At 34.4% G+C, this 233,906-nt stretch overlaps 20 protein-coding genes across 23 annotated transcripts; 9 read left to right on the forward strand and 11 right to left on the reverse strand.

The window, feature by feature from the left end:
• Nucleotides 1-3,429: 3,429 nt before the first annotated feature.
• LOC106715137 (facilitated trehalose transporter Tret1-2 homolog) lies at nt 3,430-25,253 on the forward strand. Its single transcript, XM_014508367.2, has 10 exons — nt 3,430-3,492; nt 20,762-20,832; nt 21,416-21,612; nt 22,072-22,235; nt 22,463-22,613; nt 22,698-22,923; nt 23,210-23,381; nt 23,634-23,748; nt 24,206-24,604; nt 24,814-25,253. The coding sequence occupies exons 1-10, from the start codon at nt 3,476-3,478 to the stop codon at nt 25,072-25,074; spliced, it is 1,773 nt and encodes a 590-aa protein (XP_014363853.2). The 5' UTR covers nt 3,430-3,475; the 3' UTR covers nt 25,075-25,253.
• Nucleotides 25,254-29,684: 4,431 nt separating this feature from the next.
• LOC106715248 (long-chain fatty acid transport protein 1) lies at nt 29,685-36,837 on the reverse strand. The gene is made up of 12 exons (XM_045684472.1): nt 36,730-36,837; nt 35,801-36,058; nt 34,538-34,688; nt 34,088-34,325; nt 33,643-33,877; nt 33,125-33,326; nt 32,624-32,816; nt 32,115-32,193; nt 31,962-32,035; nt 31,332-31,527; nt 30,777-30,867; nt 29,685-30,073 (listed from the first exon to the last, which is right to left on the reverse strand). The coding sequence occupies exons 2-12, from the start codon at nt 36,013-36,015 to the stop codon at nt 29,768-29,770; spliced, it is 1,980 nt and encodes a 659-aa protein (XP_045540428.1). The 5' UTR covers nt 36,016-36,058; nt 36,730-36,837; the 3' UTR covers nt 29,685-29,767.
• A 1,311-nt stretch (nt 36,838-38,148) lies between these two features.
• Nucleotides 38,149-42,170, reverse strand: LOC106714852 (sugar transporter ERD6-like 4). The gene is made up of 8 exons (XM_045684375.1): nt 42,134-42,170; nt 41,544-41,773; nt 40,800-41,120; nt 40,539-40,644; nt 40,204-40,275; nt 39,156-39,373; nt 38,847-39,029; nt 38,149-38,418 (listed from the first exon to the last, which is right to left on the reverse strand). Exons 1-8 carry the CDS (start codon nt 42,168-42,170, stop codon nt 38,197-38,199), a joined length of 1,389 nt encoding a protein of 462 aa, XP_045540331.1. The 3' UTR covers nt 38,149-38,196.
• A 691-nt stretch (nt 42,171-42,861) lies between these two features.
• On the reverse strand, nt 42,862-49,134 carry LOC106715035 (facilitated trehalose transporter Tret1-like). The gene is made up of 8 exons (XM_045684476.1): nt 48,973-49,134; nt 48,038-48,267; nt 47,293-47,613; nt 45,501-45,606; nt 44,674-44,748; nt 44,000-44,217; nt 43,612-43,794; nt 42,862-43,438 (listed from the first exon to the last, which is right to left on the reverse strand). The coding sequence occupies exons 1-8, from the start codon at nt 49,007-49,009 to the stop codon at nt 43,196-43,198; spliced, it is 1,413 nt and encodes a 470-aa protein (XP_045540432.1). The 5' UTR covers nt 49,010-49,134; the 3' UTR covers nt 42,862-43,195.
• Nucleotides 49,135-51,769: 2,635 nt separating this feature from the next.
• Nucleotides 51,770-52,849, forward strand: LOC106715110 (three-prime repair exonuclease 1). Its single transcript, XM_014508332.2, has one exon. The coding sequence runs from the start codon at nt 51,788-51,790 to the stop codon at nt 52,661-52,663; it is 876 nt and encodes a 291-aa protein (XP_014363818.2). The 5' UTR covers nt 51,770-51,787; the 3' UTR covers nt 52,664-52,849.
• Nucleotides 52,850-54,749: 1,900 nt separating this feature from the next.
• Nucleotides 54,750-60,332, reverse strand: LOC106707427 (facilitated trehalose transporter Tret1). Of its 2 annotated transcripts, none has more exons than XM_045684554.1 (8): nt 60,222-60,332; nt 59,537-59,766; nt 57,526-57,846; nt 56,704-56,809; nt 56,354-56,428; nt 55,986-56,203; nt 55,457-55,639; nt 54,750-55,052 (listed from the first exon to the last, which is right to left on the reverse strand). In XM_045684554.1, exons 1-8 carry the CDS (start codon nt 60,256-60,258, stop codon nt 54,822-54,824), a joined length of 1,401 nt encoding a protein of 466 aa, XP_045540510.1. In that variant the 5' UTR covers nt 60,259-60,332; the 3' UTR covers nt 54,750-54,821. The 2 variants fall into 2 exon arrangements, with proteins under 2 accessions (XP_045540510.1, XP_045540511.1); XM_045684555.1 differs by lacking the exon at nt 60,222-60,332 and adding an exon at nt 59,987-60,004.
• A 2,442-nt stretch (nt 60,333-62,774) lies between these two features.
• LOC106715060 (facilitated trehalose transporter Tret1) lies at nt 62,775-67,790 on the forward strand. Its single transcript, XM_014508270.2, has 8 exons — nt 62,775-62,975; nt 63,299-63,528; nt 63,802-64,122; nt 65,202-65,307; nt 65,561-65,641; nt 66,109-66,326; nt 67,178-67,360; nt 67,526-67,790. The coding sequence occupies exons 1-8, from the start codon at nt 62,939-62,941 to the stop codon at nt 67,766-67,768; spliced, it is 1,419 nt and encodes a 472-aa protein (XP_014363756.2). The 5' UTR covers nt 62,775-62,938; the 3' UTR covers nt 67,769-67,790.
• Nucleotides 67,791-68,282: 492 nt separating this feature from the next.
• LOC106714874 (zinc finger and SCAN domain-containing protein 2-like) lies at nt 68,283-78,423 on the reverse strand. The gene is made up of 12 exons (XM_045684514.1): nt 78,213-78,423; nt 77,878-78,009; nt 76,813-77,487; nt 75,942-76,069; nt 75,210-75,284; nt 74,300-74,429; nt 73,083-73,201; nt 72,668-72,764; nt 72,115-72,237; nt 70,769-70,879; nt 70,041-70,156; nt 68,283-68,400 (listed from the first exon to the last, which is right to left on the reverse strand). Exons 1-12 carry the CDS (start codon nt 78,318-78,320, stop codon nt 68,331-68,333), a joined length of 1,884 nt encoding a protein of 627 aa, XP_045540470.1. The 5' UTR covers nt 78,321-78,423; the 3' UTR covers nt 68,283-68,330.
• A 1,054-nt stretch (nt 78,424-79,477) lies between these two features.
• On the reverse strand, nt 79,478-85,684 carry LOC106707510 (glycosylphosphatidylinositol anchor attachment 1 protein). Its single transcript, XM_045684464.1, has 11 exons — nt 85,289-85,684; nt 84,851-84,970; nt 84,499-84,658; nt 83,942-84,229; nt 83,199-83,313; nt 82,546-82,633; nt 81,684-81,927; nt 80,915-81,304; nt 80,253-80,532; nt 79,750-79,930; nt 79,478-79,663 (listed from the first exon to the last, which is right to left on the reverse strand). The coding sequence occupies exons 1-11, from the start codon at nt 85,535-85,537 to the stop codon at nt 79,565-79,567; spliced, it is 2,214 nt and encodes a 737-aa protein (XP_045540420.1). The 5' UTR covers nt 85,538-85,684; the 3' UTR covers nt 79,478-79,564.
• Nucleotides 85,685-86,602: 918 nt separating this feature from the next.
• LOC106714894 (trypsin) lies at nt 86,603-89,343 on the forward strand. The gene is made up of 6 exons (XM_045684376.1): nt 86,603-86,617; nt 87,052-87,225; nt 87,907-88,060; nt 88,359-88,626; nt 88,800-88,982; nt 89,182-89,343. The coding sequence occupies exons 2-6, from the start codon at nt 87,099-87,101 to the stop codon at nt 89,341-89,343; spliced, it is 894 nt and encodes a 297-aa protein (XP_045540332.1). The 5' UTR covers nt 86,603-86,617; nt 87,052-87,098.
• A 14,350-nt stretch (nt 89,344-103,693) lies between these two features.
• Nucleotides 103,694-109,558, reverse strand: LOC106714905 (facilitated trehalose transporter Tret1; the record flags this gene model as incomplete). Its single annotated transcript, XM_014508031.2, has 7 exons — nt 109,432-109,558; nt 108,950-109,179; nt 108,190-108,513; nt 107,874-108,006; nt 107,410-107,633; nt 106,324-106,518; nt 103,694-103,915 (listed from the first exon to the last, which is right to left on the reverse strand). Coding segments are annotated over exons 1-7 (1,401 nt in total), but the record flags the coding sequence as incomplete, so codon positions are not given.
• A 2,913-nt stretch (nt 109,559-112,471) lies between these two features.
• LOC106714915 (trypsin 3A1) lies at nt 112,472-116,438 on the forward strand. Its single transcript, XM_045684377.1, has 8 exons — nt 112,472-112,547; nt 113,000-113,138; nt 114,590-114,667; nt 114,979-115,123; nt 115,358-115,471; nt 115,818-115,979; nt 116,061-116,186; nt 116,325-116,438. The coding sequence occupies exons 1-8, from the start codon at nt 112,472-112,474 to the stop codon at nt 116,436-116,438; spliced, it is 954 nt and encodes a 317-aa protein (XP_045540333.1).
• Nucleotides 116,439-116,729: 291 nt separating this feature from the next.
• LOC106714924 (reticulon-4-interacting protein 1, mitochondrial) lies at nt 116,730-132,318 on the forward strand. Its single transcript, XM_045684480.1, has 12 exons — nt 116,730-116,956; nt 118,436-118,516; nt 119,665-119,830; nt 120,402-120,572; nt 120,962-121,102; nt 123,722-123,833; nt 124,263-124,391; nt 124,855-124,976; nt 125,314-125,464; nt 130,152-130,272; nt 131,070-131,189; nt 131,901-132,318. Exons 1-12 carry the CDS (start codon nt 116,909-116,911, stop codon nt 131,985-131,987), a joined length of 1,449 nt encoding a protein of 482 aa, XP_045540436.1. The 5' UTR covers nt 116,730-116,908; the 3' UTR covers nt 131,988-132,318.
• A 3,858-nt stretch (nt 132,319-136,176) lies between these two features.
• LOC106708183 (protein EFR3 homolog cmp44E) lies at nt 136,177-157,385 on the reverse strand. Of its 3 annotated transcripts, none has more exons than XM_045684455.1 (20): nt 157,286-157,385; nt 151,414-151,618; nt 147,722-147,872; nt 147,205-147,357; nt 146,979-147,077; nt 146,174-146,328; nt 145,732-145,810; nt 144,604-144,748; nt 144,152-144,222; nt 143,656-143,850; nt 143,121-143,293; nt 142,335-142,438; nt 141,770-141,890; nt 141,251-141,386; nt 140,744-140,860; nt 140,265-140,385; nt 138,961-139,049; nt 137,499-137,660; nt 137,176-137,326; nt 136,177-136,324 (listed from the first exon to the last, which is right to left on the reverse strand). In XM_045684455.1, exons 1-19 carry the CDS (start codon nt 157,368-157,370, stop codon nt 137,195-137,197), a joined length of 2,493 nt encoding a protein of 830 aa, XP_045540411.1. In that variant the 5' UTR covers nt 157,371-157,385; the 3' UTR covers nt 136,177-136,324; nt 137,176-137,194. The 3 variants fall into 3 exon arrangements, with proteins under 3 accessions (XP_045540411.1, XP_045540413.1, XP_045540412.1); XM_045684457.1 differs by lacking the exon at nt 157,286-157,385 and adding an exon at nt 156,798-156,919; XM_045684456.1 differs by lacking the exon at nt 157,286-157,385 and adding an exon at nt 153,219-153,435.
• Nucleotides 155,242-156,742, reverse strand: LOC106708198 (cyclin-L1). Its single transcript, XM_014499675.2, has one exon. It carries the CDS (start codon nt 156,528-156,530, stop codon nt 155,283-155,285), a length of 1,248 nt encoding a protein of 415 aa, XP_014355161.1. The 5' UTR covers nt 156,531-156,742; the 3' UTR covers nt 155,242-155,282.
• A 2,430-nt stretch (nt 157,386-159,815) lies between the features above and the next one.
• LOC106708197 lies at nt 159,816-213,807 on the forward strand. Its single transcript, XM_014499674.2, has 11 exons — nt 159,816-159,917; nt 183,010-183,087; nt 183,526-183,768; nt 196,265-199,008; nt 199,085-199,215; nt 199,321-199,488; nt 199,580-199,751; nt 210,475-210,627; nt 211,499-212,061; nt 212,259-212,362; nt 212,757-213,807. The coding sequence occupies exons 3-11, from the start codon at nt 183,618-183,620 to the stop codon at nt 213,296-213,298; spliced, it is 4,728 nt and encodes a 1,575-aa protein (XP_014355160.2). The 5' UTR covers nt 159,816-159,917; nt 183,010-183,087; nt 183,526-183,617; the 3' UTR covers nt 213,299-213,807.
• An 847-nt stretch (nt 213,808-214,654) lies between these two features.
• LOC106708193 (protein lethal(2)essential for life) lies at nt 214,655-215,468 on the reverse strand. The gene has a single exon (XM_014499672.2). The coding sequence runs from the start codon at nt 215,321-215,323 to the stop codon at nt 214,733-214,735; it is 591 nt and encodes a 196-aa protein (XP_014355158.2). The 5' UTR covers nt 215,324-215,468; the 3' UTR covers nt 214,655-214,732.
• A 1,241-nt stretch (nt 215,469-216,709) lies between these two features.
• On the forward strand, nt 216,710-219,377 carry LOC106708199 (NF-X1-type zinc finger protein NFXL1). The gene has a single exon (XM_014499676.2). The coding sequence runs from the start codon at nt 216,821-216,823 to the stop codon at nt 219,293-219,295; it is 2,475 nt and encodes an 824-aa protein (XP_014355162.2). The 5' UTR covers nt 216,710-216,820; the 3' UTR covers nt 219,296-219,377.
• Nucleotides 219,378-220,092: 715 nt separating this feature from the next.
• Nucleotides 220,093-223,986, forward strand: LOC106708200 (transmembrane protein 234 homolog). Its single transcript, XM_014499678.2, has 4 exons — nt 220,093-220,231; nt 223,272-223,414; nt 223,596-223,758; nt 223,878-223,986. Exons 1-4 carry the CDS (start codon nt 220,180-220,182, stop codon nt 223,943-223,945), a joined length of 426 nt encoding a protein of 141 aa, XP_014355164.2. The 5' UTR covers nt 220,093-220,179; the 3' UTR covers nt 223,946-223,986.
• Nucleotides 223,987-224,779: 793 nt separating this feature from the next.
• Nucleotides 224,780-229,295, reverse strand: LOC106708195 (the record flags this gene model as incomplete). The annotated part of the gene is made up of 4 exons (XM_045684378.1): nt 224,780-224,985; nt 225,380-226,018; nt 226,388-226,639; nt 226,886-229,295. Coding segments are annotated over 4 exons (3,507 nt in total), but the record flags the coding sequence as incomplete, so codon positions are not given.
• Between the last annotated feature and the right edge of the window lie 4,611 nt (nt 229,296-233,906).

Raw genomic sequence — 233,906 nt, forward strand, 5'->3', positions numbered from 1 at the left:
CTAGTCATGGGTTTCTCAACTAAAACTGATCTGCAGTTCAGTTTTAGTTGATCTGTCGATCACCGGCACATTTTCTACTTCTTTAGTAGTAGTAATGTTAGGGTTTGATTTATTTTTCGAGCTGTGAACTGCTAGTCATCAGGGAGCTCGCAGATTGTTTTCTCACATAGTCCATGAGCCTTCAGCTGTCGATTTAGTTGTTGAGCTACAGCTCAAGGGTTCATGTCTGAACTCTTATCTGAACTTATGAGAATTCAGTGCTGATTTTCACACGTCTAAAAATACATACTTGGGTAAAAAAGCGCACCATTACTGTTGAATAATTAATGTACAAAATAGCTACTCAAGCGTAATTTTCTAAGCAATTAAATTAATCAAATTGAAAGTAATTGCACTAAATGATTCATTCACATGACACGGTCTTTAATTTCGCATCGCAATTCGTAATATACGCCCTTAAAGTAAACGTTTCGCCCTAAATTAGTGTAATAGTAGCCCCAGGGACGTTAACGTGTAACCGTAGAAGTCCATTGTAGGGCCATATCGTATACATATTGTCATCCCTTATTTCAAACAGATTCCCTTTGATAAAACAGTGAGCCAAGCACGAATATTTTTTATAATCGCCATCGCATCATCTATATGACAAAATTTGTATGAGATTTTTGGTTTACTTTACGCCTGATAGGGGGTAAAAAAAACTTAATTAATAGCCTATGTGTTCTTCCAGACTATGTTCTACATCTAAGTTTAATTTCAGCGAGATCCATTAAACAGTTCTGGAGATACGTATTAAAAAACATTTATCCATCCAAACGTTTGCATTTATAATATAGTAAGATTAGAAATTAGAAGTAACTTAAATTATTTGTTCCATGTCACAAAGTCGTGTTAAGTAAGATCTGAGTATGCTTAAGTATAGCTTAAGATGCGCTCGTCTTTTGTCTTTTTGTCGACACATCACAAGGCCAGGGTCATTGTATTGAGATGCACTTTACTTAGTTCTACATTCAAGTTCACTCTAAGTTATTCCTATTGTTGTATCTAGGTCACTATTAACTTAAGAGCTTTGAAAAACAAGTGTTTATGTGAAATTGTATATAAACATAGACAATTTGTTTAAATGATTGTATTCAAAATTGTTTTTATAACTTTTTGCCATTAAAAAATCAAATTTTAAATTTGAATGAATTAAAGAGATTTATAATAAAACAAAATGCTAAAAAACTAGCTGTAACCCGCGACTGCGTCCGCGCGGTAAAAAACTTAATAATTAGCCTATGCGTTCTTCCCAACAATGTTTTACATCTGTGCCAAATTTCATCAAGATCCACGGAGCCGTTCCGGAGATATCTTCTAACAAACATCCATCCATCCATCTAAACATTCGCATTTATATTAATAAGGTATTAGTAAGAGTAAGTAAGCATTTCTCGTTTTGAACGTCTTCAAATATATTTTATATCAAGAAATAAGACTTCAGTAGGTAATTTAAAAGTTGCAATATAACATTTTATGACTAAAGTTTTTAATGGCCATTCTACTGTTACTAAATATGGGATACACCACAATGGGTCATCAAAATAATGCCCCCATTAACGACTATTATTAAACTGAACGAACCAAATAATGCTTTAAACAAAAATACAACATGTGTCTAAAATAAACGTTATACCTTTGTGATAAAGTAGATTTTTGCGTGTATAGAATGTAAAATAAAATGGTTTTTACCGTCCCATATAGAGAGTGCAAACGCTAACGTGTTGGCGCGGGACAGGAAAGGTAATTTCTTCGCGTGTTAATTGGATTTGGTCGTTTTATAACCGTTTTTCTTTTTAAAAGATCAATGCAGCCAGATTTAAATGATTGTTTACCTTTATGTACCTACATATGTATCATTGCCATCAAACTCTTAAATTAAGTAAACATTGGAACGTCGAAATCATGGCGGCCATTATTATATTTTACTTTTTAAATTTTTATTTTGTGAAATATGGTCAAATTATATTGTAGAACTAGCTGTCGCCCGCGACTCCGTCCGCGCGCAGTTAAAAAAAAAATAAACAAAATGAAAAATAGATGTTGGCCGATTCTCAGACCTACTGAATATGCTCACAAAATTTCATGAGAATCGGTCAAGCCGTTTCGGAGGAGTACGGTGACGAAAACTGTGACACGAGAATTTTATATATTAGATGAAGTTTGAAATTTGAAAACTTGTTAGAAATCTATGAATACTCGTATTTTTACATTTAAAAAGTCAGAATATTATTAGGAATAAATAAATATTTTCCAACACTTATTGAGGTATATCAATCAACTATAAGTTTTTAAAAAAATACTTTTTTTGCCAAGCAAAAAACTATCTCTCTTATTAATTTACTGTGTCATAAATTTATAACCAACTTCTATTTTACGTTCAATAATATAGTATTCTATTTATAATAAATTGAGGAAATTACATCTATATCCTGGCAACATTGCAGGCAAACTGTTGCTGGGCGGACGGGGGAGAGTACGGAGGGCGGACGGGGAGCGGACGGGACGTACGCTACAATTTCCAACTTTAATTTATAGGGACACACATAGAGTTTAGTCTGTAATTTACGATGGTAATTCACGTTTTGCGCACTAACGATTGACATGGGTCAAACAGAGGTCCGATTTACCTTGGAACATGTGTTTTATAGCAAGTTATTTATGTGTAAGGTAAGGACATTTTCCATGACTGAACAGATTATCTAGAAGTATCTGCCTGTATTATTTAGTCATTATTCAACGATAGTATATTAAAGTTGCTTAAAAACACTTAATAGGGGTATGAAAAATAGATAGTAGCTAAGACCTACGACCTACTACGATACGATTCTAAGACCTACTGAATATGCATATAAAATTTCATGAGAATCGGTCAAGCCGTTTCGGAGGAGTTCAAGTTCGAACCCCGTGACACGAAAATTTTATATATAAGATGAAATAGTAAATTTGACTTGTCTATTCCAATTTACCATTCACTTCTCTCATTGTGTTAAACACAAAAATAACAATGTTTTTAAAGAAATGTTTTGGCTGTAAACGCCTACGTTAATGTTGTGCAAAGAAATCCGTATTAATTTGATACTTGGTTATGCGTTTTAGTAGATAGGTAGTAGAGTAGATTTTTAGGGCCCAGAACAATAAAAACGCTATCCAAACTTTCCCGTCTTAACAAACGATCAATAGAGAAAATGCGTAAATTATTACTCTATCTTTACATCTGATTTATGTCGAAGTTGCAGCTCTAGAGATATCAAATAACACCCTGATATCAATCGAATGGCGCCTTCAGTTCGCGCCCGCCTTTCACCGTGAAAGGACGTCCTGTAAAGGCTAGAAATGAAGAAGCTTGTTTTTGTAACGATTACAAATGTATTAATAAACATCGTTAATACTTATTTGGATAATAATTAAAAACCACATCAAGGAAAGATTGAAAATGGAAAACATGCAAAGGTTAGTTTTAAAATTTAAGGTTGTTAATTTATATTTGTGTTTTCCTTGTCTTGTATTATATCTGATTATAAGGACGTTCAATTTATTAATTGTATTAAAGATACTGAAGAAATACAGTGAAATTTCCTAATTATATTCTTTAAAATACTTGCGTAGGTGTTCTATGAACATTGAGCATGTATAAAAAGGATTTGTATAACGCTCCAGGGTAAATAAATACACGTTTAACTTTTTTATAAGGAACATCTTCAAGGTTTTTTTATGAAGACGGTAGATCTAAAATTATATTTTTCTTTTATTATCTATGTCTGGTTTTAACCAATTATAGTTTAACAACCAATTTTTCGTCTATCAAATCATTCTATAATCCGTCGTTTTGCGTTTTCTGTTATTTTCATTTTCTTTTATGTTTATTATTAGGTCCAAAAAATAAATTCTAGAAAGATATTCGAATCAATTAGCGTTAAGAAATGAGCGTCTGAGAGAAAACTAATTTCGACAAAGTACTAGGAGTACATAGCTGGAAAGGGTATCTCATTTCGTTTCAGTACATTCACGAGGTAATTTGCGAGTCACGCTGATGGAATAGGAATAGAAACGAATCGCTTAGAGAGCTTTTCTCGTCGAGATTGAGTGAGAGCTCCTTTAAGCTCTGCGTCCTTGGTAACTACCGACGATATAATTGAAGTCGTCAAAAATGGATAAAAGAAGTAAAAAAAAGATTTTTTATAAATTCATACTTTGTTTTATATTTTTTGATTAAATTATTGATTTTATACTATTTTGAAGGCTATAAAATTATTTATAACTAAATCAGTAAGAAAAATAATAATATAATTTCCTTTTCAGTCATCAGTCCAGTAATGTGTAGGTAGGTTATTATTATTTTAGGAAAGCACTTGACAGAAGTCGAGAGGTTTACTCGGTGCTTTGTAAACTGTTAAGTACATTTCAGATACTTGAGGGAGAAATACGTTGTTTTGTGTACACCTGTTATTATATTTGTATTAAATCAGTTTTTGAATGGTTCCTACGTAAACAAACGTAACCAAAGTTTTGTAATGTATTTTTTATAGTTAAAATATGAAACTATCGCAGTAAGTAATAAGTATAGGAAGCACAGTATAATCCTAAATCTGGTTATTTCTGTGCGTATTTCATTTTAATAAGCTATCTCTGAATATTCATAGAGCGGTATGTCATTTGCATATTTCTTGGCATTTCTCTCGTTATACTTTGTTTATTTAAAATTTAGTTTAAGTAGATTTTTTTACTAGAAAAACAATAGCTGTTATACTCTACATATAAAATTATAGTTGTAAATTACAGCTAGTAATTATGAAATTATTATCTGTTGTATATTATTTTTTACAAATTCAAACTTCAATTTATTACTTAAATATCGAGATTTAGGTCTTTCGTACTCAGAGCAACGTAGACCTTCGAACACTGACGTTATTTCTATTACTATACTATTTTTATTTCTATTACTTACTATATTTCTCGATACTTCGATATTTTAGTCGCTAGGTGACTTACTTGTTCGTGCACAGCTCGCGTTGCCGACATTTCTATCCATCATACGCCAAAGACAAGTCGCTCGCAACGCGCGCAACGCGATTCTCGCGATGCAACTATACAATAATAATTTCGAAGATTTACATTGCCTTGTGTACGAAGTGCCTTACTCATCATTTGGTTTATTACCCAACTGGTAAAGTAAGGTTTATTTTTTAACTTTGTTTATTTTTTGTTATTTTATTTTACCTCTAGATTGAAATGTAAAACAAACTAACTGCAGCATTTAGTATAGTTTACTGGTTATAATCGGTTTTCATTTAGTTTTTTTACACACTAAGACAACGCTTAAGTAACTTTTATTTCTGAGAGCGGTAATTTACATTTTAATCTCTCCGAAGTTTTTGTTGAATTCAGATTTTGTGGAATTTAAATTTGTGCTAAACTTTTATTCGTTTGTTGAAAGTATTATGTGGATATTCCAGTAACATGATCACATCTGGCCGTGAATTATTAATCCCCCTAAGCCTTGGATCAATATGAGCGTAAAGCGCTTCAATAGCTACGCAACGATTTTCTATAAATACACTGCTTCGTTTATCCGTAGCTCTTAGTCTATATGAAAGGTACAATTTTATGCAATTTGATCTCCTAGCTTTTATAAAGGTCAAAAGAGTATTTATAACTAACAGTGAAGGTTGCATTTTCTTTACTAACCTTTTATATCAAGTAAAAATTTGTCTGGTTGTGGCCTGCGTGTTTGAGGACCTAGGAGAGTGGACTGTATGAAAAGGCTGGTTACTGCCGTCTTGATAAACGATAGTTCGTAAAGGTCGTCCGTTGCCGGTGGGGTCCAAGATGGCGAGTGTCGTCGACCGCCGTTCGCTCGTACGCGCCGCCGGTCGTGACGTCGGTCGTGACGTCGCGGCACCAGCTTGCCATTTCTCAACACTGCGTTAGGGGGAAGATAGGCTAAAGTGGGACTAACCCACTAAGGATAGTACACAATATAATGTGAAATCTATTGGAAGTATATAGGGGTAATGTGACAACCAAGTATGCACGTCCTAGTATATCCTTTCCAAATTTAAGCGAAAATTTACGTATACTGCAAAAAGTTTAGCTGGGCAAGTAAGAGAGGCGCTGCTATCCCTGAAGTTGTGTAAAACCTATGTAGGCTTAGAAAAAGACAGCTACAGTACAAGGATCTTGTGATACATTTTTGGTATTGTCAAGGGGGTTCTAGTGGGCTAACATAATTTAGTTTGAGTTTTGCCCACCGGGTCAGATAACTTTTTTGGACCCTAATACTAGATTACGTTGATGATGTTTTCCAATCCAGGGTCTAACATTGAATATAAAAAATGTTTTGTATTCAAGTTCAATTTATACATTCAAGGTTCAAATAAATTGTTCTTTTTTAATTAAATTGGATAAATGTATTGTGTAACTACATCTATATCTATATATATAAAAGAAAGTCGTGTTAGTTACACCACTTATAACTCAAGAACGGCTGAATCGATTTGACTGAAAATTGGTGGGCAGATAGCTTAGAACCAGGAATAGGACATAGGATAATTTTTACCCCGTTTTCTATTTTTTTTTTATTCCGCGCGGACGGAGTCGCGGGTAAAAGCTAGTCTATATATATAAAAGAAAGTCGTGTTAGTTACACTATTTATAACTCAAGAACGGCTGAATCGATTTGAATGAAAATTGGTGGGCAGGTAGCTTAGAACCAGGAAACGGACATAGGATAATTTTTACCCCGTTTTCTATTTTTTATTCCGCGCGGACGGAGTCGCGGGTAAAAGCTAGTAACTAATATTTATCTAAATTTTCATCTGTATTAATTTTTTTTATTATTTTCTCAAATTCTTTTTTTACATTCGAACTTTGTAGTGGTAAAAGCTCATTAACAGACTAGATTAATTTCGATGCAATTCCGAAAACAAAATGAACGTGGTGTTGGCGGTTTGTGGTCTGTATGATATAATGGGAGAGAGAAACTCTGAAAACTTTGTAAAGGACCGCCCGCGCCCGCGTCCGACCGTAAATCTAACTATGAAATATACAGCGTGTTCCTAATTAAAGTTCTTTCGGGGTTTTTTCCAACGTTATACTGGATCAGATTAACTAATTATTGTTTCAATTACTCTTAATATAATAAATTGTATATATCGCGTAAATTCTTTGTTACTTTTGATTTCCATTGCCGAAGTACATGTACTTAGACCCCACTTGTCAGTAATCTGAATTTACTAATATTATAAATGTGAATGTTTTGTTGGATGGAGGGATCTATGAATAGATGGTTGATTGTTTGAAGGTATCTCCAGAACGGCTTCACGGATCTCGATGAAATTTGACAAAGAGGTAGAGCATAGTCTGGGAGAACACATAGGGTACTTATTAAGTTTTTTTTTTTAATTCCGCGCGGACGGAGTCGCGACAGCTAGTTTAAAAATATAGATAATAATAGTTTTTGTATAGTTTAGTGGAAACGTACGCTTAGCTTACAATGATTCTACGTGTACCTTTACTTATTATTATAATTTTTTATAATATGAAATCTCTGATTAAACTGGGTCCTAAAGAATAATTTCGATTCTTGTACTATTGCTGTAATTTTTTGACAGGAGACTGCGGTCATCTTTTTTTAATTGTAAATTATAGCTTTGTTAAAGAGCAACAATAAACCGCTGTTATTTTCATGTTCGTATGTCAATTACGCAGCCCATTAACTGAAGAGGATTACATTAATTGCGCTACGAAAAGCTAAACGCTATATCCATTAGTCTTTATAAAGTATCGAAACCACCAAACTTCGGCATCCGTTGATTTTCTGACAGAAATATTGAATAAATAAAAGTTTTCTAACTTTTGTTCACAATGAAAATTGGGATAATATGTTATAATGCATCTTAATACTTGCGTTAAAAATAAAATTTAAATTACATAATTTACCTAATAAAGTATTCAACTTAATTATTTTTGTCAAGAAATTATGAATGTCGTGTTTTTTTTTAGTAATATTGTCTTTTGTTCTATAATTTAAAGCCATGAAAAGAAGAAAAGAGATAACTCAAGATGTTTACACCAACAGGAAAATGTAACGGTTTGGCAAAACGCCTGCATTTCATTAAAAGTACTATAATTCAATTTACTAATGGAAATAGAGTTAAGTAGCCAACTGTGGAAAGATATGATAATTTCTAGCGATGGCGAAAATTTTCACCGTCTTAATTAGCAAGCTTAGTGGAAACGTATCCTAAAGACAAATATGGAATCCTGTACACGATTTTTTGCTGATATCAGACCTCATACTTATGGCACAAAATTTTTTAATTTTAAACTTAAACGGAATTGATGTCTATGTGCAACGGTCTATTCTATTTTGGCAAATTCAGGCGGCCGTATGCTCATTTGCCATCTTGTTTTTTTTATTAAAGAAAACTAGATTATTTTAGTTAGGTTTGAATTTCATTTCTCTATTCCTGAAAAGGAAAAGTTTAAATACAGAATGACTTATTTTTATGATACTAAATTATTATGGAAAACTCCATTTTAGGTATAAAAAAAATTTGTATCAAAACAATATCGTACTTCTTGAACGAATGAACAAAATTTCTTCTATTTATCTCGTTATTTACTTTACAAAAAAAGGTACAGAATCGCTCACTGAATGATAAATTACTGACGCGTTTGTCACCATTAATTCTAGGAAAAAAGAACTACAAGGACGACCTTTCTCTGGGGAGATATTAACGCTTTTTCCAAGTAACCCCGTACAAAGCATTCACGCACAAACAAAATTCTATTCGACATTGCCCTGAAATTGTTAAATATTTCACGGAATAAAAAGTTGATTTTTAAAACAAGATGCAAACTTTAACCTTTTGACTCACGTTGACAGAAATACTTGACAAGGGACTTTGAGATTTGTACGATTTTTGGTCATTGTAAAGTTACAGTTTTATGCGCGTAAGGAGTAAAAAAAGATATACAGCCAGTGTTAGAGTTGTTAAATTAAAGGAGATCCTTAACCAAGTTTATATATTATGGAACTGTGAGTGCGGTAGTGACATCTATCTATATCTATATATATATAAAAGAAAGTCGTGTTAGTTACACCATTTATAACTCAAGAACGGCTGAATCGATTTGACTGAAAATTGGTGGGCAGGTAGCTTAGAACCAGGAATAGGACATAGGATAATTTTTACCCCGTTTTCTATTTTTTATTCCGCGCGGACGGAGTCGCGGGTAAATGCTAGTATTATATATAAAAGAAAGACGTGTTAGTTACACTATTTGTAACTCAAGAACGGCTGAATCGATTTGACTGAAAATTGATAGGGAGGTAGCTTAGAACTAGGAAACGGACATAGGATAATTTTTACCCCGTTTTCTACTTTTTTTTTATTCCGCGCGAACGGAGTCGCGGGTAAAAGCTAGTCTTATATATATAAAAGAAAGTCGTGTTAGTTACACTATTTATAACTCAAGAACGGCTGAATCGATTTGACTGAAAATTGGTGGGCAGGTAGCTTGGAACCAGGAAACGGACATAGGATAATTTTTACCCCGTTTTCTATTTTTTATTCCGCGCGGACGAATTCGCGGGTAAAAACTAGTATAATATAAATGTAGAAAGTCAGATATATGATAAAAGTTTGTGAATATTTTCTGAATATTCTCGCATTGAAAATGCTTTATTCTACGTTGGCTTATCTTAGATATGACGTCACAGGACGAGATGGAATAAATTATATTGAGATTATGTCGTATGAAATTTTCATGAGCTGCAACGAGAGATGCATGCAAAGTAAGCTAATGACAACATTTATTTTACTATCTTATGAAGTGTCGCTTGAGTTACATTAAAATGAGAAACTATAAATTTTAATATGACGATTTATAACAGTTATGACGAATCTTATTTTCTTGAGTAATTATAAAAAAAAGAAAGATAACTGACTGTTCCTCTTTAATATTTGGCCTCAATACCTAATGTCAAAACACTATTACCTATGTTTTTTTTTTTCAATTAGTAAACGTGTTTAAGCCACAAAAAATCTTAATGGAATAAATTAATATTTATCCCTAAATATGTATATTTTGATTGGTCAATCTAATTTTAGTATTGTTAAAGTGTGATTTCATTATAATTAATACTTGATGCATTGAAATTTATTTATACCACGTCTACAACAACTTGATACTTTTGATATGTCAACGGTAAAAGCATTGTTGTTTGTTAGTGTAAGGTAAGTGGGCGGAAGCTGTCAGCGGTTTTCCAAGCGAGCAGCAGAAGTGCAATCGAAAAATGGGTCAAGTTGGATCACTTGATATTAGTAAAGTATAGCTTTGTACAGAAACGCTAAACGCTGTAGTTTAAGTATCATTAAATCATAACTGAAGACCGCCCTTATTATAGTTTTAGATATTTGAAGAAATTGAATAAAACAATACATAGGTGTTGAGCGAATTCTTACTCATATTAGGGTAAAGGCGGGATAGATGCCCCACTTTATGAAATATACTCCTAATTTAAAAAATATTAATTTTATATAAATAGTGTCTATTAATATAGCTAGTTTAATTCTTTATCTTTTACTATGATTTGTCTTTTTGGGCCTATAAATGACAGATTTTGCAGATTTTAGCTTTTTGTGGACCTCGATTTTTGAGGATAGATGCCTTCCCGTATGGATAGTTGCCCCACCATGAAAATACTAACAAGGATAGATGCCTGCGGCGCGGGATACATGCCCTTCATACTGTAAAATTATAATATTTATAATATTTTATTTTTGTCTTTGTCTTTTTTTATTTATAATGAAAAGCATCTTGCAGTTTTTAAAATCTTTTAATTGTCATCTTTACAATTTAATTCTAATTATGAGATCAAATAAAATTATCATAATAAATTTCTAACATCATTTGTTCAACAAAAACAGAAATTCTAAATTCTTATTATAACTTATTAATTATTAAGTTTCAACACGCATATTCATAAAAGCCTTTACTTATACTTTACGTTTATAATTTTCAAATCATTCTGTGTAGTTATCTTTGTTTGTATTTTAGGCTTATGCTGTTCATCTCTTATAGTTCTAATAGTTTCTTCTAGTTCTCTTTACCGGCAAATCTTTAGTTTTCTTCCCCTTAATTTGTATTTTTGTCCAATTCCTCGAAAGCTGACTGTAATTGTTTTGTAGTCCATGAACATACTCGAGCTCGGATTCCTTCCTTTCTTTTGTATCTTCGTGGCATAGTTCTGCTACAATCAGTAAAAAATCTAAATATAAATATAGATAAACACATATAAAATATAATAGAACATAAAAATATGTTCAAAGCGCATTCAGTACAACGTGGTGAATGGAGGGATAGATGCCCCTAGGGGCACCTATACCCCAGAAAATCGGGGCAACTATCCTTTTTGATAGGGATAGATGCCCAAGTAGTTTTTAAATAAATAAAAAACAAAAGAGCTACTATTTCCATCTAGATGCATACTTGATGAATCAGTATATTGACGTAATAAAAAATATAACGGAATTAATAACTACTTATAAAGATATACAACAGCAAATACTTACCTTTAAAACTTTGACGTGTTTGTTAAGTTCGCAGCGGACATAAATCCACAAATAAGCGAAATGCATCTTCACCGCACCATGGCCCATTGCTAACTAAGGTGCAGGGTACCTGCGGCTCTTAGTTATACTATTGATTTTTAGTCACGAGTTTGGGATGTTAGGTTTTATGAAAATGAGGCATCTATCCTACTGAGGCATCTATCCCGCCTTTACCCTATAGATGCGAATGTTTAGATGGATGGATGGATGAATGTTTCTTAGAAGGTACCTATCTCCAAAACGGCTCGATGGATCTTGATGAAATTCGACCCAAATGTAGAACATAGTCTGTCAGACACATAGACTACTTCTTAAGTTTTTTTTTAAATTCCATGCAGACGGAGTCGCAGGCAAAAACTGAAAATTATAAATCTTACTAATATTATAAATGGGAATGTATGGATAAATTGATTTTTGTTAGAACGTATCAGAACAGCTTAATGGATCTTGACGAAAGTTATAGATGTAGAACACAGTCTGGAAGAAGACATAGGCTACGTATGATCTAGTAGAAATGTGTACGATTTCCTCGATTTACTCGATAACACCGAAAATCTTATTGAAAGGCACACACTTTTAATTCTGCACAGAAGAAATTGCGGGTAAAAGCTAGTTGAATATAAAAAGATATTTTGTTTTATATAAGAATCCATATGACAGAGAGACAATAGCGAATATGTAACATATGATAATATAACAAAAGCTTTACTAATGTGCACATACGAATGCAGTCGCTTTTAAAAAAAGACTACTTTTCTGATAAAAGCATTGGTTTTTAATGTATATATTTTATAACCTTCTGACCTTCACAAAAAATAGAAAGTATATAATACTGAGTTTTGATATAAATTTAAAATCTTAGTAGAAATGTATAGTAATCTATATATATAAAAGAAAGTCGTGTTAGTTACACTATTTATAACTCAAGAACGGCTGAATTGATTTGACTGAAAATTGGTGGGCAGGTAGCTTAGACCCAGGAAACGGACATAGGATAATTTTTACCCCGTTTTCTATTCTTTATTCCGCGCGGACGGAGTCGCGGGTAAAAGCTAGTTATTTATACAGTGACGTTTGTTGTTTAATTTTAATTATTATTGAGTTGGAATAAAATATCTATAAATTAACATGGATCTGGCAGAAGAATTTATGATATCTACGTAAACAATACTGTTTTACAAGTCTGATTAATTAATTTAGGTTTTAAAATTAGATTTAAACAGTAGTAGACACCAGCAACATTTGTTGCACGAATGGGCAGGCTCGTTCGGTGCAATACCACGACTACGCAGACGACATGCGAAAGCAATTCCGCGTTTTATCTGATGAGTGCTTGTCGGAGGCCTAATTGTAGTCCTCTTACACATCCCACCCCATCTCTTATAAGGATAGTATGCGAAGAGGAAGTGGATTTGACGAAGGAGGGGTCGCACAGAGAGGGAAAGTGTCCTCTTTCTGTGCTCGACTTTGGGGGCAATATCAATTAAAGTTAGGCATCGTATTTGCAATTGCGGATGTCTACAGGCAGCAGTCAGTTTCTAGTTTGCCAGTTTAATTGAAAGAAAAAAAAAATAGAATTTATTATTTCAGTTATCTATAAAATATTTCAAGATAAAATTTTCGCTACACACGCTTATAGTTGTAGGAAAGATATCATCGACGTATTATATATTTTGGTTAAATATATACACTTAGGTATAACTAAGCCTTACCTTAAAATAACAGCTATTCAGTTATCGTGCACAATGCAGACTAATACTAGGGAAATGGATAATTGTTGCTTGCAACTAACTATTCCCTAATGGACGCTGATAATATGTACGTTAGCATGCCAAGCCGCCGTTATATGAATTCCATCGCTGAAACACTAACAATAGAAGTAAAAAAACATATCTTGTTGTGGGTTTTTGAGACCAAAATCCCCGTTTAATTTATACTTTTCTTTTTTTAAGATGTGTTATTTGAAAAGTTGTTAATTTTGTTGTAAAGTTGTTGAGGTTAACATTAGAGTGTAACTTAGGGAGTAAGCAACATTTTTTTTTGTTTAAAGTCTAACTTAACATGAGTTCTAAATTAATAACTGTCGTGAAATTATTAACACTTGCATGTAGTCGCCCATTGGTCGAAATTTAGAATCACAGTTTTTTTTATTATACTTCTTTCCTACATTAACTTTAAAGGGGCAGTTTCATTAAGGTGGGTATAGACTAGAGCATTTACAGAGGCTAACAACCGAGTTATTGACTAATGAAACTGCGCCTTAAAAGTGTCAAATTTCACGTTCGATCTTTCGTACAATTTCCTTAAAAAGGGTAGGGTACAAAGTATTCACACCTATACTGCTATCCGGGCAATCCTGAACCCCCCTTAAATAAATATCTTATTTGAGTTATTAAAGATTAAAATGTTTTTATCGCTCAATAAGTTTAATTTAATTTTCAGATCAAGTTATAACCATAAACCTGAAGTGTATTTCCTAAAATTATTTCTATATTTATATCGACAATATTTCAAGCTGTTAGATATTAAATATACAAGCGAATATAAACCGAATTCTCGTTGTTTTAAGGTTTATTTTCTTTTACTGAAGACGATCGTTTTATTTATAAGAAACCAACCCTCCTAAACTTCCGCAATAAAAATAAAATTCAGACTTAAATTCTTTACGATAAGATCATTCTGTATAATGTTTCAAGTCTAACAAGTTCTGTTAGAAATGAATCTTTTCTCCTTGGGTTCAAATGTATCACATTTAAAAATTAACTCTCACTGTTTTATATTTTATCAAGTGGCTAATCATTTGTTAAGTGGTAAACCTACATTTATCATTCTGATGTTAATAAACATGTTCACACGACACTGCCACGTTCCGCCATTGGTCACTGTCACATGCAAAATTAATGGCTTAATACTCGCTTTTTTATACATGTATCAAAAAGTGGAAGCCCGCGAGCGGTCACATGACAACGCTGAAATATATAAGCGACCGTTTCTGCGTTGCTTACTTTAATTGGCTTAATCTTTATACATTAAATCCACATTAAAGACCTTCTTTAGTAATTTCTTAAAAACTTTGAGTGTTGTAGTGAATCTCTAAGCGTAGATTTACTGAGATAAATCAAGATTAATGAGCTGCTTATAATTATTTAATAATGAACGTGACAGTAACTCGTATTGTTACCCAACAGTCATAATTTTGCAGTCTTTTGAAGCATTATCTGTAAGCATTTAAACATACCGTGTTGTGTGTGTGTTTCCTCAGCTCACATAAGTCACCAAGGGACACTACTGAAGTTAAGGGTGACTAGGCCATACATAATTTATTCGCCTTCTTACTTATGTTTTCCTTCACCGTAATACCATCGGATTGATACATGACGGGGATTGAACCTGGACGTGTTATTACGATCAAGATGACCAGCTCTCACTGTATGTGCTAACTTAAAACTGCTAAAGTTTATTATGATAAGATCAGGATCCACATCCGTTCAGTGTAATGGCTTCGTTAACATACTCTATGGAGGTGTGCTTTAAGTTAATTTATGAAGGTTCCGTACGCACGGCTCACAATTCTGTAAAATATGTAAGTTATGACCGACCCTAGCCTTACTCACAGGCGCTACCAAACTATATTTCTAATATTCAAATATTTTTTCCACTTTATATAAAGATGAATATAACAAAAAATTTATATATCTATATATATAAAAGAAAGTCGTGTTGGTTACACTATTTATAACTCAAGAACGGCTGAATCGATTTGACTGAAAATTGGTGGGCAGGTAGTTTGGAACCAGGAAACGGACATAGGATAATTTTTACCCCGTTTTCTATTTTTAATTCCGCGCGGACGGAGTCGCGGGTAAAAGCTAGTATTGAATAAATTTAAAACAAATGGATTAAAAATACCTTAAATAAGCAAAAATTGGAAATAGATCTATTACTAGGATATCTGTTAAACGGCTCTACGGATCTTGATGAAATTTGGTATAGATGTAGAGAACACATAGGCTAATTAAGTTTTTTTTAATCCGCGCGGACGTTGTTACGGTCGTCAGCTAGTATAGAATAAAGGCAATTGTTATTGCACAGTTGTCATACTGTCGATTCCCAGACAGCGCGGCGTCATATTGCATTTTTGTAGTCTACATGTCTATATTTTTTACTACTACGAGTATTAGAATATTACTAATATAACTTTCATATCAATTTGGCTGGATTGAAAATGAATTCTGATTATTTATATCAACGCTAGCTGTCGCCTGCGACTCCATTCGCGCGGAATTTTAAATAAAAACTTAATTAGTAGCCTATGTATTCTTCCGTACTATGTTCTACATCGATGCTAAATTTCATCGAGATCCATTGAGCAGTTCTGGAGATACCTTCAAACAATCATCCATCCATCTAAACTTTGGCAATTATAATGTTACTAAGAAGTAAGATTACTATCCAAATTTAATTGTTTGTAATTTTAGATACGTATATTACACTGGGAGTGTGTTGGAAATATCGTATGTTGAAAACTCATTAAAATTTACCTTGGCATGCATATGTAACACATTGCTTATGCAATTATGCAGCATTATAGTTGATGGTTAACACGAAAATATTTTTGATTTATACTGTGAATTATTATTAACTAGCTGTCTATGCTAGCTATGTGTTCTTCTTGCACAAATTTTTGTTACAATCAGCATCGTATCGTCATCTAAATGACAAAATTAAAATGAGATTTTTGATGTACTTTACCGCCTGATAGAGGGTAAAAAAACTTAATAAGTAGTCTATGTGTTCTTCCAGACTATGTTCTACATCTGTACCAAATTTCATCGATCCGGCAAGCCGTTATACAGATACCTTTAAACAAACATCCATACATCCATCTTAACATTCGTATTTATAATATTAGTATGCAGTATGATGAAAAATGTTTTTAATAATATTTGGTTTTTGATTGTTAAAAAAAAACATAAGTATGTCTCATTAAACCATTTATACCTTTTAAACGTAATGGAATCTGGATAAGAGAGAGTTAAAGGGACCGTAATTTTTTCCTACGCTTTTCACGCTAATAGAGTTCGTTCATTATGATCAGACAATGAGTCTCGCTTATAGAGGTTTCTCACTATCCATGTTCGATTGTATTTAAACTTATTTAAACGACATATTGTCTCTATTGTACTGGAATGGCGGCCACGTACAGGTCGATGCAGCGTGGGCAGGCCTCCCGCAAGATGGACCGATGATCTGGTCAAGGTTGCGGGAGTATCCGAGATGCGGGTTGCACAGGACCGATCATTGTGGTGATCTTTGTGGGAAGCCTATGCCCAGCTGTGGGCGTAACGAGGCTGAATGGATGGATGGATGGATTGTCTCTATTTTATTAAAAGAGAAAGTCAAGGAAAGTAACATGTGTTAATAATTTTAAAAACTCAACATTAATTTTTAATAATGCAAAGTACGTTTCTGAATAAAATATTAAATATATTTTCTAAAGACTATAACTGGTAACTATGTGAAGGTCGCAAGCTCTATCTTTGAGTTAAAAATATCGATTATATAGCCTACATATTTCTAATGAAAAGAAACAACAGCTTTGTTTTAATATTGTTTAAAATGCACTATTACGATATACATAGACAGATTATATAGTCAGTTCGATATAGGCTCGGTTGTTATTTGTTTTTCAGTCAATCTGTGAGTTTATTCGTAATAAGAATTATAAAAATTATGTAATGCCTTTTTTGTTATGTTTAACAAGGAAAAGTTATCGTATAAAATTTGCCACGCTTCGGGGACAATTTATTAATCGATAACTCGTTCGTTATACAGCATACGGGGAGTCTTGTTGGTGTAAAGCACGCATCGTGCAGGGATTCATTCGCCCAACGCATGCGAGGGCTAACAACTAATAAAAACGGCTGTCGCATGCGAGCGCTACGGCATGTGTGAACAGGAAATCTCTTGCACATTACATGCGGGCGCTACGACTAATGAAACTGCGATTTTAGTTATTAAATCACTAAGAGTGTTAATTTATCTAACTAATTAATATGTAAACAATCACTATATTATGTCATGACAAAGAAAGGCTTATATTAATTAGAATTAATTATTATTATTAACAAACTTAGCGGCCACGTACAGGTCGACGCAGCGTGGACAGGCCTCCCGCAAGATGGACCGACGATCTGGTCAAGGTTGCGGGAGTATCCTGGATGCGGATTGCACAGGACCGATCATCGTGACGATCATTGGGGGAGGCCTCTGCCCAGCAGTGGGCGTAACGAGGCTGAATGGATGGACGGATGATTATAAGAAAGTTCCTTAGTATAGGTGTAGCATAAAAAATCTTCACTTCCTAACCTAATTATCATTATACTCTAAATAATCATTACTCAGAGTTACAAAGTCACTCACTTTGAGTATAGCAGTAACACATTTATATTAAGTAATGTGATTTTTATCTACCACGTGATTTTTTTAGGGATAAGATAACATCAAAAGATTAAATGTCTCGGCCTCTTCTGAAGAAATAGTACTTAATTAACGAAATCTCGGCAACGAATCTCAGTCTCATTAAATGTTATCACATTTCCTGTCTGATTAAAGCTTTTATTAACTTTGCCTTTGTATATTCAATTAAAGAATAAGATTGAAATATTTTGTTTCTCTAGTTGTTTTGTTTGCCGCGTTTGTTTCAAACAGTTTCCACTCAAAATGACTTTTAAGGGAAGGTTGCTGATGGATACGGGCGGTATAGGATACTTTTTTCTGCGCTTACGAAGTCGCTGGCGGCCGCTAGTTTACAAGAAAAAGTATTCATAAAACGTAAGCATTCACAAAATAACATACAATCTTTCTCAGTATCCACGTTTTCAGCGACATTTGTTTGTGTCGCAAATCCGCAAAGCTTTTAAGTCCCCAATATGACAGAGTACAACCAACACTCATGTTAGAACTAAGTAATGTAACTTGACCTACTTAACTCGTGCACTTTGTCAACTTCTTTGTAAGCGTTTGCGACAAACAAACTATTTCTAAAGCCTTATTTTTATGTTTCAACATGCAATAACAAACTTAACGAAGTTGAGATTTACTGTGAATTTAAACAGCTGAACTTTTTTCAAAATAACGCGGGGTTGAAGGACTTGTTATTACACAAGTGTTTTGGAAATGAAGCCACGCTAAAAGTAAATTAACTAGTAAAAGAAAAATATTAAAAAAGTGCAAATAAAAACAGTTCAGTTTATTATTTATTATTATTATTATTTTACTATCTCTTTCCTTTCAAAGACAATGATAAGGACGGCATGAAGATGTGTTTCGTACGAATGTTTCGTTAATGAAAAATATGTTATTAAACTCTGAATGTACTTAACACGTTCGCTGCCACCCACGTAAGGGTGCGGGATACGGTGTCTATGCTAGGAGCCGTCCACACACCGGTGCGGTCTCTCGTCGTATTAGATTCATAAACTTAATTTGGAGCAGGCACCGGGCCTGAGGTTTTGTTTTTGACTCGGTACTACGCTTGAAATTTCAAATTTTCTTAATGTGTTTTTGGTTTTTGAGTATGTTGGACGGTTAAGTTCTTATGCAGAACTAAACTTTTAAATTTGACCAAACAAAAAAATGTATGTGGCCTCCTGGTTGCCCTCAAATTTTTCAGGTGGCAGCGAAAAAAGAAAATTTGAAACCCGCCATATTTATCTTGCCTGAATTACTAGAAAGTTTGAAATTTCGTTTATTACCTTAGCAATCTTTTCCTTCATCAAACCTGATAATTGAACGTTAGCGCTTGATTGAGTTCATTAAAATGCTGATTACATTTCACTTTCTAATTACTAATTTTGGAAGTCTTCGCTCTAGACAGGTGATGAAGTTAATTTTCTATGTATTCTAGTTTCAAGTTCAAATAGAAATTATAAACACAATATCATGCCATATCTTGTCATATACATATTATAGAGATCCGAAACTGATATGCAAATAGTTGATATTTCATTTATTTCTAAATATTTCAATTATATAAAAACAATAAAATTTACAACACAATTATATAAAAACAAGATTAGGAGGATAGGTACAGGTGAGGTGGCCGCCGGGCCGGGTATGAGAGGGCGCCGCAGGCGCTAGAGTCGCGTAGAGTTAAAAAGGGGCGCCTAAGAAGCCCCCAATCTTTAGAAAATTTCGCCCAGCGCGCCGGATATGGTAAAACCGGCCTTGTACAAGACCAATTTCGAATGATGTACGCTACAAGTAAAACTGTATTCATAGCTAGTCACAATACATTCCAATATTCAGTTCCCCGATTGAACAGCGAAGTTTGTTATCTTGAGAGCACACCGTTTAGGTCTCGAGGGAAATATGGGAATATAGCAAACTAGATTTATCCAATAACCAGCATCAAATCCAATAACCTAATGTTGCGACCGCCCGTCTCAGGTTATATGAGTTATATAGATATTTTGGTATCGGAAACCAACGGTACTATAATTATTGTCAGTGGAATTCTACGGTTATTTTTATCTCCAATGCATTTGTTAACTCTTATATCTTATTATCTATATATATAAAAGAAAGTCGTGTTAGTTACACTATTTATAACTCAAGATCGGTCGAACTGTTTTAGCTGAAAATTGATGGGGAGGTAGCTTAGAACTAGGAGACGGACATAGGAACTTTTTTATCTTGTGTGCATTTTTTTTAATTCCGCGCGGACGGAGTCGCGGGCGACATTTAGTTTAATTATAATCGCTTTAGATAATACCTACATTTTTGCAGTAAACTTCTTATATATGTATGCGATTGGATGAGAATAGGAAATCGATTACAAAATTTAAAGGATGTATCCCACGTGCTACTCGTTACATAAGAGAGAAGGATATATGCAATGCGGTTAGAGAGAAGGAGAAAGCTAAAATTTACGTCCTTTGAATTTCTTTAATAGAGTTACTAAATCTCCGTTTCCAACAGAATCTATTATAATATTTTCTAAGGAGTTTCTTTTATTATAATTTTATTATGAACGAAACTGAAATATAAAGAAGGTCATTAATCTTAAAGTGTTAAAGATTTGCTTCTTTTTGTTACAGAAATCGCATTGAGCGGACGGCGTCAAAAAGATGGCGGGGATCCGTACGACGGCTTGTCGCCGCCTCTGTTTGTATGTGTTAATTAAAAAATATTTTATATCTAACTGTAGTAGTAGATATCTTGCTAATATTATTCATGAAAATGTTTAGATGTATGGATGGATGTATGTTTGTTAGAAGGTATCTCCAGAACGGCTCAACGTATCTCGGTGAATTATGATGTGTAGAGTGGAAAATATAGGCTACAAATCAAATATATATATAGTACTAGCATATCAAATATATTACTATTCTATTATATTTCTAGTAGTATATTTCTATTGGAAGCGTAGACGGTGGCGTACTCGTATGCGTAGACGTAGGTGTAGACGTAGACGTAAGCACACGCGTAGGCGTACAGGTAGGTACAAACGTAGGTACGGATAAAGTCGCGATCATAGACGTAGGTAAGCGTAGGCGATGACGTAGAACGCAATGTGAGGTGTCCTTATATTATTTGTCAAGAAGATTATAGAAAACATAGTACTAATGTATTTTACAGTCATGCAACTACACAATCTGTCTATGCATTTAAAGTCAGATAGAGCTAAACAGTATTAACTTTGAGCTAGTGCCGTACATGTATATACCAATTTTTTTTTGTCCGTGTACCAGATAATCTGTCATGCTTCACGCACGGCTGCAGCACCGGTTGGGTGTCTGGCGTGCTGGGCAGCGAAGCGCTGGCAGGCGGTGCCTGGCTAGCCGCTCTGCCGTGCCTCGTGGCCTTACCCGCGGCGCCGTTTTTCGCGGTGCTGGCTGATAGCAGAGGTCGCAAAGCTGGCGCCTTCTGCATTAGCCTCAGTTTTATTGTGAGTGTATATTTTTAACCGACTTCAAAAAGGAGGTTGTTTTAAATTTGATTGGTATTTTTTATGTATGTACACCGATTACACTGAGATTTATGAACCGATTTACGTTTTTCTTCTGTGGTTTGATACGTTATTGTTGCCATTTGTTCACTTTTTTATTATACATGATTTCTGTTATATGAAATTATGAATCTTCGTCGTCAACTCGTGTAGTTCCACACTGAAGGGGCCGAGTCTACCCTAAATTGGATATAAACTACTAAAGATTTAGTAATAAAATCGTCGTCTAGATCGTCCTACTAACAGGAGTACATTTTATAAACGACAGAGCGGAATCGTTTGATTGTCGCTTCGCCCAGGAAATAAGTCTTTTAAGTTAAACTATCTCCTTTAAAACCTTATTTCATAGTATAATTTCAATAGTAACTTCCAAAGTAAATCACGATAACTATCTTCTAGATCAGCTGGTCGCTAGCGGCATGGTGCGGTCCGCGTGGCGTGTGGACGGCACGTGTGGCGGCAGGCGCAGGCGGGGCTGGCGCCATGGCCCTAGCCCCGCTCTACTGCGCCGAGATAGCACCGCGAGCACGGGGCTTAGCCGCCATGCCCGCACTGGCTTGCAGGTATACACGTCCCCATAGGGCACAAACTCCCATGTTGAGGATGACTAGGACTTAGTCAGCCATACTGGCCCAGTGCGTTTTGGTTAACCTTATGTTTATAAAGGTTACAAATGAGGTTAAAGAAATAATTCTATGTTTGTTTTTTGGTCCTTTGAGCCAGATATGCTTAAAACACTAATATGAGACTAATAGTTTTATATGATAATTAATCGTATCATTTTGTACAGTTGCGGCATACTATTCGCGTACTGTGCGGGCGTACTCCTATCTCCTCACGCCCTTTCCTTGTCTATGGCGGTCGCTCCTGCGGTGTTACTGTTGTCTCTACTCTGGCTACCTGAAACTCCTTTGTACTTGATCAACGCTGGAAAAATACAGGTAAGAACTAAGACAAGTCACTTCTGCAAGCTTCAGAATTCAAAATTCTGCTTTATTATATATTATAAAAATATGCTTGTCTAGGAAGCAGCAAGAGTAATGTGCTGGTTCGACGGCTCCGACTTTCGCGAAGACCTGACCGACGTGATTGAGCAACAAGAGGTGCGGATCCGTACGTCGGAGTGCGCCGGCAGGAGACAGCATCTACGCCGGCAGGACTCTGACACCTTCCAGCCCATGCTGAAGAGAAGCAGCGGCTTGGATTCTAACTGTGATAAGAAGGATCAGATGTCACCTTGCAGAGAGCTGTGTACGTTGATTCTTGTAATAAGATGTTTTTTTATATGGCTTGACTTACTTGCTAGTTACTAGGAACATACTGATATTTTGACTTATTAACAATGTGGGACAGTTAGTAGGAGATTTCAGCACTAAAGGAGTGCTTAAGTAACCATTGAGCGACTCTCACTATGGCAATTAGTGGTAAATCAAACTGATGAATACTTGTTCTTCGCTCATGTATTGGTCCTTCGAGTAGGATGTCTCAGACTTCTATAATATTATTAGTTCTATAATATTATTAATGTTCTCTTCAGTGACACGTCGTCGGTCTCGCCGCGCACTGGCTTCATGCTGCGTGTTGGTGTGCCTGGCGGCGGGCAGCGGCGCGGGCGCAGTCAGCAGTTTCGCGGCCGCGCTGCTGCGACATTCCGCGCATAAGTTACCTTCACTCAACCTCACCGCTTACAACTTCACCATTTATAACGGGTACGTGATAAAATTGGTTAATATGAGAGGAAGTCCGCTTGTTATAGAAGTAACAAGATTTTGTTCTGAAAGTAGGTTCTAGATCATTATCACTCTCTTAATACAATCTTTTAATGACTATTTCACCTGATAAAAGAACACTGATTGCTATTATTCTCCCTGCTCAGCTCCTGTAGGTGATTAGCGTTAAAAAACTTAAATATTCAAGGATTATGTTTATTTTGTAAGTTGTTATATTCTATGTGTTGTAAGGAGTCTACCACGTGATGCGTGGGGCGCTTGGGACGCGGGCAGCGTGTTGTGTGGACTGGCGCTCGTACTGGGGGCCGCACTCGCTACACTCACAGTTGACAAGCTCGGAAGAAAGGTACGACATAGCTTTATACAGAGTTATTAGTAATTTTAAAATCTCTGATCTTTGCAAGCAATTTAAAAAATTAAGATTCCACTCTACTCTTGTAGATTTCGTTTTCTGTTGTATCTGTATCGAGGGTAAGTTACAACATTATGACATGAAAATATTTAACTCCCTCTATAACACGGTAGATGGGTAACATAGAAAATGGAAGGGAATAGTCCCTTAGGACCGTAGGATTCACGTGTAACTTTTCTTTTTACTGTTTTTTTTTTTTAAATCTTGAACTAAGAACATAAAAAGAAAATAATTTAATTGAATTGTATATCAACGAAATCTACACACGTGCTAAGACACACGAAATTATGTACTCAACAAACAATTGTCAATTTCACAGTAAACGTGGGATATCCTCGCGTTATTTTAGGAATACCCTTGTTTTATGAAAATGTACTATATTTCCTTTCAGACTCTTCTACTCTGGTCATGTTCAGGCATCGCTTGTTGTCTCGCCATCCTCGGCGTATACTGTGACCCGCACTTACGTATGCACTCCTGGTACCAACGACCACTCTACAAAAAGATCATCAAAGAGAAAATGAGAGAAATAGAACATATAGATAGAGAAAGCTTTAGAGATCTTTACAATGAAAGTATAACTAACGTTAGTGGTGTTCCGATAGGTTTGTTCAGGATAAGTTTGGAAAATGTAACACCTACCAGTTGGTCGGTGAAGTACGAGCAAAGTGATGGAGAAAGTGAAGACATCTGGGCGCCTATTACTCTGTTGTCAATGGTACTATTCCTTTATAACATCGGACTAGGTTCAGTTCCATATGTGCTGATATCCGAGCTGTTTTCAGTCAATGTAAGTATAGTTTAAGTTTTTAAAAGTGACTGCCAGAATTTTATGTGGTAATTTTATGGTAGTCTGGTCTATCTAAAGACCTACAATAAAGATCACTTAGTGACCAATTAATAATGAAGCTGGAGTGCTTTAGTCACTTCACAATGTCATAAAAGTCTATAATCCCTTTTTAAAGTGGCAAATTTCACAATCGACTTCTTTATCTTCAGGTCCGCAGTCTCGCTTCAAGCTTCCTCATCAGTTGCACTTGGCTAAGCAACTTCTTACTACTGAGATACTTCGGTTCACTGGCTTCTTACTTGGGACTGCACGCAGTATACTACTTATGTGCCGGCAGTACGCTGCTGGGTACAGCAGGCTTGTATGTACTACTGCCGGAGACAAAGGGCAAGTCTCAAGGTCAAATCGAGGAGGAACTGAATCAGCCACTCTTGAACTGGAGGAAGAGGAAGCAAAGAAACCCTCGATGACAGAGCGCTAATCGCTTATATGTCGATTTGGAGAAGTTTTAGCCATTTTGGAGGGAATTATTAACGTTGGAGTCGGATAAGAACAAATCGATGTTAACAAAAATCATTGAAAAGTACAAAATTTTGATTATATTTATTGAATTACAATAACGGGAGAGAGGAATGAAGAGTTATTTTTATAAGACCGATTTTAAAAATGTTTGCAATCAAAATTCAAGAGAGAATACATACTCAATACATAATAGAAATAGATTTTAATTTACTATATTATTATTTTTCTATAGATAAGGAATAAAAATGAAGAAAATGAGCATTTCGTACAACGTCATTTGGAAACAAAATAGAATTAAAACAATATTTGCAAGTTTTTGGAATATTTTGTCAAAATCGGACAGAAAAAACTTAGTTTTAGGTATTAATCGGTTAATAAAGTCAAAGGCAAAAAACATTACCAAATTTAGAAATAATGCTCAGGAATAAGCAAGATTAGATAAAACATGTACAAGTAAATTATTTTAAAACCCGGTAATACACTTTCAACTTTAAGTGCACAGTTTTAACTAGAACTGTACAAGTAATTGGTTCCCAGTTTTGCCTTTGGGTTCATTAATTACGAAATATTTTGTAGTAACTTTTTGAAATTCTAGACTACCCCTATACCTAAATTCATGTGTATTTTTTTCGTATTGAGTCATTTTAAAACGTTTATCTTACTAATATTATAAATGCGAATGTTTAGATCGATGGATGGATGTTTGTTTGAAGGTATCTCCGGAACATCTCGATGAAATTTGGCACAGATGTAGAACATAGTCTGGAAGACATAGGCTTGCTATTACGTTTTTTATTATAAAAAAAAACGTGATATCTTATTTTAGCTCCCCTTCCTCAATGTGATGTTTCGTGATTATATTCCTTGATTAATAGGCGATTTAACAGTAAAGTCAGACTGTGCAATTGGAGGTGTTTGCCGGACTTTAAGAATATTAACGTACATGTTATATTTATATGTACGTTAATATACTGTGTAAACGCAACAATGTTACCGATTTCCAAAGCCAAATTAAAAGTAGAAAAACATGTTGTCGTCTATTTTTTTTTTTCAAGGAAAACAAAAGAAATGATAATTATGGCTTTTTTTATAGATTTTGTAGTGTAAAGGTTATAAATATGTATGTTGTATGGAAAAGGTAACAACATATTACTGTAACATAAATAATATATACATACCTAATCCGGAGTATAAAAGTGAGGCAATAAAAGCCTTCCGGCGACATTTTGTTGGATATTCCCTCAGTTTGAGAGTTGTATAACATACTCCATATCTATAGGTTATATATTATATATTACTCGTTGGTAAATGTTCATATTTATAGTCTAGGTATATTTTTTTAATAATATAGTTATTGTAATATCCAATAGTGTAAATTAATTAATTAAAAACGGCTTAACTCACGTGTGATCGTCCGGTGTCGGCACCGACTAGTTTATTTCAGTGCGACCGCGAAGTTTTCAGAATAAACACTCGGCTTAAAGTCCATCCGACGGGTCCGAAACTAGTCGGTGCCGTCACCGGACGATCATACGTGAGTTAAGCCGTTTCTTAATTAATTAATTATCATGTCTCACGAAAGTTTAAACAATTTAATAGTGTGACTTGCTCGAAACTAGTGATAAATTGAGTGTTACTATAACGTTTTTAATATTATTACCTATAAAAATTTATTTACCAAATTTGTATAGACCAAGCTATCAGCGGGTTTAGACAATGTAATTCGATTATCGCTGTCACTAGTAGAATCAACAAAATGTGTCAAAATTAAGTGACATGTTACGTGACATGACATGACATGACGAAAGTTATTGTCACTTCTATACATTTTTGACTTTTCGATTAGCGTCTTCGCTTACCGAATGTTAAAATTTAATAGCTCACTAGCGTCCCCTTATCAATGTCAAAAAGTACGACAAGATACTTATTGTAACGTAGTTGTTTTGTAATGTTTTTTTTTCTTTTATCTCACTTTATATGCCTATGTATGATTTACATATTACGAGACGAAGACAACGAAGAGTAAGAGAACCGGTGAGGACCAGATAAGCTTGTATCACTCATGCGTTGCAATGTCAAAGTCAGAATAATTTCATAGTGCAAAATATTTAATTTAAAATTAAGGACATAATTCAAATTGATAAGACACAAACCTTCTTTAACACCCTCCAAACCAGTGTTTCCCAAAGTGGGCGATAACGCCCCGTTGGGGGCGTTTGAAACCTTGGAAGGGGCGATAAGGGGCCCAAAAAATGGGGGGCATTGAAATTAATTAAAGTAATGAAATTGTGGTTTTTAAATTTTAGGGCTGAATAAAAATTAGGGGGCTCTGAAATATAATTGATTTTCAAAGGGGGCGGTGAAAGAAATAAGTTTGACAATCACTGATCTAAATCATCAAAACCAACCATCCTATCAAATTATGAAGATACAAATGTAAAAACATTGTTTTTTATAGCGATGACAGACAGTATAAGCTTACGTAGGTAATATAAGTATTTTGTTTATTAAAAAAGACTTCGTGAGCGATAACATAAGACCTAAATTTGATGACGTCACAGCCACGAGCTAGTATAGTGTAAAAATTACAAGGTACAATTAGTTTTAGCGAAAGCTCCCAAGTACAAATGACTATGTTATCGTGCACGGGTTGTAATGTATGTACAGAGTTATAAAAATAATATTTGTTGTCAATTGCTATAAAATATAATTGAAAACATTATAAATGTGCTAAAAAGCTGTAAATAATAGGTGTTGTCACTATAAATGTCATGTTAAATTGTGGCAAATAAAGCTATTAATTTCATTACTAAGAATATCGAACCAAAGGGTCTATTACGAATATTTGCGATATGCTTTCATTACGATGCGACAAAATATATCAAAACTTGTATAAGTTTTAACGATACTGTCGATGACGTTACAATTGAATGCTTTCTCGCAAATTTTTGTGATAGGGCCTCTGAATAATTGAGACGTCATTTGTTTTTTTTTTTAATTGTAGTATAATCGCGACAGTTAATCAAGTGAGTTTTAACAGTCTGTAAGAAAAACATATAGTGATCTCTTTCACTCTCATTGAAAAAAGAGACAGCTTTAAGTTTTTTTGTACTTTTGTTTCAACAATGTCTATATGTTTTTTTTTATAAGAGAAAGGGGCAAACGAGCAGCGGGAACACCAAGGTGTTCATCGACGCCCATGGACATCTGCAATACCAGAGGAATCGCAAATGTCTATATGTATTATGTGTAATTCTTTTTCACTAAAAAAAGTTCACTAATATATTTTGTATGATATTAATAATAAATGTAATATTTTTGTATCGCCTCAAAAAAATAGATGGACAAAAACGTTCGTAATTAGTGTCCATTTCCACTAAGCGGCTGGCCGCGCGACTAGTTACGTACAACTGTATTCGTATAGGAGTCGTAATCGCACAACTGGAAATAGGCATTTAGTTATAACTTGAAAAAAATCATAGATTAGACCAATATTATCATATTTTTTGTATATTCGTACGTATTTTTAAGAATCATAAATGTATTAATGTAACCCATTGTAATAAAAATGTATGTGGAATCATGATTTTTGACTTAATTTTAATTAGTCTGTGTAATTCTTACCCTATCCTTAATTCGTTACTCAGATATTTAAAACAAACTTACATTTAAAAATAATTTTTTTCTAGTGTAATTCATTCAAGGTAAATGAAAGGACATGTCTATATATTTGTATATCTACATACAGTTGTATATTATACGAAAGTATCACATTAAATTATACACTTATAGTACTAGAGAAAGCAAAATAACACGCATCGTACAAATAACAGCAACAAAATCTTATGTCAACAATTCAGATTTAAGAGTCATTTATTTTTAGTCGTATTCAATGGAAATGAGAAATTATAACAAACCTATCTAAACAATTTTACCTTTATAAGTCTTGTAACCACAGACTTAATTAAAAACAGACAAGGTGGTAAAATTTAAATACTGAAATGTACCAAAATAAATCCGTACAAATTGTCAGTGGACATGTTTTAATATAATTTCTCATTTCCATTGATTTAGGTCTCCATCTCTTTCTAATTTGTAACATTTCCTATCTCTTTCTACCACTTTTAAAGGAAAAAAGAGACAAAATTAATGAAAAGTAGAATTCGATATTTCCATCCTAAAAAAATTACATGTACAATTTTTTGAGTTATAATCTGATGTTTTTTTTTATTAAAAAAATTTCGAAACATCAAAATATATAAATGAAAAAATTATACATATTAAAATAATAAAGTGTTTAAAAAATATAATAAATTTTCGAGTATTAATCTTTCTAACTAAACACCATTGGAAAAAGGGTTTAATTCTCACTGGATGATGTTTTAGATCAGTGATTCTCAACATTTTTGTTGTTGCGGCACATATTTAACGATTTCAAAATTTGGCGGCACACAAAGAAAATGATTAATTTTTTCGTATATTCATGTTAAATTTTTTTTCTTTTTAAATGATATAATTTAATAATATTAACGTTATTATATATTTGCAAAATTTGGCGGCACACTTTTGAAATTTGGCGGCACACAAAAGTGCCGCGGCACAGTGTGGTTGAGAATCACTGTTTTAGATAACAAATTTCAATCACAGTCTAATATTACCTTTAACAATATCGTCATATAAATTTTGCGTCAAAACAACGTAACCAGTCTTTTGTAGGAAATACATCGGATCATTGTGTAAACTGGGATTAAACCCTTGTTTTATTAATTCTTTCTTTTTTAATTTAAATGTAGCCGTCAAAGGAGGTTCCGGTAGTATTCTAAGGAACACAGGTCTAGAATATACTGGTAAGGATCTAGTTATACCTTTATAAAGATCTAAAATGTCTACTTTTTTATCTGGGTCTGCGATAGCGGCCATCCCAGCCTTACCTTCTACATTTGGTATCTGAAAATGTTAAGAATTTTTTAACGTACGGTATTTTTAATTTATCATTAGACTAGGGGTCGCCCGTGACTTCTTCAAAGCAAACTTAAAAAAAGAAGATTCCCGCATGCATCAGCTACTTTCCGGTCCAAGTAATGTCAAAATTGGTATACTCGTTCCGGAGATTACCCGAAACAAAAGCTGCTTTGCGGACAGACATGCAGACAAAACTTTTACTTGTGTGGAATATGATTTTTTCTCTCAATATTATATACAGACACTCCAATTTTATTTATATGTATACATAGTGAAAACTAGATATTTTCATTTTTTTATTTATACCGATATTTATATGAAAAAATTGAAACTATGGTTTTTAATAATTCATAAATCGAACACAAATTATTATTAAGTATTTTTTCATGTATATTTTATTTGCCTAGAATCCTACCTAATCGACGAGTATCATAGTGCTAAGAAGATCTGTTCAAAAAAAAATAATAAAAACAAAACTACAAATGAACTATCTTACTAATATTATAAATACGAATATTTAGATGGATGGATGGATTGATGTTTGTCCAAAGGTATCTCGGAAACGGCTCAACAGATCTTGATGAAAGTCACAGATGTAGAACATAAAAATGTAATTAATTTAATTCCGCGCAGTCGGAGTCGCGGGCGACAGCTAGTTATTATTATAAATATACATTTCTATACTTACAGTTACACCGTACACCACAGCATCCTTCAATCCTACCAAATTACTGATGACACCTTCCACTTCGGCCGTGGATACATTTTCACCTCGCCATCTAAATAATTTTACAATAAACCCATAAACAAATAGAAATCATTACTATCATATCTTCTTTCCATTTTACAAAAAAACTATATCTATCTATATATATAAAAGAAAGTCGTGTTAGTTACACTATTTATAACTCAAGAACGGCTGAATCGATTTGACTGAAAATTGGTGGGCCCCGTTTTCTACTTTTTACTCCGCGCGGACGGAGTCGCGGGAAAAAGCTAGTTATTCATATTTTGTGGATATTAATGGAAATCCATTTGAAAAAGAAGAGAAGAATGGAAGAATTTGGAAGAGGTCTTTGTCCACACGGAACAAACAGATTCAAACATAAATAATTAAAATTTAAAATTAACGTAATTTAATGTATTATACAGTGTCTTAATAAAGGCTTATTATTATTATTATTATTTAATGAATTTGATAGAAGTAAACTTATTTATCACTTCACATAAAGAAATGCCTTACCTGAAGGTATCTCCTGTTCGATCCTTGAAGTAGAAGTATCCATAGTGATCCATCACAAGGATATCACCGGTGTTGAAGTAACAATCATTCTCTACCTTCACGTGACGCACCATCTTTTTTTCTGATGCAGTTTTATCAGCGTAACCGGAGAATGTTAGGATCGCTTTCTTCGGATCAATTTTACCAAGAAGCAATCCTGTTATCAATGGATAACATTATTATTTAACTGATAACACTATAGGGTAAAGATATTAAAAAAAGGTTTTTATAGCAAAAGTTGGCAAACGAGCAAGCGGCCACTTGAATTCGCTAAAAAACCAAGTGACTACTGTCCATAGATGACCTTTAATAAACTGACAGAAAGAAAATATTACCCCTTTGTATGAGTCCCCTCCTCCGTCAAATCTACTTCCCCTTCTCATCCTTCCCTTATAAGAAAAGGGTGTGAAGGGAAAGAGGACTAAAATTAGTCCTCCGGTACACACACTCATCTAACTGTACTTGGAATTACTTCCATTTGAGGCATGTCTTCTGTGTAGTCGTGGTATTTCATCAGGCGAGGCCAATTCGTGCAACAGATGTTGCTGGCGTCTACCACTGTCATTACTATATAAGTTTGCTGCAGTTCACCTGGTTCATGAGGACCACATGTGATGCACCTTCCGTTCTCATCACGTAGGATCTCACCGGTTATCTCATCACATCTGTATAATAAATCTCGCATTATGAAACAGAGCAAATAATAAATAAATAAAACAACTCAACAAATAACTTTGTACTCACTTAACAAGCGTCAGTGGATATATCGAGGAGACGAGGCGACTTAAAAAGCCAATGGCACCAACTTTCGAATCGAGGTTTACTGAAATCGATTAAACAAAATTAAACTATTTAAAAGGATGTTCTAGCAACGGATAACTTTGGCATTTTTTTTATTTATCTTTGAACTAAAGCGAAGTTAAGATGGGGTACAGTAGTCGTGAGATATCTCGGCTCTCAACTTCACGCGAGTCGCCGTGCAGAACACTTTGTTAGGTGCAACGGGTTTAACGAAGGGAAAGGCACTGCGCAGAGTGCTCATGACTGATCCGCCAAAACATTTGAAAAGATGCTTATAAAATGTTTAATTAGTTTATGAAGACGTGAAGAACTTAGAACTTTGATGAAGGAAAACATCATGATGCAACCTTCAAATATCTGCAATAAAGTTTAAAGAAATGTATGAAGTCTACTCGCACTGGGCCAGCGTTCCTAGTCACCTCTAACTTAGGTGCAATGCCAAATACACTTACCAAGATTACTGTTCCCTTCAGTAGCACCGTAAAACTCCAACACACGTTCCACACCGAACCTGTCGACGAACTCCTGCCATATTTGAGGACGTAGGCCATTGCCAACTATCACTTTCACATTATGAGATCGGTCGTGCGGGCCTTTGGGCACTGCGAGCAAGTAGCGACAGATCTCACCTATGTATTGTGCCACCTGGATATAGTAAAGAAAATTTAAAAAATAAAAAGAGACAATCCTTGAGGAGTGAATTAATTATGAAACAACAAAAGAATCTGAGAGCAAGAGGTTATGTGTAAGAAGAGAGTTACTTCAGATATGACGACTGATAGAGACGTATTAAAGAGTAAAAAATGTGCCGACCCTCCGTAAGAGAAAGGTCAGATGATGAAAAGAATCTGGAGGCATCACTGTACCATCCTTTTCTAGAAATTACATAGGGAATATTTGAGACGCTCATATCTTTGTTGTGAACTAGAACTTAGAAAATATTGAACTCTCACCGTGCAGTCATGTTTAGCAGCATCACTCCAATAATTGGATGCTGAAAACTTCTTCCTGAGCACCACTGTGCAGCCGAGCACGAGGCCCTGGCCGGCGCCCAGCACTCCGCCCGCTGTATGATGCAATGGCAGAGGGTCGTATATTACGTCGGCTGATGATAGACGAGCTGATGTATGCACACCCAATGGGATCAGTAGGTATCTACAAGAGTTTACAAATTGATAAATTTATTGCCAGCGATTTTGGTATAGGGAAAATTTTACAAAATCACACTGCCTTTTATGGCTTATCCCCCATAATGTCCATCTTCTTCTTTTATAATGTCAACCTGTCAAATCGTTATCACAATTGCTAACTTACTTACTTACTCCGCTGGCGCAGCGACCCAAAGTGGGTCTTGGCCTCCGATACAATTGCTAACAGAAATGCTAAATCAATATTTTTAGCTCTTAGAATATTAGACAAAGTTTCAGTATTTGTTAAGTAGTAGTGACGTAAGTTAAGAGTAGTGACGTACCTGATGTTAGTTATAATAGCAGCTTTTGGGAATCCTGTAGTACCACTTGTGTATATATACATCAGTGTATCTCTGGGCTTAGCTACCTCTACATCTATGTAAGCCTCTGTTGACATCTCAGCCAACTCACTGGCCAAAGGCGATGTGTCTTGGAGTAAAGGCGCATTTGGACGATCAGGTGAATTGAATTGGAACAAAGGTATGTCTCTTAACTCGTGTTGGATTTCTTTTATTGCTGAAATTGTAGGAAAAAGATTTCTTGACATGATAAGTTACAATGGAAAACGTATCAATAAAGTCATATTAAGAAGTAACGAAAATGTTTAACCTCTTTGTTTTTTTTATTTGGATGTGATAGAAGAATTTTAAAGGTTACCAACCAAAGTAGTAACCAAGGACTAAATGGCATTAAGATTGACTTAAAAAAAGAAGTAAAAATACTTGCCATCAGCCATTTCGTCTCCAAATATAACAGCTTTGCAACCAGCGATCTTTAAGCAGTATATCAACTGAATTCCTCTCAGATTAGTGTTAACCAGTGCACTGGTCACACGTATCTTAGCCAGACCGAGCCAAATAAATACATACTCAGGCTGAGTTTCCATAAACAGGGCTATCACTTCGCCAGCTTTGAAACCCTGTCGCTTAAAGTACCAGGCTATACGATTACTGAATTCGTCACCCTGGTGAAAATTGGAATGTAATAGTGAACAAAAAATCAAATCTTTTAATGGCGGATTACTGATTTTGATTACATTGTTATCTGCAGAGAAAACTTACAATAACATTTTGAAACAATTAAGAGCCCGCAAATTACTATTTGGCCTATTTCTAACTAGGGCTTAGACTCTTGATAAATAATACTGACTTATGAGTAGCATGTAAAAGAACTTACCTCACGAAAGGTCAGAAATCTGTTATCCATAACAAATGCTTTCTTATCAGGATTAATCTTAGCGACTTCTCTCCATCTAGTGACCACTGTGATTCCTTGTTTCTCCCATACCCATATCCTGAACATTGTCTCTAATAGGACACGAAGACCACTAGAAAGACCATTAACATTGACTTCGTATACATGTCGTTAATCATGCGATGAAATTAGCAGATTGTTTATATTCGTAATGTTACTAATCTTGACAATATGGCATATTACAAACTAGACATCAGTAAAACTCTACTAGTACGGACATTTTTTTACAGAAAGTAAAGATATTCGTGAAACAACGGAACGCATAAAAATGGAAAAATTTTATGACTTTCCAAAAATTGTTAGCAATGACAATTTCATATCCGAAGACATACCATGGACGTAAAATAACTACATCTTTTCTCTCTTTCTTTAGTATTTATTTCGATAGAGACATAACAGGTGAGCGCATAATATTTCCCCTCAGAGTAACTGGGATATCAAGAGGGGCCAAGGTCCACTAGGCGATTGTGACGGGCACCTCACGTGGCATGGACACAATAGGGTAATAAGTTACATCCGGGCTTCACAGCAACGAGACGAGAAGGGAGAATCGCACCAATGTTACCACACCTTTAATTCAGGTGGCGGTCAGGAAATTGATTTACGGGATGTAGATTGAACGTAAGTGAGCGGCCAATTTGAATTTTACAAGATGTATTTGTCAAAGATAATCTTCGTTTTTAAGATGTCCCGCTTCGATTTTGCTTTGAATTATGGTCTCTACTTTTGAATATTCCTAGCTTTATGATGACTGTCTCTCAACAGAATCAAGTTATTTAAATAGAATTAACCTTAAAAATGCAATTTGCTGAAAGAAATTAAACTTTAATTTAAATGGAAATTGTAAAGCCAGTTGATACCGGATGGTACCAGAGTAACAGAAACTCAAGGCGTCGATTGCTGTGCGGTTGATTGCGGTCGCTTGTAATTGGATACAACTACTTATTACACCCGGGTTTGTGCATTTAGCGATGTCCTTTGAATTTCTTCTGAATATATAGAATAGAGGTATATGGAAACAATATAGTTACTACGTTATTTATTATATGTACATATATACCTCTAAAAAAAGTAAGGGAATTAAAATTTAAACGCTTCCATGTTCAATTTGATAGGTAAACGTCCGAATGGTTTAGTGAGATTTTCATGCGACGAGGCGTTAATTAAAATAGAAAATTAACTTACATAGTATCCCTTTTATACGTTTTACTCCAGATATAAATCCATTGGTATCTATTCCCTGTCATTAGATATACTGCAAGCATTGCCAGGAGGGCCATAATGAACGGGCGCCCGTACGCCAGCCATGATAGAAATGTTATAGTTACAGCGATTAATATCAAAATAACACCCCTTCTGCTCTCTGCTTCTTCAAATCTCACTTCTGTCTTTCCTGACATCCTGGTATTTCTAATCTTTCAGTTGCATATCGATGAAAAAAATCTGAAAGAGTTCATATGCGACATCCGCTAAGATAATAAAAACAGGTTTATTTACAATGACCTTTTAGTAGGCTAAAGTTAGACTTTAGGCAATAGCAAAAAATATGGAACGGTAACTCGACTAATATAGAAGTGTTAGAGGCGAAAAGCTGCAACCTTAAATTTAAGTTCTCCTTAAAATAACTCCAATTAATTTTTACTAATAGCCCGTACTTTATTTTTGGTTAAATATTTTTTTTTTGCTATTTCTACCAATTTGTCGACTAAACTTATGGAATTATATATTAAAAAAAAAGAAAAAGTAGCATAAAATAATTTCAAAAGGTTAAATCAATATTTATATTTCAATAAAATGTAAACAACCTGTATAACTACATTTACAATTCCTGATAAAAAATAAGTAAACAACTTCAAACAACGGTATAAAAATAAACACAAAGTTTATTGACATTTATTATGTTGGAAATGTTTATTTTATTGAAATCTCGATCATATTTACAATAATTTTATTGCACTACTCATTTTTTTATGACAAAATTTAATTTACTAGAAGCCAATCTCTTTTATCCCAACCGGTGTAGAATGGAAAATTTATTACCTATTAGTAATAATAATGGAACATCAAATATTCGAATAAATTACACAAATAAAATAATATATCTCAATACTTACTTTAATTATCAGCTGTGTACAAATTACACATTTATAATTCGACCGTGTAACTTGTACACAAAGATTCGTTACACTCAATGTATCAACACCGAATGAAATTGAATACAGTGTTCAGTTCAGTGTAGCTTGTTATAGTAGTGCTGCGACTAGTTATTGAGTAACCGTTATAACGTTATAAAAAAACATTCAGCTATTTTACTAAGTCAAATAACAGTTACACAGTTTCTACTACTTATTACTTTTACCAAGGTTAATAACAACTTCACTACTTGGTTATGACTTGTTTAAAAGACAGAAGAATTTGCCAATATCTAGTAGATTTTCTAGCATTATTAAAGTTTAATTCCACACATTTATAAAATAATTCCGTCTCTATAATTCTCTTTTAAAAAATGATTAAAAAATGATTAAAAAATGTTCTTGTACGATTGTTTCAGCAATTTACACAGCCGTTAACTATATATTGTCGGTAGTCTTCTACTAGTAATACAAAATATGAGTTATTCCGGTATTTTTTTTTTCATGTAAAAGGTTGAATTATAAAAATTCTTATTAAAATAACGTTTTGGTTCTATAAACATCACTAGTTGAACTTTGTCCTTCCACACTAACTGTCCCATTCATAAGAATATGTATGTGCAACTTTACTATGTTATCAACGCTTGTGCAACTAAATGATTTAAAGTAAAATAAATCTTAACTACGAGAAATAAGGTTTCTTTTACAGTAACGAATTAGGTTTCAGTGGAAATGGAACTGTATTGCTTTGTTTATAAGTAACATTTTTGCTTAACATATTATTTATGGTTAGTTGTGTCTTTTGTGTTTCACGGATATTAAATAAGTGAAACATGTACATGTTTTATAAACTACTAGCCTATACCCCGGTTACTTCGTTTACTTAAATCACCATACAAAGTTTTTTTTTTCTAGACGAGTACTAATATTATAAATGCAAATATTGAGATTCGTTGAGCCGTTTGAATGTATCTCCAGAACGGCTCAACGGATCTCGATATAATTTGGTATAAGTAAAGAACATAGTCTGAAAGAACATATATAAAGTTTTTATTTAATTCCACGCGGACGGAGTCGCGGGCGACAGCTAGTATTATATAATCATTACAGTCTTACAGTTATTTTATTATTTATATAAATCAAAACATAAGACAAACATGAATGAAGAGGTTAAAGATATCTCAACAGTGGCAGTGTTCATAGAATCCGTCCTTTACGAAAAAAAAGAAAAAAGCTAAAGCTAAAACTACATTATCTTTTGGGTTCAAATCCGAACATTTGACTATTGAAAATTACAAACCATTTCTTAGCACAGATTTAGAGAAAAATTACTTGCAATAATCTGCTAATATTTCACATTAAAAAAAACACAAAAAATAACAGATGCACCAATTCGTTCCCATCACTAATCTCTAACCTAACCTACCACACTGGATCACAGATCCACACCTAATTCTTTACTAGGAGTGTTTGAATAACATCAACAGGTAAACCTTTTGTCTCTGGTAAGTAAAAATAACTAAATATCGCAGAAGCGAAGCAGACGATGGCAAAGATATAGAAAACAGGTCCTAATCCTATAGCAGCTACTAAAGGAGTGAATATGTAAAGAATGATAAAGTTGCAAATCCACGCCCATTCCATGGAGAGCATTGATACTAGACTCTTAATCTGAAAAGAAGAAACAATATTAGAATAATCTTACTAATATTATAAATGCGAATGTTTAGATGTATGTATGTTTGAAGGTATCTCCGGAACGGCTCAACGGATCTTGATGTAATTTGGCACAGAAAAACATAGGCTAGAAGAACACATAGGCATTATTTTAATTCGGCGCGGACGGAGTCACGGGCGACAGCTAGACAGAAATAAGAGACAAATCAGTTTTAGAGCATGTACATCAACAACTAATGCCAAGGTGCGACCACGAGCACACAGAAGACACGCCTGAAGTGGAAGTTTTTGTGACTATTGAGGTAATTTCTTGATAAGACATAAGTGAAAAGCCTATGTCAGTCCCCAGGACAGAGACCTTTTCCTAACACAGTATATTTAAAGTAAATTAAAATAAACATCAAGAAAGAGACATTACTAACTTCAGGTAAGAAAACTTCAGCACCAAACACGTAAGGTACCGTACCGGCACCGAAGTTATAAGCAATGCAGAAGATATATACGAAGACGCCAGTCAGCCAGTGCGGACCCCAGTGTAAGTGGATTTGAGTACCTAGACCTACACAGCATATGCCAGCGGTAAACGACGAGTAGATCATTAGAGGCTGGAAGAAAATCAAGGTGCACTTAGTGTAGTTAAGCAGTAGTGTGAAGAGACTCTACTGCAGAGCAAAAATCAAGGAATATATATCATCAAAGATTATTCTAAAATAAATTATAACTCTTATTACCCGTCTCCCAGCTATATCCATAAAGTACGCAGCAGCACATCCTGCGAGCACAAACACTATAGCCAAGATCACACACGAGACAGTCGTCGGCATGTTAGGTAGAGCCTCTTCGAACACCGGATCAGCGTACACCTGGACACCAACAAGGCCTTGGAACATTGTCGCTGAATACAACGTTAACGCCACGAATAACGCACGACGGGTAGAACGAGATTTTTCTAGAAAAAAAATATAAATAACATTCTAGATTTTACTAAGGTAGCTAAGCAAGACAATTGATTCTAATGTACAGAATACTAGGTTTTAAAAAATCATCTTAATATTCAAAATCAAACATTTACTATTGGTGGAATTGAATGATGAATTAATTCATAATTTTTTACCCTTGACCTACTGGATTATAATGTACCCATAAATTTCTGCATCATGTTGTGTAAGAAATGCGTTCACTTCTATCGCTGCTATGTTATTAATCGAATATTATAAATTCGAAATATTTTGGTGGATGTTTGTTAGAAGATATCATCAAAACGGCTGCATGGATATCGATGAAATTTTGTAAAGATGTAGAACATAGTCTGGAAGAGCACATAGGCTACTTAAGTTTTCTTTAATAAATTTTATTCTTAGGTTCCCCTGGGATACATTTGATACATATTTACTCGATAAGCTTCGACGATACGCAACGGTTCGACATACATATCTGATTGAAATTTGGCAAAGGTATGGAAATTACTCTAACATAGTTCATTTCATCCTGTTTTCTTCTTATTTCACGAGAACGAAGTCTCGGGTAAAAACTAGTCTCTTAATAGAAAATGTTACATTCTATTGAAGTATACCGCTAATCTCTGTGTACACGTCGTTTAAATTAGATAAAAGCTATCATCTTATTTTTTCATGACGTTTGAATTACCATAAGCGCTTTACAACACCGTTTATTTACTTATGTATTAACTTTGCTGTGACATATTTTTGCAGCGGCAAACATAACCTTAAATGTGGACATTTTATATCTTTTATATTATATATTATCATAGACACTTACTAAGCAACTGCCATTTTGATATCTTTTCTTTCTTTTTTGTATTCGGATTTAAATTTTCTTCTTCTGGATTGTCTGCAAATATCAAGTTTAAAAACATTTTTATATTTCTCTGAAACAATACACTTAATTCGGATCTATAGAAACTCTACGAGGAAATATATCACGTTTATGTTTATTCCCGCGCATGTCTCATCTACTTTAGTGCTTAACTTTTTTTCTCGATTAAATGAGCAACATTATATTAGTGGACAGTACGATCACTTTGGTAGTATACTTCTTGTCTACCAAGGAGGTTAAATATGTCAAAATCCATTAAACAGAATTCCAACACTCACTTTCAATGTCTGCACTAAGAACTCTTTTCATTGCATTTATCTCTTGTGTTATCACTTTTGAATCCATTTCTACCCGTCTATAGAATGCAACAGCCTCAACAGCATCCTGTTAAGAAAAAATGAGTTTTTTTTTTATATTGGATTAAAAATAATGACGACTGATAAAGATGCATGGAAGAGACTCTTCCGAAGAGTAGTATATACTGTGCTGACTGCTATAGGGTCCAGTAAAAGTTGATCTTAACAAACCGGTAAACTTACCTTCTCAAGATTCTGTTTCATCAAATGCAACGGTGATTCCTTTAGCGGCCACAACATTAATATACCCAGCACAGACATCGATAGACAAACATAAGTCATCGTTTGATACTCCAAACAACCTCCCAATAGATACGACACTAAGATCCCAAGGCCATACGATATCATTGACATTGAAGTCATCATTCCTCGTACTGATTCCTGACAGAACTCACTAACGTATACCGGAGCTAGGAGTAAAATGCAACCACCAAATCCTGATATGAACATAGCACCGAGAACTGCCTCAACTCTTAGACTAACTGACACTATGAGCCATGCAATCTGCAAAACAAAAGATCTAATGTTATTCTTGACCTTGGAAAAATCTACTTAAAGAAAAACAAAAGAGAAAATTTGATTTCAAAAAAATAAAGGAAAACCTTAATTATATCCATTGACCTGCTTAAAATTTAGCTACTTAAATATTTATAGTTAAAAAGATAAATAAAATTTAAACGATAATTTTAGAAATTTTAAAATCTAAGGGACATTCTAATGTCAAAGTTTCTGGCGAAGTACCCTCTTTTTAATAATTTTCCGATTTAAAAATAATTAGCTCACATCACTACTGCCCATAGACATCCACATTTGCAGATGCAGAAAAGGGAACACACAGAAAAGGGATATTTATAATTAAACTCTTATGTTAATTTGTCGTAGCAAAGTCATTTCATTTATTTAATTGGTTGATTTTTCATTACGTACCACTTGAGGCAATGAGAACAAAATACAGCTGTTCTTTCTGCCGATTTTATCAAGAAGAAATCCCGAAAATGGCGTAACAAATATAGCACTAATTGAAGAGAAACTGCCAAATAATGCTATTTCATTGTTATCCATTTGTCTATTTAGAGTTGTGTTGGAAGATAAAAATAATTTAATAGTAGATGATGGCCAGGCGTACATCAAAGACATGGTCAAACAGGAATAACATACTGAAATAGGAAACAAAGTTTTTTTTTTAATTACAATTTGTGACCATAAATATGATGGTGATGATGATGTCTTGATAATAATCAGTAATGGAATCTAAAGCACTATCTCCGATCTACACAAATTAAAGATTTTAGATTTTCTTATGTTTGTAACGCATAAACTCAAAAACTACTTAACCGATTTCAAAAATTCTTCCACCATTTGAACGCTATATTATCCCTGAGTTATATTTAAATGTTATTGTTAAAAAAAGTCTCTAAATATAAAAAAACCAGGAGGGACATCTAATATAGCAAAAAGTTACTCCGGTTTAAGTAAGAGCAAATTCATGAAAATTAAAAATATATAAAAAAACGTACCTATAATTGTACATGCTGCTTGAAAAATTATAGACATCGCAACACAAGTTTCACAGTTGAATAGACACTAATGTATATCAAATTAAACTAAACTAAAAGATTTATCACAAAGATATCACCACAAGTAAATATCAAGTGATTAAATGAAAAGCTGTCGTCAGATTAAATAAAATAAACATTTAAATCTACATCATTTTGCATATTTAAGTAATTCTAGCGTAACAAAGAAAATAATGGCGTACAATCTCGCCTATTTGCCGTTTTATAATTATAAACGCTTAATAAATATGTTTACAAAGTCTTTATTTGCTACTATAAATTAATATATATATATAGTTACATATCTTTTTTTTTTATAGTGTAAGGTGGTAAACGAGCGAGTGACTATCTGACTTCACCAAAATAACGATCCGTATTTGCAGATGCAATCCACCATAAATCGACAGAGGAGAATGCATAGATCTTTCTTTTTCCCATCTTTACCTTATAATAAAAGGCTGAGAAGGAGAAGAGGACTAAAATTACTCCTCCGTCACACACATTCATCAGACTGTACGCGAAATTACTTCCACTTCATGTCGGTCAATTAGTGCAACATTTACAAAAAAAAAAAAAATTGGTACTTTTAGAAAGTCGTTCGAGAAGAAAATAACTAACTACATTTTTTATAAAGTTTATTTTCTTTTAACATTTCCTCTTATAAAACTAATTACGAAAATTATTGTCTGTCTGTCCGCATTTCGAGTAAACTCTGAAACGCCTGATCCGACTTGTATCGGAAAGTAGCTGATGTAGACGAGAGTTTATCTCCTGGTTTATCTACCGCTTCATTTGTCCCATAAAAAGGCTTTATTTACAATCTGTAACTCTGTATGACACATCATATATGTCATCCCTTACATTATCTTTGAAAAAAACAGAGACAGAAGAAGCCCACAATCAGGATCTTATTAATGGTGAATTTCCACATTTAGATTTTTATTACAACAATAATTCCCCTAAATTTCATTTAGTACAGCATTGAACGATAACACAAATATTTTACACATCTTTTATTGAATATCAGCAAACGCTTTGAATTTTCTTTTTCGGTGCGAACAGAGTCTGTATCACATCAACAGGTAGACCCATCGTCTCTGGTAAATAGAAGAAGCAGAAGACCGCAGAACAAAAGCAGAAGACAGCAAAGATGTAGAAGACGGGGCCTAGACCTATGGCCAGGACTAGAGGATTGAATATGAAGAGGATGACGAAATTTGAAGCCCACGCTGTTTGCGCGCACACCATTGACGCTAAACTCTTGATCTGGAAAATAGAATAATAATTACCTTAATATTAATAAGTGAATAGAAAACTTTGTACCCCTTTTTAAAGAAATTGCACGAACAGATGATAATGAAATTAAAAACAGTTAAGATTTTTGAAATTATTCTGCATGTTATGCCGAGTTCATCAATTTAGTATGAAAAAGATCTTACTTCAGGTAAGAAGACTTCAGCTCCTACCACGTAAGGCACAGTCCCGGCACCGAATGTGAAGGTGATACAGAAGAGGTACATAAAGACACCGGTGACCCAGTGCGGGCCCCAATGCCCGTGGATCTGGCTGCCCAGCGCCATGCAGCAAATGCCCGCCAACAGGGACGCGTAGATCATCACCGGCTGTACACAACAAACCATCTCAATTCACTCAACAAACTCAAAATAAACAAAAAAAATCGCCCTGATTTTACCCGTATGACAGTCAACAAAATATTACGAAAAAAATGACATCTCACTGATCAAAATTGGTTCAATCATTTTAGTTCCAAGCGGTTACAATTACGAAAAAAATATCAGTCGAGTAACAACTTAAAAACTCCCTCACCCGTCTCCCAACCACATCAATCAAATAGGCAGCGATACAGCCTGCCACTACAGTGATGACAGCTAACAGTACACTGGAGACAGTCGGAGAGATATCCGGCATTGCCTCAGCGAAGAGTGGTTCAGCGTACACCTGGACGACAACTAAACCTTGGAATACCGCCATCAGGAACAATGTCAAGGCAACCAACAGCGCCTGGCGTGATGAACGCGATTTCTCTGTGAGGGAAACCATCATAATATATCCAGTTTTAAATTTTAATTAAGACAAGTCGAAATCTTACGAACAACGCCCGACAGTCGGTTGTATGGGAAATACATAGGTTTGTCTCGCTCTGAAGCGTCTGCCGAGCGTTATTCGAAGATTCTAAATTCTTGTCTAAATTCTAAATGAACCTTTATGGCTTGATTTTCCACAACTCAAATGGCTCGACTATATCTACACTGAGAGATGCCTTTGGTGAAAAAACTCTGACTGCGGAACTAAAACTATTGCGCCATCGAACAATGGAGCTCTAAAGCGCCTGTTAGTTTAAAATAGTTAATTTCGTTTACGAAAAATTTGACACTTTACTTTTTTAAACCTTAAAACCGTTATTTTATATGAATAAATTTAATTATTGAATAAAAATGTGTGCCATTGTTTGTATAATTTTTTACTACTATAGCACTCACTCATAAATCTCCATTTGGACATTTTTTCCACTGTTTTCATTTCCGGCTTCAATTTCTCTTCCTCCGGTGTCATATCTGTAATTAAATCAAGTCTACTTTACTGAAATTATTAATTTTAGTGACTTTGGAAAGTAATTACACAATTTTATAGTTTTTACCGCAAAATTATCCTACATAAAACCTAATTATTGGACGATTGCAATGAATATAGATCAGTGCGCGCACACAAAAATAACGAGCATAATAACAGTTTTCGCAAATTTATTCATAAAAAGCCACATTGACATTTACCCATTCCCCGCCCACTCACTTCACACTCCGAACAGTGGTAAAAGCCAGACACAAAAGCATCTGTTGCAAGAATGGGCTCGCCCGGTGAAATACCACTCAGTAGACACGTGTTATGTAGAAGTAATTCCGCGTTTCTTTTCCTTCCCACCCTTATCTTAAAGGGGACGCATAGGAAGCGGAAATGTTCTCTTACTGTGCGTCTCCTCCTCCTTGCAGCGGACACAAACCATCTTCAGTTTTAACTGTACAATCGAAGAGCACAGTTAAAACTGAAGATGTGCCCGACGAAGAAGCGATAATGTTTACGTAAAATATGTCTGTTACAGTGTAGCAACCTGTAGCCTAAACGGCTCAAGCAATTTTAAAGTATGAGGGAGTAATTTTAATTTTAAATTTCGTATTCTTTTCTAGAATGTCATATAGGTGTCAATATTAGTTGGTGACGCTGTTTTTTTTCTTGTTTTTTTTTTTAAATAATTCTGGCAGCTATCCGCTTTGTCTTATTATTATTTGACCAACATAAACAATAAATTTACCATCCAGTTCAGGGTTAAGCGCCCTTTTCATGTTATTTATCTCTTGAGCTACCTCTTTGGAGGTTTCTTTCCATCGTCTATAGAATGCAATCGCTTTCACGGCATCCTAAAATATAAAAAAAAAAATAAGAAATACGAATTCAAATAATTGTTTGCACCTAGAGTTTCCATAACCAAAACTATATACTAAACATTTTCTCATTAAAAGGGATGATAATATCGACGCCCCCACCAAATAACCCCGTAATAGGAAAAAAAAATCAGGAGAAGCAAAAAACCGTATTTCTTTAATAACTTCATCAATAATTATTGTACAAGAATGTTTTAGATACCAAAACAAAGCTAATTTTTATAGCTTCATTGTATTTAATTTTCATTCATATATTCCGGGCGTATTCTGTGATATGAAGGAAAAATTATAATACCGGAAATAAAAAAAATCTGTTTCAATAATGACTTTTTATCTCCGTACTTAATTAACATTAAGAAAAATATAAAAAAAAATCACAACGTGTAAAAGGACCTTTAGATGCCGAATTCGACGGAAAAGCAAAAACCCGGTAAGAGTGCATTACGGGATTATTCATTGGGGGCGTCGATATATCGTACGAGAATTTTAATAATGTAAACGCACCGTTAGCCTCTTAGTACACAAAGCAACGTAAATCTTCTATACTAATATTATATCCTTCCGTCGCATGTATCGCGTTGCGCGTGCTCGTTGCACACAACGTTGAATCGCCGACGCGAGTCTTCTCTTCGATCAGTACTGACATAGCGACTACATGCCAACTGAATATATTTGCTCCGCGACGACTTTTCTCACAATGATTTTGACAAACAGGTGGTCTACCAGTTTGCGTGACAGTTGCGAGAATGTATTCGTAACGTCACTAACAAAATATTATTTGATTTGTTGGTATACTTTACGCCCGGTAGGGGCGCCGTACAAAATTCTAATATAAATTTTGTCGATGATGTTACAAAAACTTTCTCACCAATGTTCGTGATAAGCCCTCAGGTTGCAAGCGACTGGCTTTGGCGACGAAAAAACAAAATGTCAGCGATGCGTGACTTGTGCCAGCGATATGTACGAAGCTCAGACATTGGGTTGCGTAAGTCGTTTAGTGACTGAATTCGTCGGATTTCGAAGATTTACGATGTCTTGTGTACAAAAGGCATTCCAGTAGGTTTCGACTACAGTCACAAATCGTTATATTTAAAAAAAAAGCAACAATACATGTTAAAATACATGTGTCACGGCTTTGAAGTTTCACGATTACTCGACAAATATTATTAGATCCGGTACACGTGCGTTTGTTTATTTGTCTTCAAATGTTTGTTCAAACACATTGATAGGAAATACAGAAACATGTTTACTTTTGATAATTAAATAATAATCAACAGAAATCATTAAATGAATACTTGTATTTCACAAACACAAATTAATTACACATTTCCACGTACATGCGGTATACACGCTACATCCACTTGTGAACGACGCTTGATCATTCTTTTTACCCGACTGACTCAAGAATATGTTTCGGTTATATACTAATGTACATGTAAATGTGTGAATTTGTACTCATCAAATTCTTCAAATTTTATTGTAACACCCTGTAGCTTAAACAACTGAACTGATTTTGACGAGTACACCTTATTTGATTCACATTCACCTGAGTGTTGTGGGTATAGTTCCAGTTTATAAATAACAAGTCCAATATCCAAAAAAAAAATTAACACTTTTTAACTTACCTATATCTATAAAATATTTAACGCTTTATAACATTACCTTTTCCTTACCCATCTTCATAAGATGTATCGGAGTTTCCCAAAGAGGCCAGAGAGCCAACACTCCGACTACCGCCAACGATAGACACGTGTAATTCATTGTGTTATATTCCAGGCAGCCTCCCAACAAATACGACAGTAGTAGACCTATCCCGTAGAATATCATGGCCCCTGACGTCATCATTCCCCTGATAGACTCCTGACAGATCTCACTGACGTATACAGGGCATATTAATAACGCGCAGCCGCTAATCCCAGAAAGAAACATGGCCGCTAGAATCAATTCTACACTGGTACTCACTGACACTATACTCCATGAGATCTGAAAATTTAAGATGCGAATCTATATCGTGTTTATTTTTTACTGCTTAGGGAACATTAATTAGTTACTTCAGATCCCGATATCAAGAAAATTTATACATGTCTTCTGCCTAGGATAAGTACTAAACGTAAGGTTTCCGATGGCCAATGGGGCAAAAAAAGATTCGCATCCTAGGCGGATAAAATAAAAAAAATACGTAATGCTATGTTTCCTGAAAAATATTCTTATCTGAAAAATTTCTTCTATGTAATTGTAATCCATTTTTAAAATATTCTATTCTGTCATAAAAAATATTTGGTTTAAGAGGTACGAGAAATCTTATCTATCCTTAAGTAGGGGTCAAATTTTTTTACTACAACTCTTTACCCAGCCTAATGAACTTTACATGAAACCTTTTTGGTACAAAATAAAAAATTAAACTAACCACTTGCGGCAGAGAAAACAGTATGCAGCTGTATTTTCTACCGAAGACATCAAGAAGAAAGCCAGATAGAGGCGTGCCAATGAGTGCACCAATAGATGAGAGGCTGCCGAACAGCGCAAGTTCTGTTTCCGTCATCGGTCGATTGAGGGTCGTGTTGTGTGAAGAGAATAACTTCAAAGTACACGATGGCCAGGCATACATCAACCCCATACTTAGGCACATGTAGCATACTGAAAGAAACCGAATACCATATAAAATTTTCAATATCATGTTATGATAGGAATCAATACCGAGCGAACTGTACCAGAAGTACACTGCCGTAGTTACTCAAATATACTTTAGCCAGTGTGTAAAGATGACCCGATTAAGAAGGGAGTGACAACTGAAATGAAGGAAGATAGATCAACGTGAAAGACGATAATCTAGTGTACTAGACAATATAAGTACATTAAGATAATAATGCTGATGCCATAACAAATATTGTAAAACCACTGAATTTAAGTTTAAAGTTATTAACCATAAAAATAAACTAATCTACCATGTGGATACTACATGGATATTGTTGGAAATTCCGATGAAATTTCGACCGCACAGTTAAAGAGCGATATCTCTTAATGTAGATTTATTATGAAAAATCTACTCTAAAGGGCACCTTTGGAGACTAATTAACGATTTTGAGTGCTGATGAGTGTGGTAATGAGTGACTGAATTACAATTAAAACTCTATGTATGGATGTTTGTCCACTAACTGTCAATTTCAATGGCTTAAATGCCAACAATAGTTTTTTAGGAAGATCAAAATTTTCGCGATGTCTTCCATCAACATACGGAAGGTAAAAAATACACCTAAATTTGAATTTTATACTTAAAATATATGTTGGTATTATAAATATTGACGGCTGACGAACACGTTAAATCTTGTATACTAAACTCACCTACAATACTACACCATATCTGACTTAGTACTGACATTTTGGACAAATTACACAGTCCACATCACACCGCAGACTAAACTCAACCCGAATTACACTTCTCGTTTATCAATCCACTGATATAGTAACAACAAATACTCAACAAACAAAAGATTAGTAGACATTACAAATAAAATGAGATCCCAGGGCTGCCAAACATTACAATAAGATTTATACAATCACTTTGAAGTCAAAACAAAAATGCTATTATTATAAGTTCGAGAAAATAAAGAATTGAAAACCTCACTTGGTAATCTTATATTCCACTAACTTTTACCAGTGACTTCGTCGATTCGTTTTAATGCTGTGTAATTAAAGTGCTGGTGTAATTAAAGATGTTGTGCTGGAGAAGAATCCTGAGGATACCTTGGACCGCATTCCGCACTTGGCATCAAATAGCGTCTGTCATCCATTGTTCGGCCTCGGATACTCACTTTTTTTGGTCACGTCTGCAAACGTTATGACGAGGCTATCGTGCGCTTGGTGGTGCAGGGGAAATTAGAGGGCACCAGACCACGGGGAAGGTCGCCCATGAGATGGACCGACCAGATTAGAGCGGCTGTAGCTGTCCCCCTGCACGAATGTACAAAAAAGGCAGAGAGTAGGGAGGAGTGGCGGCGCTTAGTACAGCGTGTCACCGATACCTGATGACGACCAGTCTGAAAAGACTGCAGCGACGAAGAAGAATTAAAGTGCACATAAGGTCCTAACTTGGCTTGTTTTTCTTCAAACGAGGTACGTACATTCGAATGCGATAAAAATTAACCTTTTTAATGTAAGTACTGGCAGCCCTGGGATATTCCTCTAAAATTTTAATGCGTTAATTTATTTTGTTTAGTGAATTATTTTTTTATTTTGTTAAACAAACGATGTTTTTGTTAAACAAACAAAAAATTCAGTTAGAAACTGTTAAGTTCATTACTTTGTTTAACCCTTTAACGCTGGTAATTGGTATAATAGACGTCAACTTGGTTATAATAGATTATGTGTTATCCTTAAATATTTATCACCAAAACTGCTTCCGATATAAGTACTTTGTTATTAATTTGACAAGATCGCAATTAGGAAACCTACGCATAATGTTGATTTCTATTACCATCTAAAATTAGCGTGCGCTAGAGTTGACGTGTTGATAAAATTGTTCGCGCAAAATATTTTTGGGCGCATTTTTATTTAAATTAAATTGGTGGCGCCCAGAACTTAGGCTTTTTCAACCTTCTAACTAAAGAGGGCTTTGTTTTTCGTATACATATATTTTTATGAACGTGAGTTTTACCCCTTACAATCTAAATCTACTTCCCTTTCCTGTGATTTCCTCTTTAGAAAAGGGTGGGAACTAGATTTGAAGGGGATGAGATGCATAGGAAGGGGAAATATCATTTTTCTGTCAACCACTCCTTTTTTATAACACCCTTAGCATGTATAAATTTAATAAGTTAATCGTAATAGGAAATACAACTTTATTTACAGAATTATTACAATACATGTAAAAAAAAATTAACACACTATATATCAGTATATTTAAGGCTTTGTGGGATCATCAAAATAATCTTATTAAACTTATTTTACAGTCACAAAGCTGATAAGCATTCAGACAACACTGACGTCTAAACTTCTATTATTATTGACGTAAAAACCACAATTTTATAACACGAGAGATTGTGGCAAAGAAAATTTTAAACTTATTTGCTTTAGTAATAGTTTGTGACGAAACTAACAAGACATTAATCCGGTTGATGAGAGAATATACATTGAATGAGATAAATAAGTGTAACTATATTTGTAACAAAACATGACAGATAAGTTGTAGAGCCAGCAACCGGCAACTGCTAGAGCACGAACAGCCCGCTCGGGGTATAGTTCGTCTAACGCCCTGAGCGACATTTCTACGGTACAGTCTTTATTACCATGTCGAAAAATACGCGCCAGTCGTTGAGTTGCGGAAATCGAGCCCTTAAAACTACCATGTCTTCGCACGGGTTAAAAGGGTTATGTGAGACTGTGTTGTTCTCAGAGCGATTCTTTATGTCCAGCGCCCTGGGCGTTCACCCAACACCGCTCTACCCTAACAACTACAGAATAAATAGGCAGCAGGCGTGAAGTAGAAATAATTCGCCGTCAGCCGTGTGTCGGAGGCCAAGTTGCAGTCCTTTTTCACCTCTTTCTTATATGGAAAAAAATTAAGGGGTGGGTCCGACAGAGGTGAGAACGCATACTAAATGAAAATATCCTCCGCCGATCCGCCGATTAAAGGTCGGTCGGTAGTGGAGGGTGTCTACAGGCAGACGACACCGCTTTTTTAGCTTAAACTATACATAAAATATAAAATAACATTTACACCTGTAAGATATAGAAGCGAGTTGTCATTTTAGATTTATATTTGGCGCGATCCCAAAACATCTCTTCGTTATCGTGTTTCTTTGACATTTAGTTTTAAGTTTTTTTTTATAGTCTAAAAATACAAATGAACATAAATAGTATTTAGTGCAACTCGCAACAAATTCAAAATAATAAAAAAAGTTCTAAATATGATACACTTTGTTATTTTACTGTATTTTACAGTGTCATTACGGTTGAATCTAAAATCTTGAAACGAAACGTTTAAACGTCAACTAACATTTTGACATTGAGTGTAGTGGTTGTTTATGTTTTTTTTTTTTGATAATTTGATCCACTCATGGAAAACATTTTATTGAAACTATAATCACTTTTATATAATAAAATACAAATAGTATTCTTCTCTCATCATAAGTCCAACTTTACTGGTGATTTAAGAAAAATGGATATATCAACGTTCGTGTTTTTCGACATAGAAACAACAGGTTTACCCCATGAGGAGAGAAACCAAACTAAAATCATTGAACTAACTTTCTTAGCAGTTTCGGCAAAAGAAATAGAGGTTACGTCGATTGGTGAAATACCATTGGTAAATAAATTATCACTATTTTTTAATCCTGAAAGAGATATAAGCGAAGAAGCAGCAAATATGACGAGATTATCGGAGACACTGTTAGCCATACAGCCAACTTTTAAAGAAAGAGTTAAAACGCTCAACTCGTTTTTAGAAGAATTGCCAAAACCTGTGTGTTTAGTTGCACATAATGGAAATCGGTTTGATTTTAAAATTCTTACCGCAGAATATAAAGATGTAAACGCAAAATTCCCTCGAGATCTTCTCTGTGTTGATTCCATAACGGGTTTCAGAGAATTGGATAAAAAAAATAAAACTATTAACAATAATCACAGACAAAAAACTAAACCACTTTGTGTACGCTCACCAAAGAGAACAATTGAAAGTATTATGACTGACGATGAAGATGAGTGGCCAGAATTAAATATTAGTATTGAAGAATGGAGGGAAATTGATGATATGACAATGTCAATGTCCAGTATGTCATGTGAGGAGGATGAAAAAGATACATCTGGTGAAAAAGGCAAAAGCAACAAGGTACATACAGCCAAAGAAAGGGTAAGTTATACTTTGTCAAGTTTGTATAGAAGATTACTACAAAAAGAACCAATTAATACTCATAGGTCAGAAGTGGATTGTATATTATTACTGGAATGTGTAGTTGCTACAAAATCCTTTTTTTTACCCTGGGCCAATAAAAATGCTAAATTATTAAGTAGTATCAAACCTTTAAGCAGATATTGAAATTAATTCAATAGTTAAGATTAGTAGCTAAGAAGCTATAAAGAGAGAATGTCTATGTAAATTTTTATAAAGGGAAAATGTTTGACTCTTTATTGTATTAAGACTTACTAGCTAATGTTCAATTAACCTTTATTTTGCTACTTGTCTTTTTATTTACCTGAGAAAATCTAAATTGTGCTACTAGTATATAAATATTGTTATTATAGTTTTACTAGAAATCCATATTATTATTATAGTTTTACTAGGAATTATTTTTACAGATTAAGAAAGTGATTTATTATGTGATAGTGATTTTAAAAATGATAATTTTTTTCATAGGCTTTTTTGGTTTGAGTTTTGACATCAAAATATCTTACAATTAGTAGGAAATTATTGACTTTAAGAAATTAAGCATGTAATTTTTTTATCTATTTTTTTTTTTAATTTCCCTATTACTTTTGTTTAAAACTGAATGTTCTAATTAAAAGAAGATATGACATTTTTTTTTATTATTTAGTGCCCGTTGGTTATGGTTACAATATTTGTACATCAAACTTTTATGATTATTTTAATAAATCTCTTATTTATTAAGAACAATAAAAGTAATATACATTTTTATTTGATTATTTTGACTTCGGACTAAAGTTTAAAATTTTGTTTAAAAATAGTCATTTGTTATCTTTAAGCATTATTACCGTGAGTTTCTGAGACCTAAATCCCCGTTTAGAACATGGTTATCACTGTTTTGTCAATGATAATGACAGGAATGACAATATGGTTTATATAAAGATTCCAGTCTCAGAAACTAATGGTTAATCATGTGGCATGTTATACCAAATATTATACATTAAATAAAGGATACCTGAATTTTTTTTTTTTTTATTTGAAACATTTCTTTACATCATAATTTAAAACATATATATATACTAGCTGTCGCACGCGACTCAGTCCGCGCGCAGTTAAAAAAAAAATATATGAAAAATAGATGTTGGCCGATTCTCAGACCTACTGAATATGCTCACAAAATTTCATGAGAATCGGTCAAGCCGTTTTGGAGGAGTATGGCAACGAAAACTGTGACACGAGAATTTTATATATTAGATATATTTAACTCCCAATATATTTATATATGTATGTACACATTTTTTTCTATAGTTATTGTCTGTCTACTTCTACTACTAATATAGTAGTAATTCATATAATTAATTTAAATTCTGCAAACATTTTGTAAGTAATTAACTTCGTACATATTTGCTTCTATTCCCGCCTTTTTTCAATTTCTTGCCTAAAGATATTTAAATGATAAGGCAAATTAAAAAAATTTAAAAATAGACAAATATAATTCTCACATTTATTCCAAAATAGCATTTTAATAAATCAGGTACATAATAAAAACACACACAAATATATCATACTTATTAATATATGTTTTACATTGACATTCCAGTTCCGTAAGACACATGGTCGTGTCTATTTTTCGAAGGACGCTTGAAAGACACTTCGTCGTGTCTATTTTTCGATATGTATAACGAATATTGAACAGTAATGTCTATCTGCTATTATATTCACATAGGACATATTATATGAAACTTTTTTTAGCAAACTTAGGTATTAGTGTAAATACGCTGCTATATTTAAAAATATTTTATTATAAATAGAAAAGATTGTTTGTTTTGCATTAAAAGGGCTCCGAAAATACTAAACCAACTTGAAGAATCTCTCACTGTTTGGAAGCAACACTATACAAAGTGTAATAGGCATTTATTACTAGGCTTGCTTTTGCCCGCCAATTCGTCTGTGCGAAATTAGAAAAAAAAACTCAGTAATTAGCTTACGCGTTCTTCCAAACTATTCCACCAAATTTTATTGAGATCCGTCAAGCCGTTTTGGAGATACGTAGTAATTTGTTACTACATCTATCTTGTTGCATCCATCCATCCAAATTTTCGCATTTATACTATTGGTATGAAATTTAAATCCTCAAGTAAGAAGTCGCGAGCATCTGTTATATAACTAGTTATTTAAAAAAAAAACAAAAAAATGGGACCCATCTGCAAGCACTTCCTTTCGATTAAAATATTTTTTTATCAAAATCACGATTACACACATAAAAAAATACAGTCGAATTGATAACCTCCTTCTTTTTGAAGTCGGCTAAAAATAAACCACACTATGGTACTTAACATTTTCTGGGACTAGCAAATAGATTCTGTATAACATCAACTGTTAATCCTTTAGTTTCGGGAACAAAAAAGAAGGAAAATATAGAAGAAAGTAAGCAGACAGATGCAAAAAAGTAGAACACCGGGCCTAAGCCTATAGCAGTAACTAGAGGATTGAACACAAAGAGAACTATGAAACTGCAAATAAGGCACCATTCCACTGCTATCATTGAAGCGATGCTTTTAATCTGTAAAATTAAAAAAAAAACGGTTATTTTCACTTCAGCAGTGGTAAACACCGGCAAAAACACCATCTCTTGCATGAAGACAGGCGTAAAGTGGAAGCAATTCCGCGTTCCTTCTGATGAGTGTGATGCCGAAGGCCTAATTTTAGTACTCTTTTCTTATAAGGAAAGGGAAGGAACGTGAATTGGAATTGACGATCGAGTGGGCGCAAAGGAAGGGGATTTATCCTCTTTCTGTGCGTCCCACCTCTATCGATTAAAGGTAGACAACGCATCTGTAATTGCGGATGTCTATGGGCAACGGTCGCTTCGCCTTTATGCTTTACTATCAGATATGTCTCCAGGCTCTTAGTCTATAAAAGAACACTAACGTATTTAATCAAGCTCCTAGTCTATAACACACTAACCTCAGGTAGGAATATCTCCGCGACCAGTACGAAAGGCACAGTGCCAGCTCCACAAGTGTACATGATAACGAATAAGTACATAAATAAAGCGGTGATCCAATGCGGGCCCCAATGTAAGTGGATCTGAGTGCCCAGTACTACGCAGGTAACACATGCTCCTAATGATGCGTAGATCATTAAATACTGAAAGAAATAAATTCAATACATAAGTTTGAAGGACCATGAATCAAATCACCGCAGTGCTGATTTGAGTAGAGAGCGATTTTGTGACTGCGCAGGGCGCTGACAGAAAGGATTGCCACAGGCATGGTAAAAAAATAGGGCGCCTTAGAAACCTTGCCTAGAGTTTCTTTTTCATGTAGATCCCTTTCAAACTAGTTTCGATGACCTGCAGCCATATTTCTTGTTGAACTTGTGAATCCTCAACTGTATTTCTCGCCGTCGTAAACCCCCACCGGATTTTCCGTGGGCCATTTGGGAAATTTTACAATGCTTATAGAAGCGGAGGCTAGTGGAAAAAGGAACTTACTCTTCTTCCAACCCATTCCATTAAGAAGGCAGCAATAAAACCAGAAACGACTGTCAATATGGCGGATATGACACTGCATATAGTGGGGGACATTGTAGGCACTGCCTCCGCGAACAATGGCTCAGCATAAACTTGCACCACCATCAGACCTTGGAAGATGGCCGCGGTATATAACACTAATGCCACCATTAACGCACGACGGGACGATCGTGATTTCTCTGAAAAAGAACAAAGCATCTTATTAATAGATAAAGTCTTTGTTAAAATTTCTGAAATATCAAATCGGTGCAATTTACTTTGATGTTAAAAAGACCGAAGGTTAAGTCAATGTTGTAAAAATGAACTAGGGCTTGTAATATAAAACGTACTGAAGAATTTCCATGCGGACATCTTTGGTTTTCCTTTTAATTCTGGCTGCAATTTTTCCACCTCCGGTGTTAAATCTGCAAAAACGATTAAAAAAAGATTAAATACCTTTTCTTTCAACAAAACAAACATTTCTATTATAAAACTAACGATCGTCCGTGACTTCGTGAGCGCAAAAAAAAAGAAAAACAACTATAATATGCCAGTAAGCATCAGCTACCTTCTCGTCAAAATCAGTCCATCCGTTTCGGAGATTACTCGGTACAAACGCGGATTTCCAGACAGAAAGACAAAAAATGTGTTCGCGACATACAGACACTCAAATTTTATTATATAGATATTCAATTCATACCATCAAAATCTGGATTCATAGCTCTGCGTATCATTTGAATTTCTTCTTCGACAGTTTTCGATGTAACTTTAACACCTCTATAGTAAGCGATCACTTTTGCAGCATCCTGTATATAAATAGAATAATGTATAGTGTGAGTGTATCCATTGCTGAAATACTCATATAAAAACATATAGTCATGCCACTCTTTCTCCTTGAACATACTGAGATAGCAATGTGTTCTTATACAAGTTTTTGGCTATAGTCAAGTCACAGATTAAATAGAAGATTGAAAGCAATAACATTTAGCGCTATCACATGTTACAAGAAACGTGGAAAAACGGACTCGTTTGCTTTCTTCTACTTTAAAAATCAAATTAAATACATATGTCACCGAGATCGAGAACTTCATCAGATCAACGTAACTAGGGTTGCCAGGTCGCCAAACCTACTAGCCGGACAGACCAGCCAATTTGGCCGGACATTTGGGTAAAAAGGTCGGACATCCTGTATTATTTAGAATTTTGTCTCAGTATTAATAGGTACTCTCATTTGGGAAATGTAAAAAGCCTAAGAAAAGCCGGACAACCGTTTATTTTGGCCGGACACGCAATCAAAAAGGCTATGTCCAGCTTTATCCGGACGCCTGGCAACGCTAGACATAACGGAAAAAATAAATCTGCCTCGGTAAATTATTCGTTCAAGTGGCAACAAGCTATCATATCAATTTATGAACTGACGAAATCCACTTTCAGTGGCTGTAAGCAATCTGCGTTTTCAATTTCAATATTCGTTGTAAATTATTTTTAAATAACCACATATAAGAACGTAAAACCAACCAACCTTTTCCAAGCCTTTCCTCATCAGATGTATAGGAGATTCTTTCAAAAGTAACAAAAGTAAAAATCCAAGTATACTCATAGATAAACAAACGTAGATCATTGCGTCGTAACTCAAATATCCTCCCATTAGATAGGAAGCGAGCATACCCAATCCATAAAACACCATGACTCCTGAAGTCATAGTACCACGGATGGATTCCTGACAGATTTCACTGACGTAAATGGGTACCACTAACATCATACAACCACTGAATCCAGATATGAATACTGCTGTGAGGATAGCCACCACGTTGTAGCAGATGGATACGACTACCCATGCCAACTGTGGAAAAATACTTCTTTAAATTTTATTGATATTATTAATGCGAATATTTGAATGTATGGATGGATAGTTGTATTAGGTATCTCCGGAACAGATGAAAGGATCGCGCAGAAATTTGGCATAGATGTGGAACATAGGTTGGACCTACACATTGGCTACTAATTGCGTTTTTTTAATTCCGCGCGGATGGAGTCGCGGGCGGCAGCTAGTAGATTATAAAAGCGTCTAATGTATACAGGTGTAAATTTTTTATTATTTGTTAGTGAAAAATGAATATCGGAAGTGGTCAAAGATGATGGTGATGATGTGCGCGTCGTTGATCAGAAAAAATCAAAAATCGCAGGAAATATGTTTGGAAAAAAAATACTTGCGTGATGTTTTGGTGTGTTTAAAAATAATTATTTTATTTACCTGGCTATAACTTGAACTATGTACGTAAGTCGGCGCGGAAATATGTACACTCTTATTTAAAATACATTGTAATTAATTAATTTATACTATGGTAGTAAATTAATCCCATTGTTATTTATAAATCTTAACACAATATAATTGTAGAATTGCCCTGCACTAGCACCTGTATCATAATCCATATTATCATCTATTTGATTATCTTCATATAAACACTACATATTTCCATTCAAACTTTCATCCTGTGTTTTCTATTACTATTACATCTTTGAGTGTAAATTATAAAAACTTTAAATGTCATATATATTTATAATATAAAATCTTGAAGTTGTATTCAAAATCAACTAGTCTCCTAGTTATTTAAAAAAAATGGGACCCATCTGCAAGCACTTCCTTTCGATTAAAATAATTTTTATCAAAATCGGACCACCAGGTGCGGAGATTCGCAGTAACACACATAAAAAAAAAATTCAGTCGAATTGATAACCTTCTTCTTTTTTAAGTCGGCTAAAAATTCTCATGTCATCATGTATACTCCTCCGAATGGCTTGACCGATTTTTATGAAATTTTATATTCATATTCAATAGGTCTGGGAATCGGCTACTATAATTTTTTTTTTAATGCGCGCGGACGGAGTCGCAGGCGACAGCTATTATTTATATAGAATCAACAGCCTTTAAGTTATCATAATAAGTTTCAAACTTCTAGCTGTAAAAATAACAATACTTAATTCCACACAACTTTTAACCAATCCTTTTCCTTACAACCAAAGACGGAGGAGGGGACTCATAGGAAGAGGATATATCTTCATTTTGTGTGTCCCCTCCTCTGTCAATTAAAGGTAGGCAACGCATCTGTAATTGCGGATATCTATGAGCAGCGATCGCTTCGCTATTTAGGCGGATTCAGGTGACCACTTGCTTGTTTGCCACCTTATGATATAAAAAAAAAACCCTCTTTTCGCATTAAAAAGAAGCCTATGTCCTTGTCAAGCTCTACACTATCTGTGTACCAAATTTAATTTAAATCGGTTCAGATATTTTGGCGTAAAAGCGCGACAGACTTAGTATTTTAATATTTAGTATTTCTAATATTGAATAATAGTAAGGATAAGTGCAAGAGCAGTGGAATTCTTAGTGATCAAAAGATAAAATATATATATATATATATATATATATATATATATATATATATATATATTAGTGTACGATATCGTAATTTTTATAACAAAATAGTGCTGGTAATTCGTGTCAAAGCAAAATACAGTTTAAAAAAACTTACCACTTGCGATAACGCGAACAGCATACAGGAATACTTTCTCCCCAAAGTATCAAGAAGATAACCAGAAAATGGTGTACTTATCAACGCACTGATAGATGATAAACTACCCAAGAGTGCTACTTCAGTCTCTGTCATAGGACGGTCCAGGGTTGTGTTCGTAGAAGAGAAGAGAACCAGAGTAGAAGACGGCCAGGTGTACATCACACCAAGAATAGAACAGAGGTAGCACACTAGTGGAAAAACACATAATTAATTATTATAGGAACAGTAGGCAATAACAAGTTAAAATATCCGCTCTTGTGTTGGCAGTGGTCGCACAGAAGTCGAAGAAAAGAGAGCTCAAGTTCCTATGTGCCAAATAAAATGTCCAGTTTTTCGCTCAAATTCACAAAAAGCATACGCAACCAGTAATTTATTTACAAAAAAAATTGAACGGATATACATACAAACCAATTCACATGTTCAATAAACGTCCAAAAACATTACGGGTGTCAGTTTTTCCGTCCAAGTATGACGTGGGGGGTCTTCAAGAGTAGAGTGAATAGGCATTTACAAAGCTAGCGCGTACCATCTTTAGTCCACATCATCACTTAACATCAGGTGGAATCGTGGTCAAGCGCTAGCTTATTAAATATAAAAAAACGAATTTAATTAAAAAATGCTTACTAAGACAATAATATATTACCAATAGCAGTAGAAATTGCTTGTTTTATCACAGTCATGATAAATTTTTTGTAACGTTTAAAAACTTTTAAACTATTGTTACAAATAATAATAGGTTCTGTCACTATTCTCTTCAGATCTATCAATTACAATACTGAGATAGATTTAATCTCTATGTATTATATAAAACTTCATCAACAAACAGGAATTAAATTCTGCGATAATAAGCTTGGGAATGTGCACAATTATGGTGAAGCTATATTTTACGGTCGTGACAATTCAAGAAGTAACTGCTTTCTACTATCATTATTATCACAAGATTATTATAAATAAAATATTAATTAATTATGGGAATCAATTACTAATATTACTGTTTGAACTTAAGAAATGTATTTGAATCTTGTCAGTATTTGTCGGATGTAAAATAAGAACGGTACGGTCACATCTTCGCAGTTCGTCTCTACAACCGTTACGCCATTGGCGCTTTATCTTAGAAAATTGTAACAGCTTTTTCTACAGACGTTTATTTCGCTTCGCAATCACTGGTTACAAATCTTAAACTAGACAACACTTTAATTAGGATTACTCCGGTTTTAACGTTTTATTCCATTTTACAATGTTTTTAATCTCAAAAACGTCTTTCTTTATTGATAGTCAAAGATAGACCTCATTCAGTTTGACTCATTCTTCGCTTCAGACAAAGAAATTCTAACTACTCCTATCAAATTAAGATGTTTAACTGCAATAATCCGCATAAAGCTGAAAATTGGTAAGATTGTTCAGAACACTATTGCGAACTCGAAACACTATTTTGAAACCCGAAAAGTGCCAATCAATCCCCTATGCGAGTTATACCTAAGCCTATATAAGCAAAAAACCCACGAACCTTTAATGGCTATGTAGTTTTCAGTAGTAGACGCCAGCAACAATATCGGTTGCATGAATAGGCCGGCTCGCCCGGTGAAATGCCACAAACACACAGAAGACAGGCGTGAAGTGAAAGCAATTCCGCGGTTAGTCTGATGAGTGTGGTGTCCTAATACCCTTCTCACTCTTTTCTTTTAAGGAGAATCCGGCTGCTTGCTCGTTTGCCACCTTATAATATAAAATAAAATATTACAGAATGTATGGTAAAAATGTTTTTCTTTCTTCCTATCTTTATTATCTCAGAAACAGTGGCCCGTTAAAATAAGTGTATTTTATTATTTTATATTTATATAATTTTATAATTTACAACTCGGTGTAAGTTAATTTGTTGACAAAACTTACAATTTCACCGAAAAACGTCCCATTTTTGGACCTTTGATTTTAAATATTTTTTTCAAATGCGAAATCGGGTAAGGACTTTTCAGGATTCTCATATATTGGTGTCCCGAACATTCAGTACGTTAATTTCGCTTAATTTGACTGTATCATACCGTAGTATAGTGACATAACTTAGATAAGAAGATGTGGATTTAATCTGAAACTACACAGAACTACGGAGTACTATCATAAAGATATTTGCGGGATTTCCACGCGCGGAAAAACTGTTAAATTTGTAATATCTTTTTTAACACACGCTATTATATAATTTGAATTTTTTTAACACTAACAACGTGATCTTTTTGAATTTTATCAATATTATAAAGGAAAAATATTTGTCTACATTAATAAAAGACGAAAGATTAGTTTGTTTTTTTGCTTTGCATTGAATAGACTCCGAAACTACTAAATTGATTTGAGAAATTCCTTCAATGATGGGAAGCTACACTATCCCCGGGTAACTATAGTAGAAGATTTTTTTAAATTCCGCGCATACGATGTTGGTGACAACTGCTAGTTTTTAATAAACTCAAAAACTACTCAAACTATTTCCTTGAGAGCTATGCAAAGTTTTGATTAAAATTAACACTTGATCGTGAGAGATAATCAAGCCGGATTTCTTTATATTCAAAACTAGCTTTTACCCGCGACTCCGTCCGCGCGGAATAAAAAATAGAAAACGGGGTAAAAATTATCCTATGTCCGTTTCCTGGTTCTAAGCTACCTGCCCACCAATTTTCAGTCAAATCGATTCAGCCGTTCTTGAGTTATAAATAGTGTAACTAACACGACTTTCTTTTATATATATAGATATAGATTTAAAAAAGATTATCCCGATTGCCTGTACCCTTATGCGTATTCAACTATCCTGACATCTGTACATGAAAACATTGTTAATATAACAATGAAAATTCGCTGTATCTCTTAATAAAATTATTACACAAACATGGAAACAAGTACTAAAACTATTACCGTCTCAGTTTTTTCCCAACATAATAGAGATGTGTTTTGTGAAAACTCACGTAAATAGTACATTAGTAAGAAAACAAACATCATCAACTCACTATACGTCCCCACCGAGGAGCTCGGATCCTACCCCAAGTTAGGGGTGACTAGGACATAGTCAACCACGCTGGCCAAGTGCGGGTTGGTTGATTTCACACATATCATTGAATTTCTTCTCAGATATGTGCAGGTTGCATCACGATGTTTTCCTTCACAGAAAACAAACGAATGTCTTTATTTGTGTGCAATTTGAAATAACTTTATCCGTCTTTGTTTGAATATTATTTTGATGATAATCGTCGTATTACACTGTTTGTTCAACACAATCTGATATTTAAACTAAACGTAAAAATATGTTTCTGTGAGTACAACTAGATTAGCTCTGTGGGTAGACAGTTGTTTTATTTGTGTTAATGTTGAGTGATAATCATGTCGATTTTCTATCAAGTTGCAGCAACAGGCGTTGGTATGACATTTTTATTATATTTGCAGAAATATGATAGATCGATTCGGAAGATGAAACCCTTGTGATAAGGACGGGAAGATGATTATCATGTTGGCAAAAGAACCATTACAATCTTCTTTCACGACTACTAATAAACGTAAAAGATTGTAATGATTCCGGAAAACTTTAAAAACTACTCAACTGATTTTTAAAATACTGTCACCAATAGAATGTTTTACATCAAGTTATTGTTTATCATATCTTCCATTGCAACTTATATACTTATAATTACTTATAACATAAATTATAAGTTACTTTATAACTTTCGTAATTACCTCTTGCAGTGAGCTACCTCTGTCTATCAATGGGCATCATGTATACGTGGCCATCTTCTACGCTCGTTCTCTTCTCTTCTGAGAACACGACACTGAACCGGCCGATGACAGAGACAGAGTTATCACTCCTCGGAAGCCTTTCATCCATCAGCGCGCTAGTCAGCACACCTTTCTCGAGTTACATTCTTGACACGATAGGCAGGAAATATTGCTGTCTTATATTTTCATTACTTCAAGTTGTAAGTACTCGTAATCGAAGTATTAGTGGTAAGAATTTTAAATCATTTAACATGTATTTGTATCTTACTAATATTATAAATGGGAATGTTTGGATGTATAGATGGATGGATGGATGTTTGTTAGAAGCTACCTGCAGAACAGCTCAACGGATCTCGATGAAAGGCATAGTGTGGGAAGAATACATAAGCTACTAAGTTTTTTAATTCATCGCGGACAGAGTTGCTGGAGACAGTTATGCAATAATTGTGGTAACAAACAATTACTCCCCACAGATATCATGGTTGCTCGTATCTTTCTTTTATACCGTCGAAGTGGTCTTAACATCGGTAATACTATCAGGATTCTGTTGCTGTGCAACATTGGCTGTTCCTATCTACGTCAATGAAATCTGTCAGGACTCAATACGAGGTAGCATGTGTTCCGGTGCTATGGTCTTCTATGGATTGGGAATGCTGATTTCTTACCTAATGGGAGGTTACATGAGTTACGATGCTATGAACTACGCTTGCTTGGCTATAACTATATTAGGCGTTCTTCTACTTTTGCTGTTAAAGGATTCTCCTACGTATCTGATGAGTAAAGGCCGTGAAAAGGTAAATAAAATTATTTTATACATTTTTTTATTGTATACAAACAGTTGAAAGAACCTCGTCATCAAATGGTCCCTCCATTTGATGACGAGGTTCTTACAACCTACGTATAAAATTATAACTCCTTTATTATGCATTATGACTTGGTGGGCATTTCGTTATCTAAATAACATCGTTTTTATTGTTAAACTCAAAATTTAAATTTTTTGAACGATATTTTGAATTGACACTGAAATGGGTCTTCCGAAAAACTGCGTCTTTTGTGTTACAACTATATGTTTAGGTCTAGGGTGGAATAAGAATCGACTGACACCTCTATTGTCAAAGTCTGTGCAACCGTTTTGGCTACAAACAATCACATACATAGACGCAAGATAAATTACGCTGTCAAGTAATTATGGATAGCCTTAATACGCGTGCCTAAAATAAAGCAGACACAGATAAGATTCAACAAATAAAAGGATTACAAGAGAAAAATACGAGAGCGTCAAGCTGTCGCCGTTCAGATCTTACTAATTTTATAAACGCGAATGTTTGGATGGATGGATGTTTGTTTGAAGTTATCTCCAGAATGTATCTCGATATTTAGCCTACATATAGAGCATAGTCTGGAAGAACACATAGGCATTGAGTTTTTTTTATTCTGCGCGAACGAAGTCCCGGGCGACAACTAGTATATCATGACATAAATTGACAGTGGTATATAAACCTAAAAATGGTAAACAAAGTGCAATTTATATTAAAATATTTAACCACGACAAGCAATACCACGACCTGATAGAAGACAGTCCTCATGTGGAAGTAATTCGGCGTACAGTCTGAGTAATTCCAAGTACAGTGTGCGTGCCGGAGGCCTAATTTTAGTCTTCTTTCCTTTCCCACCCTTTCCTTATTAGGAAAGAATGGGAAGAGAAGCGTTATTTAAAGAAGAGGGGACGCATAGGAAGAAGAAATATAAAAAAATTAGAGGTAGATAACGCATCTGCAATTGCAGATGTCTATGGGCTATTGCTGCATGGCAGGTTACACGTTTGTCCCCTAATAATATTTAAAAAAAAACAATGAAACTCAATGTTTTTTAGGAAGCAGCGCAAGCGATTGCTTTCTACAGAGGAACGAAGGTGAAGTCTAAAGTTGTTGAGGAGGAACTAAAAGCGTTAAGGATGTCTTTGAACCCAGTGTTGGATGGTAAATATCAACGATGTCCTATTTCTTGGTACAAAATGGCCATTGTTAAGATATAAAACGAAAAAAAAAATTGTAATTGTTTAGCTTAACAATTAACAGCAATACCATATTTTCTCAGAAATAATTCAGAAATCTTAACTTTAATGTTCCGAGTTTATCACAAAATTTACTATGACACTAGAATGTTTTAGAGATATTCGCTATTAATTTTCTAGTTGTTATTTCAAATTATCCTATAAATTTCCCTTTGCAGATGATGTCGTGACACCAGAAGAAGAGAAATTAAACGCAGACCTCAAAGAAAGGCCTAAGGTGTCTATGTGGAGTTTCCTAAGCAAGTATTTTAACATATTTTTTGCTATTCAAACACCGTCCCCTCTCCCGAATTTCTTTAGGTTGTTGTAAACAAACTTAGAAATAAATTTGAAAGCACTTTTCTAGTAAAGTTATCATTTTCATCAAAGGAACGTCAAAGGAATTTGACGTTCCTTTTCTCCTCTGTTTAGTGAGTTATAGTTTTTTAATTCCATTGTGACACAAAGGCAAAATCGCTGAACTGATATTGTCAGGTGGTTTCATTGGATTCGTATTGTTCCCTCATGAGTCATATTGGCTACAGTTAGTCGGGTATTTATTTTAAATTACACCAGTTATCAAGATCCGTTGAGTCGTTCCGCAGATACCTTCTAACAAACATCCATCCATCCATCTAAATTTCCGGATTAACTAACTGCCGGTCTAAACAAGTTGACTACTCCTGATATATAGTTTCATATCAACTTACGTCTTTATTTTTTTCAGAGAAGTCCCGGTCAACACGTCGTGCGTTGTTTATGTTGATAGTGCTGTATACGACGTCTATGTTCCAAGGTCTGACGGTAATACAGGTGTACGCTGAACCTCTATTCGCAGAGGCCATACCGACCATGTCACCAACGATCTGCAGCGTCATCTTCGCTGTTGTTATGGTGGTGGCCGGATTCATTGCGGCATATCTGGTTGAAACTGCTGGAAGACGGGTAAGATGCACTTCGAAATATCCGAAACGCGATCAGCTCTCAAAAAGTGGAGGCACTAAAAGAAGGCAATGGACACCATGCTTTCTTTTGATGTCAGTCGTTGTTTGTTATCGAGTACGTCTCTTACGTAACTGGCCTTTCACACTTACTACACTGTCTATAAGCGATAATGAAACGACAAAGTTTGTATCTACCTGATACTACACACACTACAGCTCGTAAATTCCAAAATGTTTATGAGCAAATCGCTCCATCATCAAGCAGATCAGTAAACCGGCACACAGCTCAGCTCAATTTGTATTAAAAATTTCAGACATCTTGACGGTTCTAAACTTCGCGAAAGTCGCTACGCAATACCTAATGTTAGGTGTAGCGGGTTGCAGGGCACAGCGGAGCGCGCCGATGATAGGCCACCAAGATATTTGAGAAGACTAGTACCTAGATAGTAATGATTTGTGTTTGGAGCTGCGAACTATTAGTCACCGGGCAGCTCGCGGCTTTCGGCTCATATAGTCATAGTAGATCATAATGAGCCGTGAGCTAATCTAGTTGTTGAGATGCAAATCAACGGTTCACGTCTACATTACAACGTTTGGACCAGTTCAGAGCTGATTTACACATGTTTAGTGTTACTACATAGCCGCTGAAGCAGCGACCCATAGTGCGTCTTTGCCTCCGACACAAGAGATCGCCAGAGTCGCCTGTCCTGTGCCGTCCCCTACCAGTCCATCGCTGGTAGCACCCGCAGGTCCAGGCCGAAGGGTTACCGGCCAATCGGATTCCCTCGAGTTACTACTACAAATATTTTTAAATTGGAATTTCAGGTTCACTTATTATGTTATTGATTGCAGTCACTGATGCTGTACGCAACATTCGGCTCAGGGATCTGTTGCATTGTACTAGGGACTCAGATCCACTTGCACTGGGGCCCGCACTGGTTGACTGCGTGCTTCATATATGTTTACGGCGTGGTGTACTCTTGCGGTGCTGGTACCGTGCCTTTCGTGATGGGTGCTGAAATATTCTTACCTGAGGTTAGTGTTTTATACAACATAATCACGCCTGAAAACCAAAAAGGTAGAAAGAAACTCAGAAACCAGCGATAACATAGGCTATATTTTGATTCTTTTACTTGTCACATACCATCAAATCTGGTCTAAGGTCTACTAGTATATTCATAATAACTAACCTGTTTTCAGATACGAAGTTTTGCATCAATGATATCAATTGAATGGTCTATCATCTGCGGCTTCGTTGTCCTATTTCTTTTCAATCCAATAGTATCAGCGATAGGATTGGGTCCTATCTTCTACTTCTTTGCTGCGGTCTGCTTTATATCAACAATCTTCTGTTACTTCTATCTACCAGAGACAAAGGGGTTGACTGTAGATGCTATACAGTTGTTATTCGCTAAACCTAAACGACGTAATATAATACCTTAGTTTATTTAATAAATTATTTTGTAAGCAATTGTTGTATATTTTTTATGGATTTCAATTATGTTTTAGATTGTATTTTTTTTATTTTTTAAATAGCTATCGCCGCAACTTCTTCCGCGTAGAACTTAAAAAAAAACAAAATTAATAACCTGTTCTTCCAAACTATGTTCTATATTTTGTGCTAATTTCATCAAGATCCGTTGAGCCGTTCTGGAGATAACTTCAAACAAACATCCATCCATCCATTTAAACATTCGCATTTATTAGTTTAAAATTATGAAACTAATATTAATTTAGTTAATATCAATTTTCAAATACTTCTCTTACAAAAATAATGTGCGATGCGAAGATAAAAAGTACCAAGTAAAAAAAAGAATAAGGAATTACCTACTATAAAAAAAATTCAAAGAAATTGATAGAAAATTTTATTTTACATATAAAACTTTAATATTAAGTTTTTTTAATTAAGTGAAACGTAACTAATGTTTCTTTATTACTGTAATCGAAATCTTATATTAAAAAATAATCATTCAGTCATTCGTTCTTTTAGTGAATGTAGTTAATTCTAGTACATTTCCTCTTCACTTTCCATCGGTACAGATTTTAATCCGCCATCTTTCTTCTTCGATCTTATCCTGTAATAAACAACAGGAATGATATTCGAATTATAATTATATTAAAGTATATAAAAAAACCATTAAAGTAAATAAAATACCAACCAAAAAATTTGCGTGATGTTAAATAGGAATCAAGATCAGTTTGTTCTTTACCTTGGGTTTTTTTACAAAATTTCTAAGTTTTTCAAGTACAATGAGAAAATTATATAGTTTATAGTTTTAGAGATAATATCGACGCTGGAAAGCGTAAACGCTGTAACCCCGAAAGTATGAACTTTACAGGAGAGCCAAAAAATCATAACCCGTGAGCTGATACGCCTACAAGCATGCGGTATTTAGCAATGTTGTGTAGTTTGTGCTAACCTATAATAAAATTATTAACGTGTGAAAAACATATTCGCGATTTCGTTGGTACCATTTTCCAAAAAAATAATTAGTTGAGTTTATTGTGTTTTTATTATTCTATTAAATTGCTTTATTTTTTCGCAACTGTATAAAAAATAATTGTTCAGTAGACGCGCGGAACCGTCATTGCAACTTGTTCCAACTGTCAACAGTAGACATTTGTCGGAATTCTTTGCAATGACAGGCTTTCCGCATTCGTAATGAAATATCTAATATATAAAATTCTCGTGTCACAGTTTTCGTTCCCGTACTCCTCCGAAACTGCTTGACCGATTCTCATGAAATTTTGTGAGCATATTCAGTAGGTCTGAGAATCGGACAACATCTATTTTTCATACCCCCCCCCCCCCCATTTTTTAACTGCGCGCGGACGGAGTCGCGGGCGACAGCTAGTACTGTATAAAGTAGTTTGAAAAAGCAAATTAATATTTCTTATATAAGGTCGATTTAACTAATTGAATCAACCTTTAGTCAACCCTTTAAAGTTTTAACCATAAATCGTTTTTCTTTTAATACTGGTCGTCTTTTTTCTACATTAATCTTCGAATCTTATTCATTCGAATGTATGTATTAAACTAGTTGAAAATAACAATTTAGCTGTTTCATTTCGTTGACGCCAAAACCTTCAACGGTAAATTACGTCACAACCCTTAAATTACTATTATTATTTTTAAACTACTCGACTGTTGAGGTGCGAGTAGTAATTACAAAAACTATTTTTTATAGATAAACTAAACAGTTCACCTGATGTTAAGTGACCACGTGAAATAAGGCGGGCGACGGCGCGACTATCGCGACACATTGTCACTTGATATCGCGATTTAATATACTACTAACGCCATCTAGTATTTATTTGTGAAACTACTTTTTATTTCCACTTTTCATTTCAATTTATTTTTAAATACCTTAAAAATTTTAATCAAGTAAAAATGTATTTTTTTGAAAGTATTGTCTTTTTTAAATTCAAATAGAAATCAATTTAACAGGAATCATTTTCTTATACAATCGAATTTGAATAATTGAGTCAAAGGAAGTTGATATTTTTCTCCACTTTAGTGAGAAATTCGGTTCTGAGAGAAACCCTTGTTCTCTCAGAACCGAATTTCTCACTTATCCAGGTTCGACTGTATTAGTTATTAAGCATTTTATTTTAACAAAAACATAGCTTGTACTTGTATAAAATTATTCAATGCCACCAAAGGTTCACTTTAATTAACTATAACAGTGAATGTATTAAAATAAAATATACTAACCGTTTAGGATATGGTTGCTTCAAATGAATTGTTCTATAATGTAGCTTCATACTATTATTTTGTGTAAAACGTTTCTCACAGAGCGGACATTCGTAAGGTTTCTCTCCTGTGTGAGTCTGAAACAAAACAAAATACAGTTTTTTTTTATTACAAGGTGGCAAACGAGCGAGCAGCCACATGAATTCGCCGAAATGGCGAAGCGACCGCTGCCCATAGACATTCATAATTGCAGATGCATTGCCTACCCTCAATCGAAGGAGGAGACGCACAAAAAGAGAATATTTTAACTTCTTATGCATCTCAATTGATCTTGATGAAATTTGGCATAGATATAGATCATAGTCTGGATGAACATATAGGCTTATTACGTTTTTTTTTTTAATTCCGCGCGGACGGAGGCGATATTTTTGATATAAATAAATATGACATTCAAAATTTGTTTAAGTTTTACCGGCAAAGTTGCAAAATAATAAGAAGTAGGGAATGAAAGTTTGTACAGAAATATGTAAGGTTTATGTGAATGTTTTATAATTTTAATATATTACAAATGTATTTTTTAATTAAGATCTTTAAAAAAAAATCTTTAAAATTGAGCAACACAGATTAAAAATTGATTCAAATTTTTAATTTGATTTCTATAACAATCTCAATTTCTTTGCAAAACATTAATATTATATATAAGCGCCATCTAGCGAGGAATAGCGAAATCAAATGTTTTATAAACTTACCACACGATGTCGCTTAAGACCAGCAGTTGAATAGAACTGTCGGCCACAAGTCTCGCAGTTGTAGATCTTCTCCCGCGTGTGTAAATTCTGATGCATCGCTATACTGCCCGGCTGAAATTACACATAATACAAATTTATTATTTAAAAAACTTGAGAGGTGTCAAGGGACACTCGGATGGAACGAAGTTCCTTTCTATTAATTAGTGAAGGAACCAATGTTTATTCTATGCATAAAAAACTTAAGTCTTCACAAGAAGTACATTTTATTTCTATGAATTTTCGTTATATATTGTCACGTCGTTGCCATGGTGATATAGCAAAAAGTGTCGTGACAACTTTTCGTAAGAATTTTTTCAGTCTAGCCCCCTTTCACAACGCGCGATAAGGAACTTCGTTCCAATTAATTATTAACAGCTAGATCAAAATTTACATGGAAGGTAGCTGATGCAAGCAGGAATACTGCGCTGATGAAATTGTGGTCAACAGCTCTAATACTTTGGCTATTTCTATTTATAGATTTAATACTTCAATATAAAAAGCATGCGACCTTGACGACTACGATCTTCAATTTCACGTTGGGCAAACATTTTTACGCAGCCACAACGACTTAACTACTTTACTTTAACAGTGATAGATTTCGCAACAACAATATTTGTTGAGTGCACGAATTGGCCTCGCTCAGTGAAATACCACGACCACACAGAAGACAGGCGTCAAGTAGAAGTAATTCCAAGTACAGTCTGATGAGTTCACATTCTTTTCTTATTAGGAAAGGATGGGAAGGGGAAGTGGATTTGGCGGAAGAGGGGACGCATAGGAAGGTTAAAATGTTCTCTTTTTGTGCGTCTCCTCCTTCGTCGATTAAGGGTAGACATCTGCATTTATTGATGCCTATGGGTAACGATCGTCTCGCTATTTCGGCGAATTCAGGTGACTGTTTGCTAATTTGCCAACTTTTGATATATAAAATATAAATAATAGAGTCATATAGAAAAAGCATACAAAAGCGATAAGACAGAAGAAACATAACGACATATAAAAACGCATAATAATAGTCTCGTTATATTAATCGACATCTCTGAGTATTTTTTTTTTATTTTACAATTTAGCAAACGAACAAGCGGCCACATGAATTCACCGAAATGGTGAAGCGACCGCTGTCCATAGACATTCGCAATTGCAGATGCATTGCCTACCATCAATCGACGAAGGAGACGCACAAAAAGAGAATATTTAACCTTCCTATACATCTCCTCCATAAAATCCACCTCCCCTTCCTATCTTTTCCTTATAAGAAAAGGGTTGGGAAGGGAAAGAGGACTAAAATTAGCCTAATCAATACTCACAGCTAACGAAGCTCCACATATTTCACAAATATGCCTCTCACTGGGGGGACAGAATGAGGTGCCAGGATGTTCCTTCTGATGATGGTTCATACACTCCATTTGTGTTGAAAAATGTTTACCACACTGGAATATATAAGTAACAGGTTACAAATAACAGAAGTAGACGTCAGCAAGAATATCTGTTGCATCAATTGGTTCTAGACTTTTGCAATACCACGACTACACAGACATACCTCAAGTGGAAGTAATTCCACGTATGGTCTAATGAGTGTGTATTGGAAGCCTCATTTTATTCTTCTTTCCCTTCCCTTTTTCTTCCTTTTCTTATAAGGAAAGGATGTGTTGGGGCAGTAGATTTGACAAAGCACGCATAGGAAGGGAAAATCTTTCTGTACGTCCCTAGTGTGTTGATTTAAAATAGGCGATGCATCTGCAATTGCAGATATTCATGTGCAACTTCGCTATTTCGGCGAATTCAGGTGTTAACTTGCTCGTTTGCCACTTTATAAAATAATATTTTTTTTTAAAAAAAGATATGATATAATGAATTTACTTGATAGCAATCCATTGGTTTTCTTCGTCTAGTGAAAGTGAACCTTAACCGTTTGGAACGTCGTTTAGGAGCTGGTACTTCTTCATCATCCTCTTTGCTGAATAAATCAAACATAATTCATTTAAAACTATAACTGATGTTTTTTTTTTTAATATTTTTATCATACAATCGAACCTGGATAAGCGAGAGTTGGTTGATTGCGATATTTTTTCCCTTATAGAAGGTTCTCGCTTTTCGAGGTTTGACTGTATTTTTCAATGTACTAAAAAATATAAGAATTTATTGAAAATAAATACAATTTAATAATTTGAAATTAGCTGTTTAACTGTAATTTTAGCTGTAATTTTAGGCTTTGATACAGTAAATCTAGAAAAAATATACAAAAACGCCATCTATATTCGATATTGTAACTCACTCGACATCTGCGTGTAGAGCTGATGACTGCAGATGTTCTGCGTACGCGTCGCTAGACTCAAATTTGATCTGACATCGCTCACAAAACGTATTTTCACTTTCAGCACTCTCTGTACACTCCTGAAATATTTTATACGCGACTAAATAACGTTTACATTTATACTAGCTTTTACCCGCGACTTCGTCCGCGCGGAATAAAAAAATGCACACAAGATAAAAAAGTTCCTATGTCCGTCTCCTAGTTCTAAGCTACCTCCCCATCAATTTTCAGCTAAATCAGTTATAAATAGTGTAACTAACACGACTTTCTTTTATATATATATATATATATATAGATGCGTTTAAATTTAAAACTAGTACTAATAAGTATTATTAAGATGAATAAAAAATACAGTGATTTCAGCAACAATATGAATTTACAGTGATTTTTCAATTATCCCAATTTATTCTACTCAACAACAGATGGCGTTGCTTCCTTAATCTGATATTAATATTAAAAATGCAAAAGTTGGACATAAAAATTTTTGTTTGAACATACATCCATTAGGGTTCAATGAATCTTAATAAAATTTGACACAGATGTAGAATATAGTCTAGAAGAAAACATAAGCTACATACTAAGTTTTTTTTTCATACCGAGCAGATGATATGTTAGTTACTATAGTCCAGTCGCGGAGCACGAAGAATTTCGTACATGGAACTCGCATTACCTGTCTCTGTCACTCCCGCGTAAATACAATGAGTCTCGCTCGCACAGAAACAAAGGCCGCCGTCCTCAGGGATTGTAAACCTTTTATTGGAGACTATAAGTTTAATTTTTAATAAGAGGAATCGAAATTAGCTAGACTAGATGATAATGTTGACGAAACTGTACTTGTACTTTTGTAATAAATGTGACAGGCGAGACGTCTTCGGAAAACAGTTACTCCGAAACAGAGGAATCGGATTCTGATTTTTGATTTTTTATTATTAGATACTTGTCTAGATTTTTATTACTTTTATTATTAAATCTAAATTAATAATTAACATACTAATAATAACTATATTTTATAAGTTGGTAAATTTTCTTTCTCCTTCAAATAATTCATGTAAACCGCACTAAATACAAAAATGTTTGTAACCTCTGTCAGTAGGTAAAGAGGTCATTGTACGAAATTCTTCGTGCTCCGCGACCAGACTATAGTATGATATATGCGCATGCACATGTGTCTGTCTCACCTCTCTGCCAACATGTGTGACACGTTTGTGTTGATGAAGTCCAGCAGCACTGACAAAGGAAGCTCCACAAAGAGCACACACATGTCTACTACGATGTGTACGCAAATGTGTATAATAAGTAGACATATGTCTGTAAAACATATATTATATTAAATTTAATATATTCCTCCCAAGTAGGGTTGACAGATAGGACGTAAAAACTTAAACCAAAAATTTAAACTTTAAAAAATAAATGATGTGCCGACCCTACATGAGTGGGAAAAGTCTGTAAAATAGACTTGCAGATCAGATTTAATTTTATATATTCTATATTATAAAGGGGGCGTTCATAAATTACGTGAGATGTTTAAGGGGGGAGGGGGTCGAGTCAAATCTCACCTAATCTTATGTTAGAGGGAGGGGAGTTTCGGCAAATATCACGTAATTTTTTTTCTGAATTAAGCAAAAAAATATATACTATTTTAGTCCATTTAATCCAGATTGTACATGTATAAATAAAAACACGAAGCAAATTTTCTTTTCTTTTTACAATAATAATCTAATGAGTTTAGTAAGAAACCCACATTTTGAAAAATCTCACGTGAGATTGGAGGATGGGGGGAGGGGGTTGAATAAAATCTAACATCTCACCAAGGGGGGAGAGTCTGAAATTTCAAAAAAACACCTCACGTAATTTATGAACGCCCCCCAAAGTGGTATACAAATACAAGAAAAGTATAGAAAAGGAAACAGAACTAAAATTAATCCTCCGGAACATACATAAGACTACACAGAATTACTTCTACTTGAGGCATATCTTCAGTGTGGTATTTCACCAGGTCTTCGTCTATTAAAATCATGTTATCATTATTAATATAACTTATAACTAAAAATATAATAATTAACTTTTAAGATTTTTTTAGTTATTTACCTGAACTGTTCCCCACAATATTTGCAAGCTCGTGTTATCCCCGCATGTGTCTCTTCATGCATTAACGCTGTCGTTCTATAAAATAATATTTAATAAAATATAATAAAGCAGATATTTAACACAATAATTTCAGGAAATACAGTCCAACCTGGATAAGAGAGAAACCTCTATAAGCGAGAGTTGTCCGGTCCTAACGGAAGACCACCTTGAGCGAGAAACTCTGGTAAAAGAGAAACCTTTATAAGAGAGAGAAATATCGCAGTCCTTGGACTCTCGCTTATCCAGGTTCGACTGTATTAATAAAATATACAGTCTAAGAATTAAATTCCCTTCCCACTACCAAAGCGATGCTATCACAAGTTTTAGTATAAATTATGACAGCACACTAGCGCCCCTTATAAATATCAATGTCACAAGATCCTTGTCATACTGTATTTTTTTTTTCAAAATATATAAAGTAATACTCAGTATCTGATATTTTAACCTGTAGGTAGTTTACTAACACTTGTGTTGTCCTTTTCAGTGTCCCAACTGAAATCATCAGCTACTGGTCACTTGTCAAACCATAGTGAAATTCGTATTTCTGGACTGCCATTAGCTATTGCAGTTTTTTTCTTATATATTTACATCTTTCATTGTCAATTATCTTCAACCTTGACGTTGGCAAAATCATCGAAATTACGATGGAATCCAGTACTAATTAAAAGAAGAATAAGAAGAAGTAATACTCACTCAATCGCCACAACGAGGTTGCAGACCAAACATTGATACTTGGTATAATGTGTACGTATGTGTTTACGCAAATGACACTCCAGTCTGAAGCGGGAATGACAGAAACGGCACTCAAATGGACCTATGGACTGTTATCATAAAAAATATATTTTAATTTAGTGTAATAACTTATTAAAAATCGATTTAACAAACAGTCCTTTGTCAGGGATGGCAAACAATTGGCACACTTGACATTAATGGCACGCTACATGGGCGTCGCCAGTGGAGGCAAAACCCCCCCCCTCCCGAATTGTAAAAATGTAATATATATGTCGTAAAAACTATTTCGATATAATAAAATATTTACAACTCCTATAGATCCACATATATAACTCTAAACTACTTGTCAGTTTCATCCACTCTATAGCTAAAAAGCTAAAAAGATTTTGTTCTACCTACCAATCCTAGAAAGTCAAACTCATTTCTTAATTAGACATTTCTTGGGCAAAATAGCACATCAGTATGTAAAGGTTTGCCATCTCTGTCCAAAATTAATGAATTCACATGTTGTTTATATTTATTATTATTTAATTAAAAAAGAACAAGTTTTTCTATAGTATAAGGTAGAAAATAATCAAGCAGTCACCTTAATTCGCCAAAATAACGAAACGAAATGCCCATAGACATCCGCATTTGCAGTGCATACCTTTAATAGGCAGAGGGGAGATGCACACTAAGATGATATTCCCTCCACTGCATGTCCCCTTCCCATCTTTTCCTTACACAGTCGAACCTGGATAAGCGAGAAACCAAGAGTCCGCGACAATTTTCTCGCTTACAGAAGTTCTCGCTGATCCAAGTTTGACTGTAAATATAAAAAAGTAATTCTTACCGGATTATGTCTCAATTTGAAATGACGCAACATGATATCTTCTTTCGAGAAAAATTTGTAACAATCCTTACAATGGTACGTAGCCTGTACATACTTCGGATCTATCGCTCTCTTCTCAAAGTCTCTTATCGCTTCTTCTTCATTCAGACTTATCTTTCTCCATTTATTTGAATCTAGATATCTTTTCTGTCTCGTTGTAAACTTGTAATTCTTCTGTGTATTTAATACTTCTTTCTTTCTTTTTCTAAGACATCTATCTTTTGAAACTAATTTTTTATCTCTATTTTCTGTTTCGTCACTGTTTTTCTCTGTTTCAGGACATTCGACTTTAAATATTTCAGTCTTTAATACATCATCTTTAATGAAAACTTCTGTAACATCTTGTTTGGGAAAAAAGTCGGAGTCACTTGATGAATGCATAGGTGATGAGACATCAGATCTTGGGGAATCTTCATTCTTTATATTAACATCATTCAAATGATCATCCAATGCACAATCATCACTATTATATATTTCATCACCTTTTTTGTCTTCACTTTTATTTTTTTTAATTATTTCATCTGGCGTTTCATTAAAAAGGTAAGTTTTAACTCTTTTATTAACTGTTGCTATAGAAAGATTTGTATACATTTCTTTGTTATTTGTTTTTATGCTATTTATAGCTTGATATGTTATCTGTAATATAATTTGTATTAAATATTTAACAATAGCAGTTGCCCGCGATTTCGTCCATGCGGAAATAAAAATAAAATTAGTAATAATCATAGCCTGTCACCCAGGGGTTGTGTAGCTTCCCAATAGAGAAAGAATTTTTAAGATTGGATCAGTAGTTTTGGGTTCTATTAATACAAAAAAAACTATCAAATCTTTCCTCTTTGGTTCAACTAGTTTCTTAACATGACCCATCCCTATGACATAGAACCTTATCATTGATTTTAAATGATGTGACTTGAATACAAACATAATTCTACACTCTACACGAATAATAGGTATAGCAGTGTTGTCGTAATATATGTATTATGGAGGCTTACTGTTCAATTTTATCTAAAATTTCCACATACTTACAGGTGGTCTTACAAGTAAAGATTTAAGTTTTCTCTGGCTGTAATGGCATTTCTCCTTGAATTTGTGAAACTTGTATAGTAGCATAGCACATTCGTAGCAGAAATATAGAGGCACATGGTCCATCTTGATAATCTGTTTACAAACTAAATATTAAAAAGTAGACAAAACATTCACTAATTAACAGAAAAGTTACCAAAAAAGCTGAATTTTCTGAATAATCTTACCATTCATTTTTCAATCAGCATTTTATGCGTTAAATACGAAATCATTTAGTTAAATACGAAATCTTTTTGATACATAAATAGTATGAAAGTATTAAATCCAACTTTACTTACTTTAAGTGCGATGACATTTTCGTAGTACATATTTAATTGAAATTGATCGTCTTCGTACATTTTACCCCCAATTCGAAGACAGATTCGGCAAACTTTAAGATCCGCCATGTTTCGTAGGACTTTTGATTTTAATCCTGATATTAATATAAATTTCGTGTTTAAAAAAAAAAGCACGAAAGTTGATATTTATTGCCAATTGCGAATGATTGATGCTACTGTAATGTCAATGTCAGTGAGTGTCATTTTCACAATGGGCGGTTAAGGCGTGAGTTACGCAGAATTTACAAAATAAAAATGGAATTTTGAAGTTAGAATGCTTCAAATGAAATATTACGATTTGATTAAGCAATGTTGATTAAAATCTCTGAGCCTCAGTTATCCATGTTCTAGTAGATTTTTCTACTCCGATATTCAATTCTATTCGCACCTTTACCAATAATATAAGGATGGAAAGGGGAAGAGAACTAGAATTGGGCCTTCGGGACTATATTCATTCAAGCTTGTGCGTGTCCGTATTTGGAGGCTCTATTTTACTAATATTATAAATGCGAATGTTTAGATGGATGGATGAATAGGTGTTTGTTTGAAGGTATCTCCAGAACAGCTTAAGGGATCTTGATGATATTTGGCACAGATGCAGAACATAGTCTGGAAGAACACATATTTTTTTAATTCCGCGCGGGCGCCAGTTAGTACTGTATAAAATTAAAACAAACAAAAAGTAATAATTAAAACACATTTATTTATCTTTGGAATACAAATAAACTAATTTTTACTCCACATTCCCTTCCCACCCTTTTCTTATAAGGAATGGATGGGAATCCCTTCCGATCTGTATTTGACGGAAGAGGTTATATATCTTCTTGTGTGCGTTCCATCCTTTGTCGATTAAGGGTAGGCAACGCGTCTGCGATAGTTAAAATGTCTATGGGCAGCGATCGCTTCGCTATTAACGCGTATTCAGGTGACCGCTTGCTCGTTAGCCACCTTGTGATATAAAAGAAAACATAACCCATTCAATCTCTTCTGGTTTTAATAATTGTTTTGAAACTTATAACATTGTTATTGGAAAATAGGCTGTGGAATTTTCATTGAATGGTGCTGAATGGTAGGTTGATGAAATGTCTAAAATAAAACACTCTTTTTCTTACACAGACTAAAAAACTTGTATTTTTTCATATATATAAATTTTTAGTTTTTTTTTTACCAAAAAGAATTGTCAAATAAATTAAATATAAAAAATGTTAAGAGTTTGGTTAGTTTGCTTTAACAATTGTATTTAAACATATCTTCCACAGAACATGAACACTACAAAAACTTAACTAAAGTTATCCAGTAATACTAATTTTGTATTAAACTATTTCTACTTTGTTACATAATATTTGCCAAAAGATGATCCAAGTTGGAAATAGTATACATGTGGCAACATTATACAACCAATTGCCATAAATCTGTAAAAAAAATAATTATTATTAAAAGAGCAACCTTTTTTCTTTTGCTTATTCATTCTCTGTTAAATTAAAAAACAAATACCAACCATAGAGTCAACTATAGAGAACATGACAGCTTGCATTGCTGCGTCCTTTCCTCGGGAAATCATAGAGCCTAACCCCTCTTCGGGGAACAACACACGACTGTAACTAATCATGGCCAGAGACAAAAAGCACAGCGGGTGAAGTAAAAGACACATAATTCGTTTGATTTGTAAAATTACTGATCTGAAAATAACATGTATTTGAGTTACTTTCCATACATAGTATTTCATGGATGAGTTTGTGGAAATACTTGTTTCAAATACTAGTAAGTACCAAAAACGGGTGTTTACCATTGGGCCGATTTATGTACATATGTAAATAGATAATCAAACACATTGGTACATAGCGGGATTCGAACCCAGGACTTCCAGATAACAAGTCAAATGCTCAACCCCTGAGCCACCGACGCTCACTTTACCATGTTTACTTTGAACCAACAACAAAATATACCAAAGTTACCAAAAGTTACTCTCATTCAACAATAAAATATACCAAAGTTACTCACCGTGTTCTATTATTGTCAATGACACCCACAACCAGAGACAATGGTGTATAAATAGTTGCCACCACAAATCCTAGAGAGAAATTATGCATACCAATAGCTAGACAAGCGGTGGATAGTTCAATTAGTACTAATATATTCATTAATGTCATTTCTTCTCGAGTCAATGGACTTGATCTGAACAGTCGAGGTAGAAATGGTGACATTATGATTATCACAACAGATATTGCTATAAAACCACAGTACACCGAAAACTCTGATGGATACTCGAAGTATTTTGCACCTGGAAAATGAATCTTTTTATTTTTATATATGCAAATGTTTAGATTATGTATGGATGGATGTTTGTTAGAAGGTATCATCAAAACTGCTCTTTTGATGAAATTTGGCATCAATTTAGGAAGTAGTCTGGAAGATACACTATTAATTAAGTTTTTATTAATCTGCGCTGATGGAGTCATGGGACAGCTAGTATATTATAGCAAACTATTCAAAGTGACAGGCAGTCAAGAAAATTACTTTGAAAGTTACAAAAGAAAAATTATGTACAATGGATGTTAATTGAAATATTGCTTAAGAAAAATGTAAAAAAATTCAACAATACTAAAACTTTCTTAATATTTTTTTACTCAAACTATCTTTAATTTTTTTTATTTCAGACATACCAATTTGACTGAAGATGACAGGTGAACTCATCACCATATATCCCAATAAATGGACCAATAGATAATTAGCTCCAATATTAACCATGCTAAATCCATCACCATCACTTTCATCCAACTCTTTTGGTGCTAAATGGTCTTTTTCATCATCATTTTCCAATTTCACATCACTGTCTTTTACTTCTTCAGATACTTTATTTTCGTTTCCAAATTCTTCCGTTTTTTCTTCATCAGAATTATCTTTTGTATCTTTTAGCGTGTCTTTTGTATTTTTATCTTTTATCTTGTCACTTTCTGCATCTGTTTCATCATCTTGTTGTATATTAACCCATAATGATAATGCTCGTATTAACATCGCAGCACAAAGTAAGCAAAGTGACGGCATATATTGCCCTACAAAGATTTTAAAAAGGTTGAGTATTTACATGTGAAAAATTATTAAAAAAAAAAATAAAAAAAAACTATATTGCCAGTGTTAGTATCTTCAGTACATAGTGCAAATTTAATGAGATTATATAAATAAATTAAACGATATGCATATGTACATACGTACATAACTGGCTGAATTTCTGAATAATCATTTTTTTTTTTAATATTAAAAAGTGGCAAACAAGAAAGTGGCCACTTGATTTGGCCAAAATAGCAAGCGACCGCTGCCTATAGGCATCTACAGTTGTAGATGCATTCCCTACTTTACACGGAGGAGGAGGAGACACACAGAAAGAGAATATTTATATGATTTCCTAAACTAATCGATTTAATTCAGACTCACCGATAGAAACAAATCTATTCGTAGAAGCGAGAAGGTAAAAGAAATAACTTTGATGGAATCTTTCCAGCAAATTATTCAGTGATCGTAGAATACTTTCCAAAGCTGTGCCCAGCTTGTAAAAGCTAGCGGTAGGTAAGGAGTTCACTTTGGGAGGTATACCAGCTGGATCGTTAGCATCTCTACCTTCTAAGGTCACAGCTTCGATTCCAAAACGATGGAATAATCCATGATTACCATTTGGTACCTAAAATTATTAAAAAAAATGTAGTTGTTCAAAGATGTTCTTTTGTGTAAACTCTAAGTTTTTTCATCATGTATTTTTAACACAGTTGATTGTTTCTGGTTCTACCTTTACGTATTGCGATAGTGAAAAGTATTTCTGGTTAATTATCGTAGTAATAGAATATTTAAAATTGCATTTTATATATAAAAGTAAGGATTATTTACATGAAACAGAAAATTAACTGGAAAAAGTAAATAGCAATTAAAATAGCAAGTAGATGGTGTGTTTTAATTTAATTTTCAAAACAATGTCATCACCAACTATATGTCCCCACTGTGGGGCTCGGAGCCTCCCCTAACTAAGGGGTGACTTGGTCATAGTCAACCAAAGGTGCGGGTTGTTTTCACACATATCATTAAATTTCTTCTCAGATATGTGCAGCATCACAATGTTTTCCTTCACCGTAAGAACGTCGTATAAATGTACATATATAAATAGAAATTCGATTTCGATTGCAAGTCAAGTACTTAACTCCTGAGCCACCAACGCTCTTTGCTCTCAATACAATGTATTCCCTTATTATTTCTTAATTTTTTTTTACATTTAAGTATATTAAAACATAGTTTTTGTTAACCTTACCCCAGGGAATTGTGTGTTGACCATACCCAGCATAGTCCAAATACCATTCACCCATTCATCCATCTTGTTACGTCGTATCCATGAATAACTGGTAACACCAAACATTTAACAAATTTAAACTTTGAACTTTTACTGCTGAAATACTTCCAAAGTCAGGGAATTTAACTTTTTTAACTTACAATTGAATATCATCCAGTTAACTGTCACCATAAAAAAATATTCAAATTCATCAGAAATGAGAAATAATATTCACAATTAACATTGGCTGACAATGTCATTTATTGGCTGACAATGTCATTTATTTTAGAATATTTAATGTTTAAATTGGTGATAGAAAATTGTCTACATTTAATAAGTCAGTAATTAAAGCCTTATAAAAGTAAAAGTTTTTCTATAATTTCTCATTTCCATTGAATTCGTCTATATAAGCTGTCGTTGTGAAAAAAAATTGTCCTGCGTTGTGAGCATCAAATGATATACCACTGAGGATAGGAAATAAATGTCCTCAACTGTAAAACATACTGTTATCACATTGATTCTCTTTGAATTAAAAAAAATTTAAGGAATATTATTGTCTCTGTCTTTTACACACAATGAGAGCGACGGCATTATGTTTTTAAGCTGTTTATGACAATGGGAAGTATTTTTGTTACCTATTTTTGTAAGAGTGATGTATTCCAGACTTCACGCAAAGTTTATGAACTAAGTTTACAAGATCGAGATTGGGCAGTTGTCCATTTAATCCTTCAATTTTCACCTCTATGTACTCTGTGAATAAATACCATTTTTATTTAACACCAAATAATTAAAAAGAAAATAGAACATTATTAATGTCTGGCTTTCATATCTGATTCTTTTTTTAATATCAAAAGGTGGCAAACAAGCAAATGGTCACCTGAATTCTCCGAAATAGCGAGGCGACCTTGAATCAACGGAGAAGGGGACACACAGAAAGAAGATATTTATTTCCTCTTCCAATGCGTCCCCTCCTCCGCCAAATCTATTTCCTCTTCCCATCCTTTCCTGATAGGAAAAGGGTGTGAAGGGAAAGAGGACTAAAATTAGGCCTCCGGCACCACACTCATCGGACGCGGAATTGCTTCCACTTGACGCCTGTCTTCTGTGTGGTCGTGGTATTGCACCGGTCGAACCGACCCATTCGTGCACCCAACAAATATTGTTGTTGCGGGATCTACCACACTTGCCACACTTAGAGTCGGTTAAAGGTTACTTAAACAGCTATTAGTGTTTTTACGCTACAACCAAAATTTGCGAAAAATTTTCTAAGTGTGCTAGTACATTTTTAATTTTTATTATTTACTAATAATAATAATTAAATAATTACTATAAAAAAAACTGAACAATTTCTTTACAAAATACTAATAACTAAACTTACTTATTTTTGGTGAATCAAATTCCAAATTTATAGCTGCCTGTATAGATCCAGATCTACCTTGCAATTTGCCTGGATTTAGACTTTGAGCATCCTCACCCCAATCAATGTGTGAAGTAAACTTAGCTAGATCTAGCATCGGTAGATCAGATTTCCAGAAACTTCCTAAACTAGTATAAAAGTTTCCGGGCTTATTATCAAGTCCGTGATATGCTTCGAGCCATGCCTGCATTCCTAGTTGTTCATATTCAGTGATGAGGAAGATTATGTCTTTGGCCCAATATTTCTGAGCTGAAACAATTTCCAATTTTTTCAATTAAATTTTACTCTGAAATTCGTACAATCCAATTTTTTTTGCATAAAACACTTGTTCTAAAACACTAAACATGTTTTTAATTTACTGTCCTTAAGATTAAAAATAACTTTATTCAATATTTTTTTAAATAATTGAAAAAATTAATAATACCAAAATGGCTGCCATTTATATAATTAGACATTCCTCTTACATAAATTAGATGTTGATTTAGAGTGAGATATATAGTAGAAGGTTTAATACTCACGTCTGGCAAATTGTGCAAATGCTAACATCAAAGCAATGCCTGCCGCAGTTCCCTTCTGATGTGTGGACATGTATCGGAATGGAGCTGATACCACCAATGCTTCCAGAGATGGTGTTCTTGCAGCTCTAAGTATACCATAGACATTTGTACCTTTGTACACCTGAAAAGAAAATGTTGCATTATAGTCATTTTCGGATTTCGATGTTTCCTATGTAAATAGTTGTAACCCAAAATTTTGCATTTTTTTGAGGTGTCTAATATTTTAAAAATTAACTTTATGAATAATTATTAATATTACATTATCACTTTTTAAGTCTTAAATAATGTTGTAATAATAAATATAATCTTATACCTGACCCTGTCCCATTGGATAATTGAGAGTGAAGTTGTGAGTGTAGACTTCCAAATGCAACTGGGACATCTTACCCACTAACCAGGATATGGGCATTTCACCTGTTTCTTCATACTTTCCCTGGAATATATGAGAAAGAAGTTGTAGAATTTCCAATAACTGCCATCAAAAAATGAAGGCAGCTTGAACTATGGCACACAAAGCTGAGAAAACTTTTATGTATGGGTGGAATGTTAAGGATGTTATGGCAGATGAAATTTACGGTAGTCTTAACAAGTCGGTTTATTTTAGACAAGAGAAAAAAATCAGTACAATGTCAACTTCTGCCTTCTGCTGTTCAAAGTTCTGCCAATAAATATAATGGAATTGCTTAATCACACTAGTAACGGTGGTTCATAATTCATCTCCACAGCTTAAAGTCAATAATTTAGTACAAACCTCAATTTCTTGCAAAAGTTCACTGTAGAATCTGTTCGCACTGGATTCAGCATTAAACTCCTTGGCAACTAAACCCGGGAGTAAAGCATTCTCTGAGAAGTACGTTTCGTTGTTAAAATCCCTGTTTCCAAGCATCAGAAACCATCCAATTGCTCCAATATAAAACAGAAGACATAGCGGCCCTTGTATTTTTCGAAGAATCTTAACCCATTTTGCTGACCCGTACTCCGGGTCTGATAATAAACCCATGTTATCTAAGATAGCGTCACAAATATATTAGTAATTATGTAAATTTTAAAGCATAATTGACGATCAATAGAATTTCTTTAAATGCATATAAATCTCGCAAATTATCAATTGATAAACATTACTACAGAAACAAAAATATAACGTTCATCAAGCAAGTGACAGTTGAGTTGACACTTGACATTTCGAAATCGACGTCGAACAGGAAATCGAAACTGTAGTAAAGTAAAGTAAGTAATGGTTTGGCTAGTTTTATTCAATCATGCATATATAATTTTAAAAAATCATTTTTTAAGAATTTGGTTTTATAACTTATACTAAACTAAATTGTAAGTTACTTCGAATTCAAGTTAGTTATTGCTAAGTAAGTTTCCAAACGAAGTGCAAGTTGTGTTAAAAAAACTGTAATCACAACATGTTCTTTAAGAATGTTTTAATTTCAACAATTTCTGGGTAAAAATTCACCAGACTTACATAATTTTTTATTTATAAGTAAAGGATATAAAACATACATTTCCATAACCATTCCTAAAATAAGGCGTTTATTACCCGACTGATATATTACGCAATGATAGTTACTTCAGTTTATTTTTGAGAACAATTACAATATCTTTACATTCTGGTTACATCCAGATTAGAATTTAAAACGTGTATTTACGTGTCTCTAATTAATTGATTATTCATATTTTAAAAAGAAAAATTTCTTTCACACTTCCGTCTGTTTTGTCCGATCGCAGTGGACTCAAAAAGACGTACATCCATTTTCATTAAATTATGATTTAATAAAAGTAATACATATCGACGCTGGAAAGCATAAACGCTGTAACCCTTGAAATCGCGAATATGTTTTTCACACGTTAATAATTTCAACCATTATCAAACGATAATATTTTATTATAGGTTAGCACAAACTACACAACATTGCTAAATACCGCATGCTTGTAGGCGTATCAGCTCACGAGTTATGATTTTTTGGCTCTCCTGTAAAGTTCATACTTTCGTGGTTACAGCGTTTACGCTTTCCAGCGTCGATATATAAAAATAACAAAGAAAGCAAACTTATAGGTCGGAAAATGGATTAATGTACGTTATCTGATAGGTACTCTCTAACCATTACAAGTAAGAGTAATAAAAATAAATGTATAAAATCACAATATAAAAATAAATATCTGAAGGATGAATGCATATATATGATTCATAAAAAGAAAAAAATACAACTCTATTTCTTTTATCCATTCAAAACATACCGATATAATGCATCAACCGTATCCATTGTTCATTAGCTTTTTCTTTTCTGATTGCTGATAGAGCTGCCATTGAAATACACCTTTTTAATTTATTTTAGTTTATATCAGCATTCAGTGTATTTAACATCTGGCTTATAGATATTTTGTTCACATCATTGTCATTTAGTTTGGTGTCGTTAACATATACATATGTTTTAATAATTTTCATTAATAACGTCTCAAACATGGGGCATACATTTGTTTTAATTAGTTTGTTTTTATTTAGTATAGTTATAGTGTACGGTAAATATCACAAGCGCGATGACCATTTCGATAGTATGGAAAGTTCGTCTTTAGAATCTGACAGCACAGAAGTTTTCCCTGAAGGTACGAAAGGGTTTTCGAAAAAAAATATCAGTACACAAGTGAATAGTGTTAACGGAACTAGAAACAGGATTGGAAAAGGTATTTTTTTAATTTTACTTTTAATTTTAGAATTTAGAATTTAGTTTTAGAATAGCTGAACCCGTCATAAGTTGTCAAAGTAAAAAGATCGTCAGTAGTCTCGCTCTAACTATTTATCTCTTTGTCTCGCTGGTACCCATATGATTGTGAGATGTTTAATTTATTAGTTTTTTCCACTTTGCTCTCTTCTCAAAATCTTCGACCGATCCTTAAAATAATTTAGCTTATTAGTTTAATTAAAACCAGTTTTTTTTTATTATTTAGGGCAAAAATTTTCTCTAGCATTCTCAGAACATGCTACCAAAGTTAACCATAAAATCGATCGGTCGATCAAGTTAACGATTAAAATTTAGTCGTTCAGGAATTAAGCGTAGAATAAATATAGTTACAAATTCTAGTCCATCACAGGAGACTGAAGAGTTACAATGAAGAAGCCATTCAAACTTATGAATGTAAAACATAGAAGGCAATTCTTAAAGAAATTCCAAGGTTTTTTACAATTGTAACGTAACAATCATATCATTGTAAGGTTAAGGCCTTCTTCAAATCAATTCTTAACAACGTGTATTTGAGAAATATTTGTATCCCACTAAATAATTTTAATAGAAAATATCACAAACCATTTGACATACGCCTCAATAGTTTATAAGTAGGATACTCAATGAATTACTTTGTTAACAGACAAGACCAAAAAGGGTGAAAAGTCATACAAAGTAAGAAATGGGTCGCAAAGGTATCCTTTCTCAGTATCCGTACAAAGAAAGGGAAGCCATTACGCAACCGGGGCCCTAATCGAGAAGAAATGGGTACTCACTGTCGCAGGAGAATTTTATAAGTGAGTTATCTAACATTATTAAATTACTAGCCGTCGAAATTGGACCACAATTCTTAAGATTTTTTTATTTTTAATTTTAAATAAAAAAAAATTATACACTGCTTCTCCACATCTTTAACTGTGCCAAATTTCACGTTTTATTCCAGTCCCGTGTATTTCCCTGGTAAAAATATAGTTATCTCTTTCATTCTATTAAAAAAAAGGGAGAACAATATGTTTTTGTGCACTCTATCTGCCTGTTTAGTCGTCATTAGTTACAGATAATTTCTAAAAAAAGTTATGGTCCTTACGTTTTCAGTGTTCTTTACAGTGTGAGAGAATCAATAAAGTTCTTCAGGGTGCGGCTGGGTACAGTGAATTGCAAGAAAGGAGGTGTTTTGTTACCTATCAAAGGAGTAGAGATCCATCCAGCTTATTCATACAAGAATCCAACGTACGACGTCGCGTTACTCCGTTTAGCTGTTCCCGCTGAATATAGTGATACATTAAAACCGATTCCTTTGACTAGAATCAAAGGGAAAGTTCTAAGCGCAAAGTTCCTGGCAACCTATTGGCCGAGGTTAATCGTAAGTACAAAATTTTAATTTTAGATTAAGGATATTTTATTCAACGCAAATAGCTATAATAAAAATACTGGCTAAACGATGATTTACCCTTGTTTATAATTGCCTAGTACATGTTTTAAAAATAATAATAATCATGAGTTTAGTAAACTACAAGCATTCCAATGATATCGTAGGTCAGAGGGCAGGTGCTTCCTTCATCAGCGCAAGAGCGTGTCCAACCCAACAGCATGCGGGTGTCGACGCAGAAAATGATACCTTGGAGCTGGTGCCAGAGTCTCATGTCCACGCTGAACCAGACACTGGATGAGTCTAGTCTATGTCTGGATCCTATCATGTCACATCATAGTTTGTGCCTGGTGAGAACTGGTTTTAAATGTATGTAATTATTTTCACGACTGAAACAACCAAAGACGTGTTGTTTTTATCATATCCCTGACTTTAATCATGTTTTTTTCTCATTTTTAAAGTGAATAATAGTGATATCAAAATGTTTTTGGTTGTGTGTTTTGACAGTGGAAACTGGTACTTAAACATTGTTTTACATTTTCCTCGTAGCCTGACGCAGGTGCGCCAGTGACAGCTGACGATGGATTATGGGGCATCACATCTGGTTGGACATCAGACAACTGCCTCGGCAACCCGAGCCCTACCATCTTCACACGGGTCTCTTCACCAGTCGTGAGGGCTTGGCTCGACTCCCAGTTGACCACCCTTTGATAGTGTAGTAAAAACTTCGATAACATTCTATTGAATACAATTTGATTAATGCCTGGTTTACATTAATCCAGTTTAGGACTGTAACACTAAAAATCTGCGCTGGCGCATAACTGGCCTAATTTAAAGACTATCTGGTAATAGTGAGCTAAAAAAGTCCATGCCAGGCAAGTGGTACTGTCCTACTGTACTGGCATAATGTAAACCAAGCATAAAAGGCTGTCAATTGTCAAATAATTCGAATAATTATTAAATCGAAAATTTAATTGACTTTACTTGATGAAATACTGTGATCATAAAGTACTTAGAACCGACCGAATAATATAATAACATACCTAGTTAAATGTACGTACCAATGTAAAATATCTAGTTATAATCTATATCTAATTATAATAAGTATCTAAAAATAGTTACCTTTACCACAGATAATAAAATACAATAATAGTACTAAAGAATATTGATAATAAAAACAATTTTTAGCACAGATTGTTTACGGCTTATGAAGATTGTTATAAAATTATGTACAGAAAATATGTAACAGGAGCATAAAATAAAATAACACATGACAGCTAGAGTACACACTTTTTCGACATTTGACTTATAACGCTGAATTAGATATCCTTGTCGGTCTATTGAGGAATCAAAAAGTGATAAAATATGTAAGATGTATAATAAAAAAAGCAAGATAAATTGATGGTGATGATTTTATGATTTGTCATATTTCGTAATCTATCTGTTTTTAAATTGGAACGAAGTTCCTTATCGCGCGTTGTGAAAGGGGGCGAGACGGAAAAAATTCTTACGAAAAGTTGTCACGACACTTTTTGCTATAGTAAGTATGTTAACGACGAATGAGCGCTACTTCACCATGGCAACGACGTGACAATATATAACGAAAATTCATAGAAATTAAATGTACTTCTTGTGAAGAAATAGAAGAATAAACATTGGTTCCTTCACTAATTAATTGAAAGGAACTTCGTTCCATCCGGGTGTCCCTTGACACCTCTCAAGATTTTTATTTACAAATTGTATTATCTCATTTTGAGATCAATGCCAGCATACTCTGTTTCTCTTTTTAAATTAATTGTTGATGAAATATTGGAAACAGAGTATGGTGGCAATGCTCTCAAAATGGGATAATGCAATTTGTATATGCCAAGAGATTATTAAATTTATAGATTCGTTAGTTGGAATATTTGCTATGAGGTTTACTCAGGCGTTAGCGGAATTTTCAGCCAAATTTATAACACTTCGTAGTAACTTAATGTGTGATTTAGTATGTTAAGTCTACTTTAAAGGTCCTCTTAGGTCCCTTTAGGAAGTTAATTAATTCCTAAGATCCCCTTAGGAATCAATTAACGACTGCGAGTAGCGAGTGCAGCAGTGCGTTAACTTGGTTCCTAGTGCTAAACATTTTAAAACGAAATTACACACTTCTAAAATTTTAAATAAAAAAAAAAATCCGTGACAATTTTAATAACTACGAATTGTTTCAAACTGATTAGTTTAGATTCGCCTGTCATTCGTTTAGAGAAATCAAATGTAGGTGTGTGATAAAATTGCTTTAAATTAGTCGTTTTCATACTTGGTATTTATTTGTTGAATATAGGATGTTGAGTTTATGGATCAAGACAAATCATTATTATGCGTGGTTCCTCTGGCGAAACACTTGAACTAATGAAACTGTCGTCTTCTTTACAAGAAATAGAGAAACATAGAACTTTTTTAAATGTGTTTCGACAGGACACTCGCATTCTCTTTCTGATTGCGTTATATAGAAAAGTTACTGCTCTCAGCTCTTCTATTCGAATAATACAAACATCTCTAAATAACAATAAGAAGTTAATGCGATTCTTTAGTAAATAAATACCTAATTTTGGATAGAATTATTTTAATTTAAAATAAAAAAAACATATAACTTGAGTTAATTGGATCTGTTATTTTAGAACATATATTGAAATATTGTGTTATTATTATTTAACTAGCAGTCGCCCGCGACTCCGTCCGCGTCGAATAGAAAAAAAAATAATTAATAGCCTATGTGTTCTTTCAGGTTATGTTCTACCTCTTTGCTAAATTTCATTGAGCTCCATGCAGCCGTTCTCGAGATACCTTCAAATAAACAACCATCCATCCATCCATCCATCCAAACATTCGCATCTATAATATTAGTAAGATTACAGTATGTTTATTTAAACGTAAAATTACAAGACGAAGTAAATTCTAAACAAACACACAGATTGACAGTTTAAGCTTTTTTATATGTTTACACCAGCTTGGACAATTTTGGTAAGCAAATAAAACGTGAGTTTACATTTATTAGGTAACTAGCTTTACCCGAGACTCCGTCCGCGCGGAATAAAAAAAATGCACTTAAGATAAAAAAGTTCCTATGTACGTCTCCTAGTTCTAAGCTACCCCCCATAAATTTTCAGCTAAATCATTTCGACCGATCTTGAGTTATAAATAGTGTAACTAACACGACTTTCTTTTATATATATTTATATAGATAACTGGAAATATACTTAGTTTATAAATACGCAAAAAGTAAACTATTGCTAATTTTTTTTTTAAATAAAATGACGCAAATAGAGCGTTCCGCGCGGACGGAGTCGCGGGTAAAAGCTAGTTATATAATAAAGAGTAAATTGAGAAGCTTTTTTTGGAAGTCCATTTAAAAGAGATGTTCAATAGTATACCAAAATGGAAATCTTTAAAGCTTAAGTTAGATTTAAGGTTGCTATTATTTTAAGATTTAACATATTTGAGACGCCTATTAACATAGTTTGCCCATTACAAACAATTTCTTTCTTTATTATATATACACAACTAAATCTAATATTGCATAAGCTAATGTTTATTTAAATAAATACGTTGAACTTATGTAAATTGATATATGTAATAAACACTTGAAAAAATAGAAACGGATTGCTTGGAGACAACTGTTCTGATAAGAAACGCAGACTATTAAGTAAATAAGCATCTTGTGATATCATTAATAAATAAAAGCGTGGCATAAGCCTTGTCGTTTAACTTTTCTATTTTTATCAACTCCACACCGATTTTCTTATGTAGGGTGTTATTTACTAATTATTTTTTCATATACAGTCGATCCTGGATTAGAAATTAAACCTCTATAAACGAAACAAAAATCCTACGCTCTTTGACTCTCCCTTATCCAGGTTCGAATTTAATTCTATCAGCCGTCGTATCTGAATTCACACCATATCCTTGTACTCACAGTCCATTCATAATTTTTCTCAAGACTGTACAAGTAAATTCTCAAATTTATAAAAACAAGGGTATCATCAGAAAAGAAAGTATAATTGTTGAAAATTGTTTTGAAATAATAAACATAATATTACTGCTCCTAACACTGACTGACTTAAAGAAGTGAGGGGTGCAGTGTTAGGTTAGGTTAACAGCAAAGGCTGTTATTGTTTTTTGAGTCATGGCATTCCGCAGTCGGTTTTCTTTGTGACTAAGTCGTCACTGTTTGCCTTGAAGAGGCATTTACAGCTTCACCGGGCTTGAGGTGTCCGGGCGCAGATGGCGCTTAGCCTAAACCTCGTTTAAGAGTAAGTAGGCTCGAGGGCTCCCTCAGGAGCCTCGGCTCGGGCTGTTACTTCGTTATTATTACCGGATTGGGAGGTCACCGAGCTCTTAGGTCGCTTCGGTGGACGCTCTGTTTTGCGGGCGGCGCTGGGGTTCTTTTTAAAAAAGGAAACCCAAAACTTTTCCACACACTTTTTAATTAAAAACTTGGATGGTCTCCGAATCCGGGTTGTCACCTCGAGCTCTAGCAATCGACTAAATTATTTGAATAAATTACTTATAAAGAAAGCTATATCTGCTGATGGCAGATATTGCACAATAATTACAACAATGGAAAACTTCGTCTTCAATATATTGCTGATTAATCAATACTTCTATATTGTGAAGGGTTATAACAGCTCCCCCTTTTTGACGAAGCTTTATCCATTTAAGATGAAGCGAAGTAGAATTAGAATTGGAATTAGAATTAGAATCGCGAATTAGGAGACCATTGAAAATAGAAATAACATACAGAAATTGAACATTATTAAAAATAAGACATAGTAATAATAACTTAGAAATAACAATACAATGTTGTTATAATCAAAAATAGTAGAATTATAATTAAACACATGATATAGTAAATGTAGTAAAAATTCTTAAAAATAGTAATTGAACAAATGTCCATAATTCAAAAATAGTAGAACTAGCAATTAAACACATTGAAATTAGTAAATATAGTAATAATTCTTGAAAATAGTAGTTGAATAAATTTTTCACAATTCAAAAATAGTAGAACTAGAATTTAAACATAATTGATATAGTAAATGTAGTGAAAATTCTTGAAAATAGTAATTGAATAAAATGTTTACAATTCAAAAATAGTAGAACTAGTAATTAAACATAATTAAACAAATGATATAGAAATTATTAATTAATCTTAGAAATAGTAAATAGATAAAATTAGTAACATTTAATTACTTAAAAGTTTATATTTCTTTTTGACATTGTCAGATTTTTATCTGGATTAAGTTTACATGATTTGTAATTCATAACTGGCAGAGATCTAGTAGATTTCTCATCGTCGGATGTAGAAATATCTGTCATTTCTATGACATTTGACAACTTATTACTTCGGTTAGTTGATTTTTTATTATGGCATTGATTGAATATTTGTATGCAACAGCCAACACTGCTGTGACGATTTTGTTTGTAACATTTATACAACTTGAAACAAATATAGAAAATTAAACAAACAATAAAGATATAAGTAAATGTAGAATAATATGAGACATATTTAACAAAATGAGATTCGTTTTGTACATTATTTAATTCTTTCTCTAAATCATCCATTTGGTGATTTGCGTATTTTAATGAGTCTAGATTAATTTTGCTTAAAGATATAGGAGTAAGATATGGTAATGATTTATTGAATATGTCTTTCTTACAACAATCATCAAGAGTTATATCAAAATTTATGTCTAAAGGAGACGATATTTTAACAGAAATTGAGCTATCTGGCATCAACTGAATAGTCTTAGAAAAACCAATACAGTTATCGGTGATTTTGACTATTCCCGTTCCGATTAACGAGTGATCACTAATTGCGTCATCGCATTTTATTGTAAGTTTATTTACATTTGACTGAACATAAATCCATTTATTATTATTCAACTTATGCCAAATATCAATTTCACCATATAATAATTTAGAATTACATTCGGGTGGTAGTGTAAGGACCACCTCTGTTAATAACTTTGATTCACAACTTGGATTTATTAATGCTGAAAGTATAGTAGTTAATTGACATATAGAATATTCGTCATTTAAAGATTTACAAGTTTCTAGACTATCCAACATTGCATAATGCATCCTATCGGTACTAATGGCAATATAGGAGTTAGAAGGTTGGATAAGTGCAAATGTTTTGTAATGTGAATCTTCATGAGCTGTAGGCAGAGGAATGTTTTTATAAACAATGTATTTGTCTTGTGTAATTAGTGGAATTTGTAAGACAAAAATAACCTTATTATTATAATAATAAGACGTTAATTCAGAGACATCAATTATAGAATGAATGTTAGCTAAGTTTAATTGAACTGGAAAATCGAGTCTTTTATTTATTTGGTTACTATGCTTTGATAATTCGGTGTATAAACCTAAGGGACTAATTACGCTAGGATGTAGTACATTTACCTTAGAAAATAAAATAGCATTTAATGTAGTATCTAACAAATTAGAAATCGTTAATAAAGAACCTTCAATAATATTTAAAAATGTATTTATCTTAGAAGCATAGAGTAACGTATTATCGATTTTAGTAATTTGAGATAGTATTTCATTCATGTTATTAATTTGCGTATTTAACTTTAATTCGTTTTGATTAAGTTTGGAAATAGTAGAGTTAAAATTATTTATAGTTGATTTAACAATATGTATGTTATCTTTCATAAGACGAAATAATTCTGTCTCACTCTTTTGACAGGCGTTAATTGCAGCGTCATATTTCCTTGCGTCATCGGCGTCTAAGGTACCGAAAATAAATTTTAAAATTTCTCCACCAAATTCTAGAGACCTTTTGGCCTTTGTGGAAGATTTATTAATAATGACATGAGACAAAGATTTCAATTTAATGTAGTTTGATTGTATTAAAACTTCTATAGGACTACAGATATCCTTACATTGAATTTCGTCTTGCGACTGAATTTTAATACATAAATCTTGAGTTTTGTGTAATTGTTTTTCAACATTTTCAAGATAAGGTTCTAAAGATATTAGATCGATGTGCGTTATTACCTTCCAATAATCATTGTAAAAATTAATATTAGTAGTAGGTTCAAAATAAATTCCGGGACTATGCGATATAGGAGTAATCTTGAATTCAGCGCGAGATCCATAGCATATGGCTCTGGAAATAGAGATATAGTAATTATTAGAAATATAGTATTCATAAGATAAATTAAGATGTAGAAGGTTTAATCTCGTTAGTATGATACTTCACGTGTTTTCGACCTACTTGTAACGTAACATTATGTTTATTGTGAACCTTTATTATTTTAAATGGACCTTTCCATATGGGAGATAAGGCCTTCCGGAGCCTGTGGTGATGTTTCAAATACACCATGTCGCCGGTTTTATAAGTAATTTCGCGAGAATTAGAATCATAATATTGTTTAGACTTTTCCTTGCTATTAATTATATTTTGTATTGCCTTTTCTCGGCTGAACCGCATACGATATTGTAAAGCACGAATGTAATTGTTATAAGTGTTATTATTATTATTTTCATATAATGAATTAGGAATATGTGGTTTATAACCATATAATAATTCGTATGGGGTAAATTCAGTGGTACAATGAGGAGTAGTATTGTAGGTTAAAATAGCAGTGAATAGATAACAGTGCCAATCATTTTGATTTTCATTTGTAAACGACTTGAGATATTCTTTTAAGGTAGCATGAGACCTTTCTAATGCTCCATTAGTTTGAGGATGATAAGGAGACGTAAATAGAGCTTTGATTTTTAAAATTTCAGTTAATTGTTTAAATAAATCTGAGGTAAAACAAGTACCTAGATCCGTTAAAATCATTTTTGGAAAACCGAATAGAGACATAAAATGTACAATGTTACGAGCTATCTCGTCACTTGTAGATGTGACCATGGGATAAGCGCTAGAAAATTTAGTAAGATCATCTTGAAGAGTTAGAATGAATTTGAATTGTTGGGGCCCTGATTCTGGTAAGGGACCTACAACGTCAAGAGCTAACCGCTCAAATGGTCGTGTGGAAGTAGAAGTTATTTCCATTGGAGCTTTGTTTGATCTACGTAAAGGTTTATTAATTTGGCACAATTTACATTTTTTTACATATTGTTCAATGTCAGAGCGCATGCCTTTCCAATAATAGGCTGCTTTAATTCGCTTATACATGCGATTTGATCCTGGGTGACCTGCGATAGGAGAGTCATGATTTTCTTTTAATATTTTTGGAACTTCGACTGGAGTAGGGTAAATTAATTGATTTTTGTAGATATGAATTGTAATATTAGTATTATGAAAAATATAAGCAATCATATTATAAATTTTAACATATGATATTTTAGAAAAAGGATCTGAGAAATCTGATAGAGCGAGATCAGTAATATCTGCATCTTCGCTTAATATTTGGTTTCTTAATTTTATTAGTAAATTATAAATATCTTTGAATTTGGTTTCTTCGTAATGATGGATTTTAGTAAATAAGAAATAGTATGTTTTGTCTTTATCATTAACACGTTTTACTGTGAACGGCTCGCGTTCGGAATTTAGTAACTCAGCAGAATTATCGAGTTGCGATAATATTTCTTCACAATGTGGCAAAGAATAATCAAAGTCTAAAGAGACTGGACATGCAATTGTTTTAAACTTGGATAAGTGTAAACCTTGTGAACATTCTTCGATAACGGTGTTAAGACTTGGAATATTTTTTGTAAATTGATCCTTGAAGTATTTTTCATAACTTGAATTATTTAAATTATTAATATCAATTGTATTTATTGGATATCGAGATAATGCGTCAGCGTTAGAATTAAGACGACCCTGTTTATAAACGATTTCGTAATCGTATTCTTCGAGCTTTAGGCGCCAACGAATGAGTCTACTGCCTGGATCTTTGACATTAAATAGCCAAACTAAAGGGCGATGATCAGTTACTATTTTAAATTTTTGACCATATAAATAAGGACGGAAAGTTTTAACTGCAAAAATAATAGCTAAAAGTTCTTTTTCCGTAGTAGAATAATTACCTTCAGGCTTGTTAAGCGTTCTAGACGCATAGGCGATAGGTTTATCTTTACCTATGTCACCTTGTGAGAGAACTGCACCTATGGCGTAGTTAGAGGCATCCGTAGTTAATACAAACGGAGCAGAAAAATCTGGATATTGAAGCAGTGGTGCCGTGGTAAGCTTATCTTTGAGAATTTGAAATGAACTGTCCTGCTCAGAGGTCCAGTTAAAAGGAACATCCTTTTTTAATAAGGCCGTAAGAGGCTTGGTTAACTTAGAAAAATTTTCAATAAAACGTCGATAATATCCGACAAGACCTAGAAATGCTCTAATTTGTTTTACATTGACTGGAATTGGGAATTCAGAGACAGCTTTTACTTTATCAGGATTTGGAGAGACACCTTTGTCGGTGATGATATGACCTAAATATGCAACTTCACGACGTAGAAATTCGCATTTATCTGGTTGAAGTTTTAAATTGAATTGTCTGAATCTATCAAACACTAATTTAACCTTAGACATGTGAGATTCAAGATCATGTGAGTATATGATGCAATCATCTAAATAAACATATGCGTGAAGACCTTGAAGACCGGATAAAACCGTATTCATGAGACGCTGGAAAGTGGCTGGAGCATTCTTTAATCCGAAGGGCATCCTAGTAAATTCGTAGTGCCCAGACATGCTAGAATTAGTACTAACAGTGAATCCTGTCTTTGGCGCATCTTTGGCGCTCATCTTCAATTGATGAAAACCACTTGCTAAATCCAGTGTGCTGAAATATTTGGAATGACCTAATTGGTCTAGAATATCAGTGATAAGAGGCAGTGGATAACTTTCGGAAACAGTGGCATCATTAAGTTTACGATAATCAATAACAATTCTCCATTTCTTTTTGCCAGAGGCATCCATTTTTTTCGGGACAACCCATACTGGGGCGCTCCAGGGCGAATTAGAAGGGCGAATAATGTTTTGTTCTAACATTTTCTGAATTTGAGTGTCAACTTCGTTTTTGTGACATTCAGGAAATCGATAAGATTTTACATGAATTGGGGGCGTATCCCCTGTATTGATATTATGCTCGATTGCGTTTGTGAAGGATAACGGTTCACCTTCGATATGGAAAATATCAGAGTACTGAGAGCAACATTCGAGAAGAGACTTTTTCTCTTCTTCATTTAAATGAGAACAGCGAATTAAATTTAGTACTTGATTGAGACGATTTGATTTAGTAGTAGATATAGTATTAATATCGCGACATTGATCTGAGTTAAAATTATTGCGATCTAGAAAAGTCAACTCTACATAATAGTCTTTGACTTCAATATCAGAATCAGTTGTATTTAAAACTGATATATTTATTTTACCATTGGGTTTAATTTTAACAATGGAATTGGCAACGTAAACACCTTTACATATGACGTGATGCAATACCAGAGCTTCATTGTCGGGACAATGTTCATAAATGTAATTTGATATGCCGCATTCAATAACCGTTTCAGAGCGCGCGGGAATTATATAAGTTGGTTGTGTATAAATAATAGGTATAGAATAATTTTTTATTAATAAAGACTTTGAGGCGTAATTAATGTTTGTTTTAAAGTAACTACAAAAGTCGCTACCAATAATGCCGTCGTAGTGATCTAAGTTGACGTCATCGGTAGTAACGTGAAATTTGTAATGTAATATTTCATGACATAAAATAAATTTTAATTGGAATGTACCTAAGGTTTCGACCAACTGCTCTGAGTTATTAATGCCCTTTAATTTTACTTTTTCGGAAGAGAGATTTGGAAATTGTTGTAAACTAGATTTTTTTATTATACTGATACTAGCTCCTGTGTCAATAAGGAAGCATAGCTGCTCTGTAGCATGTTTAGTTTTAATAAAAACATGAGGTAACGATATCTTTTTATTCTTAGCATTTATTTCGCAAATAATTTCAGAGTTAAGATTTGGTAAATTAGAAATAGTAGATATAGTAGAACTCAATTGCCTTGATTGAGATGTATTTGATTTGGTAGAACTCAACTGCTTTGGTTGAGATGTATTATTTGATTTAGTAGAACTCAACTGCTTTGGTTGAGATGTATTTGATTTAGTAGAACTCAACTGCTTTGGTTGAGATGTATTTAATTTAGTAGAACTCAACTGCTTTGGTTGAGATGTATTTGATTTAGTAAAAATAGTAGATTTAGTAGAATTAGTAAAATTAGTAGAATTTATCGTGTCTTTGCATATATACGATTTCTTAAGACACGTGTCGGAAATCGCGTTTAGTTTAAATTTTCATTAAAATCGCACAAGTGTACTTTTGCTTTAACGTTTGAGTCACGCGATGTACATTGTTCCGGTTTTGTAAGCGATGCATCTTCGCGACGCTGTTCATTGAATTTGCGCTTGCGACATTCCGCGATCGTGTGACCCAAGTTTTTGCAATATTTGCATGACTTAATGTTAGAGTTATTATTGGAACATGAGTCACGCTTCTTATAATACTTGGCGTTATAATTTGAATTCACATGAAAGAAGCTTTGCGGTTGCTGTTTATTTATATTATTATTTTTTTTATTTTTGAAACATTCCGAAGAATTGTGACCTGTTTTGTTACATATGTGACAATGTTTTTGATGTTTAATTAAGTGTGTTTTTGATAGATTGTATAACTTTTCTTCCTCTATAGCATGTTGTATTGCCTCGTTGAGGTCAGTCGGATTCCTACATCTAACAATGGTTGATATTGATGAGTTTAATCCCAGAAGGAAGGTATTGAGTGCTAGGTCTTCCATGGCCGCTATTCGACCCGCAAGTTCGCCATCAACTTTGCAACTATAATGTATATCTGACTGTAGTCGGGTTAAGATTGATTCTAACCTCAGAGAAAATTTAGTAACGTCTTCTGTGCTAAGTTGTTTACAGTTTTGTAAGTCTAACAATAAATGCGTAGTATTTTTTTTTCTCCAAATGTATTTCTAAGGAATAATTTTATTTCTGACCATGTATTAAACGATTTTAGACTACATGCTATTTTAGCTTTTCCGTCTAATTGTGAAATAATGAATTTACATAAAATACTTTGTTGTTCTGCTGTTGCTAAAGACATTGCGTTGTCGCAGTCAGTTAAAAATGCGGGGAGCAGATCTCTGTCCCCATTATAAGGTTTAATGAATTTAGTAAGAACTGAGAGAGTAACTTTTTCCGTCATGATTGCTTTGGAACTTTCTGATCTAGTAGGTGCCATTAGCTTTTATGCAATTTGCGGATAGAATAGAAAAATATATGTTTATACACACAAAATTCACAAGAAATGGTAAATCATAAAAATAAACACATCAAAAATGGTAAAATAGCAAACAATAAAAATAGTAAATAATTAAAATCAAAATTGGTAAGATATTGAAAATAGTAGAATGTAGAAATATTAAAACATTTGAAATAGTATAACATCAGAAATGGTACAACATTAAAAATAGTATAAAATTTGTAAAACTTGTAAAACTTGCACTTCTGAAAAACTTGTATCAACGTTGTTTCACTGAACACAAAATAAATAATTTAGAATCACTCACTGTATGATGATTAGAAGGTGTGGCTTCATGAGGAGTGATCAGTTGGTGAGTCGAGTTGCTAACTCGCCTGCAGCGGGCTCACGTTGTATAGTGGAGACTGACCGTCGTGCAGCGGATCGGAGTTGCGTGGAGCGGGCTCACGCTTTAAGCGGAGGCTGACCGTCGTCCTAGTAGTGTGTTGGTAGAGATCAAGACGCAGGCTTGAACTAGTCAAGGCTTACTGTCGATCTTGCAGTGCCGGAGCCGGGATTCAGATGTCAGAGCCTTAAATGTTAAGACTTACCGACATCCCACACTTCTGACACCAATTGTTTTGCGGGCGGCGCTGGGGTTCTTTTTAAAAAAGGAAACCCAAAACTTTTCCACACACTTTTTAATTAAAAACTTGGATGGTCTCCGAATCCGGGTTGTCACCTCGAGCTCTAGCAATCGACTAAATTATTTGAATAAATTACTTATAAAGAAAGCTATATCTGCTGATGGCAGATATTGCACAATAATTACAACAATGGAAAACTTCGTCTTCAATATATTGCTGATTAATCAATACTTCTATATTGTGAAGGGTTATAACAGCTCCATGGAGTGACTGGGCGCAAGGGCCCCCGAGAGGGGACCTCGGCTTGGGCTGTCACTCATTACGCGTTTAGCATTCCGATTCAAGGGTGTCCGAGAGGGCCGAACCTCGGCTTGATCGGTTGAAAGATTTAACCGCAGTCGGTGTTGTACTAGTTTTTAGCCGACTTCAAAAAGAAGGAGGTTATCAATTCGACTGTATTTTTTTCTATGTGTGTTACCGCGAAACTCCGCCCCTGGTGATCAAATTTTGAAAAAAAAAATATTTTAATCGAAAGGAAGTGTTTGCAGATGGGTCCCATTTATTTGTATTTCTTTTTAAATAGCTAGAAGACTAGTAGATTTTGAATTTAGCTTCAAAATGTGTTGCGAAAATTAGGGACATTTTTGCTTTCAGCACTTACGTAGACTAAACTATAGGACCTACATAAAAATTATATATGGACGAATTGTAGCTCTTTAAATGTGCTAAATAAAAGTCCGCGATGGCATATATCTATCTTTTATAGTTTTTTCACAATAACCATTTTTTTCCTTAGAAACATCAATTAAATTCATGCCCTATTTCCAACGCTATTATTCGAGTTCGGTATTAATCCTTATGTAAATAAATACATTCATTATCAAGAGAATTTAATGTAGATCATATGTGCCATTGAAACTAAATCGTTTTGTCAAATAGTTTAGGAGATTTTATAGTAAGAATAAAATCTCCTAAACTATAATAATGCTACTGCAGCGCGCGGCTGGACAAGATTAAAGGCACGCTACGATGTATTAATTCATTAATTTTCAATTTGTATACCGATTTTGAAATTAGTCAAATTAATTATTTCTTTGTTTAAAGGATAAGTGGTTATCTGCTGCATTCTAAATTATTTTTTGAATAGAAGTACACACATATTAAACAGAAAAGTCCTTTTCTTTATTTATTTGTCTTATTTGCGTCCTCGTACGTATTAAGGAAATGTGTAATCGAACTTCAAATTCACAAAAATTGAGAAATAAAATAAAAATTTTAAGAAAAAAAATAGCCCTTCATAAAAAAACAAACTCAAACAAAATGCACTAAAAGTAACAAAATAATGTCATGAAAACCCTCTAAACTCTAAAGAAAGTTCTCTTCTTTCTTGTAACATGTCTATAATTATTAATATTATTGTTATTTTGGAGTCGGTTTCGGCCTAAGTAGGGACATAAACGTAAGTATGTCTAATACATCTCAAATATAAAATGTCACCTATTTACTTCGGCCGACACCGACTGCGAAATAATAATAATTATACAATAAAGACATCTTACAAGAATGAAGAGAAATTTCTTTAGAGTAAACTCTAAAGAGCAGTGTTTCCCAAGGTGGGGCGTACGCCCCATCTGGGGGACATTTGGATTTAGAGGAGCGCAATTCGGAGATTTAAAACCTTAAGGCTACATCCTTACAATGATAGCCAGTGCTAAAAAGTACATAAAAACGTTTTAGAGACAAAAATCCGTTGCATTTAAACTATTTAATATGTGTTTTCGTGATTAAAAACTTTTATATGAAATTGATTCAGTCAGCCAAAAGTAGTATTTAATTATTTCTCTAACATTGTAAATTTAGGCCTCGAGAGAAATTTATTTCTAAACAAAATTTATTAGGGGGGCAATAGTCATGTTCATCCTGAAAAATGGGACATGGATCCAAAAAGGTTGAGAAACACTGATTTAGAGGGTTTTCATGACATTATTTGGTTACTTTTTAGTGCATTTTGTTTGAGATTGTTTTCGTTTTTATATAATTTAATTTGTTGATTAATTATAGAAGTAAGGTAAGATGGTAAGGAAATAGATGAATACGAAAAAAAACCACTATATAATTTCTAATAAAAAATATATTACAAGAAATGATTTAAAAACATTTCATGGTAAAATTCTTTTTCATTTCAACTTCTATATCCTCGTCGCTCTTTCCTTTGGTCTCTGGCAGTAAGAAGAGACTAAAGACGAAACCAAAGAGATTGAGTCCGGCGAAGAAGAAGAAAGTAGAGTAATATCCTAAGTACATGGATATCTGGCCGTAGATGATGAGCTGCATGAAGGACATGAACCAAGAGTATGTAACCACCAAACCCATTACCTTCGCACGAATCTGGAAAAAGAAATTTCCAATTTTAAATTGCTTTACATAATATAGTAGTTTTCATCGCCATTTACCTGTCCTTGTCCCTATGTAAGGTCGACACAGTATATATTACTCTTCCTCCGCAGGCCGCAGCGCATCGTGGCGGTGCGCGCATGCATGGCCTACCGCACGGTTGGCCATGCAGCGGCCTGCGCTTTGGCCGGCACTCCCCCGTGGGAGATAGAAGCGGGTGTGCTGGCCGAAGCGTACCGGGAGCGGGCCGAGCAGAGAGCTCGGGGCGAAGCCCCGGCTCCAGAGGAGCTCGCCCGGTCCCGGGCGGAGAGAAAGCGAATGACCATAGAGCTGTGGGCTGCTGGCCTAGCGGACGCCAAATACGGCGCCCGCACCATAGAGGCCATACGCCCACAGCTCTCGGACTGGTGCGGGAGGCGCCACGGCGCGATGAATTACAGACTTTCACAGATCCTTACAGGTCATGGCTGCTTCGGGCGGTACCTTTGCCGAATACAAAGAGAAGAGACGACGTCGTGCCACGAGTGCGGCGCTGATGAGGACACCGCGCAACACACCCTTCAGGTATGTACAGCGTGGTCCGAAGAGCGCCGCACTCTGGTAGCGGCGATTGGTGATGACCTCTCACTCCCAGGCGTAATTCGCGCCATGCTGGGCAGTGAGGGGTCATGGGAGGCGGTTTCCTCCTTCTGCGAAATTGTAATTTCGCAGAAGGAGGAAAGGGAGCGAGAGCGCGAGGATAATCCCCTCGCGCCCCCGCTCAGACGCAGGAGAGTGGGGAGAAGGAGGCGGGGTTTCGCCGCCGTACTTCTCCCCACAAACCATGCGTGAGAGGGAGGCCCCTTCAGGGCGATAACGCAGGCGGGGCCACGGAAGAAAGCTAAAGCGTTCCCGTGGCGCCCGCCATAATGCGTTAGAGGGCAGTCAGGTTTTAGTGGGTATTCCGGTCACCTTCTGTGGCCGGCGAGTCCCACACTCCCTACGCCATTGCACAGCCCGGCGTAGGCGTGCGTAAACGCATTTCCTGACTATAAAAAAAAAAATTAAAAAAAAAAAAAAAAAAAAAGTATATATTACTCTTCCATACTAATCAGGCAACATCGCTATCAGGCTTAATCTGAATTCATTTCCTTCTCTCGCGTATCTGTCCATACCCTGTCGCACGATCCATTCAAATTTCTTCGGTCCTCCTGTACATTTGTAGCCAAGTCTTTTTATATGAAAAGGTGGCAAACGAGCAAACGGTCACCTGAAGTCGTCGAAATAGCAAGGCGCCATTGCCCATGGACATTCGCAAATACAGATGCATTGCCTACCTTTAATCAACAGAGGAGGGGACGAACAGAAAGAGGACATTTCCCCTACCCATGAGTCCCCTCTTTCGCCAATTCCACTTCCCCTTCTTATCCTTTCCTAATAAGAAAATATTGTGAAGGGGAAGAGGACTAAAATTAGGCCTTCGGCACCATACTCATCAGACGAAATGCGGAATTGCTTCCACTTCACGCCTGTCTTCTGTGTGGTCGTGGTATTTCACTGGGCGAGCCGGCCAATTCGTCCAACAGATATTGTTTTTTTTGGCGTTTACCACATTTATGTACTATAAGTCTAGTACTAAGTCAAGTCTATAATACGATAACCTTTTGATTCTCAATTTTTCCAATACTAGCGCTACTTACAAACGTCACACCAAACATCCATTTTAACATAAGCATCTCATATGCGCATAAAATCTCCGATCATCTGAAACGTCGTCATACGCTTACATTTTGGAATCCCTCCTCGAAAATAGCGACTACTGATTGTGTTTCTCAGCAAAATGTTTTGTGAATAAAACTTAGAGACAAAGACAAGAACAAAAGATATAGTGTCAAAACAGATGTCTACTTTATTCTTAGTATCTACTTCCATGTAGCTGATAGACTGGCACGTGTGGCAGAACGCAACCAACATTCGGAGCTGCTATTTCTACTAGCCCCACTTTTATTGTACTAAACTATAGACAAATTCAAAAAATTCAACAACAATATTTGTTGGGTGCACGAATTGGCCGGATCGACCGGTGAAATACCACGACCACACAGAAGACAGGCGTGAAGTGGAAGCAATTCCGCGTTTCGTCTGATGAGTGTGGTGCCGGAGGCCTAATTTTAGTCCTTTTTCACTTCCCACCCTTTTCTTATTAGGAAAGGATGGGAAGGGATTTGGCAGAAGAGGGGACGCATAGGAAGGGGAAATATTCTCTCTCTGTGCGTCCCCTTCTCCGTTGATTAAAGATAGGGAACGCATCTGCATTTGCGAATGTCTATGGGCAACGGTCGCCTCGCTATTGCGGCGAATCCAGGTGGCCGTTTGCTCGTTTGCCACCTTATGATATAAAAAAAATTAAAAAAATAACATACCTGAAAGTTTAATATCTCCGTCATAATGATAAACGGCAAGGGTGAGACGCCGGTCGCGTAGCCAAAAACGATGCCAACCATGGCTAGGACAGGTAACCAGCTGGGCGGGCTGATACCGCTGGACTGGAGGAGTAGTGCCACTCCCAGAGCACCCATAGACAATACGGATAGCATGAAGCAGAGTCCCAGGAGTGGCTGGAAGACCAGAGACTGATTGAAGGCGATTGTTTAAAGAACAATAGTAATAGAAGAGGGAACTTGCTTTATTTCTGCTTATGTTTATTGCCCTAATTTTCTGAATTCGTCGATTTTTTTTTGATTTGGGAACTTTTGCTCTGCAATAAGTAAATGTAGTAAAAGTTGTTTATAGGATAGGTAATGTAGTGTAGGTAAGTATTTAGTATTACGAGCCCCTCGATGGGGGAGGTATAGTGAGCTGATGATGATGAATAAGTATTATTATTATGGTATTATTACAGATTATACAACAACACTATTGTGTAATTTAAAATATTTTAGATTCTTTTAAATGATAAATATTTTCTCGCAAAGTTTGCAAATTTGAAACTCCAATGACATCATACATGTTTAATCAGTGCTTACTTATTTGTGGAAAACTCGTGTTTTGCTTTTTATAAATCATTTTACTTCTTACTAATATTATAGATGTATGGATGGATGGATGTTTCTTCAAAAGTATCTCCGGAACGGCTCTACAGATCTTGATGAAATTTGGCACAGGTGTAGAAAATAAGAACACATTGGCTAATTAATACGTTTTTTTTTTTTTCCGCGCGGACGGATTCGCGGGCGACAGCTAGTATTATGTAATCAAAGTTCGTGTTAGTTTTTATTGTATTATATTAATTTTAAAAATAACATAAGTAATATGTAATTTAAAATATATTTTATCATAATTCCGTAGGTGCGGTCTATATTTTGTATAACAAATAACTGAAAAACATCGACAAAAAAATCTAGCTAAAAAAAACATAAACAGAACAAATACAATCGGTGCAAGAGAAACCCTCTCTTAACATTAGATTATAGTTTAAGGTTTTACAAAGTTTATTTTACAAGTTTTACCTTTCGTCCAAACTTCTCGACTGTGGCCATCAGTACCAGTGTTCCAATGATCATCATAACAGGAAAGCTCAACGATTGCAAATCAGGGCTGATGCTGTACTGGATCCCGCTGGCAGCGAGGGTACTAGCACCATATGTGACGACTGACACAGCACCGTTCGTCGCGTGTACAGTTATTATCAAGAGGATCAGAATGACTATCCGACGCCAGTTGTTATTCTGTACTGTACCAGCAAAAACAGAAGTAATTAGTTAGTTATTTATAAAGTAAGTACAGAACAATCACGACCATTATCTGAAGGTTAAGTACTATTCTTTTCGAATTTCTTAGCGGTCCAATTTCATCTGCTACGCCTTGCTAAACCAAAAATTGTGTGTGCAGTGACTTGCGCGAAGTTAAGAGCCCCTAAGATATTTGAATACAGTAATATATAAGTATGTTTCTACTGAATTGAAGTACTTACTTATGGATAATAAAGAAATTTTTGGCACTGATTGATAATACATTTCTTGTTTCCTCATTACGTCAATTTCTTTTTGAACTGTTTCACTGTCAACTTCCAAACCTCGGAGATAAGCTATCGTCTTTGCAGCTTCCTGGAATAGCATCAAATATCAGTAGAAGAATACAAAATACAACATTACTTTGCCTAATTAATTACATGTTTATACAAGTAAATAAAATCGAAATAAATTAAAAAAAAAACTTTTTAAAAATAAGATTTTAGTATGGTTATGGGATATATTCTTCGATGAACCATAATGAAATAGTCTACAAACCTCAAATTTGCCCTTCTTTATTAGAAACGCTGGCGATTCAGGTGCTTTCAACATTAAAACAATAACCATGATGGACATTGAAAGCGCAATCCATAGAACAGTGAAGTAATCGAGGAAAATTCCAATGGTATACATGAGCAAAACTCCTACATTCTGCGCCATAATAAGAAGGGATCCGAGTAGACCGCGCATATTCTCCTGACTGATCTCTTTCACGTACATCGGGATGACTAGGAAGCACCCAGACGCACCAATCCCTGCGAGCGTTCGTGCGACAATCAGGCCAATGTGTGTCGGTGATGAGACTTTGATTATCCACGATAACTGCAATGGAAATAAATTAATCCATAGTCCATTTTATATGAAGACATCGTTAAACTAGTTTCAGTATCGTTAACGATCACCTAAACAGTCGCTTAGTGTTGATTTCACACGCTAAACCTATACACAGGCAGGCCTCCCGCAAGATGGACCGATGATCTGGTCAAGGTTGCGGGCATATCCTGGATGCGGGTTGCACTGGACCGATCACTGTGGCGATCTTTGGGGGAGGCCTTTGCCCAGCAGTGGGCTTTACGAGGCTGAATGGATGGAAACCTATACTAATTATCACACTTATTGAATACTACTACTATGGTATTTCCTTCTATTTCACATTTCAAATACACTTTTCCTCCTCTTCCTCTTTTATAAGAAAAGGGAGAAGGGGACTAAAATTAGGTGCTCGGCACACATATAGTGTAACTAGTTATCAACTTACCCCTTGGAAAACAGTGACACACATTGTGGCAGGTTGACGACCGTAACGGTCGGAGATGTACGTATAAAAAGGAACACTCAAAGTGGCCGACATGAACAAAATGCTCGCTACCAAATAGATCTCATTGTCAGAAAGACGTGCTCCAATAGGCGACGGATCAGACTGCAAGACTCTGGTCATTGGTGACATCCAGCCTGATTCTAGGCCATAAATAAATAATGTCAAATTCGCTGGAAAAAAAAATTAAATTTAATGGAATCTGAAAAGATTAGTAATTCACTTCCCTACATAGGATGTTTATATATAACTGCTTCCCCGCGGCGTCAAACTGCGACCAACGCGTTGACGTTATGCTTTTTTTTATTTTAGGATAATGTGGCAAACAAACAAACGGCCACTTAAATTCGACGACAAAGCGTAACGACCGTTGCCTATAATATTCACAATTGCAGATGCGCTGCCTACGTAAATTCGTAATTTACCTATTAAAGCCCAAATCCATTGCACTCTTGTATGTCCTACGCGTTCCACAGAGTGTTCTACCTTTTCTAACATTTTAACACAAAAAATAACACAATATAATTTAACTAAATCAGTCTTAAAATTGAAATAAAACTAAGTGCAAATTTAAAATTTTAAATGTAACTCATTATTTCACACACAATAATTATTTTAGAACAATCGAAACAACAACCATACGCGAGATAAGAATCTTTTATAATCGTAATATTTTATATATACAGGATGTTATATTTGTGGAGCGATAAAATTGGGTAATTTACCTCTTAAAGTAAACTGATCGTGATAAGAGTGTAATATAAACGTATGCATAGCCAAAGTATTCATTGATCTCCCTAATGATTACATTAAAGTGTAATTTTTATAGTACAACTAGCTGTCGACCGCGACTCTGTCCGCGCGCAGTTAAAAAAACTAAATGGGGGGGGGTATGAAAAATAGATGTTGGCCGATTCTCAGACCTACTGAATATGCTCACAAAATTTCATGAGAATCGGTCAAGCCGTTTCGGAGGAGTACGGGAACGAACATTGTGACACGAGAATTTTATATATTAGATGTATAAAATGACAGTGACTCATTAATTGTCACTCTGACCAGAGTAACCGCTTAGTTAACTCCACATATTATACCAGAAATTAACAAACGAGGAAGCCATCACTTGGTATCACCAAAATATCGAAATTACCTCTGCCTATTGACATCTGATATAAGTTGGTAGGGTATTTGGTTGTTTTGCAAAAAAATTGCTCTTAAAATGTTTGTTGATACGAGAGATGTAATAAATCATTATAACTCTGTAAATAAAAAAAATCATGAATTATGATGAAAGGTATTGGAGAAAAGGTCTATGGCAGCTCGGGCAAAATACGAAACTGAGAAGATGACCGTTTTTTATTACCATAACTATACTTGTATAAATCTATGATTGAGTTCATAAAACTAATCAATGTTACAGTAGCCCTATTTTATGAAATACGAGACTAAAATGAAGTACGTCAAGAGCTTAACTAACCGTCTATAATATAATACACTGAAAAAGCTCTAGGTGTTAGTTTTAACACAAAATATTCTTATGAACATCCTTTAATATTCCACATTAACATGCCTAGATATGAAATCAGTAGACAAACATTTGGAATGGAAAAACTTCTATATTCAAATATAGAAACGAAGTCACTTCACACACGACGAATCTGTTAATTTAATAGTGAAGAATTGATTTCTACTACAAAAATGTCATGACTTAGTTGTGCTGCGAGAAGTAGGAGAATCTTTGCAGAGTCCATTTCTCTCTGGTGCAAGGAAAAGGGATAGGGATAAAGATGCTATTGTTTTCACCCTAAAAACAATTAAGAGCAATATGGACATTACGTTCACGGGAATTTCCTAAATTAATGAAGTAACATGAAGACAATTAAATGCTGAATAAAAAATATTCTAGATAAGGCAGTAACTGGATCAAAATAAATTATACCAATAAATCCTTCTTAATATCTCAAAATAAAAAATAAAAAAAATTCAAGCAAATAATTATTTAATAAAATTTTCTAAAACAATTATTGACAAAAGAGTAACAATGTATCGTGATTTTTTTAAAGTTTTTAGCAACAATAACGAAATTTTTGACGTCAAACGTAAATCCGAACAAATACATAATGTGACAGGTTGATTTTGGGAAAAGATATATTTTTTATGATTAAACAACATTGAAAATGTTTGAACAACATTAGTTGTTTAAATATTAGCCATGTTTACTTTATACCTATATATCTACTTACTTGACTTTCGTAAAATTTTGTCAAGTTCACAGCTGCTCAAGAAAAATTGTAAAGTAGATATTTTTAGGTTATATTGCACACTTCAATCCTCTATCGTCTCTTGTCATTTCATTTTTCGTAAACCCAAAAATATTTGATGGTAAAGAAATATGATCGACAGCTTATTTGAAGTTCCTTGCGTAATTTTATCCTTCTCCAAAAGTCATAAAGTTCCTTAGTTTTGACTCTAAGGTTTTTTAGTCTAGACTTCTTATATAGAGTATTAGAGTACAAGGGTGTTAACACTTGTCTCTTAGTTTGGACACGTATACGCTACAAGCAAAATTAACACCAAAAAATCACCAAAAAGCTTTGCGTAGTAAATTAAACAATTGATAATCGTATCATCCTGTATATAGATATAACAAGTCTCGTGAGCGGACGGAAATAGTATACAAATAAAGGGGCTTACTACGTGAATTATTTATTACATACGTCTCGATTAAGTAAATGTCGTGTTTAGGTGTAAATATAAAATAAACTTTACTATCTTACGACGAATATTTTCCACTCTGATACTATTCTTGGGAACTACATATAATGTAAAGTTCACATTTTAATCCTCTAACATTCAGCGTCGGTTTCAGCGCTACCAGCGCCTTGGGCGACTGTTAAGAGTTATGAGAGAGATAGATTTCAAGGATTACGTGAGACTATGTAATTCGCAGACCCGTTGCCCCCTTTTCCAGTACTGCCCCCTCCCTCCATTTACATATGTTACTTAAAAATGTTTCTACCTTCATTTTTTGATTAAAAAAACACATTACACACAGTAATAATCATTCTGTTTGGAATAAAAAAAATAATTTTACTTCGAGACCCCCTCGTCATTGGATAGTCACCCACCTTCGTTCGCTTTGTATGAATAACTTTTAATCAAATTACGTTTTATCATATTGGTGAGATTACCGAGAAATCGTATGATTATTTCATTCAATTTCTCCATAATACTGGCATGAAAGGTTTCTAAATATGAGTAAGAAAACCTATACTGTGTACAATAGACGATGGTGTTTAAAAAACTAGAAGAAACAAGTACCCGGCTTATTATACCTAACCATTGTTCCTTGTATAAACATAATATTGCGTAAAACTGAAGAAATGCAATCGTTTCTCCGCCACTGAGCTTATGTGCTGTCTCAGACGTAATTTATTACATTTAATATGTAAAATATAATATAAAATGGATCGTGGATTTAGAATAGTTGTGTTCTTTATAGTTTTCTTTTATAAATTTTATAACTCAAAAGTTCAAACTGGTAAGCACATCTTGTTTATTTATTTTCTTAAAACGGCTAAAAAAAAGGTAAGGTTTGATTGTTTGTTTGCATTGAATTGGCTCCGAAACTACTGAATTGATTTGAAAAATTCTTTCCCTTTTGTGTAGTTACACTATACCCGGGTGACATATGTAGGTTACACTTATTACTAGATCTTTTATACCGGTAGTGGGTTTATGCGATTGACGTAAAAAGGAATTTCTGTTTCTATCAAACTAGCAAAATTTTAAATGCACTATTATTTATTAATTTACATAGTTTTCAGTAAAAACAAAAGATAACTACAAAATGTAACTAATTGAAAGTTATATGGTTTTATATACATACTAGCTGTCGTCCGCGACTCCGTCAGCCATCTAAACTTTCAAATTTATAATATTAGTAAGACAGTATTTATTGGTCATAAAGATTTAACAAATCATGCTTCACAGCATCGACAATTAAAGCGGATTTAGAATGCGAATTCCCGCCAAAAATGGAGGAAGATTTAACACACGTGAGAAGAAAAAGACTAACAACGGAGACTGGACTTGTCTGCTTAGAAGATTATCCGTACACCGTGTCAATAAGGTTCTAGAATTTTTTTAATACTTTTATTTTGAATTGTTCCAGAGTGGGAAGACAGATCTTACCGCCAAAGGGCTAGATCCCTGGCCTAGATTGTTACTATTAAAAGTGAATTTAAGAATTAATGGCGTGACATTTTCATATTTTAAACTTCTATTTTGTATTATAAGATACCAAAATTTATAGCGGTTCGTGGTTAGTTGACGGCGCATGAGTAAGCCGAGGTGGGAGCAAGTACAGGTTGAGGTTACAGCCGACACCTAAACTCATGTTCTTCACAGTGTTTTGTGCAAAATTTCGAGACGTTACAAAATTTTAATAGCACTGTAAAATACAGCGTTGTGCGTTTCATTAGCAGATACACATGTTAAAACCACGGGGTGTCGAACCCCGCCCCCTTTAAATAAGAATATGATATGCAGAATTTTTTAAACTCTCTCCTCAGTTTGACTTTGTTTACAAACATGACTTGTAAACTTGCCGACTTTCAATTGTCTTGTTGCGTAATTTCGCAAATGTTTGAACTTCAGATAACAACAATGTACTAACATTTAGGTTAGAACCACGATTCAAAATGCACTATGGTATGGGTGTCTATTTTTATACACCGATCTACTATAGACGTTACATAGGAATCTTAGAAATATATCCCATTCCAAATTAAAGAAATAAATCTTGAAAACAGAACAGTCCTACTATGATACTACTTTTAATTTTTGTTTTTTTTTATTACAAACTTATAAAATTATGCATTGTTGATAACTTGGAGCCATGTAAATTTCCATAATGTAAACCCAATCAATTTTGTATTACTACTCGGTAACCTCTGATGGATGATGATTACTGAGAAAGAAAAGAAGATAATGCATGAATTTCTCTTAATAGAAGAAAGAAAATCTTTTATAAACAAATAAATAAACAGTCTATAAAAAGCCACGTTATCTCTTGTATACTGAGTAATGTTATTCTATTTCCGACTAAATAAGTAATATATATCTTTTTGATAACATAAGAAGATATTTATAGGTTAAATAATTTCTTTGAAATCTTAAAATTAGCTTTATTAAAATAAAAATTATAACTTTATACTCAATTTTATCTTTCAACCTGACCAAAGGTTTATGTTTTTCGAGCGTATATCTAAAATTGCGTTTAGTCTAAATTGATACCTAAGTTTGAATCGACACTGTATATTGAGTTTACTCTGTAACTTAATTTATGATCGAATAGGCTAACGGCCTATTTAATAACTATGTCCAGAAGTTGGGTTCTGAATTAAATTTTTCTTAGGTAGCTCGGAACTCGGAACCCAATAAATTAGAGTACCACTGATATGAAGATTGAAATTTTCGATTTTAATCGTTATTCGGAGTTTTATAAGACTGTCAGTAGATCATTAATTTGTTTTTAATTATTATTACCTGTGCAAGTATAAACATTACTTGTGTGTACAGATTGCACGGCAAACACTGGTGCGGAGGAGCAATTGTAGGGAAGCAGTGGATTCTCACGGCGGCGCAGTGTTTTGATTAGTAAGTAATTATTCTATTATATGTACGATATCACAGCATTAATATAATAACCAACCAACCATAACCAACTAAATCCTATTTTCAACTAAGCGTTACAGCCGTTTTATATACGGTCTAAGTAACTATTTCCACTGATGGTGGCGGCGAAAAAGGGCCTAAAATTTTTCGAATATTTGGAAATGGACACTAAACTTTCCAACTCAGTCCATGAGTGCTGTAAAGTACTCAAACTCCAAAGTCGGGAAAAATTGATAAAGACGTTTATAATCCGTATAATTTTTCTGTAATATTAATCCTATCGCAATTCGTAGCGTATCAAAAGAAGAAGTGACGGTGCGCATGGGATCCGTGTTCCGTGACTTCGGCGGCCGTATCCTCGCGGTCACGAACGTCGAGAGACATCCAGACTACAAGATGGATCAGTATTATCCTGAACATAACCTTGCCATGGTCAAGGTAAGAATTGTTCATACTTTTACGTAAGAAAAAGTATAAATATATGACTGCAGATGGAATAAATAAGCGGCGGAAACACCGAGGTGATCATCGACGCCCATGGACATCCATACAGTATACAGGTCTTTTAGCTCTAGAACAATTACATAAAAACAATGGTTTTGAAATACCAAGGAGTTGCGTCATTTTATTCAGGCTCTTTTCTTTGAATTATGCATAATTATATGTTGACAGGTAAACGCCCCAATCACGTACAACAACAGAATACAAGCCGTAACTCTACCACTCGCTGAAACATCTCTGCCATTCATGTTTGGCGAAACAATAGTCACAGGATATGGATCTGTTGTGAGTATTTTTCTGAAGGTTTTATGTTCGTATTTTGTAAATTCCATTCCGTGTGCCTAGTACGAATAATTGCGACAAACGCCTTCATATCCTCATCGTTAATTATATCAATATTACTATGACATTTTAGTGTACTCTGCGCCCGATATAGGGGGCGCTGCACAAATTTTAATACAAATTTTGTCAAAAATGATACGACGGTGAATGTCAGAAATAATCGTGCTAGGCTCACAGACCTCCTGCAACTTAAACTATTGTACCGATTTGAATAAGTTTTAATAGGTCTAGTAATCGTCGGTTTATTAACCAATAAAGTGGTTCTTATGGTTTAAATCTTTGTACACAGGTGACCGGTCAGATCAGGGAAGGTGAGAATCAAGAGCTAAGACGCATGATAGTGCACGAAGTTCCACGTGCAGAATGCCGGTTGATGTATGGCAACGACTATCATCTGCAGCATGACCACATCTGTCTGCAGAGCGTCACTAGAGGGGTCGCCTTGTGCGCTGTTAGTACCATTTTTTTATAATAGAAAGCAAGCAAGTATATATTTATATATTTATAAATATTTTATATATATTTTTTGCAGGGCGACACTGGCGACCCAGCAGTGCATTTCAGCGGCATGAACCGTGCGGGCACGTTATACGGTATCGCTCTTTTCTCTGGCACAGAGGAGTGTGCTTACAAGTCTAAACCAGGAATATTCGCAAAGGTAAAATCTATTTATTCATCTCAAAGTCTTGTTAAGAAATGAAAACACTTAATTTCAATTTTAATGAATAAGAATGGTTACGTAAAACCTAGAGAAGCAGCTATTTTACTAAAAATAGTGAATAAATGTTATTTCCAGGTTTCCTTCAGCAGAACGTGGATTGAGAAAATACTAATCGGCAAACCAGAGCCTTTTGAAAGCGCTGACAGCGGCGAAAATGAAATACCGCTAGATATTATTAATACAGATTAAGTAAATTGTATCTTACAAATATAAGCTGTTTTATTACTAAAAAGTTGTTTTTTTCCTTCATACAAATGTTTTGTTTCAATATTTAAAGAATTTCAATGTACAATCTCATCCATTTAACGTTTTTTTTGAAAATTTAGTTTGATCGGTGCATGATTTGGAACGTAAAGTCACAAGCTGACTGACCGTCAATGTCAACTTTTACAGATGTTTGTATAAGAAGGGTTATGTTTGCGTAAAACAAATAATTCTAATATGAAGTATCATAATATTATCATTTTTATATATTAAAAATAAAAAATATCTCCATAGAAACTTTACGTATGTTAAAGTAACTATCGACCATATATTATGGAAATTATGATCTATTTTAAGAGTGCAGAAATTCGGTTGGGTTCTGTCCAAAGGTTAAGGTTTTGGGCATGAGTTTGGACCATTTGGGAAAAGAAGTTCCCGCCTGACGTGCCACTGACATGGACGAATTTAAACTTCGAGCTGGGGAGAAATTAGATGCACTTCACGTAAGTTATAATTCAAGTTTTCTTACACCTCCTAAACGTATCATACTTACTAGAACCTTCTTCTATTTTTTTTTCGTAAATCGTCAAACATAATTACAAAACTTAGCTTTGATTAATTTCGTGTATTTTACTAAGTTTTATTGTTTATTCAATGTCATTGGCTCAGTTGCAATGAAATGGCCATGAAAATTATGTAACTAATTTGTGCACTAAATATCAGAACTAATTTCTTAGTTTTTAATAATAGATTTTAACTATAATTTATTTTATTATGATTGTAAACACAAACTTTTTAGTACTAAACCTTACTATTTGACTCAAAGGCATTTTCATAGTTACATAGAAAAAAGTAATCCTATCTTAACCATACTAAATTCTGAAAAACAGAGGTTTAATATAATACCAAATATATTATGTTATATTATACTAATAAGAATATATAAGTATTCATTGCAATAATTATCTATGTTTTTCTTTAGTCTTCTAATAGTCTTAGTAGTAGTAGTAGTCTAGTAGTCCTTTAATATGTAGTTATAAAGTTATTTATATAACAATGACATGTATTTGACTTGCAACAGTTTCCGTCTATCAAAATCACATATCAACATAATTAGTTTCAATAAAAGTGTATATAATTAACCTTACTAATATTATGAATGGGAATGTTTCAATGTGTAAATGGATGTATGGATGTTTATTAGAAAGTTTCTCCAGAAAAGCTGCATAGATCTTGCTAAAATTTAGCATAGATGTAGAACATAGCTTGTAAGAACACAGGCTACTAATCAATTTTTTTTTAATTCTATGTGGATGGCGTAGTGGGCCAGAGCTAGTGATATAATAATATGGTATTTAAAATACAATTATTTTTGTAAAATATAACATGTTATATGTTGAGATGTATGGAGGAGTAGTACATATTGTGCTGACCCTATATAGGGCAGGGCATAGATAAGGGCAGGTTGATGATGATGATGATGATGATGAAAATATAACATGTTATATAGACATCTGTAACATTGATAATCAATCTTATTTGTCTCTTGTATATGTATGATGAAAATGAAATGAAATGAAAATGAAAATCTTTATTATTGCACAATTAAGTTTACAATATTCAATGTTGCCTTGGCTCCTCAACTAGTGAAAACTGTATTTAAGAAGCAAAGAACTTATGTGAAATTACATTGTTCTTAGAGAAAACAATAGATTTAATAAATATAAACAATAATTTAGAAATTGATGATGTATTTGTATATTTTATTTGAATGCTATTATATATATTTATAACCCTATCAGCTGTCGCCAACGACTCCATTTGCATGGGATTAAACAGAACAATAGAAATAATGTTAAGTAAGATCTTACAACAATTGGACTTTATTACAATGTTTAAATTGACAACTTAAAACCAGCAGAAAAATGTAGTTCACAATATTGCATTTTTATATTATTAAAATGTGTTATAAAAAATTTCAGGAGGCTGCTAAAGCAGTGGCAAATGGAGGAAAGAATAGAGTACAGGATGTCGCTTCACAAACAACTGAACTCATAAGAAAGGTAAGATTAAAATAAAAATAGGAAAGGTACAAATTCACTAACTAACCACATATACTTTCCACTACAGTAAGACCTGTGTAAATTATATTTATCTCTGTTTTATATAAAGCAATTGAGAGGGATGACTATATGATTTAAATAATATTGTCAGTGAAAGCTTATTCTTTCATCTCATTTCTACAATCAAACAAACAGTCTAGTTTTGTTTTTTATTATTGTATATCATGTTGGCTGGATTTCAATCAAAGATCCTTGACTTAATTTAGAGATTAATGTCGGGCCAATTGTTTTGAACCTTGGATTATGCAATAAAAGTATGATTAATGCAACATTTTATATTAGGGATGTAGTTTTTTTTAAGATTTATCACTTCTGTATTCTGTTGTGATGTTTTATACAAAATGCTTATATCAAACAGAATGAATTCTAGAATGTTCACAACATTAACAATGGTAGACGCCAGCAACAACAACATCAGTTGCACGAATTGGCCTCGCTCAGTAAAATACAACGACCACACAGAAGACAGAAGTGATGTGGAAGTAATTCCGCGTTTCATCTGAGGAGTGTGCCGGAGGCCTAATTTTAGTCTTCTTTTCCTTCCCACCCTTTTCGGTGGATTTGATGGAGGAGGTAGATGCATAGGAAGGTTAAATATTCTCTTTTTGTGCGTCTCCTCCTTCGTCGATTGAGGGTAGGCAACGCATCTGCAATTACGGATGTCTATGGGCAGCGGTCGCTTCGCCATTTCGGCGATTTCATGTGGCCGCTTGCTCGTTCGCCACATTGTAATATAAAAATGAAAGTATACTTGGACAGTCCAATATAAAAAAGATTGTAATTTCCATACCAATACTCTTGAAATGTGAAATTCTTGTTGTGTGGTCATTGCACTGGTAGCAGGCCATTCGTGCATTAGTTAATCCAGCTGTGAAATCTACCACTGTTGTCTTTAAAATTAAATTGTCTTAAATATTAGATTTGAACTCCCTACACTTTTTAATATCATGTCTTATTGATAGGGTTTTTAGCACTCATCAGACTAAACATGGAATAACTTACACACTACTGGGTTCTGTGATATTACACCTAGCGAGAGGGTTATACAAACTCTACTGTTGACTTTTAAAGTTATCTTAACATTGCAGATACATGAAGCGTTCTTAGAATTATGGCAGAACGAGTTATTCATTGAGAGCAGAGAACGTGTTGGTGTGTGGACGAGAGATGCGGTACAACGGATCAAAGATGGCGCCCCACCGCTGTCGCCTGTACTACTTTATGAAGAACTGGTGGCACTGTTTAAGGATAGAAGTGAGTTAGGCTTTTTATTTCTCTTTAAATACAACTAGAAACTACCAATCGGATTTGAATAGTTATTTTTCCATTTCATACTCATATTATTATGAAGGTTATCAGTGATTCCCAGAGTTGTCCAGATAGACCCTTAGGGGAGTTGTTGAAAGTTTACAAGTTGAAGAAAAATAGCAGCAAAGAAAACTAAAACGATTTAGAAAAGGGTATACGAGAAAAAAGTTTATGAATGGTGGCAAACTTGAATTCGCCGAAAAAGCGAAGCCTTGCCAGCCTTTAATTGATGGAGGAGGAAATGCACAGAAATAGAATATTTTACCTTTCCTACATGTCCCTTCCTCCATCAAATCCACTTCCTCTTTCCATCCTTTCTAAAATTAGGCCTTTGGCACGTCCACTCACCAAACGCGAAATTACTTCCCCTTGACAATTGTCTTCTGTGTGATCGTGGCCTTGCACCGGACGAGCCGATCAATTCGTTTCAATAGATGATGTTGACCATTCGACAAATTGCAACAGATGTTGTTGCTGGCTCTACAATTGTCAAAAAGGTGGTCTATATTTGTTGCAGTGTGGCGTCGAAGCGTGGCTTTATTCGCATGTGGCGTAGTACTTGGCGGTAGTGCGGGGTTATTACTAGGTCTGCGGGCGTCGGGCCGCGTACCGAGTGGACCACATGCGCGGGCGCTACTCGCTCAGCCCGATAGAGCGGTACTGTTAGTGGACGATGCGGTAACGCCAGGTTTGCATTACATATAGTGAGTGTTGTTTCTCCTAGTTTGTGATTCATTTCTAATTTACGTACAAATTTGCTATAGTAATTTTCAGATATCTTGACCGCTCTAAACTTTGCGCGAGTCGCTGCGCAGTACACGTGGGGGTAAGGCACTGTGTAGTGCACAGATATTCTTGGGCCGCCAAGATATTTGAAAACAATATTGTTTTCGATAGTACTTTTTATTTAGCCGCTACTAATTGTACTCGGTTGAAACTCACTTTTAATTTATCCACTAGTATTTATTAAATATTTTCGTTCATCACGTTTTGCTTTCTTGTGTTGTCTTTAAAGCGCGATGTACCAATGTTACAAAGTCGAGGTTATTAATTTTGTGAATTATTGTGTTGTATAAGGGGCGGGTCCGGGTGAGGTATTAGTACGGGTACAAGCGTTCAGCGTGTGCGCACGGGATCGCGCTGTGCTCCGCGGGCGCGCCGCCGCTCTACGACCGCTCATCACCCGCTCACAACTATCTATTGGAAGGGGATTTGCTGGTAAAAAAAAAAAATAGTTTTTAACGAATGAAACTAGTTTTTAATTAATAAACCACTTACAATATTTTATGTATCCATTTTTCTCAGTCTTCATTAACTCATCATCTTACTTCTTACTAATATTATAAATGCGGATGTTTAGATGGATGGATGTTTGTTTCTTTGAAGGTATCTCCAGATCGGCAAAACGTATCTTGATGAAATTTGGTACAGATGTAGAACATAGTCTGGAAGTACACATAGGCTACTTATTAAGGCTGAAATTTATAGTCGGTACTTGGACTTTGCTTAGACTTATCTTACGAGTTTGAAATTTATAATCACATGCTAAGTTTACCTTAGACGTTTGCTTAGCAAATGCTAAGTCACCAAAATCGTTGACTTAGCGAAATCTTACACGTTTCTCGACTTCACTTTTTTATACGATAAGGTGTCAAATGAGCAGGTGACCATTTAAATTCGTTGAAATTGCGAAGCGACCGCCGCTTATGGACATCCGTAATTGCAGATACGTTGCCTACATTTAATCGATGGAGGGACAGAAAGGGTATATTTCCCCTTCTTAGGCGTCCACTCTTTCGTCAAATCCGCTTCCCCTTCCCATCATTTCCTTATAAGAAAAGGGTGGAATAATGAAGAGGACTAAATTTAGGCCTCAGACACGCCCATTCATCAGACGAAACAAGGAATTACTCCCACTTCACGCCTGTCTTCTGTGTGGTCGAGGTATTTCACCGGGCGAGCCGACCCATACGTGCAAAAGATGTTGTTGTTGCTGGTGTTTCCCACTGTTCTACGATTTCGAAGGAGTTTACTAATATGCATTTGGAATTATATCCATATGAATTTGTCATTGTTATGGCTGTTTCGGAGTATGTGCGTACTTTGAACCTTTTTTATATATTTTGGATTCACCTGATGACCACTCCGTTTCCAAGGATTATGTACCTGCCTACTTTACAAATACTTCTTTCTCCCATCAAAGAATTTCAATTTTGCTTACGACATGGATTGCTACAATAAAATAAACAAACAAAAACCATATTCTGAACATTTAAGAAATATATTTATTAATAGGCCATGCAAGTTGTTAGTGCTACCCGATTATTCCAATTTGCGTATGTAGGTAGATAGGGAAACGTATAAATTGCAGTAGAAGTTGACTCAATTTTCTTGAAACTTTATCTATGATGACGTACAGTGTAGGTTGGCTTAAGCCTGGTAAATCTCCACAAACAGTCTACAACAGAAAGAAGAAAATTAGTACAAAAAATAATACCAAAGAAAAACGGTTTCTTCTAAAGTATACATGATTATTTTTATTACCAGGAAAATAAATATAGTATTACTTATTGCCGGTACTGATCATATTTACCTGTTGATGCGATGTTCCAAGCTTGTCAATTTTTTCTATTCGAGACAATATCCTCAAAAATCCATTCGAAAATCTTTGTTAGTTCGTTAGCCAAATCCAAATGAAAGATAGTAAGTAGTAGAAAGTATGGAAAGTCCGTAAGAATACGGGTCCAGGGTAAACATCAAAGGATGGAATCTTTATATGTCCAGGTAGATAAGCCAAATTCCAGAAGAAATGCATAATATGATAGAAAAGATATTAACCTCAACAATAACAAAATCTATTTTATTTTGTTGTTATGGGTTTGACGTTGTCATTTACTTTGACAAGTCAAATAATCTCGTTCCGTTCTACCGTATACCTAACCATAATTTTACAAAAGTGTTAATTTAAAAATGTTAATTTCGTCGTTGCTCATAATTTCGATAGCAAATTATAAATAAATGCAACTATTCGATTAAATTAATAAGTTAAATGATATATGGATCATGTATTTTAAATATATTTTTTCTAAATACTGAGAAGTACCAAGAAGATATTGTGCGAATAGAAATTTTTTGAAACTCTCTTGCTTAGCAAAATCACTGTTGCCACCTTGACTACTTCAAAATGTGCTTAAAGACCTGTTAGAATATGGCTAAATATACTATCTTTTTAAAAAGTCCTCCAAGTATTAAATGTGGCCTATTAAAGTGGATACTCGTTGTTATGAATGCCGAACTAAATTATATTAAAAAATATATAAAAATATATATTACCTTTGATTTTTTGAATACGTCTAAAATGCATCATGTTCATTTTTAAATTCCATTTATATCTATATAAGTTAATATGGTAATAAAAATAATGATATATGCTAAATGAAGAAAAATGTGCTAAACGTACTAAAACTCTGCCAAATTTTGGATAAAATATGCTAAATTGGCAACACTGACAAAATCTCAGCCCAGAACGACTATAAATTCGAATCTGAGATAACTTTAAGCAAATGCTTAGATGAGTTTGCCATAAGATAAACCTAAGTCAAGTCGGAGCTAAGTCCGAGTACCGACTATAAATTTCAGCCTAAGTTTTCTTTTAATTCCGCGCAGAGGGAGTCGCGGGCGATAACTAGTTGCTAATATTTGTCACTCGAACGAAATTCATTTTTTATTGTTGATCGTAACTCACCTTAATTTTCAGTACTATTTGTTTTCGATCGATATGTCTAAGTATTTAATAAATTGAAAAATTTACTGTGATGTTATTTTTAATATATCTAGGTGTGGTACTGGACGCGGGGCCCGGGGTGGCGTTAGAGTTAGGGGATGAAGTGTGGGGCTGTGTCAGTGAGTGGAGCGGAGGTGCTGCCAGTGAACTGCTCACCATCAGAAGGTCAGTGCTCACCACAACTCACTACTTCTCACCACTACTATTGTCACAAAGTAACTGTTAAATAGTGTTGAATCAATAAAAAAAAAATAGTCTACTTTTTCGTATCAAAATTTTGTAGAAACTTGAAACAATTAAAAATTTCTTTTTAGTTTAGTATTGTGACATAATTTGTGTAATATTATAAATGCGAATGTTTGGATGAATGGATGATGGATGTTTATTTCAAGGTATATCCTGAAAGTCTGTATGGATTTCGCTGAAATTTGGCATTGGTGTAGAATATAGTCAGGAATAACACATAGACTAATTAAGTTTTCCACGCGGTTGGAGTCGCGGGCTACAGCTAGTAATGTATATAAATAACAATAAAGTACAGCGCCATTTTTTCCTTCACCCATTTTACTAAATAACCAACATTTTTATCTTCAGTACTCGTGTCAGCAAACGTCCTCGTGGCTTAGCAGCGGACACCGCCGCGTCTCTACCCTGGGCGGGGACTCTGGCATTAGAGGCACTGGATAAAGCTCCATACGGACTCGATGGATGGAAGGGAAAAAGGTCAGTTATCTATTTATATAAAAGAAATCACAACACGAACCAATTTAAGAAGAACTCATTGAATACTAATTTTCAAAATTAAACATTAATGTGAGATAAGATTCGACTGTGATTTACTAAGAAAACATAACAGATGCAAATTTAAATATATATATTTTTTATGTTATATGGCAAATTCGCCAAAATAGCGAAGTGACCACTGACCATAGACATGCAGGTGCTTTGCCTACCTTCAATCAACGGAAGAGGGGACTTACGCCTAATTAGATCTCTCCCTTCCCACTTCTATCTGATAATAAAAGGATGGGAAGAGGAAGTGGATTTGATTGAGGAGGGGGATAGGAAAGGGATATATCTCCAGTGCTTCCCCTCCTCTGTCGATTTAATGTAGGCAACGCAAATGCAAAGACGGTAGTAGTAGAATTTCTTTATGAAAACGTCATAGATTAGTTAATGTTTGCAGAGTGGCCATTATCGGAGCGACGACGGGCGAAGGCCTAGCGCTCCTGCAGCTGCTGAGCCGCAAGGGAGCCCGCGCCTGCACCGCCGCGCCGCACTCACATCGCACCACGCTACATGACTTTGGTAAACATAATCTTAGTAACAGAAAAAAAAACTCTAATTTTACAAAAGAAACTTGTTCCAGTTTTACAAGGATGGGAATAATCCACTCCAATTTTACTAGAAGAGTAAGATTTTTTTACAATTTTACGAGGTATTAAGGTGAAATAGAACAATTACTCAAATTTTACAGAACTGAAATGATTCCTCCCTTAGTTGTTTTTTTTACAAATAGAGAGTGAAATATTTACACAATTTTACAAAGAGAGATAGAAAATGTTACTCAAATTTTACAAAAAAAAAGATCGTTTGCTTCAGTTTTTTTTTTTTGATACTTAATAAACGTTATTTTTTGAATTAGGTTGTGCAGAATTCATAGAGACGGATGGATCGCGGTCGTGGGCTGGCATAGAGGCGAGTGCTGTACGCGCCGGTCTTTGGGACGCGCTCTTCTGCTGCGACGCGCACCACACCCCGCCCGCCGCGCCGCACCACCTCGCCGCGCTCCTCAAGTACGCACTCATACATACATACATACATACATACAGCGCCGGTCTTTGGGACGCGCTCTTCTGCTGCGACGCGCACCACACCCCGCCCGCCGCGCCGCACCACCTCGCCGCGCTCCTCAAGTACGCACTCATACATACATACATACATACAGCGCCGGTCTTTGGGACGCGCTCTTCTGCTGCGACGCGCACCACACCCCGCCCGCCGCGCCGCACCACCTCGCCGCGCTCCTCAAGTACGCACTCATACATACATACATACATACAGCGCCGGTCTTTGGGACGCGCTCTTCTGCTGCGACGCGCACCACACCCCGCCCGCCGCGGCGCACCACACCCCGCCCGCCGCGCCGCACCACCTCGCCGCGCTCCTCAAGTACGCACTCATACATACATACATACATACAGCGCCGGTCTTTGGGACGCGCTCTTCTGCTGCGACGCGCACCACACCCCGCCCGCCGCGCCGCACCACCTCGCCGCGCTCCTCAAGTACGCACTCATACATACATACATACATACATACAGCGCCGGTCTTTGGGACGCGCTCTTCTGCTGCGACGCGCACCACACCCCGCCCGCCGCGGCGCACCACACCCCGCCCGCCGCGCCGCACCACCTCGCCGCGCTCCTCAAGTACGCACTCATACATACATACATACATACAGCGCCGGTCTTTGGGACGCGCTCTTCTGCTGCGACGCGCACCACACCCCGCCCGCCGCGCCGCACCACCTCGCCGCGCTCCTCAAGTACGCACTCATACATACATACATACATACATACAGCGCCGGTCTTTGGGACGCGCTCTTCTGCTGCGACGCGCACCACACCCCGCCCGCCGCGCCGCACCACCTCGCCGCGCTCCTCAAGTACGCACTCATACATACATACATACATACATACAGCGCCGGTCTTTGGGACGCGCTCTTCTGCTGCGACGCGCACCACACCCCGCGCTCCTCAAGTACGCACTCATACATACATACATACATACAGCGCCGGTCTTTGGGACGCGCTCTTCTGCTGCGACGCGCACCACCTCGCCGCGCTCCTCAAGTACGCACTCATACATACATACATACATACAGCGCCGGTCTTTGGGACGCGCTCTTCTGCTGCGACGCGCACCACACCCCGCCCGCCGCGCCGCACCACCTCGCCGCGCTCCTCAAGTACGCACTCATACATACATACATACATACAGCGCCGGTCTTTGGGACGCGCTCTTCTGCTGCGACGCGCACCACACCCCGCCCGCCGCGCCGCACCACCTCGCCGCGCTCCTCAAGTACGCACTCATACATACATACATACATACATACAGCGCCGGTCTTTGGGACGCGCTCTTCTGCTGCGACGCGCACCACACCCCGCCCGCCGCGCCGCACCACCTCGCCGCGCTCCTCAAGTACGCACTCATACATACATACATACATACAGCGCCGGTCTTTGGGACGCGCTCTTCTGCTGCGACGCGCACCACACCCCGCCCGCCGCGCCGCACCACCTCGCCGCGCTCCTCAAGTACGCACTCATACATACATACATACATACATACAGCGCCGGTCTTTGGGACGCGCTCTTCTGCTGCGACGCGCACCACACCCCGCCCGCCGCGCCGCACCACCTCGCCGCGCTCCTCAAGTACGCACTCATACATACATACATACATACATACAGCGCCGGTCTTTGGGACGCGCTCTTCTGCTGCGACGCGCACCACACCCCGCCCGCCGCGCCGCACCACCTCGCCGCGCTCCTCAAGTACGCACTCATACATACATACATACATACATACAGCGCCGGTCTTTGGGACGCGCTCTTCTGCTGCGACGCGCACCACACCCCGCCCGCCGCGCCGCACCACCTCGCCGCGCTCCTCAAGTACGCACTCATACATACATACATACATACATACATACAGCGCCGGTCTTTGGGACGCGCTCTTCTGCTGCGACGCGCACCACACCCCGCCCGCCGCGCCGCACCACCTCGCCGCGCTCCTCAAGTACGCACTCATACATACATACATACATACATACAGCGCCGGTCTTTGGGACGCGCTCTTCTGCTGCGACGCGCACCACACCCCGCCCGCCGCGCCGCACCACCTCGCCGCGCTCCTCAAGTACGCACTCATACATACATACATACATACAGCGCCGGTCTTTGGGACGCGCTCTTCTGCTGCGACGCGCACCACACCCCGCCCGCCGCGCCGCACCACCTCGCCGCGCTCCTCAAGTACGCACTCATACATACATACATACATACAGCGCCGGTCTTTGGGACGCGCACCACACCCCGCCCGCCGCGGCGCACCACACCCCGCCCGCCGCGCCGCACCACCTCGCCGCGCTCCTCAAGTACGCACTCATACATACATACATACATACATACAGCGCCGGTCTTTGGGACGCGCTCTTCTGCTGCGACGCGCACCACACCCCGCCCGCCGCGCCGCACCACCTCGCCGCGCTCCTCAAGTACGCACTCATACATACATACATACATACATACAGCGCCGGACTTTGGGACGCGCTCTTCTGCTGCGACGCGCACCACACCCCGCCCGCCGCGCCGCACCACCTCGCCGCGCTCCTCAAGTACGCACTCATACATACATACATACATACATACATACATACAGCGCCGGTCTTTGGGACGCGCTCTTCTGCTGCGACGCGCACCACACCCCGCCCGCCGCGCCGCACCACCTCGCCGCGCTCCTCAAGTACGCACTCATACATACATACATACATACATACAGCGCCGGTCTTTGGGACGCGCTCTTCTGCTGCGACGCGCACCACACCCCGCCCGCCGCGCCGCACCACCTCGCCGCGCTCCTCAAGTACGCACTCATACATACATACATACATACATACAGCGCCGGTCTTTGGGACGCGCTCTTCTGCCGCGCCGCACCACCTCGCCGCGCTCCTCAAGTACGCACTCATACATACATACATACATACAGCGCCGGTCTTTGGGACGCGCTCTTCTGCTGCGACGCGCACCACACCCCGCCCGCCGCGCCGCACCACCTCGCCGCGCTCCTCAAGTACGCACTCATACATACATACATACATACAGCGCCGGTCTTTGGGACGCGCTCTTCTGCTGCGACGCGCACCACACCCCGCCCGCCGCGCCGCACCACCTCGCCGCGCTCCTCAAGTACGCACTCATACATACATACATACATACAGCGCCGGTCTTTGGGACGCACTCTTCTGCTGCGACGCGCACCACACCCCGCCCGCCGCGCCGCGCCACCTCGCCGCGCTCCTCAAGTACGCACTCATACATACATACATACAGCGCCGGTCTTTGGGACGCGCTCTTCTGCTGCGACGCGCACCACACCCCGCCCGCCGCGCCGCACCACCTCGCCGCGCTCCTCAAGTACGCACTCATACATACATACATACATACATACAGCGCCGGACTTTGGGACGCGCTCTTCTGCTGCGACGCGCACCACACCCCGCCCGCCGCGCCGCACCACCTCGCCGCGCTCCTCAAGTACGCACTCATACATACATACATACATACAGCGCCGGTCTTTGGGACGCGCTCTTCTGCTGCGACGCGCACCACACCCCGCCCGCCGCGCCGCACCACCTCGCCGCGCTCCTCAAGTACGCACTCATACATACATACATACATACAGCGCCGGACTTTGGGACGCGCTCTTCTGCTGCGACGCGCACCACACCCCGCCCGCCGCGCCGCACCACCTCGCCGCGCTCCTCAAGTACGCACTCATACATACATACATACATACAGCGCCGGTCTTTGGGACGCGCTCTTCTGCTGCGACGCGCACCACACCCCGCCCGCCGCGCCGCACCACCTCGCCGCGCTCCTCAAGTACGCACTCATACATACATACATACATACATACAGCGCCGGACTTTGGGACGCGCTCTTCTGCTGCGACGCGCACCACACCCCGCCCGCCGCGCCGCACCACCTCGCCGCGCTCCTCAAGTACGCACTCATACATACATACATACATACATACATACATAGCCGGTCTTTGGGACGCGCTCTTCTGCTGCGACGCGCACCACACCCCGCCCCGCCCGCCGCGCCGCGCCGCACGTCTAGGTTAAGCAAGCGAAGTACAACTAGTGCACCGAGCCACGCCAGAGCCAAGACTGACTTTCAAATAATGTTGCACGTCTTTTATAGTGGCAGAGCTAGTAGTGGGGAGAGTGGGGGCATCGAATGACGCAATCGGTGCACGTGATGTCTACAGTTTCGCTCGGATGGCGCGCGGGCGCCGACACATACATATTGTGGTATTCATCCACGGAGTTACAAAATATAGTAATGTACCTAGCAAGTAACTTGAACACGACCAAACAATTATAAAATGACGGATGACAACTGAAAATGTACAAAAATATGTCATCTACTATTTTGTGAAGACGGCCATTTTTGATTTATTATAGTGCACTATACTCTACTAGTCGAGTCCTTCCATTTGATATCCATGTTGCAGTGGTTATACAAAAATATGTGATCCGCCATTTTGTAATCACGATCTGGATTTTTATTTTAGTATTGTACAAACGTTGTAAAATCCAATTCAAAATATTAACTAAAAAATCAAAAATTAATTACTAAAAGAAGTTTTTTTTTATTATTTATTATTTTACATTGTATTTCTTAGGTCGACGGCTCCAAAACGCGCGTTCATAGACTTGCGACCGAGCGTGTTGTTAACAGATCGCCTGCCTACCCCACTTTGGCTACTGTTCTGTGCCACTTTCTATACTTTTAAAGTATTAAGAGTAAGTTAAATTGTTTTACAAAAATTTTTCTTTAAATTATTTCTTGTATGTTTTTTACTAGCTGTCGCCTGCGACTCTGTCCGTGAGGTCTTAAAAAAACATAATAAGCAGCCTATGTCTTTTTCCAGATTATGATCTACATCTATGCCAAATTTCATTGAGATCAATTGAGCTGTTCTGGAGATACCTTCAAACAAACAGTCATCCTTCCATCCATTTATACTTTATCATCTATCTATATATATAAAGGAAAGTGGTGTTAGTTACACTATTTATTACTCAAGATAGGTCGAACTGATTTAGCTGAAAATTGATGGGGAGGTAGCTTAGAACTAGGAGACGGACATAGGAACTTTTTTATCTTGTGTGCATTTTTTTTTTATTCCGCGCGGACGAAGTCGCGGGTAAGTTAGTTTATAATAAGTAAGTTATTATAGTAAGATATGTGGTTTAATATTTATCAATGTGGAACTAAAACAGTCATCAGTTCTCGCTCTCGAGGAAGTCCCATTTTTAGGTGTCACTAGGCCTTTGTCAATCATTCTGGTTTTGTGTTTGTTGGTTGCTGTTAGAAGTATGGACGCCTACGCAACATAAATAGCAAACATATTTGTTCAATACTTCAACTGTAAAAATCGTTAGGCTCATTACATAAATTATTCTCGTGTTAATTAAATAGTTAAATTATTATAATCGCCTTTGTTTTCATTTCATCAGTTGCTTCCTTAAACTATATTTTTTTTTATTATTTAAATAATTAGACATTATCAAGATCCATTAGTATGTATGTTTGTCAGCGTTTCCTGGGTCTTGGCAGCCACACGGACTGGATGGAACTGGACTGGCAGCTGTCTCCAGGACTGGACCAGCTCGCTGCACTGGTTGACTCCGGGTACCTCACACCCGCACTCGATAAGGTATGTACTCCTAGTACTAATTGTCGCCCGCAGATCCGTTCCCGCGGAATAAAAAAAAATTTATAAGTAGCCTATGTGTTCTTTCAGACTATGTTCTACATCTGTGCTTAATTTCAGCAAAATCCATCCAAACTACTACTAACAAATATCCATCCATCCAAACTTTCGCAATTATAATATTAGTAAGAAGCTTGTACATTGTAGATGCTTTTACAATAGTCAAATTGAGGCATTTAAATCGCTAAATCTTACTTATATTATAAATTCGACTGTTTAGATGGATGGATGGATGAATGTTTGTTTGAAGGTATCTCAGACGGATCAACGGATTTTGATGAAATTTAGCACAGGTGTAGAAAATAGTCTAGAAGAACACATAGGCTACTTATAAAGTTATTTTCTTAATTCCGCACAGACGGAGTCGCGGGCAACAGCTAGTTAATAATCGTTAAAAATGCCTCCACTTCTCCAATCTAGAATCCCTAGCTCAGGTCTAACTACGTCCGTAAAGTCAATTGAATAATTTTAAATCGGGTAAATAACACACCATAAAAGTATTACTGAAAAAGAAAATGGAAATCTGACAGGGAAGGGGATGTAAATGTAATTTTTTTTAACGTATGAACATATTATTCATATAATTTTTTAAATCTGAATTTGTCTTATTTTTTTTTGGTCTACGTAAATTTAATTAAATTATAATATTTTCAGGTGTACCTACCCCAAGACTTCGAAGCGGCGTTAGCGCACGCGTGCAGTGATGATGCTATCGGTACCACCGTCATTAGGTTCCCGTAATCTTATTAAAGAATAGAAGAAGAAAAGAACCTTCTTACAAACGGAATGTCTACTGTAAGATGTAAGTCTTCCGACTTGACGACGGTCCAAGTGACTTTAGTAACTTTGAACGACGGTCCAAGTGACTTTAGTAACTTTGAACGACGGTCCAAGTGACTTTAGTAACTTTGAACGACGGTCCAAGTGACTTTAGTAACTTTGAACGACGGTCCAAGTGACTTTAGTAACTTTGAACGACGGTCCAAGTGACTTTAGTAACTTTGAACGACGGTCCAAGTGACTTTAGTAACTTTGAACGTCGGTCCATTTTATGAAAGGCCTACAATGAAATGTCGAAACGATTTAGCGTATAATTTTTTTTATTTAAGTGTTTTAGCGAAAATCATTTTTTTTAATATTTATTAGTCACAAATTAATATTCTCGATTGATATGTCGATTGTATAAAATTTAAAAACGGTGACTTTTCATTTTTGAGAATTTTAATTTTTACATAGTTAAAAAATTGCCAGATAAAAGCGGTTTTCTAATGAGGTAATTTAAAACTGGTATCATTTTTAATAGAATATGTAATATTTTGAAATTTTCCGGACCTAACTTGAATAAAAACTTAGTTTATATACTTACCTTTCTATTCTATAACTTCCGATTTAAGTTAATTTTTTCCCCTTATTTATTTATCTTTACAAAAAAAAAATTAATTTCCGAAATTTAAATCGAATTGTATACGAATATTTAAAATTTAATTTTAGTTAAATATTGAATTAATTAAAACTTAAGTTGGTTGTTATTTGATATATTACATATTTATAAATGTATATTTTTTTTTAATTACGTTTGTTATATTTATACAAAGAAATGTCTAAAGCACAAAAGTTTTATGAATGTAAACGTTGGCACAAAGGACATTTATGTATTAACAAATAACCAAAGAAATAATTTAAATGAATTAAACATCACAAATAATTTTTCATATTCTGTAATTTTTAATATTTTCGAAATAATTATTATGAAATATTTTTTAATGTCATATTATATTATTTTTGTATCAAAAATTTAACCATTATTTAAAGAATATAAAATTGTCGATGATAACTTCTTATTAATTTAATTTCAATGTAAAATTTGTAATGTTTTTGTAAATATTTTTAAATAATAATAGTTCCAAATTCCGTTGTGATCAAAGACTGTTCAAAACGCAATGTTACTAAACAGATCTGTATATAAATATACAAATGCCATATAAATGTAACAATATTTTTAATTGTAATATTAATATTACAATATTTTAAATTGTAACATAAATATTACAATAATTTAAATTTTAACATTAATGTTACAATATTTACAAGTGTAACATAAATGTATCAATGGGTCTTTGCACATGAATAATATATAAGATGGATTTTCACTGATATTTGGATCGAAGAAATTTTATTATAGAAATGTTTTGAAACATGCATATTTTTTAATAAAATTTGTATTTTATGAACAAGAAAAAAAACAGTTGACTTCAAATTTGTGACCACGGAATTTTATCTTAATGATCTATATTAAAAAGTTTGGCCAAATTTTTATGTTACATTTAAAAATTATTTGTGTGCATTGACCAAGGGTTTAGATGCTAAATGTAAATTTTAATAAAAATTATCAGTTACCTATAAACCTCCTAGTTATGTACATATGAATGTAATATAATAAATCGTATGTAATTAGATAAGATTGTTATTTTGAAATAAATGTTTTTATAATAATTACTACGCGCAGTTATTATTTCGTCACTAAGGAACACCCTTAGTGTTGTCGCATACTTGTCATTGACCACTTAACGTTTCAGTAAGACTGTTTTATATTATTACTTACGTATTAAACGTATCTTGACGAAATCTATATCTATATATATATATATAAAAGAAAGTCGTGTTAGTTACACTATTTATAACTCAAGATCGGTCGAACTGATTTAGCTGAAAATTAATGGGGAGGTAGCTTAGAACTAGGAGACGGACATAGGAACTTTTTTATCTTGTGTGCATTTTTTTATTCCGCGCGGACGGAGTCGCGGGTAAAAGCTAGTAAAAAATAAAACTGTGATGAAAATATGTTTATTTTGGGTGAATTGAAACACATAATATACTTTGAACTGTTATATACTAACACAACCTTACTATATTCCATGCAATAACACCAATATTTGACAAAACAGCACACTAATTGAAACACTAGCCGTATATTTAAATACTGATTTATAAGATAAGTTTCAAATTTTATTAATTCGCCGCTAGATGGCGTTGTATACAATTTATAATTTTACACAAAATAATTCACATCGGAATTACAATGTGTAAAATCTTAATTATTAAGATAACAGTTATATTATAATTTTATATAAATAATTAAAAATAATATCATATTGCTTTGATAATTGTCAAAAAGAGAAATATTACATTTTGACAAAGAAATTCATCGCACTTTTTTTTAAAGAAAAATTAATATAAAAAAAAATAACGGCATCTCAATTCAATATTACATAACATAACCTTATAATATAAAATTATATATCACTGGAATGTAAAAGAAAAATAAATATCAAGACATAAAAAAGGTACAAATGTACCACAGATTAAAAAGTTATATAAAGACAATAATACTGGCAACTTTTACGAATTTCATGTCAAATAGAAAGAAGTCAAAAAGAGATTTCTATTTAGGCTACTAAAGGCAGTATTATATAGTCCATTTTTTTTTAATTTATAATCCCATAAACATTAACCGTAGAACTCCACTGCGGTAACACTTGTAAGTCGAATTTAATAAAAATAATAAACCTATCTAAAAAAAAATTACCTTCATAGCTCTGTAATCATAGACTTACTAATAATAGACATGTTTGTATGTATGTATGTATTAAACATAAAAAAGTTATAAATACAAATGTCACTGCAATCATATTCTACTAATGAAATAATGTCAAATTTTATATTTAACCACATTAAAAAAAAACATTTGACAATACAATGAAATTGAAAAATCCATAATTTAAATAACGATTTAAGGCTCTACTAGCGTAAGATTTTAACGACACCTTCTTTATAATTATGGGGTTTGACAGAGTTATATGAGATTTTATTATTCGGAGACCTATGACGTCCCTTTTCTGTCCAGCCCTGGGCGGTTGTCCAACGCCCTAACCCAACGCGAGCCCTGCCATCTCCATACAATTAGTTATAGAAATTGACATCACAATTTCATATATACTTAATAACTGTTGAATTATACAGCTGTCTCTATTCAAAGATAATGTAAAGGTGACAAGATTCAATACCAGTGTCAAGTGAAAAATTTAAAATAAAATAAAACAAAGTAATTTAAAAATCACTTTAAAAAATACTTTAAACAGTTATTGCTACTAATCGATATAATTGAGTCAACGGATTCTATATTAGTGTTGTACCCAAGTTATCGATATAAAAATATTTATCGATATATGCAGACATCGATATCGATAAAGTAACCATGGAATTACTGCAGTGACATTTGTATACACATTTCTATCTCTGTCATTCGCAATGACAAAAAAGAGACAGTAATATATAATATAAATGTCACTGTCAAATTTAATGACAACTGTTTTTGACACTATACAGTGTGTCCCTACATTTATATCTCATAATATATAACTTGTCTTAAAACATGTTTGACAACATGTTTATATACAAATGTTCAGACAGTGGAAACCCGCAGCGAGATTTGAATAATTTTTTAACTGTGAATTTCTAAGACCACAATCTCTATATAAAATACTAGCTTTTCCCCGCGACTCCGTCCGCGCGAAATAAAAAATAGAAAACGGGGTAAAATTATTCTATGTCCTTTTCCTGGTCCTAAGCTTCCTGCCCACCAATTTTCAGTCAAATCGATTCAGCCGTTCTTGAGTTATAAATAGTGTAACTAACACGACTTTCTTTTATATATATAGATATAGACTAGCTGTCGCCCGCGACTCCGTCCGCGCGCAGTTAAAAAAAAAAACAAAATGAAAAATAGATGTTGTCCGATTCTCAGACCTACTGAATATGCTCACAAAATTTCATGAGAATCGGTCAAACCGTTTCGGAGGAGTTCAAGTTCGAACTCCGGGACACGAGAATTTTATATATTAGATATAGATATCATCACTCTGTCATTATCTTTGACAAAATAGACATAACAATATATTTTAAATAGAGATTATTGTCTCAGAAACCCACTATTAGTCATGGAAGCGTGTTTAAAGTATTATGAAACACTTTAATAACTGTTAATGTGCGAATATGCTATAAATAACGGCTTTTAACATCTGAAAAAGAAATAATATAATTCAGTAAACAATAAATGCACGTAAACTATTTCATTATCTTTAAATTAATAAAAAAATCTTTCCGGAATACGTCCCTGTAAGCATACTTCACAGCAGCATACTTTACGGTTAGCATACATATACATAGTCAAGAATATCTTGTATACTTCAGATAGATCGGGGCAGAGAGCAGAATATATTTTTTGTTGTAAACAAAATTGAGCTTTGTACGATTGAAACAAGATATTTTAATTTGCACGTCTTTTTATCTATAGCAAGGGTAAAATGAAACCTTGTTTCAGTGGTATAAAGATTAATTTTATTTGCTATAAAAACCTGCTCAACTCTCCACACTGGTCTGTGTGTAAGGAGCCTTACTGACAGACAAGTATACATCGCAGTAGTATACATTGAAATCGGTATACATTACAATGTTATACAGTATAAATTGTCTCGGTTGAGTGAAAATGTCATACTAACAAGCATGAGGTATGCTCATTGTCAAACATACCTCACAGTCAAGCATACCTTGCAGTCAAGCATACCTTGCAGTTAAGCATACCTCACAGTCAAGCATACCTTGCAGTTAAGCATACCTCACAGTCAAGCATACCTTGCAGTTAAGTATACCTCACAGACAAGCATACCTCACAGTCAAGCATACCTCACAGTCAAGCATACCTTGCACTCAAGCATACCTTGCAGTTAAGTATACCTCACAGTCAAGCATAACTTGCAGTTAAGCATACCTTGCAGTTAAGCATACCTTGCAGTTAAGCATACCTCACAGTCAAACATACCTTGCAGTTAAGCATACCTCGCAGTCAAGCATACCTCACAGTGAAGCATACCTTGCAGTGAGCATACAGTTCAGCAGAGGAAGAGATCTGGCAGCGCGTGGTCGTGGTCGCGGCGCAGCTTGGCGCTGGGCGAGCCGCCCGCCAGCAGCGGCTCCTGAGACAGCGACGAGAATATCTCCTGCAGCTTGTCCTGGATCTCGTACTGAAATACAACAATATACAATATTTAATCAAATTCACAATAACACAATAAATTTAAAATCGGCTAAACTCACGCCTAGTTAAGTGTAAGTACTAACTAGTTTCGAGCCCATTGCCACTGGCATTAGACTGTAAATAATAGAATTGTTGGTTACAAAGTATTTCATACAAACCTTTGGCTGTGTAAGATGCAGCAGATAATCAAATGGCGCAGTCCTAAACGTGTTGTTGAGTGAGGCCTTCTTTCGTTCAGCCTCTCGCTTCTCAGCCTCGCTGGGTCCGTTCGCGGCGCGACGTAGCGCCTCCAGACTCACGCTGTCTGACTGCGTCGTATGCTGTCGGAAAGTATACATGTTCAATATACTGTGATGTATGCTGTTTACAAGTATACATGTTCAATATACTGTTATGTATACTGTCGACAAGTATACATGTTCATTAATATATAGATCTACTTCGTCAAGATAACATTTTAAATAACAATACGTTAAAAATATCTAAAATAATTAATATTGTAACATCAAATCTAAAAAAAGGTCTACAATCAACTATAGTATTATACCAATTTGGATAAATCCTGATTGAGATGACGATACAAGTTCGGGTCCATATCTTGACCCCAGTTCCAAAACTCGTTATCTGTGCGCTATATAATAAATATATAAGATAAACGATAAAGTATATAATGTAAACAAGTGATAATTGAATTAACTGATAAAATAATAATAATAATACACTCCAGGAAAGAATATTAATTGACAACTGACTCGGTTGGGGGTGGGGAACCGATAATGGTCGGTGCACTAGGTTTCCTTCCAAATCAATCTGTCTGCAGTCATCTCTGTCACCCCCTTCTTGATCATGTCTCCTTTCATACAATTTATTCATCTATTCCTAGGTCTACCTCTACCTGTGTACTTTCACACTCATACTTAACGTTCTCTGTCACATACGATTCTTCCCTTCTCATAACATGTCCATACCACGTTTACCTTTTCCTTCTCAATTTTTTTTTTGAATACAAAATGAATTGAAAAAATAAAGACGAAATATGTCTAAACAAGTGCTAATACAGTGGAAACACAGTTTGTAATATGCTTAGTGATTTTATAAACTGACAACGTTTAAAAAATTACAATTATTGTAAATATATTTACGTATACGCCGAACTTGAGCATCACAGTGCGCGGATTTCTGTTGTATTTCTCCACAAAAGATCTGTACTCTTCATCGAGCGCGTCACATTGTATATGCTATAGTACAACACTACGATCAGTTTCCACTGTCGAAACATGTACAGAAACATATTGTCATATCAAACTCTCAAAAAAAAAGGAGATGGCAATATATTTTAGTACAAATTTTTACGACAGTGGAAATTTAAATTTAGATTATCCTGACTTGAAGGACCAATTACAGAAACAAAGGAATTTAAAACATAATTTGATGCATTTACTAATAACTAGTTTACTCAGAATTTCCCTAAAAAAAACAGTGACCACATCAAAAAAAAATTGATTTTTTTTTTCATATCGACCTGGTACATTTTTTTTTATTTAAAACGTATAATTTTATGAAAGATGTGGGTAGAAGGTAAAATGTCAGTATGATGTAGGTATTACGTGTTATACTAACTCGTGTGACACCAGGCGAGCTGTTGGCACTGTCAAGCTCGGCAGGACCTGCTGCGATATCCGCCAGGCTGTCTCGACCTTGTGCAGCACCTAAATATATATTACTTATAAATACGAATGTTTAAATGGATGGATGGATGTTTGTTTGAAGTTATCTTAGGTACGGTTCAACGTAACTTGATGAAATTTGTCACAAATGTCTAAAAGAACTTATAGGCTATTACGTTTTTTTTAATTCCGCGTGGACAGACTCGAGGGCGACAGCTAGTAACAAATAAATTAGCTATAAAATCTAGACATCCAGAATATAACTTAGTTTACACTGCTGAGATAATATCCCCTCAAACCTCTCAGTATTTTAGAAAAAAGATAATAAAGATGACTTCATGAACTCACACAGCGCCATCTAGTGATAAAAATAATCACTTCTTTACAAGAACAAAGTACTGTATATATTTTTTAAATTAAAACTATACATTAGAAGCTATTTAAAATATTGAAGCATAGATAAATTTTAATTTCATATTGAATAGTTTTTTTTTTGCTTATTTTCAGAAATCAAATCAATTACGGCAACTATTTAATCGTTTTAATTAATGCTGAAATGTTAACATTTTAAAATAATGTCTTTTTTATATCAAAAAGGGGCAAACGAGCAAACGACTATCTGAATTTGTCAAAATAGCGAGGCGATCGTTGCCCATAGACATCAGTAAATGCAGATGCCTACTTTTAAGCAATGGAGAAGTGGATGGACAAAAAAAAGATATTTCTTCATTCTATGCGTCTTCCGTTTAATCCACTTCCTCCATCCTTTCCTAATAAGAAAAAGGATTAGGAAAGGAGACATGACTTAAATTAGGCCTCCGTACATGCTGTAATATTGTGATTTTAAAATGAACTAGCTTTTACCCGCGACTTCGTCCGCGCGGAATAAAAAAAAATGCACACAAGATAAAGTTCCTATGTCCGTCTCCTAGTTCTAAGCTACCTCCCCATCAATTTTCAGCTAAATCAGTTCAACCTATCTTGAGTTATAAATAGTGTAACTAACACGACTTTCTGACTATATATATAGATATGTATAAAATTCTCGTGTCACAGTTTTCGTTCCCGTACTCCTCCGAAACGACTTGACCCATTCTCATAAAATTTTGTGAGCATATTCAGTAGGTCTGAGAATCGGCCAACATCTATTTTTCACAACCCCCCCCCCCCACATTTTTTATATGCGCGCGGACGGAGTCGCGGGCGACAGCTAGTATATATATAGATATCACGTTGTTCTTGTAGTCGTATACCGACCTGCCTCTACCCAGCTATGTCGGTGTGCAAGTCCTGGTGCTCCACCAGCGCTATACGGCAGTGGTGACTGCAGCCGGCTGCCGTCAATACCACTCGCCTTCACACACTCGCACAACGCCATCTAGTGACCAAACATAACTTAACATATACAAGAGATTGAGAGGGAGATATGTCTTTCTCATTTTCACAAGTACCAGACATAAGCTACAATGACAATAACGAAGAGACAGAGGGATATTCATTTTCTTTCTCTTTTCTTCTACGAGCGGGGGAGAGAGAAGAGAAGAGTTATTCTCCCTCTCTAACTCCTCTAGTGATAAATACATAATCATACAATGAGACATAAATAAACATATTCTCTATTTATCTCTCTCTTTTCTTCACTGTTATTTCCTCCATCTTTCCTCACTCTACTAATTTAAGACTTTAATAAAGACAGTATATGTTTTTATTATTTAAAAAAACAATATTCAACTAACCTGGTCAATCATCAGATATGGCATCTTGGATGGCATTCTCGAGGGTGACAAGTTGTCGTAATCTTCTAGAAGTGGGGGGAGAAGATGTGGCGCCTCCTCACGACGAGCTTCTATAATCTGTAAAAGAAATCGCGTCAAAATGACCATTTACCTAAGACCTATTGACTCTTATAAAGTTATGCTAGCACACAGTCTGTTTAAATTGGTCTATGACGAACCATTTACACAAGACCTGTTGGCTCTTACATAAGTCTTACTGTACATAGTTCTATTATGACTGGTACATTGGAAAAAATGTTTATTTTAAGCGCTGCCATTACACATGGCTACAGTTCTACTAAACCAATTATACAAGACCTATGATCGCCATAAGATTCTTAAAGTATGGGGTTCTTTAAAAACTAGTCAATGTAGAAGGACCATTTGTACAAGAGCTATTGCTAGCTTATTAAAGTCTACTTTCAAAGGGCTTTATTATGACTAGTAGGGCTCCATTGTGAATGGTACCTTGGAAACGTAGTCTTTAAGCGCTGGCAGTACTAACACGTGTGCTGGCAAAGCGCATAGTGACAATGCCACCGCGTGCAGTCGACATTGCTGAGCGGTTGATAACACCGGGTTGTTTAGAGCTGATTGCTGAATACTGAAAGTAATTACAACATTCATGATTATTAAGAGAAGAGAGAGATGGAAAAGAGAGGGAGTATATTTTTTACAGCTGATTGCAGAATACTGAAAGTAATTACCTCATTCATGATTATTAAGAGAAGAAAGAGAGAGAGAGATGGAAAAGAGAGAGAAAGAGATGGAAAAGAGGGAGTATATTTTTTAGAGCTGATTGTTGAATACTGAAATTAATTACATCATTCATGATTATTAAAATTAGGTAAAGAGGGGGTGGAGAGGGAGAGAGGGAGATAGAGAGAGAGGGAGTGTCGTGATGTTACTTTAATATATATTGTTGTCACTCTTTTTTCAAGGAGTACGAAAGGGATGACAATATTTGTTAGTATTTATAGAACTTACGCAAGTATCAATTGCAGCATATCAGGTACGGTCTCTTCAGAAGCCAGTTCAATGCAGAGCAAAGCCAGTGTTGTATATATAGCTTCCACATTCTCTACAGTGTTTGATTCCAGTTGAAGACCTAAAGCATACATTTGACATTTCTATTTCATCTAGATATATCTTATTAATATTATAAATGCGAATGTTTGGATGGATGGATGGATGGATGTTTGATATCCAACTTAAAGCATTGATAATTTTCACTCTGTCTTCTTCTATTGACCTAAGTCAGAATTAATAATAATAGTAATTGATCTTAAAAATAGATAATTTAGCCATGGGGGTCTGAGGTCAGTTCATTTTGGAATAGGGGGTCACTTGTCAAAAATAGTTTGGGCGATCGTTAGCGATTAATAAAAAAAATCCTTATTTCTCTCTTTTCTGAAATGTTTAGACCAATTTTGACTTTTATTGGAAAGTAAAGATAGTATCCTGGAATATAGGTTATTTTTATTTCTCGCTGACGAAGTCGAAGGCAAACACTAGTCTGTAATAAAATTAACAAATTATTAGAAAATCTTACCATCATATAAGGAGCTAAATATAGCATATCCATGTTTGCTGATAAATATCAAATCAGGTCTAGAACATTTCTCCACTGTTAGACCTAGTTCTGCATAATCCACTCTGAAATATTAAAAAAGAAACTAGTTAAATATCATATCGGTTATAACAACATCGAAAGGGTTGACTATTCAGTCGTAATATATCAGTGTTTCCCAAAGTGGGCGATAACGCCACCTTGGAGGCGTTTGAAACCTAGGAGGGGGCGATAAGAGGCCCAAAAATGGGGGCATTGAAATTAATTAAAGTAATGAAATTGTGGTTTTTAAGTTTTAGGGCTGAATAAAAATTAGGGCGCTCTGAAATATAATTGATTTTCAAAGGGGGCGGTGAAAGAAATAAGTTTGACAATCACTGGTTTAGATGGACGGATGGATGGATGTTTGTTTGAAGGTATCTCCGGAACGGCTAAACAGATTTTGATGAAATTTGTCACAGATATAGAACATAGTTTGGAAGAACACATAGGCTACTTATTAAGTTTTTTTTTAATTGCGCGCGAACGAAGTCGCGGGCGACAGCTAGTTTAACATAAAGCATTTGCTTTGAATTTGAATCATTGATTTTGGTCACTATAACCGAATTCTTCAAACCATTGTCGTTTTAAACGGTTTCTATTTTATAAAAGCATATCTAAGATTAACCAAACATCTGTATACATAGAAGTCCATCTATACATCTTATAATAAAAAGTTGCTTTTCGTTTGCAATCGTAAAGCAGTGAAAGCCGACGTGATATACATACGTGGGTAGAGCAAGTAAAGCAGCGTTTCCACGCCTGTCGAGCAGCGTGTGCAGGATACGCTGCAGTAATGCTCGTGTGCAAGGTTCTCCTGCACTCGACAAACGCAGTAACGCCTCGAGGAACGCCGCCGGGAAAGCCTTGCTTAATTCTGTCGTTTTGTATGTAGTTCCAACCTGAAAATATCATAGTTTTTAGTATGTCATCTGACCAGGAAAATAGCAGGAAAATCCTGGTGGAAAACGGCAACAGATAGGGAAAAATGGAGGAGGCCTATACCCAACAGGGGTCATGACTGTTTCTTTTAATCTATATATATAAAAGAAAGTCGTGTTAGTTACACTATTTATAACTCAAGAACGGTCGAACTGATTTAGCTGAAAATTGATGGGGAGGTAGCTTAGAACTAGGAGACGGACATAGGAACTTTTTTTATCTTGTGTGCATTTTTTTTATTCCGCAAGGACGAAGTCGCGGGTAAAAGCTAGTGTTTTATATAGAGATTCCAGTCTCAGAAACCTATAGTTAGTTATCTGACCTTGAGCAGTGATTTAAGCAATATGCTCTGCAGCATCACATCAGGCTTTGCTGGTTTCCCAGCTCTCTGTCCGCTGGGTATCTTGCTCACGATGAACATCATGATGTCTATCTTCTGGTAATCGGGCAAATGATCCGCAAACTCTCCCAATGCATTGATCAGCGCCTCCTGGTATAACTTCTCCTCACTCTCTTTCTATAAGAAAGAAAGAGATACAAATATTATTAATATAAACGCTCTGATATAGTTTTAGCTGGCTCTCTTTTCATAGGAGAGAAAGAGATGGCTATTTCATTCACACTACCGTACCGGTATAGCTTCGTCTCGCTCTAGTTTTGTACGAGAGAAAGAAATAGCAATGTTATTAACATTTTACACACTATAGTGTGTAAAAGTATAGAATATATACGTATAGTGTATAAAATTACACACTATAGTGTGTACTCGCTCTTTTTCCGTTAGTTCCGTTCCGTTAGTGATAGAAAAGAACTATTACCTCAGAATCTCTAGCCACGGACGCTCTTAAGTTGGTTAGTAGATTGTTGATGATTTCCAATACAGATGGACCTGTGAAATACAAGTTGATAAAAAATACAGTGTAAACTCTTTATAACGTTATCCTTTATAATCATAAACTCCCTGTAACGTTGAAGTGAGCCCAACTTGGTTGGTTTGCGTTAAGACCCTCATATTGAAACACTCTTTATAACGATACGCCATTCTCGATTACGAAGAAATGTGTTCATATTTGTAGACAGTAAATATTATCGGTATTATGGTTTATGTTATTTTATCTTGTTAATTTGATTGTTTTTTTGTTCACTCCATATAACGATAACTCTCTATAACGACAAAAAATACTCAGTCCCCTGAGTTTCGTTATCTTTATAAGTCCAGTTCCTCGTTTGCCATCTTTTGCTATAAAAAAAGGAAAGATATCTAACTTACCAACACTATCAGCAGCTGCAATGGCCACAATATTACTGAGTACAGATGCGCGAGCAGCTCTCACTCTCGTACGAGCAGCTCCACCTCCTGATCCAGCATCCAAATGCTGCATTAATGCTTCCACTACGCTATAAGAATACTGCGCCTGGATAATATTATTTTGTATTTATTATTGGTGTTTAAAATTTCATGAGACATTGTAATAAATTAATTAAGAACGGCTTCACTCACGTATAATCTGATGTCGGCACCGACTAGTTTCGGACCCTGACTTAACTCACGTATAATCTGATGTCGGCACCGACTAGTTTCGGACCCTAGCTTAACTCATGTATAATCCGATGTCGGCACCGACTAGTTTCGCACCCTGGGTTAACTCACGTATAATCATCAGATGTCGGCACCGACTAGTTACGGATGTTGATAATGGTCCGAAACTAGTCGGTGCCATCACCGGATACGTAATTAAAGCCGTTCTTAATGTATTCTAGATGTTTTCATGCGGCTCCATCCGCATGAAAATCTATTTATTTTGTTACACAGAAAAACTTCGTTTTATTTTTTACATTCAGCTAAAATTTAAACGTACAAATAACAAAGAATAAGCCATTGTCTGAGAATTATCGTTACCATGGCAACTATCCTTCTTTACTGATTTTGGTTTGCAATTGTTATCCTTTTTAGGTATCATAATATTTTTCAATTTACTCACCCCCTGAGTATAATGACGTGAATATATATAACCTAAAGCGTGTCCTTAGTATATAGATCTTTTAATTACAAAAAGGATTATTCAAAAATATGCCGGAATTGCTGAGATCCTGCGTTACAAGGAAATGTGTTTTTGTATTTTTTTTTATTAAGTATAAAGATGAGATTTTTTTTTATATTATAAAGTGGCAAGTGAGCAAGCAGCGACCTGATTCGCTAAAACAGCGAAGCGACCACTGCCCATAGACAACCGCAATTACAGATGCGTTGTCTACCTTTAAACGACGGAGGAGGAGACGCACAAGAGATTATTTCCCCTTCCTATGCGACCCTTCCTCCGTCAAATACACTGCTCCCACCCATTCTTTCCTTATAAGAAAAGGGTGGGAAATGCATTTTTAAATGCTTTAACTTTACCTGAATAGAGAACATGATAATCTTGAATGTGTGAACAGCGAAGTCGTTCGGCACCCAGAGTTCATGTCGATCAAAATGTCTGGAAAATACACAACTACTTTAATACAAAAAAAAACGCAAAAATTTGCGTAGCTGTTAACTTAAAACCGTTTTTTTTAATTTTTGTTAGTCCGCAAGTCTGCGTTTGTTCCAGATAATCTCCAAAACTGCTGGACCGATTTTGACGGGGCTTTTACTGGTAGATAGCTTATATTTGCAGGAGTAACTTAGACTACTTTTTTATTGAATTGGAGACCAAATGATGGACAAAAGCTAGTATTAACTAAATGCCTGAATTGTGTGTAAACATGAATTTCGCCGAAAATGCTGTATAAGAATATATGTTGTGGGGATGTTTTACAAGTATTACGTCAGTGTAAACCAACTCTAAAGAAATACTGACGTGAGCACAGGTCGCAACACACTACGTATATGGCCGAAGGATGCGCGGCCGACCAGCTCGCGGAGACAGGCCTCCGCCAGTCGCGAGGGGTCCTCCTCCGCACCATCGCGACCATCCGTCTCCATACAAGATACTGTCTCGTATTTCTCCGCTACCTATAAAAATATAGTTTACTAGTTGACGCCCGCGACTCTGTCCGCGCGGAATTTAAAAAAAACTTAATTATAAATCATCATCATTAGCTATACTACGTCCCCACTGAAGTTCTCGGAGCCTACCCCAAGTTAGGGGTGACTAGGCCATAGTCAATGCTGGCCCAGTCCGGGTTGACTTCACTCATATCTTTGAATTTCTTCTCAGATATGTGCAGCATCACGATGGTTTATTTCATCGTAAGAACGTCGGATAAATGTACATTTGTAAATGGAAAATCGAAAAACACATTGGTACATAGCGGGATTCGAACCCAGGACCTGCAGATTGCAAGTCAAGTGCTTAACCCCTGAGACACCGACGGTCTACTAATTATAAGAAACTTTAAACGGATGGATGTTTGTTAGAAAGTATCTCCAGAACGCCATAACGGATCTTAATGAAATTTGGCACATATAACATAGCCTAAAAGAACACATAAGCTACTAAATATGTTTTTACTTAAATCTGCACGGACGGAGTCGCGGGCGACAGCTAGGTGTATAATGCTATTAAAACAAAAATGACAAGTAATTTTTTAAAATATTCGGTAGCGTCAACATAAATAAACACACTTAAGTCAATAACAAATGACTTATATTTAAATATTTACCTGCATGTTGTACAACAGAGACGGTACAATTTTATCCATATGTTGGGCTTCCCAAATGTTCTCTACAAGATCATCGGATACAGTTTTTCTTATCACCCCCTATAAGAAAAATAAAAAAAATAAAAAAGTATCTCCAAATAGTCCTTCTTCTTTTCCTCCGTCAAAACTATTTCCTCGTCCCATTCTTTCCTTTTAAGAAAAGAATGGGAAAGAGTTGATGATGTACCTGCAAACCCTGTATTCCGGCAAGTCGTATCTTATCTCGGATAGGCTTATCGCCGTGGTTGCTGTGGCACATTGCGGAGAACTTTGACACAAAGAAGTCGTACCGCCGGTGATAAGATGGCGTATCCTCTTCTATATTAGCGAAGCGGACGAACTGCGGGAAGATGAGACGAAAAGAGTTACATATCTTAGATTTTGGTAAGACACGTAATACTTTTCAAGGCATAGGGCTGTAGGCTGCTTCATATTTCTGAAGAGATGAAACTTCTTTCGTTGAATAGGTAGTTATATTTTAGGAAAAAAAAATAACTTAACCATTATGATACTTTATAACTTCGTTAAAATCCATAGATTTGGTGCGAGTTCACTTTGACAGATGAAAATCATAGCGGCACTTAAAGTGTTAAAACAACAGTGATACCAACAAAATGTACAATGTTATATTTAACTAGTTATTTTTTTCTGTTTGGTTTGTTCTACAGGTGTTACGGTGGAAACTGCGTGTGATGGTAACTTACGCTCTGTGTTGCCAGTATCTGTAGCTGGGGATCTGTAGATTCTAGAAGCTTCTGCACCATCTTGAGGAAACTCTCTACGAATAGGTTGAGTGTCTGCGAATGGCACGCCAGCAGCAATTGGTCCATCGCTTCCATAGCGATTATTACGAAACTATAACATATATATCTTATTGTCATAATCATACTCATGGTTACTTAAGGTCTTACTTAAGGTAACAGAACGGCTGAAATTTGCCACAGATGTAGAACAGTCTGAAAGAACACATATGCTACTAAAGTTTTTTAAATCCGCGCAGACGGAATTACGGGCGACAGCTAGTTAAGAATACAACTAAATCACTTAAACACCATCCTGGCCTCGTCCTTAGACCTAATCTATAATAGTGTTTATCTGACTGAAATTACGCCCAGAAAGCTTTTAAAACGTTGGCTTCGGCCATAACAACAACATTGATATCTTCAATTACACTACAATCCCTGCTATTAGATGAATCACCGCATTTCTAATGTAATTTTACAAAAACTATATTGTGTACAAAGCTTAAATAAAATAAAATAAATAAATAAAGTAAATTAAAAATAATACCAACATAAAAAATAAATCATTATTTACAAAATGGTATAGACATAGTATAATAAGGTTTTCTTACTAGTAATCATATGGTAACGTCCTTGAAACGTTACTGTTAAATGGTATACACGTTCTATGTGTAAACATAGTTAAGATATTAGTTTAAAGTGGTTCAAGATAAACTTTATCTCGAGTGATTATCGTACGGTTCAATTCTCAAAGTTGACTGCTGATATTTGACATTATAAATAACTAGCTGTCGCCCGCGACTCGGTACGCGCGAATTAAAAAAAGACTTAATAAATAACCCATGTGTTCTTTCAGACTAGGCCAAATTTCATCGAGATCCATGCCATCTATCCATCTAAACATTCGCATCTATATATATACAAAAGAAAGTCGTGTTAGTTACACTATTTATAACTCAAGAACGGCTGAATCGATTTGGTGGGCAGGTAGCTTAGAACCAGGAAACGGACATAGGATTATTTTTACCTCGTTTTCTATTTTTTATTCCGCGCGGACGGAGTCGCGGGTAAAAGCTAGTTTATAATATTAGTAAGATAAATAAAAAGTAAAATATAGTAAAATTAGAAACTAGATGTCATCTGTGAATTCGTTGGTGTTATTTAAAAAAAATACTTAGTAGCCTACTACTAGTAACTGAAGCTATTTCAGACTTTCATCTATCTATGTGCTACATTTCATTTAAATCCTATCAACTGTTCACGAGTTATATAGTAAAAAACATCAATTAACATCTAAAATGATTGCCAAAATCATTGGATCAGTTTCGTGTCTCTAAAAATAATTTACTGTAAACAAAGTTACTTTGCTTTATCAAAGAAGGAAAACCTTTTGTTTTGTTCGAACACGAGTAGGTTAATTGAAATTACTTAAGAACAGACTGTGCATTACACATGTTTATATTAGGTTTCCACTGCCAACAAACGTTAACAAAAACATCGTTATCTCTGTATTTATAAAGGTAGTCAAAGGGTTGACAAGTACAGTTTCCACAGTTGAAATTCAAGTCGAGATATTGATGCCAATCAGAGCATAAGGGCGCATTCTCACTAGACCATAGCGGGAATACAGGAATATATTTACATTCTTTATAATACACTTTACACTTTACGTAATTAGAAATTGTTTTAGTTTAACAATGGTACAAGTATGCGGTGTGAAGACAATAGATTAAAAACATAAATAATACAAATTTCTCCTAAGAACAATATTCTATCTAGCAAAAGAATACACACAGTACTTTATAAGAATTGTAGAGTTATAAACAAAGAGTTAATAGATACGGACTTTCCGTACACTTAATACCAATGTCATTTTAGTAATTTTATCGAGTTTTCTGAATCAGTTGATTATTCATTCTAGTCTAAGATCCCGCTGCAGGATTGGTGTGCTCATCGACTTTTTGTTTAAAACCAAATTTTTATGTCTATTTATAGTTAAGAGAATATATATTTACTAGGGTGCCTATCAAAATTTGGCCGCCATTATTTTTTTTTAAATTTTTTTTTCATTGATTTTTGGTAAAAAATTTCGTTTATTTATTTTTTAAATAAAATAACGTCTACATAACGGTAATTAATATCAAGATTCTAAAAAATCACGGTTGCCGTTGCGCACCTGGCCGCACCTCTTTGCAGCCAGGTGTAAACAGGTATGATTTCGATAAATTTATACGTTTATAACCTATTTTTATTAATTATATGTCAAATTAAAGCTAATTTTTTTCTATTAATTATCATATAAAGTTGCTCAATTAAATCTGGCCGCAAATAAGGGTTACTGGCTGTTAAAGATAATAAATATTTAAGGTAGAGTGAAAGAGAGTTAGCGCGTAACATCATTTGTCAGACGAGGACAGCGATTGCCGGCTGTGCGACGCTTTTAAGCCATTGCGCATGCGTCGAATGTTAGTGTTCTCAACTGAACAGATGCGGCATTTTTATTCTAACATAAAAACCACGCTGTTTTGGAGTTCGTAATAAACAACGTTTTATATTTACATTGTTATTTTAATGTTAATGTTAATTCCTAACTAGACCGTCGATATATCAAATCAATATTAATTTTTTGTTGCAATTTTTAAATTTGTCATTTTGAAAAAAATTACATATTTTTTGGAGTATTTATTATAAGTCGTCTCTATTACTCCCCGGTGGTTGAGAACACTAACATTCGACGCATGCGCAATGGCTTAAAAGCGTCGCACAGCCGGCAATCGCTGTCCTCGTCTGACAAATGATGTTACGCGCTAACTCTCTTTCACTCTACCTTAAATATTTATTATCTTTAACAGCCAGTAACCCTTATTTGCGGTCAGATTTAATTGAGCAACTTTATATGATAATTAATAGAAAAAAATTAGCTTTAATTTGACATATAATTAATAAAAATAGGTTATAAACGTATAAATTTATCGAAGTCATACCTGTTTACACCTGGCTGCAAAGAGGTGCGGCCAGGTGCGCAACGGCAACCGTGATTTTTTAGAATCTTGATATTAATTACCGTTATGTAGACGTTATTTTATTTAAAAAATAAATAAACGAAATTTTTTACCAAAAATCAATTAAAAATAATTTTAAAAAAAATAATGGCGGCCAAATTTTGATAGGCACCCTAGTAAATATATATTCTCTTAACTATAAATAGACATAAAAATTTGGTTTTAAACAAAAAGTCGATGAGCACACCAATCCTGCAGCGGGATCTTAGACTATTTCTACACATTTGGAACGAACGTCTTTATATTTGTTCCCGAATGGAAATAAATTTCGAGGTTATATTATGTTTCTGTTATACACCCCGTAGCTAAAACGTTTCGATTTTAAACTATGAAGTGACATTCGATTCTTCTGCGAATTATTAATTTGATTAGAAGCTTCAAGTTGTGTACTAGGCTTATAATAGTCTCCGACAATTTACATTATAATATTGATGTGCCACTTTAGTTACCGTGGGTTTCCGAGTCGAAAATCTCCATTTAAAACATATTGTTATCTATGTCTTGTCAAAATCAGGGATGATATTATGTTTTACACAGAGATTTTGGTCAGAAACCCACGGTTAACTTATAGTTTATAAAAGTACTATTTACCCATGTCGTCTCCTGTATATATCTCTGGAGGCCTTCTGAAAGAGGTATTCCCCGATCCTGTCCAGCTTTTCCGGGCTGGAGAGGGAGTAGAACGTGAGCTTTTCCATGTTGGATTTGACCAGTCCATCCTGTGGAGAGGCAGGGAAGATGTTGTCCACTAGCCGCTTGTAACGCGGCCTTAGAGCGGAACAACATCCGCAACAACCTGTAAAGTAGTAAACAAATATGTATACAAAATGTAGTATGTTTGAATACGCAGGCCTCAGAAAACCACTTCACGCTTGTCTTCTGTGTGGTCGTGGTATTTTACTAGGCGAGCCAGTCCATTCGTGAAGCAGATGTCGTTGCTGGCGTCTACCTCTCGTCGTTGGTCGTAAAGTATATTTGAAGGGTGTATTTTTTGAAGAGTTTTACGTTATTTTGATCTTGTCATTTTCCAGATGTATTACATAATAGCAGGAATACGCAAAAAGAATACTCGAATAATGTAATGTACAAATTGGTTTAAAATTAAAACTTATAATGCATGGCTTCTCAGACTCAGTGTCTGAAACATTGTAATGAGTAAAATAAAAAAAAATAATGTAAAAAGATACAAATGAATATGCAATAGTATATATCTTAGTTTTCTAATCTGACGTGGAAGAGGAAATCAATTTCCTTTCTTGCAATGATCGTATATTGCTATTTACTAGCGATCGGCCTCGAATTTGCTCCGGCAAAAAAATTCTGATATTTTGTGTTATATATAACTAGAAGCTTTTGCCCGCAACTCCGTACGCGCGGAATTAAAAAAAAACATATTAAGTAGCCTATGTGTTCTTCCAGACTATGTTCTACATCTGTGCCAAATTTCATCAAGATCTGTAGAGTCGTTCCGGAGATACCTTCAAACAAACATCCATCCATCCAAACATTCGCATTTATAATATTAGCGAGATAAGAAGTAAGATGTTACAAAAAGATAATGTAGCATTCTAATTGTGAAAGAAGTGCGCGGAATTAAAAAATAAATCTAGTAATAAATATAGCATATTTCACTCGGGTATAGTTTAGTTTCCCAATAGTAAAAGAATTTTTCAATTCTGTCAATAGTTGCGGACCTTATTGAATACAAACAAACAATCAAATCTTTCCTCTTTATACTATGAAAAAGGACCGCCAATAAAAAAGAAATTGAATTTATACTATGAGTATATATAAATATATTTTTAGAATAGAATAAACGTTTATTGCCACACAAAATAAATTTATGAACTAATAATAAAACACAAAGATTAAGGACTTGGCAAAAGGTGGCCAGCTCAGCTGATACAGAGACGACATCGGCCCTCCCTACGCTGGTTTTCAGCAGGCCCCTTTGCTAGTTGCTAGCTAGTTGCCCCTTGTTTTCTAGATAACATAAAGATAGTTTGTAAATACTGCATTAAATATATATACCCCTAATAAAAGTCGTAATTATAACTACGACAAAAATTAGTCGCAGTAAAATTTTGTACCACTTCTTACAAGGTCGTGACTCTACTAAGAGATAATAGGTCTATTTTAAGGATTCTTGGGAGAGCTTATGTTCAGCATAGTTGTTTATCGGCCACTAAAGGCATAACTTAGTGTTGAATTGGTATAAGAAATTAACACTAATCGACTCTCTTAATAGTCGAGTTGTAATAGAGGCTTTTTCAGAAGAGAAGGCAGAAACGGAGGTGAAAGTTGAAGAAGTAGCTAACGCGTATTTTGCGTGATGGTACTTTTTTATCACCTTTAAACGTCTCTGAATTAAGTTAAAGTATAAATGGATAACTTACATGTCATATAGACAGTTCTGCTTACGATGAAACATGCTCGGTGGGCCACTTTACGCATCGGCATCATTTTCAACTTAAACTTACAACTTTACTTAATCCAAGTATAATCACATAACTTAATCGGATCACTTATTGTTAACAATATTTATAACGCACTATATACTTAAATGCATATTGTTTAATAGTATTTATTTATAAAATACGTCTACTAAAGTTTAAAGAAATTTGAACTTATTTAGGTGCTAGTGTTTTCTTACATTTTAAGATTTTAGGTATAATATTTAATTAGTTATTTGTAATCTCTATTATTACTAAAAAAAAAAAAATTAATGTAGCATTATTATGTTGGAAAAGATTTTTTTTATTTAATTTTCTTTTAACTCAATAACATAATTTGTAACTATATATGTTTTATAAATTATCTTACGTTAAAATGGTATACATATTTATAAATAAATAAAAATACCGATTTTTTCTCTTTACATTAATAAAAAATAACACTCTTCGGTGTGACTGATTCATAAGTTTAAAAAAATCATACGACTATTCCAAAACAAACATACAAACAAGATCGTTTTTTGTATAAATCCTTCATCTAACCGTTTGTCTACCGAAAACAACTATAAAAAAACCATTTTTAAACTGAAAGTAACAGATTTGTATCACTTAATAGTTATACACATTACAAGTTAGTACTTAATAGTTATACACATTATAGTTATACACATCACATTGTACAACAATTATACACATCACTGATTAACATTTCTAACACAATCGGCACGTCCGTCCCGCATCACGTCAGACGCAACTGTGTCACGCTGAACGATAACACGCTGATAACACGCAGCGAACACGTAGTCTCTGTCGTCACTACAGTTTAGACTACTCCATACAAGTATAATTAAAGTTTCAACATTAAGAGTTATTCCGTCGTCGCTAAGTGCGTCCCTTAGTGTATGTCTAGTAATTAGTGACCCTTTAAGTAACCAAAATAAGACTCCTCTAGGTACTATTTAAATTGATACAAGGGTGTCTGATCTGAAGGGGGATGCAAGTAGGAATAAATCTTTACTTTAATTCCAAAAGATAAAATATGCCCTTTTTATGCACGTAACATCAACAAAGATTATTTTTCTTTAGATAAATACATTTAATTTCAAATACAACCGTATATGTGCCTTTCATGAAACAATTATTTAAAAACCAAAAATTAATGAATATAAAATTAAATACACTAGAATTACGTATAAAATAAAGTCACTTTAAATTCACAATATCCGTCAAAAGCAATGAACTTTGGAGGCGAGCAGCGGGTGGCGTTGCTAAATATAAACTAACCAGCCCGGCTGAAATAGAAGCTGGAAAGGGCGAAACCCATCCCCGTGTACATAGGCCGCAAGCACACGGGTAACAGAAGCGATGCGGAACGAAAGCGAAACCAATGCCTCTTATTTTAATAGTGTCTATTACGATCAGAAGGTGACAGCCATCCATGCGTCCATACGTAATTTCAGATGATATGCTTTAACATTAATCTACCATTGATTTGCCTCGTTAGCGACAAATTTATCAGCTTAGCTCACAACACGCAATCGAATATAATGTGGAACAAACCAAAGTCCCTTTTTCGCTTCGTTTTCATGGCTACGCTTCGCTTTTGGCAGTGTGCTACAGATATAAAACCCTCCTGGTTGACTGATAAATTAAGTATTCAAAGTTTATATTAGTTACTGATTCTATGTAAAAGTATATTATATTTGATACATATATGCATTCATACAAAACCTATGGGAAGCAAGGAGGATATATCCTTATTATTTAAAACAAAAAATGAGATAAATGAAGCATAAATACTTTTTAAAATCCACCTTTATGTAAGATATAAACTTTTTAAATACTACATGTTTGTCAAATTATTTGTTAGCATGCAGCTTTATTTGACTGTCTACATATTTGGATATCATCTCTATATCATTTTTAGAACAAGAATTTGAAATAAAACTAACTGTTAATTCTAAGATTGTGTATTTATGAAATTACACTAATTTAAAAGATATATATTTAATGTTTGCGCTTCTCATCCCTGCTGTCTCGTCCATCCCGACTCGACTTAGCACGGTCATAATCATCATACTTCCTTGACATCACTCGACTCCTCTTGTCGTCCATTCTTCTTTCGCGGGAACGATCCAGTTCTCTATCCCTTGAACGTGACTTATGCCGTTTACTCGAGTAATCTCGTTTACGATCATAAGGTGATCGGGACCGTCGTTCTCTTTTCTTATGACCGCTACTGTGATATTTGGATAATGGTGGAGTTTTTGGGGACTTTTCTTTCTTAATGTCCCGTTTACTTTCTTTAGAAGTAGATGCAGCTGGAGAGTCTGCCTTCTTTTCCTCTGCCTTCGCTTCTCTGTCTTTCTGTGCCTGTATATGTTTGTTCGCTTGATAGATTTTCTTTAAAGCATCCACTTTGCTCTCCAATTCTTCGGGATTGACTTTAGGTCTCTTGTAAAGTTGTAAAATTCTTAAAGAGACTTCTCTAATATCTTCTTCAGGTACTTTGAATAGTAGAAACCAGTGAGGATTATTGGGTAATGGCAGTCCAATTTTACGGGCTGTCAGATATATGCAAGCACAGGCAATGGTTTCTGGTGGGAATCTCATGAATACATCAGTTCGGAGGGCATCATTCATGTAGTTCCAGGCTAACTGCATGAGTTGTCTGTTCTTCTCATATTGTAGTAGTTGGAGATAAACAACAATAAGTTTGTGTGGATGTTTCACATGTACACAGAAGCCCAATTCTTTAAGTATTCGTCTCTCGGCTTTAATTACTTGATTCTTCAGTTCTATGTAATTTTGATCAACTATCAGGGGAGATATGGTTTTTTGTGCTCTCACTTGTTTTATATGATGGAACACATTAATCACATCACGTATTCTACATGGTTTCTCTTCGACTTTTGAAGCCAAATAAATACTTCCCATAGCTGTAGTTTCCATTGGATATCGCACAAAAGATTTCGAGTAATAGAACCTTTGTAAGTACATTTGACCAGTAGCCATCGCTACTTGGGGCAATTTAAGTAATATACCTGCAGTTTGAATCATTTCACAACCTAAAATTCGTAGGTCAGTTTCGGTTTCAATGTCAAGTCCATCAACTTGTGATGGCGTCTGTTTAAAAATTGATTCTGGTAAAAGACAGTTGTGGAGGGTGAGCACAATCTTGCCATAGGTCTTCTGAGGCTTCGTTGCTGTTCCATTATTATTTTTTGTTTGATTTTGCACTGTTGTAGTGGACATGTTGGTTTCGGTTATATTTGTAAGTTTATTACAAAATTATGTAATAACATCAATTATAATGATATTCAAATGTTAATGTGCACTTCATATTATATTTACCAAATAGTTATGGCAAAACTACACGACACAAATCTCAAAAACGCTATCGACGAACGAAAATGACAGCAGAGAAAGCCAAGATGGCGCATCAAATCTTCACAGATGTCAAGTTGTTTTAGGTATTTGCTACTCGAGTGTGAATAAAAAATTACTGGAAACATGACTTACCATGCGCCATTATCTAAATTAACTATAAACTCGATAAAATTATAACAACAGCACTATTTAACTAAAATTAGGCGTTGATTTTGAATGAGTCACACAAATCAACAATTTTAATTTGTTTTTGACATAAGTGCGTTCGGTTTTTGCTAAAATTGTTTCAATGGTGAGAAATGATTGCAACTAACATCTTTTTTTTAACTTCAGTAATTAACGTTAGAAATAGCACTGATATATTTTTATAATACATTTTTATCTATACAATAAAATATTATTTTCATTGTACCAAAAATTTTAGTGAAGATCAATAGACATGAACCCCTTTAATTGTAAAATAGGATGAAACAGAACGAAAACCAAAAGCGGGAAACTTAAAAGAGAATCTTATCGATCAATAAAACTAAACAATGGATATGGTAATAAAAATGAAATGAAACTCATAATCATCAAATTAATTATTGTTCTGAATAAAATCTTACATAATATTTACTTACATCCTGGATCCGTGCATTTCTGAACAAATGAATCCAAAAAATCATGACCTTCTCCCGCTTCAAAACAACATTTCACAATAGACATTTTTAAAACAAGTACTTAAGAAGTAGGAAAAATATAGAAAATTTTAACGTAGGTAAATAACTCTCCTTTTGTAAATTTTTAATAAAAATATTTTTAACAAAACAACCCTCTTAAAGCAACTATGTTTAATTCACAGATATCACATTTAATAATTGATCCACACTAAAAATAATTACATTACCAACACACGCATCACATTTAAATAAAAGTACCTAAAAATACATACTTTAAACATTGAAACTTTTTAACATTTTATAAAATAATATTGCTTAAATTTGTACCCAAAGATTCTCAAAATAAAAACACGGATTTTATAATAAGGTCAACAATGTCACATTTCGCACTTTCATTTTTATTTTGTCGAGATTATTGAATACGCAAAATGTCAATGCGGTCACAGCAAGCTGTTAGGTACAACACGACTAAATTTAAAAATAGTAAATATGTACTAGTTAACTCTAAAATTGTTTCATTTTAACTTTGCAGTATCATGCGCGAGTGGATCGCGCGTGGCAAAATTAACTGGATGCGATAACATGTTCTGGTTTTATCTTCCGGACACTAGATGTCTCTATACCGAGTTACATGGAAACTTACATAATCTTACTTTTTTCTAGATGTAGTAATTTCGCCTGTGATAATTTAATAGCAAAATTTTTATGTGCAAAATCATGTTTATCAAAAAATACATTTTACAACGAGATCCGCATATTTGAACCATTTTTTTAATTTTCACATTATTTTTATGTTTCCCCTCAGGCGGTCGCAACCGCGAAGAATTTATAAACAAATACTCGTCCTGGAGATGAACCCCCGACGGGTCCGAACTAGTAGGGCCCGTCACCGGACGATCACACGTGTGTTAAGCCGTTCATATTATATTTACAGACGAATATTTCTAACTTTGCCTTGTTACATCGAATGATATATTATTATCAACTGTTATTTTCTAAATTATAGAACAATATTACAGTAAGAAGCACATTACAGATTACAGTATTTGTGTTACGCCAGACTTGAAGTTGAGCCAATGTGCTTGTGAACGGTTGCTCGATTTGGCAAAAAGCCACTGTTATCGCAAATCCTGTCGCCATGTCCCGCTAAATCATGATAGCTACGGAACATTTACCTTTCCTCAAACGGTCTTTGTGAACGCATATCAACGGTTGTCAAAGTTGCCGCGAAATGTTTTTTCGTTTGGCGTCAATTTATTTGTCTTTATTTTTTATTTCAATAACACTTTTAGGTTGTTTTAAAATAAAATCATTAAACTATTAGTTTTAACATACCAAAGATATTTTTTGATAAAATTTGTTTGTAGTTTATCTGAGATACAGGTATCTAAAATACACGATACAAATTACGTATTTTCTTCTTGTTATATAATTTTTTTTAATATTCTGGTTATAACTTGTACTTATTTACCTTTTGTTAGGTAGGTAGTACCTAAATACTACGTTTGTTAAAATACTTTTAGTAATAGATATAACTGATTTTATGTTGCTATTAATTTTAAATGTGACTGCCATCAGTCAAATATAGCACCTGTTACCTAAGTTCTGCCCCTGCGGAGCGACTCTTTTCATAAATAATCAATAAACTGTTTTTATAAAAGTATTTTATCTGAGAAAAGTTATACAGTGAACAATAAAAGATTCGTTTCAGAAAGTTATTTGCCTCTAGTACCTGAAATACTTATTAAAAAGTAATTTGCATTTCGTATTCCGTATGTTTTAAGTTATCTTTACATCACTGAATAAACTCAAGCCATTAGTGGACGTAAACAAAAAATCTTCAATTAAAGCAAAATCAGAATAACTGCTCATGAGACCTTACAGGGACTATTACGACTTATTATTGAATATTATTGAATATTATTGAATATTAATAAATATTTAATACAAAAAATATTACACTACAAACTATTACAGTACAATGCTACTGCAGGATAAATGTTAAATACAGATAGAGCAATTAAATACTATTTCTCTTTACTCTGTCCAGGTGCTAGTTAAAACAGGAAGTCTAAACGGTGTTACATAAACTAACTAGTTAACTAAGATATTGTTTCAACGTCGTAAAACATTATCATTTATATTTATTTGTCACCTTATCCATTCACTGTGGACTAATTGAATGCAATATAATTTAAAAAATAACAACTTTAAGTTGTTTTCCTTGCGAACTCAAAATGCCGTCGGTTTAATTCCTTACCGTAGAGCCTTTTTAGACAACCCAAGCGATCTCTCACTCGCCTCTCGCCAATTTAATTTTTTAAACCCAATCATTCAGTCGACCTCGGTTTGTGGACGAGAGCGGGCGCTCTAGGCGCCATTTTGTTTTTATTGTCAAACTACGCGGTAGTGCTGTGATTTATTTAAATTTTAAATAGTGAATCGTGATCTATTTATTTAGTTGTGATACATATTTATATTTTGTGTTTAAACATTATTTTTTTAGATGTGTTTTGTGTTTCGAGTGTTTTTCAAGTTTTTAAATTTTTAAATCATTTGAACTATCGCCGGTATTGCGGATGCTTTTGTTTTGGTAAGTTTTTTTTTCAATCAAAACGTAAAAATTCTCACGGAAACAATTATTTTAATTTTAAAATACATAGGTACTTTTGGTATTTATAATTGTGCATAAAATAATAAATCGTGTTTCATTTCTGATTATATTAAGAACTGGTTTTATTCTGTTGTGATTATTGTTTGAAACAAGTGAAGTTAATGTAATATTAATTTCTTACGTTAGAATATTGTTAGTGTACAAAAAAACATTTGATTCGAAAACTCACAGAATTCTCACGGTTGTCTATAGTTAATCAAACTTTTAATAAATTACACAATGTAACTTTGTAACTGGCCATTAGGTTCACTCTCGCTGACAGGTTAACCTTTTCAGATCGTCGTTTGAAAGTAAGAATTGCATCTTTAAAAAGATACATCCATATACAAGAAGACTGCAGTGAAAAATAAATTGCTTTATTAGATTGTTATTTTGGCTTTTTGTAAATGTACTCTTAGTTTTACAATATCATTTGTTCCAAAAAAAACAACAAAGAATTTTTTTTTATTTTGAAATGAACCAAGACCTATCTATTTGGAGGCTGATGTTAAAAAAATAGATATATTTTGTTAATTTTACACTAGTCTTTGGATGACAAAACCTCTGGTTTAAGAAAAAAGATTATGAAATAGTTCGAATAAGTAATGGTTTGTATTATAAACCTTCACAAAGTAGCTAATGATGACGTATAGAATTCTATGACTCATTGAGGTATATTATCACAGAACCCTCTATAAAAGTAAACATAATATAGAGAGATATAAACATACTGTAGAGAATGTAATCCGCCATTTTTACACCGCGCACAAATAATCTAAATTGATACTTTATAACAAATATGTAACCATAGGGGTAAACAATACGTAACATAGATTGGATATTATTTTTTATCTATATTTGTATTATATACATAAATGAACCATGAAATATTATAGAATTGTATAGTCAAAATTGGTTATAGTGACATCGTAAAGTAATAACTTACCAACTAGCGGTTGCCCGCGACTTCGTCAACGTCAGTAATAAGTCCCGTCAAAATCTGTCCAGCTGTTTCGCAGATTACCCGGAACAAACACGGATTTTCGGACAGACAGACAGGCTTACATTAAAAAATAGTTTTTCTTTATAAGTTAGGTAAATAAATAATGTTTGTGAAATATAATTTTTTTCGATATCACATAGACACTTCAATTTTATTAATTGCATAATTATTGTATCGTTTGTAAGACTGGTGTTTCACCAGTGAAAATCCACGGTTAGAATTAGAAATATAGAGCTTTTGTGATTCGCAAATTTTTATGTGTTCAATCTTAACACTTTAACTTCACCATCGGATGAAAAGAGTTTATAATGATTTTTATAATAAAATAATATAAATGTATACATTATTTAAAATATGCTTTTCCGTTTTCCATCTCGCTGTTTGTTAATTTATTATAATTAAATTTCAAAACTAGAATATATTTTAAACATGAAAGTTGAAAGTGGACAGGGCAGTTCTCCATGGTTGTATTATAACATTCATAAGGTAAAACGATTAGTGACAGAAAGTTAGACGAGAAAGGGACAGGTCACACTTTTTACCCCAGTCGGTGTTGTCCCAGCTTAAAGTCAATTTGGTTCCTATCTGATTTATTTTAATGTCTCAATTATAATACAGTAGTTAGCTGCTTTAAATGGACAGCTTGGAGGTGTCTCTCCGTGTATATAATGTATAGCAATGTATAGCGATCCTTAAGTTATCTGACTCATTGGATACTCTGACGGTATTCTTCGAAACCTCGGTCTACAGCCGAAGGCGAGTTACGTAAGGTCTAATAACTCTTGCATCCTTCTTGTTTATGTAGCTTTTAGTTTTGTAACCAATTGGCATGATGTAGCGTTCATAAAATATTGTGTAATTTATTTATAAAAGTATTTATTCATGCAAATATTCGTATATTGTCATCCCTCACATTCCCTTTGAAAAAACGGAGATTGCAACATGTTTTTGTACGGGTTTTTGCATAATGCAAACCCGCGATAAGATAAAGTGCAATTTAAAAATATTGTTTAGTTTTATATCCTGATAGGAAACAGACACATCAAACCAGGAACTTATTTTTATTATTGTATATAATGTATAACTTCCCTCGCTATGTACTATGTAACGTAATATATCAAGACCTCGTCAACGTTAGCGAAGTTCCTCGTAACCCGAGTCAAGGTGACAAATACTGGGACTTATAAATGTCATGCATGAGGGGGTGATTTTGTTCCCATTGGACCGATGGATTCTATGGATTCGATCAGTCACAATAATCATTCCTCTCATTATTCTGAAAAATTAGAAACAACAATAAGATATTTTACTTAAAATGCTCTTAAGATGTGCATAAAATATTTTTATTTTAATTGAATATTTAACATATCTATTACAAATATGCCAGTGCTGATGACACATTAGAACGTTAAGTATGCTTAACAAGAAAACAGAAACTCTTCAAGTAAAAGCGATAGTCGCCAGCAACGGTGGAAGGTGAAATACCACGACCCCACAGAAGTCAGGCGTGAAGTAGAAGTAATTCTGCGTTTCGTTTGATGAGTGTGGTGCCGGAGGCCTAACTTTAGTCCTCTTCCCCTTCAAACCCTTTTCTTTTAAATGAAAGGATTGGGATTTGTACGTATGGTAAGGGGAAATATTATCTTTCTGTGCGTCCCCTTCTCTATTAATTAAAGGTAGGCATCTGCAATTGCGGATATCTATGGGCAGCGGCTTGCTCGTTTGCCACCTTATGATATAAAAAATATTGAGTTTACTTTAAGCACTACTTTGAGCTCTTTACCGGATCGGTCAATTCAAGTTATTTCTAAATTTTACGCTGACGTCACGGCTAACCCGACCGCCTTGCGTCTGCCTACACTCCACCCGCGCGGATCATTTTATAATTAATACATTTAAATCATAAATTACTAATAATTTTTAAAACTATTGTTATTTTTAACAAGTGGTAACATTTAATAAGTGATAATTAAGCACTGCCGTCATACTTTTTTTAAGAACATATACAGCAGAACCTGGATAAGCGGGAGTTCAAAAAACCGCGATATTTTTCTCGCTTACAGAAATTTCTCTTTTACCCGATTTTCTTGCTTATGCAGGTCGTCTTTCGATAACGGACAATAACTCCCCCTTATAGAGGTTTATTTCTTAACCAGGTTCAACTGTATAATTACAACTTTGTTTAATTTTTTTTTTCAAATTAATCACCCTCTCAGTTTAAAGGCGTCAAAATATAAAGCCTAAAGCGTGTCGTAAGTACGAGTATAGGGCTTTTTATTACAAAAAGAATTATTCAAAAATGTGCCACGATTGCTACGATCCTGCATTATAATGTGTAAACAAGCGTGTGTTTACGCTTTATTATATTAGTCTAGAAAAATACTAGTGGCATTGAAAGTGTTAAACTCACAAAAATATGGTGAAAAGTTAGGAGGCCTAATTTTAGTCCTCTTTTCCTTCCTACCCTTTTCTTATAAGGAACGGATGGGAAGGGGAGGTGGATTTGATGGAGGAGGAGATGCATAGGAAGGTTAAATAGTCTCTTTTTGTGCGTCTCCTTTGTTGATTGAGAGCAGCGGTCGTTTCGCCATTTCGGCGAATTCATGTGGCCGCTTGCTCGTTTGCCACCTTGTAATATAAAAAAAGTTCAATTTGAGTATAATTTCATACACATCATTAGGGCTATACGGTGTTTGCCCACCGTGAACGCGAGGTACTGAATTAAAATAGCGATTTATTCCACTTAGGTCTGTAACTGTGACCTAAATCTATGACACAGTCACGACTCTATCCTTTATTAATGTCGACTTCCATAAATCAGAGTAAATTACACTTTATGCGCCTATGAACGCAACGGAATTTAATCGTTTTTTTTTCTTTCTGTACAACAAAGGTTCTAATGGCACGCTAATCATTAGCTTAAAAAATGGGTTATAGACGTGCGTGCTTGCGTATTTCCATTTGGCGCGAAACTGGAACACCTTTTTCTAAATCTATGTAAATACTAGCTGTCGCCCGCGACACCGTCGTGTATGTTTGAGATTTGTGCAGTTCATCTTCCTGGTTTTTCCCTAAGGTGGGTCGGAGCAATATATACTACTCCCTCCTTAGTCATAAACTCTTTCAACCAATTGACCTTTTTCTTATTTTCATAACTAAGTATTATACAGTTAAGCTTATTTATATTTTACAGTAATCTAACTTACAGAATTCAAGAATAAATAACGACTACTTAAGGTTGTTTTGTTGGTGTGGCATGACTAATATACGGCAATAATTCCTACCAAAGCTGGAGCTTATACCAAAACGGTTTTATAAAGTTGCCCAACGTAGAATGTAAAGCGCACCGTCCGTTGCGCCAATTGACCTTCGATTAACTTAACAGGTGCTTTACTTGTCTCACTTAACTTAATATGTGAGCCTAGATAACTTACTGACTACTTATTGACATCATTTGTACGTAATTGTATAGGAATAATTTATAATACAACTATTTTTTACTATAAGCAGTTCTTTAATGTATCATTTAAACTATGGGACGCCCTTAGTGGGCAATTAGTGATTGTCAGTGTAGCAGTAAGTGTTTGATGATGCGAATATAAGTTTTACATAATTTTTTTTTCTTGTTATCCTCTTCTTCTTTGACCAGTAAGCGTAGCTAATATTTGTGACAGTCACCGTCGTATCCTTTTCGCCAATTACGTCGAAATTCGTATAAGATTTTTGGTGTACTTTACGCTGCACAAATCTATATATATATAAAAGAAAGTCGTCTTAGTTACACTATTTATAAGTCAAGATCGGTCGAACTGATTTAGCTGAAAATTGATGGGGACTTTTTATCTTGTGTGCATTTTTTTTATTCCGCGCGGACGGAGTCGCGGGTAAAAGCTAGTTTTAATATAAATTTTGTCGATTATAATACGGCGATTTACTCAAATATTCGTGCTAGGCCCACTGTAATTTTATGTGAGCTATCTTGCTGATATTATACATGCAAATGTTTAGATGGATGTTTGTTAGAGGTTATCTCCAAAACGACTTAACGGCACTCGCTTAAATTTGGCATAGATGTAGAACAGTCTGAAAGAATAGGCTACTAATTAAGTTTTTTAATTCCGCGTGGACGGATTCGCGGGCGACAGCTAGTAAGTCATATCTGATGTGATGTGATGCGATACAATGCAATATAATGCTCGCCTAAGATAATTATATAAATTCTTGCAACATCATTCAATTATTATTACTATTTTCTTGTTATTAGTAACAGTGTTACTAGTTAGGTATACAGTTCTAGCGTCACTTTATGCAACTAGACCTACATGTATAGAGTTACCGTGTTACGGAATTTCAACCGACATGTCTGCCATTTTACTATTACGTCATTTAACTTGTAATAAGGGTGACATAAAGGTGACTAGGTATGATGACGAAGTTAAAGGTGTTTTTGTGTCAGTTTGTTTTATATGGTTTTTTAATAGCGTATCGTACTTTAATTTGCGAAGACGGGTTGTGTATAGACTTATGTAAATTTTGAAATACCACTGTTGAAACATCTCTACAAAAAACATTTTGTTTTCTCTGTTTTTTGCAAAGATAATGAGAGAGATGTCAAAATGTTTTGTGTCATTGTTTTGCCAAGTGAAACGGGAACCTCTCTTTCTTCTTAATTCAGTTGCTTCATGTAGCAACCCTGCAATAGATCACTTCACTCCACCGGAGCGTATATTGTGCCACAATCACGATTTTGCTATTTATTTCCGAATACAAATAGCCGTATAATTGCTCGTTACATTTCAAAATAACTTCACAGCAATATGCACTGAAATACTTTAATACAAAGGCGATAATCGTGCAGACGAACTGGATACTGTTTGACATGTTTGAGGGTACGCGGCAGGGTTGTCAGTTTCTTGATTTTTTGATGATTTATAGATAAGGTAATATATAAAATTTTGTTTAAGTAGCTTTTACATTAGTGATTTTCACCCCATCACTACGAGTAGATAGAGTGTAGATTTCACCCACTAAGTTTAAGTAAGCTAAATCCTAAATGAATTTATAATTTTGGGTAGTTAATAATTTAATGTTATCTGGTCTTTCGTAAGTTGGCACATGGCGTAAAAGTCGGTTCTACTTGTTTTTATCATACTAACAAAAAGTTTGTCAGTTATCATTTTCTAGGTTGAGGAAAGGAGTTCCCGGCATAAGTGTTTCTGTCCAAGTGTGATATGGTTAGCATTAAAACCAGAGTCAATAACCACTAAGTAAACTAAAACCCACCATCTTTTGGTCTATCATGACTTAAGACAAGGTGGGATCGCGGTCAAAAGCTAGTTTATTCATTATAAAAAAAAAATATTTATGGTGGCAACCCTGCCCGTCACATTGGGGTATAATGAGTGCATGGCAATTTCTTTTGTGGTAAGATAAGGATACACGACCATGGCCTAAAGCTTTGCCCTACTTGTGATTGTGTAACTGTTTTTTTTAAAGTGACTTCATTAAAATGTCCAGATAAGTATGAGTTTTAAAATTTTAGAAATATATATCTTTATACACATCTATTAGGTTATACGTAATCATGTTTTTGGGCATGCATTTTTTTTTATATATCATACAGCCTTCACCATTAATGTCCTATTTTAGTGTGTAGAGTTTTATAAAGTAATTGTTATTCGATTCGCAACTACTTATCTATGCCTACATGACCTAGAACATCTTAGAAAACAATATAAAATATGGACTGTGTCTTCGTCTGATGTATTATCGGATTTATTTGTTCTGTTGAATAGAGTATATCCAAGTCCATTGACCACTAAAAGGAACATCAATGAAACAGACTTAGGACAAGTTGTGGACGTGAAAAAATTAAGACATAATGTAGGTTGTAGGCTACCTTGACAATGTCGTTAATATTTATGTAACTTTTTGCCATGTAACATTTATTGTAAAGACGTTAAATATTACGTAAAACTGTCCGTAACTGCGTACTGCGCGGGCGCCATGTTTGTGACGTCAGAGCAAAGCCGGTCAGCGATTGGTGGACTGTGTCAACCTTGCGTTGAACTTACACAAGAAACACTATTTGCTTACTTTTTGCATATATTTCAACTTTTTATAACGTCGTAGGAAGCATATTTACAAATTACATTGTACATTCATTATTATTGTAATGTTTGTGTAAATGTGACCGCGTGGGTTTGTGTATTCAAAGACAACATTATTGAACTGTTCGGAATAATATTCTAAGATATAATATTGTGACTATTCGAGCATCTTTCTAAATAATATCTCCCAAATTAATATTTATTCTAGTAAGAGGCTCACAAATACATTTTTGACCCTTTGTTGTATTTAATGGTACATTTTATATATCAACCACTAATCAAGTTATTTCAAAGATTATTATAAGGATATCACGGTTTAATTTAGTCTACTTATAAATGACTCAGTAGTTTTGTTAGTTAGTTTTAAATCGTTTCAGTAGTTTTGGCGCGAAAGCGAGACAGACAGGCAGACAGTTACTTTCGCATTTATAATAATAGCATGGACAAGACGCTGAGTGCAGTGGATATTGAAGGCGTTTATTTGAGAGCAGGTTATCGCACGTGGGTGCAGCGAGGTGGCATGACGTCACAGAATCAGTAGCCTTCGATAACCTAGATAACCGTGGGACTAAGTAACAGATACCTTTCCATTATAATGGTGGAATAGTTGAGGTTTTTCATATATCTACAAAAACAGTAGCAACCGTTTAATACGACATGGGTTAAAACCATATCTTGTATTGACTATCAACTATTAATTAAAATTATTTATCCTATAACTAGCTTTTACCCGCGACTCCGTCCGCGCGGAATAAAAAAAAAAAGAAAAAGAAAACGGGGTAAAAATTATCCTATGTCCGTTTCCTGGTTCTAAGCTACCTGCCGACCAATTTTCAGTCAAATCGATTCAGCCGTTCTTGAGTTATAAATGGTGTAACTAACACGACTTTCTTTTATATATATATATATATGAAGACTAGCTGTGCCCGAGAGACAGACAGAGCTACTTTCGCATTTGTAATATTAAGTAAGGATATTAATAATCGCATGTCCATGTACACGAAGTTTATCTCAGACATTACTTAAAGCATAAAAACAAGAAAATACGATAATCCTTGTAATCAACTATATTCTAATAATAACCGTTTTTATTTCCTTAAGTCTATAAAAAGTAAGAACAAAGCGCTTAACTCATTCTATATAGTATGCGAAGTAAGTGACCATTGAAGGAAAATATAACAAAGTCTGTATATGTAGATATATACAGACATATATAAAAAGTATATAATGGTCGACACAAGGTCGCAATGTACGTGACTATGTTATTGTCACAAGTGTTTAATCTTGAATTTCGTGTTCTACTCAAGACGCAAACACGAGCTAACGCTATTGTTTCCCGCGCTTTTTAACATTCAAAACTTTGTGCAGTTACATAATTTTAGGTACTTAACGACTCTTAAGTTTAAAGTAATAAGTATGTGTTACAAATAATTGGCAATATGTTTATTATACGAGATAAAGTAGCTGCAAATTTGCATTAAACAAACTTATTTTTTTAAAACAAAAACTAGAAATATCTTCAGTGTTTTTCAATTTGGGTTTTTTGTCAATGTATCGAAGTTTTGAAGGCTGCATTTCATTTCTTACTTTCATACTGCAGATAATTTTTTCCTCAAAGGTTGGCAATGCGTTCGGATTTTCCATTATTATCAAACACTAAATAGCAATGGTAAAATTCGGAAATGTATTTAAACCCTGAGTAGATTGATTGAAAATTAAATCTGATTAATTTACGTTATAAATCAATTCTAATCGACTTTAAAAAGTTTTTAAATCTTTAAATTAACAGCTTCTGTCAAACAGGTAAAGAAAAATAAAGATGGCGAACGTTAATATAAACCACGACCAGATTAGACGACCTTGTGGAGTGGTGTCATTCCGCAAACCTTCCTTCGTGACAAGTCGCTTGTCTCAGTTCAAGGTCACACTGGGTCGCCGGGTTTTTGGACACGCAAAGATAATTTTAAGTACTCAAAGCGCTTAAAAAAGGTTATATCCTGTTGATAAGTACCGAGACATTTTGCAAAAAGTTTTATAATAGAGGCTTTTCTTTTTTTAGTTTTGCTAAAAAACCAAGCAATTTACCTTTTTCTAAAGGTTGGTTGGCAGAAAAACTACACAATTTTTTTTTAATAGTTGTAACAAATGTAATTTTAAACACTTAGTATTGATAATCCGTAGGTTTAGGCAAGATAATTCATATTTTGTCCATCGTTAAAATTAGTGACTTGACAAAAATTACCGTACAAATATAGTATCGGTAAAATAAATGTTGGAAAACCCAAATATCACAAAATAATTATGATATACTGAAAAATAAATCAAACGAATATCAAATTAGAGATTTGTATCAAACAAAGCAAACGGATCTAAAAATATAAACTAATATATAAACAATAGTATAAAATCGCCGTTCATGATATTTTGAAATGTCCACAAGTAAAGGGCCTTCGTACACAATGCAACGTAAATAGTAGTGATGCAACGGAAGTGTCTTAGCGGAACCAGAAACGGAAACAGATGTCAAAAATAAATTTTAGCAGAAACGGAAACGGAAGCGGATGCGGAAACAGAAGTGTAAATAATATGAAAAAAAAACATATTTACAAATATTTTTTCTTTTGGTAAAAACAGTTTGTATTCGTTTTTAATTTATTAAGGCATGGGATATCGGTGTCCTTTAGCCTTCAATGTATGTATTTTTACTGTGCTGCAATAAGTTAAAATACGTATTCATAAACGGAGGCTTTTAAATATTAAAACCATTTTACAAATATATTTCTTTATTAATAACATTCACTGCTGACCACTCGGATCCTAGTGGGCAGAGCTATTAGTAGCGGCGCCTCCCCCTCGGATCCGAGCGAGGGGCCCGTTCACTTTGTAGTAGTAGTAAGCCGCCGGCGTTTGAAGCGAAACGAAAAAAAGAATTCGTTTCATTCTTACAGTGTTATAGTGATTAGTACCACGCTCGTACGGAGGCAAACATACAAATATCTTGTATCACATAAAGCTAAGTCTGAACTTTGTTATGTATGTATATTTTTTAATATATGTATGTCCTGTATGTGTATGTGTGTGTTTACGTGTGTGTGTATGAAATGTTACAAGATCTTGAACCATGTAGATAAAAGATTGTTTTGATTAGTATCCTTACATGTTTTACTCAATATTCTGGAATTTGATGAAAAACTTGACTTTGTCAAAATCTTGTAACATATTAGTACACAGAAATGCGATCGTGGAAGTAATATCTACATATTAGTGAACTAAACCATTGCCATCCCTAGCGCTCAAAATGATGATCCCTAGCGATCAAATGCAAAAAACGTGTTTTTTTTATTTAAATAATTATAATAACATTATTAATTTAGCTATATGTTCAAACACTCCCAGATTCTAAATAAAAATTCACCATAAAAAGTTTTGGCTCCCAGCTGTCACCTTTTTTATTTTGTAAACAGTGAATGTGTTAAGTATCAAATACCCCAAATCTACATTACAAAAAGATATAATTATTAGGCGTCAGTGGCTCGTGGCACTTGACTTGCAATCTGCAGGGGCTGGGTTCGAATCCCGCCATGTACCAATGTGTTTTTCGATTTACATATGTACATTTATCCGACGTTCTTACGGTGAAGGAATACATAGTGATGCTGCCTGCACATATCTGAGAAGAAATTTAATGATATGTGTGAAGTCAACCCGCTCTGGGTCAGCGTGGTTGACTATGGCCTAGTCACCCCTAATTTGGGGTAGGCTCTGAGCCCCTCAGTGGGGATGTATAGTGAGCTGATGATAATAATGATGATGATATATCACTTATGGTTATCACTTATTCAAAAGTACATTTAATAACTCGTAAGTATGAAATAGTCACATTTTGCCAGTTGTCAAATTTAATATGGAAACAACTAGACAGTTTACTCCAGCAAGAGAAACTGATTATTTCAAACAGCAGCAGAAAATATTACGCGCTTAAATTCACGAAAAAGTACGGAAACAAACAAATGCGACAAGTGCCGAAAGGCCGCGCACGGACTGCGTGTCTCGCGCCGCGCATTTGGATCTCTCAGCCGTCGTAAAGTTCCGTTTTATCTCCGTTATAAAAGTTGCGGAAACAGAAACAGAAACGGATGTTGAAAAGCGTGCGGAACTTCCGCACTTGCGGAAACGGAAACAGACATCCGTTGCATCACTAGTAAATAGTCGAAACTAATATTCCGAACCCACAACATTTGATCGTCGACGCAAATCGTCTATTCGTTCAGTACATGTCAACTGTATAGATTTGCTTCACCTTCATCGTCAGGTTTCGAAGTTTTACGTTGTCTTGTTACGAAGGGCCAAAATAAAGACTTAATATGTGACTGGCCAAAACAAATGTGCAAAAACATGTCGTTATACCTTTCACTATCTTTGTAAAAATGGAGGTAAAAAATAGACCAGGTGTTTTGACATTGAAAACCAATTTTAAATAATAATAATTTCCAATAATACTATTGCCAGCATTTAACCTTTAAATAAAAGTGTCAAGTATAAATTAATTAATTCAACATGTTAACTGGCAACCCAATAACGTGACAATACACAATCAATGATACTGAACGGTGTTGTTTTATTTAATATATTGTTTGTACCAGCTCTTAATATGTTAACACGGGTAATTTGGAGCGGCCGAGCGGGGCAAGGTCGCACAACTAGTCTCGCCTTCACCACTGACTCATTATCGATATATTTCGCTCGTAAGTGCAATGAACAGGTGTACTAAAATGTACCTGACACCATCTAAATAAAGGTTTTACAATAAAAATATTATTGTAGCCAGAAAGATTTGACTGGACATAACAAATATTCCTTACATTTTTCGTCAATGATTATCTCTCTCTCTCTCACTCTCACTCACTCTCTCCCTCTTTTTCTTTTGTCGATTTCTACCGTCGAAACAAAAAAAAATATAGACAGCAATATGTTATAGATGTTAAGCATTTCACAGTTAACTGATTTCTGTGATTAAAAGATTGAATATTTGAGTTTCATAACCTTTTCTCTTTTTTGAATTGTTTTTGGGTCATAAAAAAGAAACAAATGCAAATAACGAAAGTTCAATTCAGCCTTCGGCATAATAAAAGCACGTTTTTTTTTAAACAGCTAACAATAACACATTTTGTAACAATAACAATCATTGAAACAGCCCAATATTTTTTTTAATACATTTTATCTCGATCTGCATATCAATTAAATAAACGACCTTGGTATAATATGAAAGACTTTATCGAAACTAATTCCAAACCTTTGAGTATTAAGAGACAGGACTTGTCAAACCCACGCAATCCCCCTGAATGAACAATAAGTTCCAAACTTGCTTCTTTGTGTGCTAGTTTTATGTTAGCTGTAAATTATTAAGTTAATATACATTTATAAAGACTTTTCAATGTAACGTAAAATTTATACATATTTGTAATTGTCGTCTTTACTTAACCCACCATGAAAATTGGGTGAATTTAGTTGGTCTTTGTAAGGCGATTATTAGCCTAGTCCGTTTCCCTATAGTCAAAGATCCCAACCAAAACTAATGAGTAAACGTGAAACCGAAATGTCGTGCCCCGTATAATAGAATTCAAACATTTTACCGTGCTAATGGACGGCCATTTTGAATATTGCCGCAGATTAAAATAATGTTTGTTCTAACTGATTTTATTTCTAGGTTACATACTTTGGAACCTATTGATAATGCCTATTTAATTAATAATAGTAAGTTAGAGTGTAGATAAACAAAAATGTAGTAATATAATGTTCGTAAGAAACGGGATTCTTACCACGATTAGGCTGTTTGAGCTCCCGATATTTCGGCACAGTTGCATGCGCCATGTTCACGGGTTGACTGTGCCGAAATATCGGGAGCTCAAACAGCCTAATCGTGGTAAGAATCCTGTTTCTTACGAACATTATATTAGTAAAAACCACGAAAGTTTGAAGTTAAAAATGTAGTAAATTTGATAAAAATTAAACAATAGTAGCCTTTCCTAAAGCCTAATCTAATTTCGGTCTTAGAAATATTCTTGTACGGATATTCAAAATCACTTATGAGACACATTTCATGTATTTATCCATAATACATAGTCGCACATAAGTGATAGAAAAATCTTAAGTATCCATTTAAAGTTTAACGGACAAATAGCAAATAAACCAGAAACAATTATTCGTATTATAAACAAACCACTATCTCGATGGTGTAACAGTGCCTTTAACGGAACTCTATGGGTAAGTTGGAAGGTATTACGCATTTAAATACAGAGTTCTCTTTACATCGATAAGAAGAGGGGAAAATTCCGTCAGTATAATTCAGACCCACGCAGAAACATTACCGTTTCGATATGACCCCTCGATTGAGCTCAATACTTATGTGATTGTCGATGTGACAAGTAACCTTTTATTTTAAAGCCACAATAGCTTATATAAGTCAAGAGAATACTCTGTAATACTCTCTATAAAGACTATTTTGGACATTGCAGTTTTGCAGGAAAACGTTTGTCGGATTACCAGAGGTCTACTTAATCAGTAATTATAGTCAAATTCGACTTGTACAATATAATAAATGCGAATGTTTAGAATTTAGACGGATGAATGTTTGAAAGTATCTTCGGATCGGCTCAATGGATCTTGATGAAATTTGGCATAGATATAGAATATAATGTGGAAGAATCCATAGGTTTAATTATTACGTTTTTTTTCAATTCCGCACGGATGGAGTCGCGGGCGACAGCTAGTCTTTTGAAATCTGGTAATAATAACTTAATTCAATTATTTTTCTCTGCATATATAAAAGAAAGTCGTGTTAGTTACACTATTTATAACTCAAGATCGGTCGAACTGATTTAGCTGAAAATTGATGGGGAGGTAGTTTAGAACCAGGAAACGGACATAGGATAACTTTTACCCCGTTTTCTATTTTTTTTTATTCCGCGCGGACGGAGTCGCGGGTAAAAGCAAGTACTGTATAAATAACCTAGTTATTTTGATGAAGATTTATTGCTTATTACTCGTACATTTCGCTTGGTTTTAAAAATGTGAGGGTATTTTGTCAATGTCATTACAAACTGTGATCGTATTCTCAGATTTACAGGCGGCATTCTTGTTCAACTGATAACTTGTTTATAGATTAATCTATTTAAATTCTGACATTTGCATTCAAGTGAAACCAGTTTTTATTTACGATGCATGTATTCATTTTTTTTTGGTGTTAAAAATTCAATCTTATTCCTGTGTGATTTTTTCCTTTTTTTTATTTTTTAACCTCCTATATAAGTTTTCGTACCTCTATTTTGCTTTTAAACTGAGAGCAATATGTTTTGTATGTGTGTTTTGATAGTGGAAATTCGTAACAATACACGACCTTCAATCATAACAAATGACTGATGTTACTTCATGTCACGTCACAAGCGATTTGTCACGCCAAGCATCATTAATTACAATAATGACTGTTGATGTACTAACGCATAAACACGTTTATATGTAAACTTGCACCGTCTGGGCACACTATATAACGATATCTCTTACCGTGATTTTCTGAGTCCAAAATCTCCGTTTAAAACGTATTGCCATCTCTGTGTTGTCAAAGATAATAAAAGGGATGACGATATTTTTTACATAGATATATATAACTTCAAACTTTCGTGGTTTTTACTAATATACTGTTCGTAAGAAACTGAAATCTTACCACAATTAGGCTGCTTGACCCGTGAACATGGCGCATGCAACTGTACCGAAATATCGGGAGCTCAAACAACCTAATCGTGGTAAGAATTCACAGATATAGACTGAGAAACCCTCGGATAGTGTAATTTAATATTTAACACTGGATTTGAAAAATGTTCAAAGTTTTAATTTATTTTCATTCATATTTTACTTCTGATTTTTTAAATAGTAATTTGAAAAGCTCTCTTAATCTAGAAGTGGTAATAGAGATAGGCTACAGTTTTCTATTTAACTTTTTCACATACAAATCATTTTTTTCTTACTAAGTAATCTTGTTTTCCAATTTTGAATGGAACATTTAGTGGTACTTCATTCATCAACTGCTATAACTGTATGGAGAACGCAACGACTTTTGCAGAATACCAGTGTTTTTACCCCCAGAGGTAATAAATACCTCTGGGGGTAAAAACACTGGGGGAGGTAATAAATATATTAACCTTGAGCAGAGGCCTTTTTTGGTCTGCATTGCATCACTTGTTCAGAATATTTGTATTCAATTTTATTTTCTTTAACCAAATTTAATGTCTAATGCCACCCAACTGTAAGGTCTTGCAATAGGTAGAATAAAATTTGAAGAACTTCCGTTAGTCAGAGAGACTCCTCAAGAAGAAGAATTTATTCCTTTAATATAACTTTTTTAGCGTCACCAGTCTCGGTATACACTCGCTTAGCAACGTGTACTTTATTATTTAAACTTAATAATATCATAACATCACGTTAGTTACCCTGGCAGCTGTCAATCGAGCGTATACGGTCAAGGTGAGCCGGCCGTTACGATCAGCCTAGTGGCTAGTGCTACAGAATCTATTATAATCGATGCACCCAATAACAAACTTTATTTTCAACTATACTAACATTGAGCATGGCACAACCTAGAGATTTTGAGAGGGGTTAGCTCTGATTACAATATAGTCTAGTAAATAAATTGAAATCAAATAAGTATACATCCGCAGCAGATATTGCACTGATGGTCTGCTTATCTATTGCAATAAATCGACCACATAGATGATTGTGAATATCTCTACTCCTTTTCATAATTTCGTTGTATGAGCTTTTCTTCCTTTTTAACAGTGGTAGATCTCGCAACAACAATATTTGTTGGGTGCACGAAGGGGCCGGATCTACCGGTGCAATACCACGACCACACAGAAGACAGGCGTGAAGTGGAAGCAATTCTGCGTTTCGTCTGATGAGTGTGGTGCCGGAGGCCTAATTTTAGTCCACGTTCCCTTCCCACCCTTTTCTTATTAGGAAAAGATGGGAAGGGAAAGATCCTCTTTATGTGTGTCCTCTGTCGATTAAAGGTAGGCAATACATCTGCATTTGCGGATGTCTATAGGTAGGTGTCGATTAGCTACTTCAGCGGATCAGGAGGTCATGTGCTCGTTTGCCACCTTATGATATAAAAAATATATAAAAAAAGGATAGCAGTGAGTATAACATTGAGTTGAAATAAACAATTTAAAATATTCAGTGCTTGTTAATTTGTTAAATAAACAGGAATTAAATAAATTTCTGTTTGTTCTTATAAGAAAATGACAACTTTTGCAGTCAACTTCCTTAGCAGAGAAATTACAAGGTGATCGGCGTCAACACATAATGGGTCATTGGACCTTGTACCACCATTTTGAGACGTATGCCAAACTTTCAGTATGTGACGTTTTCAATAGCATTCTTACATTCGCCGCGGTTAAATTTTAAGTATTGTTTAAACAACAAACTTCCATATGAAAGAAAATAATGTTTAAATGCTGAAAATTATATTCAAAAGTCCAAAACGTGCTTGTTTTATTTGTTTATTTTTTCTAGATTTGCAAATTTATATATCAACTAGCTGTCGCCCGTGAATCCGTCTGTGTGAATTAAAAAAAACGTTATTATAAGCCTATGTGTTCTTCCAGACTATGTTCTACATGTATGCTAAATTCCATCGAGATCCGTTGAGCCCTTATGGAGATACCTTCGAATAAACATACATCCATCCATCTAAATGCTAGTAAATGTTCATTCGGACATTGTTTTTCTGTGAGTGAAATAAACATTTAAAAAGTAAGATTTTATTAGAGTTTTCTTGTGTGTTTTGGTGAATTTGAGTATATGAATTTATGACATAATCCAAATGTAATTTTATCCTTTCGCCAAAATAAAAAAAAAGACAAAGAAAACGGCAGTGGCAATGTAATTCGTGCTGTTTCCTCATATTTCAATACTTCGTAATAACTTTTTTGTGTACATTATTATTGCTTCATAAATTCCTGTCGAATGCAACACAAAAAAGTTGAATAAAAATGCTAAACGTTTAAATAATGCAGTGATATTTTTTTAATATGTATAGTGGATATGGGTCTAAAAGTCCGCTGAATTGTAGTTTAGTGACTTTCTAATGTGTTGCTTAGGCGCTTTTTAAGTGACTAAAGAACTTTGAGTGCGAAAGTTTCAACTATAAATTCAAAATTTAACTGTAACATTGATCGAGGCGAACACATACCAAAAAATCTGGATTCTCAGGCGTCCAGTCGATATTTTTTCTTCAACAAACTTCCCAAACTTTACCTAAATTGGAACCGAACAAGTTCCAAAATAAAACTTGTCGATATTTTAATGTCGCGACGGCCATCTGAATTTTAATGGACCGTCCGCCATTTTGTTTTTGTAATAACTTACTGAACGACACTTTGGGCGTCAAAAATTTTGCAAACCTCGTCTCCTCGTTAAAGATTGCATGTTTATTGATGATAATAAAATAAAATTTATGTTACATTTTAACAATAAATTAAACCAATACTTTAGATTAAATATTAATGAACAAAATTATTATTAATAGAATTTCACTACAGACAGAAGACTAATTGCTGTTCATATTAAAAAAAAAGAAAAAAAAATTAACATAACATAAGAGATTCAAGTAGGAATCAATCACCAAGCTTGAATTAAAGTAAAAGGAAGACTCTAAATCCAAATAAACTTACGTATCGCTTCATTTTTATCTAAATGAACTTAAATTCTTGTTTAATTTAACTACATGTTAAGAATCTAATCTATGAATCTTTCCCAATTAGGCGCAAGACAGGTTCCAAGAAATGATAACGCAACACATACAGTTGTTTTAACTGAATAACTAACTCCTAGCCAAATCATAAACAGTATTTAAGTTACTCCCAAATAAACAGTTACATATTGTTAAGTTAAACATGGTTTTATACTTGTGTAACCCTTTCACCGCTGATAATTGATATTATGTACGACAACGGTTTTAAAAGAGTATGTTTTATTATGTATTTGTCAAAATGACATTTCGGAAGCCTACGCATAATCATATTTCTGTAATCATGATTTCTCGTAATGTAATATCGGCGCACGATAAAGGGTTGACATTATATTAAATGTTTAAGCTGAAATGTAATTGATACAGTGTCTAATTTTTTTTTTTGGTTACGAAATATATGTTAACTATCTTTGTTAGGATAAACGTATTATGATAAGTCATTTTAACAAACAAATTAATAAAGTTTACATGTGAAAAAATCTTCCTTATATTTTTCCTTATAAAAGAATTCAACGCGCAAAAATCGCTACGTTTATAAAAATAATACTGATTAGTATGTATTTTTGGTCGCACAATAATATACAAGGTTGTCTGGTTAGTTTTTTGACGACCTTTTATCGATTCATTTGTGATGGTTATAAATGATGCATCTTTTGTAACTGTTTTATATTAAACGAATGAAGTAAAATATCAGGGCTTTACCATAAAAAAGGTAGACAGTGTTTCAAATATATTTTAGCTTAACCATACGTCAACCCTTTTACCTCGTAACCCAAGAACGGCGGAACGGATCTAGTTGAAATTTGGAACAAAGATTAAAGTCTGTAATAGAGTATTGGGTACCATCTGACAAGTTTTTTTTTTTAAGTTTAATTCACAAGTCACGGATACAGCTTCGTTTTCTGATGTATACTAAAAGATATAGTTTTTCCTTAATAGTATCCGAAACTAAAACTAAAGTTTCTGTACACGTATTAATATGTGGGTATACATGACTAATTAAATCCTTACGAGCCATGATGCCAGAATGACGTCAGTACCAACTGAGAAACGTCATCTGGACTTGACGTGACCAAAAATGGAGTTATGTACCTTTTGTTACATGCGGTCACTTTTGAAAGTGTACAGTTTTACGTTTTACTTTTGTTCTGACCTAATTAAGGTATGTTTAGTTATACAAATACAAAAAACCTCTTTAAGGTCTTCAATGATTTTAAGAAGGATAATTTCTATAAAATGTAATGGCGGAATACGTGGGAAGAATTCAGGCCTTACGTTATAATTACGGTCATCTTTACCTAATTTAATGTATGTTTTGGCAGTGACAAATCAGCAGCATAAGGAAATGGCTAAGGTCATATGAAGGTCGTTGGCGCCTTGACGCGTTTTCTTCTACCCACTCGCTTGACGCCTGACTACCCACGGATCCAATCATCACTCCTAATATCACGCCCTTTAATATAATTATGACTATTGAAATAACCTTGCAGCGAGCAATATATTATGAAAATATCTGCAATTCCATTTACGAAGCCAACTTATTTCTGCTAATGAACAACATTTACATACTTTTCTTCAATAAAAATATTTAATCAACGGCTTAGTGTAGTTTGCTCATACTCAATTTATACTTAAAAAACCACTTTAACGTCTGTTTGTGCCGTAGTAAGTGATAGTCAATGCTCTCCAGATTTTTTTGTGTAACGGTCGTTCTCGCTTCAGTAGGGGTATGGCCACAACCACATACAAAGTTGCATTGAAGCTAGGCATACACCAGATATGACTCTACTTTCATTTAATTAATCTGTCAACATTTTGATTTCAAATATTTATCTGTTTTCAATTACATTAGTTATTTTAATATATAAACAAATGTTATTAATCGACGAGGCAATATTTACATGGGAACCGCAAAAAGCCGAACGTAAAATAGGCAACAAAATGTCAGCCCCGTAATGATATGTTCGGTCGAGTAAAAGTGGTATGGTGTGGTGCAAGTTAATAGCGATCAGCAATTCGATTAAAATTTAGAGCTCTGTATTTTGAGAGATTTTATTAGAAAAATATATATCTTAATTAAACTTTTAAATTCTACTTGAAAATATAACTTTTGATTCGAGTCTCAATAGGATAGTGCTTTTTCTATACTCATTGCTTTATTATATTTCTGACAAATAATTTTTTTATTTTATAATAATATTCCTTTTAGTATTTAAAAAAGGTAATTTTATTTCGCAATCATCCATTTATCATAACTGTTAAAAGATTACGATTTACACTTCACATTTTTAACTTTAATTCACAAAATCGCTATAACTTGTACCATACAACTAAAAACAACTTTAGCCGCACCGTTTCGCAAACGGTCCGGCGTTCGACCACATTCGCTGATTTGACGCAATACAACTAAGCACCTGACAGTACTGACGTTATATTGCTCTGTAATATTTACTCGCTCGATACTGAATAGGACTGCTAACGGTAGGCCTAGCACGAATTTTTGTGATAATCGCCTTCGTATCATCATCGTCAATTATGTCAACATTAGTACTACTCTAGTTGTCGCCCGCGACTCTGTCCGCGCCAAATTAAAAAAAAAATATTTATATCATTATATGTTCTTCCAGACTATGTTCTACATCTGTACCAAATTATGTTGACGATGAATGATGGCGATACGATGGCGATTGTCACAAATATTTGTGTTAGAATTTAAAATTTACAATTTGTTCTATTTGACTAAATAAATTTACCAGCCTTATATAATAGAACAACAATGTAAATATTGTAGGTTTAAAATAAGACATCGATATTTCATTATCAAAATAAATATATATCAGTATATAACAATCATTTCAATATCAATAAAAACCGAAGGTTGTAAGTTGTAATTGTGACCAAGAAATACTGTCACTATATACAAAAGCGAACTTATTTACACAACATAAAATATCGATCGAAATATTAATTAATGCCTTATTAATGTTTTTAGATTAGTATCTTTCATACTAAGTAAGGCTATAAACACGCAAGACGGTCTTTTAAGAAATATTAAAGCCCGCTACACACCTTCAGTTTTAACTGAACAGTGTGACTTGAGTTAAAACTTACTAGGCAAAATTTTAGCTATCAATTAAACAGTGGAGTTGATCAATTAAACGTTCTCTCTCTCTCTGCGCATCGTTTACTCACTCCTGAGGGTCGCAACCTCTCCTCTTGCCCTCTCACGTAGGGTGGTTCTCCACTCTGTGCGATTCTTGGCTATGTGGAGGGCATTATGTATGCTGGAGTCGTGTGCGGTGCATATTAGGTCAGTCCAGCGCATAAGGAGGCGCCCTATGGGTCTCTTCCCCTCGATTTTTCCCGTAACTACAATTACACGTACAATTTAACTGAACCTAGCATGAATATTCATGAGGACATTTTCTTTCGTAACAGCATCGACAAAATTTATATCATAATTTGTGTACCTGGCGTAAAGTAAAACAACAAATCATACGAATTTTGTCGATGAACTTACGAACACTTTCCCGCAACTATCACGCAAATATTCGTAAAAGACTCTCAGAGCTCCGTAGACAAAGGATCATTCGACTAGCGATGTGTAAACAACTAGCGAAGATGTGTAGCCAGCATAAGCGGTTACTATAATGAAAATTAATAATGAGTTATAGCTGGCCATAATGAAGTTTACTAGTAAAGGACATTAATTCGGTTTTTAGTCTGTGCCCTCTTACGACACTATGCAAATTAATAATCTGTATCATAACAAGGTTATATTAGCAAACGATTGAGAATGTGAAAATTTGTAACGTATTAATAAATTATTTTTATTCTGTTTCATTAAATGTTATTCTGTTCACACATTCTGATCACAACAAGTACGTAGAATTTTTGTTCACTACAAGACTCATCATCAACCTGCTCTTATCCCTATGGAGGGTCGGCACAGTATGAACTACTCCTCCATACATCTCTATCAGACGTCATATCTGAATTTACTCCCTTCTTACACATATCCTCTTTCAAACAATCCATCCATACTTTCTTTGGTCTTCCTCTACCTTTATAGCCTACATTCAATCTCATTACTTTTTTTTTCACTACAAGACTATTTTTTTCCCTAAAACGATATTTAACATAAATTACAATTCAAAGTTTTCTATAGCTAGGACTTTTGCATATATGTTTTTTGAAGAGTGTTTAAATTTGGATGTCCTTATGATTTTTCTTAAATTACTTTTTCTTTAAAATATTAATGTAGACGATTAGAATTTAAATACATCCAAGTATAATATATCTAAAATGCGATCTTTCAATACAATATATTGTATATATTTCTTAGTCCTTGGTTCTCCAATAATTTACATAATGGAGCACTTTTACCAAACGATTTCATACAAATAACTAATGCCATAAATCACATATGTTATTACTAATCTATTGTATATATTAATTGAAATAAAACTATTAAAACATAAAAATAAAACGACAATAATCAATTTAAAACCGGTACTGGTATATTGAACAAGTCCTTTACAACATAATTGCTGGGATCGAAATTAAATTCATCTCAATTTAGACGTTTAATTAATTTGTTCTCGTCAAATTTGTTGTCCGTCACGATTGATCATTGTAGTACCGTTGCTCGAAATCTCATTACTTAGTGGGTTTCTTGTCCCCACTTACGTTACAAAACTGCGTTACGTTATTTTTTGCAAAAGCTTTACGTAATAGGTACATATCACATAGTTGTAAAAAATAGTTTTTTTTCAACTATGTTTTTCGCTTGCCATCGTGCTCTTCATTTCTTTTCTTAAATGCTTTTTCTTTCCTAAAAAAAATCTGTCACTTCAATACTTTTCGATTTAGAAGGTTACTATTACTACCAATTTTGACAAAGAAAATGTCATTAAACGAAAGATTTTCAACGATATATTTCTTTAGAATAAATATAAGTAACAGATTTGATCTCATATACTTAAGCCGGCTACACACCTTTAGTTTTAACTGAACAGTCGAACTGTACAGCTAATACTGACGATGTGTAGCGGGCTTTAATCTTTGTAAGTAGTTTGACGTTAACTGAAATTGTGTTTCTTTTTTTTTTTTCAGAACAAAATGCCTCCATCTCTACTGCAACATTAAAACCGAAAGTATAGCCGGAGTGATGTTTACTAAGAGTGTAAGGAGGTTAGTAAATCAATCCTTTTGCATAATAACTTCTAAGAATAATAACAGGATATTGTTATACCGGTTAGAGATAAGATCTTTGGTCATTAAAACGCCGGCGTACTAAGACTTCCTGGTAATCATTTTAGTACGGCTAAAATACTGACCATGGAGAACAATGGGTCAAATTAATGCCATACTCATGCATACATTATTATACAACATAAATTGCATTACATACATTTTTATAAAAAGCTTTGATGCATTCAATGACGATGAATAGGTTTACATACTAAGTAGAATCTTTCGGAAGAAGCACCAATTACATAAGCATTTTGATATACTCCTAAAGTTAACTACAATACTGAAACATAACAAATGACCAGTATTTTAAGATATAGAATTTAAGAGACTAGAAGATATAGTACTGAGTTCATTCAGTCAGTGAAATATTTCCAGATAAACGTATCGATGATACCGAAACCGCCGAGTTGACTGTAAGCGAAAAACCGAAAGTACGAGGTACCATCAATCGGGTACCTCACCATCCGATGTCAGATGAAATTGGTACCAAGGCAGACAACGCCATTGAAGGCGATAAATTAGCTAAAGAACCAAGAAACGATAACGAAACGAAGGAACCCAAAGAGACTAAACAGAGATCCGTGTCTTTTAATAGAGACGTACACGTTAAACGATTCGGTGAGTCCATGCTCAATTAAGAGGATTGATTTATGAAGTTTCTAAGAATCCAAAGACAATATTGAAATGTATTTAGTAGAGTTTAATTAATTATGCCTTGACTCTTTTTTTCGTATATTCTCAAATTAAAATAATTGATACTATTGAGATTTCCATAACTGCTAATTAATAAATTTTTCAAATACGTAAGTTACAAGAAACTAAAGCTTTTTTTTCTTTCCTATAAAGTAACTATAATATGTTTGCATTTCCCTGTAAAATAAATACCTTTGTATTATATAATATTTCTATATTCATCATCAAGGATCATTTGTGTACAACCATAAATAGGTTACAAAAACCAATTATTTATAGTTTAAAAAATTGATAATACAAGCGAAATATGTTGCAAATTCTTGTCGATTGATTTAACGAACTCCATAAACTTTCCTCTATACTGAGCTTTATATTAGGTTATGCTACTAAAATAGCATGGGACGCATCAGCATAACCTTTAATATGCTATACAGCCAAAAAATATAATAAAATATTAAAATGGTTGTTTTTTTAACTAACTAATCATTAAATAACCACGCAAAAAAACACTGGAGTGGTTAACATTGTACGTCTAACAGTGAATTTCACACGTGACACTTGTTAGAACATTATTGCCGTCTCTGGTTCTTCAAATAGGAATAGAAGGATGGCAGTATTGTAATGCAGGTTTTACGACAGTGGAGATTCATCGTAACTGATATTGTAGAGTTAACAAATGACTACCGTCTCGCAGTAGCATCTTATTTCTTGGTATCTTCATCTGTAATGACTAACTGTGACTGATATGGAGTGACTAATTCTAACATAGAAACCTCTTTTGTATCTTTTTTTTTATGTTGCACAATATCTACGATAGATAGTCATGACCGTAATGCTGGCTAATCATCTTTTTCTATATCCTTGTTTATTATTTCTTTTTCCGCTTTATTATCTATAGCTTGTAGTTGTGTCTTTTAATTTAAGATAAGTGAATAATTGATGGTAATTTATTTGCTATTTTAGAATTTATTTCGTTTCTTCTTACGTCAGGATTTTTTTTTGGGAAGTTTACGTTGCGTGATTACGTTTGCGTAACATCGTGAACGGGACTGCTGCGCCTCCCAAATCCTTAAACTCTTCTACTAAGCGGTACACAAATATTGTACTATGTACTTTGTAGCCTTTAAATTAAAAATAATGTTTTTCTCCAGTATTTTCGATAATAGGAGCAATACTAAGATTTCAATAAGTCTAGCATTCTGGTTGCTAAGTTAAATTTCATAGTACATTTACAAGCGGAGTTACAAACTCAGTCTCGAAATCAATAATTATAATACAATCTCGAAGAATATTAGACCATAGAACAAGTCCAAAGATTTACGTACCGACAGTAACAGAAGTTTTTTATGTTTATCATTATTGTGTTTATCATTATTTATTGTTGACTTAAGCAGTCTTTCAGTGGAGATATTTACAAATCTACAATAACCTTAATGATCATTTAACCACTCTGTTTGTGGTAGTTAATAATAAAATGAAACTTTACTACAAATACTAATCTTAACACAAACTTAAGGAAAATATAGTCTGACACGTTACTAACAATGATACAAAATAGCGGCGTCAAAAATTGCAATTTGTTATTCAAATGGTGACAATGAATACCGATGGGTCTGAAGGTCAAGATGACCACGATACAAAGAATGGTTGCATATAAATAGCATAAGAAAAACATAATAATAATAATCATCCATTATAGAAGGGATCAATGCCAACGTTTGATTGAAAGATTGATACTTTATATGGAGGCTATTGTTGTTTTACTGTTACGTTGTCGATGATCGGATCTTGAATTACAATTGTAGGAGAAAGGAGTATACACATCACATACGGATTTTTAATGCACAGTCATCCGCCTTTTTAAATCACGTAATCAGAGATACCAAGACATTTTCTTACTTAGACGTTTTGCCTGAAAGTGGTTGCCATGTTATATTCAACTAAATTTACAATTGGAACGAAGTTCCTTATCGCGCGTTGTGAAAGGGGGCTAGACGGAAAAAATTCTTACGAAAATTTGTCACGACACTTTTTGCTATAGTAAGCTATTGTAAGCTGTGCGGCGTCGCATGTTTCTCTGTCTGTCTGTCTCTCTCTCTCTTATAGAAAGCAAGCCAGATATTTTCATTTCTATAAGTGTGGGGTCGCGACTTAAAAAAAAATTATTACAATTCCTTCACTAATTAATTGAAAGGAACTTCGTTCCATCCGGGTGTCTCTTGACACCTCTCAAGTTTTTTTTTTTTACTCAATTTGCAAGCGGATTTCATTAAACATCTTTTTCACTAGCGCTTTTTGGCTTTCAAATGAAAAAAATACCAAATCATTAGGTAAATAAACAGTTAATAGGCATAAAATAGTGTTCATTATTGCTAATAACTTGTACCATAAATAATTGATTTTTATATAAATAATCCATGACAATCGATCAATTTAGACAATTGAGGTCAATATCAGTAGATACTAATGGGTTTTAAAACGTTAAATTTTACCGAACCGAATTTGAGTGATTGATATAAATTTTAACCGATAATATCCAGTCATAGTAGCACATAATTTGAATAACTTGATTTTTTTTTTTCGGTATTTTGAAAGTGAAATTGGAATATTTATCTATGAAATTTATATTTGTTGACCTTTGTAACATAAAATCAAGTAAAAATCTTAGGTAACTTAGCTCATGACATTGACTAAAGCAATTGTTACTTAAAACTATTTGTTTTTACAAAAAAAACCGATTTAAATTTGTAAGACAATAAATCTGTGTTTTTTAAACTCCACCCGTACTTAATCAAAGTTAAACAATTTAATCCGGAACGTAAAGTTTTTGCCGCAACAAAAACAACAATACAACAGTATTTTTAAATCGTGAGACTTAAAAATTTTAATGAATTGAAAAAAAACAAGAAGTTCGTAAGAAATGTAGATTAGAATTCATTAAAATTTACTTTTAATTTTTTTTTAATTTTTTTTGATTACCTGTCGCCCGCGACTCCGTCCGCACGCAGTTAAAAAAAAACTAAATGGGGGGGGGGTTATGAAAAATAGATTTTGGCTGATTCTCAGACCTACTGAATATGCTCACTAAATTTCATGAGAATCGGTCAAGCCGTTTCGGAGGAGTTTAACCACAAACACCGCGACACGAGAATTTTATATATTAGATCTTCTTGTGATTGTCATCCCCTAACAAAGGTTGACGACCACTGTGAATTTTTTTTACGGACTGACTTTTTGGATTTTATTAAGTAATTTTTCGATGTTTTCGAGTATTTTCTAAAATGTTAGGTGAGGTTTGTTTAATGTAAATAAAAATCGTTGTTTTAAAAAGCAGCCAACAGATAGCGCTATCGCTACCAAGTCGTTTTTTTATTTTATTATATATTGTAAAAACCAGAATGATACTTTTAGAATGTTTTATAAAAACATACAAAAAACAATTATTATTAACTCGACTATACCTAATTTAAATAGAACGACCAACCGTGGGTTTCTGACTTCAAAATCTGTATAAAACATATCGTCATCTCTATCATTATCTTTGACAAAACAGAGATAAAAATATAATTTAAACGCAGATTTTGATGTCGGAAACCTACAGTAATATATGTGTTTTCTACTTTTGATAAAAACCGATACTAAAATTCTCCGAACGATTTTTGAATTGTAAAATTAAGTAGCAATAATATGTATGAAGTCGTAAATCTTTAGGTCGTAAAATTTAGTAGAAATCGTATTAATATTAATAGTTGAAACCACGAGAAAATTTTATATAAACATGAGGCCATCTAATAGGGTTTACGAAAAACAGAATCATAAGAAACGTATCTTAACAGTGGTAGTATTAATTTACACGTCTTAAAATATGTTTTATTTACATTGAATAGTACACAATTAGAACAAGTACAGATGTGAAAATAAAAAAAAACAATCCTACATTGAACTAAAAATATTTTTACAAATTTAATAGAGCTCTGTCACCTGTGTTAGGTATAACCTGTGTTACAGGAGACAGCGCCTTCTTTTATTTATGATCTTATGTTACCACAGTATGTGCTACAGTACAAAATATGTTAATAATATGCATGTGTGTGTATGTGTATGTTCGAGTGTGTGTGTGCATAGTTATGAATGTGAATTTCGAAAATATTAAAATAATTTCTTTCACTTAAAATAACTAATGCAGCCTAAGAACGACGATAACATTTTCTTTACTATTTCAAATCTATTTTTAATGATAAGCCTTGGATAATCAATAACTTTAAGCCCCTTCACTTTTATTTCAAATGTTACTTGTTGCTCTACAATTTACCTATAATAAAATAGACCTAGTTATAGAACTTAGTAAATTAATTGTAATACACATTGTAACAATCAAAAATGGCATACAAATGCAATTAACATTTAAAGTAATATATCAAATTATATACATAGTCTAAAGTAAAGCACATAATATTTTAGATTACATATCTTCTTTATAGATTCTTAAATGAATTGTTAGACAACAATTATCAAATGTATCGTCTAATAATGGTCCAAGGATAACACCCTGAGGCATACCTTTTGATATTCAAACAAAACATAAGCGGAGGCGAGCTGATTTTAATCAGATTGTGTTCAGACGATCCTAAAAAGGTCATCAACGACGTATTGTAAGACATTTGGATCGATTCTAAGTCGGCAATGACCTGCACACGTCTTCCATATGTGGTCGACTCTTTCGAAAGCTTTATATAGTTCAGCGCCACTCCTATATGTTAATCCAAATTGATTTCGACCATTTGTTGGCTCGAACTCAATTTATATGTTAATAATATGTTATTTGCCGGCTTATATCAAACATTTGTCAGCGATAAACATCGTTATGTCAATACTGAATATCATTCAGGTGGCTTATGACGACGTAAAACGAGAAATCGGCGGCCCAATGTTAGTCAGTTTTGTTAATAAACATACCATCAATTTTCAATTTAAGACATTTACCCTAAAGCCCTAAATTCTAAGATAAAGCACAAATAATTAAAGCTTTTGTACAATTCACTATACAATACAATTAGATTTTTTTTTCGTTAAATACAAAGTTCCACATCATAAATCGTAACATCAGGTGGTAAAAATACGTACGAAGTACATCACATACTTGTCAAACACTGTTTATTAAAGTACGAATCATCCTACATTTCTATTTGCATATAACGTCACGACTACACCTCGGCAACTGTTTACGATCTCTGCCGTGAACAGGTATACTGTATTTAATTATTTATTTCAATTCTTTTAGTACAGTTCCGTATATAAACATTTATTTTATTGGACATGACAGTTTTTTTTTAAGAATGGCAATGGTTAGTTTTATTGAATCGTTTTTATTTGTGTCATTTTCTTGTTTTTATTACTTTATTTTTCCATCTTTCTCATAATAATAATTTTATTCGGTTGCAATAATATAAATTTAACACGAAGCACTATATGAAAACGGATTGGGATAAAAATTGATCAACAATTTCAACGAGTTCAAATCTATTCGATCAGTTATCACTTTTAGAAGCTCAAGGTCAAGATAATTTAAAGCGCATAAATATGAAATACAGTTACAGTTCCTGTATAACACTTCAGTATTACTAAATTACATTGAAATTCTGAACACCACAGATAATGTCTTATGTCTTACGACCATGTAAGTAATGACATAATTAATCTGTCCATTCAAATGTCAGACATGCTATGCAGTAAGATGTACAAACATAATAAACTTTATTACTAAAGATATTAGATACATAATTGAAAAGTCTTCGTTTCTTCTTTTATCGAACAAGAGGCAATGGTGTGGGTGGACACCAGGTGTTACTCTTAACATCCGAATAAGCAAAGGTATTTTATATTAGGTATAGGACGTAAATAAAGTCCATTTAAATTCTTACTCTGCTGTCACAGCGACCCCAAGTGGGTCTTGACCACCAAAAGAAGAAATCGCCACCGCAGCCCGTCCTACGCCATTTTCTGCCAGTCGGCTGCTTAGAGATATTGCAGGTTCACCTCCACTGCGTCTTTCCAGCGATATCTGGGCCGGCCGACGGCTCACCTAAATTCTTTGCATACAGAATTTTTTTTTCCAAAAATAAATAAAAGTAAATGAATTAGACAACTGTTAAGATGGTGTAATTCATTTTCCTATTTTATGGCTCTCTAACCTACTTCTTTTCTTGTGAGGTCCTGACCACTAGTTAATATAAATAAAATTTTAAAGAAAGGTTTTCTATTTCTGAAACTGACTGCATATCTCCAAGATTATGCGACACGTCAGTCACCGTTTCCCGCCATTCTGAAATGACATTCATCCCACATAAATTCTCTTGCATTGACCTTCACAACTGGTTTGAATTTCGAACTCTCCAACACAATGCCTTGTTTGAAATGTGCAAAAAGATCCAACAAATGACGTAGTTTTCCGTCTTACCATTTACGTCTTAACATTTTAAGGAATATGTAACTTAAGCAAAGGAAATAAAGTTGAATTTCCTTGTAAATTAATTAACAGAATACAACAATAATTGTGAAAATCCGTCATTTTATTAGATCATAATGTAACATCAATTAGTCTACCTATTTGTACAATCACAACCAAAAGTGATTAATTTAAAATCATTACTGATTAGTTTTTTGACACCAAAAATGGTGAATATTATGTTGAGTGAAAACAAATACAAAAATCTTTTTCAAATGTATATACGTAGCACGGAAGCTGTCAAAGTCCAATAGTGTTAACAAATGAGTAACGTCTCGCAGATCTTCTGCTCCACGTCCAGTTAGCGCCCCGGATTGTTTACTTATCAATACAAGGAATCTGTGCACTAACAGCTTACTGTCGGAAAATAGATTGCGAATATAGTATGGAAGATAGCGGGTTTGCAAAGTTAAAATTAATCGAGAGCTTTGCTAAGTCGGCTTTTTAGCTCCCTTGGATTGCGAAAATAAAGTTTGTCTAAGTAGTAAAGTTCATACGGTGAACTAAAACATCTTGATCTAACCTGCACATATCAGCGAAGAACTTCAAAGATATATGAAGTAACCCAACACTGTGCCAGCGTGGTTGAACTAGGGCCTAATCACCTTAAATTGGGTAGGCTCTAAACCAGTCGTTGGGGACGACTACTGACAACTAGTTAAGCTACCAAATTCCGATTGTACTTTTTATGTATTTAATTCTTTCTACTTCAGACTATTTTCGCTTGCAGTCGCGCCCCACGCTACTTAAACTCGATACAATGCCACTCAATACACCGGAATATTAAGTCTCTGTTGACGTCACCGTTTCACAAGTCTTGTTTGCACAAGTGTGGTAAAGCCTTAATTGTACAAGCTGACTCTGTTACTGCAAATATACCATTTCTGTTACTGACTGTACATACTTGTGGTCAGAAAATGTTTGATTTACAAACGTATATTATCTTATGGTTGTATTATTTGTAAGCAGGGAAGAAAAAGAATTTAAGTTATTCGAATTTCAGTTTCTCAGGTATTGCTATTTAATAAGCATTGATAATCACCTCGGTGTTCTTGTAACTCGTTCGTCCCTTTTTTTATGAAAACGAAACAAAAGTTCTTCGAGTTCTTCTATCAAAATTTATTTCATAGGTTTATTTACGACTACACAAGTTCCGCGTTTTTATCCGTCGACCTTTTCGTGGAATATGACTTATGAAATCAGATTAGTTCGTTAAAACAAACACTCCTTCGGTATACTCAATCACAACTATATACGCAACGTTACCATTATAACGAATCGTTTCTCTTATAGTACCGATGCCTATTATAGGTCTATCACGAATATTTGCGACAAGCGACTTCGTATCGTCATCGTTAATTATGTCAAAATTAATATAATATCGCAGTCGCAGATATTCGTGCTAGACCCATTGGGCTACAATTAGTAATCTTGTTATCATTAAAAATACACATACATAATGATATACTAACTGACGAATATGTTATTGACTAGTTTTAGTAACTTTATTGTCTGTCATTATTGGGAATTATAACTCGATCTGCGCTTTCTGAGCAATCACATTTCTCATTATAATATATATTTTTTGAAACTCCGACCACCCAACCGGATTCTAACTGTATACCAGCCAGCTATAGCGTTAAAATGTTGGACAATATGTTTATGAGAATGATTTCTATGAAACTCATCATATATTTACGTAACGTGTATTTTTATAGAGTTATCAGGAATATTATTGACTGTTTGCTTTAGAATTAATGAGATTATTTCTTGGTGTAGATTTTATTTAGAAGCAATGCGTTTCATTTAAGAATGTGCATGAACACGCGCCATACTGTGACGTCATAGCTCTAAAACCAAATAAAAAGAAAACAGAATTTTTATAATAATGAAATTAATAATTGTAAATTATACGTTCAAAAGATAATATTTGCCGACATATCTTTTTTAAACTGCATTTTTCTTTTCCTTTCTTGCTTGGTCAAGATGAAGGAGATTCACTTTCTTAAACGAATCTTATTATAAAAGTAAATGAAATAATCTTCAAAATCCATCGCCTATCTAAATAAAATTAAATAAAATAATACATCATTAATGTAACCTGTTATAACAATGCATAATAAATATACCTTTAATACAGATCCGAATCCCACCCACTCGTGTTAATCAACCCGCGACCAAAAGTCAATACACTTGAAGCCAGAAAAAACTGGTGACTTGACCATTGTATGAAGTCATCATTCGATTAGTCGCCTTACTATATTAGTATAATTTAACATATGTATTAACGCATTATATACAAGTATATTAAAGTTGTAGAGTTTATTAATATTACTTAGAATTTATTTATATTATAGCATCTATGTATAATCTTACTTCTTACAGATATTATAAATGCGAAAGTTTAGATGGAAGAATGAATGTTTGTTGGAAGATATCTCCGGAACGGTTGACCGGATCTTGATGAAATTTGGCACAGATGTAGAACATAATCTAGAAGAACATATAGGCTACTTACTAAGTTTTTTTTTTCAATTACGCGCGGACGGTGTTGTTGGTGATAGCTAGTAATTCATATAATTACTTATAACGCCGTTGTTCCGATTGAAAATGTCACTTTTAAAATAAGCTTAATTGATTTAAGTCAAAAACCGTGTGCTAACAGACGCGACTCTGTTCGCTTTGAATTAAAAAAATATTAGAAGTTTGGGTTTTTCAGACTGGTACTACATTTGTTGAAAATTTTATCCAGATCTATTGAGCCGTTCTGGAGATACATTCTAACAAACATCTTTCTAAACTTTCGTATTAGTAAGATAAAATACCATTACAATCCTTTATTATAAATGTGACCGTTATTTTTTTTTATGAATAATTTAAACTTGAAGAACTTATACGTTTTTTTTATCACAGAGTTCGTCGTAAGTCAGTAGCTAGCACTTACCTCATTAGGAGGATAAATTCAAGAGAATATTATTAAAGCTTACGTCAACATCCTGTGCACTTTTCCCTTCTACATGTTATAATTTACAACATTGCCGAACAAGCTTGCCAAATTGATCCTAACGATGTATTTAATGAAGGCTTCCGTTTAAACTTGTCTCAAAACCAGATCTACGTTTAAATTGGTGGAGCAGGACTTTATTCGCATATAATCCAGATTTAACACGTTAATTGCCACCGACTCGACTGGCGAGGTCACTTACATACGATAAAATCGTGGCATGAAACGTGTTAAGATCAGATATGTATTTTTCGATATCCTATTGATTTATTTTTTATTTATTTATTTATTTATTTTTTATTTATTTATTTATTTAGATACACCAACAGGTAAATTATAACACATGCACAATAACTTATATAACAAAAGTAAATTAAAACGGAATAATAATTTATCCAAATTATAGGTGTACACATCATACAAGTATAATAAAGCAACAAACGGAAACGCTAAAACTTTATATAAACGAAATTAGTACGATATATGTGATGAAGCTAATGTTTTATGTTCTTAGTGTAAATAATTTAGAATCCGGACTTGTTTCCTTGCACTACTTAGCACAAAAAAATACGCATAGTCTCTAATGAATAGTAACAGAAAACTATACTTACGATGCAGATATGGATCGTTAATTCGTTACGCTTAACTGTTTAAATCATTTAACAGTAGAAGACACCAGCAACAACACATGTTGCATAAATAGGTTGCTCGCCCGGTGTAATACTACGACCACACAGAAGACACGACTCCAGTGGAAGACATAAAGTGTTTCGTCTGATGAGTGTACGTGGTGGAGGCCTATTTTTGTCCCCTTTTCCTTCCCACCCATTTCTTATAAGAAAGGAATTGGAAGGGAATATAGATTTGTAGTAGGGGACGTATAGGAAGAAGAAATATTCTCTTTCTATACGTCCTCTTTTCCGTCGATTTAAGGTAAGCAAATAATGTGCAAATGCGAGTGTCTATGACCAGAGGTCGCATCGCTAGTTCAGCGAATTCAAGTAGCAGCTAGTTTGTCACCTTATAAATTAAAATAAATATATATAATAGTATTGAAAAGTAAATATATTATTTACATATCTTAAAAGGAAAGATTTGAAGACAGTAAAAATTAACATGAGTTCGACGAAATGCGAGATGAAAAATGAATAAATATTATTTGTTTTAGTGACATTACAAGAAGTCACAGAATCAGATACCACTTAGATTTTATGATAACTAAATGATAAATTTTAAGATAAATGAATATTTGACTCCAGAATAATAATAAGCAATCACGACTAAGAGCAAAACAACTGGGCAGATGTAAAAATGTTATGTGCAAAAATGGCAATAGTTATTTTTAAAAAACCAATAATTACAATAACAATTCAACGAAATATATTACGTGTTTATTTATTGCTAAGTGCTAGCATATTGTGTAATAGACCTTAGTACAAGACCTTTAATAATGAGCAGCGCAAAAAAATTAATTTAATTTAGCTTAAATACAACGATAAAAAAAAAAACTTGAGAGGTGTCAAGGGACACCCGGATGGAACGAAGTTCCTTTCAATTAATTAGTGAAGGAACGAATGTTTATTCTATGCATAAAAAACTTAAGTCTTCGCAAGAAGTACATTTTATTTCTATGAATTTTCGTTATATATTGTCACGTCGTTGCCATGGTGATATAGCAAAAAGTGTCGTGACAACTGTTCGTAAGAATTTTTTCCGTCTAGCCCCCTTTCACAACGCGTGATAAGGAACTTCGTTCCAAAATATCCGAAGCTGAATTTTCCCTATTACATAACTACCATTACTAGATCTCTAGGCGTAATCTCTATATTTGTAAACAATTCAAGTAAATTTAACAAAATTGCAATCACGTATAATCGCGTATGTCCTTGGCTGCGTTCGATTGCACTGTTTGTGACAAAACTCGTTGCAGTGACAATCTGATCGCTTGCGAAAACCCGGAATATGTGTTGGGAAATGTTAGTTCAGATACTGATTAAGCTTATTACAAGACTGTAAATACGGCTGTGTGATAGCAGTCAATGTGTTGACGTCACTGTGAATTTGCACAGTCGAAACACATGTTTAAAAACATATTGCTGAGATGGATGCTGACTTTGTACAGATGTGAAAACCAGTAAATATCTCATCAAAACAAATGATGATATCGCGTCACATCTATTTCTAATATTAAAAAACAAATTAACAACGTTCACAAAAATATCTCATGTTTTTTCTATAACAACCAGATTCTTTACAAACGACACATGCTACAAAAACATATTTTGACATTATGATTAATGTTGCCTTACCTGGTACCACTAATGAACATTTTTTTTAGTATTTCTAAACATTATTCATACTTTTTGCGTGGTACTAATTCGTTGGATTAAAAACCCACGTGTACTGGAGTACTATACTTCTTAAGAATTGACTTTACATGCAATGTAGGTATAATGGAACCGTAATTAACCACACATTGTCGGAACAGAGATAACAAAATTTTGGTAAATATGTTTTAGAAGTTAGTAGCCCACAATTATTATACTCGTATGTCGCTCAGTAGTTTTGTACACAGCATTTACAAATTATATAAACAGTAAACAATAACTCATATTTTAGCCTAAAATAATTTAACATTTGCAACTAATGTTTTAAAAACTATTTGTTAAAAGATTGGTATACATAGTTATGTACTCTAGAATTAGCTTAAAGCTTAGTCCTGTAATAGGCAGTATAGTAAAAAATCTTTCTATCTTTTATTTCCTATATTTCATTAATATTTTATATATATATATATATATATTTATATATATATATATATTTTTTTATTTTTTAAAACATTCATATCATTATATCTAATAAAATGGAATAAGATGGGAAAACAGTTCATCACAATACACTTTCTTTTACAGGTAAACCCCGCGAGCGGGGTGCCTCATCCGAACATCAATCATCATCTATTCGAAAAGAACCATTTACTCATCTTTCTGAAAAAGAATTAATAGAAGAAGCTAATAGAGTACTCGCTCAAGCAAAAAGCGTTACATGCACTACCGATCAATCACCAGAAAAATTCTTCTCACTACCATACAGAAGAAAATTCAAAGAAGAAAGATCTGGCAGACGGAATAGTGACGACGCAGGATCACCAGACGGGACAATTAAATCACCACTCGGTAGATCTACTAGTGATGTAACGGCTAAGAAAAGAAAAGATCGAACCTCACTTTCCACTCTGTTTAGAAGAGCGCAAAGAAATAAAAGCCCAGACGTACCAGTTGTTGTCACCACAAAGCCAGTGGTTGTAGTAAAACGTAGCAAAAGTGACGTATCTGATTTGAAATCGAATACTACTTTAAATAGTCAGAACAAACCTATTCGCAAAAGGTCTGGAAGTGAGACTGAAGAATTTCTCAAATCTTTAAGAAATAAAAAGACACAACTGTCACCCATTATTGAAAGTTCACCAAGGGAAGATTATTTCAAAAAGACACCTCCGTTAGAGGTATTTCAGAAAGAAAAATTAAAACAAAAGAACTCTAGCAAGTCTGATGAACAGAAAAGTACATCTACAGACGTTAAAAAGGTTAATCCTGTAGAAAAACCGCCAAGATACAAAACTCCCGATAAATCAGATTTAAAATCGCCGTCTAAATCAAAAAGAGGGAAATCAAATGAAAAAGAACCTTCGCCTATTATAATTGACACACCAAAACGAAAAACTGAAATAAAAAAGACCATATTATTTGATGAAATTGATTCTTCGAAACAACAGGACATAAATCAAAAAGAAGAAAAAGAGCCAATTAATAACAGTACTTTGACACAAAAGATTGATATAAACATCCATGGTGAGAAGGAAATGAAGCATAGTAGCCAACAGCCTCCAGAAAAACCGCCATTAACAAGAGGACAAACCGTTGATCAACTTGTAAAGATTTTAAAAGAGGATCAAGATTCACCGCCACCGAAATCACACTTAATCGCGCCACTTAACGGAAGCAATATAAATCAACCATTTTCCTACACAAAGCCCAGCGCAAGTCCTGACCCTAATTTATTTGTAAGGACTACAAGTCCTGAGAGAGTACCAACCCCCGTTAACAAAACGGAAAAAAGTATTGTCTATGCACAAGTTGTGAAAGACTCAAAAGATACAATGCCATCGTTTGGTAAAGCAAAGGTATACTCTCCGCGAGTCGAGAAACATGGTAGCTACTCAGACGAAGATGAAGGCCTCGGTTACGAAGAAAGATACAAATATTCCTTGGATCGTAGCTACGACTATAAATACAAAAATGAAAATGAAAACATAGTAACATCAACACCCAGGTATAGAGAATATAAGTTAACAAACTTTGAAGATCCCGAGCCTACTTATGCCAATGAATATCCAAGTAAAGATGTAGAAAACAATTTCGATAGTTTTAGAGGTAGAGGCGATGGCATGGATACTAAGCGAAAACAAACCGAACCTGAACTTACTAAACTCGACTTGGACTTTAACGAACTCAGTCATCGGCGACAACTTTTAGAATCGCGTTTAAATGCTCGGCGGTTAGATCGTGGAAAAGTAAATACAGATGAAACTTTTACAAAATTTATTATGGAAAATGATCCCATATATGAGGCCGAAAAACGTATGAAGGCAACAGAAAAATATGTAAACGAGACTGCCAGATATTATCGGCACACTTTAGAAAGAGATGGTAACGTAGAAAGTAACGTTGCTGAAAATTTTAATAAATATGATTCAGATAATCATAACATCAAGTACAACACGGAAAGTAGAACTGTTCAAAAATCCCACAAAGATTTCGACCGATATGCATATAGCAGAAGCCCAGAACCAAAGTACAAAGAAGAAAGAAAAGTGTTTCCTCCGGAGCCGGAATATGAACCTCCCAGTCTTGAATCCAATCCGCGTAAACCAATACATTCACCAGATGAATACATAGAGAAGAAGTACAGAGCTAAAAAACATTTTACTTCTAGTCATGATCTTTTACAATCTGGACAGAAATACAAGGGTAAAGAGGAGTGGTTTGGTAAAAGGAAAGGACATTATGCGTCGAATCCTGAAATAGCTCAAGAGCGTGACGACGATTATGCAAATCTTCGATACAATGGAAAGAATAGTGACTCATACCACAACTCGTTGCGTCGCGTTAAAAACAAAGACAAGCAACATAAAGAAGATTTCGGAATACGTCGCCATGATTCGGGAGATAGCCGAGACTATTATCGAGAGGATCGATCACCTCGTAGATTCGACTTTGATAACCGATTAGTTGATTCAGGTATCGAAAACGACTTCCGAAAAGATTCCAGCGGAGAAATACATAGGACTAGGCACAGGAGACACGAAAGTGATGAAGATGTACACAATACATCTCTATTTTTGGCAAGCGAAAGGAGACATACCGAGGACAATTATCCAAGTGAGCAGATTTATGCCAATGGAGAATACCTGGCAACTTTCAAAGATTATAAAGCAGACGATCGAAAAGGATATGTGTCCAGAGAACGCAGCGGTGATGATGGTTCCAATTTTGAATCAAAACATAACAGATATGACAAAAGCCCCAGTAGACACGGCGAAAAAGTCAGTGCGAAACCTCCTAAAGCTACAAAGAAGCTTTCTGGACTTGAAAAAGTACGTGTTTATCTACATTTTAAGCCAAAGAAATTACGAATAATTGAATATTAAACTTAAATAATATTTTTTTCAGGTGAAGCAACTGTTCTCTCGCGACTCTTCAAAGAAGAGCAAGAAAGAGAAAGAAATAGTCCAGCAAAAGAGTCGCACTCGGGTACTCAAGAGCCCTGAACATCTTGCTACAGACGATTCCGAGTATAGAAGGTATGCCAGTTCTTAACCTTCCATAAATTACAATAGAGTTTTACCAATACATATTTTTAACATATTTTTCCTATCCAAGTTTGTTACATTGAAACTTTTCATCAGGTACACTGACCCTGAACCGAGTGATATAGATGTGAGGAAACGAGATTATGAACCTAAAGAAGTAGAAAGAAGATACAAAAATTCAAGAGAGGATTTAGATAAATACAATAGAAATGATCCTCGAGAGAGTAATGATAAGAAGTACAGAAACACGGACTATGATGGAAGGTAAGAAACTTAAATTTATTACAGAAAAATTACTATTGAATTACATTGTCCACTATTCTTTAATATGGTATTTTATTTTATTTTAATATAGGTATGATAGAACACTAAAAGGAGACAGAAGATACAAGAATCATGAAGATGGAAAGAGACGGTATAACTCGTCAGATAGAGAGAGTGATCGCCAATCAAGGCCGTCTGATATCGAGAGTGATAGAAGAAAAACTAGATCAAGAACTGCTGGACCACTTGATTCTCCTGCTTTGGTAAGTTTTTTTACAATGTCTTTAACAAAATGGTCAAAATTTGTTAAAAAAATATAATTTTCTTGTACTCGATTCAAGTATGAAAATAATTCTAGAATCGTTATAATTTTCCTAGAAAAGAATAATTCACATATCATGTGGTCAAAAACTATAAAAACTTACACAAATATGTGTTAACCGTACAAGCAATCGTTTAAAAAAAACAAATCTCTAGAATCTTTTGTCCAAATTCGGATTTAGGACGCAAAACAAAATAAACGTAGATACTAACGTATAAAGTTATTTAAAATGCAATCAACGTTCAAATGTAGAGCAACGAACTTAAGTTCTCGCAACATGGGACAAACTAGTTCGTAAATTAAACGTCAGCCTACCGACTAGGTTTCCTAACTAATCTTTATTTAGACTAAACATTACCTGTACTGTACACGACTACAAATGCTATAACAATTGCATTTAAAGCTGATTTAGACTCCAACACGCATGTGTACACATATCAAATAAATAAACAAGAAACAAAAATATAATTTTAATGTAAGATTTAATCGAATAAAAATAAAAACTAAATAAAGAAAACAGACTCTTCATGATCAAGCTTTGTATGCCCACTGCTGGACTGGTATGCGGTCCTCCATCTTCCGCATCCAACGACTCCGGGGCGTTCGCAATAAATCGTCGGTCCACCTAGAGGAAGGGCCCATCTCGCTACTAGACCCCTTCCATGGCTAGGATTTTCTTCTCCCTGGCGTCGCCAGCCCCACAGATGTGACCGGCCCCTTACCACTTCAGCCTACTGATTTTGAGAACTGTCATTATTCGATAATTGAAAACCTCTCTATTAAATTAAAGATAGAAGTAATTACATTCGATTCAGAAGTTTCTTGTCCATAGGTAACAAATATTAGTTGATATAAAAATTTTAATAGTTTATTCTCACTCCTTTCTCAAAATTGAACAATCTAGAAACATAAATCTGCGTGCATTACTACTTTATAGGTTATGTTTTAAACTTTATAGCTTAAAACTTCATTCCTGATGCCACCTGATGAATCGTTACAATCACTTCTAACCTATCAAAGAATTCGATCCAAAGGTCAAAGTAACGCAATGCCTTAGAATTTAAATTATTAGTACGTGCAGATAATTTGTAACAATATAAACGTAAATTGATCGCACACTTATGTAGCACATTTTAAACCATAAATCATAATGTTAATTAACAAAATATTTAACGTCTAATAACAAATATTAATAGAAATGAACCAGACGACATGCTAAGTTAATCTTACTAAGGATTTCCGTTTCGCATTACATTCTTTTTGTAAATGATATCTGTTTATATATATTTTGAAATAATATTTTATATTTCATATTTTAAATTAAATGTTATTAAATTAAATTTATTTTGTACTCGTAGATATGATACTTTATAACGTAAAATAATTCCAGGCTCATATACTTTGAAATAACTCTAGTCTAATCTAAAGCGACTAAGTATATTATCAATGGAATATATAAAAAATGTTTGTTTGTTTGTACTGATTGTTGATGAATCTTGTCAACAAGCAGCAAGAACAAGCAACAAGCAGTTTGTTCCTATAAAAAAATACGATAACAATGTTAATTGACAAAGTCGTTTCTCGATGAAAATGTCAATTACAACATAAAAATTCAATATTCTTAGTAAAAATCCTTCAATGTTATTTGGTTTTTTATCACTAGCTGTCGCCCGCGACTTCGTCCGCGTGGAATTAAAAAAAACTTAATTAGTAGCCTATCTATTCTTCCATATATTCTTCATCTGTGCCAAATATCAACGAAATCTGTTTTGTCGTTATATTAATAAAATTCATCGTTGTTTTACTTGAAACAGTAAACAAAAACCAAGCATTGGTTGCTTATGAAATTAATGCTTATGAATAATTAACATTATGAAATCCTTCATAGTAGTATTTTAGTACAAAAGACTTCAACGATGTCATAAGTACTTCGACCGCTGTTCATCTCTAACTTGCACTTATTGCAATAAAAGTGAAAGTCAAAACATGAACGCACTAGCCAATACAGCCTCGCCGGGATTATACACCTTACCATTTCCGCGTTATTCTTAAAATGTCAGTGTCAGTACACTGTTTGCTTTTATTTGTATAGCTTCGTGCAATAAATAAATTGAAGATTCTTTGGACTTAACTATAAAAAATAAAGACATAAATTAACAGAAATCATGATTTATAAAATTTGTAGGCAACGGAATTGCGATCTTGGCAAATAATAAAGTATACCAGAAGCAGTTTTGTTGATAAATATTTAAGTGTAAAACTTATTCTTTTATAACCTCGGTGATGTTAGTAATTTCAGTCACTGGCGGTCAAAAGGTTAAAACACGTGCTTAACTAAACAGTGTTTAAATGCTTTTTTTTAGTAATACAAATTAAATCAAAACTTTATTTGTTAGTATCTAGACACTAACTAGTAAATAACTACTCGTAGAGAGCAATCTATCACTAGTGGAATCTTTTCTTGTTGCTTCTGTTGTTAATATAATTTGATATATAAGTCCGTTCATGGTTAACATTAAAATTGTTATATACAATGATGGATTACGGTCTTGTCAAATTTGTCACCTACACAAATGAGGTATTGCCAAAATCGTAATTGTTAATATATCAAAACCCACGTGTGAATTTGTCGGATTGTGAAAATAGCGTCTCGATATTTTCACAACTATCGAGTGGGTCGATTCTGAAAGCGTAATTTTATTGCATATTCAATAAATAGGCAGGTGTGTTGGCTACGTTCAAACTGAACAAATATTTGAACATCACTCAATTGGTAAGGAGATACCACACAACCTGTACGGTTAAGGCGCGGTACAGAATAAATGCAGTGATGTAATGTAACGTACAACTTTGTAATATCCCTAACTGCCACAGTCAATTTCGATTAATGGTCATTATAGGAATCAGTAGATTAAGTATGAGAAATGTACATACTAATAAACTATTTTAAGTAATCATTTCACGACTCTGAGTGCGATACTAAATTTTAGATTTGCTAAAGAATTGAAGATTGATGTTTGAAAAAAAAACTCCGGCTTCGACACTTCTGTTTAAAAGGTGGCAGTCATTCTCTGTTTAAAAGTACATTCGCTGCCGCAACGCCCGTGTGGCATTTCTCTTGCATTTTAAGTGCTAACGTTTATTACTGTACTGTATACAAAATTTGATAGCTAGAGTGAAAAAAAGGCTCTAAAACGAATTTATTTACACGTGTTCTTGAGAACAATCATATATTTTTTGTATACAGCTCACGTAAGACCCTTTATCAAATGTTATTGAACCCTGTTAACTTAACAATAAACATGTCAGAACCTTTAAGATTAGCATTAAATGTACCATAATTCTCAAGCACAGATTAAAAATTCCGCAATATTTTATACTCTGTCAGTATTTTTTCCGCCTCCTAATGTGGGGAAACCTGAATTAAAATCCTTTTGAATTTAATTTTTTATGTTATAAATTCATAAACAGCCTTATTACAAAAATGCCGACAAATCCAATTTTTTACCTCTAATGAAAAATGACAATTTAAATTCCGAAACCCTGCCACGTTATCGTGGGTTGAACCTTATCGTATCACAAGCTTCGAGTTTGTTTCGAAAGGTTACAATACCTCCTATGTATAGCCGCTTATTGGAAATAGCCACTAATAATGCACACACTTAACAGTCCTGCAGGAAGCGCTGTCGTGCTATTTGATATGTAAAACAATGTACAATTAATTACATTATAATTAATTCTCGTACTCATTGTGAGTACGTGTACGTAGATCCAACCTTAAATAGGAAGGGATGCGAAGTATTTTTAAACTAAGTATGCAAACATTATTGTTTACATGTGAAGCGTAGCTAAATTGGTCAGAACTTAACAATGTTTATAAAAAACAGTATTTAATAGTTTAATTGTTAAATTAATTATGGATGAAAATCAGTTTATATTGAATAAAATAAAGAACATTTTCTGTTCTAAAAGTCCCTTTGCACACAAAGACAACGACAGACAAAATCTATAAAACTATTATGTTGTATTCTCGTGACTCGAGTATATCGTTGCGCGCGCTCCATACAAACAAAGTTGGGTCGTCGACGTAAGTCGTCTATTCTGTCAGCATAGCGACTACGTGTCAACTGTATAAATTTATTCCTTCATCTTGAAAATCGCGCCGAGTTTTCTCACGACAATCTTGATAAAGAAGTTGCGACTGATTTCGGTGACTAAGGGACAAAATGTCGACGACACGTGTTTTTGTACGAACCTTCATGACATTGCATTACGTAAATAAAGATTTACGTTGCCTTGTGTATGCAGGGCCTTATATAACAATAGATATTTGGAGATTCCAAGCTATTCGTAGTAATTGATTCATTGGGAACGCCAATGAGTACGTGATTGAAATTGTCCTCAAAATAAAAAGGTACAGTTAGATATGTTTTGCTTACTTGTTTTATTATAAACTAGCTTTAACCCGCGACTCCGTCCGCGCGGAATAAAAAAATAGAAAACGGGGTAAAAATTATCCTATGTCCGTTTCCTGGTTCTAAACTACCTGCCCACCAATTTTCAGTCAAATCGATTCAGCCGTTCTTGAGTTATAAATAGTGTAACTAACACGACTTTCTTTTATATATATAGATAGATAGATAGACGATGAAAAGACTTCAATCTCATTTAATTAGGGCTACAGGATACAAACCTACGTACGTAATTAACATCGGAGGGTCTATTACGTATATTTGCGGTATGCATTTTCGTAACGCTATCGCCAAAATATGTTTAAATTTGTGTGACATTTTCGCAGTAGTTTACACCCGATACAACAAGCCGCTATATAAATTTAGTTGACATTACCACATAAATGACATTACGAATTATTCTCTCAAATTTTCATGATCTCTCTTAGATCTCTGTAGATCTTACTTTTGTTTTAAAAAGTATGAAAGTGTGACTTAAACGTTATCAAAAGATGTCGCTTGTCATCTTTATATTCAACAGACAAGTGTAATAAAATTTTCGCAACACAAGTGAAGGTAGAAAGTATATAGTCTTTTCTTTATATCATAAAAAAATATGAGACAATATCATCGTAACAAACAAGTTCGTACAATAAGTAAAATCAATGTATAAGTTAACAAACTGCCGAACTCAGAGTCATTTTATAATCACTTAGCATATTTCCTAAGTGTAGATTTCTCATACTAATTATCAAAATCAATATCATCAGATCTTGTCTGCCCACTGCTGGACATAGATCTTCAATGCCTAAGAAATTCCGTAAGTAATCATTGAATAATTGAGCGCGACAACTAGGTCTAACTATCCTTATAGGTATCCAAAATAAAATAAACCAAGTTCCCGCAAATAAAGGTTTATTAATATTACCACTGTTCATGCCGACTGTACTACATTGGGATTCTAGAAGCGTACCCTCATACATCGATATTCTAAAGGCTATTGATGAGATCCCGATCGAGTTTAACATTCCACCATCGATCTGCGGTATATCAAATAAAACTATAAAATATTTGTTTTACGTACTTGTAATGAAATAATGTAAGAGAGTAGATGCGGAAGAATGGTCAATTTTAAGATGGATGTATGGTAGAAGGGGGGAGGAAACAGGAATTTTGGGATTTGCTCGAGTGTAGCAGTTAAACATAGGGTACCGTTCCACGCAATGAAGTTATCCTACGTCGCACTTTTAGGCCAGCGCTTCAGATTGAAACAAGGTGAGTTAATTAGATTTAGAAAATTCAACGATTTAACGTCGTCAAACTTACGCACTAGAGTATTTTGAACAGCATTTGTCAGTCAGTCTTACCCTAAACGTGGCTCTACGTTGATAGTTCGATCTGTGGTAGGAATACTTGATTAAGGGCCCTTATGTTTAACTGCCACGCTCGAGTAAATCCCAAAATAGCCGTTTCCCCTCTCAGAATATGGAGTAACATGAATGGATATGGTAGTCAGTTAGCGCCAGCTATGCATAAATTTATAAACTAAATGTTAACATAGGATGAGAGAATATCACGTATTAAGGATAGTTGTAGAGACTAGACAAGAGAAATGTATTGGGTTTTACTGAGATGAATAATATACCTAAGATTCTATATTATCTTGTTACTATATCTGCAAAGCATAGCTAAATACCTCATCTTATAATTAAGTTTAAGGTGAGAAAGTCATACATACGCGTCCGAGTATTCTGTTAATTCTAAATTAATTTAGCACATCTGCACGGAGAGGCGTCGGGTTGACGTCATCGTGTCAACACAATGACATTGACCCGGAGGCTGTTGAACCGACCGCTACAGGTTTTTTGGCAATATATATATATATATACGTGTAACGCGATACATCGCCTTCAACCTCTTTGTATATCATTTACTGACAATACATACGTTGACAGGAGACTTCATAACAATTTGATGCCATCACGACACGAGCAAAAACTTTTCGAAGACAGCTGTGCTTCTGTATTTCTTTTTTACTGCCAACATCATTGTCAATATCTCAACACTATTGTCATGGATCTTTTGTAGTGTAAAATTACTAACAGCTTGTAATAATGTATGACTAACTTAATACTCTATAATGAATGATTGTATTTTAATTACTTATTATCCAGAGTACCCGGATTTAACTTGATCTATGACTTTTAATGTTATGATAAAACTATCTGTCGCCCGCGACTCCGTCCTGCGTAGAACTTAAAAAAAAAAAACTTTTTGTAAAAAAAATTTGTAGCCTATGTGTTCTTCCAGATTATATTCTACATCTATACCAAATTTCAGCGAGATCCATGCAGCCGTTCTGGTGATACCTTTTAACAAACATCCAAACATTCGTATTTATAATATTAGTAAGATACCATACCTCATGCTTGTTTTATTAGCCGCCTTCAAAAAGAAGGAGGTTATCAATTCGACTGTATTTTTTATATGTGTTACCGCGATGCTCCGCCCCTGGTGAACCGATTTTGATAAAAATTATTTTAAACGAAAGGAAGTGCTTGCAGATGGGTCCCATTTTTTTTTTATAATGTAACAAATCACATGAATCCATGTGTTTAACAAATGTTTTACTTATTTTAACTTTTATATTAAGAGATAAGACATCGGTGTAGACCTCGAAAATGATGGATGCATTGCGTGAAAGACGTGTCGACTGGAAAATAGATCGTCGTGTAGAACAAACACCTGGTGAGCCGATCTCACATAGAATGGAATAAGGACATATTGCGATAATATGTGAAAGGAATTTGAAAACACAGCCTTGCGTACGAGTGATATACGCGTTTAATCTTAAACACGTACCATCATATTTGGGGTATTTCTTAGATTAAAAACAAATAAAATCATGAGATAATAAACGAAATACAGTGGTACATGGCTAAGCGAAAGACCAAGGCGATGTTTTTTCGCGCTTGGAACGTTTCTCTCTAAGCCAAGTTCCTCGCCTATGGAGGTCGTCCATCGAGACCGAACAACGACTCTTGCTTGCAGATGTTTCTCGCGTATTCAAGTTCGACTGTACTGCATAAAATTCCCAACTTTATCCATATAACTTACAACTCAATGTTGCCAACCGTTGCCGATGAAACCGTTTTTACCAATTTGGCAGAGTATAGTGTTGTTCTTCGTTTTTTTTTTCAATTATTGCTTTATTATTCTGCTCTACACACTGTAATGTCTGATCGGTTATCCTATACTTGTCTATACATCTACATATATTAATAAAATTGAAGAGTCTGTATGTAACATCGAAAATAAAATATCATATTTTGTACACACGATGTGTTTGCGTTGCTGATAATGAAAATCCAAATTTGTTTTTTTTTGTCTCTCTGATGTATGCAGGCATATTAGCCTACTCACTTAAATATAGTATCCAGATGGATAACTTAAATACGTCACTTGAGATGGCACGTCGTACACAAGAGTTCTAATTTTAAATGTGCCAAATCAAATGCCAAGTAAATAGAAAAACAAATGACAGAATCTAACTGTAAAATTCACGCAAACATAAAAACGGTTGTACAGAATGTTTAGTTCCACTATCAATTAGCATTGCAATGATAAACGTTGTTTGTACCGAATGATAAGTAGACTTCGAGTATACGAGAACATTTGGTTATCTCTACATTTCAACAAAAAGAATAGGATAGCAATATGCTTGCTTAGCTAAGAAAATATTTGTGTAACGATAACCTTCGTACTAATGGACATAAAACATATTTTTATCGGATGTTTACGGTGTGATTGAAGGCCAAAGTTCCTAAGCTATAACCCGTAATATTTCTTGTTTTTCAGTTGGCACTTCCAAAATTATATTATCGATAACCTTTACCTTAAAGTTTTGTAGAAAATATTTACGCTAGCCAAAAATGTCCTCAACAAATTGAATATCCATTTTAATGTTAAGTATTTAAACGTTTCAAACAATCGTAATCGTATGCTACTACTCCATCCTGATTCTTTTATATTAATCTTAAAGAGAGACAGATTTCTGGTTCCTAAGATTAATATTCTCTTCGTCATCAGCTCACTACACGTCCCCACTGAGGGGCTCGGAGTCTAAGTTAGGGGTGACTAGGCATAGTCAACTACGGACGCCCAGTGCGGGTTGGTTGAGTTCACACATATCTTTGAATTTCTGATATGTTGTATGAGATATGTGCAGGATTCATCACGATGTTTTCCTTCATCGAAATCGAAAATCGACAATCGAAAAACAAATTGGTACATGGCAGGATTCTAACCCAGAACCTGTAGATTACAAGTTAAATGCCCATGCTTGCTTAACCCCTGCCTCCTGGCCACCGACGCTGTCCTCTTGATTCCCTAATAAATTGTAATGAAAATCTTAACAACAAATTCAGCCATACGGTATTATGTTTCAACAAAGTTCAAATAAGGTTCTACGCGAATTAAGATCTCAATTGGCATTCAATACCAAATAGAGCAACGTTGTAAACTCGCCTATCTGACACGCCTATAAGCGTGCGCATTCTTAGTAATACATATTGCAAATGAATTGTGTGTTATTTTCACACTAGAGTACCATTGGGGAAGTCCACCACCAGCAAAGGTCAACCACAAGCTGAAATGATAATGATAATTTCACTAGTCATATTATGAACTGAGGGCAAAAAGGTTCAAGACCAGTAGTGATCTTTCGTTAGCTGAAACATTCTTAGCCTGCCCTTAAAGCAGACCTCGGAATTAATATAAGCACGTGCCAATGACATTCAAAAAAGGTTATTATGAAATTTTACCTTAACTTTATGTCGCTGTCATTGTTAATACCGTTTTACGAAATAACCTTTTCCTTACAAGAAAAGGTGGAAAAGGAAAGACAAAAATGAGATCTTTGGCACGCGCACTAATCAAACTAAACGTGGAATTACTTCCACTTGACGCCTGTCTTCTGTGTGGTCGTGGACGTTTCAACGTTGTACAAAGCACGCGCAACGCGATTCTCGCGACTCAACTATAAAATATTAGTATCAACGATTTAGGTCGCCTTGTGCATAAGGTTTTAAGCCGATATCCATAGCTCTGCTGGCTATATACATATATGTAGTTTGAACCGATAATTAGGCAGTTGTACTCATATCTCGTAGGCTGTAAGGCCACATTGGTTATTTAAATTCGCGAATACAAACCAATCGTGTAACCGAGGTAGCATTCGAAAGGTCACGAACCATATGGCCGACCTGTCGACCTTGTATACACATCAATGAAGTTTGCACTCCTGTTCCGGATAAACTTCACTAATTTACTTCATTCAAACTTAAATAAATGTTAGTAATAATAAAGGCTTATTTTTTTAAATTTATAAGCCACTTATAATTTTGAAGGATCTTATTCAATATGCTGCTTATTTATTATTGAATTATTTATAATTAAAAATGACATCATTTAAGAATTCTTATTAATAATTAGGTATGATTTTTATGTAATAATATATCTATACATATCAATAAAATTGGAATGTCTGTATGTACTGTCGAGAAAAGAAAACATGTTTCGTACACGTTCCTTTAAAAATACATACTATATTTTGCTACTATATCAGTTATACAACACTTTGGTATACTCAAAATATTAAATATTGATGTTGATTGATGAGGCTACACGCATGACAATTATAAAAAAGAAATTAAATACAGGGTTCAGTACACAAATATACTAAACATATTAAAGTGATCTCTTACTCTCAGACGAAAATAATACTAAAACTGTGCAAACAACATCCTGTACACATACACTCTGTACAACTTATAACCGTTGACATTATTTTTAATTTTTTTTAGTTACAACAGAAAGGAACCTCTATTCGTGTAATTTATTACATTCTGTCTTAATAACGCTTTGATAATCAGACAAATATAATTATACTTTACAGCTAAATCTGATAATTCTTGGAATTTTATCAATACCTTTGATATAAGCATTAATTATCTAAACACTTAATTTAAAAAAAAAAACTTAAAAAGTACGCATCTAAAAAATACAATAATTTAAAAATTCCATTTACGTATTCATATGTTTAAAAGTTCCTTTTTTGAAAATGAGAGAAAATACGTATTAAAAAAAAATAGCTTCAAGGTTTTGATGTTCACGTTTTGATTCATTGTCGTGTATTATGTTTATGTGTTCCAGGCTGAGAGATACCGTGAGAGGCGTCGCCTAGCAACCCCGAGTCCCACGCCGTCTCCTCCCCGGCGCCCTCCCGCTCCACAGCCGGCCAGTGGCAGCTGGTTCAAATCGCTAGACAGGATTGGCAAGAAAAGAGAAAAGAGTGTCAATAATAGAGTAAGTATCATTAAAATTACTAAAGGACAAATGCGTCTATGATTTAAAGCCAACATACGGTGACTGTTTCAAGCATTTTATCAACTTCTAGAATTCGCCACCTGTTAACATTCACCATACACTTCCAATTTGGTATCATTGCTAGAAATGCTATAGACTGCACGCTGAATGCTAGACGCTGTCCGTGTATGTTTGCCTTTAGGAAGTTGTAGGTGTAGGGCAGTGTTTCTCAAAGTGGGCGATAACGTCCTCTTGGGGGCGATAACGCCCCCTTGGAGGCGTTTGAAACCTAGGAGGGGGCGATAAGAGGCCCAAAAAATGGGGGGCATTGAAATTAATTAAAGTAATGAAATTGTGGTTTTTAAGTTTTAGGGCAGAACAAAAATTAGGGGCGCTCTGAAATATAATTGATTTTCAAAGGGGGCGGTGAAAGAAATAAGTTTAACAATCACTGGTGTAGGGTATAGCCTATTCATAATTTGGATGAAACATAGAAACTTGCGTTAGGATTTGAGACTGTTGCTATCATCATGTTAATCAAGTCAATTCAGTTATTTATCCTTCTGAAACTATAACTACTCTTCCTTCAATTCAATAGTAATTCTCATTAAATTATTCAAACTTTCGTGAGACATTATCACTAACTTATATAGAAACGGCTAAAACACTCACGTCTATATATCCGGTGTCGTCACCGACTAGTTTCGAGCCCTTCGGGGGCCCTTCATCAGGGTGAGTGGGACTGGTATTATTTCGCGGACGCGGCACGTCACTCACTTGTGAGGACGGATATATAGACGTGAGTGTTTTAGCCGTTTCTATATAAGTTAGTAATTCTCATCTAGTTAAAGAAACATATTTAAAATTCCAGGTAGAAAAAGACAGCATAATAACCACAGAAGACGAATCATCACGTCGTGTCTGGTCCAAACCTACAAAACCTTTAAATTCTCCAGCGAAAAACCTTCGATTCTTCGGCGATACAGACCAAGAATCAGAAAGTAACATAAAACAAACAGTCACAAAGACAAAAAGTCATCCTCAATCTAAAAACCACAGCACATTAAGAAAGACAATATCCAATTCAAGTACAGGACTTGATGAAGTCGATAACAGTGAATTATCGAACAAAAGCTATTCAATGTCGAATTTATACAGAGATGAGGTAAACGAATCTCGCAAATATTACAAGAGAAATTTACAAAACATATCAGAGATACAAAGTAACTCAGAAACTGAGAGTCAATTTGATAGAAAAAGAAACGGAAAACCCCCGATACCAGTCCCCAGTCCGTATGATAGATCTAGGAGTCACAGCAGCTCGAAGACTTTGAAAGCCAGTAAGAATGATATCAGAAGACATGCGAGAGGAGATGACAGAGGCAGTTCTTCTGAACTAAGAAGCAGTAAACATGAAATTAGCAGAGATGTCAAGTAAGTTGAGATCGGTAGCGTTTTTGAATAGATATCTCGCGTTAAAATTCATATTAGTAAGATAGACTAAGAAACTTTATACTAAAGACTAGTATTTTCTTAAATGCCATTTTTAGACATTTAACTATCTATTTGTTTATCCGAAATGTTATGCAAAAATAATTTCAATGTGTGAAATAAACTAATATTGTTTCCAGACCTCGTCGCAGAACACCGTTAACAAACTCTGGAGAGAGTAGTACTGAAGGCGAGTCCAGTCATCAAAGTCAACAAAGTGTTGTATATTTGCATGCAACTACTGGTAAGCTTTATATTACTTACTATGTCTATAACTGTGTATTTTACCGTTAAAAATCACAAATCGACACCCCTCAGTGGGGACGTATAGTGAGCTGATAATGATGATGACTAGATGTCTTGGATGTATAGAGATACCTTCTAATCTCCAAAACGACACAACGGATCTTGATGAAATTTGGCAGAGATGTAGAACATAGTCTGAAAGAACACATAGGTTACATAATAAGTTTCATTTTTAATTCCGTACGGACGAAATCGCGGGCGATCACTAGTATTAAATAAACTTTCTATTGGTAAAAGAAAAACTAAATAAAAATCAGTAGCTTTTTTTATCCAGAAGAAACAAACGAATCTTTCCTCTTTGTAATAACATACTAATTATTTTCCAATGACAGTTGGCGACATTCCAGACCCTGGACAGTTAATCCGCAATCGATCCAGAGATGATGTCTCATCTGTCATGTCATCCAACATACAAGTTCGCAGCACAACTAAAAGCTTCTCACTCTTCGCACCTTGGACTCCGAAACACTACGGCGAACAACAAGACGTACATTACGAACAGAGACCTAAAAAGACGAAGCAGACTTACAAAAAGACCACAAAGACCGAAGACAGACCTACATTACAAAAGAACAAATCCTACAGTCAGACTACTTTAAACCGACGACCACAGAGTCAAAGTCGATTGACAAGTTCTAGTACAACATTATATCGTAATAAAAGAAACGGTAATGGCAAAGAAAGTGCCAGCGAAAGTACAATATCACGTAAAGGACAGAATAAAAAGAGTCAATCAAATGATGTATTGAATAGAGAAGAAAGAGAAAGAGTTTCACGTTCAATATCAATGCCTAAAGACCAAAATAAAAAAGCTGGTTGGTTTAAACTGTCCAATAAAAATAAGAAACCAGAAATTAACACAAGAGTACGTTAACATTAAATGAACACCTAATTTTAGTCCTCTTTCCCTTCCTACTCTTTTCTTTTAAGGATATGGGAAGTGGAAGAGGATTTGACGGAGCAGGGAATGCATAAGAAGGGAAAATATTCTCTCTCTATGAGTCCCTTCCTCTGTCAATCAGACATAGGCAACGCATCTGAAATTGCGAATGTCTATGGGCAGTAGTCCCTTCGCTGTTTTGGCGAAATCAGGTGGCTGCTTGCTCGTTTGCCACCTTATTATAAAAAAAAACACCTTAATTGTCATCGAATGGTAGCAGCAAATGTGTTAATTTAGGGTTAGGTCACTTGGCTTTGTTTTAAAAAAAAAACTCTAGATACTATAAATACAACTCGTGTAGAATAACATGACATCAATCCGATGACGTCATTTATTGTACAGTGTAAATTGTACTAATGTAATTTACTTCCCATTACTAGTGTTTGCGAGGAGTTTTATTGGTGTTATTATGCATGCTTTGTACAACATTATAAGTTACTGAATGTTCTGGAAAAATGTATACAAAATTTTCATATAATACCTAAATTAATATATTAAAATGTAATTTTAACATTTTATATTGAATAAAATATTAACTAATTGTATAAAATTACATATAATTTGTGTTTGAATTACTTGTTAAATGTAATACATATTTCTTAGATTACATTTTTAAATGAAATGTTAACTAAAAGTCGACACAATTATAAAATAAAATCTAAAATAAGAAAATTTAATTAACTATCTAATAGTGCCATCAATAAAATTTTCTTAATAAATGTTACCATGTTTATTAATTAGTCATACATATGTATTTGTAACAATGTAATAATTTGCTTATAATTTACTAATATTGATAAAAATCGGTTTACTTTTTTTATTAATTAAATCATGTGCATATTTTACATAATTTTAATTTTGTTTGTAAGATCTCTGAATACCAGATTTTAACAAAATAATGATTTAAGTTTTTTAGTGTTTATGGTCAAGATTATGAAAAGAATAATAAATAAATATAAATAAAATTCTAATTTTAAAAGCTATTCATTTTTAAGACGCTTTGTTTTATAGTTATGTATACCTTTCCCTTACCCTTTTCATCGTTTTTTTTATTCAATTCAATTTCAATAATAGCAATCACTATAATGTTTCAAAGTATTTTTGTGTAAAATCTAAATTTAAAAAAAAAATAGGTGTTTAAAATCTTTTATCCATCATGCATCATGAAATGCCCTGCCATTTAATAATAGCAATTCTACAGTTACATTAATATTTTCAAGTTTTTACTATTGGGATACAATTTAAAGGTGATATGATTTAAAAATGAAACTCAATTTATTGTTACACATTTTATTTAAAATCAGTCTTATAAAATAAATATTTAAACAAAAATCTTACATACACAAAAACCGTAAATGCTTGGAACTTTTACAGCTCACATTTTTCATCACCAGTGCATGAGCCCTTTGATTTCTCACTGGAATCTGCTCTTACTGGCCCTGTTTTTGTAATAGGCACAACTCTCTCACCTTTAGCATCGATTTCCTTACGTGGTGCTGAAATAATTAAGATTCCATCACTTGATAATTGAGATACAACATCCTCTGATTCAGTCCCTTCAGGTAAAGCGTATTTCCGAACGAATTGTCTCGAAATATATCCATGTTCATCTTTCTTTTCTTCATGCTTAGCTTCAATAACAACGTAACCATCCGCTGTCTTCACAGTTATTTCTTCAGGTGCGAAATGCTGCACATCCAGATTGATATGGAACTTGTCTTTCTCAATTTTAACCGTCGATCCCAAGTCTCGAGTTAGAGATTCCAAATATCTCCAAGGTCGGAAGTAGTTGTTGAACATCCAAGGACTGATCATAGTAGTTAATATATCATCAGACAATCCCATTCCAAAGTCTTGTTCGGATATCGTGTTACCTTTTTGCGAGCATTTCTCTTCACCATAAACTCCGACAGCCAAAAGCGTCGATAATGCTAACACTGAACTTGCAAAGAATCTCATTTTTACGTATTTCTTCTCGAAAACACAGCGTTTGAGTAATTATCTCTTCGCACTTTCCTCACGTTCACTGTTCACTTCGTATTCGTATTGACAAATAACGCGCCATTCTTCGCGTTCGCCGGTTTATATACAGCTTCGGCCATCTAGCGGCAAGTAGTATTTTCTCGAAAACTCTGACGTGTGACTTTAAAACGATCATTCCAGGCTAATGAGTAGATTTTTCCAGAAATTTCTAATCCTTTCTTTATCGATACCTTTTATCTTATCAAAGAATATCGAACAGCAATTTATGTTTTTCGTAATCTTTTGTAAAAATTAAGTAAGAAAAACATAATGCATTGACGATTAATAAAACAACGACATCTAGTATCAAGGTACTACTTTAAAATGTTACCTAAATGTTATACTGCGTTCAGGCCATTTCTCGTAATATCTAGAACTCTCGAGAGTGAGTAGGGTGTCCATATTTTTTTACTTTGATGGAAGGAATTTTAATTCTAGCAAACCTTCAAATTCCGTAGCAAAAAAAAATTACATCTATTAAAATAATATACGGTCTGTAGCTAATAGTTATTATACCCAATTTGTAGATAAGTTTTTTTGGATTTGAATAGCACAGTCATGCGATAAGGCTACTGAAATGGTGATTTGTAATAGAAGTATTACTACGTAATTAGCAATATTACCTTAATTAAAATTTCATTGAAATCTAACGTTTAACACACGAGTTTTACAGTGAGTGTTTTAGCCGTTCTTATATTAGTTAATGATAATGTCTCACGAAAGTTTGAATAATTTAATAGTTTTACATATGATTTAAAAATGTTACAGTCCCTGGTAACAGATCCAGTAAAGCTGGCTACTATAGTCAGATAAATTCATCCTGTAAGTGCACAGGATTCTATGTATATAGCAAAAGCAAATATTTATATATTCGACAAATATATGAGCTCTGAGAGAATGTTCAAGATGAGAATATAATATTTTAAATTGCGTGGCATAATTGTACCATAAAAATATAACAATATTGTTTCGGAGCGAAATATATTACGAGTATAAATTTATTTTCTCTGTTTATCTGTTTTTCTTGTTTCTATATCTCTGCTTGTGGAAATAATCTTATAAAAAAATCTTTATGTAGGTTTCGGTATTTTTTGGATCAAAAAAAATATTTGAAGATAGAATTTTTTCTTTATCTATGTAGGCAAATAACTATAAAATAAAAGATTTTTAGCTTTTTAAATCTTTTCCACTAGAAACTATAAGATCTCGAAAATATTGTTGAAGATTTTTTAAGTTATTTTAATTAAGCTAGATTGAATGTTTCAAAATTACAAAAGTTATGTTTATGCTCTGTAAAAAATAAAAATGTAAACGTCATACCAACCAAATGCCGACATGGAGAAAAATTGTGTCAAAATAAAAATCTTGCAACAAGATAATAGTTAGTTTGATTTTCACCAATGTTCAGAGTAAAGTGTTCAAAGGGTGGTTATAATGGCTCGAAGATATCGCGACGCCGCTGCAAAACTGCAGCAAAACGTTCAAAAACATTTACAAGAAATGCAGGATAACTTATCATCTGAAGATGAAGAGCCTTTTGAAGTTAGCGTACTTGACGGCGTGTTCCAGAGCTACTCGAGAGGTGGAGGTGATACAAAATTGCTCAATCGGACCAAAAATTTACTAGAAGAAGCTATTAGCGGTAGAAATATAACCTGTCTTATATGTATAGGTTCGATTAAAAGAGTTCATGCTATTTGGAATTGCGACAACTGTTATTCATATTTTCACTTATCCTGCATACAGAAGTGGGCAAATGACTGTGTGAGCCTTAAAAGCGATGATAATCATGGTCCTATTACTGTATTTGTACCCAAGAAAGTTGAATGGTGCTGTCCAAAATGTCGGCAGGCTTACACCAAAGAACATATACCACATAAATATCGTTGTTTCTGTAGTAAAACTGATAATCCACCAATCCATCCCTGGTTGATACCACATTCTTGTGGCGAGGTTTGTGGAAAAAGACTTTCTAGTGGTAATAACTGTAAACATAAGTGCCTATTACTATGCCATCCAGGTCCTTGCCCGCCTTGCCCCCAGATGGTTAGTGATTCATGTTATTGTCAAAAAGAACATAAAAAAGTAAGATGTAGTGCTGGAAAATGGTCCTGTGGTAGTCAATGTAAAAAAACACTGCCATGTAAATCTCATAAATGTGAAAACATTTGCCATGATGGTGACTGTCCTCCATGCAGTTACACAAGTATACAAGCATGTCAATGTGGAAGTCAGAAAATTAAACGTCCATGCAATGATCTAGAATGGCAATGTATTAAGATATGTAACAAACCATTTTCTTGTGGTTACCACAAATGTGACAGAGTATGCCATTCAGGTAGTTGTGGTTCATGTCCCAATTCTGGACTAAAGGCTTGCCCATGTGGTGCAAATCAGCTGTTTGTTCAGTGCCCAGATGTAATGGAAACATGTTTAGGAACTTGTGGCAAAAAACATAATGATTGTGAGCATAATTGCCCTGAGAAATGTCATAAAGGCCCATGTCCACCTTGCCTAGTTATGATTGAGAAAACTTGTCAATGCTCCGCACATATCAGATCACTGCCATGCAGTAAAGAGTTCAAATGTGACACAAAATGCAGGGGAACCAGACCCTGTGGGAAACATGGTTGTGGCCGTAAATGCTGTAATGGAAACTGTCCTCCGTGTGAAAAGCTTTGTGACAAACCCCTGCAGTGTGGCCGACACAAATGTACATCAGTATGTCATCGTGGCCCATGCTACCCCTGTCCTAGAGAGTCAAAAATCACTTGCAGATGCAAAGAAACCTATATTACAGTTCCTTGTGGCCGAGAAAAGAATATAAAGCCGCCGAAATGTAATCTACCCTGTAAGATTAAATATAAATGTGGTCATTCCGATGATAATCACCATTTATGCCACTTTGGTGATTGCCCTCCTTGTAAGGCAATATGTTTCAAGACATACGAAAAATGTGGACACCAATGTAAAGCTGTCTGTCATAAATTTGTGACTGTAGTATTTAAGCAGGTAGAAAAACCTGCCACTCCATGGGAAATACAACCACCAAAGTCTAAAATAATGACATTAGAATGTCCACCATGTGAGGAACCTGTAGCGATTGCTTGTTTCGGTGAGCATGAGGTTACAAACCAGCCATGTCACTCTGCATCAAGAAAACCGTGCGGGAGAGAATGTGGCCGTCTTCTAAAGTGCCTAAACCACTCATGTTCGCAAATGTGTCATTTATACAGCTATAATTCTGATTACCCAAATGTGCCTTACTCTTGCAAGCCATGTGATAAAGAATGTTTAGTGGACCGTCCAGAAAAATGTACTCATAAATGTGCTATAGGTCATTGTCATCCTGGGCCTTGCCCACCTTGTGATATAATGGAACGAATCCGTTGTCATTGTGGTGTAACTGATCTATATTTCAGATGTAAAAAGTTGTCAACATGTACTGAAGATATGCTATGCTGTGGTCAGCAGTGCCCAAAGATGTTGCAATGTGGTCATAGATGTAAGAAAGTTTGCCATTCAAATAAGTGTAGTGAAAACCAAATATGTTTGAAGAAAACTAAAGTCCACTGTCCTTGCGGCAATTTGAAGAAGGAAGCTCCTTGCAATGCGGTAAAAGAAAAGGAGGTTAAAGTTGTTTGTGATAAGAGTTGTGAAGAAAAACAGGCTGCAGCCAAGATAGAGAAAGAAAGAGAAGAAAAAAGACTAAAAGAGTTGGAGGAGGAAAGAAACCGAAAAGAGTTAGCTGAGTATGAGTGGAAATTGAGTGGCAAAAAGAAGAAATACAAGGAAAAGAAGATTGTTATAAATAAAGATGAGAGGAATTGGCTTCAGAAATATTCGATAATAATTTTATCTGTTATATTTTTGGTCATATCATTTTTATATTATATTTTATATGTATAATTGCACCACTTGTGTGTAGTGTGACATAACTACAGTATGTAGCACCCTAATAACTTCTACTATAAGTCATTTTTTAATCTGTAAAGTGCATAACTGGAAGTATCAGTTTTTGTTTCGATGATTTTATTCAGTTTTTGTGTTGGTTAAATTAGCCATGTTTCAAGAAAGAATTTTACAATAATCTTAGTTTTGTCTTAAAATCATTTCATTGAAGTGTTTTTGTGTGTAATTTTTAACTTATTTGTATTTTTTTCTAAATCCAGTTAAGGTCTTGAGTTGTCCTATTTATATTTTTTATTTAGGTATTTAAGGTTGCACCAATATTGATTGTAGTATTTAAACATGTTTTGTAAAAGACAAGATAAAAGACACATTGTATTAATTTTTTGTTTTATTAAACATCATTATTAAATAGATTGCATCTATAGGCCGTAATACAATCATCATCAAAATCAGTCTTGGTTCGTCCACTGCTGAACGCCTATCGATTTCCAAAATGCCCAGTCCAGTGCCGAACGCATCCAGTGCACTCCCGCAACCTTGACCAGGTCATCGGTCGGTGGACGTCGTAATACAATACCATTATTTTTTCTATAAATTAAACAATTTGACCTAAATGTGAAATCCTACGATCTTATCCTTGCAGCAGACAGCCTCGATATGTTTTTATGAAACTTTGGTAGATTGTTTTGGTTTGGTAGTTATATTTGATAAATGGTAACATAATTCTGTCAATGTCATTGTCTTAAGCAGCTGTCATATAATGATAAAGAGTTACTATAATTGATTTTATCAGTTTTTATTTATTTAATAAAGTTCGCTGATTCATAATTCTAATCATGTATAAACTTGTACGACTTAATTTTTGAAATGTTGTTTATTTTATGATTAAATTGTTTTCAAATAAGTGCATTTTTGTTATGTTGGTGAGCTTAGGTAAGCCAAGTACAAAGTTATATCTCTAATAATGTTACCTGTAGCTACTTACGTGTTCGTAGACTTAGAAACTACTGGTTTGCCAGTCGAGGAGACAAATCGCACTAAAATTACGGAATTGAGCATGGTCGCTGTTAAACGAGAACATTTGCTAAGAACCCTTGCCGGCGCAGCGCCTAGGGTTCAAAACAAGCTCACACTTTGTTTCAATCCATGTAGAATGGTACATCCTGGTAGTACAGCTACTACAGGTCTTTGTAACGACCTTCTTGAGCACGAAACAAAGTTTGATAAGAATGCCTTCAATACTATAAACTCATTTCTCAATATTCTAGCTAAACCAGTGTGTTTAGTTGCTCAAAACGGACATAATTTCGATTTTCCAATTATTAAAAATCATTTACAGAAATTATCAGTCCAATTTACTGATGATCTTTTATGTGCTGACTGTTTGCATGCCTTTTATGATATCCTAGAAAAAGTTAAAAGTTCCCATAAGGGAGATTCTGAACAAAATAATTCAGATATGAAGAAAGATAATTCAAACATAACCGAATCAAAATCAAATGAGAAAAACTTTTGTGTTGTTGACCATCAAATTTCCATGCAAAATATTAACGAAACAACTCCAAAACAACAGATAATTAAAAGTAAAACAGAAAATAAATGTGTCAATACAAATTTGTTTACCATTGACAACCAAATTTCCATGCAAAATATTAATGAAAGAACACCAAAGAAGCAAATAATTAAAACAGATCAAACACATAATAAACTTGACAGAAAGAATTTATCAAAAGTACGTAGAAGATTTCCATGGAGTGGTACAAAGCCAAAGGACAGTTACAAATTGAAGAATATTTATGAGAGAGTGTTAAATCGTACAGGTATTGAAGCACATCGGGCTGAAAATGACTGTATTATGGCCTTAGAAATATCAGCCGCACTTAACAAAGATTTTGTGAAGTGGGTAGATGAAAATCATTGTTTATTCTCTGATGTTAAACCTATGACTATTGGTGTTCCTTTAGGGGAATAATGTAAACGTTTGTTTAAATAATTTATTTTTATTGTATTTTTCTAATTTATGGATGTTTTTTATTTGAAAAAAAATGACAACTTTTGAAAGATTGATTTACATAGGTTTTACAAAGTTACAAGTAAAATAAAGTAAATTGTACCTAACAAATATTACTGATTTACTAGTTTTTATATATATATATATATATATATTTATACTAACATTTCATATATCTCTTTACAAGGTTTAGGTTGCTATTGTTTATTTAGGAAAATATGCATTTATTGCTCACTTTAGTGATTGATTTAAGATTTTAAATGATTTCTTAATGACATTTTAGATCGTAAATACCAAAGAATTTAAAGTCACATAATTTATTATAGGTTTATAAAGATCTTCAAAGATATAATAAATTCATTTGAGACATGAATTGAAACTGAAAATATTAAACATATTTTAAATTGTTGTTAAATTATCTTTTTAACTAAATTACATTAAAAATTATATTTTTATTTCAATGAAATGAGACTTTTTTTTAATTAATCAGGTTTTTAACTTTACTATGTTCTCAATTTTTAAAATAACTTTAAATACATTTTTTTATTTTCTTAATGCATGATAGACATTTTTATTGTCATAATTTTATTTTAAGTTTCTTTACTTTTATATGTAACTTTATACTAGGTTTTATAGAGCTAGTCTATCTATTCCTCCTGAAGTATTACCCCTAGGGTTTAAAGATATTCAAGTATTCCTCTTGTGAAAAATTTAACACTCTGTATGTCACTAATATTATAAATGCTAATGTTTAGATGGATGAATGGATGTATGTTTGTTTGAAAGTATCTCTAAAAATCTAGAACGGTTCTATTGATCTCGCTGAAATTTGACATAGATGTAGAAAACAGTTTAGAAGAACACATAGGCTACTAATTGAATTTTTAATTAATTCCAAGTGGAAGGTGCCCTTGGACCGACGACGACCTAAGACGATGAATAGTTGGATATAAAAGTGTTATATATTTTAAATAAGTTTATTTCTTTTTAATCTAAAAATCTCTTTCATATTTACACAATATTATAAAAAATATTTCTTAAAATGACCAGGTAACTTAAGTACGAAAATGTACAATTTTGTTGTTGAGGTTGAGTTGAAATAGTTGTGTGAATGAGTGATGTGATTGTACTAAAGTTTAAAGGATGTTAGAATTTTGACAGAGGATTCCCACTAAATATAGGGGTACCTAGGGGATATATTTCGAAGGAATAGATGCACTAATAATTTTTAAAATAATAATAACTAATAAATTAATTCAATATGAAATATATGCTTTGTTATGTAAATCTTTTTATGTAAAAGACCAAATAGCTGGCAGCTATCTCGGTCAAAGAATTAGTCTAGCTATTCTAAGGGGGAACGCTGCCAGTATCTTAAGAACCTTACCTATAGGGACTCTTTTTAATGAAATGTTTTTATATTATTTTTTTGAGGTTTTTAGTTTTTAAGTCTTTGTTTTCTTTTTACATTTTCATGTGAAACACATGAAATTAATAAATTTAATGTAAAATAAATATTTTGTGGACTAATATAGTGTAGGATTTTAAGAGTAAATAAAGTAATAAGTTATTAAAAGTTGCATAATATTTTTGATATTCTTTTACATACAAATGAGTCATTTCTATTTTTACATAATGTATTATGAGTACTTCTAATGGTGCTAAGTTTACATAAAATAATTAGTTATAACGAGGTATATACAATATATTAGAAAAAAATGAAACAGTATTTTCTTTAATATCCTTACCTATGTTTAAAAAAAAAATCTGTGCTCATCCACGATGCGTGCGAAAAATTGTAATAAATGTCTCTCAGTTATTAATGAATTGTATTCGATGGTATTCATTTTTATTGAAAAAATGATTTTTTACATTAATAATTATTACATTAAAATTTTAAATAGTAAATTAATTTTTAATTTAATTGATCACAGGGCTGTTCTGTTTCATATTCTATTGCAGGGTTATTGGTGGTGACAGGTGTACTATGGGGGTGTACAAATCCTTTTATCCGTCAGGGTACGAAAGGTCTACGATCAGTAAAGGCGGAGACATGGCTCGGTCAGGCTTACGCTGAAATTATCTTCCTTCTTGGTAATTGGAGGGTACGTTATACCTCCTTTTTGAAGTGTACATGTTGAAAAGAATTACAAATTGAACCTTTATTCTACATACAGTAAAGGGATAAAATGTTGTAAAAACTTCCGTGGGGTCTTCAAAAGTTTGATTTAAATAACATTTGCAAACTAATCGCCTAACCTGTATAACGTTAGTTTTAAATTTTAGTACGTGGTACCGTTTTTGGTGAACCAATGCGGTTCGTTGGTCTACCTAATGGCGGTGCAAAGGGCGCCACTGTCGCTGGCCGTGCCCGCATCTAACAGCTTGGCGTTCGCTTTTACAGCTGTAACTGGCTCTATGGTGGGGGCTGAGGAGCCTTTGGATCGTGGTAAAAATACTGTTATTTCTTTTTGTTTTCTAAGTGAGGTGGTTTATCACTGAAATAAGGAAAAAAAATTACGGTACTGTGAAACCACAGTAAAACTTAAAGAATTCTGTTCTTTCCAGGTTCAATCCTTGGCATCTTGTTTATCATAATCGGGACTGCTTTATGCTGTTGGGATAAAAGTTATTAATTATTGTTATGGAAAACTATCGATAGATGGCAGTATTATCAAAGACGATCTAAAATTTTTTTAAATAAACTTGAAGTTTTGTCTGCTTTATTATGAACTGTATTATTTTGAATTAAAAGATATATTTTAATCCTTTAAAAAATATTTTTTACGTGTGATTTTTGTAAAGATTTTTGTTTTCATTTTTAAGTAAAATAAAAACTTCCAATTCTTAATTCTTTTATTGCATCTATAAAGAAGTACATTTTAACATTTGTAAAACTTAAAAGCAACAGAAATATTTAAGCGTTTTATATTCTTTGCAAAATATAAAAAAATATAAATACATTTTGTTCCTTAAAGGATAGCTATTTATAAAATATTAAATACCTAATAACTAACTAGAAAAAAACTAATCCTGATTTTATTCAATCCATTTATGTACATCGTTGTTTATTATACATATAAAACATTTTTACATAAAATAGAAAACATTTTTACCTATAGGTACTGATGGTCATACTTATTTATTAGTCACATTTGACTAGAGCTATATTTTAGACTAGAATTAGAGGTTACCTAGAATGAATTGACTTAAGTAATTTTGAAAACATTTTACAAATGTTAATTCTTATTGTTTAATAATAAATTAATTGTACATTTCTTATTTCATTTTTTTTATATCCATTTTGTACATTTTACTTACTAGTTTAAAGGTTAAGATAGTTATCTAAACTCTACTTAAGTCTTAATCCAAAAAGAAACTTTACATTTTTTTACGTGTAACTTGAAGATTACGGGTATTGTTGAATTAAAACGCGTAACGACAAAATTTTTGATTTAAAAACAATAAAGTTAACATTTTTTGACAAGTTCAATAATTGAGTATAATCTGTGCAATGTATGTGAAACGCGGGCTTCTTCCGACGCGAGGTTATGTCTTTCCGCCAACAGAGAGCGCGCGCGTTCCGCGTCACGTGACGCCGAACGAGTAATATGCGCTGCTTCAACTCGCAGCGCTGTATTTCGCTTGTACAGAGAATCTATTTCTTTTTTACGACCTGAAAAAAAATAGTTTTATATAAAAATGTACTAAACAGATTCAGCATAGATCGGGCAACATCATGAACACATAAAGGTAGATTATTAAATATCGTTGTATGGCAACACATTGGATTAGTACGTGATGGTAATTCAATATAATATATTATCTTGTCTATGCAAATGTTTTTCTTTTTCTGTGTTTCTTAAAGTAAGAAACTTAATGGTGTTAGAGGTTTATAGTTTTGTAACTTAAAATTTTTCTGCTACTACCGCCATTTTTAAACAACTAAAGTTAGTAATGAAATGTTAATTTTATCGCATAGTAGTCATATTGTGATGATGGTGGTGACTTCAAGACTAGATAGCAGAAACTGACGGCTCGAAAGTTCGTAAGTAATTGTTTATACATACCAATTTCAAATTCTCTGTAATTACTTATAATAGCGTCTATTCCCGGCCAAGATTTGATTTCATCTACTTGACAACTAAAGTCTTGGACTCTGTCCGTATTTTCGTTAAACATTTCTCTGACTCCAGCTGCGGAGTTTTGTGGTTCGTCCATCGACGTAGCTTGCGAAGAAGTTATATTTGTAGGGTTCAGGGTGCTTTTTAGTGATATTATATTAGAAATATTTGGAATATTTAAATTAGGATAATTGTGAAACGGTTGCTCGACTTGAAAGGCAGTCTTTTGGATGTTTTCACTATCAAAACCCGGGTTTAAATCCCTTTTTCGTGTATCTTGGCCACTGAAATGTTTAACACTTCTGTCGGCCATCTTTGATAGACGATTTAACTCTGAAAAGTTCTTTTCGGCCAACGTTCGTATACTGTCACCATCCTCGCTGGAGGAATCTAACTTTTTCTTTATTAAGTTATTATTTTCGTTAACGTGTTTCTTTATTTCTGTTAACATTTGTAACTGATCGTTCGGATCTAAATCTATTGGTTCCGTTTGTAATTTCGGTTGTTTTAAAATTTGATCCGTTTCTAATGTGCCGTTACGCCGTTTCCTTTCTCTTACTATCTCCCTCCATACTTTTTCATAACCTGTAATTTAGTAAAAAAATTGATTTAAATATTATAAATGCGTATGTTTGGATGTATGGGAATGTTTGTTGAAATGTATGTATCTGCAGAACGGCTCAACGGATCTCGATGAAATTTGGCTGGGATGTAAAAGAACACGTAGACTAATAATTAAGTTTTTAATTCTGGGCAGGCGACAGCTAGTTATAAATTGAGGACCAAACATATGGCATGATATGGAACTGTTCCGACAACTGACATTGCCGTGGGTTCGAATCGCCATTCGATTATTGCAATGAACCACGCACGCGCTTCAAGCATATATGCTTACCTCTTGTAGGGTGTGTGTGTGTAATATTATTAGTAATTTTTAAACAAGAAAATACTTACTTTCTTTATATTTAGTCGTAACTTGCATTAAACTCAGCTGTGATAGAAACAATTGCTTTCGATGTCTGACTTGTTCGTTATCATTGGGTTTAACTTCACCCTGTCGTATTGATATTGTAGGGGATGACGTTGTCTTGACTGCTGAGGGTTGTTTGTCGTCGTTGAAGATCTTATCTAGTCTCCCTGCAGCGATGTAGGCTGCAGCTATTGAATCTCTCTTTAAAATTCTCTCCATACGTTCTAACTCTTTTTCTGAAAATAATTGACTGATATATTACTTGACTTTATTGTAAAATTCTGCTAAAACGGTACACAGTAGTTCTAGACAAATACGAGTATTTAATATTTTTAATTTCGTCTGTGAATTAACTACAAAATCCACAAACTGCTAAGATGTTTGTTAGAAGGCATCTCCAAAATGGCTGAACGGATCTCGATGTCATTTGGCATAGATGTATAGCATAATCTGGTTTATTTAGATATGATTTTTATACTCACCCTTAAAAACAATTTGAGTAGCTAAATTCAGTCCAGCTAGAAAATCTATTTTGTTACTTTCATTAGCGTCTTTTGTACTTTCGTTATCATTAATTATGGAATTGTATTCTTTTAATTCATCTTCATCATAATCACTTTCTTCGTCTGTGCTATCGTCTATTACTTTGATTCTTGTATTTGTAAACTCTTTGTATATTTCAGCTTTCATTTTATCTGGAGTTATTATGTTTTTGAGATTATCCAGATTTTTCTTTTCAAGTTTTTGAATATCTTTTCCGTCTCTGTTGGATAAATACTTCATTCTACGTATACGTTTTTTCTTTTCATAAACGTCCAGTGAACTTATTTCATCAGTTTTAGAAACTTTGGTTCGTATATTTGTAATAACTATTTTAGGTTGTAACTTGGAATCCATTTGATAAGGGCAGGCTATGTACAATTTGTCATTTGTTTTTGATTGCTCAAACGGCTTTTGAAATTCGCTTACATTTTGTGTAACTGGTTTTGTATAATCATTAACAAACGTTTGAGTATTTTTCTTATCAGTTTCAACAATCATGGGTACTTGATAAACTATCTGAGGATTCATAATTACCTTTTGATTAGGCGCTTGGAATACGACATCTGTGCTTTTATTAGATACAGATACATTGTTGCTAGTAGATTTGAGAACATGAACCTCTTTATTAAGAGTTACATTTTGAGGTTTTGTGATCTTATTTGAAGGGTCAGTGATGCTTGTAGTAGGTACTTCATTAGGCTTATTTTCGTTAGATGAAATTTTAACTACCTTATTGTTATCGTTAACAGGTTTATTGTTTTTAATCATCATTACATTTGCCGGAAATTGTACGTTGCTCAAGTACAAAAAATTTGGTTGCAATACAACGTTTTTTGTGTCCGTTTGAGGCGGTTTTTCAATGATTTTTTTACTTTTTAAATCTTGTTCTTGTAATGTACCTTGGCACTTCTCCTTCACGACAATCTTATTACCGTAGATTTGATTTTCTGTAATTAAATTCTCAAAATCATTTTCATCACAGTTTTCTTGATGCATTCTTTTTAATGCCACCACTTTTGAGGACGATAAATTATCATTGAGAATTTCTTCTTTACATTTCTTTCCTTGGCCGGACAGTCGTGAAGGAGCTTGCAGGTTTTTTGAATCAAAGCTGGTCCTCTGAACTAAAACCTGCGAATTTTGCTGTTGGATAGTCACTAGCATTTTTGAGTTAGAAGGGTTTTTGTTTTGAATGAATAATATTTGATTTTTTTGATCGTTTATTACACCTTCAGGTTGTTTGTTGAAACAAGGTTTGTTCGTTTCCACATTAGGGTTGTATAATGGCCTTGGAGTCGGTGGCATTTGAGACATATAAGATAATTCTCTTGATTCTTGAGTAAGATTTTGTTGACTAGAATTATCTACTGCTTGTTGAAATTGTGTCTCAGATTTGTTAATCATTTCAGCAGCGTTTATCAGCGTGCTAATATTATTAGATGCCGGTGATGAAACTGCTTTTGTGTCTTTTATTTCTGTATCTTTCTTAAATTCTGAAATTGGTGCACTCTTTATAACTATATTACTTTGAATTTCAACCTTAGAAGCGTTATCGTTTTTTGTTGGAAACGTAGGATTAAACATAGGTTTTTTTAAGCTTGTTTGAAATGCTTCTGGGGGATTAGTAACACATTTCATATCGATTTTGCTTATTGGAATGCTAGTTTTTAAGCTGAATCGTTCATTTGTTTTCTTTTTAACTTCTTTGTGTTGTGTCGGTATCGTTACTGTTGCCCCGGAGCCTTGAACGATTGAAGTTATACTCATTTTCGAGTCGTTTATTTGATCCTTTTTTACTTCAGCCATAGATGTTACTGGAATTACTGTAGGACTAAAATTAGCTTCAAAATCTGTCTGCGGTTTAGGTTTTTCTACAGTCAGGGGTTGCGTATCAACTGCTTTTGATTCATTTGTTTTTTCTTCTTGATTCGTCGTTGGTATTGAATTATTATTCGGGATGACTGCAAATGGCACGAATTCTGAATTAGATGGTTCGGGATGTGGTAATGCAGCTTGCGATGGTTGAACTACACCTGGATAAGACACCGGCTGAAAGGCTGAATAACCAGGTATTGAATAAATATAGCCTCCGTAATTAGGGTAACCTGGTTCAACCTGTTTTGTTGTTGTTACACTTGGGTTTGGATTGGGTATTGATGATGGTGAAATTTTTGGTGAATGTGGTATGGGTTTGGGTTGTAAAAATGGTGGGTTGTCTAGGAATCTTGATTCTTCTGCAGGTTTGTATGATTCTGGTGGTTTGATTGTTGGCACAGGCTCCTGGGGCGCAAGATTTCTTTCTTCTTGTTCAGGGCTAGTGGTTTCGACTGGTTTTGATCTGGCTGTGAAAATACGAAAGTCATGTCAAGAACAGTAATAATTTTTTTTGTCATCTCCCTAAAGAGAAAATATGTGCATTTTAATATGAATTTCATTACATTTTTTACATTTTAATGGATTTAATTTTTATCTCTCGGTCTCTCGTTAAAAACTACAAACCTATAAAAATACTTATGTCCAAAGATATGAAAAAATATAAATCTGGATTAAACATGCAAAACAAAAACATTAAACATAAAGGGAAAGGTCAGGCAAAAAGCAAAGCAGCACTAGAAATAGAAAATTAAAATCTTGAATGATTATTTATCAACTTATTTCAGAATCATACCATTACTACATTAAATAGTCGTAATTTATCAAGAAACCAGAATTCATATTACGTAACCTCTTGTTAACCAGGTGTTACTTACGCTAAACTTGATGTCCTGTCGCTATTTTTGACTGTTTTATAGCACTACTGAAGTCGCACAACAGGCAAGTCAATGTTTACCTTGGGTTTACACTTGCCAAAAACTCACACAAAAAACGTAACGTCTCTCTAAGTTGTTAATAACGTCGTCGTAACGTCTCTAACGTTTCTGTATGCATGTTACGGCACTCACGGTTGTGGCTCAAGGTTTAAGCACTTGACTTGTAATCTGCAGGTCCTGGGTTCGTCTTATACCACCCCGCCTTATACCAATGTGTGTTTTTGATTCAAATATTTAAATTATTTATCTCGATGAACCTGCTCAAATCAGTGAAGAAATTCAAAGATATGTGTGAAGTCAACTTATACTGGGCTAGCGTGGTTGACTAGGCCTTTTTCACCCCTAATTTAGGGTAGGCTCCGAGTCCTTCAGTGGGGACATATAGTAAGCTGGTGAGTATGATGATGAACTCGAAATCAGATTTTATAATTTGTTGTCAACATGTTCTATATATACCTCTATTTTTGTAAGAATTTAACAAAGATTGGAACAAAACTATTTTACCTTTAAACAGATGTTCAAATTCTGTCATATTTATATTCTTATTCAATCCATTTTAACTCTGCCATTAAATCTTAAGGTTCATTTAGACATAAGCCAGAATCGTACGTGAGTCGAACTGTCCGGCGATGACATCAGTAGCGGTATAGTGCTCTCATGTATTCCCTATACGCAGAGCTGGGCATTAACTCGTTAATCCGTTAATCGTTAATTAACGAAGTTAACATTTTGCTTAACGGATTAACTTTTAAGTTAACTTCAAAAAGTGTTAACGCTTTTGTTAACTTCCGTTAAACTCAACTTCCGTTAATAAAAGTCCGTTAATCGTTAAACTAGAAACTTTGAGACGTGCTGTCATTTTGTTTAAATTACGTGCAACGCCACGCTCGTAAGTTCAGCTATGATGGGCGACTGTCGGCGACTCGTATGGTGAACGAACGAGTTGATAATTGATATAATATGTGAAGTTCGCGTGCAAGTGTGATGCATCAGAGCGTCCGGGAAAGACGTGACCAACAGGACAAAATCAAAAGAAGATTCGAAATAGTATATTTCATTACGAGTATATAAAAGCATGAGTATGTCCCACATTCCGAACGCTTTTCGTCCCTGCAATACGCCACTTTTTGAGCAACTGTATTAAAACACTTTTTTACTCGTGCTTTTTCTTTAGCTTTTCTAAACTTGTCTTTCCCAACTGTCAAAATAATGTCTGTTAAAAAGAATAACCAACCACGAAGTTTATACAGAAAAAAAAATCATTGAAGTTTTTATGATTCATGCAAATATTTCTAAAAAGAAGCTTCTAATTTGTTATAATATCAGATTTAATGATTTGATTCAATGAATTAGGTTAGGTTTCATTTTATTTCATATCATAATATTTAATTTTCATTTCATATCAATAAAAATAATCTACTGAAGACTTGGCTGTTTGGGCATAGTTCCCTTTGCCTACCCAGAATGGGTGAAGAAAACAAAAAAATCTCTGTTTGTATTCTTTTACGGTTGGCGCCATTTTCCAAACATTTCAGTTAGTTGAGTTTATTGTGTTTTTATTATTCTATTAAATTGCTTCATTTTTTCGCAACTGTATCAAAAATAGTTGTTACACGTGCGAAACTGTCATTACAATTTGTTCCAACTGTCAACCCTCACCTTCGGCTGCGCCTCGGTTCGGGTAGACATTTGTTGGAACTTGGAACTCTTTGCAATGACAGGCTTTCCGCACTCGTAATGAAATATACTATAATGCATTCATATTTGTCTCTAATACTAATGTGTACATTCTATAAATGTATATACAAATTACTATTTTAAACAAGTGTCGCCACATAAGTGTAAAATTAATATGTATAATTTTGGTATGGTTAACTGTTAACGATTAACTTTAACTTGCGTTAAATTTTCGAGAATTTAACGCTTTAACGATTAACGAAGTTAATTTTTCAATTAACGAATTAACGAAGTTAACTTTTCGATTAACTGTGCCCACCTGTGCCTATACGTTTGTCTCGCTCTGAAGCTAAGCCAAGCATTGTTTGTACGATTCCGACTTACATCTAAATGAACTTTTAGCCTACTTTATACTTACCTTCAGTAATTCAACTACAATTGAGATATATTTCTCAAATCTTATATAGCAAAGTTTTGTGTTATATATAAAAAAATGCTATATATTACCATCAGGTAGTTTAGTGTTTTCGCTTCCATTATTTTAAAAAAAGTTTATTTGGGTAATACAGTTATCTCTAGAAGTGTGAAGATCTTTAGTCATTAACATCAGGTGATAATCTGGTAGTGGCCATGTTTTCTTGTTAGGTTATACTCAAATGCTGTTATTATGGTTTACGGACTATTGGTTTAAGCGAGTTTAAATATTTTCATTTAGTGTCTTTGAAGTGAAATTTTGTGGAAGCCCTCATTCAGCAGTGAACCAACTTTAATTGATTCAAAATACGATTAAAGTAATATATTTAAATACTAAAATATACTCTTTATTTATTCACTATCCAACATTTATCTATAAAATTCACGTAGACGCAACTCCGAAGAAAAATCCGCCGACGAAACCGACGGATAAACAGCTGTTCTTCTTCACGAAGCGAAGAAACTTCTCCATGAGGTGCTGGCAGTGACTGACGCCTTCTTTCACCTTCTCCCAATTGACGTGTATATAGCCGAGTTCGCACGCAAAGTGGAGAAGTATAACACCTCCTCCTAAGCCAAATGCTGCTACCTTCCCCACCCTGGATACCCCCACACCTGTCACCCAACCGCAGAATGTCCCCAAGAATAAGTTTGTGCTAGAAGATTGCTTACTGATTTTATTTATTGTGACGTCAAAGATGGAATCCTCTTTAGGCTTAGACGTATATTTGGATAGATCAGAAAGATTGAGGTCTGGTATAGGTTTTGCCATCGGCTGGCATTTTTTCATTCAGACACTTTTCAGCTTTTTATCTTGTTTGTTTATTTGTATAAGTTTTATTTGATTGACAGCGGATAATTTTTTGTGACAGATTTTTGAGTGAAGTCTATGGCCATAGGGCATAGTTTATAGAAAAAAGGACGAAGTAAAAATTTAGTTCTGTATTCTATATCATGGTCACGACATTGTCCAATATTTTTAATAATTTTCTAATAAGAAAAACAAGGAATTAATCTGAGTTTCCATTTATCCAGACTAAAAAAAATTAAGTCAATATTTCTAGGTCACCAACATCAATGATTGAACTGTCTTGAAAAACCCCTAAAATAATAACTAATTTCTTTGTTCAAAAACTTTTTATACTATTTTATTAGCCACATTGGCTATTAGCACTGTTTTTTGTTCAGTTTAAGTAACACCTGGTCATCTGAAAGTCTAGAATACACCAAAAACTACAAATCTACATTGAAGCTTTGCAGGAGAGGGAAAGGTGAGAAACAAAAAAAAATAACTATAGTCAAGGGGGGTGTAGCAAGTGGCTTGCTTCGCCCCCCTTCACCAAGCATGCAACTTTATAATTCCACTGAATGTATTTGTTCAATAAAATGATATTTTTTTTTCTTTTCACTTGTTAGGTATTGTCCATATCATGTCTAACTATTATATTATGTACACTGCGACTCTTGCAATCGCTAGCTAAATGCGAGAAAACAAAAAAAAAATCGTGAAAAATCATCGAAACACCTATTAAAAGCTAAAATTAATAATAACTATCTAAGTTAAACGTATAAAGAGGTTTTTTTTGTTGCTTATATAAAAAAAAAGTTTTTCCGTTTTGTTTCACATTGACCGGCTTCGGTCGCTCGCTTCGGGAATACTGCGGGCAATTCTGATACTTATCACATATGCAGTAAGATAAATTGTCACGAAGCAAAACGCTTCAATTAATAAGCCTACTTATATATAAAATACGAAAGAGCGACCGAACTGACAACACAACGCTTTCCAGTGAAACGGTTCTACTTCGAAATTGTATATAAACTCACAATTACAACGGATTTATTAGTTAATATAATGAAATAAATTAAAAAAAAAACAAGTATTCGTCAAAGTTTAATTACGTAAAAAAAAACTACATGTTTTCTTTCAAATAATACTATGATTAATAATAAATATTGCAATTAAAAATTTAAAACTTCAAATCAGAATTGTCTATGG

This window comes from Papilio machaon, chromosome 26 (assembly GCF_912999745.1).
Source record: "Papilio machaon chromosome 26, ilPapMach1.1, whole genome shotgun sequence".
Lineage (NCBI taxonomy): Eukaryota > Metazoa > Arthropoda > Insecta > Lepidoptera > Papilionidae > Papilio > Papilio machaon.

Bases quoted from the DNA above. Each gene is read 5' to 3' on its own strand.
- LOC106715137 (XM_014508367.2), top strand. The intron at 20,833-21,415 runs GTATGTGTTAAT...TCCGTGTACCAG, and splicing joins GCTTGTCGCCGCCTCTGTTT to ATAATCTGTCATGCTTCACG. The intron at 22,236-22,462 runs GTATACACGTCC...CATTTTGTACAG, and splicing joins ATGCCCGCACTGGCTTGCAG to TTGCGGCATACTATTCGCGT.
- LOC106715248 (XM_045684472.1), bottom strand. From the start codon at position 36,015: ATGTCAGGAAAGACAGAAGTGAGATTTGAAGAAGCAGAGAGCAGAAGG. The intron at 34,689-35,800 runs GTAAGTTAATTT...TGGTCTTTCTAG, and splicing joins ACGTATAAAAGGGATACTAT to TGGTCTTCGTGTCCTATTAG. The intron at 30,074-30,776 runs GTAAGTATAGAA...TAACATTTTCAG, and splicing joins CTGTGGTGTACGGTGTAACT to ATACCAAATGTAGAAGGTAA.
- LOC106714852 (XM_045684375.1), bottom strand. From the start codon at position 42,170: ATGTCTATAATTTTTCAAGCAGCATGTACAATTATAG. The intron at 39,374-40,203 runs GTAAGTGTCTAT...TTTTTTTTCTAG, and splicing joins ATCAAAATGGCAGTTGCTTA to AAAAATCTCGTTCTACCCGT. The intron at 38,419-38,846 runs GTTAGTAATGTC...TCTTCTTTTCAG, and splicing joins CTGAAGTTTTCTTACCTGAA to ATTAAGAGTCTAGTATCAAT.
- LOC106715035 (XM_045684476.1), bottom strand. From the start codon at position 49,009: ATGTCAGTACTAAGTCAGATATGGTGTAGTATTGTAG. The intron at 48,268-48,972 runs GTGAGTTTAGTA...GGTTTCTTTCAG, and splicing joins GATATGGTGTAGTATTGTAG to TATGCTACATGTGCCTAAGT. The intron at 44,749-45,500 runs GTAAATTTATTG...ATTTAATTACAG, and splicing joins GCTTAACCCTGAACTGGATG to ATATGACACCGGAGGAAGAG.
- LOC106715110 (XM_014508332.2), top strand. From the start codon at position 51,788: ATGGATATATCAACGTTCGTGTTTTTCGACATAGAAACAACAGGTTTA.
- LOC106707427 (XM_045684554.1), bottom strand. From the start codon at position 60,258: ATGACTGTGATAAAACAAGCAATTTCTACTGCTATTG. The intron at 57,847-59,536 runs GTAAGTTTTTTT...ATTTTTCCACAG, and splicing joins TGTTCGCGTTATCGCAAGTG to TTGGCATGGGTAGTCGTATC. The intron at 55,053-55,456 runs GTTAGTGTGTTA...TTAATTTTACAG, and splicing joins CGGAGATATTCCTACCTGAG to ATTAAAAGCATCGCTTCAAT.
- LOC106715060 (XM_014508270.2), top strand. From the start codon at position 62,939: ATGTCGATTTTCTATCAAGTTGCAGCAACAGGCGTTG. The intron at 63,529-63,801 runs GTAAGTACTCGT...TACTCCCCACAG, and splicing joins TATTTTCATTACTTCAAGTT to ATATCATGGTTGCTCGTATC. The intron at 65,642-66,108 runs GCAAGTATTTTA...TATTTTTTTCAG, and splicing joins GTCTATGTGGAGTTTCCTAA to AGAAGTCCCGGTCAACACGT.
- LOC106714874 (XM_045684514.1), bottom strand. From the start codon at position 78,320: ATGGCGGATCTTAAAGTTTGCCGAATCTGTCTTCGAATTGGGGGTAAA. The intron at 77,488-77,877 runs GTAAGTATGTGG...ATTATATTACAG, and splicing joins CTTTACTTGTAAGACCACCT to ATAACATATCAAGCTATAAA. The intron at 70,157-70,768 runs GTAAGTTTATAA...GTTTTGTTTCAG, and splicing joins GTCTTAAGCGACATCGTGTG to ACTCACACAGGAGAGAAACC.
- LOC106707510 (XM_045684464.1), bottom strand. From the start codon at position 85,537: ATGGGTTTATTATCAGACCCGGAGTACGGGTCAGCAAAATGGGTTAAG. The intron at 84,971-85,288 runs GTTTGTACTAAA...CATATATTCCAG, and splicing joins AACTTTTGCAAGAAATTGAG to GGAAAGTATGAAGAAACAGG. The intron at 80,533-80,914 runs GTATGTCTGAAA...TTCATTTTCCAG, and splicing joins TGTCATCTTCAGTCAAATTG to GTGCAAAATACTTCGAGTAT.
- LOC106714894 (XM_045684376.1), top strand. From the start codon at position 87,099: ATGGAAAGTTCGTCTTTAGAATCTGACAGCACAGAAGTTTTCCCTGAA. The intron at 87,226-87,906 runs GTATTTTTTTAA...CTTTGTTAACAG, and splicing joins TAGAAACAGGATTGGAAAAG to ACAAGACCAAAAAGGGTGAA. The intron at 88,983-89,181 runs GTGAGAACTGGT...TTTTCCTCGTAG, and splicing joins CACATCATAGTTTGTGCCTG to CCTGACGCAGGTGCGCCAGT.
- LOC106714915 (XM_045684377.1), top strand. From the start codon at position 112,472: ATGGATCGTGGATTTAGAATAGTTGTGTTCTTTATAGTTTTCTTTTAT. The intron at 115,472-115,817 runs GTGAGTATTTTT...CTTTGTACACAG, and splicing joins TCACAGGATATGGATCTGTT to GTGACCGGTCAGATCAGGGA. The intron at 116,187-116,324 runs GTAAAATCTATT...TGTTATTTCCAG, and splicing joins AACCAGGAATATTCGCAAAG to GTTTCCTTCAGCAGAACGTG.
- LOC106714924 (XM_045684480.1), top strand. From the start codon at position 116,909: ATGGACGAATTTAAACTTCGAGCTGGGGAGAAATTAGATGCACTTCAC. The intron at 120,573-120,961 runs GTTTGCATTACA...GTGTTGTATAAG, and splicing joins GGACGATGCGGTAACGCCAG to GGGCGGGTCCGGGTGAGGTA. The intron at 130,273-131,069 runs GTAAGTTAAATT...TATGTTTGTCAG, and splicing joins ATACTTTTAAAGTATTAAGA to CGTTTCCTGGGTCTTGGCAG.
- LOC106708198 (XM_014499675.2), bottom strand. From the start codon at position 156,530: ATGTCCACTACAACAGTGCAAAATCAAACAAAAAATAATAATGGAACA.
- LOC106708183 (XM_045684455.1), bottom strand. From the start codon at position 157,370: ATGTCTATTGTGAAATGTTGTTTTGAAGCGGGAGAAGGTCATGATTTT. The intron at 146,329-146,978 runs GTAAATATTTAA...ATATTTTTATAG, and splicing joins CTCTGTTGTACAACATGCAG to GTAGCGGAGAAATACGAGAC. The intron at 143,851-144,151 runs GTAATAGTTCTT...TCTTTCTTATAG, and splicing joins CCGTGGCTAGAGATTCTGAG to AAAGAGAGTGAGGAGAAGTT.
- LOC106708197 (XM_014499674.2), top strand. From the start codon at position 183,618: ATGTCAGATGAAATTGGTACCAAGGCAGACAACGCCATTGAAGGCGAT. The intron at 183,769-196,264 runs GTGAGTCCATGC...TTTCTTTTACAG, and splicing joins CGTACACGTTAAACGATTCG to GTAAACCCCGCGAGCGGGGT. The intron at 210,628-211,498 runs GTAAGTATCATT...TTAAAATTCCAG, and splicing joins AAAAGAGTGTCAATAATAGA to GTAGAAAAAGACAGCATAAT.
- LOC106708193 (XM_014499672.2), bottom strand. From the start codon at position 215,323: ATGAGATTCTTTGCAAGTTCAGTGTTAGCATTATCGACGCTTTTGGCT.
- LOC106708199 (XM_014499676.2), top strand. From the start codon at position 216,821: ATGGCTCGAAGATATCGCGACGCCGCTGCAAAACTGCAGCAAAACGTT.
- LOC106708200 (XM_014499678.2), top strand. From the start codon at position 220,180: ATGATTAAATTGTTTTCAAATAAGTGCATTTTTGTTATGTTGGTGAGC. The intron at 223,415-223,595 runs GTACGTTATACC...TTTAAATTTTAG, and splicing joins TCCTTCTTGGTAATTGGAGG to TACGTGGTACCGTTTTTGGT. The intron at 223,759-223,877 runs GTAAAAATACTG...TGTTCTTTCCAG, and splicing joins TGAGGAGCCTTTGGATCGTG to GTTCAATCCTTGGCATCTTG.